This window comes from Bos javanicus, chromosome 4 (assembly GCF_032452875.1).
Source record: "Bos javanicus breed banteng chromosome 4, ARS-OSU_banteng_1.0, whole genome shotgun sequence".
NCBI classification, from domain to species: domain Eukaryota; kingdom Metazoa; phylum Chordata; class Mammalia; order Artiodactyla; family Bovidae; genus Bos; species Bos javanicus.
In genome coordinates, this window is record NC_083871.1 from 105,881,014 (window position 1) to 106,129,008 (window position 247,995).

The 247,995-nt window shown below is 41.5% G+C and overlaps 4 protein-coding genes across 9 annotated transcripts in view; 2 read left to right on the forward strand and 2 right to left on the reverse strand.

Moving 5' to 3' along the window:
• The window catches only part of CLEC5A (C-type lectin domain containing 5A), a 12,914-nt gene extending 10,868 nt beyond the window's left edge, over window positions 1-2,046 (reverse strand). The window contains exons 1-3 of one of the 3 annotated variants that reach the window (XM_061414946.1): window positions 1,853-2,046; window positions 1,260-1,358; window positions 211-270 (exon numbers count right to left, since the gene is read on the reverse strand). In XM_061414946.1, the coding sequence (XP_061270930.1) occupies window positions 211-270; window positions 1,260-1,338 (139 nt within the window). In that variant the 5' untranslated portion in view covers window positions 1,339-1,358; window positions 1,853-2,046. Of the gene's footprint in view, window positions 1-210; window positions 271-513; window positions 659-1,259; window positions 1,359-1,852 lie in introns of those variants that run through there. The other 2 variants (XM_061414947.1, XM_061414948.1) reach the window with 2 other exon arrangements.
• Window positions 2,047-33,837: 31,791 nt separating this feature from the next.
• TAS2R38 (taste 2 receptor member 38) lies at window positions 33,838-35,055 on the reverse strand. Its single transcript, XM_061415424.1, has one exon. The coding sequence runs from the start codon at window positions 34,931-34,933 to the stop codon at window positions 33,926-33,928; it is 1,008 nt and encodes a 335-aa protein (XP_061271408.1). The 5' UTR covers window positions 34,934-35,055; the 3' UTR covers window positions 33,838-33,925.
• Window positions 35,056-42,979: 7,924 nt separating this feature from the next.
• Window positions 42,980-140,142, forward strand: MGAM (maltase-glucoamylase). Of its 4 annotated transcripts, none has more exons than XM_061414953.1 (49): window positions 42,982-43,329; window positions 46,641-50,426; window positions 54,676-54,802; window positions 57,095-57,213; window positions 69,604-69,724; window positions 70,844-70,950; window positions 71,807-71,958; window positions 72,846-73,017; window positions 76,515-76,614; window positions 82,474-82,586; window positions 83,185-83,310; window positions 84,192-84,323; window positions 84,474-84,590; window positions 85,687-85,800; window positions 87,303-87,387; window positions 89,392-89,509; window positions 90,507-90,678; window positions 91,977-92,093; window positions 93,741-93,895; window positions 96,286-96,370; window positions 97,141-97,197; window positions 97,731-97,855; window positions 101,055-101,143; window positions 102,318-102,367; window positions 102,791-102,958; window positions 105,623-105,775; window positions 107,001-107,201; window positions 109,817-109,971; window positions 111,268-111,436; window positions 111,720-111,816; window positions 112,881-112,993; window positions 115,308-115,433; window positions 116,897-117,025; window positions 117,268-117,378; window positions 117,899-117,961; window positions 122,607-122,741; window positions 123,198-123,285; window positions 124,117-124,255; window positions 125,406-125,539; window positions 125,655-125,689; window positions 126,019-126,135; window positions 127,452-127,600; window positions 128,172-128,256; window positions 129,175-129,231; window positions 133,085-133,209; window positions 134,685-134,773; window positions 136,091-136,140; window positions 137,108-137,278; window positions 139,113-140,142. In XM_061414953.1, exons 3-49 carry the CDS (start codon window positions 54,676-54,678, stop codon window positions 139,194-139,196), a joined length of 5,496 nt encoding a protein of 1,831 aa, XP_061270937.1. In that variant the 5' UTR covers window positions 42,982-43,329; window positions 46,641-50,426; the 3' UTR covers window positions 139,197-140,142. The 4 variants fall into 4 exon arrangements, with proteins under 4 accessions (XP_061270939.1, XP_061270937.1, XP_061270936.1 ...); XM_061414952.1 differs by having other exon boundaries at window positions 46,641-46,736; XM_061414954.1 differs by lacking the exon at window positions 46,641-50,426.
• A 6,025-nt stretch (window positions 140,143-146,167) lies between these two features.
• MGAM2 (maltase-glucoamylase 2 (putative)) lies at window positions 146,168-223,284 on the forward strand. Its single transcript, XM_061414956.1, has 42 exons — window positions 146,168-146,647; window positions 150,419-150,524; window positions 153,070-153,149; window positions 165,780-165,903; window positions 166,008-166,117; window positions 166,424-166,578; window positions 167,387-167,558; window positions 170,388-170,487; window positions 172,085-172,197; window positions 173,623-173,748; window positions 174,480-174,611; window positions 174,703-174,801; window positions 176,276-176,389; window positions 176,970-177,054; window positions 180,244-180,361; window positions 184,315-184,486; window positions 185,261-185,377; window positions 189,452-189,609; window positions 189,755-189,839; window positions 190,720-190,776; window positions 191,192-191,316; window positions 192,146-192,234; window positions 193,845-193,894; window positions 198,343-198,510; window positions 199,965-200,120; window positions 201,410-201,691; window positions 204,252-204,406; window positions 205,974-206,142; window positions 206,692-206,788; window positions 207,253-207,365; window positions 207,825-207,950; window positions 209,506-209,634; window positions 211,312-211,419; window positions 214,788-214,850; window positions 215,669-215,803; window positions 217,575-217,659; window positions 218,939-219,077; window positions 220,392-220,525; window positions 220,804-220,838; window positions 220,943-221,059; window positions 222,220-222,368; window positions 222,474-223,284. Exons 2-42 carry the CDS (start codon window positions 150,419-150,421, stop codon window positions 222,865-222,867), a joined length of 5,241 nt encoding a protein of 1,746 aa, XP_061270940.1. The 5' UTR covers window positions 146,168-146,647; the 3' UTR covers window positions 222,868-223,284.
• Window positions 223,285-247,995: the final 24,711 nt, after the last annotated feature.

Sequence of the window (247,995 nt, forward strand, 5' to 3'; positions counted from 1 at the left end):
TTCCTTGCATACAATACACTGTTAGTACTTACAGTCACTATGTTGTACATAGGAGTTTTGGAACTCATTCATCTTATAACAATTAGCAGCTTTTTATGAACTCATTCTACAGAAGAATGTCTAGGGGAAGGAGGCTTTGAGAAAGGTCTCTAAGACTTAAGCACAGAGGAACCTGGAGAGGGGAGAGGAGGTTATTTTCATGTACATTACCTGTTGCAGAGCTCTCTGTGGGAATGAAGATGGCATTATTTTCACCAAAAATCTGTGGGACTGCAAAGAAAATCAGCTGTTGACTCAGCCTCAAAGGTGGCTGTGCAGTAAGTGTTACAGACAGATGTTACTGTGGGGCTGGTGGGACATAGCGCCTATCAGTGGGACAGGTTGAGCTCGCTGGCTCAGGTCAGCCAAGATGGGCATATGTTTCCTGTGGATATATTCACGCATTCTCATCCTGCTCTCTTATGTGGTAGAAACTGCACCTTGAGATTGGGCCATATGGTCGATATCTCTTACCCAACTGTTGCCTCCAAATCATATTTCCTTCCTCATTTATCTTCCCCACAGGCTTCTGAGGCTGGAGAAGATTTTACTTGCTGCAACTGTGGTAAAATCTTTTGATATGAGGCCTCTTTTTCTGAACATTTGGATGAATTAGTCTCTGTGTACATAAAGGAAAATATCTTGCCCAGTAAAACCCCATTAACCCTTAATGTAGCTCCAGGTGGCAGGACCTACCTGCTAATGCAAGGGACTTAAAAGACCTGAGTTCGATTCCTGGGTTGGGAAGATCCCCTGGAGGAGGGCATTGGAGAGGCAATCCACTCCAATATTCTTGCTAGAGAATCCCCACGAACAGAGGAGTCTGGTGGGTCACAGTCCATGGGGTTGCAAAGAGTCAGACACAACTGAAGTGACTTAGCATGTCCCACAGCTTATCATTGGGTTGGACTGGAGCTGTATTTTCAAATTAGCAACTATAACAAGCACTGCAGAGTACTTCAGTTCAGATTACCCAATGAATACTCTAGTGGCAAAAATTTTGTGTGCAAGTCTAATCATCAGACACTGCTCTGTTTTGTATCTCGAAGGTAGACCAAGGAACCCTGTTCATTGTGTGTGTCTGGGAATGAGAAGGGCTGTCAATTGCCCTCAGCTGGAAAGTCTTGAGCATTTAACCTTTATATTCAACCCTGCATCCTAAGGGAAGAGTCAAGAACAGTACGATCTTAGTTGTGGTAAGAGGTTGAGCAGATACTCACAATAAAGCAGAAATAAGGTCATTCCAACAATCTTAAGCACCACTACTATAAGCGCAGAGATTATCATATGCCAGTTCATGATGCAGGAGATGAGGAGGCCTGTGGGCATGAGGGCAGAATGTCACCATCAGAATCTGGGACAAGGCTTCTTTCCAGCGGGGGGCGTGCCAGACTCTCAGAGCACCCCTTAGGGGCTGGGAAGCCGGGCATGACATTGATAGGTGCAAGGAGGAGACCCAGCACATACCCAGAAGACAGGGAGGAGCTTGTGCTCCTTGTGAACCTTTGAACTTGGTGTGCTGCCTCTCCTCCACCATCCCTAGCTCTCGGCCTCAATCCTGTTCCCATCTGTGGCTCTTAAACTCTGTCTGATGAATAAATCCTCTGCTGGACTTTGAGAACCCTTAACCTTGAAATGAGCCTTGCTCCCCAGGCCTTTCATTTGTAGTCTTGGCTATACAGTCTAAGCTCTCAGAAGTCACTGTCTTCAAAAAATTATGCCAGGAGTCCGACAGACAGGACAAGTGTCCCTGAGGTCCTTGGCTGGGGAGCAGAGCCAACAATCTGTATAGAGAGGACACGCAGAGACTCACCTGATGTCTCCCTGGAAGGCTGGTCTGGTCTGCAGGTGGGGATCTTTCCCAGTGGCCTTGTGCTTGGTGTGGCGGGTGGAGGCCCTTTCAGTGAGAATAGGCTCCTTGTGTGTGGGCAGTGTCCTTCCTTCCTCACATAGTCTCTGTCTCACCAGCATCCCTGAGCAAACACTTCTTCCTGTTCAGTGTTCTTGGCCAAGGAGCGGGAGGGGCTAGGAGGGGAAGGGAGTAGCCTCTGAAAGAGGAAGGTCCCCGCCAAAGGGGTTCTCATAGAGGGGAATGATTGTAGAATTATTTAGGAAATGGAATATCATAATACCGACTTGTTCTGTGTGTCTGAATCTCCTTGAAATAGAGTGGAAAGAAAATGTAGTAAAATGTTAACAGATACGAGTCTGGGTGAAGAGTGTCTGTGAATTATTTATTTGAACTTTCTTTACAACATGTCTGCAAATCTGAAATTGTCAAAATAGAAAAATTTTAAGAAAAGAAATTCATCTGAAGTCGTTATTTTTAATAAGGAGGTCCTCATATGTCCCATTGGTTCCATAACTGCAACCCAGGTCTCTGGTCAGTCCCCTTTATCATGGACTCCTCCTCTCTGGTCCTACCCAACAGCTCATCTCCCTGGCCTTATGCCAGGGAGAAGGTGATGATTATTCAGTATTTCATGAGCATGGTGCTCTGCTGGATACAGGGGGTCCGGTGAGGGTGAATAATACCAGTCTTACTATCAAGGATATATTACATTTGAAGGTTTCCTTTTGTTATACTTTTCCTACTGTAAAGGCTATGTGTACTCACTGGGGCTTCCCTGATGGCTCAGGTGGTAAGGAATCTGCCTGCAGTGCAGGAGACCCAGGCTCGATCCCTAGGTTAGGAATATCCCCTGGAGAAGGGAATGGCAACCCACTCCAGTATTCTTACCTGGAGAATTCCATGGACAGAGGGGCCTAGTGGGCTACAGTCCATGGAATCATAAAGAGTTGGACACGACTGAGTGACAAACACACACTAATTATGTGTGTTTTAACAAAAAATGGTTAGAGGAGCTTTCCTGATGGTCCAGTGGCTAAGACCCTGTGCTCGCAGTGCACAGGGCCCAGGTTTGATCCCTGGTCAGGGAGCTGGATTCTGCATGCCACAATTAAAGAACCCACCTGCCCCAATGAAGATCAAAGAACCTGCTTGCCCCAACTAAGACCTGGTGCAGCCAAATAAATAAATAAACATTTTAAAAAGTGGTTAGAAAATACTGGCGAGGAAAATTGAGAAAATAATGTTCTTAAAAATTTTACATTTAGCAATAGTTGCTGTCAACTTCTCTGGGTGTGTATACTTTATAGATGAGCAGGTAGATAAGAAGATAGATACGTAGATAGATAGGTACTGGGTCATTTAGAAAACTGGGATCATACTGTATATATTATTTGTAATCTAGGCACCGTAGGTTAAACTCACACTGTATTACAGGTATCCCTTCAAGTCGAAATATAGATTTTTGATGATATATTATTATTGCATATACACTTATATGATTTATTCAACAATTGGACCACTGTAATTCTTCTAGTAAAGTGTATCTTCTGACTAGTTTCACTTTTCACTGAGATGTTCCACAGACAACCCAGTGTGGACATACCCTCGAGTATATTATTTACCATCCTCTGCTAAAACAGGGCTTCCCTTGTGGCTCAGCGGTAAAGAATCCACCCACAATGTGGAAGACCTGGGTTCGGGCCCTGGGCTGGGAAGATCCCCTGGAGAAGGAAAAGGCTACCCACTCCAGTATTCTGGCCTGGAGAATTCCCTGGACTGTATAGTCCAGGGGGTCGCAAAGAGTTGGACACGACTGAGCGACTTTCACTCACTGCTAAAACATGTTCATTCTCTTAAGTTCCTTATCTCTGGATGGGAAGAGCATCTATTCAGTTGTCCATAGCTTTAAATTAGGGTATTATCCCTGGTTTTTCTCTCTCCCCTCCTTCTCATCCAATCAAACTCTAAGTCATGATGATGCTCTTTTCTTGGAACTTCTCAACCTGCCTTCTCCTCCACTTCCTCAATGCTACCTTGTCCCCGATCTCCACCTGCTCTCTCCTTGATCTTCTCAGCAATGTCTAAAGAAACCTCTGTGCCATTATCTTACTTTAACAATTCTCCACTCTTCAGCAATAATGATCTTTCTAAAATGCAGACTTGACCCTATCATTCCTGTGATGAAATATTTTAGTTACTTTACATTGCTCTTAGGATAATCTGAAGAGTTGGAGCCTGGAGGTGAGGGGTGGCTCTTGAACCAGGAGAGGGGAGGATTTGGAGCCTGTGGAGAGACGGTCAAGTTCTAGAACAGAGATCCCAGGGTGCCGGGAGCCGGCATATTGCATATTGAGCGCATATTGCATATTGCATATTGAGTGCAGCACTTTCACAACATAATCTTTCAGGATCTGGAATAGCTCAACTGGAAGTCTATCACTGCCAGGAGCCAGCGTGAGGAACTCTGCCCGTGGCAAAGGTCATGAGGAAGGAGGCCCAGCATACGCAAAGGCGGGATCGAGCCTCAGGAGTCCCCCTGGAAATTCTCGAGCATCTACCCCCAAAACCAGAGTCTGCCTACTTTCTGCTTTGTGCTCTCACCTACACCTCTGACTTTACAGGGGGCTGTCCCCGACTACCTCTCTCTGAAAAAAAGAGTTAACTTACAGCTCCAGTTAATAAAGTTCCTGGGTGTGATAGTGTTTCAACCTACAAACTCCTTTGGAAGTCCTCTAGCCTGCCTGAATAGGTTTTTTCAGCCACATGTGATTGCTCAGAGCCTCCCAACTGTGAGAGGCATGAAATGTTCTAAACTGTCTAAATACAGATTCCTTTGAGCAGTTAAAAGATTGATTAGAAATTGTATTGGTGAAGGGATTTTCACTTGTTGGGCCAATGTTTGCTGCTAAGTTTCCATATCCCTTACCTGCTGTGTCCCTGGCAGTGTATTGATTAATATAATTGGTGTAAGTAGTAGTTTTAATGTTTGTAACCTGGGACCCTTGAGTTAATTCTTTTTCTTGTTACAGCCCACCACACCTTTGCCCTATAGGAATGCAACTTTAATGCTTTTGGAGGGTGGCGCCTGACTAATCACCTTTAGAGAAAAATAAGTTTTCTGAAGAAAGGGTCTTAAAATGTTAACAGGCCTCCGGGCCAGAAGATGATGCAAATCACCTAAACTTTTGCATATGATAAGTCTGCAGGAAGAAAGCCTGGCTTACTGCATGACTCTACCCCTTCCCCCATTATCCTCTATGCATAATTTAAGGTATAAAAACTACTTTGGAAAATAAAGTGCGGGCCTTGTTCACCGAAACTTGGTCTCCCCATGTCGTTCTTTCTCTTACCTTCTGGCTGAATTATTCAGCCTCTTTTCTCCACTGAATTTCCTCACTGAGCTATCCTTATTTCAGCCTCTTTTCGCTACTGAATTTCATCACTGAGCTATCCTTATTTTACTACTCTTTATATGCTTAATTAACGTTTAATTAAGCAGTTGTTTCCTGATCCTCACTGACACCGTCCCCACTTCGAATTCCCTGGATCCACCGGGGCTGGACCCCGGCACCAGGGAGATGTTCGCACTTGGCTTTCACGTTGTTCAGTGGCTCATTGAATAAATTAGAAGTTCTGCTGCTGAGGACAGTTATCCAATTGGGTATGGAGGACATGACTTCGTTTCTATCAAGCTGTCACAGCATCAGGCAGAAGAAACACTATTCAGTGATCAGATTTTCTGCTCAGGTTGTCTGTAGCCTTGCAAAACAGAACCAGAGAAAATAAAATACTTCCCCTATCTTCCTTCATCAGATCTTACAATATTTAACACTTCCAATATTTACCTAGGTCCATCACATATTTGAATGTTGGGGAAAGCTCCCTAACCTACTTCAAAGTTTAATATATAGCAAAAAATTAATGGATGTGTGAGAATATAATAACTCAAAACAAGGTGAGCATTATGGAAAAAAAAAGATCCAATGACTGTCTGCGAAATAAAGTCATTATTGTTGTTGCTGTTCAGTCACTAAGTCGTGTCCAGCTCTTTGTGATGCCATGGACTGAAGCATGCCAGGCTTCCCTGTCCTCCACTGTCTCCCACAGTTCGCTCAAGTTTATGTCCACTGAGTCTATGGTAAGACATAGGAAATGTTGGAAAACATCTCACTTACGTTTTCATTCAGAGTTTAGAGAATACTGAAAAGAATATCACCTAATATAATGAAACTAATAAACAAATGCCAAAAGAAGTAAATATGATTAGAGGAGAAAGAAAGAGAGGTGTGTTGTCAGATCTAGCAGATCAGGCACATATGTTGTGGTTTGCAAAAGAGAAAACATGAAAACTGAATAAACAGCAGCAATAATCAAAGAAATTGTGGGAGAAAATATAATCAAAAAAGCTGAAAGTTAGGCAAAATCCGTGAAAAGAGACTCAAACCTGCATAATTCTGGTGATTTCTTTAAATTAAAAAAAAAATAGGTAAAATGTATTCTAGAGGCTTCTAGATAGGAAAACCTAATAAAGAAGTAAAATACTATTTTTCATATTTTCGTTCAAAAATTCTAGGTCCCAGAAGACCATAAATCAGTATTTAAGGTTCTGAACATTCTGATTTAGGAACTAACAATATGTCAAGTCAATACAGAATTTAACTTATGATTACTCATGAGTTCCGCCCAGCCCCAGCTCTCTCCATACCAGGAGCTCTAGAGACTTTCTGTTGTCCCCAGACATAGGCATAATCAATAGGAAGCTTAGTAGGATGGAAGTGTCTACCCTTCTCTATAGTTTGGAAATTCAGCAGCTTTCAGAACTCTGCAGTACTATGTGCACCAGTGTATACTAGTCCAGCATTGCATTCATTTTTTTAAAATTAATTTTTACTGGAGTAGAGTTGTTTTATCATGTTGTGTTAATTTCTACTGTACAGCAAAGTGAACAAGCCATCAGTTCATTTCAGTCACTCAGTCGTGTCCGACTCTTTGTGACCCCATGAATCGCAGCATGCCAGGCCTCCCTGTCCATCACCAACTCCTGGAGTTCACTCAGACTCACATCCATCGAGTCAGTGATGCCATCCAGCCATCTCATCCTCTGTCATCCCCTTCTCCTCCTGCCCCTAATCCCTCCCAGCATCAGAGTCTTTTCCAATGAGTCAACTCTTTGCACGAGGTGGCCAAAGTACTGGAGTTTCAGCTTCAGCATCAATCCTTCCAAAGAAATCCCAGGGCTGATGTTCAGAATGGACTGGTTGGATCTCCTTGCAGTCCAAGGGACTCGCAAGAGCCTTCTCCAACGCCACAGTTCAAAAGCATCAGTTTTTCGGTGCTCAGCCTTCTTCACAGTCCAACTCTCACATCCATACATGACCACTGGAAAAACCATAGCCTTGACTAGACGGACCTTTGTTGGCAAAGTAATGTCTCTGCTTTTGAATATGCTATCTAGGTTGGTCATAACTTTTCTTCCAAGGAGTAAGCGTCTTTTAATTTCATGGCTGTAGTCACAATCTGCAGTGATTCTGGAGTTCCAAAAAATAAAGTCTGACACTGTTTCCACTGTTTCCCCATCTATTTGCCATGAAGTGATGGGACCAGATGCCATGATCTTCGTTTTCTGAATGTTGAGCTTTAAGCCAACTTTTTCACTCTCTTCTTTCACTTTCTTCAAGAGGCTTTTTAGTTCCTCTTCACTTTCTGCCATAAGGCTGGTGTCATCTGCATATCTGAGGTGATTGATATTTCTCCCAGCAATCTTGATTCCAGCTTGTGCTTCTTCCAGCCCAGCGTTTCTCATGATGTATTCTGCATATAAGTTAAACAAGCAGGGTGACAATATGTAGCCTTGACGTACTCCTTTCCCTATTTGGAACCAGTCTGTTGTTCCATGTCCAGTTCTAACTGTTGCTTCCTGACCTGCATATAGGTTTCTCAAGAGGCAGGTCAGGTGGCCTTGTACTCCCATCTCTTTCAGAATTTTCCACAGCTTATTGTGATCCACACAGTCAAAGGCTTTGGCATAGTCAATAAAGCAGAAATAGATGTTTTTTTGAAACTCTCTTGCTTTTTCAATGATCTAACAGATGTTGACAATTTGATCTCTGGTTCCTCTGCCTTTTCTAAAACCAGATTGAACATCTGGAAGTTCACAGTTCACGTATTGCTGAAGCCTGGCTTGGAGAATTTTGAGCATTACTTTACTAGCATGTGAGATGAATGCAATTGTGCGGTAGTTTGAGCCTTCTTTGGCATTGCCTTTCTTTGGGATTGGAATGAAAACTGACCTTTTCCAGTCCTGCGGCCACTGCTGAGTTTTCCAAATTTGCTGGCATATTGAGTGCAGCACTTTCACAGCATCATCTTTCAGGATTTGGACTAGCTCAACTGGAATACCATCACCTCCACTAGCTTTGTTTGTAGTGATGCTTTCTAAGGCCCCCTTGACTTCACATTCCAGGATGTCTGGCTCTAGGTGAGTGATCACACCATTGTGATTATCTGGGTCATGAAGATTTTTTTGTATAGTTCTTCTGTGTATTCCTGCCACCTCTTCTTAATATCTTCTGCTTCTGTTAGGTCCATACCATTTCTGTCCTTTATTGAGCCCATCTTCACATGAAATGTTCCCTTGCTGCTGCTGTTGCTGCTAAGTCGTTTCAGTCATGTCCGACTCTGTGCGACCTCACAGATGGCAGCCCACCAAGCTCCCCTGTCCCTGGGATTCTCCAGGCAAGAACACTGGAGTGGGTTGCCATTTCCTTCTCCAATGCATGAACGTGAAAAGTGAAAAGTAAAAGTGCAGTCGCTCAGTCGTGTCCAACTCTGAGCGACCCCATGGACTGCAGCCTACCAGGCTCCTCCGTTCATGGGATTTTCCAGGCAAGAGTACTGGAGTGGGTTGCCATTTCCTCCTCCAAAATGTTCCCTTGGTATCTCGAATTTTCTTGAAGAGATCTCTAGTCTTTCCCATTCTGTAGTTTTCCTCTATTTCTTTGCATTGATTGCTGAGGAAGGCTTTCTTATCTCTTGCTATTCTTTGGAACTCTGCATTCAGATGCTTATATCTTTCCTTTTCTCCTTTGCTTTTCACTTCTCTTCTTTTCACAGCTATTTGTAAGGCCTCCTCAGACAGCCATTTTGTTTTTTCCATTTCTTTTCCATGGGGATGGTCTTGATCCCTGTCTCCTGTACAATGTCACGAACCTCCGACCTTAGTTCATCAGGCACTCTATCTACCAAATCTAGTCCCTTAAATCTATTTATCACTTCCACTGTATAATCATAAGGGATTTGATTTAGGTCATACCTGAATGGTCTAGTGGCTTTCCCTACTTTCTTCAATTTCAGTCTTGCAATAAGGAGTTCATGATCTGAGCCACAGTCAGCTCCTGGTCTTGTTTTTGTTGACTGTATAGAGCCTCTCCATCTTTGGCTGCAAAGAATATAATCAATCTGATTTTGGTGTTGACCATCAGATGATGTCCATGTGTAGAGTCTTCTCTTGTGTTGTTGGAACAAGGTGTTTGCTATGACCAGTGCATTTTCTTGGCAAAACTATTAGTCTTTGCTCTGCTTCATTCCATATTCCAAGGCCAAATTTGCCTGTTACTCCAGGTGTTTCTTGACTTTCTACTTTTGCATTCTAGTCCCCTATAATGAAAAGGACATCTTTTTTGGATGTTAGTTCTAAAAGGTCTTGTAGGTCTTCATAGAACCATTCAACTTCAGCTTCTTCAGCATACTGGTTGGGGTTACTTGGATTACTGTGATATTGAATGGTTTGCCTTGGAAACGACCAGAGATCATTCTGTCGTTTTTGAGATTGCATCCAAGTACTGCATTTTGGACTCTTTTGTTGACCATGATGGCTACTCCATTTCTCCTAAGGTATTCCTGCCCGCAGTAGTAGATATAATGGTCATCTGAGTTAAATTCACCCATTCCAGTCCATTTTAGTTCACTGATTCCTAGAGTGTCAATGTTCACTCTTGCCATCTCCTGTTTGATCACTTCGAATTTGCCTTGATTCATGGACCTGACATTCCAGGTTCCTATGCAATATTGCTCTTTACAGCATCAGACCTTGCTTCTATCACCAGTCACATCCAGAACTGGGTATTGTTTTTGCTTTGGCTCCATCCCTTCATTCTTTCTGGAGTTATTTCTCCACTGATCTCCAGTAGCATATTGGGCACCTACAGACCTGGGGAATTCCTCTTTCAGTATCCTATCATTTTGCCTTTTCATACTGTTCATGGGGTTCTCAAGGCAAGAATACTGAAGTGGTTTGCCATTCCCTTCTCCAGTGGACCACATTCTGTCAGCCCTCTCCACCATGACCCACCTGTCTTGGGTGGCCCCACGGGCATGGCTTAGTTTCATTGAGTTAGACAAGAATCAGCCATACATACAGGTATATCCCCTACTCAGCATTACAACAACATTCTGAGTTATTCAACCTAAATAACACCTTCTTAGGAGTTTATCTCAGGGTTTTTTCTCTCAGTTCCTCAATTCTTTTCTGCTCAAACAGAAAAATACTCTCTCATATCCCATTAAGGAGAGGCTGCAAATTGGTAGCAGAGATTGCAAACTGGGGGCCCACAGATTGCAGCGATATTTTGTTTGATAAGCAGAAAGAAATTTGAATTAACATTTTGAAGTTTTAGAGATCTCTGTAGCCACCTAGGTATTGAGAAGATCTGACACTATTGAGATTATGTTCCCTCAGGGCAGCAGTTGGCTTAATTGAGGGTGAGGGCTCACACCCCTGTTTCTAGTCCCCACCTCATTGGAAGGAATCCAGTTACCAGCTATTGTCATGCTCACATAGCTATTTGTTTCCCCTCTGGAGTAGAGCAAGTGTTGTTTAAAGTCATGCCTCTATTGAAAGAGGGAAAACAAAAGGAAGAATGAAGAGTCTACATGCTTTCAGAAAAATGGGAGAGAATATTTTTCCTTTTTGCAAAAAAGTAAACAATATTTTATGTGTCTTTGCCAAAGAATAAAACTGGAGACAGTTATGAAGCAAATTAAGGAACAACTGCTCTATAGAAAAGACATATGATGAAGGCTCATTTAACAGGAAGACCTAGGATTTCCACAGTTGATTTCTGAATGCAAACAAAATAGGTTTCCAAATGCTTTTGTGAAAAAGTGACCATAAATTCCTTTACAGACTACAGATTTCTGAAAGATTGTCTATGGAGTGAAGGCGACATTATGTGGCTTAAACAGAATCAAACAGTCATGAATATATTATAGTCAAGAATACTGTCACTTAGGATATTGGCTGAGAACTTGCTGGAAAGTGAAAGTCACTCAGTCGTGCTATACAGTCCATGGAATTATCCAGGCCAGAATACTGGAGTGGATAGCCTTTCCCTTCTCCAAGGGATTTTCCCAACCCAGGGATCAAAGCCAGGTCTCCCATGTTGCAGGTGGATTTGTTACCAGCTGAACCACAAGGGAAGCCCAAGAATACTAGAATGGGTAGCCTATCCCTTCTCCAGGGGATCTTCCCAACCCAGAAATCGAACCGGGGTCTCCTGCACTACAGGCAGATTCTTTACCAATTGAGCTAGAACTTCCTGGAGAGGAATTAAATAATCTGTGGTGTGTTATAACTGCAGTGGATGAAGCAAGGGCATAAATAATAATTCCAAGTAGCTAGCTGTATTTATGTGTGGTATTGATTGAAAACCACACAACCAATGAATTTATTAAAATGGCACCCCTGAGCGCCAAAGAATTGATGCTTTTGAACTGTGGTGTTGGAGAAGACTCTTGAGAGTCCCTTGGACTGCAAGGAGATCCAACCAGTCCATTCTGAAGGAGATCAGCCCTGGGATTTCTTTGGAAGGAATGATGATAAAGCTGAAACTCCAGTACTTTGGCCACCTCATGCGAAGAGTTGACTCATTGGAAAAGATTCTGATGCTGGGATGGATTGGAGGCAGGAGGAGAAGGGGACGACAGAGGAGGAGATGGCTGGATGGCATCACTGACTCGATGGACGTGAGTCTGAGTGAACTCCGGGAGTTGGTGATGGACAGGGAGGCCTGGCGTGTTGCGATTCATGGGGTCGCAAAGAGTCGGACACGACTGAGCGACTGATCTGATCTGATTGATGTCTACATCAAGAAATGATCTGTGTAATAAGAAAAACTTGGCCATTTTTCTGTAGAAAGGTCCAGTTAGTAATCATGACTAGGGGGTATATTCTGTGATGGTATATGTTAAAGTCAGACTTGTTACTTAATTCAAACCGCTGTGGCAACATTTCACAATGGCACGGAACTGAAGCCTACTCACCACATCATTTGTCAGGAAACACACTGTACTTAAGTATTCATGGATGTGGTCATTAAAGCTGTGTGCCAGACACGCTAGAAAGGTCTAGAACTACACAAAACCAGAGTTTTGCATGAGTTCAAGCTATTCATAACACAATAATTCATTGTACTCCATGCATCTACTAAGCACATTGAAAATTAGACAAAGAAACACATACACTGAGATTTAAAATACACCATATTTCATTAACTCAGAGAAGCACGTTGCTTTCCACATGACATTTCTGGATTTAAGATGCATCGTAGTCAATGATAAGAAAGCATTGCTTAATTGGTAGCTTTGAATTTTTTTTTCCTTAGTGGTGTATAAAATAAGGATGTATCCTAAAACTGATGCCATTTTACATTCTGTGAAATATGATAAGAAAATACTACAAATTTAAGCCATTAAAGTTTTTAACTCTGATAGAATAGATAAATCATGACACAATACATCAAAATTGACTCAAGAGAAGAAAACTTGAAGTGTCTTTGCTAACAGATGGTTTTAAGATTTTGGAAAATTCTGAAGCATAAACTGCAAGAAAATGTTTTTTAAACATGGCAATTTCTATGTTAAGATTGAAATTGAAATAATTCTTAGAGGAACACAATTCCTTTGCTTTAAAAAACTTTTGAGTTGACGAGATACACAGTTGTAAAGGTAAGACCTACAAATTTCATGGTTTTAGCTGGTGCAAACAGTGAATTAACTGCATTAAGGTATACATTAAGCCACAAATTTCATCATTCTGTTTGGTGATGGATATTGTGTGTAATTCTGCCAAAGATAAGTGTCAGAGATCTTTCTCCCTCCTTTTGAATGGAGAAGCACATCTTTCCTTTACCTATTTTTATAGTGTTGTGGTTTATAAACCAGCAGTTTACAGACTCAAAAACCTATAGGTTCTTGACAGTGAATATAACATGTGAAGTCAACCAGGCATAAGACAAACACTTACCAGAACTATATGAAACTTTTAATTTTTACTCAGCTGAACACATAACACAAATACATGATACTGGAGATGATATTTTAAATTCATTTAAAAAATACAAGTTGAATGTTAAAATATTTAATTGCTATATCTTTGGGACTAAAAACATAATACTTTTTCTTTTGTGGATTGCATTTTCAGGTTAACATTGTGCGTTGAGATGTAAAGTACAGAATTTATCCTTGAATCCTTTTAACTAGGAGTCATATTTAAATGCATTCTGCCTCATACATGGAAAATAGTTCTTTCGAAGTATAGATTCTTCTAAATATGAATAGAACATTTGTCCAATAATTTTGAAATTGGAGAACATATAATGAAAATTAAATTTATTTCATCTCATTTGTTTCATTTCTGATAAGTACTTTTGGCACAGAAAGTGAAACTAGATTATTTAGTGCTAAATGAGTTTTCCCAAATCAGACTTTTTGTAGGACAGAGTAAATGTAATTACAGTGGTGTGCCTCCATGTGAATGCACCAGCAAAGACATATTCAGAGTACTTAGATGACATGTAACGTCAAGTCTTTGATGCATTCTTTTAAAAACTATTTTGTTGGCCAAAAAGTTCATTCAGATTTTTCCATAACCTCTTGCAGGAAAACCCACATGACTTTTTTTACCAACCCAATATATCATGTCATATTTCAGATGTACAAAAAATATAAAGAATAATGTAATAAACAGCTATCTCCTAATCCAAGAAATGAAACATTACATGGAATGTTTGAACTCCTTTGTAATACTCACTAATCACGTCCTCTTCTTCCATCTATGGGTTATGTACTACTCATTGTATCATAGGTCTTTTAGTGGCAAGTGAAAGAACTTCAAACTAGTTTAGGCAAAAGTGGTATGTATTGGCTCATGACATATGTCAAAGGATCACACAATGAAACCAAAGTAAAGCAAAGATATATCTGAACCTCTGAAACATCAAGAATCAGATAAAACTAGGTATTGCCATATCCATCTCTTGCCTTTACTCACCTTCTCTTGTGATAGGAAATATAGCAGGAATCATAGCCATAAGAAGCTGCTGTATTTCATGTCTTACAAATTTTTCTTGGGTCAAGTTAGAAAAATCCCAAAGGTAGACATTGATAGGCCTATCAGATGATGGAGACCCATCAAATATGATTAGGGACAGGATCATGGTAAACAGTCTAACTGTAGAGTGAGGAGCAGTTATCCCAAGACAGAAGTGGTTGTTCTCAAAAGAAGGAAGGTACTGGGAAGGCACATGCACACACACATATATGCATGCATGCACACACCCATATATGTGTGCGTGCACACACACACACACACACATGGCCTGTTCCAACCATCCTCATTACCTCTTGCCCACTTGCTGCTTCCAGAACTTTATGGCCTCCAACCTTGCCAACATCTTCCATCTACCTTTATAACCCCATTTAAAATTTATGTTTTTCCAAACTGGCTTCTCCTTGGATGACCATGTGTCTATTTCTAGTTTTGTTCTCTAAACTGAATTTTGGTTCTTCATTTCCAAGACTGCTGGTGTTTCCAAGTAGGTGACATGATGTCAATTCAGTTGCAATAAGTTCCAAACCACATTTACCATTTTCCACAAACTCAATCCAACTTCCTTCCTCAACTTCTTTATTTTTGTTAGTCATTATATCATATTACAACATACTCAGACACTGAAAGCCTCCGTGACGCTTCCTTCTTGGTCAAACACCATGTGAAGACCCTAGTCGATGATGTTTTCCAAAAGTTCTGTTACATCTCTTTCACCTCTCCATTCCTACCACCCCCATGCTAGTCTAAATCTTTAACTGCAGTTGGAGTGCAAATGGTCTGAAACCTTCACCTTTCTAATCTTCACCCTTCAACCTTCACCCTTCTAATCAATATTAGAAAATGCTATCAGACAAAATTTTATAAAATCATCATTATGATCATGTCACTTCCCTATTTAAGTTTCCATTATAATCATTAACTGGAGAAGGAAATGGCAACCCACTCCCATGTTCTTGCTTGGAGAATTCTGTGGGTGGAGGAGCCTGGCAGGCTGCAGTTCATGGGGTCACAAAAAGTCAGAACATGACTGAGCAACTAACACATAACCATTAACATTAACAAACCTCAGCTCTTGAGCTTAGCTCTACAACCTGACCTTGACCTACTTGTATACTAATCATTAGGGAAATGCAAGTCAAAACCAAAATGAGATATCACCCCATACATATTAGAATGGCTGTGATTCAAACAATAAGTGATAACAATATCTAATGAAGATGTGAAGAAAAAGATCCTTTGCACTCTGTTGATGGGAATGCAAATTAGCATAGTCGCTATGGAGAACTGGGAACGTTCCCTGAAAAGTTAAAAATAGGACTCTTTCATTGTTGTTGTCCACTCTTTTGTGACCCCATCGACTATAGCCGTCCAGGCTCCTCTATCCATGGGGCTTTCCAGGCAAGAATACTGGAGTGAGTTGAGGGGAGGAGCTAAGATGGCGGAGGAATAGGATGGGGAGAACACTTTCTCCCCCACAAATTCATCAAAAGAACATTTAAACGCTGAGTAAATTCCACAAAACAACTTCTGAATGCTGGTAGAAGACATCAGGCACCCAGAAAAGCAACCCATTGTCTTCAAAAGGTAGCAAAAAATATAAAAGACAAAAAATGTGACAAAAGAGGGAGGGATGGAGCTCCATCCCAGGAAGGGAGTCTTAAAAAGAGAGAAGTTTCCAAACACCAGGAAACATTCTCACTGCCGAGTCTGTGCCGAGCTTTGAAAGCACAGAGGGCAACATAACAGGGAGGAAAAATAAATAAACAATTAAAACCCACAGATTACGAGCCCTACGGTAACTCCCCCAGTGGAGAAGCAGCGCAGATGCCTGCATCCGCCATTAGCAAGTGGGGGCTGGGCAGGGAGGCGCGGCATGGGCTGCATCACTTAGAGTAAGGATCTGGCCTGAATACCCCGAGCGCTACCTGAGCGAAATAATTTGGGCTAGCAAACCAGACTGTGGGCTATCTACCACGTGAAAAGCCAGCCCTAACCTAAGACACCGCCAGGCTCACGCACGGAACAAAGGACTGTACAGAGATAGCCGGCTGCAGACCATCCCCCTCCGGTAACAGGCAGCCAGAGCCGGAAGGCGGCAATTGCAGCCCCAGAGAGACATTATCTACAAAACTGTAAGCAGGCTTCTTTGCTAACTAAAACTTCTTGGGGTTCTGGACAGTCAACATCCGCCCGAGAAGGTGCACTGGTTGTACACCCAGATAACCGAGCGGCAGGGAGGCGATAAGTCACAGCAACCACGCTCGCCAAACACCCCATTATTGAAAGACAAATATATGTCTTGTCTTTCTTGTCTGAGCTGCTCGTACCTAGGAAGGGCACAAAACGCAGGCCCAGTGGAGTCTGTGCCTCTGAGGACTACCCGAGTGCCTGAAACTGAGTGGCTTAGACCTGGGAGGGGCAAGCAGCCCAGGGCCAGCCGTGGATGGTTCCCGGCGGAGCAAGCTAGAGCCTAAGCAGTGTGGGCAGGGAGGCTACATGCGCCGTGAGCGGGGGCAGGCCCAGTGTGGCTGAGACACTGTGAGTGCAGGCCAGTATTATTTATTTGCAGCGTCCCTCCCTCCCCACAGCACGACTGAACAAGTGAGCCTTTAAAAAAAAAAAAAAAAAGGTGTCTACCACCACCCCCTTTGTATCAGGGCAGAAATCAGACACTGAAGAGACCAGCAAACAGAAGAAGCTATAACAGAGGGAACCGCCTTGGAAGCGACAGGCAATAGATTAAAACCCCGTGGTTAGTACTGACTACATAGGAAGGGGCCTATAGATCTTGAGAAATAGAAGCCAGAACAAGGAACTAGCCAAAAATGAACTGAACCCACAATACCCACAACATCATCAGAGAAAGTCCTATATATTTTTTCACTATTTTTACAATCATTCTTTCTTTTTTTTTAATTAAAAAAAATTTTAAGTCCTGTATTACTCCTTTAATTTTCACTTTTATAACCTACTATTACTTTGCAAAAAAAAAAAAAGACCCCCTTTTTTTTAAAAAAAAGCAAACTTCATATATATATTTTTTGTGACCTTGTTTTCTTTTTTTTTCTTCTTTTCTTTAACATTGTATTTTTGAAATTCCAAACTCTGCTCTAGCTTTTTAATTTTAGCTTTTTGGTATTTGTTATCAATTTTGTACCTATATATTTTTTTTAAATAACTTTTGTGACTTCTTTGTTTGTTTCTCTTTCTTTCTCTTCATCTTTTCTTTAACATTGTATTCCTGAAATTCCAAACTCTACTCTAGATTTTTAATTTAGGCTTTTTGGTATTTGTTATCAATTTTGTACCTATATCTTCTTTATAATTTTTGTGACTTTGTTTTTTTTTTTCTTTTTTCTTTTTCTTTTTCTCTCTTTATTTTCCTTCTTCTTTTCTTTAACATTGTATTTTTGAAATTCCAAACTCTACTCTAGATTTTTAATTTTTGCTTTTAGGTATTTGTTACCAATTTTGTACCTTTAAGAACCCAATCTTCAGTATCGATTTTTTACTAGGGAGTGAGATTACTGGCTTGACTGCTCTCTCCCTCTTTGGACTCTCCTTTTTTTTTCCACCAGGTCGCCTGTGTCTCCTCCCTAAACCTTCTCTACTCTACCCAACTCTGGATTTCTGTGTGTTTCAGATGGTGGAGAACACTTTGGGAATTGATTACTGGCTGGATCTGTCTCTCTCCTTTTCATTCCCTCCTTTTATCCTCCTGGCCACCTCTGTCACCTTCCTCCCTCTTCTCTTCTCTGTATAACTCCGTGAACATCTCTGAGCGGTCCAGTTGTGGAGTGCACATAAGGAAGTGATTACTGGTTAGCCCACTCTCTCCTCTATTGATTCTACCTCATTTCATTCGGGTCACCTCTAACTCCCTCCTCCCTCTTCTCTTCTCCATGTAACGCTGTGAACCTCTCTGGGTGACCCTCACAGTGGAGAATCTTTTCATCTTTAACCTAGATGTTTTATCAATGGTGCTGTATAGAAGGAGAAGTTTTGAGACTACTGTAAAAATAAGACCGATAACTGGAAGCAGGAGGCTTAAGTCCAAACCCTGACTCCAGGGAACATTAATTGACAGGAGCCCATCAAATGCCTCCATACCTACACTGAAACCAAGCACCACACAAGGGCCAACAAGTTCCAGGGCAAGACATACCAAGCAAATTCTTCAGCAACACAGGAACACAGCCCTGAGCTCCAATATACAGGCTACCCAAAGTCACCCCAAAACCATAGACATCTCATAACTCATTACTGGACACTTAATTGCACTCCAGAGAGAAGAAATCCAGCTCCACCCACCAGAACACCGACACAAGCTTCCCTAACCAGGAAACCTTGACAAGCCACCTGTACAAACCCACACACAGTGAGGAAACGCTGCAATAAAGAGAACTCCACAAACTGCCAGAATACAGAAAGGACACCCCAAACTCAGCAATTTAAACAAGATGAAGAGACAGAGGAATACCCAGCAGGTAAAGGAACAGGATAAATGCCCACCAAACCAAACAAAAGAGGAAGAGTTAGGGAATCTACCTGATAAAGAATTCCGAATAATGATAGTGAAATTGATCCAAAATCTTGAAATCAAAATGGAATCACAGATAAATAGCCTGGAGACAAGGATTGAGAAGATGCAAGAAAGGTTTAACAAGGACCTAGAAGAAATAAAAAAGAGTCAATATATAATGAATAATGCAATAAGTGAGATCAAAAACACTCTGGAGGTAACAAATAGTAGAATAACAGAGGCAGAAGATAGGATTAGTGAATTAGAAGATAGAATGGCAGAAATAAATGAATCAGAGAGGATAAAAGAAAAACGAATTAAAAGAAATGAGGACAATCTCAGAGACCTCCAGGACAATATTAAATGCTACAACATTCGAACCATAGGGGTCCCAGAAGAAGACAAAAAGAAAGACCATGAGAAAATACTTGAGGAGATAATAGTTGAAAACTTCCCTAAAATGGGGAAGGAAATAATCACCCAAGTCCAAGAAACCCAGAGAGTCCCAAACAGGATAAACCCAAGGCAAAACACCCCAAGACACATATTAATCAAATTAACAAAGATCAAACACAAAGAACAAACATTAAAAGCAGCAAGGGAAAAACAACAAATAACACACAAGGGAATTCCCATAAGGATAACAGCTGATCTTTCAATAGAAACTCTCCAAGCCAGGAGGGAATGGCAAGACATACTTAAAGTGATGAAAGAAAATAACCTACAGCCCAGATTATTGTACCCAGCAAGGATTTCATTCAAATATGAAGGAGAAATCAAAAGCTTTACAGACAAGCAAAAGCTGAGAGAATTCAGCACCACCAAACCAGCTCTCCAACAAATACTAAAGGATATTCTCTAGACAGGAAACACAAAAAGGGTGTATAAATTCGAACCCAAAACATAAAGTAAATGGCAACGGGATCATACTTATCAATAATTACCTTAAACGTAAATGGGTTGAATGCCCCAACCAAAAGACAAAGACTGGCTGAATGGATACAAAAACAAGACCCCTACATATGTTGTCTACAAGAGACCCACCTTAAAACAGGGGACACATACAGACTGAAAGTGAAGGGCTGGAAAAAGATTTTCCACGCAAATAGGGACCAAAAGAAAGCAGGAGTCACAATACTCGTATCAGATAAATTAGACTTTAAAACAAAGGCTGTGAAAAGAGACAAAGAAGGTCACTACATAATGATCAAAGGATCAATCCAAGAAGAAGATATAACAATTATAAATATATATGCACCCAACACGGGAGCACCACAGTACGTAAGACAAATGCTAACAAGTATGAAAGGAGAAATTAACAATAACACAATAATAGTGGGAGACTTTAATACCCCACTCACACCTATGGATAGATCAACTAAACAGAAAATTAACAAGGAAACACAAACTTTAAATGATACAATAGACCAGTTAGACCTAATTGATAGCTATAGGACATTTCATCCAAAAAAAAAAAAAAAGACTGCTCACTATGGCAATTATTGAAGCTGACTTAGGGTGACATAGAGGCTTATTTCCCTTTACCCTTCTGAGTTCTTAGCTGAGGACCTCTGTAAGAAATGACAGAATAGCAGGACAAAATCAAACAGAAGTTTATTAACATAAAAAAATAAATAAAATAAAATAAAAAGGAAGCAAATTCTAACACAGATTACAACATAGATAGACCTTGAAAATAGCTAAATGGAATAAGCCCAGTCACAAAAGAACAAATACTGTGTGATTCCACTTGCATGAGCTATCTCGAATAAGCAAATTCATAAAAAAAAAAAAAAGAACTCACAGAATGTAAGCTGCGTTCCTTTACAAGACTATTTTATAATATCTTAAAATTGTTTTGCTGTCTTATGGAGCTTATGCACATGTGGAGTATGGATTTCTGCATATCTGTCATACCACATATCCTCAAAGAATAACAAATAACTAAATGTTAGCAGTAAAAAAAAAAAAGAAAAGAAACAGACATTTTCTTTTCACCTTAATCTTTAACATCCTAGGCCTGTGACTGGCATTCATAACTATCTGATGAGATTAGAAACAGAAAAATGAGAGGGGCTGAGAAGTTCTGAATTCTTATTGTCTAAATGGCTGAAACTCCACTCAACTGTCTCATCAGAAAGGCTGTCTCTTGCCTCTCCTTCCCCAAAAACCAGAGCAAGTCCAGATGCTGCCATCTCATGTTTGGTTGGACAAGAACAGTCGAGAAGAACCCTGGACTGGCCACTGAAGAAGCCCAGGTACTAGCTTCTATCATTTATAATATGCTGGTCAAGTCTAAATCTCCTGTTGGAGGCAGCCTCTTACCAGCCTGTCTACACTGTTGATTGAAAATTATAGATTTGTGGTCTACATCCGGCTTACCAGATTACACAGGCTGGTTTGGGCTATGACCAACGGAATGGAAAAGACCCTTCAGCAAGCTTGTGCTTGCCTCCCTGAGATGGAGACCCACATCCTGATGGCTTGTGATGTGGGAATGAATGGCATCCCAGCGGCTCTGAGGACTCTGGCAGGTGTACTGAGTGCTCTGGCCCTTCCCGATATTAGCCTATATTTTCTTCCTCCTGCTATATTGTATCCTTTGAATTATGACAACCTTAAATAACTGTGCTTTGTGGAGTCTTATTAGTGCTTCCAAATATAAAATCCTGTGTAATTGCTGGAGTAGTGGAAGTCAAAGAGCAAAGGACCTACTCCAGCCTGAAAGAGACGCGACAACTAAATGCCCCTGGTGATTCTGAACCCGACCCTCCTGCTCTACAGGACGTGGTTGGGGAGGACTTGAATGAGGTCTGAGGGTGAAATGGTAGTCACATAGCAACATTAACTTTCTGACTGTATGTGGTGGCTGTATTGTGCTCATGCAGGAGAACACCCTTGGAAAAATTACACACGAACATATTTGAAAGAGATTTCAACAACGTTCTCCATATGGTTCAGAAAAGAAAAGTTCTTTGTCCAACACTAGCACTTCTGTTTGAGATTGTTCCAAATCACACAAGCATGTGTGTATACATATGTATATATATATATAAATAAACAACAAAAGCAACACACACACAAAAAAAGAAACCAGGCATTCACAAACCAAAAACATATAATATGATTATTTATATGAAGTTTAAAAACAGACAAAATCAGTATATGTTGGTACAAATCAGAACAATGGGGGCAGGGGTTGGGGTGATGTTACTGGCTGGGAACTGCTGGGGAGCAAAGTGTGCCACCCCACAGTGTCCCCAGCATGTGGATTATTTTGAGTTGAAAACAATCGAGGCCCAAAAGACTCAGGAAGAAACTTTGACCTTCCCCCAGCTGCCTAAAAGAATATTAGATAGGGGACATATTCTAGGAAGGGATCAATCACCCTAGACAACTATATTATGAACTAAGAGGAACCCTAGTGTAGATAGGAGGAACTCAGCAAAATCTGCTTGTTAGAACTTCTCTCTGTGTCCCACTGTCTCTGTATGGCCCAGCAAACATTTATTCACCAGACATCTGCTTTTCCATCTTGCTATGCTTTGTATGCTACCCCCTTGAAGTCACAAACAACTGCTTCCAACATCCTCTTTTGTCTTTAGCTGAAGATGGTATTTAAAATGAGGGCTTCAGGCATTTTGAAGAGTTACCCTGTTTTTCTGGGTCTCTCCCATGTAAACATGTTATTAAACTTTTGTGTGATTTTCGCCTGTTAAAAAAAAAAACAAAGGCTGTGAAAAGAGACAAAGAAGGTCTCTACATAATGATCAAAGGATCAATCCAAGAAGAAGATATAACAATTATAAATATATATGCACCCAACACGGGAGCACTGCAATATGTAAGACAAATACTAACAAGTATGAAAGGAGAAATTAACAATAACACAACAATAGTGGGAGACTTTAATATCCCACTCACACCTATGGATAGATCAACTAAACAGAAAATTAACAAGAAAACACAAATGTTAAACGATACAATAGACCAGTTAGACCTAATTGATATCTATAGGACATTTCATCCCAAAACAATGAATTTCACCTTTTTCTCAAGCGCATATGGAACCTTCTCCAGGATAGATCACATCCTGGGCCATAAAGCTAGCCTGGGTAAATTCAGAAAAATTGAAATCATTCAAAGTATCTTTTCTGACCACGATGCAGTAAGATTAGATCTCAATTACAGGATAAAAACTATTAAAAATTCCAACATATGGAGGCTAAACAACACGCTGCTGAATAACCAACAAATCACAGAAGAAATCAAAAAAGAAATCAAAATTTGCATAGAAACGAATGAAAATGAAAACACGACAACTCAAAACCTGTGGGACACTGTAAAAGCAGTCCTAAGGGGAAAGTTCATAGCAATACAGGCATACCTCAAGAAACAAAAAAAAAGTCAAATAAATAACCTAACTCTACACCTAAAGCAACTAGAAAAGGAAGAAATGAAGAACCCCAGGGTTAGTAGAAGGAAAGAAATCTTAAAAATTAGGGCAGAAATAAATGCAAAAGAAACAAAAGAGACCATAGCAAAAATCAACAAAACCAAAAGCTGGTTCTTTGAAAGGATAAATAAAATTGACAAACCATTAGCCAGACTCATCAAGAAACAAAGGGAGAAAAATCAAATCAATAAAATTAGAAATGAAAATGGAGAGATCACAACAGACAACACAGAAATACAAAGGATCATAAGAGACTACTATCAGCAATTATATAGCAATAAAATGGACAACGTGGAAGAAATGGACAAATTCTTAGAAAAGTACAACTTTCCACAACTGGACCAGGAAGAAATAGAAAATCTTAACAGACCCATCACAAGCACGGAAATTGAAACTGTAATCAGAAATCTTCCAGCAAAAGCCAGGTCCAGACGGCTTCACAGCTGAATTCTACCAAAATTTAGAGAAGAGCTAACACCTATCCTACTCAAACTATTCCGGAAAATTGCAGAGGAAGGTAAACTTCCAAACTCATTCTATGAGGCCACCATCACCCTAATCCCAAAACCTGACAAAGATGCCACAAAAAAAGAAAACTACAGGCCAATATCACTGATGAACATAGATGCAGAAATCCTTAACAAAATTCTAGCAATCAGAATCCAACAACACATTAAAAAGATCATACACCATGACCAAGTGGGCTTTATCCCAGGGATGCAAGGATTCTTCAATATCTGCAAATCAATCAATGTAATACACCACATTAACAAATTGAAAAATAAAAATCATATGATTATCTAAATAGATGCAGAGAAAGCCTTTGACAAAATTCAACATCCATTTATGATAAAAACTCTCCAGAAAGCAGGAATAGAAGGAACATACCTCAACATAATAAAAACTATATATGACAAACCCACAGCAAACATTATCCTCAATGGTGAAAAATTGAAAGCATTTTCCCTAAAGTCAGGAACAAGACAAGGGTGCCCACTTTCACCACTACTATTCAACAACTCAAGTTTTGGAAGTTTTGGCCACAGCAACCAGAGCAGAAAAAGAAATAAAAGGAATCCAAATTGGAAAAGAAAAAGTAAAACTCTCACTGTTTGCAGATGACATGATCCTCTACATAGAAAACCCTAAAGACTCCACCAGAAAATTACTAGAACTAATCAATGAATATAGTAAAGTTGCAGGATATAAAATCAACACACAGAAATCCCTTGCATTCCTATACACTAATAATGAGAAAATAGAGAAATTAAGGAAACAATTCCATTCACCATTGCAACAAAAAGAATAAAATACTTAGGAATATATCTACCCAAAGAAACTAAAGACCTATATATAGAAAACTATAAAACACTGGTGAAAGAAATCAAAGAGGACACTAATAGATGGAGAAACATACCATGTTCATGGATTGGAAGAATCAATATAGTGAAAATGAGTATACTACCCAAAGCAATCTATAGATTCAATGCAATCCCTATCAAGCTACCAACAGTATTCTTCACAGAGCTAGAACAAATAATTTCACAATTTGTATGGAAATACAAAAAACCTCGAATAGCCAAAGCAGTCTTGAGAAAGAAGAATGGAACTGGAGGAATCAACCTGCCTAACTTCAGGCTCTACTACAAAGCCACAGTCATCAAGACAGTATGGTACTGGCACAAAGACAGAAATATAGATCAATGGAACAAAATAGAAAGCCCAGAGATAAATCCATGCACATATGGACACCTTATCTTTGACAAAGGAGGCAAGAATATACAATGGATTAAAGACAATCTCTTTAACAAGTGGTGCTGGGAAAACTGGTCAACCACTTGTAAAAGAATGAAACTAGAACACTTTCTAACACCATAAACAAAAATAAACTCAAAATGGATTAAAGATCTAAACCTAAGACCAGAAATTATAAAACTCCTAGAGGAGAACATAGGCAAAACACTCTCCGACATACATCACAGCAGGATCCTCTATGAACCACCTCCCAGAATATTGGAAATAAAAGCAAAAATAAACAAATGGGACCTAATTAAACTTAAAAGCTTCTGCACAACAAAGGAAACTATTAGCAAGGTGAAAAGACAGCCTTCAGAATGAGAGAAAATAATAGCAAATGAAGCAACAGACAAACAACTAATCTCAAAAATATACAAGCAACTCCTACAGCTCAACTCCAGAAAAATAAATGACCCAATCAAAAAACGGGCCAAAGAACTAAACAGACATTTCTCCAAAGAAGACATACAGATGGCTAACAAACACATGAAAAGATGCTCAACATCACTCATTATCAGAGAAATGCAAATCAAAACCACTATGAGGTACCATTTCACGCCAGTCAGAATGGCTGCAACACAAAAGTCTAAAGCAATAAATGCTGGAGAGGGTGTGGAGAAAAGGGAACCCTCTTACACTGTTGGTGGGAATGCAAACTAGTACAGCCATTATGGAGAACAGTGTGGAGATTCCTCAAAAAACCAGAAATAGAACTGCCTTATGATCCAGCAATCCCACTGCTGGGCATACACACTGAGGAAACCAGAAGGGAAAGAGACACGTGTACCCCAATGTTCATTGCAGCACTGCTTATAATAGCCAGGGCATGGAAGCAACCTAGATGTCCATCAGCAGATGAATGGATAAGAAAGCGGTGGTACATATACACAATGGAGTATTACTCAGCCATTGAGAAGAATACATTTGAATCAGTTCTAATGAGGTGGATGAAACTGGAGCCTATTATACAGAGTGAAGTAAGCCAGAAAGAAAAACACCAATACAGTATACTAACGCATATATATGGAATTTAGAAAGATGATAACAATAACCCTGTATACGAGACGGCAAAAGAGACACTGATGTACAGAACAGTCTTTTGGACTCTGTGGGAGAGGGAGAGGGTGGGATGATTTGGGAGAATGGCATTGAAATATGTATAATATCATATATGAAACGAGTCGCCAGTCCAGGTTCGATGCACGATACTGGATGCTTGGGGCTGGTGCACTCGGACGACCCAGAGGGATGGTATGGGGAGGGAAGAGGGAGGAGGGTTCAGGATGGGGAACACATGTATACCTGTGGCAGATTCATTTTGATATATGGCAAAACCAATACAATATTGTAAAGCTAAATAAAATTTTTAAAAAAGTTAAAAAAAAAAAACTTACACCAAAAAAAAAAAAAAAGAATACTGGAGTGGGTTGCTATTTCCTTTTCCAGGGGATCTTCCTGATCCAAGGATAGAGCCCACCTCTCCTGCATTGACTGGTGGATTCTTTACCACTGAGCTACCTGGGAAGCCCCACAGGGCTCTCATATGATACAGCGGTCCTACTTCTGGGTGTATATTGTGAAGGAAATGAAATTAGTATCTCAGACAGATGTGGGCACTTCTATGTTCATTGCAGCATTATTCACCACAGCTAAAATGTGAAAACAGCCTAAGTGTTCACTGACGAATGCATAAGGAAGATATGTGTGTGCATACACATACATGTATGTGTGTGTGTGTGTGTGTGTGTATATATATATATATATATATATATATATATATATATAATGTTCAGCTGTGAGAAAGAAGAAAATCTTGCCATCTTGCCATTTGCCATTCATAACAGCATAGATGGACCTGAGGGACATTCAGTTCAGTTCAGTTCAGTTGCTTAGTCATGTCCGACTTTTTGTGATCCCATGGACTGCAGCACACCAGGCTTCCCTGTCCATCACCAACACCTGGAGTTTACTCAAACTTATGTCCATTGTGTTGGTGATGCCATCCAACCATCTCATCCTCTGTCATCCCCTTCTCCTCCTGCCTTCAATCTTTCACAGCATTAGAGTCTTTTCAAAAGAGTTAGTTCTTTGCATCAGGTGGCCAAAATACTGGAGTTTCAGCTTCAGCATCAGTCCTTCCAATGAATATTCAGGACTGATTTCCTTTAGGGTGGACTGGTTGAATCTCCTTGCAGTCCAAGGGACTCTCAAGAGTCTTCTCCAACACCACAGTTCAACAGCATCAATTCTTCGGCACTCAGCTTTCTTTATAGTCTAACTCTCATATCCACACATTACCACTGGAAAAACCACAGCTTTGACTAGATGGACCTTTGTTGGCAAAGCAATGTCTCTGCGTTTAAATAAGCTGTCTATATTGGTCATAACTTTTCTCCCAAGGAGCAAGTGTCCTTTAATTTCATGGCTGCAATCACCATCTTCAGATTTTGGAGCCCCCCAAAATAAAGTCTGTCACTGTTTTCACTGTTTCCCCATCTATTTGCCATTAAGTAATGGGACTAGATGCCATGATCTTAGTTTTCTGAATGTTGAGTTTTAAGCCAACTTTTTCACTCTCCTCTTTCACTTTCATCCAGAGGCTCTTTAGTTCCTCTTCACTTTCTGTCATAGGGTGTCATCTCCATATCTGAGGTTATTGATATTTCTCCTGGAAATCTTGATTCCAGCTTGTGCTTCATCCATGATGTATTCTGCATATAAGTTAAACAAGCAGGGTGACAATATATAGCCTTGATGTACTCCTTTCCTGATTTGGAACCCGTCTGTTGTTCCACACCTGGTTCTAACTGTTGCTTCCTGACCTGTATACAGATTTCTCAGGAGGCAGGTCAGGTGGTCTGGTATTCCCATCTCTTTCAGAAATTTCCACAGTTTGTTGTGATCCACACAGGCAAAGGCTTTGGCATAGTCAATAAAGCAGAAATGGATGTTTTTCTGGACTCTCTTGCTTTTTTGATGATCCAGTGAATGTTGGCCATTTGATCTCTGGTTCCTCTGCTTTTTCTAAAACCAGCTTGAACATCTGGAGTTTCACAGTTCACATATTGCTGAAGCCTGGCTTGGAGAATTTTGAGCATTACTTTGCTAGTGTGTGATATGAGTGCAATTGTGTGGTAGTTTGAGAATTCTTTGGCATTGCCTTTCTTTGGGATTAGAATGAAAACTGATCTTTTCCAGTCTTGCGGCCACTGCTGAGTCTTCCAAATTTGCTTTCATATTGAGTGTAGCACTTTCAGAACATCATCTTTTAGGATTTGAAATAGCTCAAATGGAATTCCATCACCTCCACTAGCTTTGTTTGTAGTGATGCTTCCTAAGGCCCACTTGACTTCACATTCTAGGATGTCTGGCTCTAGGTGAGTGATCACACCATCATGACCATCTGGGTCTTGAAGATCTTTTTTGTATAGTTCTTCTGCGTATTCTTGCCACCTCTTTTTAATATCTTCTGCTTCTGTTAAGTCCATACCATTTCTGTCCTTTATTGTGCCCATCTTTGGTATCTCTAATTTTCTTGGAGGGATCTCTAGCCTTTCCCATTCTATTGTTTCCCTCTATTTCTTTGTATTGTTCACCGAGGAAGGCTTTGTTTTCTATCCTTGCTATTCTTTGGAATTCTGCATTCAAATGGGTATATCTTTCCTTTTCTCCTTTGCCTTTAGCGTCTCTTCTTTTTTCAGCTATTTGTAAGGCCTCCTCAGACAACCATTTTCCCTTTTTGCATTTGTGAAATAAGCCAGACAGAGAAAAGCAAATACTAGTTGTCAGGGAAATCCAAATTAAAACTGCAATGAGATACTAATCACCTCCACTAGAATGGCCCAAATTAAAAAAGACTGACAGTACCAAATGTTTTTGAAAATGTAGAACAAATCTCCTGCACTGTTGATGGGAACCTGAAATGCTAGATTCAGTCTTGAAAACTCTTTAGCAGTGTCTTGTAAAAATAAATGCACATCAACTTTATGACACAGTAATTCCACTCCTAAGAATTTATCTAAGAGAAATGAAAACTGCAGTCACCAAAAGGTGGATTCAAGAATGTTTATTCAAAAACTCTACAGAAAGCAGGAATATAAGGAACATACCTCAACAGAATAAAAGCTATATATGACAAACCCACAGCAAACATTATCTTCAATGGTGAAAAATTGAAAGCATTTTCCCTAAAGTCAGGAACAAGACAAGGGTGCCCACTTTCACCACTACTATTCAACATAGTTTTGGAAGTCTTGGCCACAGCAATCAGAGCAGAAAAAGAAATAAAAGGAATCTAAATTGGAAAAGAAGAAGTAAAACTCTCACTGTTTGCAGATGACATGATCCTCTACATAGAAAACCCTAAAGACTCCACCAGAAAATTACTAGAACTAATCAATGAATATAGTAAAGTTGCAGGATATAAAATCAACACACAGAAATCCCTTGCATTCCTATACACTAATAATGAGAAAATAGAGAAATTAAGGAAACAATTCCATTCACCATTGCAACGAAAAGAATAAAATACTTAGGAATATATCTACCTAAAGAAACAAAAGACCTATATATAGAAAACTATAAAACACTGGTGACAGAAATCAAGGAGGACACCAATAGATGGAGAAATATACCGTGTTCATGGATCAGAGGAATCAACATAATGAAAATGAGTATACTACCCAAAGCAATCTATAGATTCAATGCAATCCCTATCAAGCTACCAATAGTATTCTTCACAGAGCTAGAACAAATAATTTCACAATTTGTATGGAAATATAAAAAACCTCGAATAGCCAAAGCAGTCTTGAGAAAGAAGAATGGAACTGGAGGAATCAACCTGCCTGACTTCAGGCTCTACTACAAAGCCACAGTCATCAAGACAGTATGGTACTAGCACAAAGACAGAAATATAGATCAATGGAACAAAATAGAAAGCCCAGAGATAAATCCACGCACCTATGGACACCTTATCTTTGACAGAGGAGGCAAGAATATACAATGGAGAAAAGACAATCTCTTTAACAAGTGGTGCTGGGAAAATTGGTCAACCACTTGTAAAAGAATGAAACTAGAACAATTTCTAACACCATAAACAAAAATAAACTCAAAATGGATTAAAGATCTAAATGTAAGACCAGAAACTATAAAACTCAAAGGTATTATGTGGAGTGAAAGTAGCAAGACAAGAGTCCAAACCACATGATTCCATAAAAGAACAGACAAAACTCATCCATGGGAAGAAATAAACTGTGAAGAAATTAGTATAGTGGTTGCCCATGGTGGGTGGAGATTTATTGGAAGAGGAATACTGGAACTTTCTGCGCTGATGGGAATATTATATATTATATTTGAGGTATTGGTTACATGAATATATATACATATAAGTATATACATATTTATCAAGTTTTACATTTAATACCTGTGCATATTACTGTGTATAAATTTTGCCTAAAAATGAAAAAATTCTGCAAATAATTACTGAACTCTTGTTATTTTGCTTCTGCAGTGTTATAGGGTGAAAGTGAAAGAAAGTGAAAGTGAAATCGCTCAGTCGTGTCCGACTCTTTGCGACCCCATAGACTGTAGCCTACCAGGCTCCTCTGTCCTTGGGATTTTCCAGGCAATAGTACTGGAGTGGATTGCCATTTCCTTCTCCAGGGGATCTTCACAACTCAGGGCTCGAACCCAGGTCTCCCGCATTGTAGACAGACGCTTTACCATCTGAGCCACCAGGGAAGACTAGAAATTATGAAACCACTTTTTCTGTATGCTGCACGTACGCAAATGGGCAAATATATTGAACATAAATGGAAGATATTTCTCATGGTTAAAGGCATTATGAATATATAGAAGAAGAAGACTAAAGTGAACCTTATATTTTTGGGTTGGAATTGTGGGGAGGAGAGGAGAGAAATGGGGCAAGTGAAAGAAATGAGTACATAAAGGGTATATGGAAATTCTTGCAACTTTAACTATAAGATTATGTCAAAATATAATGCTAAAAAAGCTGTGGAGAGCAGTAAGATGTAATGGAGACATGTCCAGAGAGAGAGTTTAGGCAAAACAAGAGGAAGAAAAATAAGAAAGGATGTCTTTTATCATTCTCTTCCATAGTCCTCCAAATCCTCCAGGGGAAGGTGGAATTAAAGGGTCACAGTACAGTTCAGTTGAAGGATCACATCGTCCCACTCAATAATAAGAGCGACAGGAACAGGGGATCTCAACATTGGTTGTACCCTGGTAATCCTGGGGTCCTTAAAAAAATGTTGCCTGGGTTCTACTTCCAGAGATCTGATTTAATCAGCCTAGTGTGTGGCCTAGCCATTGAGATTTTGAAAGCTCCCCTAATGTGCAGCCAAGAGTGGGGATCACTGTCTTTGAGGGAAACCTAGGGCTTCCCTTGTGGCTCAGGTGGTAAAGAATCCGCCTGCAATGCAGGAGACCTGGGTTCAATCCCGGGGTTGGGAAGATCCTCTGGAGAAGGGAAAGGCTACCCATACCAGTATTCTGGCCTGGAGAATACCATGGACTGTATAGTCCATGGGGTCGCAAAGAGTCAGACACGACATGACTTTCACACACAGGATAACTTTGGTTATCTATTTTACACATGGTAGTGTATATGAGTCAGTCTTACTCTCCCAGTTTGTCCCATCCTCTTCTTCCCAAACTGTGTTCACATGTTTATTCTCTACATCCGTGTCTCTATTCCTGCCCTGGAAATACGTGCATCTGTACCATTTTCTAGATTCCACATATATGCATTAATATTTGGTATTTGTTTTTCTCTTTTTGACTTACTTTTCTCTGCAAGACAGACTCTAGGGCCACCCACATCTCTATGAATGACCCAGTCTCATTCCTTTTCATGGCTGAATAAGAGTCCATTGTATACCTGTGCCACATCTTTATCTGTTTATCTGTTGTTGGACATTTAGATTGTTTCCATGCTTTGGCTTGTCGGGGTCTAGCCTCAGTAGGATCTAGGGGTACCCTAAGGATGATGGCATAGGCGATTAGGGATAGATAAAAGAGAAGAGAAAGAGGCTTGATCTTCTTTGGTTTACACAGAAAGTCAATAAAGCTGTGTTCCAAAGAGTCATCCTGAAAGAAGAACAGAGAGAGAAAAGGAGAGAAAAGGAAAAAAGAATGACATGGGGAGACCAAGCTTTGGTGACTGAGGCCCATAACTTTATTTTCAAAAGGAACTTTTATACCTTGACTTGTACATAGAGGGAAATGAAAGACGCAAAGTCATACAGAGTCAGCCCAAACATTACATCTGTTTTGTCTTTATCAAAACCAGGATTTTTTTGCATATATTTCCCATAAACAATGTTGTGTACATTATCTTCTGGCCTTGGAGGCCTGTGGACATTTTATGACACTTTTTTGATAAAGGCTGCTCAACCAAAAAACTTACTTTTCTTTAAAGTGTTTTTTTTTTTTTTTTTCTCTCTCTCTCTCTCTCAGCCTCAGAAAGTACTAAACAGAGTTACATTCTCATGGAGCAAAGGTGCAGTGGGTCACAACAACAACAACAACAAAAAACAATTAGCTCAAAGGTCTGATGTGGTTAATTCCAAGGCTGCTACTTGTTTTTCTTACATTTCAATTATGTTAACCAATGCACTCTCAGGTGCACAATGGATAAGAGATATGGGAACTTGGCAGCAAGCATTGGCCCAGTAATGAAGCCCTTTACCAGTACTATCTATTTTAATAATTTTTTATCCCTTAAAGGACTCTATGTTCATTAGGACTTTTAGAATGTTTTGGCTTCCCGTGTCTTTCAAGGTTGGGGAGTTGTGAACAATCATGTGTGTTAATTGCAAGAGTTTGAATTGAAACACTCTTATCATACCCAGGAGACTTATTAACTAAAGCCCTAAGTTGACCTTTTCCGGAGAAAGGTGGTCGGGGATAGCCCCCTGTTAATGTCAGAAGAGTTGGTGAAAGGCACAAAATAGTAAGAGAGACAGATTCTGGTTTTGGGGTAGATGCTTGAGCAGATCCAGGGAATCTCTCGAGCCATGATCCGCCTTGCTCATCATGGCTCTTCCACATGACCTTGTCATGGGTGGGATCTCCCGTGGTGGCTCCCGGCATGTCCCCCTTTTTAATTTTTTAAGACAGCCAGATGTAATTCAGTTGCGAGCTTTTGAGTGTTCTGTTGAAGAGTTCTAACAATACAAGGAAGAATAATTATGAGAAGTAGAAGTAGAGCGGCCACAGCAGCATAGCTAAAAATAGTAGGCAGAATGTTTTCTTTTTTTTGAAATAAAGTTAGAAAGTGTATGGAAAAAGTGATTTGCTGGTGCCGGGAGCCACCATGGGAGATCTCACTCATGACAAGGTCATGTGGAAGAGCCATGACGAGCAAGGCGGATCATGGCTTGAGAGATTCTCTGGATCTGTTTAAGCATCTACCCCAAAACCAGAATCTGTCTGTCTTATTATTTTGTGCCTTTCCCCAACTTTTTTGACATTAACAGGGGGTTATCTCTGACCACCTTTTTCTGGAAAAGGTCAACTTAGGGCTTTGGTTAATAAGTCTCCTGGGCTAGTTCTTGCCTGGAGAACTCCATGGACAGGGGAGCCTGGCGGTCTACAGTCCATGGGATTGCAAACAGTTGGTCATGACTGAGCGACTGACACCACTTTCTGTCAAGAGAAACCTAGGCAATCAATGCCATTTTACTTGCCTATGCCATGTGTAGAGCTTTCATTGTTTTATTCTACTGTGGATGGGCCTATTGATGTAGAGAGACTTGGAGTTATATTTTATAGAAGAAATTGGAGTGGGTTTCTGAAGGCTGTATGAACAATCAAAGGCATAGCCACACAGGGCCCATTTCGTGCCCGCTCTCAACACAGATCTGGCGTCCTGGGATCTGCCTTGTGGTCCACCCTTACCTTGAAGCTGCTCTTTGCCCAAAGCAGAATGGTGTCCACAGCCCTCCTCAGCTTGGCATTCCCTGAGATCAGAATGACTGCATGTCCTGAGGGACAGGCTGCCATTATCCCTATGCAGACCATCACCCCGACCTTGCTGTGCCACAGCGTCAGCAACGGTATCGAGAATAAGGCAGCACAGAGTGACAGCACATACAGGCAGAAGAAAGAGACAAGAGACCTGAGCGCCCGTGTGTGAGCCTCCAGGCTGGGGTCCCCAGAGCCTCTGGTTTTGGCCCTCATCATCCTCATATGCCTCCCCAGGGAGAACACCAGCATCCCAGAGGAAACCAGGAAAAGCAAGAAAGAAGGGATGGATGCCAGGCTGCAGAAGAGGAAGGAATGAAAGAAACTGAGTTTTGCAATGTTCAAATTGAGTTCAGTACTGTTATTCATGAGTAGCCTAGTTACAGCTGATATATGAGATCCACTAAAAAAGTCCCATAAGCAGAGAAGAGTGCAGACACAGGAGAGAACCATAGCACCCAGAAGCATCTGGGGGATCTTTCTGGAGATCCAGCTTGCTGCATGGAGCAGGAAGGCGTGAGAGAAACGGACAATCTTGGAGCAGTAGAGGAGACTAAGGCACATGGTGAGCCAGAGTCCGGCTTGGTGGACGATCATCCAGAGTACGATGATGGTCTGGTAGCTGAAGCTCAGCGGGTCTTTCATCCGCTGGAAATGAGTAAGCTGGATGGCCTTCAGAAAGAGCAGCCCGTGTAGGACAAGCCGGGTGAGGCTGAGACTCAATAGGACAAGATCACAGTGGCTCAGTGGCTGCCTCCTCACCAGGTCCCGGAAATTGACCAAGAAAATGAAGGCGTTGAGTAGGATCCCTACTGCAAACTCCAGGACTGAAAAGAACAGAAATGCATTCCTGACTTCAGAGGGCACAGATGCGATGTGAGTCAGAGTCACCATGATGCCTCTTCTGACTTGGCTAATCTAAGACTCATGTACTGCCCAGGAGAGAAAGTATATTTGTGTGCTAAGTCAGGACCTTCCTTTACAAGGCATCAGCTCTTGGTCCAGAGTTATCCCAAGGTGAGTGCATCAAAAGTTCAGACAGTAAACTTAGAGGGACAGTGCTTCTTTAGAATATCCCTTGGATACACACAGATGCTCATCGTGAGAGCAGAAGAATGATGGGTCTGTCTCTTGGTTGACGCAGAAGCTTTGAATAAACCCAGGTATTCTGTAACAACAGCCTTCCCAGAGGGCCAGGGCATGACATCAGGGATGCAAACAGGATAGGATCTTGACTTTCCAAGCCCAGTTTTGCATGCCCATCTGGGCGCCCATGAGTGGTGAAGAGAGTAGAATTTGTTTATGGGTTTTCAGTAAACTGACAGCAGGCAAAGCATATAGTCTCTGTGAACTGAGGTTTGAAACAGTGCCTCTTTCCATTTGCATACCTTCCATCACCCCGAGGGTGACTCTGAATCACAGACTATGTTTTTAATATGGACAAGGGCAGGCATGGTTCCTCTGCCGTTTGACTAGTATGACTGCTGTTGGCAAAGACTTCATTCAGCCATCATCATTATGCCAGGTGCCACGCTTGGCAAGAGGACCGTTGACATGAACAAGGCAGCATCTTACTATGAAGGGAGCGGGAAGGGGGAGTATCTGGCCTGGATCATTGCAGAAGTCTTGCAACTGCTCTCTCTGCTTCCCACCCCTACTCCCACACCACACTTTCTACAAAGCAGCAGTCGTGATCCTGTTAGCATGTAACTAAGATCATGTCATTGCTCTGTTCAAACCTTTAGGGCCCCCATCCTCCTCATCATTTCAGCTGAGTTTTCACAGTGACCTAGCAGTCCTGGGTATATAATCAGGACCTCCTTCCCTTCTCAGATGTCCTCATCTGAAGGCTGCTCACTGTTGACAGTGTGGGCTCTGGAACCAAGCTCTTTCAGGTTAAGGCCCAGCTCTGCTTCATCCTCTCTGTACAAACTTGGCAAATGACTGAACCCTCTTAATTCATCTTACATGAAATGGAGATGACAATCAAAATAACACCTATCTCAGAGGGGTTACCTGAATTGATGCATGGAACATGATTGAGATTGTGCTTAGTGGCAGCCCACTCCAGTATTCTTGCCTGGAGAATCCCATGGGCAGAGGAGGTTGGTGGGCTACAGTCCATGGGGTCACAAAGAGTCAGACATGACTGAGTGACTAACACTTGGCCCATGAAGTCCAGTCAATCAGTGCTAGTTATAGAGCCATCATCAGATCAGATCAGATCAGTCGCTCAGTCGTGTCCGACTCTTTGCGACCCCATGAATCGCAGCACGCCAGGCCTCCAGAGCCATCATAGGATCCACCAATTCCTCTTCTGGGTATATATCCAAAGAAAATGAGAGAGGATATCAAAGATATATCCATATTCCCATGTTCATTGTGGCATTATTCACAAGAGCCAAGATATGGCAGCAACCCAAGTGTCCATTAATGGATGAATGGATGCAATGGAATCTTACTCAGGCATGAGAAAGGGAAATGCTTTCTTGACTTCCCAAACCCAGTTTTGCATGGGTCCCATGTGATGTGGGATGGACCTTGAGGACACTGTGCTAAGTGAAATAAGTCAGGCAGAGAAGGACAAATAGTGCATGGTATCACTTACACTGTATATGAGAAAAAGGAGTTAAACTAATAGATGTGCAGTAAAAAAGTGATTTCCAGTGTTTGGTAGGTGGGAGAAACAAGGAGAGGTTGGTAAAAAGGTACAAATTTAAAGCTAATGCAGGCGTGTGTGTGCGCACTATATCACTTCAGTTGTGCTCAACCTTTGCGACCCCATGGACCATCGTCCACCACGTTCCTCCTGGGGTTCTTCAGGCAAGAATCCTGGAGTGGGTTGCTGTGCCCTCCTCCAGGGGATTTTTCAGACCCAGGGATCCAACCCATCCACGTCTCTTACATCTCCTGCATTGGCAGGCAGTTTCTTTACCACTAGTGCCACCTGGGAAGCCCCCAACTTAAAGCTAGAAGATGAATAAAGTCTGAGAATCTGATATGTAACATATCATATATAACGCTGAATTGTATAAATAAAATCTTCTCAGAGAGTAAAACTTATATGTTCTCATCAAATACAAATTTCACATGTAAGTGAAAACATACAGCATTTGTCTTTCTCTGACTTACTTTTGCTAAGTGAAATACCCTCCAGGTCCATCTATATTGTTTCATATGACAAAATATAATTCTTTTTTATGGCTGAGTAGTATTTGTATATATACCACATCTTCTTTATCCACTCATGTGTGATGTGCACTTAGGTTGCTTCTATATCTTGGCTATTGCAAGAAAGTATGTACATTTTTTAGGACAAAGTGAGCTTCCTGTTTGAAACATCACTGAGCTGAGATTCCACAGTCCCTACAAACTTTTCCTCCCTCACATAATTGATTATCTAGATGCAAAGCAAAGGGGTGACGGGGGAGACATGACATAGAAGTGAGTACCATGAGATCTGGGGCAAGTGAGCCAAAGGCAACAGGGACTGTGAGTAAATGGCGGTTTACATGAGCATACCCCTCTGGGAGAAAGCGCATTTTAATTTAGAGAGGAAAGCACAGCTAAGTGACTTGAGATAACCGGGTTAACTGAAAGAAGCAATGTAATGTTAGTGGAACAGATCACTGACAGGAAACAGATGGCTGGGGTGGTGGTGTTCTCAACCAGGGCCACGGTGATGAAGGAGGACATGGTCCACCAGAAAGTGCCCTGTGCTCTGGTAGGTGAGAGGAGGCCAGCGGATGCCTTGTAGCAGGAGGTGAGACCGGAGGGGCTGGGCTCCTGACCAAGACCGGTTCCCTTCTCCTTTGTGTAAATTATAATATAAAGTGATCCATGGATGGCTTCTCATCTGGCACCTGCCCCCATTCCTACCTGGGGAGTGGCGAGTTTCTTACCCTGTGGGTAGGCAGTTATGGAGCATTGTTTGAGACCAGTGGGGAAGACCAGGTAACTGGCTCTCAGGAAGCATGGTGCCTGAGGATGAGTCGATAATGGAACCACGTCACTGTCGTTTTTCCAAGTTCAAGCCAGCTTGGGATCCAGAATCTTCCTATCATTACTCAACAGCTGCCACTAGGTGGCACCAGACCACTGTGAGGTCTGGACTTCCTGGCCTCCTTGTGATAGCTCAGTTGGTAAAGAACCCATTTGCAACGCTGAAGAACCTGGTTCGATTCCTGGGTTGGGAAGATCCGCTGGAGAAAGCATAGACTACCCATTCCAGTATTCTTGGGCTTCCTTTGCGGCTCAGCTGGTAAAGAATCCGCCCGCAATGCGGGAGACCTGGGTTGGGAAGATCCCCTGGAGAACCGAAAGGCTCCTCACTCCACTATTCTGGCCTGGAGAATTCCATGGACTGTATAGTCCATGGGGTCACAAACAGTCGGACACAACTGAGTGACTTTCACTTCAGTTCCTTTCACTTTGTGCAAGCTCACCCCAGCCATTGATTTAATCTTGCAACCCTGTGACCTCATATGTTACAGAATTGAAATCTTAAGACTTCATCATGTATCACTCTGTGGTAGGCTGAATTGTGAAGAGTGTGGTGACACTTCCATTTTACTGATGACAAGGTAGAGTTTCAGAAAGGTTCGTTAAGTAGCTGGGCCAAGGTAACTAAATTACTAAGTGAGGAGTTAGGATGCTGATGCTTTAGATGGGATTTAGCCAAGAGTCCTGGGAATTCCTCCGTCCAGCTCTGACAATCACTTCTATCAAATGAAAGGAGCAACTGCGAAATTGGGTGTAAGGTGCATTACTTTATTAAAAGCTAGACCTTCGTCTAAGAGCTCCCAAGAAAGAGCTCTGATACTAGTTGGTTTGGAGCATGCAATAGACCAAGGCAGAGTCCATGCATCTAACTTGCCATTCTGTTCAATAGCACTTATTGTTCAGTCGCTAAGTCCTGTCCGACTCTTTGCGACCCTATGGACTGCAGCACACCAGGCTACCCTGTCCTTCACTATCTCGCAGGGTTTGCTCAAATTCATGTCCGCTGAGTCAATGTGGCAGTTGTTGCTAACTGCCTGCACACTATTAGTTCTTTCCTTTTCAATGCCGACGTATTATCAGGCGTGTCAATATTAACTAAATATAAACTGCATTTGCCATCTTTCTTTCAGGTTAGAGTGTCCAGTGAAACACAGGAAGAAGACATTGGGTGGGAAAATCCCTTCGAAAGCCCTCGTTTCCTTTTCTTCTGTCTGGGCCTGAACTTGGATGTTGTGGTTGGAGCACCAGCCAGGAGGGAAAAGCCAAGAGAATCTCAACCCTGCAGTTTTACAAGTTCTTGAAACCCACCAGCGACTACTGTGCTCCAGAGGGAGCAGAGAAAGTGAGAAAGGTCATCGCTTTCTGTCTTTAAGGCACAGTGCTTGGGCCTCTGTGACTGGAAGCTGAACGCCGTGACTCACCGATGACTTGCCTGTGAGAACGGCTCTGAGTCCGTTTGCCTGTCTGAGCACGTGAAGCCAGGAAGTGGACTGAGGGAAGGGCAGCTTGTCCAGCTAGCCCCGTGTCTAGGTTCACTTATGAAGAGGCAGAAAACTGGAAGCAGGAGAGGAAATGAAACGGAGCCTCTGCTCCCTGCGTTTAAAGCAGCGGTTCCTAATATTTTTGGCAGCAGGGACTGGTTTCCTGGAAGACGGTTTTTCCACAGATGGGGTGGGGCGGGGGGATGGTTTCCGGATGATTCAAGTGCATTACCTTCACTGTGCTTCTTTGAGACTCTAATGCTGTCATTGATCTGACAGGAGGCAGAGCTCAGGCGGTAATGAGAAGGATGGGGAGCAGCTGGACATAAAGATGAAGCTTTGCCCATCCCCCTGCCGCTGACCTCCTGCTAGGCAGCCCAGTTCCTAGCGGGGCCACTGATCCATGGCCTGGAGGTTAGGGACCCCTGATTCAAAGCGTGTTCTGTCCACTTTGAACTGACAGAGGGAGGAGGGCAGAGAGGTAGCCGGGGAGACGAATTTAAAGATGGTCTCACTCAGCTCTTATTTCTGTTGCTCCATCTTTCAACTTTGCCCCTGCTGCTGACTAATCCTGCTACAGATTCTCTGTGTGTTCCATTCAGAACAAGAACCTGAGTGGTCTGGTGCTCACACAGCAGGCAGAGTCTGGAGATGCCAGTCAGCTGGAGGCCTGGCTCTCTTGGGTTCATGCCCATCCCAGGTTCAAGCAGCACAGGGGCCAGCACGGAACCTTGTGATTAGAATCATACTTAGGTCACTTTCCCCAGCAGGGACCTCAGGGTAGGGTTCCTCTAGAAGGTGCTCGGACCCCTCCTTGAGCTTTGTCTTGTCCACTAATATGAATGATGCAAGAGGAGGTTTTAAGTAAATGCTGATAGAACTGTGAGACCTTGGCCGACCATCCGTCCTGTTCTGTTTCACTCTAGTGGAAATAGGAAGAGACCATGGAGCAGCAGTGTTCAAGCAGACACTCTGAGGGTTCACTGTCCAGCAGAGACGGAGGGTGGTGGTGTGACCTGGTGATTTCCAGAGAGGGGAACAGAGAGGGAGTTTGTGGGAGAGAGGAGGAGCCGGGCAAGAGGGTACCAGGGACAGCCAGAGCCTGAGCATGGCTGAGAGACATTGTCGGTGCCTTGAAGACATTCCCTCTGGCATTCTTTTCACGGTTTCTCCTGGGGTGGGGACCTGGGGGAAGCAGATTTACCAGGTGCTCATCACAGAGGAAAATTTCTGTAAGCTTAGTGTTCAGGGTTGAAAAAAATTCATGCATGCCATTACTTTATACGGCCATATTTTTCATAATTCCCAAATATTGATTCAAATTGCTGATTCTTCTCCAAGGGCCTTTTTAAAAAATTTATTTATTTTATTTTTGGCTGTGCTGGGTCTTCGTTGCTGGGTGCAGGCTTTCTCTAGTTGCGACGAGGCGGGGCTACTCCCCAGTTGTGGGCTGTAGACGTCTCACTGTGGTGGCTTCTGTTATTGCAGGGCACGGGTTCTAGAGTTCAATAGTTGCAGCACATGGGCTCGGAGTTGCAGCTTGGGGCTCGTAGAGCAGGCTCAGTAGTTGGGCGCATGGGCTTTGTTGCCCTGAGGCACGTGGACTCTTCCCCAACCAGGAATTAAGTCCATGTCCCCTGCATTGGCAGATGGATTCTTAGCCACTGGACCAGCAGGGAAATTCTCCAAGGACCTCTGACTAAAGTCAGTTTTCCAAGGTGTGTGCCTCTCCGTGGATCACCACATAGCCCCAGGTTACATGTATCCTGAACTAAAAAAGACACTTCTATGGGGAGGCCATATAATTCAGAGGCAACTTGTGAGGATTTGAAGGGCACACAATTGCAAGTTGTTGTTGAAGCCAACAAAGTATGGACAATATTCTACTGTTAGATTGAACTGGAGTGGTTAGAGATTTTTGGTGAAGGTTTTTACACTGGACAAACGGAGACGAGTCTGTATGAGCAGGGCCAGCAGAAATTGTTGGATTGCTGGGTATAGAAACTCATAGAGCATGGCTTCAGGAAAGGCTGATGATGGTGATGGTGGTGGTGATGATGGTGATGGTAGTGGTGGTGATGATGGTAATTGTGATGGTGGTGATGATGGTGGTGGTGGTGATGGTGCTGGTGGTGATGGCAATGGTTATGATGATGGTGGTGATGGTGGGTGTAGGATGATGGCGGTGGTGGTGATGGTGGTGGTGGTGATGGTGGTGATGGTGGGGGTGTGTGATGGTGGTGGTGGTGATGGTGCTGGTGGTGATGGCGATGGTTGTGATGATGGTGGTGATGGTGGGTGTAGGATGATGGCGGTGGTGGTGATGGTGGGGGTAGGATGATGGTGGCGGTGGTGATGGTGGTGATGGTGGTGGTGGTGATGGTGGGGGTGTGTGATGGTGGTGGTGGTGATGGTGCTGGTGGTGATGGTGATGGTTGTGATGATGGTGGTGATGGTGGGGGTAGGATGATGGTGGTGGTGGTGATGGAGGTGATGGGTTAGTAGTAGAAGCAGTAGTGGTAGTAATATAGAAGCAGTATTTTGGTGAAGAAGCAGGAGGATCACATGAAATTCTGTTGTGCACTGTTCTTCACATAATAGGGAAAATACTGGCAGCTTGTCTCTACTTCTTCTTCTTTGGGGTTGAATAATCTCTTCTGCTACTTTCTATGTGTCTATTCTAGTCTCTTTTGGGAAAACAGGTATTTTCAATAAAGCTTTAATTTCTGCCTCTCAGTAACATGTGAGTATGATTCAGACTCTAGGTGTCAAATCCTAATTTCTGGGAGAGAGCACCCCATTGGAACAGGTTGGATCATCTGTCCAGTGCTGGTCCAGTCAGCTGGGACCAGTGAGCAGGGCTGTGGTAGGGTCCCTTACAGGAGCTTGTTGGTGTACCTTACATTTTGGGGAGGAGGGACATGGAGGAAATGGTAGAAATCTCTAGGATAAGATTTGAACTGAAGAGACATAGCTGCCTATGAGGGGAGGATGGTAGAATTTGATAACAGAAGGGAGCTGAGGTTTCCTCTTTGGGACACGTGGTGGAGAGTGAACTTTGAATTTGTTGAGTGAATGAACAAATATTTAATCTGAAAAAAGCAATTTCTGGATTTACTGCCTTCATACTCTGTGAACATTGGATTACTAGATTAAAAGTAAGTTAGCACAGGTTCAACTTGGGCCACTCTTTAAATGACCTTTAGCAAGTCATTTTCCTTAATTTGTTTCCTCATTATACATGGGATTTAAAAATAATCCTGCCTTATCTCTTTGTGGTGATCAGAGAGATAATACAGATTAAAGTGCTCTGAAAACTGCAAGATGTTATACAAATATAAAGTTTTATCATGAACATGTGAATACTAAGTAGTATCCCTAATCACTCTCTCCTTGGACTCACGCTGGTATTTGCACATGTTCCTGTCCATGGGGGTGAGAGGTAGAAAAGGATGAAAGGCCGTGTAAAACTGCTGAATAATAGGTATTTCACAAGAGGAGGAAATGCTGTAATGCCCCGTTTGCTTTATTCTCACCTTCCTTTGAACATTTCTGGGCGGGCAAATTACTTTCACTCTAAGCAACTTCTTCATTGCCAAATAGCCTCTGATGTGAAGAGCTTATTTTGGGGGCAAAAGAAGGACAACCAACTTGATTGCAATAAAAAGAGGCAGGCAAGAATACTGGAGTGGGTAGCCATTCCCTTCTGCAGGGGATCTTCCCAATTGAGGGATCAAACCTGTGTCTCCTGCATTGCAGGTGGATTTTTTTTTACTATCTGAGCCACCAGGGAAGCCCTAAAAAGAGGTATGATTTATAAAATTTTGTAGGCTATGGAGACTGTGAGAGATGCTTTGTGACATGAAGGTGTGGAGATGGCATGCGCTTGTGTAAGGGGGTGAGGGGAGATGGGGGAAGAAGGAGTGTTAAGGAACCATGGCGAACACAGTCAGGAGCTCAACTGGTGTCTCTCCCTTAGCCTGTGGTTCAGTGTGGGAGGCGCTGATGCTCTGCACTTGTCTGTCGGTGGTCCAGGGAGGGAAGAGACCACTTCCTCCAGCCCACACTAGTGAGGCTGTTTCTGGGGGTGGATGAACTGAAGGAAGTGTTGTTAACAGAATTTAAGCTAATGGTTCCACTTGCTGGGTTTTCTTTGACTTTAAGAAAACACAGTTGGGGAGGGACTGGGGAAACTGCGACCCTGGATATCAGGTTACCTACTATCTCAGCTTAGGCTCAAAGTCATATATGTCAAGCCTATTATTACCTCCAATTCACAGAGAGGGCAATTGACCTTCCGAACATTGGAATGATTGCCCAAGGTCTGTGGCACATAGAAGAGAATCCAATATTCAAACCGTGGCTTGTTTGATTCCAAACCGCGTGCTCTTTCTAGAAGACTTAACATGGAAACAGTGTCCAAGAGATGGTTTAACTTGATTTCAATGTTACATCCATCTGTTTCAAGTTAACTGGCTTATTTATGGATACTTTCAGGATCATCTAACCCACCCACAGTCCACTGCAGGTAAAACCCAGACAGATGAGTATCTTAGTTTTTATCAGGATTTTATTCTGAGAAGGGAGACTCCACTGTCATGTTCAATGCTTGGAGAATGGAAAACACACTGGGCAGTCATCTGTCCCTTCTCTGCTCAGAGGTCAGTCCAGGCTCCTTGCTTGGGTTGGGCTTTGATGGACATTCTCAGAGACCTCAACCAGCAGGGACTTGATGGGAGGCTAGATGTTCTCTGAGCATTTGGGGGTATGCTCACCTATAAAACAGAGCACCAGTGTTGAATGTACTGTGACTTTAGCTGTTCAGAAATGGGGAACCAAAAATGTTAAATTGAGCATTTAGAGAAAATTTCAGACCAAGTAAGTGGATTTTAAGCTTAGCTTTGCAAGAGGAGAGGGGTTTTTGCAGAAGACAGAGGACAAGAGGTTGTAGATCCAGCCCTGGAGGAGGGCTGCCCTCAGGCAATGGTGCAGAAGCAGCCATGAGCCAAGTTTAATGGTGCTTAGTGAAAAATTACTGGATTAGTGGAGTCAAAATGACAAGGAGGGCCTTAAAGAGAGAAAGAAGAGTTTGAAATTCATCCTGAAGAATAGACCATGCCTATTTTGTTTGGACTATGAAGTTTGGAGACGGTTGCATGGTCTTGCTCAAGATCGACTGTGATCCACCAGCTCTTTGGTCTTCAGGGAATGCCCATGGAGGATCTCATGGTAGCAGAGTTCCATACTTTTGGGCCACTCCAATGGACATGCAGCTTACACAGGTCCCAGTGTTCTCTGTGACTATGACTTTTTTTTTTTTTTTGGAGGTGTGGGAAGAAGCAATATTCTCAGTAAAGACTCACAGTGACAGATAATCCTGCACGTTGAATCCTAGGCAGAGAAATCCTAGGCTCAGAAATCTATTTCATGTTAATGACAGCCTGGGGAGTGTGTTGTCTGCGGTGGGTCCCTGTTGCTGGTGGGAGTCTTCTTGCTAACAGAATCTCCGTGATGTGGTGGCTCTAGCATACTTTTACAATATTGTCCCTGACTTTACCACAACTGTCTTCCCCTGTCTTTTTGCTAAAGTTTCTAAAGCAGGTCTCATTCTTCTAACCTCGGTGCCTTGTTGATTCCTTAGCCCCCAGTCTCCTTCAGTCTCTCTTTTCTTTCCCACTCCCATCTATCTTGGCCTTTGGTTTCTTTCCTGTCCCTCCTGGTTGGGGTTGTTCTTTTCCCAGTGGCATTTTTCAGTGCTCTCTTGTCTTTTGCAGCAGAGCCATTTAACTTCTTACCTGCTCCTGGCTGTGAGGTTATGGAGACATCACTCACATTCGTATTCCAGTGCAGGCTTGATAAGACTGCCTGCGTCTGCACTCTGGTTTGACTTCCTGTTAGTTACACAAGTTGTGGGCAGTTGCTCTTTGTGCCTCAGGTTTCTCCACTTGAAAACTGGGGTAATAGGGCCTTCCCAGGTGGTTCAGTGGTTAAGAGTTTGCACTTCCACTGCAGGGGGCATGGGTTTGATTCCTGGTTGGGGAACGAGGATCCTGTATACTGTGTGACTTGGCAAAAAAAAAAAAAAAGAGAGATAAAATAAAACTAGGGTGATAACAGTCCCTGCCTCATAGTGTAGTTATGAGGAGAAATTGAAATCTTGTCTGTGAATCCTTTAATGTAATGTATGGGTCATAATACGTGTTGCAAAAATGTTGCTGTCATTGCTATTCTGACAGACCCTCAGTTATAACACACATATAATAACTACATATGATTACAGCCATGAAATTAAAAGATGCTTGCTCCTTGGAAGGAAAGCTATGACAAACCTAGACAGTGTATTAAAAAGCAGAGACATCACTTTGTGGACAAAGGTCCATGTAGTCAAACCATAATTTTTCCAGTAGTCATGTACAGATGTGAGACTTGGACTATAAAGAAGGCTAAGCACTGAAGAATTGATGCTTTTGAATTGAGGTGCTAGAGAAGACTCTTGAGAGTCCCTTAGACAGCAAAGAGATCAAACCAGTCAATCCTAAAAGGAATCAACACTGACTATTCATTGGAAGGACTGATGCTGAAGCTGAAGCTCCAATACTTTGGCCACCTGATGCCTAAAGCTGACTCATTGGAAAAGACCCTGATGCTGGGAAAGATGAAGGGTAGGAGAAGGGGGCAACAGAGTATGAGATGGTTGGATAGAATCACCAACTCAATGAACATGAGTTTGCACAAACTGTGGGAGACAGTGAAGGACAGGGAAGCCTGTTGTGCTATAGTCCATGGGGTCACATAGAGTTGGACATGGCTTAGAAACTGAGCAACAACTTCAATCAAAATCCTGATTTAGGAGAGAAGGAGATATTGGCCTATTTGAAAGCACATGTGGTTAGGAGTCCAGGGTCTGGGCTCTGGTCACAGCTGTGACAGATGCATAGTAATCATAATAATTGTACCTGACACCATTTATTGTGTAACACCAAGTCTTTTACTTGTGCTATAGGGTTTAATCTTCATAATTTGATGGGGTGTGGGTGCGTGCATGCTCAGTGTGTCTGACTCTGTGTGACCCCATGGACTGTCGCCCACCAGGCTCCTCTCTCCATGGACTTTTCCAGGCAAGAATGACCAGACTGGATTGCCATTTCCTCCTCCAGGGGATCTTCTCCACCTCAGGGCTGAACCCTCGTCTCTTACGTCTCCTCCACTGACAGGCGGGTTCTTTACCTCTAGTGCCACTTTGATCTTCATTTAGGTTAAGGAAACTGAGATTTACGTGGCTGTACTTCCCCAGCCAGTAAACAGACCTGGGTTTTGAACTCAGATCAGTCTCCTCACTTGTAAAATGATGTGATGATCTCTAACGTTCTTTAGGGTTAATACTAAATAGACCATGTGGGCTCTGATGCAGAGTTGACGAGCATCCATCTGGCAGTTCAGACCCTCGCTGCTCTTGGACCCTTGTGAATACTGATGAGATAACGTCAATAAAAGACTGCAGTACCCAGCAGGCCTCCATGCACCTTAGTTTTCCTTTCCTTCCTCTTCTAGTTCTGAGTTCTTTGTGGTACCAAACAAACACAGTAGATGGGGGATTTCCAGTACCTGGTCTGCAGGTTTTCCTGGTTCCCATCATTTCCACTGGTTGATGAAATGAGAAAAATGACAAGAGAGTAAACTTTTCAAAATGATAAATTCATTCTATTTTTAATAGTCTGTGTCCACAATGAAATAATGATAATAGATGTTGACTTTTGTCTAGTTTTTCTAGGTGATACACAGTTTATAAATTTAGGTCCCTTAGCCTGAATTTTCCCTGAATTTTCTCTTATCCAGAAAAGCAAATGACCAGGCATTAACCATAGTTGAGCTGAGTTTTTAAAATGATCTGTCATTAAAAAAAAAAGGTTAAAAAATTTTTCCATTAGGTCACAGATTGAGACTTTCATAAATTTGAAATAAAAATAAGTGGCCAGGAGAATTAAATTAAAAACCACATATATATACAAACACAAGCTCCATTTTTTATTATTAGGTTTAGGAGACAGAAATTTCTCTGACAAGTGGTAATAAAAGTTTGTAAATACCTATCCTCAGTTTTAATACTTATTTCCTTGGGACTGGCAATAATCGGTTCATGGATCATTGGCATCACTGGGGCTTCCCTAGTGGCTCAGATGGTAAAGAATCCAACTGAAATACAGGAGATCCGAGTTTGATCCCTGGGTCAAGAAGATCCCCTTTGGCTACCCACTCCAGGATTCTTGCCTGGAAACTTATATGGACAAAGGAGCCTAGCAGGCTACACTTCATGGGGTCGCAAAGAGTTGGACGTGACTGAGGGACTGATAGTTTCACTTCACTTTATTGGAGTAGAGATGATTTACACGGTTAGTTTCTGCTGTACAACAAAGTGAATCAGTTACACATACATCCACTCTTTTTTAGATTCTATTCCCATATAAGTCATTATAAACTATTGAGTAGAGTTCACTCTGCTATACAGTAGGTCCTTATTAGTCACCAGTTTCACATAGGGTAGTGTGTATATGTCAACCCCAATCTGCCTATTTATGAGCCTGGTAACAGAGCAAGACTGACTCAAAATGTAGATGAAAAAATGCTGTATCTTATCTGTCCTACTTTGAGGGAGGGTCTGCCTAGCAATAGAGTTCTTAACCTGGGGTTCATGCATTTAGTTCAGAAAGTAGGTGAATTGGAAGGGGAAAATATTTATGCTTTTTTCTTTGCTGAAATACTGCCATTTAATCTGTCAAAGTGTAAAGTCAGGCCATGAATCACCGTCGTGTGAGCAGTATCCAAGACTTTGGTTCCAAGAGAGGTCACGGTTACTTTTATATCATATATCTAAGATAATCTCAAAATACTGTCTATACTGTTTTGAAATTGTAGTAACTGCTAGGTTTGTTAGTTAATATATCCTTAAAGAAGCACTTTGACTGTGTGGATCACAACAAACTGTGGAAAATTCTTAAAGACATGGGAATACCAGACCACCCGATCTGTCTCCTGAGAAATCTGTATGCAGGTCAAGAAGCAACAGTTAGAACTGGACATGAAACAACAGACTGGATCCAAATGGGGAAGGAGTACATCAAAGCTGTATATTGTCACCCTGCTTATTTAACTTATATGCAGAGTGCATCATGCGAAATGCCAGGCTGGATGAAACACAAGCTAGAATCAAGATTGCTGGGAGAAATATCAATAACCTCAGATATGCAGATGACAATACCCTTATGGCAGAAAGCAAAGAAGAACTAAAGAGCCTCTTGAGAGTGAAAGAGGAGAGTGAAAAATTTGGCTTAAAGCTCAACATTCAGAAAACTAAGATCATGCCATCCGATCCCATGGCAAATAGATGGGGAAACAATGGAAACAGTGAGAGACTTTATTTTTTTAGGCTCCAAAATCACTGCAGATGGTGACTGCAGCCATGAAATTAAAAGACGCTTGCTTCTTGGAAGAAAAGCTATGACCAACCTAGACAGCATTAAAAAGCAGAAACATTATTTTACCAACAAAGGTCCGTCTAGTCAAAGCTATGGTTTTTCCAGTAGTCATGTATGGATGTGACAGTTGGACTATAAAGAAAGCTGAGTGCTGAAGAATTGATGCTCTTGAACTGTGGTGTTGGAGAAGACTCTTGAGAGTCCCTTGGACTGCAAGGAGATCCAACCAGACCATCCTACAGGAAATCAGTCCTGAATATTCATTGGAAGGACTGATGCTGAAGCTGAAACTCTAATACTTTGGCCACCTGATGCGAAGAACTGACTCATTGGAAAAGACCCTGAAGCTGGGAAAGATTGAAGGCAGGAGGAGAAGGGAACGACAGAGGATGAGATGGTTGGGTGGCATCACTGATTCGATGGATATGAATTTGAGTAGGCTCTGGGAGTTGGTGATGGACAGGGAAGCCTGGTGTCCATGAGGTGGGAAAGAGTTGGACATGACTGAGTGAGTGAACTAAAAAAGAACATACATTATTATACTGCAATTTGAGAAGAATTTTAGTAAGTGTGACTTCCCTGGTGGCTCACAAGGTAAAGCGTCTGCCTACAATGCAGGAGACCTGGGTTCGATCCCTGGGCTGGGAAGATCCCCTGAAGAAGGAAATGGCAACCCACTCCAGTATTCTTGCCTGGAAAATCCCATGGACGGAGGAGCCTTGTTGGCTACTGTTCATGGGGTCGCAAAGAGTTGGACACGACTGAGCGACTTCACTATCTATCTATCTATTAGTAACTGTAACTCAATGAAATTAGTTTCTTTGGTATCCTTATTTTGTACTTCTGTATTTTGTCTCATGCATAAAAAAATGTAATCCTAAGAGAAGTCCAGAGGAAGCATAAGATGGCCAAAGGGTCTCTTTAGCCCACGCACACACGTACACACACACACATACAGCTTTAAAAAGAGGCAGGAGAAGAAGAGAACTATTTTGTAAACATTTTCAGAATCATTTCCTTCAAACACTGATCAGTGAATGAGATTGGGGTCGCTGGGAGAGAGGGAGCTCTTCTGGGCTACCTGGATCATTTTGTTGTTGTTGTTCTCTGTCATCTACACTTTGAGTCGGTCTTGCTCTGCTAGCAGGCTCATGGAGCGTCACTGCTGCAGAGACATTCTGTGTTCCTGGGTTCAGGGTGGTCGCTTCTTGCCCCAAGGTCTTAAAGGATATTCACCTCAGAGGAAGACCTTGATTACTAATTAACCAGCAAATCAGCCTGAGAAAAAGCTGGGCAATGATTTGCATTTGAACTCCATTAACATCAGCACCGTAACTGGTTACCAGGGCTGTGGCTGCTTTCTCTGGACTGTGCTCTGCACGGATTACCAGCCCATCCTTCAGAGAGAGGACACAGCCTCGGGGTTATGAGGTATGTTCCTAAACTGTGTGCTCACTGATGGCTACAGATGCGTGTGTACAAGTGTGTGTGGACTTGTGCTCATCTCCTTCAATCAGATGCCCTTGTTAACTGGTTAAACACAAAGATAAGCATCAATAACAAACCACAAAATTATACAAACACATATTAAACAAAACACAACTCTTTTTGTCCTTGAGACGTGTGTGTGTGTGTGTGTGTGGCGATGACTGATTTAATTTTTGAGGTGAATTCTGATTCTTGAGACGAGGTGGGGGAAGTGAGGGGAAGGAGTTAGAATTTGGGAGTTAGATGAGGGCAATTTGGGATGTTCCTTCTAAAATGACATGGAGCTGTGATTGAGAAGTGGTGTTTCAAGAATTCATCACAGTCAGCAACTTGAGAAATTTGTTTCTATCCCTGTGAGTTTGGTGCCTTTGCTGATCAAATAAAGAATTGTTATGGGTAAGAGTCTAAAGGGGTGTGTGTGTGTGTGTGTGTGTATGTGTGTGAAGTATTGGGGTGTGTACCTGCTTTGGTATGTCGGGAGATTTCCTGTGGGGTCTGGAAGAAGGAAATGAAGGGAAAGCTTTGATGTCTGGACTGACTGTCGCGTGTCAAAATGAAACGAGTGCCTAGGGGAGTGGAAAGGTGATGGATCGTTGCTGGACCCTCTCTGACAAAATGAAGTAATAGAGAGTCCTGTCTTCACTGGTTGTTGAGTGTCTAGCTGAACACAGTGGGCATTCCTTTTCCGATGAGCCATGGAGGTGAGAAGGAAGAGTTGCGATTGGGGAAACAGAAGGGAAACCACGATCAATCCCGTGGGTCTCACTAGAAATGGCTTCCATGGGTTTTCAGTAGAGAGTCTGAATGGTGGCTTTCCTGTGTGGAAGGAGTATTCCGAACCTCTAAACTGCCTACTACTCTTTATCACAGTGTGGAACAGTGTGTGTGCATGGTAGGCAGGCAGGAAGAAGAGAGAGGGGTCTTTGTTTTGCTGTGCTGGGAAGGACCAAATGGTGGGGGGACCCTTCTGTTCTGTACCCCCAACTAAGCTAGCACGTCACTGTTTCACTCACTCTTCCACAGATGCCAAAGATTTTTAGCATCAGGCAACCCTTACCAATGAATTTTGATGGGCTAATACCAATACTTTATATGTAAACTGTTCCCTGAGCATGGAATACTAAGGGCTAGATGGCCCTAGAAGAAGAGATTTTCCATCTGAAAATTTCCAAAACTGCCAAATGTGATGGACAAAATAAGCCTTTGCACACCCTGCTGCTGGAGTGAGAATAGGGTCATAGCTGTCTTCCAGAGATGATGCATTTGGGGTTTGGATGAGGAAAATGTGGCCCAGAGGGGTTCAGCAGTTTTTCCAAGGTCACACAGCTAAGTTAGGTCAAGCTTTTAGATCTTTGCACTTTGGATGTGACAAGACTTGGGAGAAAAAGACCGTTAGCTCCCTTTTTCCTTCCCATTCTTTAAATATCCAGATGACAATGTATCAGGCCAAAAATTTTACCCAGGAGTTTTGAGGAATAGCCATGACTTGCTGGGGTCCTCTTTGCAAGTTATTCTCAGTCTCTGTAAAATGAACCCTTTCTTTCCCACAAGAGCTCTTGCCTCGTGTTATCAAAGAATTTTTAAAAGACTTAAATTGCCATATGCCAATCAGCTATCGGCTATACATAAAAAAATGAAAATGGATTATCTAGTTTATCTGAATTATCTAGAATTCAAGTAGCCATCTCAAGTTTGGGCCCCACCTGACTATCTATCTACTTTGCCTAAATGATTAGAGCAGTACCAGGAAAATGAGCTTTGGCAATTATTCATATAAGCGTTTTAATTTAAGAGGGAAAAAAATGACCATGGAGTCCACATGATTTATGTACAGCAATAACTTTCAGCTTTTCCAGGAGACTTTCCCTAATTAACATTGCAACCACTACCCCCATTCTCCCCCATTCCTCATTGTCCCCCCACCCAAGCCTTATTTTTCTCCAGAGCACTTATCAAAGTCCAACCTGTCGTACAGTCTCAGCTTAGAGGATAGTTGTCAGGACAAAACGAAATAATGCATGTTATGCACCTCACCCCGGGCCACACCCGTTCTAAGCACTTGTTTAATGACCCAGACACTATCTGATAAAAGCACAATCTCGCCAAAAGCTTTCTCAGGAGTGCACCGTGGGCATCATGGCATGGAACAACAGAGTAGTGGTTACAAGTTCTGGCTGCGAGCTCCAAAGGGCTGGTATTCAAACTGTGACTTTGCCCCTTATCATCTGTGTGAAATCAGGCAGGTTATATGACCTTGCTGAAGCTCAATTTCCTCATCTGAAAGTGAAGATGGTAGCAATAACTCACTGAGGGTTGTTAGGAAGATTGCGTGCAACAAATTACGTAATCTTATTAGCACGTTACTCAATTGTGGGTAGTGATTTTTATCATTGTCATTGCACAGTTTATGCTTGTCACATGAAATAGAATATACAAAGATTGGCAACAGTCTGCTAAGTAGGTGTTTGTTTTTTTTTAACAATTTTTCTCTTAAAAGCAGTTAAATCTATTTAAATTGCTTCCTTATTCTATTTGCCTCCTGTCATTTTTCTTTTCTTTTCTTTAATTTTTTTAAAATTTATTTTTAGTTGGAGGATAATTGCTTTACAGTTGAGTTGGTTTCTGCTGAACAGCAACATGGATCAGCCATAAGTATACATGTTTGTCATTTTTCTTGACCTTAATTTTTCCTGAATCGTATTTCCAATTTAGGACATGGTAAGGTTTCACCACTGAGACCCCTATAATTTGGAAAGTGAGGTCAATCAGATGATGCTGATGAGGGATTTTTTCTCTTTAAGGCTTAAGGAAATATGTCTCTCCTATAGCTAGAAACTTATTATCTTTGTTCCATAGAGCAGGTAACCATATTTAAATATATAATGCAGAAGGCCATTTTGATGAGAGGCAAACAGATTTTTTAAAAATGTATATTTTAAAAATGTATCATTTTAAAAATGATATTTTTTCAAAAGTCATATTTACTCATGTATATTAATTATCTATTGTTGCATAACAAATTGCCCCAAATTTAACAGCTTGAAGCAATAAACATTTATTATCTTACAATTCCTGTGGGTTTGGAATACTTAACTTTGCTGATTGCATCTCCATGCAGCCCAACATGTCTCTCCATCCTTGTATTTCCTGTAAATTATTAGACCTGGAGTTTTGACAGATACAGATTTGTTTTCTATAGCATGAATGGTGCATAGATGGGAACAGCATCTTCCAGCAGGACATACATAAAATCTAACAGATTCTTTTTTTGCTTTAAATGTTCACAGCCATTGGGGAGCATTTCTTCACTCCACTATTTCATTAGGAGTTGTGATGCAGTGACACTGTAATTTTATCATTCTTTGTTTACTTATTAAATGAAATATTCCTATAGAAAGAAATTTTCCCTCGTCTATCATTTGGTTTATTCAGGAACAGTTTGTAGTGGAAAGGTAGGATAAACATTTGACTTTTTATTTACTGGTTTTCAAACTAAGGAGTTTATCCCTAGAATCCTCCAAAGGGGATCAATGAGAATTTTTAGTCCAAAATCTTTATGAATTCATAGATTTAAATACGTTTCATCCATATTAGTCCACTGATGGCATTATTATTATTAATGCTCATATTGTCCCACTTAACCCAATGAGAGTCTCTTCAGGTTGGTTCCTGGTACTCTTTGGTAGCTCCCTTCTTGCTGGTTTAACATGATAACCTAAGCTCCTTTTGTACATTTCCTGCCCCAGGCTCAAATTAAACATCTCTAAGGAGTCCTTAGAGATGTTTCCTTTACATGGGAAATATTATTTAGAATAGTATTGGACTTCCCCTGTGGCTCAGTGGTAAAGAATCTGCCTGCCAATGCAAAAGACTTGGGTTTGATCCCTGGGTCAGGAAGGTTTCCCTGAAGAATGAAATGACAACCCACTCCAGTATTCTTGCCTGAAGAATCCCATGGACAGAGGAGCCTGGCGGGCTACAGTCCATGGGGTCACAAAGAGTCAGACATGACTGACTAACACTTACTTTAGAGTGAAATTACCCAACTGATAATTATAGTTGATGGGTACCTGGGCCTTTGTTATTTTACTCATTCCTCTTGTATATACATTTGAGCTTTTCCATTAAAAAAACTTCGCTGACTATATGTGAAAGAAAACTCAAATCTAAACTTGTTTCTCTTTCTTTGTAGATGGCAAGAAAGAAGCTGAAAAAGTTCACTACTTTGGAGCTTATGCTCAGTATTCTTCTGCTTGTGGTGTTTATCATCACTATTCCCATCTTCGTGCTTTCAGCCAGAGATTCCCTGGAATCACAAGGTAACAAGGAGGTCTGGAGTTATCCCTCCACATGTTGCTCTTTTCAAAGCAGAAACCTCATAAATGGCAGGGAAGTAAGTAATGCTTTCATGTTGACTGGTGTGAGCCTGTATGTGTGTGTTGGGGACCACCCAACTCAAACTGTGACAGCGCAGTTCAGCTCAGGCACTCAGTCGTGTCTGACTCCCTGTGACCCCACGGACTGCACACCAGGCTTCCCTGTCCATCACCAACTCCCAGAGCTTGCTCAAGCCCATGTTCATCAAGTCGGTGATGCCATCCAACCATCTCATCCTCTGTCGTCCCCTTCTCTTCCTGCCTTCAATCTTTCCCAGCATCAGTGTCTTTTCCAATGAGTCAGTTCTTTGCATCAGGTGGCCAAAGTATTGGAGCTTCAGCTTCAGCATCAGTCCTTCCAATGAACACTGAGGACTGATTTCCTATAGCATGGATCTCCTTGCAGTCCAAGGGACTCTCAAGAGTCTTCTCCAACACCACAGGTCAAGAGCATTGATTCTTCAGTGCTCAGCTTTCTTTATAGTCCAACTGTCACATCCATACATGACTACTGGAAAAACCATAGCTTTGACTAGAGGGACTTTTGTCTTTTAATCCACCACTTTTGGGGTATTTTGTTTGTTTTTTTTGAAAGTTTTTTGTTTGTTTGTTTGCTTTTGATGTGGGCCATTTTTAGTCTTTATTGAATGTGTTACAATATTGTCAGCAAAATAATGTGACAGCACAACAGGCATACATTGAGGTCTAACTCTGACACTTTTATCCCCCAGTTTAGCCTAGTACGGGATTCCACAACTGGCACTCAAAATATATTGGCCAAATTTCATTAAATAATTGTATTTTTTCACAATAATAATTAATAATACCCTTATATGAAACTCCAATACTTTAGCCACCTGATGCAAAGAACTGACTCATTGGAAAAGACCCTGAAGCTGGGAAAGATTGAAGGTAGGAGTAGAAGGGGACAACAGAGGGTAAGATGGTGGGATGGCATCACCAACTCGATTAGCTGGTGATGGACAGGGAAGCCCGGTGTGCTGCAGTCCATGGGGTCGCAAAGAGTCAGACACGACTGAGTGACTGAACTGACATAAAACATGGTCAAATAAGTATATAATCAAGTAAAATATATTAGGCCCAAGTTTGTTCTTTAAAAAAATAACAGCAAATAGAGTAGTTTATTAAAAGTTTATTGAGCTGTATTATTTTCAAAGCGGGGCTAGATTGTGCTGAGTTATCCATGATTTTGTATCTGGGCTTCATCTAAGAGCAGCTTCCTAGTTGGGGCAGGCAACGAAGGCCAGTATGTAGCCAGAGGAAAGACTATTCCCTCCTTCCCTTATTCTCAGCCATGCCATTTCTACTTTTGTGGGAAGCTAGATTAAATAATCTCAAAGGTTGTTAAATTCTTAAAATTCTCTGATCCTGAAGATGAAAATAAAACCTGCATGCAGAAACTGACACAAACAAGAAGTTCTTTTAATCCATCACTTTTGGGGTATTTTGTTTGCCTTTTTTTTTTTTAAGTTGTTTGTTTGTTTGCTTTTGATGTGGGCCATTTTTAGTCTTTATTGAATTTGTTACAATATTGCTTCTGTTTTATGTTTGGTTTTTGACTTTGAGGCATGTGGGTGGGATCTTATCTTAGCTTCTCAATTAGGGATCAAACCTGTACTCCCTGCATTGGAAAATGAAGTCTTTAAACCACTGGACCACCAGGGAAATCCCAATCCACCACTTTGAATTGGAAACCCTAGTGAAAAAAAAGCTTATTAAAAGCCTCATTGTTTTGCCCTGATATTGTTATGAACTTATTGTAGAGAGCCCTAAAGAAATCTTTGATGAGTTTTCAATCTAATGGTGGAATCCAACTCCTTGCTCTTGTATGCACTTGGGGAGCCTTGCTAGTAGAAGGAGATGGTGCAGGTATGCATACATGCTAAGTTGCTTCAGTTGTGTCCGACTCTTTGCAACCCTGTGGACTGTAGCCCACCAGCCTTCTCTGTCCATAGGATTTCCCAGGCAAGAATACTGGAGGGGGTTGTCATGCTCTTCTCCAGGTACAGGTATATATAGGGTTAAATGCAGTCAGCAAGAACAAAATGAAGCTTTATAAAGTGAATATGTACATTTCAAAGTCACAGAGTGAAGCCCAATCAGCAGTGACATCCATATAATTGAAAGTGTTGAGAGCTATGGGGGTATCAAATGCCTGTGATGTTAATTCTGTCTGGTGGTCTCATTTTATGTTTGTTTTTGGGATAATCCTAGATCCTGGGACGACAGTTAGCCCAGATTCTGGGGCAAGTACCACCCCTGGTTCTGCTGAGTGCCCAGTGGTAAATGACTCTGAACGGATAAACTGCATCCCTGACCAATCACCAACAAAGGTTTGAGTTACGAATCTGGTTTTCATTTAAGAGTTTATGAGATTGGATAAAGTGTTTTTTGTTTGTTTGTAGTCCCTAGAATTGTTGTTTGCATTGCAATTATTGCTGATTCAGAAAAAGTAATCCTGTATTCATGCTTAAATGATAGTGCAGCTTTAGGAAAAGAACTAGAAAATCCCCTTGGGTTGCTGGATTCAGCACATAAAAGTATAGGCTGCCCAGTTAAATTTAATTTCAGATAAACAATGAATTTTGTTTTAGTATATGTTCCAAGTAAGACTTGGGACTTACTCATACTAAAAATGTATTTGTCTTTTATCTGGTAACACTGCTTGGTTACTAGTTCTCTCTGACTCTTTCGTCTCTCCTTTGCCTGTCTCTCTTTTTTCCTTACACATTTCCAATAGGTTATCTAGGATACAATAAAAAGTCAACCACAGGCACAAAACAGTATTTCAAATAAGGACAGTTTCCAGAGCCTTCCTTTGTGGCTCAGCTGGTAAAGAATCCACCTGCAATGTGAAACACCTGGGTTTGATCCCTGGGTTGGAAAGATCCCCTGGAGAAGGGAAAGGCTGCCCACTCCAGTATCCTGGCCTGGAGAATTCCAAGGTCTGTATAGTCCATGGGGTTGCAAAGAGGTGGACACGACTGAGCAACTTTCACTTTCCAGAGCCAAGTTTTGAAGGAAGAGGTAATAAATACCAGATTATAGATAGTACAGACATCTGGGCATTTACTGTAGGGCAATGTTTCTTGATCATCAGCTGAAATCCAGCAGGATATTAGGATTATAAAGTGTATTGCACACACCATATCAGTCATATTCACGTTGGAGGCTTCTGAGTGAAGTCCACTGACGTGTAATGGTAGGTTTGTATCAGGCACGGAGAGGATGCTTGCTGCCTGTGAGTCTTGGGCATGTGGCACCCTCACATTTACCTCTGTGCTGTCCTATTGTTTGTGGGCTGGAAAAATCTGTGATGTTCTTGAGAGATACTATTTTAGTTTGTCTAAAGGTCCTAATACCAAAAAGCATTGTATTTCTATGTTTTTTTCTCATATATCTGGAGGCTAGAAGTCCAAAATCAAGATGTTGTTAGGGTTGGTTCCTTTTTTTTTTTTTAAATAACTTTATTTATTTATTTTTGGCTGTTCTGGGTCTTTGTGGCTGCGCTCGGGCTTTCTCTAGTTGTGGCGGGGGGTGGGGCTACTCTCTAGTAGCAGGGTGCGGGCTTCTCATCGTGGTGGCTTCTCTTGTTGCAGAGCATGAGCTCTAGGGCGTGGGCTCCACTAGTTGTGGCACACAGGCTTAGTGGCCCTGTGGCACGTGGGATCTTCCTGGACCTGGGATTGAACCTGTGTCCCCTGCATTGGCAGCCAGAGTCTTAACTACTGGACCACCAGGGAAGTCTAGGGTTGGTTCCTTTTGAGAGCTCTGAGGAAGAATCTGTTTCATGCATTTGTCCTAGCTTCTGCTGATGCCACAATGCTTGGTGTTCCTTGGCTTGAAGCTACATCACTCCATTCTCTGCTTCTGTCTTCACATGGCATTCTCCAAGGGTGTATGTGTGTCTCTGTTCAAATTACTGTAGTTAGGAGAAGAGTGATTTGACAGAACCAGCCAGGAAGCTCAGAGGCCATGTTGAAGGCAAGAGAGAGCTCCAATATGGTTGTTTTTTTTGTTGAGTTGCTAAGTCATGTCCAGCTCTTTGCGATCCAATGGAGTGCAGCATACCACGCTTCCCTGTCCTTTCCTTCACCATCTCCTAGAGTTTGCTCAAACTTACGTCTGTTGAGTCAGTGATACCATCCAGCCATCTGGTCCTCTGCTGCCCCTTTCTCCTCCTGCCTGCCAAAATCAGAAGGAATCCCAATTAGACCAGTTCATCTCACCAAGCTCTTGCACCCTTCATCTGGCATCTTATCCTGAGAAAAATGAATGCAACCCACTCTTATATTGGTGAAGAGACATGCCTGCTTGGAGTAGGAAGAAATGAATCTGAGCAGAAAATCTGGATTCAGATTTTGGAAGAAATGAATCTGAGCAGAAAATCTGGATTCAGATTTTGGAAGACCTTGGATTTGGGGTACAGGGGTTTATTTTTTTATGTGACATAGAGCATCTAGGAGAAGCCACTGAGGGCTGAACGAAATAATATAATCAGAAACTAAGAAGAGAGAGAATAAAAGATGTAGAAATAAAGGAAAAAGAAGGTAGAAGAGAGAAAGAAAAAGAAGGCACTTCAATCTGGGGCCAAATGTCAACAAGTTTAGTGTTTTAGATGATAGATTCAATAGGTAGAGGAGATAACTGAAGTAAATAAATAACAAGACTATAAAACAAAAATTTATAAGTTGTAAATAAAATACTGTGTGGATCACAAAACAGAAGAGATTATCACCAAGGAGAAGGTGGTGGTCTGGAATTAGCAGTAAGTAGGATTTTTGACAGAGATGAGAGAAAGGGAAAGTGAGTTCAGAAAAGAGGAGACAGTGACAGAAGTGACAGAAGAGGACGTGTGGGGCGCACACGGGACATAGCGAGTGGTCCCGTGTGGCCAGTTACAGGATGGGCGCCAGAGAGCATGTAGTGTTCGGGACTATAAGGCAGATTGGAGCTTGCTGTAGAGGACCATCGCTGCGCTGCTTTGTCGACAGGAATGGGAAGTTGTGGTCTAGGCAGGTTGTGCCGAAGCAGGATGTTTCCAGAAAGCTGATCCACACCCGTTTACCTGCCCCTGTGATAGCGTGCTAGGAAACTACTTGCTCAGAAGCCTGCCTGGAAGACTAATGCATCTTCGGTCTGTTCACCCTCCTGCAACACCCCGTCTTGTTGCTGGCCACGTGAACGTCACATGTCACTGCTGCCTCAGGAACTGGTCTTTCGTTTTATTATAAGGCCTTTTAATAAACGCTGTGGTATCAAGATCGTAGTTCAGCAAACAACCTTTGCCTTTCTTCTATGTGTTATACCCAAGGAATTAATCTATGATCTTGGCATTCAGTCACTGGCCTGCTCCTCTTCAGCGCAGCCAGAGGGAAAGACTCTAGAAAGCACTTTCAGGGGTTGGGTTTTTCATAGACGGTATTTCTTAGGTAATTTGTTGTGTGTTTTAAGTATCCTGGGTGCTATATGGTGATCCAGGCTGTTGTTGAGAGGCTCTGATTCTATGGGTAATGATGTATATGCGTGTGTATAGATATAGATAAATAGCTATACAGATACTTAATATTAAAGTATCTATATACATATAGGTAAGTGTATTTATTGAAGGAAAGTATTAAGGCTATATGGGGGAGGGAAGTGGGAAGAAATTATGAACATGACACCAGGCTGGGCACCATGTCTTACTGCTGAGGCCATTGCTATAATGTTTTCTTACTCCTCTCACCTTCTCTCCTCTGGGGTTGAAGAATTAACAGTATAAATCTCCCTTCAGATGATTCTTTGTTGTAAATTCCATTGTTTCTTATCCCAGTAAAGGGAGGGAATCCTGTGTCCGGGACAGAATAAAGTCATCTGTCAACCACCCGCCAGTTGCTCTTGGGAGCCTTTTTAGAGAGAACGGGCTCAAAGAGCCCCTTTCATGGGTCTCAGAAGGAAAGATGGCTCAGTTATTAGTAGCTAAACCTCTAGTCCTGATCTCTAGTTCTGGACTAGCAGCTGGTTACAGGGCATCCTCACCTGGATGTCTCACAATCACGGCTCTGGAACGCACCACCTTCTCACCAAATTTGCTTTCCTGTCTCAACTGCAGATTTGTCTGGGCAGTTCTGTTATGCTTCTAGTCTATGGGGCTGGAACAGCATAACTTTTGCTTGACTCTTCCTCTCAGTGCTTTTGGTCAGTATTTCATGTATTTAAAAACATTTTTCTTAACGATATTTTCTAGAAAAAACACATCATTTCCATTCTCACTGCTGTCATACTCAAGTACTGAGTAAGACTGAGTAATCCAGGTATGAAGTCACATTTACTTCATGCCTGGATTCCTCAGTAGCCTGCAAGCGTCTCTTCTGAATTCCATTTCTGCCCCTCCCGCCTATTTAATTACATGCAGGGTTGAAGCGCTGTCCTGATCACCCTACTTTCATTTCATATCTACCTAACTAGATTACCTACAGCATACATTGCGATGCATTGGGTAATATTCAAACACTTCCTTCTGTCGTCTAGGACCCTAATTACCCTTTTCTGTGCCTCTGTAGTGTCGCTTAGACCATCCTACCCATGCAGATTTTAGGGACAGCTGGAGGGTATGGCAACCCCCTCCAATATTCTTGCCTGGCACATCCCATGGACAGAGGAGCCAGGCAGGCTACAGTCCATAGGGTAGCAAAGAGTCAGACATGACTGAAGCAATTTAGCTCACACCCTATACTTACCCTGAACCTCTCCATTCCGAAAGAGCGTATCACTTTCCACTTCGCTGGTGAAGCCTTTTAATCCACTATTCCAGAATTTAGTTGAACGATCCCACTGATGGCAGGGAGCAGAAATATTTAGCATAAATTCCAGATATCCAGCTTGGGAGAGAGCTGGTAGGTAATAATTTTCAACTCTTTGGTTTTCAGGATTGGAATGTATTGTATAAAAAGAGATTTACATGGTTAAACCTGCAATCCCTGAGGAACCATTTAGTTAAGCTGAGAACACTTTGCAATTATGTGTTTCCTGTGGATAAGATTAATAATAATACTAATGGTAATCTTTCGATGATATTTGAGTTGTCACCCTATTTCTTATTCAGAAACTTTGTCATATTTGATAAAAAACACACTTGATAGTTATCTACTTATTATGTCTTTTTCCAAATTCCAGTTTATCAATAAGTGTTTAATGGAGCAAGTTTTACAGTATATTAGCAAGTATATATCAGATCATTGTTAGTCTCCAACCTCAGAATTACTCTGTGTCCACACAACATTAATTAAGGGCCATTGTACTGGGAAGGGCAGTGAGCTGCAAAAGCCTGAATATAGACTTAAGTTGTCTTGAACCGATAGTGTAGCCATTGGGCAGCAGCATGTTAGGTGAGCCAGGATATTAACTTCTGATCTTGGCTGTACTTCTGAAAAACTCTGCCACTTGGTCACTAAGTCACATTTCCCTTGCAGACTGTTAAGACCTTATCAGTGACATGAGACAATGTGGACACTGAAATTTATTCACTAACAAATGACTACTGAGCAAGTGCCAGGAGTGCTACTAAACGCTGTAGTTAACAAGATTTTAAAATAGTGCCTCTGAGGCCCTGACAGATGTTCTGTGAACTTCACTGTACTATAATTTAGGGGACTCGAGATTCTAGATCATAAGAATTGTAGACATGGCATGTTCTTTGCTGTCAGACTTCACTATGGGATAGAAAGAAGTGGTCAGGTTAACTTTCTAAACCAAACTTAAAGTGCATATTACGATATTATCTATAATTAAGGCACAATAACCTCAGGTATGCAGATGACACCATCCTTATGGCAGAAAGTGAAGAGGAACTAAAAAGCCTCTTGAAGAAAGTGAAAGAAGAGAGTGAAAAAGTTGGCTTAAAGCTCAACATTCAGAAAATGAAGATCATGGCATCCGGTCCCATCCCTTCATGGGAAATGGATGGGAAAACAGTGGAAACAGTGTCAGACTTTATTTTGGGGGGCTCCAAAATCATTGCAGATGGTGACTGCAGCCATGAAATTAAAAGACACTTACTCCTTGGAAGGAAAGTTATGACCAACCTAGATAGCATATTGAAAAGCAGAGACAATACTTTGCCAACAAAGGTCCGTCTAGTCAAGGCTATGGTTTTTCCAGTGGTCATGTATGGGTGTGAGAGTTGTACTGTGAAGAAAGCTGAGCGCCGAAGAATTGATGCTTTTGAACTGTGGTGTTGGAGAAGACTTTTGAGAGTCCCTTGGACCGCAAGGAGATCCAACCAGTCCATTCTGAAGGAGATCAGCCCTGGGATTTCTTTGGAAGGAATGATGTAAAGCTGAAACTCCAGTACTTTGGCCACCTCATGCGAAGAGTTGACTCATTGGAAAAGACTGATGCTGGGAGGGATTGGGGGCAGGAGGAAAAGGGGAAAACAGAGGATGAGATGGCTGGATGGCATCACTGACTTGATGGATGTGAGTCTGAGTGAACTCCGGGAGTTGGTGATGGACAGGGAGGCCTGGCGTGCTGCGATTCATGGGGTTGAAGAGAGTCGGACATGACTGAGCGACTGAAATGGACTGAACTGAAGGCACTTTAACGAATTGAGATTAATTTCACTAACTTGTAAAATTTGCTGAATATAAAAGTGTTCAGGTAATGTCTGACTAAGTAGAAGGTGATCTGGAAGTCTTTTGTTAAGTATTTTTCAACTTGTAAAATTGCTGCCAGTATTTGAGAATGGGATACCTTTCCTCACTCTTATTGCCTTTGTGTAAAAACTTTCTGGTTCTACATTTATTCACAACATCAAGCTTTCCTGGCATTTTAGAAAAGTCTTTATTATTCATAACAACAGAGGGCAGGAGAGATACAGAAACTGAATAGTTAAAAATGTATTTATATCTGGATTTGGGATCTAGTTCATTTGAATGAATGCATCCAGTGTTTTCGGATTCCCTGTAGGTCAGTGATAAAACTGTTCTGAGAAGAGCTAGGCAGCTATGAGCCCTGCTGCCTCATACCTGCTCCACATTCCCTCCATGTTGGACCAAAAAACCCAGACTTAAATTGTTTAGGTACCCTATTTTCTTTCTTAGCATGGTCTCTGTATTTATTCACTGCTGCCAAATGAACTACTCCAAATGCAGAACAGCAATCGCTTTGTAACATCTCCCATTTTTATGGGTCAGAGATTTGGGAAGGGTTTGGCTGGATGGTTCTTCTGTTCTGTGTGGCGTGGACTGGGATGGCTACACCAGAACACTTGCAGGCTGATGGGCTCTGGAGGGTCCAGGATGGCTTCACTCATGTCTGGCACCTTGGTGAAGATGGTTCTGAGGTTCACCTCACCTGGGCCCCACCACCTTTCCATATGGTCTCAGAGTCCTTCTCTCTCTGTCAGTAATCTCTCTAGCAGGATAGTTCAACTTCTTACACAGCAGCTTGGGGCTGCAGGAGATGGAGATAAAGCTGCCAAGCCTCTAAAGGCAAGATGAGACCTGGTGCCTATGTAGCATCATTTTTTTTACACTCTGTTGCTCGAATCAGTCAGAGGCCAGCCCAGATTCAGTCAATGGTAGACCTCATCTCCTGATGGTGCATGTGTCAGAGACATGCAGCCATTTTATCCATTCTAATTTTGATCAGAGCAGGTATTGGTAAACATAAAGCATGTGGAGAGCCACTGGACAGTATAGTAAGAACAGGATGGAGGGATGGAGGGTTAGAGGAACCAGTACCTGATACAGGATGGTTGGCAGGGCTGAATGAGCAAGGCCCACTGTGGACCCTTTCCCTCCAGCAGCAGGAGATGGCTAATTCTGACTCACTCATGCTGACTCTCATCGCACCTGGGATGTTTCCTTCTCGCCTGTTTGCGTTTGTCCTTGCAACCTTGCTTTCTATCTTTTATAAATGCTACAGTTGCTGAGGTCCTGATTTTTCAATTTAATCTTAGATCTGCTGCTTCCTAATGACCTAATGATCAACACATTCCAAGGCATATGTAGTCTTATCTTATTTTCAACTCATTCTGATTTGTACACATTTCTTGCTCACCTTATTCTAGATTCTCTTCCTTGTTTTTATTATACATGTTGCAAATGTCTTCTGCTGTAATGAGGTGGTGTTAACCTATTTTATGCTGTCTTAATGATCAGATGTTTTATATTTTAGTGTAATCAAGCTCAATCTCAAGGAACAATTCCAGGAACACTAAAAGCAAAAAAGGAAAAAAATTTATAACTTTAAAAGAAAACAGAAGATCTAATATAATAATTAACTTATTTAGTATAAATTTATTTCTACAAATTTTCTTGGATTTTAATTACACAATATTATGTCAGAAAATAATGACGTCTTAGCTTCATCCTTTTTGTTTTACAGTTTTAAAAAAATTAATTAATTTATATTTCTTTTTAAAACATATATATTTTTAATTTAAATTTATTTATTTTAATTAGAGGCTAATTACTTTACAATATTGTATTGGTTTTGCCATACATCAACATGAATCCACCACAGGTGTACACGTGTAAAACATTTATTTTTAATTGAAGGATAATTGCTTGACAATATTGTGTTGGTTTCTGCCATACATCAACATGAATAAACCATAGATATGTCCTCTCCCTTTTGAACCTCCCTCCCACTTCCCACCCCATCCCACCCCTCTCTGTTGTCACAAAGCCCCAGTTTGAATTCCCTGAGTCATACAGCAAATTTTATTTTCTTATTAGTCTTGTAGTGTTAGGACCTCCTATACATATTTAATTATAATAAGTCATAGATATGGGTCATCTACCTTTTTTTCTGATTTTAAAGGGAATGTTTCTAACATTTCACATTTAGTGAGATGCTTATTATAAGTTTTAGGTAGATACCCATTATCCAACTAAGAAATTTACTTTTATTCTCAGTTTGCCAAGAATTTTATCTTGAATAGCTGATCAATTTAAAGGGTTGTATTGTGCACTTCCTTTAATAAGTTATGACAAATTATACAGTGGGTTTCCTGCTGCTGCTGCTGCTGCTGCTAAGTCGCTTCAGTCGTGTCCGACTCTGTGTGACCCCATAGACAGCAGCCCACCAGGCTCCGCCATCCCTGGGATTCTCCAGGCAAGAACCCTGGAGTGGGTTGCCATTTCCTTCTCCAGTGCATGAAAGTGAAAAGTGAAAGTGAAGTCATTCAGTCATGTCCGACTCTTCGTGACCCCATGGATGGCAGCCCACCAGGCTTCTCCGTCCATGGGATTTTCCAGGCAAGAGTACTGGAGTGGGGTGCCAGTGGGTTACCTAGTATTAAACAATTCTTGTGTTTCTGGGAGAAACACCACCTGCTCTTTATTTAATATGTGGCTGATTTATTTTGTTAAAGCTATGTGCTATTTTAGGTTTTTACATTCATGGATAAGACTGGATTCTAGGTTTCCTTTTTCTTTCAAGTTTGACTATGATGCTAAATACTTGCTTTTTTGTTTCTTTTCCTCTCTCTAAATGTTAAGAAGGATTGAAGGGTGGAGGAGAAAGGCTCAGGTGGAGCAGAGCTCAACAAACAGTGTCTTCAGCGTCTGGTTTCTCACCATCTCTGAGTTCAACCCAGTGTCTCCCTCTGTCTTAGTGTAGGAGCCTGTGTGTATCTATTAAGCAAAAAGCAAAGTAGCTTTACTTTTTTGTCTACTTTATCTATCAATTACTGAGGGAGTTCTTTAAAACTAGTCCATGATATAATTAATATCTTTTTCGGGTTTACGTTTTGATTCTTTAAATTTTTTTTCCTGAGTCTTTATTATCAGGTGCATATCAGATTTGAGATGTCATATCTTCCTGGTGAGCTTTCATCTTCATATACTGACTCTGTGTCTCCCTAATAATGAGTATTTACTTAAAGTCTACTTGTCAGCTATTACTATAGTTGTTCTAGTCTTTGGTTCAGAGAAGGCAATGGCACCCCACTCCAGTACTCTTGCCTGGAAAATCCCATGGATGGAGGACCCTGGTAGGCTGCCGTCCATGGGGTCTCGAAGAGTCAGACACAACTGAGCGACTTCACTTTCACTTTTCACTTTCACGCATTGGAGAAGGAAATGGCAACCCACTCCAGTGTTCTTGCCTGGAGAATCCCAGGGACGGGGGAGCCTGGTGGGCTGCTGTCTATGGGGTCACACAGAGTCGGACACGACTGAAGTGACTTAGCAGCAGTCTTTGGTTAGTATTCTTCTCACATAGCTGTTTCCCCCATTTTCTGTGCTTTTTTAAGCTTAAATTTTGGGTGTGCTGTCTATAAGCAACTTCAGCTGAATGTATTTCTGTAAATGTAATCAGATCATCTTTGTTTTCTAAATTAATTAAGCCATATAGTAATTGACCTGAAAAACTACAGTCTCATTTCGTGTTTTCCACTTGTTCTTTTTTTCATGTACTGCTCCCCACTCACCTTCACTCCTGTATACATGTTTTCTTTCCTTATTTTTTGCATTAAGAATTTTTTCCCCTTAGCACTGTATTGAAAATGCTACACCCTATATTATTTTGGCAGCTTCTCTTAAATTTTAATCCTTAGGTTTGACTTCAAGGGGTGTTTCGTGTCTTGGGTTTAGGTGTGATTCTTTTTCTGTGCCTTTGATCCTGTTCATGTTGTGTTTTTCATAGCTTTTCTCTGCAACTCACTTCCGATATTTCGCATACTCTTTACTCTCTTGTCTGTGTGCCTGGGCTCTGCTTCTTCCCACACTGCTTCTCATCACTGCTTAGCTCAGCTGCAGGGCCTGGGGTTTCCAGGCAGCCAGCACTTCTCCTGCTGCCTGGGCCACTCTTTGATCTTTGCCCTTTCCAGTTCAATGAAGAGATTATTAAGCTCTGGGGAGCATCCTGAATCCATTCTACTTAACACTCTTTTCAACACCTTTCTCTTTTCCTGTTATACTGAAGTTTCATCTGAATGGGTTTTGAAAAGAAAAAACAAAACCTGCGGACTAGTTGAGTTCACAATGAAGCCTGATTCCATAGCAATAGAAGCCATAGAGGGACACCATTTTTTGATCTTTAATATCAGTTATTAATAAAAAAATTAGCATTTGATTAAATCTAATTGTTTATATAGCTAAGCAGTTTTTATGTGTCTTACATTCATAAAGCATTCCCATATCCCCCTGAAAGTATGTTCAGCAGATACTTAACCCAGACTACGGAAACAAAGAAACAGACAACAAGAGAAGTAAATTTTGATCCTTGCCTTCTCAGTAGCTAACTTAGTGAGCTTTGGCAAATCACTTCACCCCTGTGAACTTTGAATTCTGTGGCCTGAGGTTCTTCATCTGTAAAATGTAGCAGGGTGTGCTCGTTATCTGTTGCTGTGGAAGAAATTATCTCCAAAATGATGGCTTGGCACAGCAAACATTATTTCCTCACAGTTTCTATGGTCAGAAATCTGGCCTCTGTGTATCTGGGTGCTCTTGGCCAACAGGCTTCTGACAGACTGTGGTCAAGGTGTCTGCTGGGATGGAGGGATGATCCTTTTCAAGGGAGAGTGTTGTGATTACTGTAATTATTAGCAGAATTCAGCCGCTCAAGGATGGTTTGGCTGAGGGCCTGAGTTCCTTGCTGGGTGTGGGCCACAGACCTCTCTCGGTTCCTCACCATGTGGGTCACTCTGCAGTCCAGCACCTCACTTCTCCCAGAGTGAGGGCTCCAACAGAACAAGGGAAAGACAGGGAGTAAGACAGGAGACATTCTGTAATCTGATCTTGGAAGCTACAACCTATTATTTTTGCTATAATACTTCAAGAGGAGCACTTTCTTTGCATTTTGTTGTATTTAATTTGACTGCTTCTTCCAGATTAGTTGATATGAGAAAGCAATTGTCTTCATTTTAGTTATCCATGTGCATGCAGGCTGAGTCGCTTCAGTCATGTCCTATCTTTGTGACCCTATGGACAGTAGCCTGCCAGGCTCCTCTGTTCGTGGGATTTTCCAGGCAAGAATACTGGAGTGTGTTGCCATTTCCTTCTCCAGGGGATCTTCCCCACCCAGGGATCAAAGTCACATCTCTCATGTTTCTTCTGTTGGCAGGAGGGCTCTTTACCACTAGTGCCACCTGGGTAGCCTGTAGTATCCATGTGATTGAGTCTTAATTATAGTTAAAGGCATGCAACTTTTTAAAATAAGAATTAGAATCTATTTGGGTTTCATGGAACAGTTGCTTTCTGCCTTGGGATGAACTGAGAGACTATATATAAAAATGTATATATATATTTACGAATATACATAATATATATGCATATATGTCACATATACTAAATACACAGATATATAATATACACATTTAAAAGTCAAAGCAAATTTACTTTGATTTCAAAGCTTCTGAATAAAGTTAATTGCAAAGTCCTTTTTTAAAAAGCCAAAACCAAAATTAATGAAGCTGTTATTTGTTATTTGTTATTTTGGCTTACTGGTGATATAACTATACTGTAGTTTAGAATCATTAAATAAATTTATCAGGTTTATTCTGATGAGAGGTATAGAATGCACTGCAATTATATAGTGTTATAGGATAACAATAACAAAGAAAGATGTTAGCCAGAAAAATGAGTTTTGAGGGCAAACACTGCTTTGACTGGGCTGTGGCACGATTCCTCTGACTATCAGGTTACTTATTTGTAAAACAAGGTTCATGAGACCACAAGCTCCAATCACATTTATCAATGAATGGAGTTACTCTGTCTGATGTCTTATTTCAGGCTACCTGTGACCAGCGTGGCTGTTGCTGGAGTCCTCAGGGAACCATAAGTATGCCCTGGTGCTACTATTCTAAAAGTCATGGCTATCAAGTAGGGGGCGACCTCGTGAACACAAATGCAGGTAAGCCGAACTGTGCCCTGAAGAAGGAACTACAGGTCCTCTGGAGGGTGGCTCTATACACTGCAGGAGAGAGCTGTAGCAGTAGGCAGGGTGTTGCTCTGTGCAGCCACAGGGCCTGTGATAGGATGGGCACTGCCCTTAAGCATGGACTGGAATCTATTTTGGCATCAAGGGAAAAGATCACTCTCTGTCTTAAGAGTTGGGAGACATGTCCTGTTCCTGTCTTTGTCCTTATGTGTGTGCGAGTGCACTCAGTTGGGTCCGACTCCTTGTGGCCCCTTGGATTGTAGCCCACCAGACTCCTCTGTCCATGGGATTTTTCAGGCAAGAATACTGGAGTGGGTTGCCATTTCCTTATGTAACCTTGTCCATACATTGTGATCTCTTTGTTCCCCAAGTTTCTAACTTTTAAAGAGAGAGTTTTGGACTCAGTCACCTCTGAGACTACCAACAGCTCTAATATAATGCAATTTTAGTGATATGGAAACAATTCCAATTTTATCAGCATTTTATTAAAGTTAGCTAGTTAGTGTCACTGTTCATGGACTAAACATCCCCCCTTCTTTTCTCCCATCATAAAATACAGCCATAATAATGAATATTCTGGGGGTAACAGAAGTTGACCACTTGGGGGAGGCTCTTAGCATAAAAGAAGAGGCATGCTCTTCCTCCAGGGCCTCTTGGCCCGATGGACTTTTCTAAGAAGGTCTGGACTCTCATCTGGTGTGTCACCTAACTAAGGAGATGGCATTAGTGCCTACGATCACCTGTGATGTAACATGAAGACAACAGGGAGGGAATAATGGATATGAACGCATTGAGGACTGAGAGTGTAAAGGGTATAGGAGTGACTGGTGGGCTGATGGAAGGAGAAGGATGTTTCTGTTCAGATTTTGGAGAAGAGAGGCATAGCTTTTGAATAAGGTAATAGCAATACCTAGCTTCAGAATCTGGTCCAATGTGGTATGTGTGTATGATGAGGTCCACATCTGTGTCTCCTCTTCTGATGGGAAGTAAAGGCTTTTCGCCAACCTCTTTGACACAAAGCTTACTTGTATGTGGCTGTTGTTTGTGAATTTACACAGCTGGCTCTGAAAACTCTCTTCCTTTTCATGTTAGGATTCACAGCCCAGCTGAAAAGGTTGTCTTCACCTCTGTTTGGAAATGATGTCAACAATGTCCTTCTCACAGCAGAATACCAGACATCTAACCGTTTCCGTTTTAAGGTTGTAGTTTATTTATATTTTTCATATTATTTTCTATTACAGTTTATTACAAGATATTGAATATAGTTTCCTGTGCTTTACAGTAGGACCTTGTTCTTAAATATTTATGCTATATATTATAGTTTTGTTATGTATCATATATATGTTAATATATGTTATGTATTATAGATTTCATTTGTTAATCCCCAATTCCTAGTTTATCCCTCCTCAACCCCCTTTCCCATTTGGTAACCATAAGTTTGTTTTCTATGTCTTTGTGTCTTTTTCTTTTGTAAATACATTCATTTGTGTCATATTTTAGGTTCCACATATAAGTGGTATCACATGATACCTGCTTATTTAGAAAAAATTTTGAGAGGTTCTTGTTCCCTTCCTGAGGACTGCAGTTACTACAAAAGAGAAAAATTTGCTAGTAGAGTATTTTTCTCTACTGTCATTTTCTTACTTAGCACCTGTATGTTGAAGGTACCTATTGCCTTCCTTCAGTGTGATAAGTTCCCAGATATGTATTATAGGGTTCACTGGTGAGTTTTGGCTTTCAGGAATTTTCCCTCGATACCCCATGTGAAATGTGGTAGGGAGGGGAAGAAAAGAATGATCACAGCTTTGAAAATTCTAGAGATAAGTCATGTCTGCAGACTTACAGTGTATGTTTCTACCTAAAAACTAACTTACGTCCAAGGGTTAAACATCTGAAATGGGTGATATAATTTCAGATTAGAATGTCATCTGCTGCCCAGATTCCAGTGCCAGGAGCATAGGTGTTGGGAAGCATGGTGTTGGTAGGCATGCTTCTGTTTTAGAGAAAGTAGAGATGTTTTCATTTTGACTTTTTTTTGCTAACCTCTCTGGACAGTTAACTGACCAAAACCAGAACAGATACGAAGTGCCCCATGAACATGTGCAACCCTTCACAGGAAATGCTGCCTCTTCCTTGACGTATAAAGTTGAGGTCTCCAAACAGCCATTTGGCATCAAAGTGATCAGAGCGAGCAACAATCGTGTTCTGTAAGTTTTGGAAACTTACCTAGAGAGCTGAGTCTGAAGGTTATGGAGGAGGGAGGTTTGTAAACATGAAAAAGAATGCCTTTCTATAATATTCTAGAAGGCTGTAAGCTCATTGATGGTGAATAGACTCTCCACCTTCAAATGCATATTTTTCACTGCCTTTCTGCCTCTTTCTTTCTTCCTACTCCACTATTTCTCTTTCTCCCCCTCCCTTCTCCTCTTCCTCCTCTGTTATTACTAAGCATTATTAAAGGCCAGGCACTGGGCTGTGTCCTTTTTCTTTTTCTTCCTTCCATTAGGTCATTTTTCCTCTTTATTGTCCCCTTTTTTCCTTCCATCTTTCTAACACCTATGCACCAGTAGCTGTCTGTGGAGCATCTACTATAATGTAAGAGTAATCTGATCACATAATAGAGTATTAGGGGGACAAATCTAAGAAATGTGCCAAATGATACCTGATCTCTTTCTTGTTATCCATTGGAAAATATCACAGGAGGGCAAATGGAGCCAATTAAACAGGGAGCATTGAGTCTTTGAAGGCTTCCCAGGTGGCATTAGTGGTAAATAATCCAATGCAGGAGATCCAATCCAGTCTCCAATGCAGGAGATCCCTGGGTCCCATCCCTGGGTCCCATCCCTGGGTTGGGAAGATCTCCTAGGGAAGGAAATGGCACCCCACTCCAGTATTCTTGCTTGGACAATCCCATGGGCAGAGGAGCCTGGTGGATTACAGTCCATGGCGTCACAAAGAGGTGGACGCAGCAGAGTGACTGAGCACAGCCCAGCACAGCACACTGAGTCTTTGAGCCATAAGAACAATTTTCTAAGCAGCTGCATTCTCTCCACACTACTTGCCCACTTGTCCCATGTTTTCTACCTTTGTCCAGGTTTGACTCCAGCATCGGGCCCCTGCTGTTTGCTCACCAGTTCCTGCAGCTCTCCATCCGACTGCCTAGTACCAACGTGTATGGGCTGGGAGAACACGTGCACCAGCAGTACCGGCATGACATGAACTGGAAGACCTGGCCCATATTTGCCAGGGACACAACCCCCAATGGGGTAAGCTTTCAGATGGGTCCCCCTTCACTAAATGTCATAGCCTCTTCATGAAGGTCACTCCTAGCAGTACAGTTTGGTTCAGTCGCTCAGTTGTGTCTGTCTCTTTGCAACTCCATAGACTGCATCACACCAGGCTTCCCTGTCCATCACCAACTCCCGGAGCTTGCGCAAACTCATTTCCATTGAGTCAGTGATGCCATCCAACCATCTCATCCTGTGTCGTCCCCTTCTCTTCCTGCCTTCAATCCTTTCCAGCACCAGGGTCTTTTCAAATGAGTCAGTTTTTCACTTCAGGTTCAGCATTAGTCCTTCCAATGAATATTCAGGTTTGATTTCCTTTAGGATGGACAGGTTGGATCTCCTTGCAGTCCAAGGGACTCTTGAGAGTCTTCTCCAACACCACAGTTCAAAAACATCAGTTCTTTGGTGTTCAGCTTTCTTTATGGTCCAACTCTCACATCCATACATGACTACTGGAAAAACCATAGCTTTGATTAGATGGACCTTTGTCAGCAAAATAATGTCTCTGCTTTTTAACATGCTGTCTAGTTTGGTCTTAGCTTTTCTTCCAAGAAGCAAGTGTCTTTTAATTTCATGGTTGCAGTCACCATCTGCAGTGATTTTGGAGCCCCCCAAAATAAAATCTGTCACTGTTTCCATTGTTTACCCATCTATTAGTCATGAAGAGATGTACATGCAGTACACTATAATGGTTAGGAACAAGCTGCTAGGGTGAGGCTACCGGGTCTGAATTCTGGCACTGCTACTCACCAGTAGCAGAAGAGGGCAACAGAGGATGAGATGGCTGGATGGCATAACCGATTCAATGGACATGAACTTGGGCAAACTCCAGGAGATGGTGAGGGACAGGAGGCCTGATGTGCTGCAGTCCATGGGGTCACAAAGAGTTAGACGTGATTTGGTGGCTGAACAATAACAACAGCACTCACCAGTTACATGGTTCTGGGCAGGTTTCTCCTCTGTATCTTTAGTTCCCCATTCATAAAATGGGGATAGTATACTTACTTTATAGGGTTGTGATGGTGATTAGATGAACAGATACATATAGAGTCTCTATAATAGTGTCTGCCACATAGTGCTCAATAAATACCAACTACTTTTATTTTATTTTCCTTTTGAACTAACTAGTTGTGGGAAAAACCAATATTGATTCTGCACAATATGTTGATTCTGATCACCACATTTTAGGTTGACCTTTACAAATCACCAACTTACCAGATTTGTCAGCAAAATAGGATAAAATATCAACTAAAATTCTGTATTAATCATTCGTTCCTTGAAGAATGTTTGGGGGCAGTGAGAGAATAGAATGAATAAAGTTTCACTGTTGTTATTATTTTATTTTTTTTCTGTTTTGTTTTTACTGCTAAAATTCAAACTAGAGCTATTTTCTAGACTCAGCAATACTACATTCAGGTTTTGTTCAGCAACTTTCCTGATTAAGCAGAACTAGTGACTGGATGGAAGGAAATTAGAGGAATAATTTATTAAATGACTTTTAAAAATACATTATCTTTATTTACCAAAAGAACTCCAAAAAATAATTTAATTACTCCATCTAACAGATAAAGAAACTGAGGTTTAGAGAAGCCAGATAAATAGCACAATGTTAAAAAAATAAATAAATAAAACCAAAAACCCAAACAAGAGCTTGCCTAGTAGCTCAGTGGTAAAGAATCTGCCTGCCAATGCAGGAGATGTGGATTGGATCCCTGAATCAGGAAGATCCCCTGGAGAAGGAAATGACTACCCACTCTAGTATTCTTGCCTGGGAAATCCCATGGACAGAGGAACCCAGCGGGCTACAGTCCATGGGGTCGCAAAAGAATCAGACACGACTGAGCGACTAAACAACAAACACAACAACAAAAAATAGTTGTAAGGAACAGAGATAAGATCTAACCCCTGGCCCATGCTCCTTACCATACCACATCCTATCAGAAAAACAGGACAGGTGTTGATTCAGAGCAGGTCATCTGGGATATGGCTGCTGATGCTTGTTTAATAAGGAGCCTAGGATCCTTGCTGCTTCAAGTATGCAGCACAGGAAACACCACATGAGAAATTTGGGCTCTCAGCTCTCTCTTCTAACTACTAAATTAGAACCCACACTTAAATTAAGTCCCTTTGGAATTTTTATGCACACCAAATTTTGAGACATACTGGCCCAGAGCAGTGATTCTCAAACATGATTACATTTTGGAAACACCCTGGGAAATTCAACAAACTATAGCTGCCAGCTTCTGTCTCCAGAGGCTCTGTTTCAATTGAGGTGGAATGTGGCCCAGGTTGAGAACTACTGTTCCCAAGTCTAGAAGCCCAGCTCAAGTTCTAATGTTTACTCTTGTAAAGACTAGAAGACCAGATATCTTAAATAGATCTCCATCTAGTTGCAAATGAAATGGTGCCTGATTTGTATACGACAGAGGATGAGATGGTTGGATGGCATCACCGACTCAATGGACATGAGTTTGGGTAAACTCCAGGAGTTGATGATGGATAGGAAGGCCTGGCATGCTGCAGTCCATGGGGTCACAAAGAGTTGGACACGACTGAGCAACTGAACTGGACTGAACTGATTTATATTAGGACTTGATAGAGTTTTTGCAGGTGGGGTTAGGTCAAACCTCTTTGAGTCAAGGTCAAGCCTGTTTGAGGGGAGAGCTGCTTTTTTAAAAAAAATTATTGGAGTATAGTTGATTTACAATGTTGTGTTAGTTTCTGGTGTACAGAAAAGTGATTCAATTATGCATATACATATATTCATTCTTTTTCATATAGATTATCATAAAATATTGAGTAGATTCCCTGTAGATCCTTTTTGGTCATCTATATTATAGATAGTAATGTGTGTATGTTTATCTCAAGCTTCTGATTTATCCCTCTCCACCCCGCCAAGTTTCCCCTTCGTGGCACCTCACTCCAGTACTCTTGCCTAGAAAATCCCATGGATGGAGGAGCCTGGTGGGCTGCAGTCCATGGGGTCGCTAAGAGTTGGGCAGGACTCAGCGACTTCACTTTCACTTTTCACTTTCCTGCATTGGAGAAGGCAATGGCAACCCACTCCAGTGTTCTTGCCTGGAGAATCCCAGGGATGGGGGAGCCTCGTGGGCTGCCATCTATGGGGTCACACAGAGTCGGACACGACTGAAGCGACTTAGCAGCAGCAGCAGCAGCAACCATAAGTTTGTTTTTGATACCTATAAAGAAGAGCTGTTATGAACTACAGTTTCAAAACTTCTGTTCTCCTACATCTTAACACATCATAAGCTCTCACAGCCAACTCATTGTATAAGAAAATACTAATTCATTTGATTAACATCAACCAAATATAGACCTTGTATTAGAAATCTGTGTCTTCTTTGACCACAAGTTCTTTTGTCCATTTCTTGCATGATTAATACTGATTTCCTAAGCTATTTCTGGCCACATGGGGCTTATTTGTAAATTTTTTATTTTAAATTGTCTTTCTGCAGGATGGAACTAACTTGTATGGTGCACAGACGTTCTTCCTATGCCTTGAAGATGCTAGTGGATTGTCCTTTGGAGTGTTTCTGCTGAACAGCAATGCCATGGGTAAAAGACTAAAGGAATATTCATGAAAAGACTACTCAAGAATGACTTTCAGTCCCTTTCTGACAGCATCATGATAAAGGAATGGTGCCCTTTAGGGTTTCATATGTTCTCTGATTGTATCATCCCTATTTCATTACTTGTTGACCCATGGTGGCCATGAGTTAAGTGTCCTCTCATAGCTTATGGTTTTCTTCAGTCTGTTTGCTCTGTTGGAAAATTTTCTATTTTTGAGTTAAAACAGCTAACCTTCCCTATAATCTATTCTGAGGCAGTTTCTACCAATTTATTTTTCTCCTTCCTCAGACATCCATCCAGTACAGGGGTTAATATCAGCTTTGGTAAAAAACAGATAATTCTTCTAGTGTGTGCATGCTCTGTGTCTGACTGTTTGTGACCCCATAACTGTATCCCACCAGGCTTATTCATCCATGGGATTTTCCAGGCAAGAATATTGGAGTGGGTTGCCATTACCTATTCCAGGGTATCTTCCCACCTCATGGATCAAACCTGCATGTCTTGCATGTCCTGCATTGCAGCTGAATTCTTTAACACTGAACCACCTGGGAAGTCCAATTGTTCTAATAGCTGAGCCTAACCAAGGAGATACAACTGAGCAGTGAATATTGCATTGAGACACCAAGGGTAGCAAGGTAAAGTGGGGTGAGTGTTGAAGGCTATGTAGAATATTTTCAGACTGTTTAAGATCTCATGGTAATATAGGATTCCAGAAAGTAGCTCACTCCCTTATCTTTGAAGGTTTTAGACCAGATCAATGATTCCTAACTATTTTCCTACTTGCACCATCACATATAATCCCAGGGCAATGATTCAATCACTGTAGGGGAAGAGCAGTTGTGTCAGAATCCCAGAACTGATAATCAGCATAGGATACTGATCTCCACCGTCTTCTCGACTGAGATTCAGTGGACTAGATCAGGGCCACTCAAAGTGTGGTTCGTGGAAGGTTCACAGACTGTTTCAGGTCTACAGTAAGATAAATATAGAAACTGAAAGTAAACATTGCTATAGCATCCAAGTGCATGCATGAACCTTTTTTCTAGTGTTTCATTTTTGTGTTATTTTACAAAAGCATCAGTTTGCAAAGAATCAGAAATTTGAAAAATTAGGCTCTGATTTTTTTTTTACCAGATTGTTTGAGAATAACTCAAGTGATACAAGATTATTCTAAGATACTTAATTGAATCTTAGATGATTCTAAGCTACCTGATAGTCAAAGAATAGACTGAGGTAATGCAAATGCAGTTTCCGGTGGCTGAAAGGAACCAGAAAACAAGTTGAGTAGACTTAGAGTATCTAGGATCCTGTGACCTTTCCCTCTAAGCCTGATCAGACCGATTTTTAAGAATTTATTCCTTTTTAATTGGAGGGTAATTGCTTTACAATGTTGTGTTGGTTTCTGCCATACATCAACATGAATCAGCCATAGGTGTACATATGTCCCCACCCCCTTGAACCTCTCTCCCACCACCCACTCCATCCCTCCCCTCTAAGTAGCCACAGAGCACCAGGTTGAGCTCCCTGCATCGTACAGCAAACTCCCACTAGCTATCTATTTCACCTGTGGTAATGTATATATTTCAGTGCTACTCTATTCATCCACCCTGTCCTCCCACTGTGTCTGTGAGTCTGTTCTCTCTGTCTGCATCTCCATTGCTCCGTTCCACACAGGTTCATCGGTACCATCTTTCTAGATTCCACATGTATGTGTTAATATATGATATTTGCTTTTCCTCTTTCTGACTTCATTCTGTACAATAGGCTCTAGGTTCACCCACCTCATTAGAACTGACTCAAGTACATTCCTTTTTATGGCTGGTAATATTCCAATGGAATATTACTGAGATGGTTGGATGGAATCACCGATTCAATGGACATGAACTTGGGCAAACTCCAGGAGATGGTGAGAGAGAGGGAAGCCTGGTGTGCTACTGTCCATGGGGTCATGAAGAGTCAGACATGACTTGGTGACTGAACAACAACAGCAGCAGCAACAACAATATGTACCACAACTTCTTTATCCATTCATCTGTCAGTCGACATCCAGGTTGTGTCCATGTACTACCGCACAATTGCACTCATCTCACATGCTAGTAAAGTAATGCTCAAAATTCTCCAAGCCAGGCTTCAGCAATACGTGAACCGTGAACTTCCAGATGTTCAAACTGGTTTTAGAAAAGGCAGAGGAACCAGAGATCAAATTGCCAACATCCGCTGGATCATCAAAAAAGAAAGAGAGTTCCAGAAAAACATCTATTTCTGCTTTATTGACTATGCCAAAGCCTTTGACTGTGTGGATCACAATAAACTGTGGAAAATTCTGAAAGAAATGGGAATACCAGACCACCTGACCTGCCTCTTGAGAAATCTGTATGCAGGTCAGGAAGCAACAGTTAGAACTGGACATGGAACAACAGACTGGTTCCAAATAGGAAAAGGAGTACGTCAAGGCTGTATACTGTCACCCTGCTTATTTAACTTATATGCAGAGTACATCATGAGAAACACTGGGCTGGAAGAAGCACAAGCTGGAATCAAGATTGCCGGGAGAAATATCAATAACCTCAGATATGCAGATGACACCACCCTCATGGCAGAAAGTGAAGAGGAACTCAAAAGCCTCTTGATGAAAGTGAAAGAGGAGAGTGAAAAAGTTGGCTTAAAGCTCAACATTCAGAAAATGAAGATCATGGCAGCTGGTCCCATCACTTCATGGCAAATAGATGAGGAAACAGTGGAAACAGTGTCAGACTTTATTTTTGGAGCTCCAAAATCACTGCAAATGGTGACTGCAGCCATGAAATTAAAAGACGCTTACTCCTTGGAAGAAAAGTTATGACCAACCTAGATAGCATATTCAAAAGCAGAGACATTACTTTGCTAACAAAGGTCCGTCTAGTCAAGGCTGTGGTTTTTCCAGTGGTCATGTATGGATGTGAGAGTTGGACTGTAAAGAAGGCTGAGCACCAAAGAATTGATGCTTTTGAACTGTGGTGTTGGAGAAGGCTCTTGAGAGTCCCTTGGACTGCAAGGAGATCCAACCAGTCCATTCTGAAGGAGATCAGTCCTGGGCGTTCTTTGGAAAGAATGATGCTAAAGCTGAAACTCCAGTACTTTGGCCACCTCATGCGAAGAGTTGACTCATTGGAAAAGACTCTGATGCTGGGAGGGATTGGGGGCAGGAGGAAAAGGGGACAACAGAGGATGAGATGGCTGGATGGTATCACCAACTCGATGGGCATGAATCTGAGTGAACTCCGGGAGTTGGTGATGGACAGGGAGGCCTGGCATGCTGCAATTCATGGGGTCACAAAGAGTCGGACACGACTGAGCGACTGAACTGAACTGAGCATTGGGGTACACGTGTCTTTTTCAGTTATGATTTCCTCAGGGCATATGCTCAGTAGTGGGATTGTTGGCTCATATGGTAGTTTTATTCCTAGATTTTTAAGGAATCTCCATACTATTCTCCATAGTGGCTGATCAATTTACATTCCCACCAACAGTGTAGGAGGGTTTCCTTTTCTCTACATCCTCTCCAGCATTTATTGTTTGTAGATTGATGGCCATTCTGACCAATGTGAAGTGATTGCTCATTGTAGTTTTGATCTGCATCTCTCTGAAAATGAGTGACATTGAACATCTTTTCTTGTGTTTACTAGCCATCTGTATGTCTTCTTTGTAGGAATATCTTTTTAGGTCTTCTGCCCACTTTTTGACTGGGATTTTTGCTTTCCTGGTATTGAGCTGCATGAGCTGCTTGTGTATTTTGGAAATTAACCTTTTGTTAGTTGTTTCATTTGCTATTATTTCTCCCATTCTGAGGGTTGTCTTTTCACCTTGTTTATAGTTTCCTTTGCTATGCAAAAGCTTTTAAGTTTAATTAGCTCTCATTTGTTTATTTTTGTCTTTATTTCCATTACCCTAGAACATGGGTCATAGAGAATCTTGCTGTGATTTATGTCAAGGAGTCTACTGCCTATATTTTCTTCTAAGAGCTTTATAGTTTCTGGCCTTACATTTAAGTCTTTAATCCATTTTGAATTTATTTTTGTGTATCGTGTTACGAGGTATTCTAGTTTCATTATCCCTAATGCAAATCAAGGTGATGGGGAGACTTCATCTTTGAGAACTGCAATGGGGGCTTAGAGAGATTTTGAATTTATAATATCATCTCTGACATTGTTTTAGTTTGGCTCTTGCTCGATATGAGATCTGCTGAGGCTATGACCTCTGTGAGTGTAGCTGGGTTATATTTCTGTAGTTATGATGGGTAATGGGATTGGAAGAGCATGTTCTGTAGTTGTGAATGCCTGAGGAGAAAATTTTTTTCTCTGTCCTCTTAAGTTAGGTATTTGGGGGCCTGTGAATCAATCTGACAAAAGACAGGTTAGTAGGAGAAAGACCGAGTTTATTTACGTGTGTGACATACATATGCACAAGAGTGCTCAACAAGTAGCTCAAAGGGGTGGTTAGAATTTGGGTTAGAATTTACATACCATCCTATGGGTTTCCCTGTTGGCTCAGATGGTAAAGCATCTGCCTGCAATGCAGGAGACCTGGGTTCGGTCCCTGGGTTGGGAAGATCCCCTGGAAAAGGGAATGGCTACCCACTCTAGCATTCTTGCCTGAAGAATTCCATGGACACAGGAGCCTAGCAGCCTACAGTCCATGGAGTCGCAATGAGTCAGACATGACTGAGCAACTAACATTACCATCCTAAGGTAGAGGTAGAAAATTACTTAGGATGAAACAAATAACTCCCTGAAGGGGTGAGAAGGCATTTAATGGGACAACAAATGACTTTCTGGAAAGATTAGAGAGTCCTTAGGAGAATAGTGCAGAGAAGGCAATGGCACCCCACTCCAGTACTCTTGCCTGGAAAATCCCATGGACAGGGGAGCCTGGTGGGCTGCAGTCCATAGCGTCGCTTAATAGTCAGAAACAACTGAGCAACTTCACTTTCACTTTTCACTTTCATGCACTGGAGAAGGAAATGGCAACCCACTCCAGTGTTCTTGCCTGGAGAATCCCAGGGACGGGGGAGCCTTGTGGGCTGCCGTCTATGGGGTTGCACAGAGTTGGACATGACTGAAGCGACTTAGCAACAGCAGCATCAGGAGAATAGTGAGAGTTGGATATTCTTGTGGCCGTGTCTGTTTGGGTGTGCTGCCAATTTATTGTCTCAGAGAATATTAGTTTTGCTCTAGGGTAGGGGGTTTATGACAAGTAAGTTCTTTTCTTAGAAGTTTTTAATTTTAAAGATTTTGTTGATGTGGACACTTTTTAAAGTCTTTATTGGATTTGTTACAAACTATTTCTGTTTTATGTTTTGGTATTTTGGCTGTAAGGCACATGGTATCTTAGCTCCCTGATCAGGGGTCAAACTTACACCCCATGCATTGGAAGTCAAAGTCTTAACTTCTGGACCACCAGGGAAGTCTGACAGCAGAGTGCTTATGAGAGGCTCCGTGTTTAGGTTGACAAGGGATTTCAGAAACTCAAACATCTTCAACTTATAATCATTCTTATGCCACAGTGGCTTATTCTGAACCCCTTCACAAAACTGGTTTCTTTTTCATGAAATCCTGATACAACACTGAAAATACTCCAGTCACCAGTATGAAAATCTGCTAAAGAACAAATGCTTTGACCGCTCTCATGCTGTGAGGGTGGACTTTGACCATCAGAGTTTGTACCTTTTTATACAAAAATGAGGTATTAGAATCACTTCATTAGTGTTCAGATGATTGGGGATCTTCTGGTCTACAAATTAAAACTTTGTGATTATTACTCTAGAACAAATTCTAATGTTTATTTGCTTCATTTTTAATCTTCAAGAGGTTTTCCTCCAGCCCACCCCAGCTGTCACTTACCGCACCATTGGGGGCATTCTTGACTTCTACGTGTTCTTGGGGAATACTCCAGAGCAAGTTGTTCAAGAATATCTAGAGGTAAACTTATGATATCATCATTATGATTAAGGAAATCCTAAATAGCACAATGAAAATGAAATTTAATATAAGTGTGACTTATAAACATATGCTGTTAATATTATAAGTAGCTGCTACAAATGTGCTACTACAATTTGACCCTGCTGCTAAGTTGCTGCTAAGTCGCTTCAGTCGTATCTGACTCTGTGCGACCCCATAGACAGCAGCCCATCAGGCTCTGCCATCCCTGGGATTCTCCAGGCAAGAACACTAGAGTGTGTTGCCATTTCCTTCTCCATTGCATGAAAGTGAAAAGTGAAAGTGAAGTCACTCAGTTGCGTCCAACTGGTAGCAACCCCATGGACTAAAGCCTACCAGGCTCCTCCATCCATGGGATTTTCTAGGCAAGAGTACTGGAGTGGCTTGCCATTGCCTTCTCCAACAATTTGACCCTACCCTCCATGATTTATAAAGGGATTGGAAAAATAGACTAGCATCTAACATTAATGAAATAGTGTGTTGGGAAGTGGGTATATTTTGTGCCCCCAAACTAATGCTCAGAATAAAATTTTTTAAAAACAGAGTATTTCCTAACTTTCATTTTACACCATTCTTTCAGCTCATTGGACGGCCAGCCCTACCCTCATACTGGGCTCTTGGGTTTCATCTCAGTCGTTATGACTATGGAACCCTAGATAACATGAAAGAAGTTGTGGAGAGAAACCGCGCTGCGCAGCTGCCTTATGTAAGTAAGATTTCAAAAAATGCTCCAAAAGTAAAAGAACTGGGGAATAAGAACATCTGTTTATACTTTCTCCTCCTGAGTTTTTTTTTAATATATAACAAAAATATTTTTACATATTCAGAATGCCAGACTCTTGTCAGGCCAACCATTCCTTTAAAGCAGCTGGTTCAGGAAATAGTACATAGAGACCATAATTATGGGGTTGGGATACAATCTGTTTCTTTCTCTATTTTTCTTACCACATGTTTTGATAGTAAAACATGCTTACTGTATTGATTACATTTCACATAATGAATTTTTTATTTGACTTCTCAAGACATTTATTTTCCTAGTTTAAGTTAGCGAAAGGATATAGTACATGCATGTAATAACATATTTTTATGTTTTAAATGACTGCACTTGAATGTGTCTATTATATAATGAGTAGTGAGGTTTTGCAAGAGATGTCAAGGGAAAAGCCCAAAGTTCTCTGGAATAATCCTCTTCTCTCCTCTACCCCATTCCCTTGGAGGCAGACATTTAGGTCCTAGAGCAGGAGTCAATTTCTTTCTGGGCTCCACTGTTTTTGTAAGAGTAAGGTTAGGAAAGAATAAATGTCAAAGAAGGCTCAAAGTAGAAGAGAAGCAACAAAACAGAATGTGGGCAGTCAAATGAGGGAGAGGAGGTGGGAGACACAGCCCCTTCCCTTCTTTATTGCAGATGACATAGCATTTAGGTAATGGATATGTTTTGACAGCCTTAGTGATTTTTCTTGTGATTGTTGTGGTTTGTCTGTTAGATTGGACTTTAATGATAGAGGGCCAGACAACAAGGTAGAGTGATGCAGCTAATGTGATTCCAGGGATGGGCCCATAAATTGTGGACCTTGTGTATCCTTTCAGGATGTTCAGCACGCTGATATTGATTACATGGACGCAAGAAAGGACTTCACTTATGATCCAGTAGCTTTCAAGGGCTTCCCTGAGTTTGTTAAAGAATTACACAATAACGGACAGAAACTGGTCATCATTGTGGTATGGGCAGTACTCTTATACCCCCACATCAGGTCCTTGCTCTTCTTTGTCACTGAAGCCCCCTCTCCCCACCTCATCCCCAATTTCCAATCTCCTTTCAGTGCCTCTGGCTTAAAGCTAGGTTCCTCACTGTATTTTTCTCCTTCTTAGGATCCTGCCATCTCCAACAACTCTTCCCTAAGTAATCCCTATGGCCCATATGACCGGGGTTCAGATATGAAGATATGGGTGAATACTTCAGATGGGGTGACTCCACTCATTGGGGAGGTAACTTAATGGGGAAGCTAGGAGCTGGCAGGGGGGGCTGTGGCTGTGTTATATGTGTGTGAGTGTGTGTATGTATAATTGTTTTGTTTTACATTTTCAGTTGTCATATTTGCTGGGGATCGACTTGCCCTTGTGCTTTTATCTCCAAATACCTACCAGCCATCTGAGCTCTTACATTCCCTTCATAGCAAAGTCCCTTTGAACAATAGACGTAGATACTGAATATTTCCTTCTTCACTCCCCATTTGCTCTTTAGCTGACCTCAGTCTGCTTTTTTCCCCCATCCCTCCTCTGACAAATGGAACCAGTTATTTTCAAATTGGGAAATCCAGTGGAACTTTTTAATTCCTTTTTTTACTCAATTTTTCTGTTATCTGACAAGTTTGACGTTCATTCTCAAATTTCTATTTGTCCTTGTCTTCCATCAAAGTGTTATCTGCTGCTTCACTTCTAATATCTCTGCTGACCTGAGTGCATAGTGTCTGACAGGAAGTGGATAGGAAGACAATAGAGAAGAGTGATTGATGGTTGGAACATACAACTTGTGATGCATCAGTTGAAATTACACAGTACTCTTCCTCATTTGCTTCCCCTGTGCTCAGTCAGTAAAGAATCCATCTGCAATGCAGGAGACCTGGATTTGATCCCTGGGTCAGGAAAACCCCCTGGAGAATAACTGGCAACCCATTCCAGTATTCTTGTCTGGGAAATCCCATGGACAGAGGAGCCTGGCGGGCTACAGTCCATGGGATCACAAGGGTCGGACCGGACTTGGTGACTAAACCACCACCATTCTCTCATTTATCATTCCTGGGATTGGGAGTTGAACGTTAACAATGATTTAATCTTTTTTTTTTTTAAATAACTTCTTTTCTTCAAGTGTTAACTTGAAGACAACTCCTATTTATCCTAAGTTGACAACTCCTATTTATCCTAAGTATTTGAAGTGCTTCACATCCTTAACTGAAAATGACCTATGTCTGGGCAGCTCTGTTGCCATAATCATATTAGGAATTTCTTTGTAAAGTACTCTACTCTATTTTATTCTGTATTCATTTAACTTTCTCTGATTAATTATTTTCTTTTCTTTCTGCAGGTCTGGCCTGGAAAAACTGTGTTTCCTGATTACACCAACCCTAAGTGTACTGCTTGGTGGACAAATGAATTTGAGCTTTTCCACAGTCAAGTAGAGTTTGATGGAATCTGGATTGTGAGTTCTTAACATTTTTTTCTCTTTCCCTAAAATTAATTTTTATTGAAGTATAGTTGCTTTACAGTGTTGTGTTAGTTGCTATTGTACAGCAAAGTGAATCAGCTTTATGTATACATACATCCCTTCATTTTTGTATTTCCTCCCCATTTAGGTCATCATAGAGCTCTGAGTAAATTTCCCTGAGCTATACAGTAGGTTCTCAATTATTATCTAGAGTTCTTAACATTCTGTTGAGTAGGCGGCTAACATTCAGACTGTGTATCTCTATGTCACTGAATCATGGAGCTCAGGGTCAAGAGGAGAGGAAAGCAAGAGTGGCAGTAATTCTAAGTATTCCCTCTCTTACTATTCAAATAATCTTACCAAGACAGGTAGCTTAGACTCAAAAGCAGATTGTTAGAACTGGAAGTAAACTCAGGAATCAGTTCTATCCAAGTCTGTGTGTGTTCAGTGGCTCAGTCGTGTCCGACTCTGTGCAACCCTATGGACTGTAGTCCGCCAGGTTTCTCTGTCCATGGGATTCTCCAGGCAAGAATATTGGAGTAGATCACCATGCCCTTCTCCAGGGGATCTTTCTGACCCAGGGACTGAACCTGGGTCTCCTGCAGTGCAAGCAGATTCTTTACCATCTGAGCCACCAGGGAAGACATTGTTATTGTCACAAAGTAACTGAATGGTTCAACGGCCAGTTCAGGGCTCTTTCATTTGGACAAGTTGGATACACTGACCAGAGCCAGAGTACTCAGGTGTGGACAGAACTGTGGCTACAGAACAGACAAATGTCTCATAGACTAATATCGAATGAAAACCAATGCAGAGCCGGAGGTGTTCAACACAATTTAGGGAGTGTTAGCATTGAAATTCTTTCTATTTATAAGGGAAAGGTAGAAAATGCAAACAGAAGAGCTAAACAGATGAGAAGAGTGAAAATGATATCAACCAAGGGCATCTGCTATCAGTATTTCCGTGTGCATCTTTACAGACCTCTCAGTTGCACAGCTGTGGGTACCTGCTTCTTCACTCACTCTCTCTGCAATATGTTTACATATGCAAATGCACTTATATATGTGTACATTCATAGCTATATTTGCATATCTAGAGAATGCATCAATATAAGTTGATTTATATGGGATCATATAAATTGAAATATGATTCACCTAATATTGGGTTGGCCAAAAATTTCATTCAGGTTTTTCTGTAAGATGTTATGGAAAAACCCAAATGAACCTTTGGCCAACCCAATATTTTGAGAAATATTTCAGTTTAAATGATTGAAGACATATGTCATTCTGAAGGGATTTTAACAACTTTCTCCACAAAGCCTTCAATGGGTAGGGAAGACAGGGCAGGACCATCTGTTTCTCTCTTTAACCTAAGGACCTCTTTAGAAAAGAAATGTGTAGAATTATTTCTCTGAGTCCTTAAAAAAAAGACACCATCTGTAGAACATATGAAGAAATGTTATTCTTTCTTAATAGTTTTTGCTCTTTGTCTTGTAGGATATGAATGAAGTTGCCAACTTTGTGGATGGCTCAGTTTCAGGATGTTCCACGAGCAATCTAAATTATCCCCCATTCACTCCCAGTAAGCATTGATTAGTCTGATTAAAGTGGCAACACATATCTCATATTTTAAATTCATAAGGATAGATATGAACAACCTGCTGAGGGTCTTTGTACATAAATTGCATAGAGGAAGGAAAATGTGGGTACCATATAAAGAAAACCAGAGAAGAAAATCAAAATACCCTGCTTTCTTAGATGAGGCATAAATTCAAAAGGGGCAACCTAGTCCTTCTGCTTACATCTGAGCTGTTTCTAGGGGAAAGTCAGGAGAAGATATGGTACAGAAACCAGAGGCTAGCAGTTAGTTCATTCTGCTCTCAAGTGTGGACCCAGAGAGGTCAGGGCTTACCAGAGAGAGACCAGATAACTAGGTTTGGTCTTCAGATGAAGTCAAGTTTGGTCAAGTCAAGAGAGTGAAGAAGAGATTTGGATGACAGGATGAGAGGAAGCCAGAACCCATGGCTTGGGAGGACAAAGTCAGTGTCAGTGAATAGAATGCGAGAGAGATCTGATTGAACTTTGACCAATAGCATCTCCCAGGGTGTGGTCCTAGGATCACAGCATTTGTTGTATTTTGAAGAAAACTAGAGGCTCACAGAGAAATAGTATCTTGATTAAGAAAGGAATAAACTGCTAAAATTATAGCATCTTTTGAAGACTTCTAATCTAAGATCATGGCATCCGGTCCCATCACTTCATGGCAAATAGTTGGGGAAACAGTGGAAACAGTGGCTGACTTTATCTTTCTGGGCTCCAAAATCACTGCAGATGGTGATTGCAGCCATGAAATTAAAAGACACTTACTTCTTGGAAGGAAAGTTATGACCAAACATAGACAGCATATTAAAAAGCAGAGACATTACTCTGTCAGCAAAGGTCTGTCTAGTCAAGGCTATGGTTTTTCCAGTGGTCATGTATTGGGCTATAAAGAAAGCTGAGTGCCAAAGAATTGATGCTTTTGAACTGTGGTGTTAGAGAAGACCTTTGAGAGTCACTTGGACTGCAAAGAGATCCAACCAGTCCATCCTAAAGGAGACCAGTCCTGGGTGTTCATTGGAAGGACTGATGTTGAAGCTGAAACTCCAATATTTTGGCCACCTGATGTGAAGAGCTGACTCATTTGAAAAGACCCTGATGCTGGGAAAGATTGAGGCCAGGAGGAGAAGGGGGTGACAGAGGATGAGATGGTTGGATGGCATCACCGACTCAATGGACATGGGTTTGGGTGGACTCCAGGAGTTGGTGACGGACAGGGAAGCCTGGTGTGCTGTGGTTCATGGGGTCGCAAAGAGTCGGACACGACTGAGCAACTGAATTGAACTGAATCTGACAAGAAAATAGGAAATTGTAACAAATGGATCAAGACTAAACAGTGAGGGACTTAGATGGGAGGCTTCATTCTTTTGCTGATGGAAATTACTAATATTTTAGTAATGGAAATAGGGCAGTCAAATGGTTTTGGAAATACTGATCTGGCATTATGTGTGCTTCTAATATGAATTAGAAAGTCGATAGATCAGAGGTAAATAAGCCATTAAGGAAATGATTGCAATAGTTAAGATCCAAAGTAATTTGGATCTGAACCAGAGTGGTGTGAAGGGAGCAGAGAAGATTGGATGAATGAAAGACAGGTTGGTCGATCATCCTTTATAGTATCTGGTCAACAGAGAGAAGGGATAGAAATTTATTTTTAATAAATATTTTTGTTCTTGGATCACTCAGCTAAGTCTGCAGACTTCAGATTTAACTTCAAATCTAACTGGACCCACTTACTTCTAAGTTCTTGTTTCTGGTCACCTGAGCACCCAGGTGGAAGGATGTGTGTGGGTGTCAAGTCAGCCCAATTGTTTTGCATAACAGAGAAACTACTGTGTATATAGCTCTCTGATTGTGCGGATGGTGATGTCCACTTCCAAGGTGGCCATAAAATTGCCTGCTCAGGGAGCCGCCTTGTCTGGTGATAGTTGAGAAACGGGGAATGTGTAGCTCAGGCTGTCATTGACCGAACCCTCTTTTGTCGCAGAAATCCTGGATGGGTACCTGTTCAGCAAGAGCATCTGCATGGACGCAGTGCAGCACTGGGGGCAGCATTACGACGTCCACAATCTGTATGGCTACTCCATGGCCATCGCCACTGCAGAGTAAGGCCATTATCACGTGGGCTCAACACATGATCAGAGAGACTTAATACATGACCAGATTCTTAGTCTTGTCAGATTCCAGGTGCTACTATTATTTTTTAGAACTTGGCAAGATAAGTAAGGCTGTTGTTAGTGAATGAATAAAGAAAATCCTGGGCACGTAGATAAGAAAGTGAAAATGCAAATCATTCAGTCATGTCCGACTCTTTGCGACCCCGTGGACTATACAGTCCATGAAATTCTCCAGGCCACAATACTGGAGTGGATAGCCTTTCCCTTCTTCGGGGGATCTTCCCATCCCAGGGATTGAATCCAGGTCTCTTTCATGGCAGGTGGATTCTTTACCAGCTGAGCCATAAGGGAAACCCAAGAATACTGGAGGGGGTAGCCTATCCCTTCTCCAGCAGATCTTCCTGACCCAGGAATTGAACTGGGGTCTCCTGCATTGTAGACAGATTCTTTACCAACTGAGCTATCAGGGAAACCCAAAGGGAGGAAGGAAGCTAATAAATATTTATGGAATGTATATAATGAAAGAAAGAATGAATACATGCATGAATGGAAAATTGGAAGAAAGAAAGGGAAGTAACCCGACCAAGGTCAAACAGCTAATAAATTGTAAGAGCAAAGTTTGGACTCATTTCTGCACGAGTCCAAGGTTTCATGTATTTTCCTCTCTGCCATACTCTATAGACTGGTGTACGGAGGGTTAAGTAACTTACAGACTTCATGTGCTTTGGGATTTTAGGTACCACCTCAGTATCCTTGTACTGAAATTTGATTTTATGGAGTTAATGATGTACATAGAATGCCTAAAACAAAATAAAATATAAACATACCCAGTGGGGCAGTCTGCTCCCCATAGCAAATCTAGCCCTACAGGAGAGAACTAGAAGAAAAGAGTAGGGTATTAACTTGAGAGCTTCAGTAGCATCACATTAACCTCTGGGCTAAGACTCACTAAGGTCACACATTGAATCCCTCTCTCCCTTTCTAGAACTGTCAAGACTGTGTTCCCCAACAAGAGAAGCCTCATTTTAACCCGTTCTACGTTTGCGGGTTCTGGCAAGTTTGCAGCCCACTGGCTAGGAGACAATGCCGCCACCTGGAGCGACCTTCGATGGTCCATCCCTGGCATGCTTGAGTTCAACCTGTTTGGTATCCCCATGGTGAGTCCACATGGCAGTCCCCAGAATGCCTCATTCTAGATGGCTTCCAAATAATAAACCTTCCTTCCTCTGCCCTCCGCAGCCCAGGGCTAAGGGTCTGGTGAGCACTGCTCCATCTACATTAGTATGACACTGATACCATGACATTCTTTACTGTACTGCCTTATAAAAATAGAAGCTTGATACCACCTTGAAGTGGTATCATTGGAACATTTTTTTTTTTAATTAAAGTACAACCTACATGTGAAAAAGTACACATATCTATAAGGTTACAGATGAGGATTTTCACAAATGAAACACATCTGTGTATTTTGCATCCAAATGAGGAAGCACAACACTATCAGCGTCCTAGAGATGGCTTTGGGATATTTTAGTTAAATTCGACATATCTATTTATTGAGCTCTTACTCTGAGCAAAGTATTGAGCTAGGCGTACATGAAGAGAAATGTACATATAGTAATGGAAACACCTTCCTTCCCTCCCCACCAAGTTTATACACAAGCTCACACACATAATTATGGCAAGCTAGGGTAACAGTGCCAACAGGAACATATAATTTAAATGATAAAAGAAATCCCAAGAAAGGGAATTTTCAACTCTAATCAGATTACAAGAAACAAGGGGAGTCACGGGAAGAAGTCAATAGTGACTTCATAAAGAAGATGGCACTTGAGTTTAACCTTAAAAGTGGTTATGTTTATCAGACTAATGGTTAGGGGAGATCATCTTAAGACTGAGAAATAAACTTGAACAAGACCAGCAAGAGGGAGCATTTGATGTATCTGTAAGGATGAGTATGTAGGACTGGAATGAGAAATGATGCTGGAAAGGTGAGTTGCAGCCAGTTACCATGAGTTACCAGGAGGACGAGCAGTAGGAGACACTGGATATTTTTGAAGAGATGAATGACCTGATTAGATTTAGCCATTGGAAAATTGATTGTGCCAGTGCTGTGGTAAAAGTGATAATATCAACAGTATTTCTAGTTACTATTCACCAAAAAGCTATTGTACGTCACATGTTTTACTTATATTGTCTCATTTACTAAAACCCTAGAGTGCCTGCTTTAATAAAATGAGGAAACTGAGGCACAGAGGGTTGAGTAACTCATTTGAAGTCACCTGGCAGTAAGGCGTGGACACGGGACCCAGCCCAATTCCATCACACTGCATTCGCCTTCTCAGGGAGAGGTCAGCCAAGCCGGGTTGGCAGGTCTTCGGTAGAAAGCACAGCCCAGGAGCAGGGGCAGCAGTGGAAGTGAGGCCCACGTGCTCTCACTGTCTGTGTGTCCTTCCAGGTGGGCGCTGACATATGTGGCTTTATGCTGGATACTTCTGAAGAGCTCTGCAGACGGTGGATGCAGCTGGGAGCGTTCTATCCATTTTCCAGGAATCACAATGGCCAAGGCTACAAGGCAAGTTAGTCTCCCAGGAGACATGATCAAAATAGGCTTGGCATTCAGTAGGACTGGATCTACCTTCATCCTCACCTGGAAGTCTGTTGAGCCAGCCTCCTCCCTGGTGCTTCACTTAGGCTAACTGGGACCACTGTTTGCAATTGACCAGAACTCCTGGTGTGCCATTACAATGCTCTGTTGCCGTGGCTGCTGCTATTTCTGCTGCAGCAGTCAAAGAAATGGCAAGTCTGTGAAGGTTTTCAATCAAACCTCTAGACACATTATCTATGTTACTCATTTTGAATAAAAATGAGGAAATACTTCAGATATTTAAATGGAGTCTACCAAGAGAGAAGAGCTTCCCCAATGATTCAGCAGTAAAGAATCCACCTGCCAATACAGGAAACACAGAAGACTCAGGTTCAATCCCTGGGTCGGGAAGATCCCCTGGAGGAGGAAATGGCAACCCACTCCAGTATTCTTGCCTGGAAAGAATCCCATGGACAGAGGAGCCATGGGGTTGCAGAGTCAGACACGTCTGAGCAACTAAGCAAGCATGCACTGCCGAGAGAGCACCCCTAGAATGAACGAGGGGAAGGCCTTACAGGGTGAAGAGCATCCACTGACTGGGTGAAATGAACTCTCTTTTCTCAACCCTATTGCTCAGAAGCAAAGTTGCAAGGTAGCTCCAGGTCTGGCAGGAATAAAACTCAGTTGCGATGAATAGAGTCTGGTTTCTGCAGATCCTTCTGAGGTAGATGGGCTCCAGGCGAAGCATTTATCACTAGCCTCCTGTTTGCATTTTCTGAGGAAGGAGGCAAGTGGACTCCAGGCTAGGTATTTACAACCTAGGCTAGGTATTTACAGCCTCCGATTTGCACTTTGAGATAGAAAAAAACCAACCAAACAAGAGCAGGGTAAATAGTCAGACGGGGCACTTTTTAACTGTCATGGCAGGAACAGAGAGGAGTCAAACCCTGCCTGAGTAAAGGATCAAGGTCATTTCCCCTCCCTGGGGCAAGGGAAACACTGCACATGTTCAGGAAGGCTCTTTGGGGATCAAAAAGAGGGTGTACCACCCCAGAATAGGTGACGCTAAGGCCCCCCATAGGACTGGACTTTTTCCCCATCTTGGGAAAAAGTTGCACATTGCATGTTGGGGAGAGTCCTAGGACAGGTCAGAAGTGGAAAAAGAAACTAGATAGTTGGCCAAAGGTAAACAGAGACCCAGAAGAACTGCCCCATATAAATGACTTAACCACCTGTTCACTGAGCCCCTCCTCCATCCGGGGGCAGTGGCAGGGGGGTGGGGTGGGGGGGGGGAATGCCCACACCCTGTGTATCCAGGTATGCCTCTCTGCCTTGCTTCTGTCTTAATTAAACAGGCTGTTTCTCTGTGTGCGCTCACACTTGTGCTGTCTCTAATAATAAACTTTGCACCTGCTTTTATGGTTTGCCTCCTTGAAACATTCTTGCTTTCAAACAGAGGCAAGAGCCTGGGAAAATGTGCTTCTTGCCTCTAAACCCTTGCTGGTCTAGTGGCTAGGATTACTGGTTTTGATTCAGGTCACCCAGGTTCAATTCCTGAGCAGGGAACTCACCGCTCACTGCTGCTTCTCCGAGATCAAAACCAGATGACAACTACCACCTCTTGTTTCTTCCCAGGCCCAGGATCCAGCCTCCTTTGGCCCTGACTCACTGCTGTTGAATTCCTCCAGGCACTACCTGACCATCCGCTACACCCTTCTGCCCTATCTCTACACACTCTTCTACCGTGCTCACAGCCGCGGGGACACTGTGGCCAGGCCCCTTCTGCATGAGTAAGTTCATCTAATCCACAGGAATTTTATCAATACAACTGGGTGAAACTGTATCATCAAATGGAAGTGGGAAAATTAAAACAATCCAGTTAATCAGATATATTTTTTCAACTTGAATAATCATTTGGCATTTACAATTCTATTACTGCCTATATGTCAATGCTATTTTAAGTATATTTAAGTGGTATAGCCTTATCCCTTTGGGAACGAGAAGTGTTCTAAAAGTCATGGGAGTTGGGGTCTTTGTTCTCCCAACTAACTCCATACCTTAGACAAATCATTTAAGTTCTTTCTTCCTTAGCTTCTCTGAAAGTGAAAGTCCCAGTCTTTGCGACCCCATGGACCATACACAGTCCATGAAATTCTCCAGGCCAGAATACTGGAGTGGCTAGCCTTTCCCTTCTCCAGGGGATCCTCCCAACCCAGGGATGGAACCCAGGTCTCCCACATTGTGGGCAGATTCTTTACCAGCTGAGCCACAAGAGAAGCAATTGTCCCCTACCTCTGGTATCTAACACCTGATGATCTGAAGTGCAACTGATGTAATAATGATAGAAATAAAGTGCACAATAAATGTAACGTGTTTGAATCATCCTGAAACCAGCACCCCTTCCTCCCAAGTCCATGGAAAAACTGTCTTCTGTAAAACTGGTCCCTGGTGCCAAAAAGGTTGGGGACCATTGATTTAAAGGCTTTGATATCTTGGAGCTGATGGTCGCTTTTGTAGTGCACCCTGTTTGGGCTCTAGGAATGAGCCTGTCATTTACACGCTGATAAGAATACTACTATGCAGGATTTCCAGAAATCAGAATTTTTATCTTCACCCAATGAGTATCTAATTTGACTCTAACAAAGAGCACTTTTAAGAGACTCTCCTTAGGGTCGCTTAGTATGAACTGATGCCTCAACAGATTAGCCAGCAGGTATCTCTGGGGTCTTCAGGCAATCCTGTTTTTGGGCTGGAAGCAGCTGTGAGGAAATACTCACTAGGTAGAGATTTGTTCTAGGAGAGGGTCTGTCCTTGCTTCCGAGATGATGCTGTGGGGCCCTCTAGTGGCTGCAGAATGAGTAGCTCTGTGGTGGGGTTGGCGTTCTGAGTGGCTCCAGCAGCATCAGGAGAAGGAAGCCATGTTCAGAAACTGAGGATTGAAATGATGCTGGGAAGCTTATGTGGAGCTAGCCGGCTTGAGACAGAGGCTGTGGTTTAGGTGGGGACCCTGCCTCAACTGGCCTTCCCGGGTAGCTCAGTGGGTAAAGAATCTGCCTGCAGCGCAGGAGATGGGGGAGATTCGGATTCATTCCCTGGTTCAGGAAGATCCCCTGGAGGAGGGCATGGCAACCCACTCCAGTGTTTCTGCCTGGAGAATAGTATGGACAAAGGAGCCTGGCGGGCTACAGTCCATAGGGTGGCAAAGAGTCGGACACGACTGAAGCGACCCACAAAAACAAAGATATTAGGTTGAACTCCAGTATTCTTGCCTGGAGAATCCCAGGGACAGGGGAGCCTGGTGGGCTGCTGTCTATGGGGTCGCACAGAGTTGGACACGACTGAAGCGACGCAGCAGCAGCGTTTGCTGTTAATTAGATCAAAGCCTCAGTTTGGACATAGAATTCAACCAGTTTTATTGATTGGCTTGTACGTGATTCATTCTAACAGTTTTGAGCACAGATGTTCTGAAAGCCAAATACCTGGATATTGGAGGATGTACTTGCTGGTAATCAATGGGGACATCTTTGAGGTCTATATTGGTCACATCACAATAAAAAAAAATAGAATCTAGGTCTCATTTATTAAAATTAACAGAATAATTTTACACTCTACAAATAAAGAGACTTTTTCTTGTCAAAATCAAAACACAGTTAATTTCCTTATGTTTCTGACATTTTAGGCTTCAGGTATTATATTATTTAATATATATTATGATATATATTTATTCTTGTGGGTAAGGTTTTGCTATCTCCTGGAATTATCTGTTAAAACGCAGGTATCCTAAAAGAGAAAAGAGTAAAGTTTTTAATTGTTTTTTTTTTTTTGGAAGGAGGGTGATCAGATCCAATTCTTTTTGGATAGTCAGCTGAAGTTTTCAAATATCCTGCTTGTTGTATTTTTGAAGGGAGATATGGCAAATAGAATTATAGCCTGGAACCTGCCCAGCACAAGTACTGAAATAGGAATTTCTGTCCAAATTAGGGGAAGCATAGGAGGGTACAGAGGCTGAGAAATTGGGTCTGCCTGCAGGAGAGCGGGGAGGGCTAGGGATTGAATAGGGGTCACAGAATAGTTGGGAGAATTTGCCCCAGGCAGGGAGCCTACAGGCTTTAGACAGGCTTGGGGGAGAGCCGCCAGAAAGCTCTGGCCCAGATCTCAGGGAAGATTTCTCCATGTCTAGGTTCTACCAGGACAGCAACACCTGGGATGTGCACCAGCAGTTTTTATGGGGGCCGGGCCTCCTCATCACTCCAGTCCTGGATGAGGCAAGTGTTCCCACAGAGTAACCATGGCGATCTCTGCTTTTGTTCAGGCTAACTCCAAACTCCTCCCTTCTTGCAACCATGTATCTTCTTCCTATTCCCAAACCATCTCCTACATGCCTGGCTGGGGCAGCCTTAAAGGCAGTGTGCTGGAGTTTGGGGAAGACGGGTACACATTTTTGTCTCTAGGAGTCTTTTGTCCTTGACCAAGTTTCCAATCAATGTAGAAGCATCTATGGGTGACTCTGGGATCAAGAATGGTCCTATGCATTGTCAGAGTCACCTAGCAGATCATAACTTGCTCCGTGATGGAGAGACAGGATGGAGCAGTGCCCTAGCACTCATTCTAAGGTCAGGCTGACCTTGGTGTTGGTTGTCACCTCTGCCACTTGGCACCAGTGACATCTGGGGGAAATGACGGGCTAGTTCCTCGGCTGTGAGGTGAGATAACAATAGCCCGTATCACTGGGGACTCTTGGGGAGGTTAAATGCGGTATACAGTGTAAACCTGGAACTGTTATTTTATCACAACATGTGTTTCAGTATTATTATTCTTCTTCCTAATGTGATTCCACCTGGGGTTTTTCTTTGAGTTGCCAAGTTATCGCCTCTATTAGAAGAAAAGCACGAGTTGATAACAGAGAAAAGAAAGGCCATGTATGCATTCTCAGTACACATTGAAGAATTTCCCTAGGGAATGCTAAGAAATCCATTTTTTTTTTTTCTCCTTCAGAGGCTGGGCCATGAAGGACAAGGTTTTGTTTTAATTTCAGGGTGCAGAGAAAGTGACCGCATACATGCCTGACGCTGTCTGGTATGACTATGAGACTGTAAGTAGCTTTGACTTTTCTCCACTTTTCAAGCTTCATAGACAGGATACCTCTAGGCAGAGAGAAACATTTATCTGTGTACTGAGGAATGTTTCTGCTGTGCTTCCAGTAGTAATTTCACAGCTGAGTCAATAAAGTGAGCCTAGGTCACTTGACATCAGTCATGATGAAATCTGAAAAAGATACTTCCATGTACTTTATTCAGCAATAAAATTTAGACGGAAGTAGAAGGTCTCATGGGCAAATACTGGGGCCAGTAGACAATTTGAGCCTGGTTTTGAGCCAGATTCTTATTTAGCACGCTCAATTCCCACAATGTATGTCAAATAGCCTCAGCGAGATATTGTGTTCCCCCAAGCCATCAACTGATTCCAGAACCTGTTGTTATTAAATTCTTTCCCTTTTCTTGTTTGATTGCCTGGCTAGACAGCAATTCAGCTAGGTGGGAGAAGGAGACAGCTGTAAGTAAGTCAGTGTGTGATTAAGAGGTGACCTGTGCATGTGGACGTGTTTGAGTTGTCTGTGTGCCTCAGGGGGGCCAAGTGAGATGGAGGAAGCAAAAAGTGGAGATGGAACTTCCTGGAGACAAAATTGGACTTCACCTGCGAGGAGGCTACATCTTCCCCACGCAGCAGCCAGCCACGACCACGGTGGCCAGGTACAGTGTGGCCTGGGGTTTCCGTCATTTCTGTTCCCATCTGTTGTCTACGTAGAAGAGGCTGATGCATTGCATGGACTGTGGGGAGGAAGGGCATTTGTGTGTGTGTGTGTGTGTGTGAGGTCATCAAACTCTGTCCCTAGATTTCCCTAGGCTTCCTCTGGAGAAGCTGTGATTTAGAGCTGCATCCAGATGGATTTTCAAAGACCTGAATCTCTGTCCTTCCTTAACCCTTCTGACTTTCTCTTTGAAACAGACGGACATCTGCAGTGGTGAACCTTCCTAGTTTTCCTAGAACCATTTCAGTGTTAGCCCTGAAAGTCTCATGTTTTGGGGAACATCTCTATTCCGGGTAAAGGAGGTCTGTTGATCTCCCCAGCTGCCTTAATTGGACCATCATTCCACTGTGCTATGCTCCGGACACCCCATTTCTAGGGAGTTGGGTCCATTTCTACTCCCCTATAATTTCAGTTTCCTGTTCCTTTCTTTCCATGAGCATCTTGTGATGCAAAACAGTGTTCAATAATTATTTCCTGTGCAGTTCAAATCTCCTTCATGTCATTACTTTCTCCTTGATGATTTTGATTCTCAAATTATACATTCCATCGGATACTAAAGAGACTCATATTCATATTCATGTCTCTAAATTATTAGCTTATTAGCTTTTAATAGGGAATTTTTTGGAGGTTAGGAACCCTTTTCTTTTGAACATTCCTTCCTACCATAATTTTTCAAATTTTGACTTTGTAATACTGATGGAAAATATTTATACACCCAGTACCACCTGCTTTCTTTTTCTTTATTCAGCTTTATGCTGTTCTGCGTACTGGTACCAAAACTGTCTTTCCAAAATGAGGATATCAATTTATTGCTTCCCAGGTTAAACTCCAAAATCTGTCATTAGCAGAGTGTTAAAGGCCACATAATCTGGTTTCAAGTTAACAAATGTGTCTCCTGACACATCTTGCTACACATCTTTAGATTAGCAATTCCAAAAATCTTGTTATTCTCCAAACATACTCACCTCTTTCCCTGCCTTTGGGCTTCTCTATTTATTGTCCTTTTCAACATTCTTTGCCTGATACATTCTTTTTTTTTTAAATTTTATTTTATTTTTAAACTTTACAAAATTGTATTAGTTTTGCCAAATATCAAAATAAATCCGCCACAGGTATACATGTGTTCCCCATCCTGAACCCTCCACCCTCCTCCCTCCCCCTACCATTCCTCTGGGTCGTCCCAGTGCACTAGCCCCAAGCATCCAGTATCGTGCATCGAACCTGGAGTGGCATGATCTGTCAAATTAAACTCAGATTTCTTCTGTGGGAAATCCTCCCACAAAACTCCAGCACAGGGGGTGCTGCTACTTGCAGCTTTCTGCTTATTATTTATACTTTCTTACTGCTTAGCTAATTTTCCCCCCTTCTTAACGTTGTTAAGTATTTCAATCATAGTTACTTTATACTTTGCAGCTGAGATTTCTAGTCTCTGAAATTCTTAGTAGACTCGTAATAAATCTCTTGTTAGTTGCTTTTGCCATCTATCTTTCATGCTGGCTAGTTACCTTATGTGTTTAGTAATTTTTTTGTTTTTCAAATGCGGTGACTGCAAGAATCCAATTATAGGTCTCATTCCTTGAGAGATGATTAGCCTTCTTTTCGGTTGCAAACGAGGATTGCTGTCACCTTGGGTTTCACATTAGCAACCTTCAGGTGTCTAATTTATCTGAACCAAGTAATGTTTTAGTGGACGAGTCCTTCAGGCTATTGGCTTCCCAGGGGGCCCAGTGGTAAAGAATCTGCCTGCCAATGCTGGAGATTGCAAGAGATGTGGGTTTGATCTCTGGATCAGGAAGATCCCCTGGAGTAGGAAATGGCAACCCACTCCAGTATTCTTGCCTGGGAAATCCCAAGAGAAGCCTGGCGGGTAATAGTCCATGGGGTCACAAAGAGTTGGACAGGACTGAGCAACTAAGCATGTACATACATCTTCAGAGTATACGGCAGCCTCCAGCATATCTGGCTACTATAATGCTAGAAATATCAGTATGGACTCCTGAAAGGATTTTAACTTCTGTGCCACTCAACCTTCTGCTTTGATTATTTGGTAAATATGTTTAATATTTCTTACAATATTTAAGGTCATCAGTGGAGCTGTGGTCTGTTTGGTTTTGTATCTCTTAGACTTCCTAGCATTGAAAGCTACTCAGTTTGTGTGTGTTGAATGAAAGCAAGTGCCTTTGTTGATAATGGAATCTGGCTTGCTCAGGGCACTGTGGAAGGCTGAACTGTGAAAGAATACAGTAGGGGATGTAAGGGGTGCAGCAGGAGCCAGAAATTGGGAGGTGGTTTAGGGGAGGATGAAATAGGGAGAGATTTTCAAATGCCATTGCTCTTCCTTTCTATGTCCATATATTTCAGCATCTTTTGAGTGGTTTCATGTGTTTCATTTTCTAAGTGGGGGTCTCCAACCTCCAGGATCTAACGCCTGATGATCTGAGGTGGAGCTGATATAGTAACAATAGAAATAAAGTGCACAATAAATGTAATGCACTTGAATCATCCCAAAACCGCCTGTCTCACTCCTGCTCCATGCAAGTTGTCTTTCACGAAACTGGTCCCTGGTGCCGAAAAGGTTGGGGACTGCTGTTCTAAGTTATGTAGCAAATAATTAGAATGTTTCCTTTTTCTGTCTCAAAATGAACTGAAAATAATCAAGTTAGGAAAATTGTCCTCATACAGATGGATTCTATTGTATTTTCTTGGTTTCTTAGTCAACGTGGTTCTTAGGCAGGGAAAAAAATATGTCCTCCTGACTTCAGTGAATACTTCCCCTGCATGTATCAGCTATAAAATAATTAGGCTGAACCAATTATCATCTAGGATTTCTCTTCTAATAGTCTGTATTCAAAATAATAAGAGCATTAACAGCTTTTATTGTAGCAATGCTGGTGATTAAATTCTTGCCTCCTACATAGATGTTTCTCGCCAGTGTTTGGCGTATTTCTGTCTCCTGTGACACTAGTGATTCTGGAAAATGATGCCCCTGTAGATTTTGCCTTTGTGCCTGAAGACGAGCAGAGCCATCTGCTGCTAGGAACCTTTCCCACTTGAAATCTGATGGAATCCTTCACAGCTCATTTAGCAAAATTCTTTGAGCCCCAAGTCTTTGGCTCTCACATAAATCTTGTTTCCCACAGTCGACGGAACCCTCTCGGTCTAATCGTTGCCCTGGATGAGAACAAAGAAGCAAAAGGCGAACTTTTCTGGGATGATGGGGAAACAAAAGGTGAGCACCACATTGGGGTTTCCAGACGTCATCTTTGAGTTTCTCCTGCTGCTCATTCAGTGGTGGGAGACAGCTCACCAGGCACTGCAGCGTTTATCACCCGAGAGAAGAATTCTGGTTTTGGTTGTGCAGTTTAGGAATAGTGGTAGATGAAAGGATGGTAGATGCTTTCCTTGGATGGAAGGAAAACTCCCCTCCATCTCTTAGAATTCTCCCACTGGCCAGCTATATTGTATATATATATAGGCTCTCATTTGATTTTCAATCAGCCCCTGAAATATGTTTTCAAGGCTGTTTCTGCCATTCAGTGCATTTTCCTTCACTCCAAATGCTTATGAACAAGCATGGAGGACATGTAAAACATGCCCATGCTAGTGAAGCAGTGAGAGGACACTTTCCTAGTGCACCTGCATCTAGCCATACTTCTCAGCTCATTTGTCTGTCTCCAGTCACTAAGAATTCTTGTGGCTGAAGCTTAGGAAGCAGATTCACTGGAGGCATATGCTTTGGAAGCACTTGGGAGGGAGGGAACCCTTTCAAGGTTAAGGTAGGAAGGAAAAGAGAAAACAGTGGCTCAGCCTTGGAAACTCTATCTATAATCTGTCATTCTCAACATGAAGCTCTGTTACTGAGTCCAAGCTTGCTCTGCTTGCCACATGACAGGCCAATAAATTGGAGACGAGGTGTTGAGGCAAAGAATAAGGACTTTATTCAGAAAATTGGCAAATAGAGAAGATGGCAGACTAATGTCTCAAAATAACCACATATCAAGGTCTGGATGTCAGGTTCTTTTATAGATTAGAGGATGAGGAGGTGAAGAAGTCAAAAGATTCTAAGTCTTAGCTCCTGGAATGGCCAGCCTTGGAGAGGGGGTATGTTAATTTCTTCCTTCCTGCAGCTGTTCACAGGCCCTTAGGGTAAGGATGTCTCCCTGAACAAAGGCACTTTGATTTAACATTTAGGAGTAGGGCAGGGTTCCCCGAGGCAGGCCATTATGTATAGACAGTATCCTTTTAATGAACAAAAGCAATGGGAAACAGAGGTTAAAGTAAAGGAAACAGATCCAACTTGTAGTCAGGTTTTCTTCTTCCCTGTAACAGCTTCAAGGAGCACCAGGATGAAATCTGTTTTTCTGTATTGGGCAGAGTCTGACTTGCCCTTCTCTTCCTTTCAGATACTGTGGCCAACAACCTTTATCTCTTATGTGAGTTCTCCGTCACCCAAGTGAGTAGTATATTTTTATGAATCTTAAGTGTGAGCTTTGGTCTGATGATTAGCTCCTATCTGTTTGTGTATATGTGTATTTGTAGCTTCATTTATAACAATAGGGGGACACATTTCTGTTTATGGCTTAATGTCCAATAATTGGATTACCTATGTTAGTAAAAAGAGGCGATGATACAGATAAATCAAAGCAGTCAGTCTTTTAAAATGAATTTTCAAAAAATTCCTTTGTGTGTGTATGTGTTTCTCTCACCCTTCTTCTCCCTGCCTCAGGGGAAAAATAAGTTTGTATTGGAGCGCACATTAGTAGAGAAAACTAAGAAGCATTCAGGGCCATTTGGGTAGCTGGTCTAGGACAGACTATTTGAATGACTTGAGCATCTGTGTATTCAAGGCAGATCTTTGTGTTTAATTGTTTTGCAGAACCGCCTGGAGGTTAAGATTCTGCAATCAACCTACACAGACCCCAATAATTTAGCATTTAAAGAAATTAAAATCCTTGGAACCCAGGAGCCTAACAAGGTTACAGTGAAACAGAACGGTGTTCCAATTCAAGTTTCTCCTAATGTCACTTACGATTCCAACCTACAGGTAAATAGCTTAGATGTTCTTCCTTGCCAAGGTTGCATTGGTTCCTAAAGGACCAGGGCACACTCTGAAGTCAGAAGTGGGGAAGTTAGAGGGTTAGGATAGAAAAAAATAAAAGAGGGAGCCAGAGCTGGGATGAACAAGGAGGCTGCTGAGATACTGGGAGGGAGTAAACTGGTCCTTTCCTCTCTTTTCCCTTATCTGCCCCTCAGTCTTCTGTCTTCTCTGCCTGGAACAAAAGAAGAGCAAAGACAGGAATCTGGGGAACAGGATTAGAGGAAAACTGGGTCTGAAAGCTGCCGATTGATTGGTGCTAGAAGGGTTGAGGTGGGATTCCCATTAATTTAAAATTTCAGATGCTTTTCTTTTTTTCTTTACTCTATAGAGCTAGATTCTCACTCCAACACATTCTTGGGAAATATTTTGAGTCAATGAATTTGATAAGCTTAGCTAATGCTACTTACTTGGTTAGGTGATAGTAATAAAAGAATTTTTCATCGCTTTTAATGAGACAGTGTTCTTGAATAGGTTATTATCAATTCCTCTGAAATTTTAGCATTATGAGGGATCCTTTTCCCCAACACTGTTTTCTACAGGGGTTCAAGATAATCTGGGATAGGGAGCAGTGGGGTCATCATGGTTTGTGAGGAACCTTCCAAATTTGGAGACAAATAAGTAAATTTTGTCTTCTACTAAAATGATATATTGGTATCATTGGACATTTTGTCCTAACAACATACATTGACTATGCATACGTTATAAAGTTAGAAATAATGTATTATATGACTGGTTATGTGTGCAGCAAAGTGCAAGTCCTTTGTAAGATGTTCATATGAAAATAAACTAATTACCAGTTTGATAAATAGATTAATAAATATACAAACAAAAGAACTCTTTTATTATTTGAATTTAGGTGGTGGACAGGCAACCCAATCCTACCTTTAGGAAATGTTAACTTATGTTCTTTCCAATTTCATGTTCAAAGCTTAATGGAGTCATTGAGCAAAAGCTTTGGTGGCATTAGGTCTAGAGTTGGACCTTAAAGACGGTGCATCTGTGTAGAGATTTGTTCAGCTGCAAGTGACAGGGAACTCAGCAAAATGGTAGTTTAAACAAACTGGGATTTTTTTTCCCTTATGGTGTTGAGAGTTTAGGAAGTGCTCAGTTTCTGGCATTGGTTCAGTGCCTCAGGATTGTCAGTGTTGAGGTCTTTTCTTCTCTTGTGATTGGAAGTGATAGCTTAATTCCAATCACTCTTGCCTTGTTAGAAGAAAAAAATAAAAATTAAAACAAAGAAGGAGCTGGAAGGAAAAGGGAAAGGTGACGATGAAAGAAAGGGAGGGGTAGGCTGTTAAATCAAGAAAGAAACCCCTGGCCAGCCACTTCTGGTGGACTTGCACTCAGCTATGAATGGCTGCAGCTGTGTTACATGGATTGAAAAACAAGAAAGTTCTTCTTTGGGATGTTTGGTGTTCCAAACTGAAGTAGTAAGAAGGGAATTTTCCATTGGGCACATGGCTAGAAGTCTGTTTCACAAATGGGCACCATTATCCTAGAAAGGGCATTGGCATAGGTAAAGCAGTCAAGGTTGGGGTATTAGCATAAGCCAATCCTGGGACTAAGAAAAGCCTTTTGTTAGCCTGTGAGTCTGTATAACTGGAATAGGCAGGACCCACATCTAGAAGAGGGCCTAGTTTGGACAGATTAACTTGTGGTCAGCTTTTGGAGGGTCTTAGGTGCCAAACTAAGAAGGATGTGATCTAATTCTCAAAGGGTCTCCTATTGATCCTTGAATCAATATGCACCATTGTGAGACTGTTGTTCTGTGGTGGTTTTTGAGGTATAGGGAAATGCGAGATGAACGTAGACTGGGGAGAGACTGGAAGGATGATAATCCTTAGCGTGAGATTTTATGACTCTAGACAAATGAGAATTTTCACTATGGAAGTTACTATTTTACAAGGAGACAACCAGAAGAAAAACACATAGAAAAAATTAAATATTTGAATTAGTGAATGGAACTCAAAGAAAGTTTCAAGTTTTGAGGCTCTGGGCTTGGACCAGTGAAGAGACTAGGATATTAAAAATGGAAGGAGATACGATTTTGTCTACTTATCAATTCTGTAATTGGTAAACTGAGACCCAAGGAATGAAAGAATCTGTCCAAGTTTCCTCAGTGGGATGGAGGGGAGAACCCAGGCCATATGATTCTTATTTCTCTGTTCTTGCCCCCACTCCAGACCTGTGGGGAATACTGGTTTCGGGGATGGAGGGCAAGAAGATGGGCTCAGCTGAGGATGACACCACATGCTTGTGTGTGCTGTGCTACAAGGGGGCTCTCAGGAAGAGAGTCTTCCTGACAAAATAAGGAAGAGGAAGAGGAGTCAGGGGAGGAGAGAAAAGGGTGATTACAGAAGGTTGTGGTTGACCTGATTCTTTTCAAAATGTTATGTACAAGATTCTGATAGAAGTGCACCATTTTCCCTGTGGTTATTGGCTAACTCCCTGCACCCCACCCTGCTTCTCTTCATGGAAGCTCCAGTGCTATGTTACTTGGATTCCTGAGAGACTGGTCTGATTTTTACTTTCTTTCCTGAAAGAAATCTCATACCTTGCGTGGTCTTTGTCCTGAGGATGCATTTCCTTGATATTTCCCCATTCCTACAGGTGGCCCTTATCACAGAAATTGATCTTGTTCTGGGAGGAACATACACGGTGGAGTGGGATGTGAAGATAAGGGATGAAGAAAAAATAGACTGTTATCCTGATGAGACTGGTGTTTCTGCAGAAAACTGCACTGCCCGCGGTTGTGCCTGGGAGGTAACCATGCTGACGGTGTTAATATACATGAAAATCCTCTACACTTTGTTTAAATTGAAGCATAGTGGATTTACCATGTATTAATTTCTACTGTATAGCAAAATGATTATGTTATACATATATTAATATATGACTATCTTTTTCATGTTCTTTTCCATTATGGTTTATCACAAGGTATTGAATATAGTTCCCTGTGCTGTACGGTAGGACTTTGTCATTTATCCACTTCTGTACGGTAGGACTTTGTCATTTATCCACTTTCTATATGATAGTTTGCATCTGCTAACCCCAGACTCCGAGTCCATCCCTCCCCCACTTCCCCTTGGCAACTGTGAGTCTGTTCTCTACATCTGTGAGTCTGTTTCTGATTTGTAGATAGGTTCATTGTGTCATGCTTTAGATTCCATGTATAGGTGATATCTGTCTTTGTGGTATTTGTCTTTCTCTTTCTGACTTACTTCACTAAGTATGATAATCTCTAGTTCCATCCCTGTTGCTGCAAATGGCATTATTTCATTCTTTTTTTATGGCTGAGTAGTATTCCTCTGTGTCTATATATCACATCTTCTTCATCCACTTATCTTTCTGTGGACCTTTAAATTGTTACCATGACTTGGCTATTGCCAATAGTGCAGCTATAAGCTTTGGGGTACATGCATCTTTTTGAATTTCAGTTTTATCTGGATGTATGCCCAGGAGTGGGATTGCTGGATCCTACGGCAGCTCTGTCTTTAGTTTTTTGAGAAACTTTCATACTGTTTTCCACAGTGGCTGCACTAACTTACATCCCTACCAGCAGTGTAGGAGAGCTCCCTTTTCTCCACACTCTCTTCAGCATTTGAGACTTTTTACTGATGGCCATTCTGACCCATGTAGCATGGAACCTCATAGTAGTTTTGTAAAATCCTTTACACTCCATCTACAATTTCATGAGCATGGCACCAGTGCCTATGTCACTACTTAAAATCTATAGAAAGGGCAGACTTCCAAAGTAACCTGAGTTTTTATCTGGATGTGAAGAATAGATGGGACAGAAATGGTTTTTTTTTTTTTTTCCAACAAAATTTTACACAGAGACCAGGAGTGAAAACTTATGTCACTACCAAAGAGTATATAAGAAAATGACTGATTTCATCTTTATCTCCCTGAAAATTGCATTTTCTAGCCCCTTTATATCTGGTCATCCTAGAGCTCATGCTGAACTGAATTTGCCTTCACTTTTCAGGAGTCCAGTTCTCATGGAGTCCCTTTTTGCTATTTCGTCAATGATCTCTACTCTGTCAGTGATGTTCAGTATGACTCACATGGGGCCTCAGCTGTCATCTCCTTAAAGACTTCTCTGTATGCCCACTCCTTCCCCTCAGTACCTGTGAACTCCCTGCGCCTGACTGTGACCTACCATAAGGATAACATGCTGCAGTTTAAGGTATGTGTTGACAGTATATGTATCAAGTTCCTACTTTGCACTTTTTTAGTTTCATTATTTTTTGCTTGTCAGGATCACAGAACCATGCAATCAGTTTGCTCTTCTAAGTTAGCCATTGAAAACTGTCGAGTCCTTGGCACACACTTTCATAGCTTTGTTCTCCATCCATTTGGGGCAGGTATCAAGCAAGGCAAATGTGTCTTGATATTTCAGATGGGCTTTTGAGGCACTGTTGATAATGAAGGCTTTTTTTCTGATTTTTTGACAAGTGAATTTTTGCACGCATTAAATTAGTGATTTTCAGCAACTGAAAACACATTGAAAATTAGCTGATGTACATATTTTATCCTACATGGGCTTCCCAGGTGGCACTAGAATCTGCCTGCCAATACAGGAGATGCAGGAGACACAGATCCAAGCCCTGGGTTGGGAAGATCCCCTAGAGTAAGAAGTGGCAACTCACTCCAGTATTCTTGCCTGGAAAATTCCAGGGATAGGAGAGCCTGGTGAGCTACAGTCCATGGGGTCCCAAAGAGCTGGACATGACTGAGTGACTGAGCACACACACAATATACTAGATCATTATCCTAAGAGTAATTTGGGACCATTGATGGGACAGTGAGGCCTGGCCTAAACTGCACTTTCAAATGATTGCTGTTTCTACTGTAAGAAAAATGGTGGGGAGGACAAGGGTGAAACAGGAGACAAGTTAGGACGCTACCAGTTAGGTAATCCAGATGAGGTATTGAGCTTAGACCAGGTACAGAAAGGAGAGGGAGACGTGGACAACTTCAAGAGAATAAGAAGTAGCATCATGGGATCTGGTGATTGATTACAAATAGGCCATGAGGGAGGGAGAGACATCAAGACAATCGCCAAGTTTCTGGCTTGTGTCTCCACATGGATGGTGCTGTCATCCATGAAGGGGAACCAGAAGGGGAACACTGGAAAGATTTGGGCTTAGGCAAAATACAATGATGAATTCAGTTTTGGACACTGAATTTGGGATATATGAAATACCTATGAGAGTGTACTGGTTTCTTTTTCTTTCGTGATTTAATGACATCTCAGGACAAGTGATGGTCTGCTTTTTGTTTTTTATTTATGTAATTAAAAAACATTGGGATATAGTTGCTTTACAGTGTTGTGCTAGTCTCTGCTGTACAATGCAGTGAATCAGCGGTATGTGTGCATATATCCTGGACCTCTTTCCCATTCATCACACCCTCTAGGTCACCACAGAGCACTGAGATGAGCTCCCTGTGCTATACATCAGCTCCCACTAGCTATTTTACACAGGTAGTGTGTATATGTCATTTCCATTCTCCCAATCCATCCCCTCATTGCCATGTCCACACATCCATTCTCTACGTCTGTGCCTCTGTTCCTTCCCTGAAAATATGTTCATCTGTACCATTAGTGATGGGCTATTTTTACAGTCTTTTTCACTGTTGAACTATAAGTTTCTCGAGGACAAGAATTTGTCCTTTCATCTTTGTACTTCTGAGATGTAACACACAGCCGAGAACATAGTAAGTTCTCAATGTTTATTGAGAGAGTAAAGATTCAGGTCAGTGTGCATTGCCTGAAAGATTCTTCACAATCTGATATCAACCTGGACTATGAATTCTTCCACATTTTGTAATGCAGGGATGATGCTATGGTATCTTTCCATCCTCACCTTTGTACTGGCATGTGGTAGGCGCCTAATGGGTTTGAAATAAATGAACTCACTCAACTTTTCAGGTTTAACACTTCCCTGCTCTACCTCCTGGATTATACAATAGCTCTCTCCAAAATAATTGCCTCTTTCTTTCAATTCTCTGTGCCTTTGTGTCTATTTCTCTGCCAGGAATGACTTGGTTTTCTTTCTGTGCTTGATTAATGGCTATAAAGCTTTGAAGATTCAGCCCCTTTCCCCATGAAACCATCTCAGTCTTCTGGAAACACTGATAGGCATTTCCTTCCTTATAATCTTACAACACTTCTGTATAGCTGTACATAGTATGTATCACTCAGGTGTTTTGGGCACGCTCTTTCACCTTTCATATGAATTTCTTAGCGTGTGAATTTCTTAAAAGCAGTAACTGTGTCTTACTCAGTTTAGTAAACCTTGTGTCTTACTCAGTTTTGTAAACCTTGTGTCTAGTACAGAATCAGGCAGGAATATAGTAGGTACACAGTGAATCAACTTAGACCCCAGTTTTTAGGGAGAATATCTATGATTATTTTAGTCAAGAAGAGTTCATGTTTTTTAAGGGAGAAATTTTTTTCAATTCAGAAAATTTTCAGGTAGTCATGTACACTGACACACCAACAAACAAAATAATAAAGAATATATCCATAAATTCCAGACTGATTTTCCAAGGTAGAACCAATGTGAAAATAATGTGTTGCTGTAAGACATTATTACATAAGACATAAGTTATGGTAGACTCAGATCAAAATGATAAATCTGACATTGTTCTTCCATTTGTTAATTAAGTTCCCAGTATCATGAGCTTAAAGAAGACAAATATAGTGTTCAGACTCTTTGTCAAAGACATGAGGTTTCTGCTAAGGGTATAGGTTTCATGACTACTATATTTACCTAAAATCTGTCTCCTCTGGTCTAGATTTATGATCCCAGCAACAACCGGTATGAAGTTCCAGTCCCTCTCAACATACCCAGCGTTCCATCTGGCACCTCTGAGAGTCAACTCTATGCTGTCCTCATTAAGAAGAATCCATTTGGGATTGAAATTCGCCGCAAGAGTACAGGCACTGTCATGTTAGTGGCTCTTAGTCTGGTTTGGAGTTGATGATCCCCCATGTCATTGCCAGGTCCAGTGTCCTTGGAGATACCCTGCTCAAAGCAATGCACCCGCCATTTCCAGATTCTTGAATAAGTCATTTCCTTCTGTTCTTATGAGAAATCTTTAGTGTCCTGGGAGTAATTCCTGAGTCAATTGCATGTACCTAGGGGTTCATTCAACTAATGTTGATGGAATGCCTTCTCCATATTAGGTAGTTATAGAAGATGAGGTCTCTCTTTCTATGACAAAAATAATAAGGAAATAACAAAAATAATTTAAGTTAAAATATGCAGCGATTTAGATAGTGACAACACTATGCAGGAAAAATCACAAAGTGAAAGTGAAGTTGCTCAGTCGTGTCCGACTCTTTGCCACCCCATGGACTGTAGCCTACCAGGCTCCTCCCTCCATGGGATTCTCCAGGCAAGAGTACTGGAATGGGTTGCCATTTCTTTCTCCAGGGGATCTTCCCGACCCAGGGATCGAACCCGGGTCTCCCACATTCCAGGCAGACGCTTTAACCTCTGAGCCACCAGGGAAGCCCAGAAAAATCACAGGGTAATTGATAATTATAGGGAGGTGACTGCTTTTGATACTGTGGTCACAGTTGATGTCTCCAAGGAAGTGGGCTTTAAATAGGACCTTGGGGAGGAGAAGGAGCCTCCCATGTGGAGATAGGAGAAGTGGGCAACATTTCAGACAGATTGAGTAGTCAGTGCACAGGCCATGAAATAGGAGTAAATTTGCCTTATGAAAGGGAAAAATTCCAGTGTGGGTGGAGTAGTTTCACATATAAGGAGGTAAGTGGCAGGAGATGAGGCTGGGGTTTAGGTAGCTTCAGATCAGGAATGGCTTTGAAGACTTCACAAGATGCTTCAATGAGAATCACTGAAGAATTGTAAACAGGGGTTGACATGATGTGAGATACTTAAAAAAAATAACTCTGGATGCTACATAGCAAGTGGACTCTGATGGGGCAAGAGCAGAAACTAGGATTGCTGTGAAGTGGGGGCAACTGAGATGATGAAGATGATTGGATCTGGTATCCTGGAGGGACCACTGAAGGGAGGGAGTGATAAAGGAAAGTAGAAGAAAGATGCTGGCTCCTGGACTTGCAGCCCTGGCAGCTGGGAGTATTTTAATCATACAGACTTAATGTTTTATGTGGGAGGTCCACAGGAAATCAAGAGTTCAATTTCCCTGAGACTTTAGCTTCTTGAAGTCATTAGAACAGCCCATTTCTTTTCCAAACATACCCTCTTGTATTGCAGCTGGGACTCTCAGCTCCTCGGCTTTACCTTCAATGACATGTTCATCCGCATCTCCACGCGCCTCCCCTCCAAGTACCTCTATGGCTTTGGGGAAACTGAGCACACAGCCTTCCGAAGAGACCTGGAATGGAACACGTGGGGGATGTTCTCCCGAGACCAACCCCCGGGGGTAAGGGCAGAGCACTTGGGATCTGGGTTGTTGCTTCTGTCCACCCACACTGTGTACACGTCACATAGCGGGTGTTTCCTCTTCCCACTTCCCACTCGGATGCTCACAGTCTGCTTTTAGACAAGCAGGTCGACTCTCAGGCTCCTTTATTTCTTAAGTGTTTATTTCACAGAGAAGACTAGACACACCTTATTGATCAATTTGTTGAGTTTGTTTTTTTCTCAATCTCTCTTTTCAGTCTTTGTCTTATAACCTCCTGCCCTTCTCCCCATGACTCTCTCAGTACAAGAAGAACTCCTATGGTGTCCACCCCTACTACATGGCACTGGAGGAGGATGGCAGCGCCCACGGAGTGCTCCTGCTGAACAGCAATGCCATGGGTAAGGTGATGCTGGCACCTTCTCTGCTTTTGTGAATCAGTCCTTCTTGAGGAACTTCAGAATGTGTTCAATCATGTTGCCCCTGAAGTCACAATTATTATCTTGTGGACAGTGTTGTTCTTTTTTTTCTTCACTCTGTTTATTTCAGTTCAGTAACATGTAGTAATGGGCTTTCATGGTGGTTCAGCGGTAAAAACCCGCCTACCAATGCAGGAGACACAGGTTCGATCCCTGGGTCAGGAAGATGCCCTGGAGAAGGAAATGACAACCCACTCCAGTAGTCTTGCCTGGAAAATCCCACGGATGGAGGAGCCTGGCGGGCTATAGTCCATGGGGTTGCACAAGAGTCAGATACAACTTAACAACTAAACAACAACAAAGTGTAGTAATAAGAATTAACTCATTTGGCATAAACGATGTAGGATGGGATAGCAAAATCAAGGGAGTCCCATGTCCTAGAGGTTAGTCAGTGGGAGCCATTTATATAATTTGACTTAGTGATGAGAGTTTGGGTCAGAGCACTCACTTTTGGGGTACTAGAGTATAAAGAAAATTTGAGTAGTATATTGGAAAAAGGGTGGGGAATCAAGAAGTGGAGTTAAAGAGCGTGCTTGTGAAAACTGGAGAAATCTGAATAAGTAAGGCCTGTATCTGAGTTAATAGTATTATGTCAACATTGGTTTCCTGGTTTTGATGACATACAATGGTTATATAAGAGTTATCATTGGGGGATGCTGGGGGAAGTGTCCAAGAAAAGTTTTAGTACTATTTTTGCAATTTCTTATAAGTCTTAAACTGTTCTGAAATAAAATCAATAATAGCAGTTTAAAAAGAGCAGAAGGACAAAACATATAATAAGGTAATAGGTGCATCAAAGAGAAAAAAATCCAGGCATATGCCCTGAAGACATTCACTTAACTTTTAAAATTCTGTGAGGTATAGTACAAATTACCTTCTCTCAATACTCTACAATAGAGGCATAGGAAGAAGGAGAATATATGAATTTCAGGGGTAATTTCTCACTTGAAGGTTTCCATATTGATTGATATTTTCTGCATTTCCAGACGTGACCTTCCAGCCCTTGCCTGGCTTGACATACCGTACCACAGGAGGAATTCTGGACTTTTATGTGGTTTTAGGGCCAACTCCAGAGCTTGTCACTCAGCAGTACACTGAGGTAGGAGGGAATTCAGTTGGTTACCCAGTATTTATACAGCACTTTCTGTAGTTCTTAGATGATAACTGAAACTGTTGGTCTTTCTGGGTGACAGGTAAGTTATAGAATAATGAACAATAAATCCATCCCAATAACTGTTAAATTCATAGCCTCTCAGAGCATGGCAGAGTAGCAGAAGTAATAATAGTACTGCTGGTTATAGCTGGCAGTGGCAATGGTAATAGTGGTGAAGGTGGTGTGGTGGTGATGGTGGTGGTGGTGGTGGTGGTGGTGATGGTGGTGAAGGTGGTGATGGTGGTGATGGTGGTGATGGTGGTGGTGGTGGTGAAGGTGGTGATGGTGGTGATGGTGGTGGTGGTGGTGAAGGTGGTGATGGTGGTGTGGTGGTGATGGTGGTGGTGGTGGTGATGGTGGTGAAGGTGGTGATGGTGGTGATGGTGGTGGTGGTGAAGGTGGTGATGGTGGTGTGGTGGTGATGGTGGTGGTGGTGGTGATGGTGGTGAAGGTGGTGATGGTGGTGATGGTGGTGTGGTGGTGATGGTGGTGGTGGTGGTGATGGTGGTGAAGGTGGTGATGGTGGTGATGGTGGTGGTGGTGAAGGTGGTGATGGTGGTGGTGGTGGTGGTGGTGGTGATGGTGGTGTGATAGTGATGGTGGTGGTGGTGATGGTGGTGGTGGTGGTGGTATTGATGGTGGTGAAGGTGGTGATGGTGGTGATGGTGGTGGTGGTGAAGGTGGTGATGGTGGTGATGGTGGTGGTGGTGGTGGTGGTGAAGGTGGTGATGGTGGTGGTGGTGTTGATGGTGGTGAAGGTGGTGATGGTGGTGATGGTGGTGGTGGTGAAGGTGGTGATGGTGGTGATGGTGGTGGTGGTGTTGATGGTGGTGAAGGTGGTGATGGTGGTGATGGTGGTGGTGGTGAAGGTGGTGATGGTGGTGGTGGTGGTGGTGGTGATGGTGGTGGTGGTGGTGGTGTTGGTGGTGAAGGTGGTGATGGTGGTGATGGTGGTGGTGGTGGTGGTGGTGGTGGTGGTGATGGTGGTGTTGGTGGTGGTGATGGTGGTGGTGGTGGTGATGGTGGTGATGGTGGTGATGGGGGTGATGGGGGTGGTGGTGGTGGTGGTGGTGGTGGTGAAGGTGGTGTGGTGGTGAAGGTGGTGGTGATGGTGGTGATGGTGGTGGTGGTGGTGGTGGTGGTGGTGGTGTGGTGGTGATGGTGGTGAAGGTGGTGTGGTGGTGATGGTGGTGATGGTGGTGATGGTGGTGATGGTGGTGGTGGTGGTGAAGGTGGTGAAGGTGGTGTGGTGGTGATGGTGGTGTGGTGGTGATGGTGGTGGTGGTGGTGGTGATGGTGGTGGTGGTGGTGATGGTGGTGATGGGGGTGATGGTGGTGGTGGTGGTGGTGGTGGTGGTGGTGGTGGTGAAGGTGGTGTGGTGGTGAAGGTGGTGGTGATGGTGGTGATGGTGGTGGTGGTGGTGGTGGTGGTGGTGGTGAAGGTGGTGTGGTGGTGATGGTGGTGAAGGTGGTGTGGTGGTGATGGTGGTGAAGGTGGTGTGGTGGTGATGGTGGTGATGGTGGTGATGGTGGTGTGGTGGTGAAGGTGGTGTGGTGGTGATGGTTGTGATGGTGGTGATGGTGGTGGTGGTGGTGTGGTGGTGTGGTGGTGAAGGTGGTGATGGTGGTGGTGGTGGTGATGGTGGTGTGGTGGTGATGGTGGTGATGGTAGTGATGGTGGTGGTGGTGTGGTGGTGGTGGTAATTGTGGAGAGGGTGGGGATAGTGGACATGATAACTGTGGTCACAGAGGTCATCACAGTTGCTTTGGCATCAGCCGCAAACAGTGTTATAAAACTTACTGTTATGTCACTGATATATTACTTGCTGCACGTCAGATCACTTTCCATATGTTAATTCACTCAGTCGTCACAAAACACTATGAGACAAATACATCCTTATCCTCGGTTTACAAGTGAAGAAACATGTATGAGAGGTTATTTCACTTTTGTCCAGAGTCACATAGCCAGCAGAGATTGGATCCTATAGGGCAACCCAGGCATTTTGTTTCTGAATTTCATGTTCTTAACCAGCAAGCTAGAAATCACTGGAAATAGGAGTGAAGTCAGATTTTCAAGAGAGGCCAAGCCTGGCAGGATGATTTCTCCAAGTTATCCTAGTGGCTTTGCATCCTCTTCGTTTCTCTCTGGATTTGAGTTTGCCGGTTATCTAACTAGGGACACTGGAAAAACATTATTACTTTGTGTACAACTTTAATCCAAATTCTTCTTTTTAAGGACTAAATTTTGTTTATTTTCTAGTTGATCGGTCGGCCAGTGATGGTTCCTTACTGGTCCCTGGGGTTTCAGCTGTGTCGCTATGGATACCAGAACGACTCTGAGATCGCCAGCTTGTACGATGCTATGGTGGCTGCACAGATCCCCTATGTATGTCGTCAGCCTGTGGAGTTCTGGCTCTGGGACCTCATGGTCAGCCCTTGTCTCGATGTCTGCATTTGTCTGATTTTTGTCAGACTCTACGAAATTACAGAGCACTTTCTCATACAGGATCACATACAGGATCACACTCAGTCTCACCCTACCCAGTGGTTATAATATAAGCGGGTGGAGGGGTGTCATTGTCCCCAACTCGAAGAGTCACAGTGATTTGCCAAAGGAGGAGGGCATTGGGTCAGCTCTAGGGTTCTTTCTACTAGATCACGCTTCCATTTCTTTCACATGACTTCATGGCATCTAGTTTAAAACATCCCTGCTATCATATAAAAGGTAGCCCAGAGAATAGTTTTGCTTCATTAAAAGAAATTGACCCAAATTCAGTCAGACCATTGTGTCTATAGATATAACCTCAGTTCCGACACTTTGCCAGCACTAAAGCTCAGTGTTCCCCCAGCTTTGATCTAATTCTTGGTTGAATGTAGGGATCTCCAGAAGAGATACATGTGGAGACAAACTTCACCTTTACTTGAAGAGTTGTTTTTTAGTCTCTAAGTTATATCTGACTCTTGTGACGCCATGAACTGCAGCCCTCCAGGCTCCTCCATCCATGGGGTTTCCCAGGCAAGAATACTGAAGTGGGTTGCCATTCCCTTCTCCAGGGGATTTCCCCGACAAAGGGATTCAACCCGCATCTCCTGCTTTGGCAGGCAGATTCTTTACTGCTGAGCCATTGATTTTTCCATTAATCAATATTATTCTCTGAATTTTCTCTTGTTTCCTATTAATGGAAAGTCTAGCATGCAATATTTTATTCTTAATAAGAAAGCTGTGTCTGATTACCCCCAGGATTGTTGTTCCAAAGCAATTACAGATGCTTTTGTTTGTTATATTTTTAGTGGATTTACTGTCCATGTTGTGTTAGTACTGTGCTAGTACTGTGTTAGTATATTATTTTGTCTGAATCTGAACCCCTGATACCTGAGTTGGCTTCCTGGAAGAGATAACTATGTTTGCTCTTTCAGTTCAGTTGAGTGGCTCAGTCATGTCTGACTCTTTGCAACCCCACAGACTGCAGCATGCCAGGCTTTCCCTGTCCATCACCAAGTCCCAGAGCTTGTTCAAACTCATGTCCATCCAACCATCTCATCCTCTGTTCGCTCCTTATTCTGGCCCTTTACAAAGCACTCTCATTGACTTTTTTCATGTATCTCCACAGACAAAATTGTGGAGGTCGACATTTTCATTCTGCTTTTTGCTAATTTAGGTTTTTTTTCTCTAGTTTTACTACTAAAAGTTTGAGAATTAGGTGAATTTTCCAGAACCTAATGCCTAGCAAGTAACAGAGGGGGGTTTGAAAGAATGAAGCAGATGCCGTCTGAACTTCACCCCTGGTTACTGGACCGTTGTTCTCACGTGGACCTGGGCTTATGTGAGTTTCCTCTTTTCTCTTCCAGGATGTGCAGTATTCGGACATTGACTACATGGAGCGGCAGCTGGACTTCACCCTTGATGCCGAGTTTGAGGGGTTTCCAGCTCTGATTACTCGCATGAGGGCCGATGGGATGCGAGTCATTATCATTCTGGTTAGTTGCTATATGACTGGGTGGAGTCTGTTTGGAAGACTGAATGGAGTTTGGTGGAGAAAGATTTATGTGTGTTTTCTTCCATGCTACGAGTAGAGAAATTAAGTATATTTCCCTGGGTTCACAGAATCTCTATAGCACGGATGGAAGGCATGCCTCCTCTTGGGAGAAATTCTCCCTTTCCCTACCCTGAGTCATTCTTTGACTTTGGTTTCCTCACCTGACCTGTGCTTTGATTTTAGGACCCAGCCATTTCTGGCAACGAGACCAAGCCCTATCTGCCATTCACACGGGGTGTAGAGGATGATGTCTTCATCAAAGATCCGAGTGATGGGAGCATTGTCTGGGGAAAGGTACGCTCTGAGCAGTGATTCACTAATCCCCACACTGTCAGTGTGTTTGCACATTTTTTTCTTTTTTCCATTCGGACTTTGAGGTCAGAAGTTCTCATATTCTCCATTGGTATTTGTCACCACCTTTAAGGAGTTTTAAAGGAATGTATGTGTACATTGTGTGATCCACTTTTCTCTAGATCAATCCTACAAGAAAATCGAAGTACTATCACCCCTAGAACAAGGTTTATAATTTCTTGTGTGCTTAACCCTTCAGTTGAGTCCAACTCATTGCAACCCCATGGACTTTAGCCGACCAGGCTCCTCTGCCCATGGGGTTTTTCATGCAAGAATACTGGAGTGGGTTGCCATTTTCTTCCTCCAGGGGATCTTCCCAACCCAAGGATTGAATCAGTGTCTTCTGTGTCTCTTGCATTGCTGGTGGATTCTTTTACTACCTGAAAGCCCTATAGTTTCTTAGGAAATGCTATATAAGAGAAATTATCTAGTGCATTGCTTTAAAACATGTTTCTCTTCACAGGTCTGGCCTGATTTTCCTGATGTGGTAATAAACAGTTCTCTAGACTGGGACAGTCAAGTGGAGGTAAGGGGTTTGTATGGATGTGGGGGATCAGGGATGTCATGAAGGTGCCACCGTGCTTAGGATACTGGACATCCCTGTGCCATGAGCACGGGTGAGATGAGGAAACTCACATAGGGAACATGTCCTGTGCATCTGTCTGGTGCCAGTCTCTTTGCGTGCAATATTTTACCCCAGTTGGGAGGTTGGTACTTTTATGCTTTGCATAACTAAGACTCAGAGATCTTAAATTACTTGTGTCCATGGTTTCAGGTGACAGAGTGATGATTTCCACTCCATGGCTCTCAGATTACAAACATCCAGGAAATTTCCACTGAATGAAACCTCTAAGAAACATTGTCTTTTGACTGAATTAGTATATTTATTGTTCCTTTTGCAGTTTTTGCTTTGAGTATCCTCTTCAAGTAGTCTCTCACCCCTGTCTTTACTGATTGGGTATTTTTCTTTGTACATCTTTCTTTTTGTGGGTAGACTTCTCCATCTTCACTCTTATAAATCCCCCCATCTTTCCTTGGGTTTCTCAGCTTTGATCTTTTTTTCGTTCTTTTGCTGTGCTGAGTCTCTGTTGCTGCGCGTAGGCTTTCTCTAATTGTGGTGCACGGGCTCCTCACTGCAGTGGCTGCTCTTGTTGCAAAGCATGGGCTGTAGGCATGTGGCCTTCAGAAGTTGTGGCACACAGGTTTAGTTGCTCCGCAGCATGTGGGATCTTCCAGGACCAGTGATCAAATCTGTGCCCCCTGCATTGGCAAGCAGATTCTCAAGCACTGGATCACCAGGGAAGTCCCTCAACTCTGATCGTATCTCCACGTTTCTAGCCATATGTTAAAACTTTCTCTCTCCTGGGAACAGGTTCTCACTTACCATGGATCTCAGATGAGGATCCAAGGGAGAGAACCTAGCTTCCTGCAATCTCTGTTGTTTCTCACAGAAGATCACTTGAAGATTGGTGGTCCAGGCAGGCCACGTAGACATAGGCATCTGCCAGAGAAGTTCAGGGTCATGGGCTCCCTGACTTTTACTTATTTATTTTAGTTTTTAGTTTTTTCCTCCAGCTTAACTGAGGTATAATTGATAAATAAAATTGTATATATGTAAAGTACACAATGTGATCATTTGATATACATGTATATCATGAAATGATTACCAGAATCAGGTTAATTAACACATCCATCATTTCAGATAGTTGCTATTTGTGTATATGTGTGGGGAGAATCTACTCTCTTAGCACCATTTAAGTATACAATACAGTATTATTAACTATAATCACCACATTGGATATCAGGTCCAGGAACTCATTCATTTGATAAATTAAGGCTTGCAACCTTTGACCAGCATCTCCTCATTTCCCCACCTCCTGGCACCTGGTAATCACTATTCTACTCTCTGTTTCTATGAGTTCAGCTTGTTTTTCTCAGATTCCACATATGTGAGATCATACAGTGTTTGTTTTTCTCTATCTGGCTTATTTCACTTAGAATAACGCCTTCTAGGTTTATCCATGTTATTGCAAATGGAAAGTTTTCCTTCTTTATCCTAGCTGAATGATATTCCACTGTACACACACACACACACACACCACATGTTCTTTATCCATTCATTTGTGGGCAGACACTTAGGTTATTTCAACATCTTGGCTATGGTAAGTAAAGCTTCAGTGAACATGGGACATATCTCTTTAAGATACCAATTTTGCTTCCTTTAGAGGATATACCCAGAAGTAGGATTGCTGGATCACTTGATAGTTCTATTTTTAATTTTTTGAAGGAACCCCATAGTATTTTCTGTATTTCTGGCTATACCAGTTTATATTCCCACCGGCAGTGTCCAAGAAGTCCCTTTTTTTCATGTGCTTGCCAACACTTGTTATCTGTCATCTTTCTCATAAAAGCTGCGAAACAGCTTATCATTGTGGTTTTGATTTGCATTTCCTTGATGATTAGTGATATTAAGAACCTTTTCATGTATCTGTTGGCCATTTGTAGGCCTTCTTTGCAAATATGTCTGTTTAGGTCATTTGTCCATTTTAAAATCGATTTAGTTATGGGTTATTTTCCTTGTTATTGAGCTTTATAGCTTCCATATGTATTTAAAATATCAACTCATTTGGGTATTTGCATGTTAAATATTTTCTCCTGTTCTGTAGGCTGCCTTTTCATTTTGTTGATTGTTTTTTGTGGAGAAGCTTTTTAGTTTGATGTATTTCACTTCATTTTCTTTTGTTGCTAGTGCTTTTGGTGTCGTCAAATCCAAAATGTCATTGCCAAGACCAGTGTCAAGGAGCTTTTTCCTGTGTTTTCTTCTAGAAGTTTTATGGTTTCAGGTCTTACTTTTGAATCTTTAATTCATTTTGAATTAAGTTTTATGAGCAGTATAAGATAGGAGTCCAATTTCATTCTTTTTTAATTTTTTTTGGCTGTGCTGGTCTTTGTTGCTGCACAGGCTTTTCTCTAGTTGGGACAAGGGGGGCCTCTCTCTAGTTGTGATGCTCAGGCTTCTCCCTGTGACTTCCCTTTTGTGGAACATGGGCTCTGGGCATGCGGGCTTCAGTAACTGCAGCTCCTGAGCTCTAGAGTACAGCCTCAATCGTTGTGACACATGATCTTAGTTGCTCCTAAGCAAGTGGGATCCTCCCGGGTCAGGAATCAAACAAGTGTCTTCTGCATTGGCATTCATTACATTCTTTACCACTGAGCCACAAGGGAAGCCCCAGTTCCATTCTTTTGCATGTGGATATCCACATTTTTCTTTTCTCTCTTTTGCCCACTCCACCCAGCTTGTAGGATCTTAGTTCCCTAATCAGGGATTGAAACCAGGCCCCCCAGCAGTGGAAGCATGAAGTCTTAACCACTGGACCACCAGAGAATTCTCTTCATGTTTTTCTAACACTGTTAATAGAAGGCAATCCTTTCCCCATTTATGTTCCTTTCATCCTTGTCAAAGATTAATTGACTGCATATGCATGGGTTTATTTCTGGGCTTTCTATTCTGTTCCACTGATCTATGTATCTATTTTTTTTTTCTTACCAGTTGTTGTTTTTGTTTACCTGCCAAGAAATGGGGCCAGGTGGGAACATCATGGGTTGAGGATGAGGGGAAATAACATTGCAGAAGCAATGAAGCAAGAGTGGAACACAGACTGGAGTGAGGTAGAACTAGGACCTTGGAGAACAGCAGAATTTTCTTCATTTCATGGGCAAGAGCCCTTTTAGTGGGGTTCATAAATCAAAATGGTCAAATCGCTCACTTGTATCTCATTCGAAATTCAGCTACCTCTTAGACATGACCGGTATTGACTCTGTCTACTCTAATCCTCCATTTTCCTCCTCTGCCTGAGCTGGAGCTCTCTGTTTCTGGTGAAATGTTCTGGTTTGTTGTTTCTATATTTCTACCTCCATTTTCTAACAAAAAAGGTTTTCTTGACATGCTTCCCCTTCACAAGATGCTCAGTGATGTGACTCAACACCTTGACATTCTCTGTGAGCTGGATCCCTGTGTGCTGATCCATTTTTGTTTTTTTTTTTTTTTTCTTGCTGTTCCTTGTGGTCTTCTATCTAGATGTTGGTTTTCCACTTGCCTATTATCTGTTGTGTATCAGAACTGGAAGTTCCCTAATCCAAGTTCTCTTTCTGTTGTTCCCACGCCACCCACACCCTTGCCACCAGCATTATTCAGCTTTTAACTCTTGAAATGCACTGATGAACACAGAAGAACCGATTTACTAAGACATACAAAGGACCATAAAGGTCCATAACAAGCATCATAGTTATATAGAAATTTATGAAGATTTGCTGTTGTTAAGTGGAATGAATTTACAGTTATGCAGTTTCTAAGCTCAGCGTGGTGGGGGAATACAAGGGTCAATGAGGGCCTTCCTCTCCAAAGGGTTATAGTTCTGGAGTTATACCTTGGGTCCATTTTCCAGGTTAAAATAAAGACACTGTTTTTATCATTTGAAGAAGATAAGAGAAAGGGGAGTTGAAACTTTCTCTTTAAGTTCTTCCAATTTAGTTGACACACAATTAATTCTTCATAGAATTAGGATAAGAATTATATGAAATAATGTACATACTTAAAGCCTAGGTCATGCAATAAGTATTTGACACTGCACTTTTCAGGTGACTCTGAAACCATAGAAAACCCAGATACATATCGGTTAGATAGTTTAATGTAATAAAATGCAACCTTACCTCTTACCGCCTTTTCCTCCCGAGAATGAAATAGGGGAGAATCACCTGGATGTTTCTTTCCAACCTGTTGACAATACATCTGCTCTCTGCCCCCTTCAAGCCGCAGTCTCCCTGGCTCATGCTTTGTCTTTGAGGAGAGCTTAGGAAACGTCAGGATGGAGGTTGAGGAGTGGGTATCTAACAGATGAAACAGTGAGCTCAGGGTGTTGGTAGCTACCATTCGTGTTGAATCAAAGAGGGAAACAGTCCATGAATGCTTTCCAGATGATAAGAAGGGGTTTCATTTGTGCTCATTTCTATTCTTTGCATTCACTGTATTTCAAATAAGCTAAGAACATTCCTTAAGCTCTGTTTGGATTAATTATCACCACACAGTACAGGTTTTGTAAGTTAAGCTTTCAGGAAATGCCAATTTTCTGTCTAATATATTTATTTGGGACAAATAAATTTCCTTCTTACAGAAATACCGGGCATTTGTGGCCTTTCCAGACTTTTTCCGTAATTCAACCACCACATGGTGGAAGAGGGAGTTGAGAGAACTGTACACCAATCCACGGGAACCAGAGAAGAGCTTGAAGTTCGATGGCTTGTGGATTGTAAGTGTGAACGTTTGTGTCTGCGTACATGGGGACAGTTGCGTTTCTAGCTCTGCGTGCCTCAGCATATGTATCCCTGACCTTTAATCCGAAGAGGTAATAGTCATCCAGGAAAGACTTTGAACGCATCAGAGTGCAGCTCTTCCAGTCAGGACCGGCCCACTCTTAGCTTGTACCTTGTCTGAAGCTCTGGCTATAAAAGTCCAAGGTGATAACCAGGAATTCCTTGGAACCAAGCCTACTTTACACCCTCAGTGAGAGTTTTTTCAAATCCTCTAGCCAGTCATTCTGTAGGGCTTCCCTGATCTTTCTTAAGCTGGATTTGATGAATCTCCCTGGGCTGGTATCTATGGAACTATTGGATGGTGAACCGTATACTCTCTGCTTCCTTGTCTCTGGGTTGACAGGATGTAACTCTTTTTAAAAGTAAAGTATTTCTGGGTTTGATATTTCTAGGATATGAATGAACCAGCGAGCTTCGTGAATGGAGCAGTCCCTCCAGGCTGCAAGGATGCCACTCTGAACCACCCTCCCTATATGCCATGTGAGGACCCTTGGCCTTCTCTACTGGCAGCTTCATGGGTACAGGGAGTGAGTCCTGCAAGAGCCCAGCAACCTGGCACTTACCCTGATGCTCAGGGACACCCTGACTGATGCTCTGTTTTGCAGGGGTGTGGAGGGGGGTGCAGCAAAGTAACAAGTCCATTCCTGAGAACTTTACCCAGTTGGGTGTGGGCAAGTTATTGGCCCCTTTGAGTGAATTTCTCAGTTTTTTTCAGGAAACTCAAGTGGTAATGTCTCCCACAGACTCTATAGTTCAGTGTCTTACTGCCTCAGGCTCATGCGAGTCCCTCCCCAGGAATTTGTTGTGTCACCAGCGGGTGGACAGTAACAGCCTCCCCTTACCATGGAGTCAGTGACTTCGGCACTGTGCTTGTGTTCATGTCTGGGATCCAATTATTATTTTCTCTATGAGTGGTATGAGCTTTAGCAGATGACTTGCTCTTTCCAAATCTCAGTTTTTTAAACTGTAAAAGGAGGATCATGATATCTTCTTCAAAGAATCATGATAAGAATTATATGAAATAATGTACATGCTAGAAGCTCGGTTGGAGCCTGTCCATGTTTGACAACTGTGTCCTCTGCACACCGCTGCTTTCTCCTCTGGGGTCCTGGGTGCTGACCACACCTGCAGATGCCACTGTAACTAAGAGCCAGGCACATTTCCAGGACGCTGGGGAGAAGAGGGACCCATGCAGAGGTCACCTTAGCCTTAAGAGTCAGACACTGCCTTGCTTCAATCCCATGAAGCGAGGTCAAGGCTAAACAGGATCAGGCAGGGGTCAATGTCACATTGCTAGATCTTTCTCCTCAGATCTGGAGTCCAGGGACCGGGGCCTGAGCAGCAAGACCCTGTGCATGGAGAGCCAGCAGGTCCTGCCTGACGGCTCACCGGTGCGCCACTACGACGTGCACAGCCTCTACGGGTGGGCCCAGACCAGACCCACGTACGAGTGAGTCGTCATGCCCTTCTCCGGTGGGACAGCCTGAGGGGACAGCCTGGGACTGGGGAAGCTCCTCCTTTCATTCCCTCCTCCAAGAGTTCAGTCAGTCAGTTCAGTCGCTCAGTTGTGTCCGACTCTTTGCAACCCCATGGACTGCACCACACCAGGCTTCCCTGTCCACCACCAGCTCCTGGAGTTTACTCAAACTCATGTCCATCACGTCAGTGATGCCATCCAACCATCTCATCCTCTGTTGTCCCCTTCTCCTCCCGCCTTCCATCTTTCCCAGCATCAGGGTCTTTTCCAATAAGTCGGTTCTTCAGGTTCTTCCAATGAAGTCGGTTTCTTCGCATCAAGAGTTGGGTAGATTTTAATTATAGCTCTATAGCAATTCTCACTTATTGGGTTGGCCTTAAAATTTGGGTTTTTCTGTAACATGGTATAGAAAAACCCCAATAGACACTTTTGCCAACCCAGCATTAAACACTCATGAGCATGGAGCCTGTGATCCTAGTGAGGAGGACAGATTTAAATAAGAGCTGGTCGTGCTGGTGAAAGGCTAATAGTCCTCATGGAGGAAACACACATGGAAACACAGGCAATCATCACAGGGTGTGGACGATGCTATAATAACTTTAGCTATTAGAAGGGAACACAGAGGACTGGGTATCTCTTTCCTTGACTTCAGAAGTGACTCATCTCTATTGGGATTTATTTATTTTGTCATTCCTGTTGGCTAGCCAGCTGGTGTTCTACTGGATTATCCCTGCCTCATTTTGTGTGCTCAGTCCATGCTTAATAAGAATTATCCTAAGGAAAACCTTATACAGGAATTCACCTTCTTCTTTCCCTAGTATATTAAACTGAGTATTGAGTAAATAGATAGTGAGATTCAGTGACTAGCTATTATTTTTAGGTGATCCAGTGAGTCTATTATGTTCTGTAGTTTTTATAAAACATTGTAAATACCATATAAAGGCACAAGTTTTAATATGATCTCCATCACCTGGAATCAGTCAGTCAAGACCTCATGACCCGGTTTTCCATGTTCTCTTCTGGGACACATGAGATGCTTTGTCCTTGAGCCGTAGGCTCAGGAGCTCTGGGGCTTTCCTCCCCTGCTCTGCGCTAAGTCAAGCCCTTGTCCCCCTCTGAGCAGAGCTGTGCAGGAGGTGACAGGACAGCGAGGGATCGTCATCACTCGCTCCACTTTCCCCTCTTCTGGCCGCTGGGGAGGACACTGGCTGGGTGACAACACGGCTGCATGGGACCAGCTGAAGAAGTCAATCATTGGTGTGTGGGCTGCTGGCGGGAGAGGAGTCAGGATCTTGCATCAAGGATTCTCTGGGGAGGGAGGAGGAGGCAGGTCATGAGTGTCTCGTCTGACCCAGCCATGGTTCTCTTGCAGGCATGATGGAGTTTAGTCTCTTTGGTATATCCTACGTAAGTGTCCTTTTCTGTTCTTTTTAGAAAAAAAGCTTTTATTTATTTATTTGGCTGCCTCGGGTCTTAGTTGCGGCATGTGGGATCTCTCATTGCAGCACACCGATGCAGTAGTTGCGGCACGCGGGCTTGGTTATTCCGTGGCTTGTGGGATCTTAGTTCCCCGAGCAGGGATTGAACCCTTGTCACCTGCATTGCAAGGGGGACTCTAACCACTGGACCACCAGGGAAGTCCCTGTGGTGTCCTTGGGATCACTCCTAATCACGATGCAGATGGTGACAGCTTTCAGAAATCATTAACTGGCCCATTTTGTTCTGTCTTGTTTCAGACAGGAGCAGATATTTGTGGATTCTTTCAAGATGCTGAATATGAAATGTGTGCTCGCTGGATGCAACTAGGGGCCTTCTACCCCTTCGCAAGGAATCACAATACCATTGGGACCAAGGTAGGACATTGAGCTCAGAGCTCAAAAGTTCACCAGGAACATAAAATCCCATTTGAACTACAAGCAATGTATAGGCTTCCCAGCTGGTGCAGTGGTAAAGCCTCTGCCTGCCAATGCACGAGATACAAGAGATGAAGGTTCAATTCCTGGGTCGGGAAGCTCCCCTGGAGAAGGAAATGGCAACCCACTCCAGTATCTCGCCTAGAAAATTCCACGGACAGAGGAGCTTGGCAAGCTATAGTCCACAGGGTCGCAAAGAGTCAGACATAGCACACAATGTTGTTTATATTCCCCAAGGACATCTTATAAACCATTAAACCCTTATGTTCCTTTAAAAAAAAACTTGAAACATATTATGAAATTATTACCACAGTAGGGTCAGTTAACGCCTCAATCACTTCACATAATTACCATTCTTTTTTTTTGTGATGAGAACATTTAACATCTATACTCTTAGCAACTTTCAAGTTTATAATACAGTGTTGTTGTTGTTTAGTCACTAAGTAATGTCTGACTCTGTGACTGCATGGACTGTAGCCCGCCAGGCTCCTTTGTGAGATTTCCCAGGAAAGAATACTGGAGTGGGTTGCCATTTCCTCCTGCAGGGGATCTTCCTGACCCAGGGACTGACCCCATGTCTCCAGCAATGGCACGCTAATTCTTTGACCACTAAGTTACCAGGGAAGCCCTTATTATATAGTATTGTTAACTATAATAAAACTAAGTATTGAGCAAACTCTGGGAGATAGTGAAGGACAGGGAAGAGGACAGGGAAGTCTGGCGTGTGGCAGTCCATGGGGTCTCAAAGAATTAGACATGACTTAGCAATTGAACAACAGTCATTAGTTATAGGCACCATGCTGCCTATCTAATCACCAGAAATATTTAACTTCTAACAAGAAGTTTTTATACTTTGACAATCCATCTCTGTCCATCCTGCAATCTGAATTGAAAATGGGCAGAGGAACGGAATAGACAGGTTTCCAAAAAAAGATATACAAATAGCCAACAGATGAAAGAATCTTCATGTTTCAGTGAATCATATTCCTCAGTGTTCTTCAGATTATTCTTTTGGTTTGGGCATTGTACCAGATATGTACCCCCCGCCCCCAGCCCAATTTCTTACGAGAAAGTTTTTCAACTGTCCTGGGAAGACTTCAGTGATTTCCTTCAGTCTATTAAACATATTCGCTGAGCCTCGTCTGTAGTCATTGTTGGTTTAGCTGTGTGTGATCTTCCTTTGGACTAACCGTGCAGCGACCTCTTTAAGTCCCCTAGCTCCCCTAAGCACCGAACTCTCTTTTTTTTCTCCTTAGAGGCAAGACCCCGTGTCCTGGAATTCTACCTTCGTGACAATCTCCAAGAGTGTCCTGGAGACCAGATACACCCTGTTGCCGTATATCTACACCCTGATGCACAAGGCCAGCACAGAGGGCAGCACCGTCGTGCGGCCTCTCCTCCATGAGTGAGTGTCCAGCCAGGATCCCAATGACTGTGATAATTTCCATCTATATAGTAGCTGTTGCAGAATTCTTCCAAATTAAAGACATGACTGTCTTTCCCAAAAGCTCTCTAGGCACAGACCATACATTATGACTCTTCTAAGCATGGTGTCAGTCACACCTTCACTCTGTGATAAAAGGCTACTGAATATTTTAAAAAATTCAAAATGATAGACAATGCAACATAGAATAATTTCTTTCTAATTTGGGCATTTGTAGTAGCTCACATCATAAAAGAAGGCATTCCAGGGGGATATCTGAGGAATGAAGGCCATGCTTGCACTGAAGTTTAAGAAGTTGGACATACTGATAGCAGGGGACATGTCTAAACCCAACCATTTCTGGGTTTGAAGAACGTGACATGTAGAAAGTGAATATGTATCTGATTAAGGTAGATCTAGGGAAAGAATAAAGATGGCATAGAATGCAGCTGCATTTCCAACTTAGGTATGAATTTGAGGAGTTTCTTCAAGGCCTTGACCTGGCCTCCTGTAGAGGGGGTCCTAACTGTGATACCTTGGTTTCCCTCCCCAGGTTTGTGTCAGACCGGGTGACCTGGGATGTAGACAGTCAGTTCCTGCTGGGCCCAGCCTTCCTGGTCAGCCCTGTCCTGGAGGCTGTGAGTATGGAGGCCTCTGATGAATAGGGGATCCCAACTGTGAGGCCAGAGACTAGTTAAGGAGCAGAGGCCTCATCGGATTGGGGTCCTGAGAGGTGCTTTCTTATTCTTCATCTGCCTTTGTCTCTTCTTCTCCCTCTGAACTGAAGTCCTTCACTTAGATGTTCCAGTCTTCAGCTTCCTCATCTTTAAAATCAGCATATCAAGTTCTGATTCCTTGAACAGTCGAGAAGGAAAAAACCCTCTGTTATACTTGAAAATATAATTGTTTCTTCTTTAATTGAAATGAGTAGGAGTCAGGTGGGGGCAGTACTGTTAATACAAAGAAATCCTTCCTACCCTCTGTCACTGTTAAAGCAAAACTTTTCAGAAGAAGTTTTTGCAGCAATATGTATAATGTCATCACTGGCCAGCCCTTCCCTTCCCTTCCTCCAAAAGAGGTCCTTAGGCAGCCATTTCTTTACTTCTTTTATCGATGATTAGGCTTCTGATGAAAATATCAGTTAAATGGATTTTCTCCAACACTTATTGCACTAATCATAATTTCTGAAGTATTGATGTCCATAAACCTGCAATTTTTCTTTTTCTTTTTTTTTCTGCTCTAGACCCAACCTCAGTTTGTCTCTTTGAAGAGGATATGGGATAAGCCTATAGGCAAATGATGATTTTTTTTTTCCTCTGTAAGTTCCGGATCCCAAAGGGTTTTACAGAAGCCACCACTTTTGGTTAGGCAAATCTCCCAGTTTGAGAAGAGGGCAGGGAAGGAAGCCATTCCCAACACCAGTGACCTCTAGAGAGGAGAGGTCTGTGGGTCCAAGGCCATTACTGTTGTTTTGGCTCCTCTCCTATGCAAATGGGTTGCTCTGCCCTCCGTAGCTGAGCCTACTGCACTCACACCTTATTTTTGTTTAATTTTAGAACGCCAGAGATGTCACTGCATATTTCCCTAGAGCCCGCTGGTATGATTACTACACGGTAAGTTTTTCTGATTGCCTCTATAGAACCTGGGGAAATGGTAGCACTCAGTCTTCAGACTCTGACAGACCTCAGGTCAAATTCTGGCTCGGTACCCACCTGTGTGCTCTTGAACGAGTCAGTTTTACCCTCGTGGACTCAGCTTTCTCACCTCCAGGTGTGGAAAGGCCACTTTGCTCACAGAGTTGCTGTGAAATGCATGAAGGCATCTCCTGCCGTACCTGGCTTTTTGTGGGTGTTCTTTGCTAGTTTGTCTCTTTCCTTACACCACCACTTTTCACAGTGCTGTGTAATGGCAGACACTAGAAAAATGCTTGAAGTTGTGCTGGAAACTATGGTTTTTGTTTATATCCTCCCTGTTAGACTGGAAGTTCATAAGTATTAGGAGCCTTTTCCTCTCTGTCTTTTTACATACCTCCTTCTATAGTAGAGATGCCCAAAGCATTGTTGAATGTACTTTCTAAGGTAAGCAAGGTCCTTGGCGTGTGTAAAAGGTTCATAGAACATAAGGCCTGACTCCTGCGAGCTGGTGTAACGTAACTGCATTTAGAAATGGGGAAGGAACACAACCTTCTCCATCATACAACTTTTCTGGGCTAGTCTGAACCCCAGAGACTCAGCTGGGGAAACAGAATCTTTCACAGAAGGTTCCAGCAGGGACCTTTTGCTGGGATACAGAGAAGTCAGAGTTTAATTCTTTTTTTCTTTTTGGTAGATTTTTTAGGGTTTTGTAAATAGGTATAATATGACAGATCAATATGTCATCATCCTTTTTCAGAAATGCTTTTGACTGTTATTTTTTTATATTCTCCCAGATTACATTAAAATAATATTGTCAATTCAGAAAATAAAAACAAACTTGAAGTAACATATTAGATAGCATATCACTATCTATTATATGCTAACTGTATAATTAATACCTACTTCATTATATAATTATATATTAGTAACCATATATAATTATATGTTATTTAATATGTCATATATATCACTATTTATTATAAATCAATTATATAATTAATATATACCAATTAATTATATAGCTATGTATATGTTAATGTATGTCTGGGAAGAAATGATAATGTTACAGATTTATTCCTAGAGTGTATATATTTTACCAAAAAAGTCCAAGAAGGTTTCATAGCAGCAAGATTTGTAAAAGAGCAACAAACTGGAAATAAGCCAAATGTCCATCAACAGTAAAATGGATAAGTGGATTGTATTCTATTTTTAAAACTAAACACTAATAAAGTGTTGCTACACAAATAAAGATAACAAATATCACAAACATAACCTTGAGCACAAATGGCAAGATACAAACTAGTAAAGAGTATATGATTCCATTTATGAAATACAAGTTCAAAACCAGGCAAAAATGATAAAAATCAAAAAAGTTGCTGCCTTTGGTGTGGTGCTTATTATGAGAGGGGAGGAGAGAGCCATTTGAGATGCTGGTAATAGTTATTGATCTAAGTGGTGGTTTCATGGGTGTGTTCACTTGGTAAAACTTTATTGAGCTGTGTACTTGTTATTTGTATAATTTTCTGTACGTATGTTATTAATAAGTTAACTAGAAAATTTGTTTCCTCAGAAAGATGAGAAGATATGCCTAAAATAAGAAAGCATACTTTAAACAAGACTTACTCACAAAGCAATCCTTGCAAATTAAAGGCATGATGCAGGAATTTTGCTTAAAAGGAAATTATAAGGTACAATCTAGGAAATTACCCAGAAAGTAGAACAGACAGGCAAAGAGATGGAAAGCAGGAAAAGGAAAAATAAGAAAGCCCCACTTGTTTTGAGAACTCCCATTTTTGTGCATTTTCTCTGCTGCTTGTCCAGTGGAACTGGGAATGAGCAATTGCTTGCGTGAAGGGTGGGTGAAGAATGTAAGACTCCTAGCTCCCTATCTGGTGGCTCCCACTTCCGGGAGGTCATGACTCTTCCTCATTGCTGCCTTGGTAGTTGTGGACTCTCATCCCCCACTGTCCCTTCTGGGCTCATCTGACTGCAAAAGCAACATGGTGTGCTTACTCTTGATCTTCAGGCCCCACCTGTTTGATGAAGGGGCAGGTATCTTGAGGCAGGACAGGCTGGTGCACTTCTGCCAAAGCTGACCTTCATCTACTTGGACTCTCGGATTCTCTAAACAAGCTGCTGAATCAGCAGTTGATAGCTCTTCGCAGAGTTTTTGCCTGTCTTGGTCGTGCCTATGTGACTGCACATGCCATGATATTGGCTTCTATCCACCCCTCTTTCCTTTCTATCATACATTACCATTTGTAGACTATTGGGACAGGGAGAAGCATGGAACTATTCTGACTTCTCTTATTGATTACCTATTTTAGTTAAGACTAAGAGCATACAGTGTGTGTGAATCAGTTTTTATCTACTTCGCTTGTGGCCATTTTGTTTGTTTACAGTGTAGACTGTATACTGGATTTTAAAAACAGTGCTTTTCAGTCATATTCAGTGATTACACAGTTGGTGAGAATTCTCCTGTACAAAGTCATGTTACGTTGTCTATTCTTATTTTAATAGTGCTGCTTTAAGATTTGACCTTAGAGTCATGTCTTTATGGATATTTTAACAGGCACTTTTTAGGCGAGCCCAGTCAGAAATGATTTAAAGGAAAGTAAACAAGCTTGTGACTCATCAGGTACTAGAAAGGAAATCATGAGAAGGTATCATATCCTATGTAGCCACAATGTGTGGTAGAATGAAAAAAAAAATCGGAAGAAATAAAGAATTTGATAAGAAGATAGCTTTGACAGTTTTACATGCATCAAGTTTCACTTGAAGGTAGAATCATCAGTCCAGTATTCATAAGATATTGGAATAAATTGTCATTAGAGAACATATAATTCACTTTTCTCATATCAGTGAGGAAATTGAAGAAGCCCAGAGATATGGGCTGGAATTTGTATTAAGTTCTGTAGACTCTGGAGTCCTGAGGCCGCCCTTGAAACAGAGTCTGACCCGGGGAATGTGATACAGATCAAATCTGTATAAAATGAACATCAGGGAACAAAAGTGAAGAAATGGTAGCTTTGCTCCTTGCCACTAAAGTGGTGATTCTCAGATGGGAGGACTTGCCTGCCAGGGGACACTGGCCAAGCCCGGGGATATTTTTGGTTGTCACAATGTGGTGGAAGGTTGGGGAGAGGCTGCTGGCCTCTGGGGGATGGACATTGGTCAACATCCAGAAAGCACAAAACAGCCCCCACAATAGAGTTAGCTGGCCCAGAATGTCCATAGTGCTGAATATGAGAAGCTGGGCTCCAGCTTGAGAACATGTTAGGAAATAATTGAGGTTCATGGCTTGGGGTGAGAGCCACTTCTCCCTGTCACATATGGGGCAAGATCAAGATGTGAAACATAAAGGAAGATACAGTGACTTAAAGATAAGGATTTGTGAAGCAGGTCCATTCACTTTAATGATTTCTGTCAAGTAGGAGTCAAAGGTGTTAGTGAAGTTGGTGGGAGCAGGGCATGGGGCAGTGGAGGGAGATGGAAGCAGAGTAGGGACCAAGCAAAGGGAAGGTCTGGACATGTCTTTGTGGGGAGTGAGTCAGGAGCCGAATAAAATAAAAGGATCGCTCAGCCTCCTCTGGCAGTGCTGCTGGAGGCAAAAACAGGATGTGGAGTGAGGCTAGGCTGAGAGGCAGCTATGGTTGGGATCCTGACCTGATGTCCTGGCAGCCTGGAGCCCACACAGCAGGTGGTGAGCCTGGGAAAAGCATGATAACCGATGCCAGATGGCAGCAGGTCCCGAGCGTGACAAGATGGCTTGTAGATCATTGTCCAGACAGAGGCGTTCCCTTATCATCCCTGACCTTCTTCTCGCCCACAGGGTGTGGACATTCAATCCCGGGGTGAGTGGAAGTCCTTGCCGGCACCTCTTGACCACATTAATCTTCATGTCCGTGGGGGCTATGTCCTGCCCTGGCAAGAGCCTGCACAGAACACCCACTTAAGGTGAACAAGGGCCCCAGATTTCTCCTTTCCACGCCTGTTAACTCAGAGCCTGGTGAAGCCCCCCAGTCTGTAAACTGTACCCTCAGGCCCAAAAGCACTTTTACGGGCTGGCCAAAAAAGTTCATTTGGGTTTTTCTGTAAGATGGTATGGAAAAATTTGAATGAACTTTTTGGCTAACCCAATAGTAAACATTTTTGTTTGCTTGCTTGCTTGTGTGGATTTTAGCCTTTTTTTTGGATTTTGTACTCTTCAAACAATTCTTAATTAACAGCTATTTGAGATCTAAGTGGGTGAGGTGTTAGGTTTAAATAGTGACATTTGAAATGAAAGTCAAATAGGAGCAACCATGGTTCATGCTAGTTTTAAAAGACTACCCAGGAGCCTGGCATGCTACAGTCCATGGTATTGTGAGAGTCTAGGTGGTTTAGCAACTAAACCACCACCACCACCAGGGACTTCCTTGGTGGTCCAGTGATTTGATTTTACCTTCCAATGCAGAGGGTTCGGGTTTGATCCCTGGTGAGGCAGCTAGGATCTCACATACCTCGTGGTCAAAAAACCAAAATGTGAAAGAGAAGGAATACTGTAACAAATTCAATAAAGACTTTAAAAATGGTCCACATCAAAAAAACCTTAAAAGACCATCTGGATCATAATTGTCTCTTTGCTAAGAATATTATTGCTAAAAACTTGTGTAAGCCAGATGGAAACTGAGGATGAGATTCCTTACATGCAAGGTTTAAAAATTCTAGGCCTAATGTATAACCTATATATTCTAGACCCATATAATAATTGATAATAGCTGACATCAGGTGAATGCTTGCTCTGTGCCTAGAACTGTACTAATATGGAGACTTCTATTTAGAGATTTTCTATTTTTCCTAACAAAAGGAAAACTAAGCCCTTGGTATTAGTACTGTTATCGTCCCCATTTTGCAGATGAGCAAAGAGAAGCTTCAGAAGGTTAAATGATTAACTTAGAGTCACAGAGTTAGTAAGTAGTTGAACAGAGACTAAAATCCATGTCTATCTGATGTCAAATTAAAATCCTTGAAGCTCTATTTATTTGATTGCAAAAATTCAGTTAAAAACTGAAGAACTTAGGACATATGTAAGCAGAACTCCCTGTACATGTGAAGATAAGGTCATGAAGGAAGAAAGACTGAAACATTAGGCTTTCCTCACAGTGGGGAAAGAAAGGAAACCAGTGCATTTGCTTGTAGTTCTTTGTAGACGTTGTAGAACTCCTGTGAGCTTATAGAGCCTTAAAATTCCACTTGATTCATTCATTCATTCATTCCTGACATGAAATTGTTGAGCTACGGAGTCAGAACTAGAGCTAGATCCCAAGTCTCCAGAGTCCTAGTATCCAGTCTTTATATCTTGCAGCACTTCCTTTTTGTTTTTACGAAAATGCTTGGTTTGTGGCTATGGCTTTGTTTTTACCCAATGTCTTTTTCCTACCTCACTGCAGCCGTCAGAAATTCTTAGGTTTCAAGGTTGCCTTGGATGATGAGGGGGCTGCTGAAGGCTGGCTCTTCTGGGATGATGGGCAAAGCATTGGTGAGTAAGGGCTGCTTCCAATTCCTTCATGTCAACATCAGGTTCCTGGATATCTTATAGGGCTACAATTTCCTTTTATGTGTTAAGACAATTGTGCATTTTAAAATATAGCCATTTGTTACTCATAATACATGATCTTTGTGCCTCATCTACGTGAAGCTTAGTTCAGAATCTCTCACCATTATCTAGCTGTCCTAATCCATTGTGAAAAAGGGCAATATAAGGAGCTGTAGGGAAAGTTTCTTTGCAGCCAACTGAGCTATACTTCCATATATGGTTTATGTTCAAAGGCAATTCCCTAATTACGTGTTCCACTAAGAAAAGCAATAGCTGTGCTATTATTCGGAGGAGGCGGTTTCTATTAAGAGTTTACAGGAGTTAGTAAATTCTCAGAAGGATGTCTCAAGTACTATTGTTATTTCTATGCCCAGGGATGTCCAATAGAACTTTCTATAACAATGGAAATGATCTGTATTTGGATTGTCCAACATGGTAGCAATTAGGCATATGTGACTGTTGAGCACTTAGAATGTGACAAGAGTATTTGAGCAACCGAAGCTTAAATTTTATTTGATTGTAATTAATTTAAATTTAAATAGCTACATTCATCTAGTGGCTGCTATCTCAGACAGCACAGTTCTAAAGGATAGGCAATGTCTTCTGACTGAGTGATAAGGAGCTCCGAAAGAGGCAAGCATCTGGGGAAGAGGGAGGAAGCCACAGAGTTAGGGTGTGTTGTGGGGAAGTACCTGTAATAGTAAGGCTTTGGCTAGTCCACCCTTAAAGATATTCTCCCTGGACCTGTGGCATAAATTAAGGATAAGAACAAAAAAGTCTCTTCTCTGGAAGACTCTTCTCTTCTCTGGAGACTGCATTTAAAAAATTGCCTAAAACCACTCAAGATTAACCGACCAGTTGTACACCAGTCTTGCTGTTTGTGATGTGGGTGTGCATGCACGTGTGTGCATATATGTATCTCTAGCAGAAGAAATTTGGGAATTCCGAGGTGACTACCAAGAAGTTGGGAATCACAAAAGAGAGAAGAGGATTAAGAATGATGTTAGAAAACGCCATTATAGGAGGGGACTCTGTTAGACTGAGGCATCTGTATACACTTGTTTCAGACAGTCTGTGTAAACTGAGGTTGGGGGCAGATTCTGACTCATCTCTCTCAGAATGAAAGTCTGTAAAGAAGAAAAATAAAATTTAAAAAGATCACAAACAAAAAACATCCTTACTTTCCCAACCAAGATAGGTAAGCCGTTAGAATTCTAGGGTGTAGTTCCAGGTCATGCTTACTTTGTTGTTTGTTTGCAGATACCTATGAAAAAGGACTCTATTACCTGGCCCACTTTTCCGTCAGCCAGGTGAGTGTGGCTGGGACTATGAAGGGTGAATGTAGGGTTCTGCCAGCTTACTAGGGTGCTGGACATCGTAGGATATACATCATCACTTAGAATTCCTTCACTGTTCACGTTACTAACTTGCACCTTCAGTTCAGTTCAGTTGCTCAATCGTGTCCGACTCTTTGCGACCCTGTGAACCGCAGCATGCCAGGCCTCCCTGTCCATCACCAACTCCCGGAGTTTACCCAAACTCATGTCCATTGAGTCAGTGATGCCATCCAACCAACTCATCCTCTGTTGTCCCCTTCTCCTCCTGCCCTCAATCTTTCCCAGCATCAGAGTCTTTTCAAATGAGTCAGCTCTTCGCATCAGGTGGCCAAAGTATTAGAGTTTCAGCTTCAACATCAGTCCTTCCAATGAACATCCAGGACTGATCTCCTTTAGGATGGACTGGTTGGATCTCCTTGCAGTCCAAGAAACTCTCAAGAGTCCTAACCCTAACTTGCATCTTACCCTTTCTCTAGACTTCAGATAGAGATGTCAAGTGCTCCCAGGAAGTTTTCTGTGATTAAATGCACTCATATTTCATCAGTAACTTAGTCCAATTCACCAAGCAAGATGGGCAGACCATTTCAATGTTTTCTAGCCCTTGTTCCTATGTTGCCTTGGAATGATTGGCATACTGTGTTACTTCTCCACATGTGGAATATAAAGGTTCCTGCTAGCTGAGATTCTTTGTTTCCTTAGAGTTGGGGTGACTCTAGAGACCTTACTGGTGTTTAACCAGTGCAAAGTTGGGTGATGGCTGGCGATAGGAGGCAGAATGCTAAAACCATGGTCTCACTGTACAAGGTCACAAGGTGGGGACTCTTAAATTGTCTTATTTCATGCTCTACATCTGTGCCTAAAAAGCGGTTGTAAGAAATTTGAACAAATTTTGCTGTTTTTTTTTCCCCGTCCTCTGGTTTCTTTTGTCTCCAATTGACAGAATATGATGCACAGTCATATAATTTTCAACAACTACATCAGCAATACAAACCCTTTGAGACTGGGCTACTTTGAGGTCTGGGGAGTGGGCAGTGACTCCATTTCCAGTGTCAGCGTCTCTGCGAGTGGCGTGGTTATAACACCCACCTTCTCCTACAACTCTACAACACAGGTTTGTGACCAGTTCAAAGTCCAAATGGTATTTCCCAACCCTGAGCTATGGAGTGCAATTCCTGCCTGCTCCCATTCCCAACAACACCCTCTCCTGCAAAGCCTTTCTGGAATCCCTCTGTGTTCAGGGTGTCTAGGTGGACAACATAGAAATGAAGGGAAAGTTCAGAGTTTGTCACCATCTGGAATTGATGGTCTGGATCCTTATCTGTCATGTATGTCCTCCTGTCTGCAAACTTAAGGAAAACTTGTCTTTGATCTACTTCTCAAACAGCTTTAACTACTGCCTTTAATCAATTATAAGACACCCATCAGTTAAAGGTTGCTGCATTTTTTCACGTGCCACAAAGAAAGAAAACAAGATTACAAAAGTATGAGACAATGCTTTCCTCTCACTTAAACTTCTATTTTAAAAGTACAGAAGCTTTACAAAATTCCTTTAAACAGAGATTTTTATCATTTTAATATGATACTACAGAGGAAAATGTTGGGTAGAGACACATGGACATTGAGACATCTGCATCAAAGTATTAATAATTTAAAAGAGGTAAACTCTGAATGTGAGGAGATATTAGACATATCTTAGCCAATTTGTATCACACATTCTCTTTGATTTAAGTTTCTATGTAAAATTTTAATTTACTTTAAATTACTATTTAAATTAAATATTTGCTTTAATATTTAACAATTAAGTAAATTAAATACTGAATTTCATAATTAAATAACTTACATGAAATATTTAATTTAAATTTCTATGGTAACATCTAATTTACTTTATTTTTTAAAATTTACTTTATTATTTTAACAGGAGGCTATGTGGCATGGAATTGGTTAAGGTAGCTCCTCTCTATTATCAGAGGTATTGGTGATACATCTTTTTGTGAAAATTCTTTCACTGCTGTCTATGAAATTTTCTCCAAAGCCACTTATATGTCTTATACAAGTTTTCATCATAGCATTTTCTTTATTTTACTGTCAGTCAAGATTTATATTCGTTTCTGAAATAATCTTTAAGTGGTTTGCAGTCCGTCCATTCATAATACCAATAATAACAATGAAGTTTACAGACGAACAGTCGTCAGGAGAGCTACTTGTTCACAGTAATTCCAAGGCTGTTGATTGTAGAACAGATCTTGAATATTAAATAGGTGAAAAATCTGCACCTTGGAATTACTGCAGTGTAGTGGTCCTAGTACCGAGCCTCACAGTAAATGGGCTGTTTCCTTATGTGCTTGCTTCTTGCTTTGCACAGAACTCTTTTTCTCTCATAATCCTTTCTGATTACAAGGCCTGAAACAAAAGATTTCCTTCAGTTTTGTGTTTTTATTTGTTTCCTCGTGTTTGTGGTTTTCTTGTCAACCAACTTCCCCAACTCTACCAAGAGCTTATAAAGGACTTTGCCCAAGTTTGTTGCTGACTGCTGCATGTGTGGTGAAACTATGGCAAGTATTTGCCTAGAAAAAAATGCTGAAATATCGACTCTTACTGGACAATCATCAAGGCACTATGAGGGAACAGGAGAAGTGGGAAACAAAAGGAGAGCCCCGAGTAATGGAAATGAGAGCATTGTCTCCAATTTGTCTGTGCAATTGCTTCTCTGCAGTGGTTGTGTGTTTCAATATTTAGGGTCTTGTCATCATTTCCCTATCACTGAATGCTTTTTGTACTCTAAGGGATTAAGAAACACCCTTCTCACCTGAAAATCTGAGGGTGGTCTGGAAGCTAGGCAATGACTTGTGAAAGTGTCTGTGGATCACTGGCTTCTGTCTGTTTTGTTCAACTGCAGGAAACTTCCATCACCAGATGTCCAATACTTTTTCTTTGATTCCCAACAGGTGTTAAATATTGATGTGACCAGCAGAAACATCAGCCTACATAATTTCACTTCATTGATGTGGAGAAGCACACCGAATTTTTAGAGCAAGATCCTAACCTCAAATGGCTTTGAAACTACTTGTATATTCGGTTGGCCAAAAAACTTCATTCGGGTTTTTCCTCAAGATGTTACAGAAAAACCTGAACCTACTTTTTTGGCCAACCCAATGCTTCATGCTCATAAAATTATTGTGTGTTGCTGATCAGTGTATACCCAGTATGGCTAAAATATTTTCTTAGTTTTGTTTTGTTTGGTCTGTGGTTTAGCCCTTTGGAATAGGCTGGAGGGAGGTGTGGAAAACTGTGGGTTATCTTAATGTCTCTGTGTGATTAGAATGTACTGATGGCTCATCATATATTGGCTGAAGATGCACTGGGTCCATGATGAAGTATGTGTGCCTGTGTATGTGTGTGTAATTAGGTGATGGACCCACTCCTGCTAAATATATAAGCTACAGCTTTCCAGGACAGGTCAGGTCCTGGAGTTAACGAACACCACACACACACACACACACAAAATATCCAGAAAGAACATCTGCCAGGTGGTTATAAGGAGATGGGTTAGTATGCTAGGAACATGATCCAAAGAGAAGAAAAGGCCAATGCAGGGAAGATAAGTAGGAAAGATGAGAGACAGCAGGTGGTAAGGACAAAAGTGATCATTACAAGTAAGAGGATAATGCAAAAATATGAAGAATAGTAGCCTTATTAGAAGGAGGAAGGAAGAGCCAATTCATCTGAAAGCAAGAGGAGGGGTTAGGAGGAAATTCTTAACACAAGGGGATAGGGCTGGGGTGAGATTTGAGCAGGCGAAGTTGAAGGAAGGAGTTTGAATGTAAAAAGTAACTTATTTTATTTCTTTTTACTGTGGTGTGCTTTGAAATGTGTAAATCTTATTCCTCTATTCTGTGCCTAATGTACATAACCACAATTCACACAAATGCATGCAATTTATATGCCAAAGGAAAATAAATGAGCAGATTTACAAGAGATTTTGAATTCTGTGGTAATTTGACCATGGGTAATCTCACTTTGGCATTAAGACTTCTTATTCAGCCAACCCTTGTGAACTGGTCTTGTTCTCTTTGGCATCAGAGTGCCTGCAGGGTAATTCACCAGTGGAATGAACAGACCTGTGATTATCCACCCTTTTCCTTATGTCTCTGGCATGGGTTTCTCTTAAGGCTTAGGTTTGTGGGAGAGTGTACTTGGATGATTGTTGTTTTAATCATCATAAAAATTACTATATTGGGTAACATATCAACCCTGGAAAAAACAGAATTTGGAATGGTATTGGTTAAAACACTAGATGGTTAGAATTTGAGAACAAAGAAATTACATACTAATGTTTAACAAAGATATTCAAGTATTACTTGAAAATGAGTATATTGGAGATAGTGTTTACTTTTCTATGTCTTTTTAATTTCTTTTCTTTTTAAAATTGATGTATAGTTGATTTACAATATTGTGTTAGTTTCAGTTGTACATCAAAGTAACTCAGCTATATATGTATATGTTAATACATACATATGTATTTTTCAGATTATTTTCCATTATAGGTTATTATAAGATACTGAATACTGTTTCCACACAGAGAACATGTCCGTAGTAAATCCTTGCTGCTTAATCTATTTTATATACAGTGGTATGTATCTGTTAATGCCCCTACTCCTAATTCATCACTCCCACCTTCCCCCTTTCTTTCTTTCTTTCTTTTTTTTTTTAATGCCAGGAAGCCAGATTATACTTCTATACTCATGTGTCAGTGCCTCCATAAGGCTACAGAAAGATGGCATTATTAAACTTAGTGTTCTAATTATCAAAATAAAAAGCTTTTGGATGAAGGCTTGCATGAATTTAGGCAACTAGTGAAACATGGAAATATGGCCACAGGGACCCCTTGATCAAAAAGGTGGGAAACTTGTCAGCTATCCTACGATAAACCCAGGGAGGCTACCAGGAGGAAACAATTATTTACTTGATATTTGAGAAGTATTTCATGTTATCATCAAGGACATGTTGGTAGAAACTGGCTCTGGCTGCTACAAAATGCTCAAGAACGTTTCTGACTAGAGAATCCTGGTTGCCAAGTTTCTGAGTGAGGCATGGAAGGGTTGGCAACATTTATGGAGTCAAGGACCCTCTCGGCAGTCTAGTGATACCCGTGGAACCCCTCCTGAGAGTGATGTTCTTAAATGCATAAAGTTTAATGCACACTGTTGGAAAAGAATCTTATTATATTAAAGTGTGTGTTCAGTCACTCATTCGTGTCCGACTCTTTGCGACCCCATGGACTGTAGCCCGCCAGGCTCCTCTGTCCATGGGGTTCTCCAAGCAAGAATATTGGAGTGTGTAGCTATTCCCTTCTCTAGAGGATTTTCCCAACCCAGGGATCAAACCTGTGTCTCCTGCACTGTGGGTGGATTCTTTACTGGTGAGCCACTGGGAAAGCCCTCTTTATAATAAAATACACTTCTGCAAAATGTTTTAAAAGTTTAATATAGTACTACACGAAGTGTTTTAAAATTATTAAATAATAAGATTTAACTGTGGGTCTAATAATGTCAAAGCTTCAATGTGATGAACAATATTTTGAGGTATTTACCACAGTTTCTTAATGTGACATGAAAATATTATTGATTCTGTTTTTGAAAAACTCCTGTGCACTAGTAAAATTACTGCACCCCTCATAATCTAAGGAACTTCAGTTAGAAATTGGTGAAAAAAGATATATTTTCCCGATCTATGTTTACAGATTCCTAAGTTATACCTTTTGGAGTTCTGGGGACAGCGGTTCAAGAACCTCTTGAACTTAAGGCATGCCAGCTTCCCAGACGTTGGTTCAGCAACTCAGACCCTGTGTAATTGTGACCGTTGCAAGACTTCCCAAGCCTTAGTCTGTCACCTTCTCCTGAATTCATGCATCCTTTTGGGTTTTAAGCAGGCATATGGACATGAAGACATTTAGTCTGGAATTAGAAAGATTCTGAATAGCTCTAGAAAAGGAGATCGGTGGGGTATTTGGGTCTCGCTTAGTTTTTCTCTCTGGAGCAGAGGTATCTTTTCTGAGTTTAAGGTTGATCCCACCTTGCTCCATAACAGGGGTTAGGTCTGCTGATCAGGGCATTTTGTACGGCTTTTGTCTGAGTGAGAAAATCTCAGAAGCAAGCTTTAGGGTCAGGGACTTGGTTAGGTCACGTTATCTCTCTGGGATGCTGTTTACTTCCTTATCTGCAAAATACTGGTGTTAGACTAAAGCAGTGACTTCCAGATGATGGGCTGTGCAGAGCTTTGGGCTCTTTCTTACCCTCTGAGAGTGGGGAGAAGGCAGAGTAGCAGGGTTCTGAGTGCCTAACTCTGGCTTTGGTCATTCACTAGCTTACATACTGGAACTCTAGTTGAACAAAGGATTTTAAATGTATATTTAAATATATTAAATATTATACATATATTTATTTACATACTTAGTATATATTATAGATATTTAAAATCTTTAAGTGGAGTATACATGCATGCATCCTTATATATAGCACATATATCATATATATGTAAAAAATTTGAAAATCAGTGTACCAGATCAGCAGTCCTCAAATATTTTGGTTCCAGCACATCTTTACATTCTTAAAAATGATTGCGGATTCCCAGAGCTTTTGTTCATGGGGTTGTAGCTATTGATAGTTATCATATTGAAAATTAAAGTAACTATATTTTCCAAAATAAAAACATTTAGTTAGAAGAGTTGTATAATTTTGCATTTTTACAAATTTCTTTAAAATCTGGCTCAATGGAGAAAAGAAAGAATTTTCACAGCTGCTTCTACATTCAGTCTTTTGTGATAGCACATTATGTAGCCTCTGGAAAACTCCACCATATGCTCACCACAGAGAGTAAGACAGGCAAATAGCTTCTCGGTGTTTTTATGAAAATAGTTGTACCTCACAAAACTCCTGAAAAGGTCACTAAGACCTCCCAGAGGTTGATCCCTGGCCCACACTTTGAAGACTACCGCACATAGAGCCATACATTTGTGGCTACCCCAGGGCAGCTCCCCAAACATGGCCCTATGCATATGACTCCGGTCAGCTATGAGGGAAAAGTCTGGGGTCCTTTTGACATATTCTGTCTTCTACAGGTCATATAATTTCATCTTTTCATGTATGCCAAAATTAAAAATAACAATCCCAAATATTTTTACTTAAAGAGGAAGAAAGTCATTCTTTTCTATTAAGAGCATCCTTGTTATAACATCAGTGACTGTAGATACCTACAAAGACAAGCTTGTGTTGACCTTGGCAGGTATGGTCTGGGTCTCACCAACATCTATCCCGTCCTTCTCTTGGCAGCAATGTCACTGAGAGTTTGGCATCTGGCCTTGGAGGATGGGGTCATACATATTGTTGGTTTCTGATCTGAAGATTCCCACCATCGGTTTGCTTTTATCTCTTTCTGAGAGAAAAGAGTTCTGCCAGTATTCACTTTCCCATGCCTTCTTATTAATAAGCAATGGGAAGATGTTGGCTAACAAATTTGTCTCTTCCCTTCAAAATGTTTGTTACTTTTTCATTGGTCAGCACAAGCATGTGACCCAGGATCTTGCGGTTGCTAGTTAGCAAAAAGGGATGGCAAAGCTCGTTGTTTTCTGCCCTTTAGGAACAGATGATAGCTGGGATCATCAGTTAACGTTTAGCATGAAAGATGTCACCAGTGGGCATGGGACGTGGGGAGTGAAGTGTAAATGACCACACAAAGAATAGAAAGATCTTGCGTAACAATAAATCTCTTGGCTTGATCTTTTGCCAGGATATTGTCCCAATTTGAAATGGGATCCAGGTGCTATTTCCTCTAACAAAGGCTCTCCTGTTTTAAAGCAAAAGATAAGGTGTATACGTCATTTCAGGAATTTATAGAGGCAGAAACCAACCAAGTTTCTGTGTGTGTGTGTGTATGTGGGTGTGTAGTGGTCATACACTGAACATTTGAAGCAAATAAACTGCTATGGGTACTATATTACTTGTGTGTTGTGTGTGTTCACTCTTTGCAACTCCAGGAGCTGTACTCCACCAAGCTCCTCTCTCCATGAGATTTTCCAGGCAAGAACACTGGAGTGGGGTGCCATTTCCTTCTCCAGGGGAATCTTCCTGACCCAGGAATCAAACTCATGTCTCTTGTGCCTTCTGCATTATCAGGCAGATTCTTTACCTGTAGTGCCACCTGGGAAGCCCTTAGTTATATTACTTGGATGCCCTCAAAAGATGGTATACCCCTGTATATTGCTACATATAGAATATGCAATAGCCTCATATGTTGCTGGTGTAAAGGTAAAATGTTGCCACTACTTTGAAAAACTTCTAGAATTCTTCAAAAAGTTAAAGCTAGAGTTGCCATATGACTCAGAAGTTCCACTCCTAAGTATAACCCCAAGAGAACTGAAAATACACATTTACACAAAACTTGTACATGTATATTCACAGTAGCATTGTTCATAATAGCTAAAAAGTATAACCAACCCAAATGTACATCAACTGATGAGTAAATAAACAGAATGTCGCTACAATCTGTATCATCCAGCCATAAGAAGGAGTGAAGGGGACTTCCTTGGTGGTCCAGTGGTTAAGACTCCATGCTGCCAATGCTGGGGGCATGGGTTCCATCCCTGGTCAGGGACTAATATCCCATATGCTGCATAGTGTAGCCAAAAGAATAAAAAATAATAATAAAGTACTGATACCTGTAGGTACTGATATCTGCAACAACATGAATAAACTTTGAAAAAGTTATACTAAGTGAAGTCAAATTGGCCACATACTGTATGAGTCCGCTTACATGAACTATTCAGAATAGGCAGATCCATCAAAACAGGAAGCAGACTGGCAGTTGCAGGAACACAGGAGAGGGAAGGATAAGGCTTCTTTTCGGTATGAGCAAATGTTCTGGAATTACATAGTTGTGATGATTGCACAACTTTGTGAATATTCTAAAAAATCACTGAACTGTGCACTTTAAAAGGATGAGTGTCATGGTATGCAAATTATATTTCAAATTAAAAAAAAAAACTAGTTAGTGTAAGAAGAAACAAATTTTTAAAAAGATATTAGTGACTCATTGACGCTCCAGGAGGGCTAGAGTATCATGTCTATAAGCTATGTGGTCAGAAAACAGCCACGATTACCTAGTGGGATACTCTATTGCCATTTCTCTTACCACATGTCTGGAAATTTGTACCCCGGATCTGGGCATAGGATTCTACTAGGTCCCTGTTCCTGCTGACTCTGAAATGTGTCTCTCCACCATCTTGGATTCCACATGACACTTCCCTCTTCCCTCTACTTTCTTCAGATCACAGGCATAGACCATTTGCCACCCCTAGGCTCCTCACCTCTACCTTGGCTAGAAGGAAGACTGTGAAAGAGATTGTCTAGCATCTTCTCAAGATGGGAAGCTCCTGAAATGATACAGAAGCTTTTTAAAAATATATTATTATTATTTTATTTTTTACCATGCTGCATGGTTTGTGGGATCTTAGTTCCCTGACCGGAGAAAGCAATGGCACCCCACTCCAGTACTCTTGCCTGGAAAACCCATGGACAGAGGAGCCTGGTAGGCTGCAGTCCATGGGTCACTAAGAGTCGGGTACGACTGAGCGACTTCACTTTTACTTTTCACTTTCATGCATTGGAGAAGGAAATAGCAACCCACTCCAGTGTTCTTGCCTGGAGAATCCCAGGGGCGGGGAAGTCTGGTGGACTGCCATCTATGGGGTCGCACAGAGTCGGACACGACTGAAGCAACTTAGCAGCAGCAGCAGCAGCAGCAGTTCCCTGACCAAGGATCGAACCTGTGTCCCTGCAGTAGAAGTACTGAGTCTTAACCACTGGACCACCAGGGCCAGATCTCTTGACTAGGTTTATAAAGATGCTGAGCAGTCAGAGAGCATAACAGATATCTAGTAGCAGTGCCTTCCCACTTGAATTAATGAAAAACTGAGTTATACCACGAGAAGCTGGGGAGATAAAAATGGAGAGAGAAACTGATGAACCAAGTATTATTCATTCTTTCGCTTCCTTACTCAACAAAGAGCTGTATATTTAAAAATATCAGTGGACATTGGGTTGAATGCTAAATACAGGAGATACAGAGCTGAAGAGGATGATTGAGACCCCAGCTCTTAGGCTACATGGACAGACAAGCGAGTATAATAGAAGGTGACAAGCAAGAAATCGGATATGAACAGGAACACAGAAAAGACAAACTACTGGAAGAAACCCCGCCTTCCCCCTTTTATTTGCAAAGGGAGCTTTCCTCCTGTCACAAGGAAAATGAGGGACTTTTTATGGTCTTTTGGCAACTGCACTCATCTCCTCCAATTGCCACTCACTTTATAGGGCAATAAATCGATCTTGGCAGAAGCTGACTACATCAGACTGATCACCTTTGCTCAGTGCTCCTCAAGAACCACTGAAGGACAGACACAGCACATAAAAGATTCGGCTATGAGGTGAGTGCTTTTCCCTATGCAGGTCATTCTTTGAACAAGCAGTGTCCCTTTCTTCTTGTACTGGCTGGAGAGGAGAGCTGTGTGTGAGAGTCTGTTTGTATGTGTGTGTGTGTGTGTGTGTGTGTGTGTGTGTGTTTGGGGGAGAGTCTCGTGTGAGAGGGTCCTCTCTCCTGGAGAGAAACCAAAGAAAGGATAAACAGATGGGCTCCTTCTGGTCTCTAGCTGAATGTGGTGTGGATTGGGAGAAAGGTGAACTTGTCTCTTTGGGCAGAGAGGGAGATGGTTATTCAATCCTTAAGGGTTTTGGGAAAATAGCCAGGATTTTTATTATTCTAAAACGTTGTTTGATACAGAAAAGTAACTTTGGGCTGGAAGGGTATCTAAGCAGGGAAGAATTTCTACCTTCAGGAATCCCTACTCCTACCCTCTGCGTGGATGACAATGGTTCCAATAGCTGGAAAATTCCCAGGGTTGTCCCCAGAGTGTCTGAACCTCTGGGAATTACAGGTGCTGAAACTGCTTCTCCACAAGGATTAAGGAGCTATGGAAGAGGTGCTTGCTTTTGGTTTGAGGAGGCTGGAGAGAAAAATCTCCCCATGGAGAGAATTAAGAGAGATTTGGAGGAAGAGGCTAACTGATGGATAGTGTGTTCACTGTGGTAGTGAGTCCTGGGCGGAATGGAGGAGGAACTAGTCAGGTTATTGTGAACATGTGGGCTGGGTCATTCAAATTTCTCTTCCTGCCTGAAATTCCACCATCGGAGAGTTGGCCTCTAGAACTTCAAGCTCTTCAGCCTAGGAGACATTGTGGAGAGAGTAAGACTGTGCGTCTGCGCTCTTGGTTGTATCTGACTCTTTGCAACCCATGGACTGCAGCCTGGCAGGCTCCTCCATCCCTGGAGCTTTCCAGGCCAGATTACTGGAGTGGGTGGCCATTTTCTTCTCCAGGGGATCTTCCTGACCCAGGGATCTAACCCAAGTCTCCTCTGTCTTCTGCATTGGTAGGTGGATTCTTTACCACTGAGCCAGCTGGGAAGTCTGAGAGTAAGAATATTCAAATTCTAATTTAAGAAGTGGGGCATTTCAGTTTTTACATCAGTTCCACAACTAACTGTGATTAGACAAAGTTCCTTAACTTTCCCTTATAAAATAGGAGTCATGACGCCTGCCTGATCAACCTTGACATAAGAATTTTATGGAAACATAGTCATAGGAGATATATCTTATGGGACTGAGAGTAACTCTTTGAATAATTTAGGCCAGTGGCAGACACCTGACAGATCTAGGCAACTAGGAAAGAATGGAGAATAAAGAATCGTTAATAAACCCCAGCTTCAATCCCAAACCCCAGTCCTCAACTCCATGTTGGCAAGTTGGCTGTAGATCTTTGCTCCTCACTCCCATTTCACAGTTAAGGTGCTTCTTTTCTTGGCTTATTAACTATTAACCTAAAGGTAGACTCAGATGAAAAGTGAAGCTATACGCATAAGAAAGTGCTTGCAGAAATGGTCATGGCATTGGGCTGGGGTTGAGAAGAGCAGGGGTGCGAGGGAATGGAAAGTTAAAGGAGAGGCAAAGTTAAAAAGAGAGAATTCTTTATCTCTATCAATTTATAGATTGTCACTGCATAAATGTTGGTTTGGTGCAGCTGAAACCCAGGGAATGAAGAGGCTGGGGGGCTGGGCATGGGAGGTGTCATGAAGACCTTTGGTTACACAGCTAAAGAATTTGTATTGTTTTCTGGAGAATCACTGAAGACTTGAATACAAGAGAATAAAATGATCTTGTTCATGCTCTAGAAAGATCAGTCCGGCTGCAGTGTGTTCAACGGATTTCAGAAGCAGGGAGAGTGAAAGTAGGGGGCTATGGGGAAAGTGGTGGTGACAGTTCAGGCCAGAAATGATGGTCTGAATGGAGTGTTCCCAGTAGGAATGGAAAGGAAGGGATATTTGAAAGATATCGGTAAAGTATTTGACTAAACTTGTAGCTGGTTGGGAGAACTAACGGGAGAGGAGTCAGAAAAGGTTTCCAGGTTTTTGAAGATGTTGTGATTCTGTTCCTTAAGGTATTAACTGTTTGAGAAGGAGCCAATTGGCAGAATTGGTGAAGCTAGGACTGGGCTATGGGGAGAGATGATTTCATGTTTAAACAACTTGAATTTAAGCTTGTGGGAAATCCAAATGAGACATCTAACAAACAGCTGAATATATGAATCCAAATCTCTGAGCTAGAAATACAGGTTGGATTGTCCTCAGATATTATACAAAGTCACAGGAGCAATGAAAATCACTAAAGGAGAGTGAGCAGTGGCTCCACGATGAAATACAGGGAATGTCGCATTTCACAAAATAGGAGACTACAAAGAAAATTGAAGAGAAGCCAGAAGAGTAGGTAGGAAATTAAGATTGAGTGATATCAAACGATCCAAAGCCTAAGAATTTTACAGAGGAGGAAGTGGTTGGGAGGGCTGGGTGATTAAGACAGGGCTCTTTGTATTCAGCAGTTAAACCCCTAGTGATCTTGGCAGGAGCAGTTTTAGTGGAATGTGAGAAACAGAATTCATGCCATTAATATGAGAGGAAGGTAATGCAGAATGTGTGGAATTATCATTTTGGAAAGTTGCCAAGAAAGGAAAAAGAAAGCTATAATGGTCTAGAGAAGAATACAGAGTCATCAACAGAGTTTAAGGTGAACTTTTTGCCCAGCCTAATATTTATGAGAGGAAAGAGCAAATTCAGAAGGAGAGGTGGATAATATAAGAGGGAAGACGCGTACCTGGTAGAATAAGAAGTTTGAAAAATTCAAAGGCTCTGAGATCTAGGGAATAGATACTAGGATTATACTGAGACAAGAAGAGGAAAAACTCTTTCATTGCAAAGAGAGAGAAAAGGACCAGAACTAACCCAAATATGGATAATTTTTATAGAAAAGCTTGAGTTGAGAAGCAGGGAGATAAAATAGTTGCTGCAAAATAGTTATCTTGTCTGGAATGTTGGAGATAACATGGGAAATACACATCCAAATAGTTGAAATACCCGTCAGTCAGTATGAAAACTAGGATAAGAATGTGAAGTTCTTTGATCCCTAGTTCAGTTCATACCCTCTAAAATACCAAATATTTTAAAAGTTGTATCTATGCCTGATGTTTAGAACTTGGGTCTGGGCTCAATATTTAGAGCTACTGTGAGCCACTACATTTACATGGATTTGTGTGCCCTGACCATACAAGTAAGCATTATATTGAAGATCAGGACTAGTTTCATTTCTGTTACCCTATTCTTAAAAGGCTTAGTGAGCTCTAAACAGTTAAACACCTCAGCATCACCGGCATAGGAATTGGAATAAGAAGACCTGGATTCAGGTTTTGTTACCTTCCCCCTCCCTGAGTGGACCTTCGTTTCTCTGCCCAGGGAGGGTGTGAAGATCAAAGTGGCTTTTGGAGCCATCTCAACCCTTCCTGTCTCTCCCATGCTCTGTTCCACTCCTCCTTCCCTCCCTTCAATTCTTTATGTCTGATGTATTTTTCCTTAGACAGTAATCGATCCCTTTGCAGACAAAAAGGACAAGAGTCCTACATGTGTTGGATGCACTGACCAGAGTTTCTTGGAGACACTGTGATGAGCTGGAACAGATACTTCTGGATTGCATAAAGAGGAATGCTGATAATCATGTCAGCTGGCAAGGAGTTGGAGACTAATCAGGATGCCTACCTATTTTTTGGAATGATGGGGTTTTGCAGTTTACTTTAATCCTGTTGCCTGTGTTCATCTAGATGGCGAGGAAGCTTAGTGCATTGGAAATCCTCCTGATCATCTTCATCATAATTGTACTTGCTGTAGATATCCTCTTTCTGATGCTTCTGTTGGAGAAGCCTTCAGGTAAGGGAGATGCTTGTGGCTATTGGATTGGAAGGAGTGAAACAGAAGTCCCCTCAGGATGCCAAAGACATCCTTTTATTTCTTTATTCCTCAGCATGCCACCACATGGCATTATTCACAGTCTATATCCACAATTAATTTAGATAAATTTCCAAATGCTGTGTTCTTGTTCTACAACTATACCTAAAATGAAATGCTAGTAATATTCAAGGTCTTCCAAGTCCCATTTGATGTAATTTTAGCAAAATGCAAAATGAGACTCATCAGAAGCCTGTCCTTCAACCTAGAGTCATGAATGAAATAAAAAAGTCTTCAAGAAGAATAGTTAACAGTGCCCAGTCCCTTTACATTATGGAAAAAGAAACTGGGCTCCAGTAGAGTTAGGGACTGATTAACTTGACCTAAATATGTCAATTACAATTCGCCTCCAGCCCATGTTCTGATAAATGCCTATGATTTCTTCATGGATAACTTTGAAATTCTTCTCTCATAGAAACATCCCACAGAATGCCTTCTTTCCTTCATCTGAGCCACCAGGGAAGCCTTCCCTGCACACATTGTACTCCAAATAATAATATACACAATACAAAAATCTTTTCTTAAAATGAGTTTGAGGTTTACTCTGCTTGATAAAGCTCACTATATCAATATAGATTTAGTGTGTAGTGAAAAGAACCTGTACCCACAGCATAATCCTACCTATTCATTCTTTTCACCACTCTTCACAGTAAACATTGAGGTATTTTCCTCAATGTTTAGGAACAACTATGATTTTGTGAGATGATATGAAAATATATACAGGCCTTCTTTCCATGGTGTAGTGGTTATCACATTCACCTTATACATGAAAGTTCCCCCTTCCAAGGTGGCACTAATGGTAAACAATCTGCCTGTCCATGCAGGAGACATGAGAGACGAGGGTTTGATCCCAGGGTCGGGAAGATCCTATGGAGGAGGAAACGGCAACCTACTCCAGTATTCTTGTCTGAAAACTTCCATGGACAGAGGAGCCTGGCAGCCTACAGTGTGTGGGCTCGAAAAGAGTCAGACACGACTGTAGCAAGTAGCACATGAAAACTATAACTCAAAATGGATCAAAGTTCAAAATGTAACAGCCAAAACTATAAAATTCTAAGAAAAACATAGGCATAAATATCAATATTTGTGACCTTGGGTTAGGCAACAGTTTCTTAGATATGATACTCAAAAAAAAAAAGCATAGCATCCAAAAGAAAAAAAAAAGAGCAAATTGGACTTCAAAATAAAAAAATTTTGTGCTTCAAAGAACACTATCAAGGAAGTGAAATGACAATCCACTAAAGGAGGAACATATTTGTGAATGATGTGCATGAAAATGATCTAGCATTCAGAATACGTAAATCTTATGATTCAAAATTAGAAGAAAAATAATCAAATTTCTAAAATGAGCACAGGAGTTAACAGACATTTCTTCATGGAAGGTCTATAAATGGCCAGTAAGCCATGAAAATGACAGTCAATATCATCAGTTGTTTGAGAAATTCAAGTCAAATGAAATATCCTTTACACCCACTAAAATGAAAGTGCAAGTTGCTCAGTTGTGTCCAACTCTTTGCGGCCCCATGGACTACACAGTCCATGGAATTCTCCAGGCAAGAGTACTGGAATGGGTTGCCATTCCCTTCTCCAGGGGATCTTCCCAACCCAGGGATCAAACCCAGGTCTCCTGCATTGCAGGCAGATTCTTTACCAGCTGAGCTGCAAAGGAAGCCCCTTCCCTTGTGGAAGGGAACAGTCAGTAAGTTGAAAACAACCCAAATGTACATTAACTGATGAGTAGATTTTAAGGCAGAGAAAGAAATGGCACCCCACTCCAGTACTCTTGCCTGGAAAATCCCATAGACAGAGGAGCCTGGTAGGCTGCAGTCCATGGGGTCGCTAAGAGTCGGACACGACTGAAGCAACTTAGCATAGCATACCATAGCATAGATTTTAAGAAGTGTTATATTCATATCATGAAATATGATCCAGCCACAAAAAAGAATAAAGTACTGTTAAATGCTGCAACATGAATGAACCTTGAAAATATTACACCAGGTAGAAGCCAGATGTAAAAGGCCACATATTTTATGATTCTGTTTATATGAAATGTTCAGAATAGGCAAATCCATAGAGACAGAAAGTAGATTCATGTTTACCAGGAACTGGGAGAAGAGAGAAATGGGAAGTGACTACTAATGAGTATGTGGTTTCTTTTGGAGTGATGAAAATGTTCTGGCATTAGATGGTCATGGTGGGACAACTTTGTAAAATATTATAAGCCGTTGAATCGCACACTTTAAACACGTGAATTTTATGGTATGTGAATTATGTCTCAAAAAACTCCCAGCAAAACAAAAAGTAAACGTGTTGAACCCTTGGAGAAGTGTTAAACATTCTATGCAAATGTAGATCCCAGTTACTAGCGATTAGTGACTGGAGAATTGACTAAAGTCTAGGACTGTTTCTTCCCTAGGACTGTGAGTACACACCACATTTTCAGTTTTGTCCTTTAATTTCTCTGCAGGTGCTTCATTTGTTCCAGAGTGCCCAGAAATCCCCGAATCAGAAAGGATAGACTGTGCCCCTGGCCAGGAGGTGACAGAGGTCAGAGAAAAATGGTCCTTGCTGTGGGCCTGCTGGGTTTTATTGAAAAGAGGAGTATGTGCTGTGGGGAGAGGGTGGTGATAGAGTGGATTATGGGCCTCTTGACTTATTTGGAGTACTTTCTTTCTTGCCTGATGAAATGAACAGCTATTGCTGCTGCTGCTAAGTTGCTTCAGTCGTGTCCAACTCTGTGCGACCCCAGCAGCCCACCAGGCAACACCAAGGAAATCAGGGAAGCAGCCAGGGGTAAAAGGAAGAGGAGGAGGAACTAACAAAAGGGTTGGCCATGGGGTCTGAAGTCCAGAGTAGAGGGAGAGTTCTCCATGTTGCTGAATGTATCCTACCGTGATTCCAAGGAGTCATGGAAAGGTTAATGTTTGAGGGCTTGAATTCACATTCCTTGAGAATAGAGGCCATCAAGCATATATAAATGACTGAGTTGTTTTAGAGCCCAAATGACTTGTTATAATAAGAATCTTCTGAAATCATGTTATTGGCAAGTCATCCCAAAGAACATATGTTAGAAAACATAGATTTTCTACTTGAGTAGTTTCCATAAGAATGTCAACTATTGGAAGCCTTCTTAATTGTAACTTAATAACTTTATCATAAAGGTATAGATATTTAGACTGTATTTCTTTATCTCATATTCTATATTCTACATCCCATAATTAGGACTGCATTAAATTTTAGGTTTAATTTAGGTAACAGTGACATAATTTTAAACCTTCTCATTTTAAAAACATATTCAATACAACCTCTTTTCATTTCAACTCTTTTATACATATATACATATTTCTCAACTGTCTTCATATATATTTCGTTCAGTTCAGTTCAGTCGCTCAGTCGTGTCCGACTCTTTGCGACCCCATGAATCGCAGCACGCCAGGCCTCCCTGTCCATCACCAACTCCTGGAGTTCACTCAGACTCCTGTCCATCGAGTCAGTGATGCCATCCAGCCATCTCATCCTCTGTCATTCCTTCTCCTCCTGACCCCAATTCCTCCCAGCATCAGGGTCTTTTCCAATGAGTCAACTCTTCGCATGAGGTGGCCAGAGTATTGGAGTTTCAGCTTCAGCATCAGTCCTTCCAATGAACACTCAGGACTGATCTCCTTTGGAGACAGGGATCAAGACCATCACCATGAAAAAGAAATGCAAAAAAGTAAAATAGCTGTCTGAGGAGGCCTTACAAATAGCTGAGAAAAGAAGAGAAGCAAAAAGCAAAGGAGAAAAGGAAAGATATAAGCATCTGAATGCACAGTTCCGAAGAATAGCAAGGAGAGATAAGAAAGCCTTCCTCAGCGATCAATGCAAGGAAACAGGAAAACAACAGAATGGGAAAGATATATTTCATTACAGATGTATTATGAAATATTTTTCCTAGATGTTGCATATACAAGGTTTTTGTTGTAAATATAGTTTATTATATTTGCTAACTGGTGCTTCTTTTATTACTAAAGATTATTTTTTTTTTATCAAATATTATTTATAGTAAATATTATATTTATTAAATTTTATTATATATTATATTGATATATTATGCTATAACATATATTAATTATACAATTTGACCAACTTAAATTTCTCATTGTTTCTAAAGTGGTTCATATAGCTCATTTTATTGTCATTGAGTATATATTTATATGGGCTTCCCTGGTGATTTAGATGTAAAGAATCTGCCTGCCAATGTAGTAGACCTGGATTCTCCCCTGAGTCGGGGAGATCCCCTGGAGAAGAAATGGCTATCCACTCCAGTATTCTTTCCTGGATAATCCCATGGACAGAGGAGCCTGGCTGGCTATAGTCCATGGGGTCGCAAAGAGTCAGACATAACTGAGAGACTAATACAGCAACCCTTATAGTTATACCCTAGGCAAATAATTAAACAATGAAAAATCCAGTTCATAGGATTTTTATCTTCATTATCTTCCATGATAATACAAAAATGTTTTCTCAAAGTATTTGTACCAGTTTACATTCCCTCATGAGTTCATTTGCTCTATATCCTAACCTACTCTTTGTATGTTTTTCTTTTTCAATATAACTGTTCTGTGGCTTTAATTTGTTTGTTCCTCATGACTAATGAAGTTAGACCCTTTCATACCCTGATTGGCTAGATGGATAATCATATTTGTGAAGGGTCTTTTCCATTTCTTGTTTTTGTCTAGTTTTTTCTATTGGGATGTTCATATTTTTCTTATCACTTTGTAGTATTTACATATTTTGGATGCAAATCTTTTGGCATATAAATTTTAAGTATTTCCTTACACTGTGGTTTGACTTTTAACACTCTTCATGGTGACTTTTGATGAAAAAGTTTTTAATTTTAACAAACCTACTTTATAGTTAGTGAATTTTGTATTCTACTTAAAAATTCTTGCTTACTCCAAGGTTAGAAAAATGTATTTCTATTTTTTTTTCTCTAAAGGCATTGTTGTTTTTATCTTCCACACTGAGATCTTAAAATAAGTCTAGAGTTGACTTTTGTGTATGGTGTCAGGTAGGAGTCCAGAATATTTTTTTCCTTGAATTTCTAATAGACCCATCACTGCTTACTGAAATTACCATCTTTCACCCTCTGCATTGTAATGCCACCTTTACTATAAATCATATATCTTTGTTTATGTTGATCTATTTCTAGAGTCTCTTATTTTGTTCCAGTGTTAGTCTATCTGCTGTTTTGCTAATTTCACATTACCTTCATTACTGTTAGTCAGTCGTGTCCAACTCTTTGTAACTCCATGGACTGTTGCCCTCCAGGCTCCTTGTCCATGGGATTCTCCAGGCAAGAATACTGAAGTGGGTTGCCATTCCCTTCTCCAGGGGATCTTCTGGATCCAGGGATAAAACCCAGGTCTCCTGCATTGCAGGCAGATTCTTAACCTTCTAAGACACCAGAAAAGCTCTTTATTATAGCTTTATAGTAAATCTTGGAGCTTCCCTGATGGCTCTAACGGTAAAGAATTGTCTGCAATGTGGGATCAGCAGAGATGCGGCTCGATCCTAGGTCAGGAAGATCCCCTGGAGAAGGAAATGGCTATCCATTCCACTTTTCTTGCCTGAAAAATCCCATGGACAGAGGAGCTTAGTGGGCTATAGTCCATGGGGTCACAAAAGAGTCAGACCAGACTAAGCAACTGAACAACAGCAACATAGTAAGTCTTGACATGTAGTTGAGTAAGTTCTCCAAATCATTATTTTTCTTTAAGATTGCCCTGCTTATTTTTGACCCTTTAGATTTCTGAATTAATTTTAGAATCAGCCTGTCAGCTTCCTCTCAAAACCCACCATAAATTTGATTCTGATCACATAAAATTCATAGATTAATTTTGGGAGAATTGACATCTTTATAAGTGAATATTCTAATCCATGAATGCAATATATTTTTCTACTTATTTATTAAGATTTTGGTCTTGAGATTTTTGGTACAGAAGATATAAGTTTTTTCCAAAATTTTTCTAAGTACTTTATGTTTGATTTTATTTAAATATTATTTTTAATTTTCCATTTAGCTGTTGTTGGCATATAGATTTAAAGTTGATTTTTTAAATATTTGCTGATCTTAAAACAGAAATCACACTAAATTTACTTATTAATTCTCCTAGTTTGTCTATGGCCTCTTGGATTTTCCTTTTACAACAGTGTTACCTGCAAATAATGACCATTTAAGATTTTTTCAAATGTACATTTTTCTCCTTGTAACACTAAGGATACTTTTTCATTCTAATTTTTCTGTATACTTTGGGATATGCAGCCATAGTAGGTTTTAGAAAATGGAGACTGATTTTAAATAATATAAGAAATAACATTTCAGTAAACATTAAAAGTAAAAGTAAAATGTTAACTCTAAAGAGGAATCTCTGATTTTGAAAGAAGTTGGCTACAGATCATTCACAGAATTAAAGCATCCATCAGAGACTCTACTGAAAAAAAATCCTTGCCTCAAATGGAAGTTGAATAAGATAATTTCCAAGCCTATTTTCAGTTCTCAAGTTCCATTAGTCAGTAATTTCTGAGGGCAAAATGACATAAAAGTCTATGAGAAAGACAACTGAAGAGTACTCTTTAGAAAAGTTTGGTGCTAAGAAAAGCATAGAGATAGATTTATTATGAGTCAGTTGCCATAATCCAGGTGTGAGTTTACGAGGATCTGTGTTATTGCATAACTATGGAAACCAAAAAGGCCATATGTATATCTCAAAGGTTTCACTTCACTTCTGGTGTCTGGGATACAGGAAGTGCCTTAAAACTGAGACAGGAATGTTAGGGCAGACTTCATGCAAAAGTGCTGTGTTTATCTGACTGTATTGGATTTCTTGTCTTACCTGTTTTTTTTTCTTTTTTTAATAGAGGTTGGTAGACTTTGGAATGATTTATGGCAATGTAACTGACCTTTTGAACTCTAAAGATCTCAGCCTCAGAGGTAGCAGGGCTACTTAAATATCTGTCTCAGATTTAGGAAACTCAACAGCCTAGAAGTTACCCAAAATTCCCAAACTTCTCCACTGATCCCTTCCAACCTATTTTGTATTTAAAGAGGATGAAGCAGGAATATCGGTTATATATTTGGAGAATTAGTAAGTACTTTTAAGGAGATTGTATGGCTATAATCTAATTTTTGTTCCATCTAAGTTGTGTCTGTCCTTTATCGAGCCCATCTTTGCATGAAATGTTCCCTTGGTATCTCTAATTTTCTTGAAGAGACCTCTAGTCTTTCCCATTCTGTTGTTTTCCTCTATTTCTTTGCATTGATCCCTGAGGAAGGCTTTCTTATCTCTCCTTGCTACTCTTTGGAACTCTGCATTCAGATGCTTATATCTTTCCTTTTCTCCTTTGCTTTTGGCTTCTCTTCTTTTCACAGCTAAGGCCTCCTCAGACAGCCATTTTGCTTTTTTGCATTTCTTTTCCATGGGGATGGTCTTGATCCCTGTCTCCTGTACAATGTCACAAACCTCCATCCATAGTTCATCAGGCACTCTGTCTATCAGATCTAGTCCCTTAAATCTATTTCTCACTTCTACTGTATAATCATAAGGGATTTGATTTAGGTCATACCTGAATAGTCTAGTGGTTTTCCCTACTTTCTTCAATTTAAGTCTGAATTTGGCAATAAGGAGTTCATGATCTGAGCCACAGTCAGCTGCCAGTCTTGTTTTTGCTGACTGTATAGAGCTTCTCCATCTTTGGCTGCAAAGAATATAATCAATCTGATTTTGGTGTTCACCATCTGGTGATGTCCATGTGTAGAGTCTTCTCTTGTGTTGTTGGAAGAGGGTGTTTGCTATGACCAGTGTGTTCTCTTGGCAAAACTCTATTAGCCTTTGCCCTGCTTCATTCCATACTCCAAGGCCAAATTTCCTGTTACTCCAGGTGTTTTTTTACTTCCTACTTCAAGAAAGTTAGAGATACCAAGGGAACATCTCATGCAAAGATGGGCTCAATAAAGGCAGAAATGGTATGGAGCTAACAGAAGCAGAAGATATTAAGAAGAGGTGGCAAGAATACACAGAACTGTGCAAAAAAGATCTTCACGACCCGGATAATCACAATGGTGTGATCATTCACCTAGAGCCAGACATCCTGGAATGTGAAGTCAAGTGGGCCTTAGAAAGCATCACGACGAACAAAGCTAGTGGAGGTGATGGAATTCCAGTTAAGCTATTTCAAATCCTGGAAGATGATGCTGTGAAACTGCTGCACTCAATATGCCAGCAAATTTGGAAAACTCAGCAGTGGCCACAGGACTAGAAAAGGTCAGTTTTCATTCCAATCCCAAAGAAAGGCAATGCCAAAGAATGCTCAAACTATGGCACAATTGCATTCATCTCACACGCTAGTAATGCTCAAAGTTCTCCAAGCCAGGCTTCAGTGATATGTGAACTGTGTACTTTCAGATGTTCAAGCTGGTTTTAGAAAAGGCAGAGGAACCAGAGATCAAATTGCCAACGTCTGCTGGATCATGGAACAAGCAAGAGAGTTCCAGAAAAACATCTATTTCTGCTTTATTGACTATGCCAAAGCCTTTGACTGTGTGGATCACAATAAACTGTGGAAAATTCTGAAAGAGATGGGAATAACAGACCACTTGATCTGCCTCTTGAGAAATCTGTATGCAGGTCAGGAAGCAACAGTTAGAACTGGACATGGAACAACAGACTGGTTCCAAATAGGAAAAGGAGTATGTCAAGGCTGTATACTGTCACCCCGCTTATTTAGCTTATATGCAGAGTACATCATGAGAAACACTGGGCTGGAAGAAGCACAAGCTGGAATGAAGATTGCAGAGAGAAATACCAATAATCTCAGATATGCAGATGACACCACCCTTATGGCAGAAAGTGAAGAGGAATTAAAAAGCCTTTTGATGAAAGTGAAAGAGGAGAGTGAAAAAGTTGGCTTAAAGCTCAACATTCAGAAAATGAAGATCATGGCATCCGGTCCCATCACTTAATGGCAAATAGATAGGGAAACAGTGTCAGACTTTATATTTTTGGGCTCCAAAATCACTGCAGATGGTGATTGCAGCCATGAAATTAAAAGACGCTTACTCCTTGGAAGGAAAGTTATGACCAACCTAGATAGCATATTCAAAAGCAGAGAAATTACTTTGCCAACAAAGGTCCATCTAGTCAAGGCTATAGTTTTTCCAGTGGTCATGTATGGATGTGAGAGCTGGACTGTGAAGAAAGCTGAGCGTCGAAGAATTTATGCTTTTGAACTGTGATGTTGAAGAAGACTCTTGAGAGTCCCTTGGACTGCAAGGAGATCCAACCAGTCCATTCTAAAGGAGATCAGCCCTGGGTGTTCATTGGAAGGACTGATGCTGAGGCTGAAACTCCAATACTTTGGCTACCTCATGTGAAGAGTTGACTCATTGGAAAAGACTCTGATGCTGGGAGGGATTGGGGGCAGGAGGAGAAGGGGACAACAGAGGATGAGATGGCTGGATGGCATCACTGACTCGATGGATGTGAGTATGGGTAAACTCTGGGAGTTGGTGATGGACAGGGAGGCCTGAAGTGCTGCGATTCATGGGGTTGCAAAGAGTCGGACACGACTGAGCGACTGAACTGAACTGAACAGAACTGAAGTTGTGTCTGAGTCTTTGTGAGCCCATGGACTGTAGCATGCCAGGCTTCCTTGTCCTTCCCTGTAATTGCTTTGTTTATAATAAGCGTGAAAGATTGATCTGTTATATTTACTTAGTTATTTTAATTTAATTAACTTTTAATTGGAAGATCAGTTCAGTTCAGTTCAGTCGCTCAGTCGTGTCCGACTCTTTGCGACCTCATGAATCGAAGCACGCCAGGCCTCCCTGTCCATCACCAATTCCGGGAGTTCACTCAGACTCATGTCCATTGACTCAGTGATGCCATCCAGCCATCTCATCTTCTGTTGTCCCCTTCTCCTCCTGCCCCCAATCCCTCCCAGCATCAGAGTCTTTTCCAGTGAGTCAACTCTTCGCATGAGGTGGCCAAAGTACTGGAGTTTCAGCTTTAGCATCATTCCTTCCAAAGAAATCCCAGGGCTGATCTCCTTCAGAATGGACTGGTTGGATCTCCTTGCAGTCCAAGGGACTCTCAAGAGTCTTCTCCAACATCACAGTTCAAAAGCATCAATTCTTCGGCGCTCAGCCTTCTTCACAGTCCAACTCTCACATCCATACATGACCACAGGAAAAACCATTGGAGAATACTTGCTTACAATATTGCATTGGTTTCTGCCATACATCAACATGAATCAGTCACAGGCATACACATTTATACTGTGATTTTTCAGAGCAATTATAGTAGATGTTGTTGCTGCTGCTGCTGCTAAGTCGCTTCAGTCGTGTCCAACTCTGCTCGACTCCCACCAGGCTCCCCTGTCCCTGGGATTCTCCAGGCAAGACAACTGGAGTGGGCTTCCATTTCCTTCTCCAATGCATGAAAGTGAAAAGTGAAAATGAAGTTGCTCAGTCGTGTCTGAATCTTAGAGACCAGCATCTAAAATACTTGCTAAATGAGTAGTATTGTGACATATTCTTTTGTTTTTTAAATCACAAAATCTATACTTGGATATATTCCTTTAGTATGAAAGATTCAGACATTATAGTTATGTACAAAATAAAAATAGGAAAGTCCGTATTTGTAATGCTTTCTCTTTATTTCCAAATCACCTCCCCAGAATCAGGTCAAGAGCTTTGTATGTAGCCTTCCCTTGAATTTTCTAAGCTTTTGCCTATGTTAACACAGGTATTTATATATTTTGTACATATATTTATATATTTTTGGTTTTGTTTTCACCTGAATTTAGTTGTTCTCTATATCTTATTTAATAACTTGCTTTTAAAATTTGGGTCATTTTTATATATTAAAAAGTGCTTGAGATGATTATATAATTTTTTTTTGTCAATGTTGTGAATTATACTAAAAAGATTTTTTAATTTTGAACCACTGTAGCATTCTCTTGAGAATCCTCTCTTGACTATTATGAGTTAATTCTTTTAATACCCTAATGAATTCAGATTGCTAACATTTTATTAAAATTTTACATATCTATCTTTTTAAAGTGAAATTGGCTTTTATATTTTTATTTGATTGTTTGCTTGGCCTCTCCTTATCTAGTTTGTTGCCAGGATTATTCTAGTTTAATAAAATTAATCAGAATGCTTTTTTACCTTGTTCTTAATATATACATACATACATATATATATATATATATATATATACATGAGAATATTCTATTCCTTAAATCATAAGGGCAAAATATAATTGTTTTAGGGAAAGGCCTTTGACTACTTTTTACAATTTTCATGGTTAATGGTCATTTGATTTTTTATCTCTTCTAATCTAATCTTGATTATCTAATGTTTCACTATTTTAAGATTCAAATTACAGTTTCCCATTCATTGGTAAATATTTGTGCAAACAGTTTTCTCTTAATTCTTATTTATGTTAAGAAATCCTAGTATCTGGTGTCATTCTGCATTTTTTTTGTTCCTAATCTTGTTTGCTCCCCTCCCTCTTTGTCAAAATAGGACTTGATAATGTTTTCATATTCTTAGATCTTTTCAAAGAGTCTCCTTTAGGTTTATTGATCTGCCAAACTAATACCAAAACATGTCTTCACACTATAATAATTATCAGTGTGGAATTATAGCAGGAATTGATATGTACACCATTAGAATATAATAAGAAGTCCCTAAACACATATTCATATTCTCATATTTGTACACTTAAATTTAGTTTATAATAAAAACAGAATTTCAAAGCAATAGTAGAAGCTAGGTCTATTTCATGGGGATGTCTGGCTTACTTTACAATGCTCGCTGACAACACAGTAGCACATATTCTTAGATTATTACCTGGAAAAAAAATTTCTTGTTTTGAATTGACTGTAGGTACTTGCTTCTTTTCTCTTTCATTAATTACTGCTTTTACTTATTAGTTTTTCATGTAGCTTTTATGGCTTTATTTTGTTCTTTTCCAGTTTCCTGTGTTGTATATTAAGTTGCTCGTGATATATAACATTACTTTCTCTCTTTCCTTGGTTCCCCCTTTCCTCCTCTATTTCTCTTTTCACCCCTTTTGGAATCTTCTAGCTGAATGTTGCTCTGTGAGTCCATTGGTCACTTGACTTACCCTTTCTACTTCCATTTATTTATCTTTGTGTATTATGTTCTTGGATAATCTTGAATTGAATTAAAACTATTTTCTTGCCTTGATGCTTCTTTCTTTTATTGTTTCCTTTTTGTTATTCAGTACAAATACTGAATTTTAAACCTTGCTGTTAGATATCTTCACTTTCAGCACTATTTATTGCTTTTCTTAATGGAAGCAACTGCTGTGTGCCTGTGTCTGAAGGTAGTAATTACATTTATTTTCAAGGCTAATAATATTTTTTCTATCAACTGCTTCCTCCAATTTGTTTATTAAGTTTGGTCCCTTCCTATCATGATGTTCAGTTCAGTCACTCAGTTGTGTCCGACTCTTTGCAACTCCATGGACTGCAGCATGCTAGGCTTCCCTGTCCATCACCAATTCCCAGAGCTTACTCAAACTCATGTCCATTGAGTTGGTGATGACATCCAACCATCTCATCCTCTGTCGTCCCTTCTCCTCCTGCCTTCAATCTTTCCCAGCATCAGGGTGTTTTCAAATGAGTCTGTTCTTCGCATGATGTGGCCAAAGTATTGCAGTTTCAGCTTCAGCATCAATCCTTCCAATGAATATTCAGGACTGATTTCCCTTAGGATAGATTGGTTGCATCTCCTTGAAGTCCAAGGGACTCTTAAGAGTCTTCTCCAACAGCACAGTTCAAAAGCATCAATTCTTCAGTGTTCTTTTTTGGGCTCCAAAATCACTGCAGATGGTGGCTGCAGCCATGAAATTAAAAGATGCTTGCTCCTTGGAAGAAAAGTTATGACCAACCTAGAAAGCATATTAAAAAGCAAAGACATTACTTTGCCAACAAAAGTCTGTCTAGTCAAAGCTATGGTTTTTCCAGTAGTCATGTATGGATTATGATGTTAGTTTCTCTCAAATGTTGGGTGGCTTGACTGTCATCTTTGTATTTCATTATCTATGACTGCCTGCCCTATTTGCCTTAGCTTATGCTGAGAATTGAGGAGGAGAGGGCTGCTGGAGAGAAAAATGGATACTTATCTTGGGGTGGTGCTGGTGGCCTGTGTGGGGGCAGTTTATTAGCTGCTGCGTTGCCATACCTTCTGGCTCCCAGCATGTCTCCTCACTCCCTTACTCAGTCGCTCAGTTGTCTGACCCTTTGTGACCCCATGGACTATAGGCCACCAGGCTCCTCTGTCTATGGAATTTTCCAGGCAAGAATACTGCAGTGGTTGTCATTTCCTCCTCCAGGGGGATCTTCCTGATCCAAACCTATGTCTCCAGCACATCGTGCATTGGCAGGCAGATTCTTACCACTGAGCCACCTGGGAAGCTCCCTCAGTCCCTTAACCTATGAATAAACACTTTCAGATGCCCACCCATTAGCAGGAGCTAACCAGTAGCTGTGAGAGCTTCCCAATTAATCATCCAGGGCTACATCCCAGGTTTCTCTTCCACTTCTTCACACCTACCCAGCTTGGAGCAGTTCTTTTTCTTCTCTTGTGTTTTAAGCTATAAATATGTGTTTTCCCTAGAGCTGATAAAGTTGATTTTCTGTGTTTCAGGAATTTCATAACTTTTCTGGTCTGCTGTACTGAACTATATTTTGCTGTTTTACAATGGAATTGTAATTTCTTTCTTAATGATACTTCTGTCAATTCATGTAGAATCAGTTGGGTGGAGAGGTGAATACCTGTGCTTATTTCAACATTTTGGTTCAACTTGCCATCCATTTAATTTATTATAACAAAACAAATTTTTATGTAAATTAATCTATCATTGAAACATGTATATTATCATATGTGAAACAGATTGCCAATCCAGGTTTGATGCATGAGCCAGGGTGCTCAGGGCTGGTGCACTGGGATGACCCTGAGGGATGGGATGGGGAGGGAGGTGGGAGGGGGGTTCAGGATGGGCAACACATGAAAAAGAAAATTTGTAGGAACTTTAGAAAATACATCTCACCAAATGATAGTAATTTTTAAAAAATCTATAATCAAGGCACTGTGAAAGACCAAGTGTGGTTTATTTTTTATCTTGTGGACACTGTAAATTTGTTTGACATCACTGTCTATCCTAGTTTGATCTTAACTTTCTCTGTGTTCCTTTGCTTTCCTTTTCTTACTTCTTAGAAATGCATTTCTTCATGCCGTGTGCATGCTAAGTCACTTCAACTGTGTCCAACTCTTTGCGATCTCATGGACTATAGCCCGCCAGTCTCCTCCATCCATGGGATTCTCCAGCCAAGAATACTGGAGTGGGTTGCCGTGCCCTCCTCCAGGGGATTTTCCCAACCCTGGGATCCAACCCAATCTCTTATGTCTCACCTGCATTGGCAGGCAGGTTCTTTACCACTAACTAGCGCCACTTGGGAATCCACATATTGTTAGCTATTTCCATGACTCTTCCTCGTGAGAAAGTCCATAGTGCTTGGTCCAGCATTCAACTCACTGTTGGTATGGATACTGTGAGCCTCCAGTCTCATTTCTCTCCCTTGGTATTCTTGGCACAATGAACTTACAGATTTACTGAGTCTCTTGCGCAATGCTCCTTTCTCTGCTTGGAGTCCTGCTCTGCTGGTCACGTGTCTAACCCCTCCTAGTGAATTAGGGCTGGACTTTCCTTTCACTTACCTGGAATCCCACCCTACACCCATCCCCACCCCAGTCTTCTAGGCTGGACATTGTGGCTGGTGTGTGTGTCCCCTCAGCCCCTGGGCACACCATTGCAGCACTCATCATATTGTAAGTACCTGGATTTACAAGAAGATTGTAAGTTTGCTAAAGGCAAGAACTGGGTCTTATTTATCTGTATTATTATTAATAGCTCCTTGTTGAGTAGGTAATACATGTATATTGGATGGCTGGATAAATGTATGAATAAAAGAAGAATAAATACATGACTGAATGGAATTGTGCCCCATCAGAAATTCTTCTTGGCGTAAAATTTGTTACAAATAAATAGATGACTAGTATTTTCCTTCATTTCATGTAATGCTCATTCTGTGATGTTGTTATAGGATGTCTGCCGACAGAGATATAAGTGCTGCTGGAAACCTGTGCCAGATACTGCCATCCCCTGGTGCTTCTTCCCCAGAAACTGGGGCTACGAAATCAGCAATTTGGTTAAAAATACAAGCACAGGTGAGCACTGCTCTAATGTTGCCCCCGGGATCACTTTATATGGACCAGATAAGTTAACTGCAAAATAAAGACCAAATACTTCTCTCTCCTTCCTTGACCTCTAGAGTATGAGGCCCAGTTGAGAAGGCTGCCATCACCATCTCTGTTTGGATATGATGTAATCGACACCCTCTTCAGAGCTGAATATCAGACATCCAATCGTTTCCATTTTAAGGTTAGCTTGATAGTTATCACTGAAGACATCTCTGCAGAGAGCGGAGCCTCCATGCTGTGTTCAGATCATTCTCCTTTATAAGCTCTGAAGGCAGGAGGTGCCTTTGATTCTGTCTGCAGGAATTTCCTGATAGGATGGGCAGACTGATGTTTATTTGATGGGGGACTCGTGATTTTTTTATTTCCTTTTCAAATCAGGAAACCAAGGGTCAAGAATTAGAAGTTGTCATTACTGGGGGTTATTTGAGAGTGAAAATTTTTGTAGAAGCTCTAAAAGGAAGTCTCCTTTCTGTTTTCCGTCCGACAGATCACTGATTTCAATAACATGCGCTATGAAGTCCCCCATGAAAATGTTAAGCTCTTTGATGGGAATGCTGATGCTTCCAATTTGAGCTATCATCTAGAAGTCATTCACAAACCCTTCAGCATCAAGATAATGAGGGCCAGCAACAAAAGAGTCTTGTGAGCTTTTCAACCTTCTTTGTGTACCTTTGAATATACCTCCCAGTGAGTGCAATTCATTCTGACTTAATTGCAGGTAGTTGAAGAGATGAGTATGACTTGGGAAAATGTTTGAACCTCAAAAATGTCAAAGCTCTTACCGTAAATCATTAACACTGGTAATCTGTCATGATCGCAGAACAAAGAATACTGAAATGTAATGTGCTCATTTGCTCAGTTATGTAAATACCCTTGTGATTCATGTATGTTTTTAAAAGTGGTAATGTTATTCTTTTAGATTACCATTTACACTGGAACTCAACTTCACTATTTATCATTCCAAAGTATTATTTCCTGAAAAATTTACCAGTGAGCACCTATCAGCAGCTTAAACTTAAACCAGAAAATGTACTGGAGAAAATATAAGGATAATAATGTCAGTGAAATCTATGCAATCTTGTCACACGTGAATTACCACTCAGCTGTGTGATCCTAGGCAAATTACCTCACCTCCTCAGTCTCTGTTTCCTTGGAATCAAAACAGCCACTGCTGCTGTGTGTGCTGAGGTGCTATTTATAAAGCATCCAGAGTGGTGCCTGGCAGGACGCTGATGGAAGTAGATGGGTGAGGTTGCACTGAATAGCTGGCCTCATATCTCCAGGGCTGTGCTCCTTGAGAATCAAAGAATCGGAGACACCCTAGAAGGGCCTTCAAAGGTAGCATATAAGCAGATGATGGTAACACCTGAAACGGCTGTTTCAGTGGACAGGCAGGGAAGCAGAGAGATTGCTGGCACAGACAGCTCTTACTCCATGGCCCTTTCTCCAGGTTGGACACCAGCATTGGGCCCCTCCAGTTTGCCCAGCAGTACCTGCAGCTCTCCATGCGACTGCCCAGTGCCAACGTGTACGGGCTGGGCGAACACGTGCACCAGCAGTACCGCCACAACATGACCTGGAAGACCTGGCCCATCTTCACCCGGGACGCCACCCCTACCGAGGTGAGGCTCCCAGCCTCCTGCCGATGGCTCACAGCAAGCAGTGCTTGCTCTTCTTTCCAGGAAGTAACCCACAAAGTAAAGTAGACCATCAAGTGATGTAACCTACGAAGTTACATTGATATTTTGCCCAGTTTATATAGATCTGTTTGTGTTGAAGAATATTTGTTCATAAGGTTTATAAACTCACAATCAGTCATATACAGATTTTGGAAAGCATCTCACTTTTAAAGGAAAATGTAGTTTTTTATGAGAAAGTTTTCTTACTTATTTATGGCTGCACTGCATGGCATTGGTGAAGGAAATGACAACCCACTCCAGTGTTCTTGCCTGGAGAATCCCAGGGACGGGGGAGCCTGGTGGGCTGCCGTCTATGGGATCGCACAGAGTTGGACACGACTGAAGCGACTTAGCAGCACTGCATGGTATGTGGGAATCTTAGTTTCCCCACCAGGGGGTCAAACCTGTACCCCTGCAATGGAAGCTTGGAATCTTAACCACTGGACTGCCAGGGAAGTCCTAAAGGAAAATATAATTTAATGATTATATTATAGCCTAATGTATACTAGAAAAAACATCTGCAAAATACCTTTGTTTGTCTTCAGTAACTGAGTAGTGTCTAGGGAAAAGCTTCAGCGGGGGCCATTCTCAGTAGAACTTTGTAGACTAAAAAAAAAATGCCTCTTTTGGCTGCTTTGTTATGCTGATTGACGTGTATTCCAGAGACAGTGAGGTTGGCATCACCTGGGAGCTTGTTAGAGAAATGCAGAACCTCAGGCCTTAGTCCAGACCTACGAAGCAGAACCTGCATTTCAACAAGACCCACAAGTGAATCACATGCACATTAGAATGGGAGAAAAGCTGGTTTAGAGCAGTAACTTATTTGTAGTACAGGAGCCCTTCCTCCATCCCTCTCTCCCTTCCTTTCTCCTCCCTCTCTCCCCTTCCCTTTCTTTTCTCTTTCTTATCTTCCCTCATCCCCTCCACCTCTCCTTCTTTCTTCTTAATATTTTTAAAAACATAGCCTGTTTTCTCTCCAAGTGAAGCTTCCCTGATGGCTTAGTTGGTAAAAAGTCTGCCTGTAGTGTGGGAGACCCAGGTTCGATCCCTGGGTGGGAAAGATCCCCTGGAAAAGGAAATGGCAACCCACTCCCATTCTTGCCTGGAGAATCCCATGGACAGAGGAGCCTGGTGGGCTGCAGTCCATGGGGTCACAAAGAGTCAGACATGACTGAGTGACTAACACTTTCACTTTCTTTCTATCCAAGCACTGAGTCTTCCTGGCTATAATTTCAAAACCAGCCTAATTTTGCATAGACCTGCTGGCCTTCCGTCCTTTGCATATCATGCTCACTCTCTTTCTCCTCATTTCCTGGAATTTACTGTAATCAGTTCTGTACCAGGGGCTAAGTTTGCCACATCATACCGGGAGCTTTCATTAAGCTTTCTGTGTGTTATAATCTCAATATCTTCTATTCTTATAGCACTTACATTTATACACAGTCTCTCTTTTTATATCAGTGCTCATCACAGCCTTGTGAGTGATACAGTATCCTTTTTAAAATTTTAAACTTTTGTATGTTATTTATAGAAAAATTGGAAAATAGACATAAAGAAGAAATTCAAAATTGCTCATCATATTCTCTTCTTCTGCCAGCATTTTATTGTGTGTTGTTGCCAGTATTTTCCAATTAAAAAATAATTTGGTGGTGGTTGTTGTTTAGTTGCTCAGTTGTGTTCTGCTCTTTGAGACCCCATGGACTGCAGCACACCAGGCTTCCCTGGCCTTCACCAGGCTTCCCTGGCCTTCACCATCTCCTGGAGTTTGCTCAAACTCATGCCCGTTGAGTCAGTGATGCCATCCAACCGTCTCATCCTCTGTCGTCCCCTTCTCCTCCTGCCTTCTATCTTTCCCAGCATCAGGGTTCTTTTCTAATGAGTCGGCTCTTTGAATCAGGTGGCCAAAGTACTGAAGCTTTAGCTTTAGCGTTAGCCCTTCCAATGAATATTCAGGTTGATTTCCTCGAGATACGATTTATAACATATTTATCTGTTGAGTGTACGGTTTAATAACTTTATAATTTAATAGTTTTAGTTTCAGTGTACAGTTTAATAATTTACTGAGTTGTGCAACCGTCATCATAACCCAGTTTCAGAACATTTTCGTTATCCCAGTAGGATCCTCCTTCTCTTTTAGATTTAATCCCATCCCTATCCCAGTTGCCTGCTCCAGCCCCAGTCACTAATCTGCTTTCTGTCTGGATAGATTTGACTTTGTTGGATGTTTTACAAGAATAGAATTGTGTAATATGTGGTCTTTTGTGTCTGTTCTTTTCACTTACCATAGCGTTTACGAGGTTGATGAGACTTCCCAGGTGGTCCCGTGGTTAGGACTCTGCATGTCCACTGCAGGAGGCACAAGTTCAATCCCTGATTGGGGAACTAAGATCCCACATGCTGCACAATGTGGCCAAATAAGTAAAATTAAATTTAAAAAATTCTTTCAGAAAATTAGTTTGGCCTGGCTCGGTCAAAAAGAAAACAACCAAAAAAAAAAAAAAAAAAAAACCATTTATGAGGTTGACACTTGTATCATGAATCAGTATTTCAGTTCTTATTTATTACTAATAGCATTCCATTGGATGGACGTACCATATTTTGTCTATCCATTTGCCTGTTGATGTTACCATTGCAAAACCTTTTTGGTACAGTATTAAACTACATCAAATGTTGACAGAGTATCTATTGTGCATGGCTTTTGATTTTATTTTAGGATGAGTAAAAATGCTTTCAACAGGTACTACCATTATTTCTTTTTGTTTTTGTTGTCAGGGCATGATTAATCTATATGGAGCTCACACATTCTTCTTGTGCCTAGAAGACACCAGCGGCTTCTCTTTCGGGGTTTTTCTGATGAACAGTAACGCCATGGGTAGGAAACATCTCTTTATCTTAGCAGCAATATGTCTTGGAATGCTGCTTTTATAAAAATGGTTTTCATAGTGAGATCATTCTTTAAAGTTGAAGGTATTAATATACTAGACCTATAATATATTTCTATAGAAACTGAAACTCAAACATAGATTAACCTGTTTACAAATCCAGTTCAAGCTGGAAGCTATTTTCATTGAAAACTGATTCAGTATTCTCTACTGATGCAAGTTACCCATAATATTTTATAGATAATAGACTCCACTGATAAACACCTTCCAAAGATACCTGTGGATTTCAACATCAAACCATGCTGTCTGTTTGTATACAACAAGGCTGTGTTTGGCAGGGTTTCTCATAGGCCACCCCATCTGTCTCTAGTTTCTGCACTAATGGTACTAGAATAAGAGTTCATTTTTATTTTTTAACTGTAAGCTCATCTAATAAGGTTTTAAAAACTTTTCCTTCAGGCTAAATCACTCACAGATCCCAGGCATTTGTATTTTTATATGGTCAGATAAGAACAGATTTTGTCCTTCTTTCTCTTAAAAAATAAATTCATTAGTATTTTATTCATTTAATATTTTGATATTCTGGTGAACTGAATATTTTGATGAACTGATGAATTGATATTTTTATGAGCTGAATGTTTTGATGAACTGATGAATGATATTTTGATGATGAATATTTTGATGAACTGAAGAGCCTCTTGATGAAAGTGAAAGGGAAGTGAAAAAGCTGGCTTAAAACTCAACATTCCAAAAGCGAAGATTGTGGCATCCAGTCCCATCACTTCATGGCAAATAGATGGAGAAACAATGGAAACAGTGACAGACTTCATTTTCTTGGACTTCAAAATCACTGCAGATGGTGACTGCAGCCATGAAATTAAAAGACACTTGTTCCTTGGAAGAAAAGCTATGACAAACCTAGATTGCATATTAAACAATAAAGATATTATTTTGCCAACAAAGGTCCATCTGGTCAAAGCTGTGGTTTTTCTAGTAGTCATGAATGGATGTAAGAATTGGACTATAAAGAAAGCTGAGCCTTGAAAAATTGATGCTTTTGAACTGTGGTGTTGGAGAAGACTCTTGAGAGTCCCTTGGACTGAAAGGAGATCCAACCAGTCCATCCTAAAGGAAATCAGTTCTGAATATTCATTGGAAGGACTGATGCTGAAGCTGAAAGCCCAATACTTTGGCCAAGTGATGCGAAGAACTGACTCAGTGGAAAAGACCCTGATGCTAGGAAAGATTGAAGGCAGGGGGAGAAGGGGACAACAGAGGATGAAATGGTTGGATGGTATCACCGACTCGATGGGTGTGGGTTTGAGCAAGTTCCGGGAGTTGGTGATGGACAGGGAAGCCTGGTGTGCAGCAGTCCATGGGGTTGCAAAGAGTTGTTAGACTGAGTGGCTGAACTGAACTGAGTATTTTGGTAAACTTCAGCAACCATCCAAAGAAAAGAACATGTGTGATTTTCAACTCTTTAAAAATGAGACTGAGCCTGTTTTGGATAACTCAGGCATTCATATTCCAGAGATGGGTATATTTCCAACTATAACATTCTAAGAACTCTTATCTTACTGCTTTCAGAGGTCACCCTTCAGCCCGCTCCTGCCGTCACTTACCGCACGATCGGGGGTATTCTTGACTTCTATGTGTTCCTGGGAAATACTCCAGAACAAGTGGTTCAGGAATATCTGGAGGTACGGGCTTGGTGTTTAGATAATTAGAAGGTCGCATGGAGTTGGACACGACTGCAGCAACATAGCACGCCCACATGCACGCACAATCTTTATTGCTGTTATCTCATACATTCATTATAAATTAACAGGAGAACAATTAAAATTGTGAGTGAATTATGGATTCCGAAAGCTGGGACTGCGAGTCTTTCATTAGATGGAAGCATGTTCATTTGTTTGGCTGTACCAGATCTCAGTTGTGTAATGTGGAATCTAGGTCCCTGACCAGGGGTTGAGCTTGGGTCTTCTGCACTGGGAGCTCAGCGTCTTAGCCGTGGGATCACCAGGAAAGTCCCAGCTCTTCATTTATTTTGATGCACATTTATTGAGTGCCTTCTACATGCTGAAGAGGCACTGTGCAAGCCTTGAGAAATGCAAAACTAAGTTAGCTGCCATCCTGTTCCTGTTTTCAAGGAGCTCAGAGTCCATCTTTGTATGATGAATCATTCCAAAGATAGGATCTAAGGCCACAGATCAGCAAAATCTATTCATTCATTCAACAAATAAAAAAAATTAGTGAAAAGAAACTGTGTAAAAGGAACTGTGCTACTTACTTTTGGTTCAAACTGTAGGGCAGGAAGGAATTTTAGACACCATTTAGCCTAAACTTTCTATGCTACAGACAAAAAGCATCAGGTACAGAAAAATGAGGTGATTTGTTCAAAACGGCACAATTTATAATAACAGAGGAGAAATATAACAAAGGCTGAAATAATAGTAATAGGAAACACCTTATAATTAGTGCTACTAATAAGATGCATATACACTGCATGGGGACTCAGCGTGAGAGAGCCTCCCTGCTGAGGCGACTCTCATAAGGAAGGACAAGACAGTGGCTCTCAGGGAACATTTAAGACAGAGCTGTATGTGAGATCTTCTCAGAATGTTGGCTTGAGCAACCTATAGAATTGGATTTTAAACATAGTCCATTATTTCTTCATCCATCCCATTCAATATTAGTCCTGATGCTTTATGCCTAGCACTTATCGCTGTCTGAAATTAGACACTGATGTGAGAGCAGGAATCACTTTTGCTGTATGCCACTATATCCCAAGTGCCTTGTCAATCCTTTGCCACAATATCAACACTTAGAAAAGATTCACTGAGTGAATGAATGTTGCTTCTTTCTTTCCCCCAATATTATACTGTGATTCAAGCATTACCTGCAAATCCCACTGTTTTCTGATGTTGCTGTTGTCAGGAATACATTTAGGCAGTTAGGTGAGCTGTAGAATTTTGCAAATTGCCCTAGGAGGTTACTCTTGGCTTCAACATTTTTAGATCTGAGGGCTTAAGAGAAAATGAAGTGAAGGGAGTATTTTCTGTGTCAGATGTGGTGCTACAGTGTGTATTCTAAATGCTTAGACACTTCTTTATTTATCTTTGCAGCTTGTTGGACGACCATTCTTGCCTCCCTACTGGAGTCTTGGGTTCCAGCTTAGTCGCAGGAATTATGGTGGTATTGATGGATTGAAAAATGTTGTAAACCGAACTCGTGAAGCTGAGATCCCTTATGTAAGTTGGAACTTCTCTTATCAACTTAGAAGAACTTCATATGTTTTGGAGTATGTAGTAGGTTGGAGAAAAAATAGCATCTGGAATCCAAGAGCCTATCAACAAAGCCCCGGTCGACCCCCACAGGCTCATGCACCCATGACTTTGGGAAATGTCACTTAACCCCTTCACATTTCAATCTTCTCATTAAGAATAACACCTATTTCTCATAGGATGGTATGCAAACACAAAACATACACATGCATGAGAGTTTGGTTAATTAAAGTTCTATGCTTTTGTTATTTATCTTTGTTAATTATTACTCTGGCAGTTTTAGGGCAAGAAGACCAGTTTCTCCTCTTATCATCTATTCTAGTTCTATGTTTAGGCTCCAAGTTAGAACATGGTTATAACATTACTAATATACTCATTCAAACACACTTTAAAGAGAACTTGTTTTATGTCAAGCATCCAAGTTCTCAAGTTACAAGGATGAACAAGACCCAGTCCCTACCTCAAGTTCTTCTCAATTCCTCATGACACGCTTCTATTGGTATGAAAAGGCAAACCTGCAATCTGAGAGTGCTGGTAATCTTTCAGAAAGAGTTTCTTTACTCCTAGAATATAGCCAAGTCTGGACAGTTCTGGAATCGTTAAGAACTATGGCTTCAGTTTTAATCATCAAGAACCAGAGCTATAATATCTTCCATCAGCATGATCCTATTTCTCAGTTGGCCAGCCCTGTCTTTCAGGATGTCCAGTACTCTGACATAGACTACATGGATGAAAAGAAGGATTTCACTATTGATGGAGTGGCTTTCCATGGTCTCTCAGGTTTTGCCAAAGAGTTACATAAAAATGGACTGAAATATGTAATTATTATGGTACGTTCAAACACTTATTCTGTTGCCTAATTTTTCCTTTCAAAGTGGAAAAAGTTACTAAACAGTACTTGTTATTATATTCACTTATTAGAATCCTGGCATCTTAAATAACTCTGACTACCAGCCTTATGCGAATGGAAGCAGAAAGAGAGTGTGGATCTTGGGGGACAAAGGCTTTGTTGTTGGGCAGGTAATTTCTCAAGAAAATTGGAGCAATTATAATCATTTTGGGAAGTTTGTACTTTTGGTATGAAGATGAGTAGATAGAAAACAAGTTACAGTATCATTACTGTTTTAGTGGTTTTTTTATTATTACTTTTAGATCAGTAGATGGAATAATAGAATGATTAAAATTCTGAAGGATTTTTTAGTTGAAATATATATATATATAAATAATATGTATAAGTTTAAAGTATATAACAGGTTGATTTGATCCATTTATATAGTGCAATGTGACTGCTGTTGTAGTAATAATTAGTATTTCTATCACTTCAATATTATGATTTTTTTATTGTGGTGGGAAAAGCAGAGCTAGTCTAATTAAAAAGCTATATCCTGACTCTCCAATACTACAGATGATTGAGAAGAAATACTTTTTAGGATTTATTTGTTTATTCTATTTTTTGGCTGTGGTGAGTCTTCGTAGCTTTGCACGGACTTTAGTTGCAGTGAGTTGGGGCTACTCTTTGTTGTGGTGTGACTTCCACTGACCAACAAATAACACGAATCATTTGATCTAGGATGTTGGCAGAGGTAGTCATAGTGGGGGTGGTTGGGTTCATTATAAAGGCATTCAGTTAGAATAAAGTTTGCTGGCCCTGCTCTGGGTGGAATGTTGCTGCAAGAGACTTCTTTGCCTCATGTCTGTCCCCTGAGGTCCAAAATTATCTCTAATTATGATCTGCTGTCATCACCTAAAACGAAGGACCAGGAGTTCAGTCCACTTAAAGGAAGGACTTCAAGCTCTTATCTTGAGTTTTAAGAAACTTCTGCATTATAAATATATATTAATTGTATACATTATATTACTTGAGCATAAAATTGTCCCTAAATTACAATCTATACATTTGCTGGGGAAATGAGCAAGAAAGTATGCACAAAAGCTTATATCTCATAAATTCATAATTTACAATAATTTGGCTATAGCTGTATCTTTGTGCTACTTGTAGAAAAGGTTCAAAGCTACACTTTGATAGGAATAGATAGGAAGAGAAGATAGGGTGAGAAATAACTGGGCCTGAGTAAGAAGCATGAAGTTCACTTAACCACTTAAAAAAGATTGCTTATATGCTGAAACCAGTGTATTAATAACACATTAGAGAAATTTAATCATTCTCTCCTAAAATATTATCTAGTTAGATTTCCAGTATTTTAAACAGTTTTTCTCCCAACTGGCCTGACATAATGAAATTTTACCTTTTTTTTTAATAGGAAAAAGACATTTGATGGCTTCTTATCTATTTAATGACTTATTTTTCCTTTTCTTTTTTCTTTCCTTGGCTCTTTGCTCCTATTTTACTATTAAATTTTAGGAAGAGAGTCACAAATTTTGATTCTTAAGTGATAAGATGCATGGGGCTTCTTGTAGAAGAAATGGTAGCCAGAAATAAATCCAAAGTGAACCATTGAACAGACTAATTGCCACAGCCTTCTTTCTTCTCTAGGCATATCCTGGCTGGACAGTTTTTCCTGATTTTACTAATCCAGATTGTACTGAGTGGTGGAAAGAGCAGTTCAGTGAATTTTATAAAACTCTGGAGTTTGATGGAGTGTGGATTGTAAGTTGTTATTTCAGGATCAAACTTATTTTGGGAACAAATTTTCCAAATTGTGAGATAAACTTTGACTCTGATCTGTAATAAAATAGTTTGCTTGACCTAGTGGTATTTAAAATCCTTTTACTTAATGCTGAATTTATATGCAGTAAGTTAGACTCCTCAAAACTCTGGGAAGTTTAACTCTGGATCTGCCACTAACTGGTTATTTCTTTTTGAGAAAGTCCTTTGTTTTCTCGTGGCTTCAGCTTTTACCTCCATTAACTGTATTTTAACTTAAAAAATACTGTTTTATGAGAAGCTATTAATATAATTATTGTCACACTGATTCATTAAAATTTAAAATTAATTATTAGAGAATTATTTCACCAGCATCTTTTATTTTTTAGGTGGGGATAGCTGGTGGGGATAGTTCTTTGAAATATAAAAAATTAACTGTTTATAAAATCAGGCATCACCTACTTTTAGTCCATATTTAAAGAAGTAGATAGAAAATTTGGGGCTTCTAATTCAGTAAGCATTACTCAACAGCTAACTGTGCATCAGTAACCTTTTCCATTTTGTGTATTTTGTGTTTTTGTAGGAAATGGATGAAGTATCTAGCTTTCTACAAAGTTCTGATCAAGACTGTGAAGTAAACAACTTCAACTTTCCTCCTTTCAAACCTCGTAAGTTTCAACTTGTTTCCTAGTGATGGAGGGATGAGAGGTGTTTAAAAGAACCTCAATAGTACTTGGTGTGGCCAAGAGCAATCTACTTCCTGTTCAAGGGACTCCCCATCCAAACACCCTGACCACCCTGACCACTCTTTTGCTGGGGACCTTACTTCATTGTTTGGTCTCTGATTACCTTTTTGTTGCCATAATCCATACCTTCTGTAGTTGTAGAGTTTTGCATACTTCCACCGTGTTCATTGTCTCCAAACCCTTCATGCAAGTGGTTCAATGTTAAACTTTATAATCAGAGAATATCAGAATACATTAAGGTACAGATTACCTGCCATTAAAGTAAATCTTTATTTTGTTAACGTTTTTCTTTTTTTAAAAGTTGTTGTTTATTTATTTTTGGCCGTGCTGGGTCTTCACCGCTGCGTGCGGGTTTTCTCTAGTTGTGGGAGCAGAGGCTGCTCTCCAGTTGTGGTGCATGGGCTTTCAATCGCTGTGGTTACCCTTCTTGCAGAACTCAGGCTCTATGAGTTCAGGCTCGGTAGCTGTGGCACACTGGGCTCAGTTGCCCCATTGCATGTGGGAGCTTCTTGGACTAGGAACTGAATCCTTGTCTCCTACGTTGGCAGACAGATTCTTTACCACTGAGCTACCAGGAAAGCCTTTAAAAAAAAAAAAAAAAAAGCTCATTAGCAACAGTTTAGAGTATGATTCCTTTTAGGTCCTTCCTATTTTTAAGGCCTTCTCCTAATGAGTTTTCCAATCTCTGATTTTGAAAGAGTGTAAGTGTGTGAGAGAGACGAAGAGGGAGAAACAGTGTTTAACAGATTATGCTGGAATCTGGAAACAAGTGAACATCTCAGTGGATAAACACAAATTTATTCACGTAGTACTCTCATGTGGGACGTGTGACTCTCATCCAGCAATGGTTCAGGGATCTAGTTATTTCCACAGTCTGTCTCCCATCCCAGGGTCCTTTGCTTCCAACTTACTGGGTGAAAGAGAGGGTAGAGGGACTCTTATGGACACTCCTGGAAGTGGGGTGTATTTAATATGCTCACATTCCTTTGGCCAGACTCCAATAACGTAGTCTCAGCTTAATGTCAAGTGAAAGCGTGAAATATTCTCCCAGGAAGAGAATGCAGGCCTGCTGAGCCGCTGGCCAACTTCTGCCACTTGATTCTGATTTGTCCACTTCGTGTGCACCCTCGCACCAGGGTTTAGCCGTTTCGTTAGTCCCTTTTGGTCACTGCAGGAGTGGAGAAGTTTTCAGGCAGAGTCTTGACTTTCAACCATTTAACTTTTTGTAAAATCTACTGTTTGCTTCTCTCACTTATTATTTTTCCTTAATTAAAAATTTTTTTAGCCATGCTGGGTCTGCATTGCTGCTCTCGGGCTTTCTCTAGGTGCGGTGAGTGGGGTCTACTGTTGAGTGCCTTTCAACGGGTTTCTCATTGTGATGCTTCTCCTGTTGCAGAGCAGGGGCTCCAGGCAGGCGGGCTTCAGTAGTTGTAGGGTGTGGGTGCAGGAGCTGTGGCGTACAGGCTTGGTTGCCACACTAAGTAAGTGAGGTCTCCCCAGACCAGGGATCAAACCTGCGTCCTCTGCATTGGCAGGCAGATTCTTAACCACTGGACCACCCGGGAAGTCTCACTTCTCCCTAATCTCATCTTCATCCTACTTTGCTCAGTCTATGTTCCCTCAATTTTTCTTCCCACTCTGAATCAGCTTATCATGTTTCCCTTTTAATCTCTTAATTTTTTTCTTGGCCCAAACCGAGTGTTTTCCTCTACAGGAAATGGCAGTCCTATCGCCTTCTACCTGCTTCTGTTGAGCACCACATTCTCTACCGGCTGGAGCTTAGTCGCCCTATGTGTATAACCAGCTGCTTTGTCTCATAGCTGGTTTGCTTCTTGGATTTTCAGGACTGGACAGTATATATTAGTGTGATAAAGATTTAGGTAAATTAACTTTGACCCTGGGAAAATTTTAGGGTCGTTTTTTATAATTGAAGTCGTCGTGAATCTCATTCCACGATCTGAACTGTGCCAGAAACAGAATTTTCTTTATTTCTGAAAAAAACTTTCTGAAACTGTGCCTCATATTGAGGTCCTATGTGCAGACAAGTCTTCATGAAGAAGGGTCCCCAGTCATCAGTCTTCAAGGAGAAGGGAAAAGAAGCAGGTGCATAAATTAGGAGTTTGGGATTAGCAGATACAAATTACTTTGTATAAAATAGGTAGCCAACAAAGTCCTACTGAATAATGGGGAGTTAGATTCAATATCTTGTAATAAACCATAATGGAAAGGAATATATATATACACACATATACACATATATATATCTGAATCACTTTGCTGTATACTAGAAATGAATACAACATCATAAATCAACTATATTCAATAAAAGCTAATAAAGAAAAATTTTTTAAAAAGGCAATTGCAGATAAGGCAGAAAATACTGAGTATCTTAGGCATGAGAAAGGGAAAATACAGAAATAGTAGTGGTTTCTAGAGGCAAGATCTAAATATTTATTCATGAAACCATTCCACTATCTTATCTCACTTTTAAAAGAAAATCTAACTGGGGTGTGAATGTCTACAATATAAAAGTGAAAACGTTCACACTGTCATACCTGTTCTCTATTCTTCTTGACAAAATACATTGTTCATAAATGCAAGTGCTTTGTTTGTATTTAAACTCAGATGAACCATTGCTCTGAACACGTTTTCTCACTTGCCTAAGTAGCATTCTTTGTGAGCTGATGGAAATGCAGATTAATTTTAATGATCTAGCTCAGGGTAGGCCCCCGGTGCGTGTGTGCTCAGTCGTGCCTGACTCTGTGACCCCATGGACTGCAGCCCACCAGGCTCCTCTGTCCATGGGATTCTCTAGGCAAGAATACTGGAGTGGGTTGCCATTTCCTACTCCAGAGGATCTTCCTTACCCAGGGATCGAACCCACATCTCTGGTGTCTCCGGCACTGGCAGGCAGGTTCTTTAGCACCAAGTCACCTAGGAAGCCCAGGCCCCAGGTAGGAAGTACCATTTAGGATATTTAAAATCTGGAAAGGATTTTCTCAGGTGGAGACTGTCAGGGAAGGTCAGTAACCAGGAAACAAGTGGTTGGGTAGCTCTTTTGTTACAGTTGGTGGACAGGGATATGCCTCACAGATGGGTGTTTTCCCACAGGAGTTCTGGATCACTTGCTTTTCGCAAGAACCCTCTGCATGGACACAGAGTTTCATGGGGGCTTTCACTACGATGTCCACAGCTTGTATGGCTACACCATGGCAAAAGCCACAGACTCGTAAGCATGGGTTTCCTCCTAATTCCATCTGGGGAGGTGGGAGGTGAAGGGTTTCTCTTGTCTTTCATCATTGTATATTTCAAATATTTTTGTGGTTATAGGCATATGGAAACTCAGATCTTACAGTACACTTAAGAGGTTTTCCTCATAATCCCAGGTTTTTATGCAGGATTTCTTTTGATTGGCTTCATTATTTCAAAGATTGGCTTCATTATTTCAGGAACTTCATTATTTTGAAGACACTCAAAGGCAATAACATACAAGGTATTTAGAGGTCCCAGTTGGACATTAGTACTTTCTTTGGTCCTATTACTGAATGTACTAAGATCACCACTCTAAGGTTGCCTGATTCAGCCAATAAAAATACAGGCTACCCAGTTAAATCTGCACTTGTTGTTATTATTATTCAGTTGCTCAGTCGTTTCTGACTCTGTGACCCCATGGACTACAGCACACCAGGCTTCCCTGTTCTTCACCATCTCCCAGAGTTTGCTCAGACTCATGTCCATTGAGTCTGTGATGCCATCCAACCATCTCATCTTCTGTCATCCCTTCTCTTCCTGCTCTCAATTTTTCCCAACGTCAGGGTCTTCTCCAGTGAGTGACTCTTCACATCAGGTGGCCAAAGTATTGGAGCTTCAGCTTCACCATCAGTCTTTTCAGTGAATATTCAGGGTTGATTTCCTTTAGGATTGACTGCAAGGGACTCTCAAGAGTCTTCTCCAGCAACACAGTTCAAAAGTATCAATTGTTCAGCACTCAGCCTTCTTTACGGTCCAGCTCTTACATCTGAACAAGACTACTAGAAAAACCATAGGTTTACAATATGCTTAATGTGCCAAAATCTTATTATTTATATATATATATTTTTTTTTTTCTTGCTGGACTGTCAGTTTTTAAGATTAAAGGTGCCCATGTATCCCTAGTGTACAAACTAAAAACATATTTGTTGAATGAATAAATGCTGGGCCTGAGGAAGAGAAGATCAGGATGGGCCCCTGAGGGACCCAATTCTAGAGGCAGAGTCTGTGTTGACTTTGTCTTCCAGCACCATTTTGCCATCATGACTTTTTATTAATGCTGAATCATCCAGATCAGAGTAGATCCTTGTCTAGTAAATGAAAAAGTGTTTATTTCAATGAAAGATACGCTTCAAGAAGGACACATATTTCTGATTTTCTGTCTTGTCTTTTCTGGCTTCTTTTTCTCTTTCTCTACCTTTCATGAGAAATAAACTAGATGATAAGACTCAGTTTCCCCATCTTTGAAATGAGAGACTTGGATCAATGTTTTCTGTAGCAGCAGTAGTGTTAGTCACTCAGTCATGTCCGACTCTTTGCGACCCCATGGACTGCAGCACACCAAGCTCCTCTGTGCAAAGAATTCTCTAGGCAAGAATATTGGAGGGGGTTGCCATTTCCTCCTCCAGGAGATCTTCTAGACCCAGGGATTGAACCTGAGTCTTCGGCATTTCAGGCAGATTCTTTATTTACTGTCTGAGCCACCAGGGAAGCCCATGTTTCCTATAGCACCTTCCTAGTTTATCTGTACACTTAGATGTGCCAATCTAAGGATGGAAGGCAAGAGGGAGAGGGCATAAATGGCCAGGGCAAAAAGGAAGAGTAAGGAAGGGTAGTAGGAAGGAAAGAGACTTTAAGTTGCATTATTGTTAGTGTCTCCATGTGACAAAGTGCTTTAACATCATGATGGGGTTGATTAAAACATTCTACTAGCTGTGGTTGAGAGTTAAAAGGTAACTATGACTGAGTAAGGAGTAAGCACCCTTCTAACTTCCGTATGTCAGGCAGAATGACCTAAATTTCCAGAGAACTGTGGAAATAACCATAACTTAGCCTTCAGGTTGGGGGCAGAGATGTCTGGAAAACAAATGGGATCTGGGCATCAGGAGAACTTAAGTCTTGTGGCTTCCCTGGTGGCTCAGAAGGTAAAGAATCTGCCTGCAGTGCAGGAGACCCGAGTTAGATCCCTGAGTTGGGAAGATCCGCTGGAAAAGGGAATGGCTACCCACTCCAGTACTCTTGCCTGGAGAATTCCATGGACAGAGGAGCCTGGTGGGCTGCAGTCCATGGGGTCACAAAGAGTTGGATACAACTAAGCGACTAACACTTTGACTTCCACACTAAGTCTTAGATATAATGAGTATTTGGCTCCATCTTAGCTGGCAGTCCAGTCTGGGGAATGTGTTTGCTGATATACCCAAAGGAGGAAATTCACTTCCATATAGGCTGAAAGCAGAAGACCAGATTCTCTCAGAGATCAGAACCTGATCATAAATAAGTCAAACTTGAATGGTGGGAAAGAGAAATGAAAAGATCTCTGAGCTGGGAAAAAACAGTTATCTCCTCTGTGTTACCTTAATGGCCCAGCTTAAGTAAACTAACTGCAGATAATGTCATCCCTGTTTGAGTTTCACTCTATAAAGCTGAATGTGTTTCTTTCATGACTGATGACTGCAGAAGGCAATAATCCCTCTGACCAACAGCAATAAGGGCAAAGTGTCCGCCAATCTAGATCAAAAGAGAGACAAGGACGAGAATTGAAGAGTGTGTCCTCTCCTCCAACCTACTCCCATCTTTTGGTCATTGAATTGTCAGGATGGAACACGTCTTTTTCATGAATCAGCCTCCTAATTCAGAATTTTCCTCCTGTTGTCATTATAAGTCATTCTGCATGTAGAGACTCTCCATAAAATCCTTAGGAATGTGAAGTAAGGAAGCATTGGTGGTTGTGTTGGTGTCTATGAGGAATTACTTGATGCCGGGTGATAACTTTTTCTCAGACCATGTGTTGAAAGGAAAGATAAAAGAACTGGCCTGCAAAGAGCTAGCAGCAATTGTGTTTCTATCAAGTGTTACTGTCTTACAGTTGTATTATTGTTCATTTTTGGAGTCTAAAGGAAGGTATGAACTATTTAGTGTGAAAGAAGAAAGATGGCAGAGGCCTTTTAGTAAAGCACCTACGTAAGAAAGTATGCGGAATAGAAGCTAAGAAAATAGCCTACATCTAAAAAAATATATAAATATTTTCCTTGTATTACATATAAAACATGTAATAAAATATTACATATCAAATGAAACTATATAGAAAAGACAGCAAAGGAATTAAAAACAGAATTCAAAGATAATAGCTTCAGGATTTAGGGTGGGATAATATATAGTTAATAATATTAACTATATGCAATTATCTTTCTGAATTCTGTTTTTAATTCCTTTGCTCTCTTTTCTGTATAGCTTTATTTGATATGTAATAGTTTATGTGTAATACAAGGAAAATACTTTATATTTTAGTTGTTTTTAACGTTATAAAGAGTGCCATATATCATTTCACTTGTCAGTTCATTTGTTTCAATTATTATTTTGTTTCAATTATTATTTTGTATAGATTACAAATTTCTTGTACTGGACATTGCTAATGATAAGTTGTGAAGCTTCAGAGGAACCAGGTGCTTGGAGCCCAGCTGGTGTACACACTCTCTTCTTGGGCCAGCAGTGGGTACAGGGTTCCAGCCTGAGCTGGTGTTGTCCTGAATAGGATTACTGATGGGCAGCAAGGCATGGGGCCAAGGAACACTGAAGAAACCTTGTCTAGAGGGAGGAGATAGGGCCAAGAACCCCAAACATGGCTGCAGGGTAGTTTTGACCCAAAAGGCAGAGCACAACGAGTTCCAACAAGATAGAGAAAACATAATCAAGAGGATAGGAGCTTAGAGAGATTCCTTGGTGGGGGGCTGATCTGTAGAGGTTTGTAATGTCATGTGAGATCTGAAACTTTATCCAGAAGAGAGAAAGAAGCTCTTAAACACGCTAAACTAGTTTGCTTTCCTGATTCCTGACACTTTGGTGTTTTTCTGAGTTTGATTGGAAAGCCGATTACTGCCCTGGGGGTAGGGGAGTCCTAGTCATTCCAGTTTACTTATCTGTATTCCTTTTAAGGGCCATGGAGAATATCTTCAGCAATAAGAGACGCTTCATCTTATCACGTTCTACTTTTGCGGGATCTGGCAAATTTGCTGCTCATTGGTTGGGGGACAATGCAGCCAGATGGGACGATCTCCGATGGTCCATCCCTGGTATCTTGGAGTTCAACCTATTCGGCATCCCCATGGTGAGTTCCATTCTGAAACAAGGAGCTTTCACCATTTGTCCTTTGACATTGTTTTCATCACCAGACTTTGAGGGTGTCTGAAAACCAAGGAGCATGTATTTCACTGTGATATGTATTGGGAAAAATCAATTTGTTTTTTGGCTGTGCTGCCTCTTCATTGCTGTGTATGGGCTTTCTCTAGTTGCCATGAGTAGAGGCTACTCTCTAGTTGCGGTGCTTGGGCTTCTCATCTCAGTGGTTTCTCATTGCAGAGCACAGACTCTAGGCCCGCAGGCTTCGATATTTGTGGCTTTCAGGCTCAATAGCTGTGGTGCACAGGCTTCATTGCTCCATGGCATGTGGGATCTTCCTGGACCAGGGAGCAAACCCACGTCTCCTGCATTGGCAGGCAGATTCTTAACCACTAGACCACCAGGGAAGCCTGGGAAAACCAATTTTTATGTGCCTTGTGAGCTGTCTTCTGAAGGTAGAATGGTAAATGTAACACATATTAGTGTCACAGAAAATCCCATCAGCAGAGCATCTATGAATGCCAAACCTTGAAAGTGAAAGCTGAATGTTGAGGAAGAGCCCTTAATAAGACAGTTTCTTCTTGTCAGTAGATTTGCCATGCATACTTGTTTCTTTCTCCCATTTGGCTGGAGCCAAATGGGACTTCCTTATGCATGGAAGGATGGAAATAAGAGATGCTATTTTTCCTTATCATATAGGTACCCAGCCAATGCTCTCTCCTCTCTCACTGACCATGTGCTTGTGTGTGTGTTAATTCTCCAGGTAGGTGCCAACATCTGTGGTTATAGAGAGAATGTCACAGAGGAGCTTTGCAGACGGTGGATGCAGCTGGGAGCATTTTATCCACTGTCGAGGAATCACAACGGGCCTGGATTCAGGGTAAGGTTCCAAGAGAAATGATGGAGACTTCTTGAATTTTATGATCTACTTATACTCAAAGAGAGATTGAAGAAAATCCTACAGGGTGGCCCTACATGCAGAGGCAGAATAGGTAAACCTTGGGTGATAGGCTTCAAAAACAGGGTGTGGGGATGAGGATATGTGGGGAATAGAATGTATGTAACTAAATGGTTCCATTGCTGGAGACTCACCAGTAAGGTGAGAAGCATCGTGAACGTGTCCATGGCGCTGCTATTGCTTCTGCTGTTGCTGTTTTGTCTCTAAGTCTTGTCTGACTCTCTTGCGACCCCATAGGCTGTAGCCCTCCAGGCTCTTCTGTCCGTGGGATTTCCCAGGCAAGAATACTGGAGTGAGTTGCCATTTCCTTCTCCAGAGGATTTTCCAGACCCAGGGATCAAACCCACATCTCCTACATTGGCCTGCAGATTCTTTACTGCTGAGCCACCAGGGAAGCCCCATTGCTTCTGGTACTACCTTATATAAGTTGAGACAGAGTCCACTGGGTTTTTCTTCGGTTAATACAAGGGAAACTCCTCCAAGATAAGGGACACTGGGGAGGAAGGATTTAGGGAGAGACAGGCCAGGGACTTGAACTTTGTTTTCACCTTGTTACACATTCTGTCTTTCTACGAATGGTTCGTGAGACCACCCCACTGCTTCTCATGACTCATCATACTTTTAGCCTCTTCTATATAAGGTCCTATTTTTGATGGGCAAGTATAGCTATAGGTTTGAAGTCCCCTTTTTAAAAGTATATTAAATTTTATAATATAATATTATTATAAATTATATAATATAATATTATTATATATTATTATACATTGCCATTATATGTTGCTAGACTGTTTTCCGGAATGACTGTAAAATTGACATTTCACCTAGTGGTGTGTCTCCTTTCCCCTTACATTCCACTTTTGTCTTTTTTAAAGGTGGAGTACATTTGATTTACGATGTGGTATTAGTTTCAGGTGCCCAGCAAAGTGGATCTATTATACATATTCATATACCCACTCTTTCTAGATTCTTTTCCCATATAGGTCATTACAGAGTATTGAGTAGAGTTTCCCGTGCTATACAGGAGGTCCTTGCTGCTGCTGCTGCTGCTAAGTCACTTCAGTCATGTCGACTCTGTGTGACCCCATAGACGGCAGCCCACCAGGCTTCCCCGTCCCTGGGATTCTCCAGGCAAGAGTACTGGAGTGGGTTGCCTTTTCCTTCTCCAATGCATGAAAGTGAAAAGTGAAAGTGAAGTCGCTCAGTCGAGTCTGACCCTCAGCGACCCCATGGACTGCAGGCTACCAGGCTCCTCCGTCCATGGGATTTTCCAGGCAGGAGTTCTGGAGTGGGATGCCATTGCCTTCTCCACAGGAGGTCCTTACTAGTTGTCTATTTTATATACAGTGATGTGTATATGTCAGTTCCAATCTCCCAGCTTATCCCTGTCCCCACCCCTTACCCTCTCATAATCATAAGTTTGTTTTCTACATCTGTGACTCTATTTCTATTTTGTAAATACATTCTCTGGTACCATTTGCTTAGAATCTACATATAAGCAGTATCATATATTTGTCTTTCTCTTTCTGATGCACTTCATTCCCTGTGACAATCCCTAGGTCCATCCATATTGCTCCAAATGGCATTATTTCATTTTGCTCTGTTTCATGGCTGAGTAATATTCTACTGTGTATATGCACCACATCTTTATCCACTGCTCTGTCGATGGACGTTACTCCAAGTGCCCCTTAAGGAGATGTCTTTGGTGATGCTAAGGATGAGTACTGTGGGATGCTCTTTCTTTTAACGACCTCATCCGCAGTTTTCATTTGAGTGGGTTAGATCTTAATAGACTAATTAGAGTAACGTATTGATGGTCACTTTAGTTTCCATTCTCTATTTTATCCAATGACATGTCTCTAACCTGGGAAAGACTCACAGCCAAGTATTTTATCCCTGGCCTTTCCTAGCTATTGGTGATCCATAGAGAGATAGACTATTTCTGGACTTCTAAGTAAGGGGCTGGGAGCAGGTAGGGTGGGCTCACTTTCTGAAGAGATGGCCTGGAAGCACTTAATACAGACAAGTGCACTCAGAGCTCTTAGGTTTATGGGTTCCAGAGCCTTTTTCCTTTCCTCTCAACTAGTGCTGTTCCATAGAATAATAATGAGAGCCATACAGCTACCTTTAAGTGTAAATTTTTTTTAAATGAGAAGAAATAGGGTCAATTATTCTTAATATATTTTATATAATTCAATATATCCCTAACATTATAATTTCAATCTGGATTTGACACATAATATTAATGAGCTATTTTATATTCTTTTTTTTTCTACTAAGTCTTCAAATTTAAGTGTGCATTTTACATTTGACAGTGCATTCAATTAGGATGCTAACTTTTCAGTAGTTGGAGTTAAGCGTAATCCAACAAAATAATAATGTTTAATGGAAAAAATATTTTATGTTGATTCCATTTTTAGGTTTATATTTAAATGGGTTAAAATAAAATAAAATGAAAAGTTCTATTCCTCAGTCTTACTAACCACATCGCAAGTGTGGAGTAGCCCCATGTACCATGTAGCCACCGTAGTGGATGGTACAGCTCTGGACTTTCTCTGTTGGAGACCAAACTGATAGAGGCTATGGAGTGTTGTTTTCTTTGGTGTTTCGCCTTAGGATTTTCATGAGTCACACACTGGGGCAACCACACAGAGGTCTCACGGAATAGTTCTATGTGGAAGGAGTGAAATGGGCATCTTAGGGACAAAAGAAAAAATTTAAACAATTTTCTCTAAAGCAAGATGACTGATCTAAATATGGCACTCATATCTTTCACATCTTTCTAGTTATAATGAGAATGAACATAACGACTGCTCATCATTAATGGAAAATTTCTGTTTCTGGGAAGCAAATTAGATTTTTCATCTAAAGGGTTTTTTGTTTTTGGTTTTTTTTTTTGGTCTGTTCTTGGATAAAATCTACTAGGGGCTTCCCAGGTGGCTCAATGAGCTCGCCTGCTCAGCAGGAGACATGGGTTCGATCCCTGGGTCTGGAAGATCCCTGGAGAAGGAAATGGCAACCTACTCCATTGCTCTTGCCTGAGAAATCCCATGGACAGGAGCCTGGCAGGCTTCAGTCCATGGGATCATGAAGAGTTGGACATGATTTAGTGACTAAAAGACAACAATATCTAGTAAAAGCTGTACTCATGATTTTTTTTTTAACACATTGTATATTGAAGAACAAACAGAGGTCACTGTCTTTGGAATAGAGAAAATAAAACATATTTTGATGGTGAAAACATTACAGACAAAACCAGGCATAAAGTTTAAAATTGCAAATTTCTAAAACTGTAAGGAAGGGGAGAGAAGGATTGCACATCATGGTGGTAGGCAGTGTGGCTTAAGGCCATTGGTTTCAAATAGTATTTTAGTAGGAGTGGCTCAGATGGGAAAGAATCTACCTGCAATGTGGGGGACTTGGGTTCAATCCCTGGGTTGGGAAGATCTTCTGGAAAAGAGAATGGCAATCCACTCCAGTATTCTTGCCTGGAAAACTCCATGGACTGATCAGCCTGGCAGGCTATAGTCCATGGGGTCACAAAGAGTCAGTCATGACTGAGCAACTACACTTTCACTTTTCACAACTTTATTGCATTATATGCCAAATGAAGTATTATCAGAAACCTTAATAAATAACATACATTAGAGCAACAGCTCTAGGGGAGCAGGGCCCACTTTAGCCCCTTTATCTCCATGGCCACTTTGAGGACCTCTCGATTACCCTGAGGCTGCAGATGCGTCATAGATTGGCAGATCTATCAAATTTAAACTCTGCCACTTGCTTACAATTTGACATTGGGGAAGTCATGTAATCGTTGATTCTATTTTTCCATCTATAAAATGAAGAAGGAGAACCAAGATCCTTGCAGTTCTAGAAATGCTTTGATATCCTCTGAATTGGGAAACATGACTACTTTCACTTGAGAAAGCTTCTTATCCCAAGAGCGCTTCAGAGATTTGATGGAAATATTTAGTAATTGCTTACATTTCCTTCTAGGACCAGGATCCTGCTGCCTTCAGTGAAAACAACGCTATGCTGTTGGAATCCTCCAGATACTATTTGAACATCCGCTACACCCTGCTGCCCTATCTCTACACCCTTTTCTACCGAGCTCATACCCTGGGGGAGACCGTAGCAAGGCCCCTCGTCCACGAGTAAGCCCCCTGACCTGCAAAGACTCCCCTTCGGATCATAGCGTCACTGGCCTTGCTAGTAGCAGCAAAGTCAGCTAGGACCCTGCTGCCCCACCATGTGCGGCTGCTTTGTATTCAGGCTTTACCTGCCTTCTCTGTTTTCCAGGTTCTACCAGGACCCAGCCACCTGGGAGGTGCACGAGCAGTTCCTCTGGGGGCCTGGACTCCTCATCACGCCTGTTTTATATGAAGTGTGTTTATAATCTGAACAATGGGGTGGACTCTCCCACTTGTTCTCGTGGATTTACAGCTGAATAAGCTGGGGCCCGAGTGTCTGTGTTTAAAGATAAATCAGACTACAAATAGGAGGGAGAGAGCACGAAAATTAGGAAATTAGAAAAATAGTAATTATTGATCTCACCCTCAATTTGCCAAGCCAAACAATCTCCATTTTGCAAAATTACCTTAAAGCTTGTTTCCTTAAGCATGTGGCCTTGGTACTGATGGGGGCTTTGAATATCTGAGAGTTCAGGCCGATCATCTGTCTGTGCTTCCTGTTCACCACAGGGGGTGTGTTTCTTAAAGTCAGGGTGGGGGAAGAGAAAAGGTAGGGAGAGGAGTGTGGAGGGAGAGAGGGGTGCTGGGTACGGGGACAGTGTTATTCTAGAGTCCCTGTAGGAAGGACCAAGTAGAATCAAGGGCAGGGGTGAGTAGGGAAGAATAGGAGAGGGGTCAGGATTATGCTGATCTGTTTATAAACACGAGAGATGGCTCATGGACTCAAGTCAAAGGCCCTTGGAGCTGACATTTTAGCCCCAGCATCTCATGGTAGGTCCTGCTGGCTCACAAGTAGTCCTCCTGCAAAGCTCTTCGGAGGGCCTAGCTGCTTCATTCTCCTCCTATCAGATTACACAAGGGACTCAGGGAATACACTTTCTCTGCTTTTCTCAGCAGTCTCCAAGCAAAACAATCTTCACTTCTAGGAACAGCTCTGTTTTGGTTAATCTGCCCAGTTTTTCTGAGGCAGCTTTCTCTCAGGAGTGTTGCGATGAGGACGTGCCACCATGGGTGAGGGTGTTGTGTAAACTGTAAAGGGTTGTGCCAGTGTTGCTCACCGTTATGTTTCCCCAGGGTTTGAACTATGCAAGAGCATACATACCTGACGCCATCTGGTACGACTATGAAACGGTGAGTGAGTGAGTCCTGGGTGCTTGGGGTAGGCTAATAAAACAAGGTTTTACATTTTGTTGCTTACGGGTATGTTCCTGGGAAGAAGGCCTTTCCTGGGGTACAATGAAATAATTTGAATAACTAGAGTAGGTTTATGGAAATTTTCAGTCGATTTGACTGGCTATTCTGCAGCTATGTGGACTAGTAGTGGGCCTTAGGTTGTGATGATCTATAGAATTAAACCCCAGTGGGAAATCACACACAGCATGGTGTAATATAAGGAAATAGGATTTCCTATGTGCTTTGGGGGAGTCACTTCACTTTGGGAGGTGTGGTGGCGGGGCTTAAAATGAAGCAACGGAACTAGATAATTCCAATGTCACTTGTAGCCCAAACAACGTATTTTCTGGTCTTTTCCCCTTTTGTTGGCTAGCAAGTAGCCATAGAATGGAGGAAACAATTTGTGGAGATGCTGCTGCCAGGTGATAGGATAGGACTTCACCTCCGAGGGGGCTACATCTTTCCCATCCAGCAGCCAAACACGACCACAGAGACCAGGTAAGCTCCTCACTCTTCTGAGGGTGCAGAGTGTTATGGGAAAGAGAAATTGGAACTAAAAGTGGATCAACTAAGGGAAAATAGCTTCAGTCACTCATCTTTCTCACTTCCTCTCAAGGTCAGCCCAAAATTGGCATCTTCATTTAGCAGGGGATAGCTGTAGCCTCAGTTCCTTTACGTTCCCATTGTCTTTCACTTGTAAATTGCATCAAATTGCAAGGATGGTCAAAATAATCACTCATGAGGATTCCCCAGGTCAGAAAGTATCCTCAAGTAGATTTCCTTAGGCATGAGACAATGCAAGTTAATGGAAGGTAAGAGATACCATATGAAAGTGAACATAGGTTTAAGGTCAAGAGCCAGAAAATTTGGGTTCGAGCCTCAGCTCTGCTACATACAACAAGTGTTACCACGGGCAACTTACTTTGTGTATCTCTGCTCATCATTAGTAAACTGGAGATGATGGTACTTCAACTTCTTAGAGTTATTAAGAGGCTCAGATGAAATAATAAATATGGTTTAAGGCATATAGGATGCTTAGAAGATTGCCTGCCATGTGGAGAGCATCCAGTAAGTACTAATTGTTAGTATTATCATAAGTGCGGTTCTCAGCAGGAACTGCCTCCATCTACTGTTCTTCTTAAGCTCATTCACTACTCGCCTCTGCTGTCTACCCATACCCTGCTTTTGTGTTTTCAGACAGCATCAGTATTTACTTAATATCTGAGATTGACTCCAAAATGGTCTGTCCCTGGGGCACGAAGGGGGCTGGCTTAAGACCATTCTATCTTTTCTTCATTCTCTGAAACTGAGAATTGCTCCTTTACAGCCGGAAGAACTCTCTGGGACTCATCATTGCCTTGGACTCTAAGCGAGAAGCAAAGGGAGAGCTGTACTGGGATGATGGTGTCTCTAAAGGTAGACTTCCTTATGGTACCATCACTGCGCTTCTCCTTGGCAGTTCATCTAGGCAGACTGCCCAGTATGGCACGAGCTTTGTTACCACTGATGCTCATTTCTATAGCTTAGAATCAATGCATTCTTAAAGTTCCACTAGCCAAGCACATACATTAAAATAGACTTCAAATGAGCAACTTGTGTGTTATTGACTCTACCAAAACAAAAGATATGATTGGATTTAGTTTCTTCCTTTCTCTGGATGTCATTATTAATGTCAGAATAATACATTACATTAATGTGTATATGTGCTCAGTTGCGTCTGACTCTTTGTGACCCCATGGCCTGTAGCCTGCCAGGCTCCCCTGTCCATAGAATTTCCCAGGCAAGAATACTGGCACAGGTTGCCATTTCCTACTCCAGGGGATCTTCCTGACCCAGGGATCAAACCTGCGGCTCTGGTGTCTCCTGCACTGGCAGGCAGATTTTTTACCACTAGTACCACCTAGGAAGCTACAATTTATTAATAGATTGTAAAATATTGCCTTGGTTGCTATTGAGAGGCAAGTATCTAATTTGTGTGGTGTTTTTTCACATATGAGTATCTCACATAAGCTTTGGGTCTCATTATATAAAAATATGCCCTACATAGAATTAGCATTTATTAATAGTTCTTGGCTATTTATTATTGCACTGTGTGCAGGGCCTAAACTTTCCAGGTGACTCAGTGGGTAAAGATCCCACCTGCAAATCCAGGAGATATACGTGATGCAGGTGCAATCCCTGGGTCAAGAAGATCCCCTGGAGGAGGGCATGGCAACCCACTCTAATATTCTTACCCAGAGTATCCCTATGGACAGAGGCGCCTGGTGGGCTACAATCCATGGGGTCACAGAGTCAGACACGACTGAAATGACTTAGCACACAAGACATAGCCATTGCCCTTGAGGAAGTCCTGGTCCAGAGAGAAGGAGGGCATGTAGATAACTACAGATACAAGTCAAATGTTTTTTTTTTTTTTTTAATTATTTGTTTATTTATTGTACTGTTTATTTTTGGCTGTGCTGGGTCGTCATTTTTTTTAAAAATTATTTATTTATTGTACTGTTTATTATTGGCTGTGCTGGGTCGTCATTGCTGTGTGGGCTTTTTCTCTTGTGACAAATGAGGGTTACTCTCCAGTTGCGGTGCATGGGCTTCTCATGGCGGGGGAGCACAGGCTCTAGGGCACGTGGGCTTCAGTAGTTGTGGCTCCCAGGCTCTAGAGCACAGGCTTAGCAGTTGTGGTGCATGGGCTTAGTTGCCCCATGGCATGTGGGGTCTTCTGGGACCAAGGATTGAACCCGGATCTCCTGCCCTGGCAAGCAGATTCTTTACCACTGAACCACCAGAGAAGCCCCCCAAATGCTTTAAACCTGACAAAATGGTTCCACCTATGCCATGGAGTTCAGAGGAGGGAGTAGTTACTGGTGGTTGGAGTGGTCCAGGAGACCTCTGTGGAGTCTGCAAAAAACCAGGTAGAACTTGGGTGAGCAGAGCTAGTTGGCAGAGGTGTTCCCAGTGGAGAGAAGAGGATACCCAACTGTTCTGCTTCCTGTAGTAACTGTCCCTCCTCCATCTTTCTCTTTCAGATGCTGTAACTGGAAATAATTATATTCTGTATAACTTTTCCATCACCTCTGTAAGTACTGTTTTGGGGGAACCCACAGTGCATGCTCTTTTTTGTGACTGCTTTTTTGAGTTTTGGGTTTTCTGGAGTTGCTTTCTTTTGTGGGCAGTGCCTCATTGCCACAGCCCAGAAAGGATTAGCATTAAAATGAAAATTTTTAATCTGTGTTAGAAACATTAACCAATAGAAAATCAGCATGAGTTTGGTGAAGAAATTGTCTGTTTTTCTGGGGAAAAAAAAAATCACTGTTTTTGAGTTTTATATGATGAGTCTGGGCTTCCAAGATGTGTCCTTATTTGAGAGAGTACAAGTGGGTGGGGGTGTGGATGGGGGGTGATGAGGTATGTAGAGCCTTTTTGAAGTTGTTCCATCAAGGAACTTCCTTTCTAGCCCCTAAAGCTTGGCCTTGGGCACAGGTATTAAGTGGTGGTTTTGAGAGATTGGGAGATGCAGTGCATTACTTGCCTGGTGTCTGCTTCCCAAGGGGACCAAGAGGAAGAATGGCAGTAAGGCTGGAAGGGGATGGGAGAACCCTGAATTGGTTTTCTTAGATGTCTGTTTGTGCATGGGCAGAACTTTCTTGTGTGGGACTCTCGCTCCCTTATTTGTTCTTTCTTTTAAATTCATATTGCCTTTTATTTTTTAAATGTTTATTTATTTGGCTGCATTTGGCCCTAGTTGCCATGCATGGGCTTAGTTGCTCCATGGCATGTGGGATCTTAGTTCCCTGACCAGGAATCAAGCCCTCATCCCTTGCATTGCAAAACAGATTCTTAATAACTGGACCACCAGGGAAGTCCCATGTGCTGAGTTACTCAGTCCTGTCTGACTCTTTGTGACCCCATGGACTCTAGCCCACCAGACTCCTCTCTCCATGGAGATTCTCCAGGTGAGAATACTGGAGTGGGTTGCCATGCCCTCCACCAGGGGATCTTCCCAACTCAGGGATCGAACCCAGGTCTCCTGCATTGCAGGTGGATTCTTTACCATCTGAGCCACCAGGGAAGTCTGGGAAGTCTTGGTTTTTAAATGATACTTTTTATGTTGACATAATTATAGAGCCCCATTTTAGAAGAAATAATACAGAGTTCTCTTGTACTCTTTACCAAGTTTCCCCTAATTGGAACATCTTATAAGACTATAGTACAATTTTACAACAAGAATATTGACGTCTATATTATTGCAAGATTGTTGCTGAGCTGTGAAAGATGCCGGGATTCTTGGCCTCCAGAGGAAAGGAATTCAATCTGGGGCCAATTCGAGGCTTGATCACTTAGAGCTTTTGTGTATTAAAGTTTTATAAAAGTATGAAAGATATAGAGAAAGCTTCTGACATAGATATCAGAAGGGGGCAGAAAGAGTTCTCCCCCCGATAGTCTTTAGCAAGGAGTTATGTAGCTACTGCTGCTGCTGCTAAGTCGCTTCAGTCGTGTCCGACTCTGTGCAACCCCATAGAGGGCAGCCAACCAGGCTTCCCCGTCCCTGGGATTCTCCAGGCAAGAACACTGCAGTGGGTTGCCATTTCCTTCTCCAGTGCATGAAAGTGAAAAGTGAAAGGGAAGTCACTGAGTCATGTCCGACTCTTAGTGACCCCATGGACTGAGCCCACCAGGCTCCTCCGTCCATGGGATTTTCCAGGCAAGAGTACTGGAGTGGGGTGCCAGCTACTAGCAGTCTGCTAATTAGAGAAAAGAAATGTCTCAAAACTCAAGAGAATGGCACCAGGCCCCTCACCCACAACATGTATTTTGAGATAACATTGGCACAGGTGAGTCATCCCAGGCCATAAAATGATTAACATGAATCTTGAAGAAAGTCAGGTTTTCAAGCAAATACATAGTCTCATTAACATAACTTAAGACAACATTTGCATGAGTAAAACACACTGGTTTGTCAAGTCGGTTGAGTCTTAGGCAGAACCAACTTGAAGAAAGACAGTCTAGGGTACATACGTAGTTCATTAACATAGCTTAAGAAAAACATTTCCATAAGAAAAACCTCATTGGTTACCTCAAGGTTTGAGAAAAGTCAACTTCAGGTGGAACCAGGTGTTGTCATGGCAACACAGAATTTTAAGAGACACCTCCTTTTAATTTTGTATATATAGAGAGACAAAAAAACATCTGACACTTGCAGCCTATTTCCTCCCTTTGGAGACCCCTAGCCTTCATGCATGTTACCCTCTCACTATCAAGATGCAGAATATTTCCATGGCCAGGAGGATCCCTCCTGTTGTCCAATCTCCTTGACTCCACTTGCCCCAAGCCTCAACCTCATCCTTAGTTCTTGGAAACCACTAATTTGCTCTCTATTTCTATAATTTTGTCCTTTCAAAAATATTATGTAAATGTAATCATACAGCATGCAGCCTTGGGGACTGGCTTTTTAAGTTCAACATAATTTCCTCGAAATTCATCCAAGCTTTTCCATGTCAAAGGTCAGTTTGTTTTTATTGCTGAGCAGCATTCCAAGATATGTTTAACTATGCCCTTAAGTAAGGGCATCTGGGAGTGTTTCCAGTCATGGGTTATTACAGATAAAGCTGCTAGGAACAGATTTTTATGTGAACACAAGTTTTCAATTGTCTGGGATAAATGCTCAAGAGTGCAGTTGCTGGGTATTATGTAAGTATATGTTTAGTTTTATAATAAACTGCCGAATTCTTTTTCAGAATGGCTATACTATTTTACATTTCCACCACCGATGTATGTCACCCAGTTCCTCTGCATTGTAACCAGCATTTGATGTTGTCACATTAAAAAAAAAAAAAAATAGCCATTTTGATAAAGGTGTAGTGATAGCTCTGGAGGAGGCACTGGCACCCCGCTCCAGCACTCTTGCCTGGAAAATCCAATGGATGGAGGAGCCTGGTGGGCTGCAGTCCATGCGGTTGCTAAGAGTTGGACACAACTGAGCAACTTCACTTTCACTTTTCACTTTCAGGCATTGGAGAAGGAAATGGCAACCCACTCCAGTGTTCTTGCCTGGAGAATCCCAGGGACGGGTGAGCCTGGTGGGCTGCCATCTATGGGGTTGCCCAGAGTCGGACATGACTGAAGCAACTTAGCAGCAGCAGCAGTGATAGCTCATTGTGGTTTCAATTTGTTTTTCTCTGGCATTTAATGATGTTGACCATCTTTTCATGTATCTTTTCATTAGCCAACTGTATACTCTCTAAGATAAAATGTTTCAGTTCTTTTGCCTATTTTCTAATTGGCTTGTTTAACTTATTTTTCTATTCAGCTTTGAGAGTTCCCTTCTTGGCTACATGGTTTGCAAAATTTTTTTTTCTTTCAGTCTGTAGGCTGCTCTTTTCATCTTCTTAACAGTCTTTCTCAGAGGAAAAATTTTTAATTTTCAAAGGTCCTAATTTATCATTTTTTCCATTTGTAGATCGTGTTTTTGGTGTCTAGTATAAGAACTCTTTATAGTTCTTCAATACTTCCATTTTTTCCTAAAATTTTTGTAGTTCTGCCCTTTATATTTAAGTTTATTACCTATTTTGAGGTAATTTTTTAGATTAAATTTAAAAGAAAACTTTGGGCCACACTGCAGGTCTTGCAGGACTTTAGTTCCCTGATCAGGGACTGAATCCAGGCCATGACAGTGAAAGTGCCAAGTCCTAACCACTAGACCCCCAGGAATTGCAAATTTTGAGGTAATTTTTATATGAGACATGAGGTTTAGGTTGAATTTCACGTTTTGCCTATGGATGTCCAATTGCACCAGCATCATCTGTTGAAAAGCCTGTCCTTTCTCCATTACATTGCTTTTGTTAAAAATCATTTGGACATGAATCTGTGGGATGCTTAATTTTTTTAAACATCAAAGTGTCCCTTTTTTTCTTCAGTCATTGGTTCTACCTTCTTTGTCATAGCTCAACTTTGTCACTTTTGAACTGTGGTTCCCTGGATAGGTTTTCCACATGATCCTGGCTTTAGGCTCCTCATCTGAAGAGCGGGGATCATTCGAGCCTCACCCTCATAGTTTGCTGTGAGAATTAAATGAGATGATACCTGTAAAATGCTTAGCACAAGGTCTGGCACACAGTGAACATTCATAAATTTTAGCTATCATCATTATCATTAAAAGAAAAAATAATTATTTGGGCATTATTTTGTATGTGTATGAATGTGTATATCTTTGCGTGACTATGGGTCTCCTTTTGTACGTGTGTCATCTTGTCTGTTTGAGAATTCCATGGTGTCAGCAACATATTTTCTGAGCAATAGAATCAATAAAGAACCAGTAAACTAAAACAAATACATAATATTACTAAAAGATTACTTAAAGACTGTTACGAGTCTTACTTGAAAAATTCCCTGGGGATGACCACCTGGCACCATTTAGAACCTCAGAGGTAAGGGATCTCTTGGGATCTCAGAAAGATATGGAACGGTATTTGGACACAATCAGAATGAGATATACCTGCTCTCTAAACTGACTTCTTTTCCCCACAGAACCGTCTACAGGCAACGATTATACATGCTAATTATACAGACCCTGACAAACTCACATTTACAGATATCATGATCTTGGGAATGGACAAGGAACCTACTAATTTTACTGTCTCCCTAAATGATGTGACCACCTCCATTTCAAATGTTGTCTACACAGAATCAACAAAGGTGGGATATTGTTCCTTGCTGTGGTGCCCGTCAACAGCCCTCGCCTGAGCTTCTGATAGCCAGCTTGTTCTTGCTCTGTTGACTTTGGGTGGGCACAGAGACAACTGGCTTGCTGGGGAACCATGGGGAGAATGTAGAAGGAGAAATCTGTGCATGCTCGATATGGACCCTGGAGTTTTGCTTGCATTGGGATTCTGAGGCAGGTGGTAGGAGTTGATACCCTTGAAGAAGGCAGTTCTTCTCTGGGCTATTTAAAAGTAGTTGTGCTAATGTCAGATGTGATAGAGAAAATATGATTCAATGCATTGGCCTCATTCTGGAGAATATTGACATCTGTGTTCTCTCATTCACATTAAGGACTTTCTTTGAGACAGTTGCTATTTTTCCTTCCTATTCTAAACTATTTTTATACCATTTCAGAAAATGATAACTTAAACACAAGGAGTTTTTATTCTTTTTGTTCTTATGGAATGCTTCCCTTACACGATAATCTTTGAAAAAGAAAAGTCCCAATCATTAGCTAATATTTCAAGCACTGGGAAATTCACTGTTCCTTATGGCAGACCTTTTTTAATTTTATTTTTTAAAACTTCTTTTGGCCGCACAGTGTAGCATGCATGATCTTAGTTCCTTGATGGGGGATCAAACCCTTGCCCCCTGCATTGGGAGTGCAGAATCTAACCACTGGACCACCAGGGAACTCCCTGCCCCCTTGCACTTTGACAACACATATAGAAAGGGACAACAGCTTGCTTTTTAGGATTAGGCAGAACAGGGTTCTAATCCTAGCTCTGCTGAGCCCTAGCTGTGAGATCTTGAGGAAAACAGTAAACCTCTCTGAACTTCAGTGTTCTGATTTGTAAAACTGAGATAGTTGTATTATATTGAATATATATAATAGTATATATAATATATTATTATTTGTATATTATAATAGTATATATAATATATATATTATATATATAGTACTGACTATAATATATATAGTCAAATATATTATTATTCATAGCATAGGATTGTTTTACAGGACTCATAGAGATAATGCATATGAAGTGGTTATCATAGTGCTTGACAGACTCAGTAAAGTTTAGCTCTGGTTATTACTGCCATTGTTAGTAAAATGTCTGAGCACCGTACTCAGGGGGCAATGAATCTGAAATGCCTGCCCTGCCTGTGATATGTGTTCCTTAACATGACTGAAGCTCTTTCAATTCAATATCCCACATTGGCTCCATGAGATCAGAAAGGTCTGGAGGAAGTCAGATTCATTTTCCTGACAGAGAGGTCGAAAGACCCAGAGGAGAAAAAAGAGGATTACGAATTTTTCACATCAAAGTGGTGTTAGTCAAAGGGCTGGTTTCCCCTGTCCTAACTACATGACCATCAGAGAATGACATTATCCAGGCAGCTGCACCTCCTCTCGTGTGTCATCATGGCCCTTTCTCTTTCCTCAGGTGGTGAACATCACTGACCTTGAGGGACTGGCACTGGGACAAGCATTCTCCATTCAGTGGGATCTTCCAGTCAGTGACCTGCAGAAGTTCAACTGCTTTCCTGAGCAGCCTGCTGTCTCCGAGGAGAGTTGCAGGGAGCGGGGGTGCCTTTGGGAGGTAAGGACCAGGAGCAGACTGCCTCAGTGAGCAGGAAGCTGTAAAAAGTGTCCCACGGGTAATTGGGCACCCAGGAAACACTTTCCAAATGTCCATAGATTAAACTGTAATCATCTTCAGGAAGCAAATGATGCTATGGCAGCTGATGAGGCGTTTTTATCAGTTACATGTGATAGGCGATCAGTGTTTCATTCAGAGATCTGAATAAGGATCAACTCACTGACTCTTTCCTACAATCACAGCATTTCAAATCCCACTTTGTTCTGAACATGGCTGTAATGCAGTGGGAATGCACTGAGTATTTTAAGTGATTTTCCCCCATCTATTGGAGAGTCCAAGCAGAAAGGTAAGGTAATGCTGTTTCTCTTCCTTTGAGAAATAGAGAGAATGAAGGCCAGAGAAAATCATTGATTTCCTCGAGATCACAATAAGGGACAGTAAGGACATGGGGAACAGAGCCCTGCCTCAGGACTCAGTTTCCAGATAGGTCTCATGCCAGCCCTTCATCATTAGATGAGGCCTGTGTGTGTGTGTGTGTGTGTTTATTTTCTTTATTTTTATTTGTTTATTTGGTTGTGCCGGCTCTTAGTCGTGGCACGTGGGACTTTTAGCTGTGGCATGTGGGATCAGTTTCTCTGACCAGGGATCAAACCCAGGCCCCCTGTATTGGGCGCTTGGAGTCTTAGCCACTGGACTACCAAGGAAGTCCCTGTGTATGTTTAAATGGATATATTCATTTGCTAGGGCTGCCATAGCCAAGTACAACAAACTGGGTGACTTAGAACAACAGATATTTATTATCTCAGCATCTGGGAGCTGGAAGTCTGATATCAAACTGTCTACAGAGTTGGTGCTTTCTAGGGGCCAAGAGGGAAAATCTGTTTTGTGTCCCTTTCCTGGGCTCTGGTGGTTTGCTGGCAATCTGCAGTGTTCTTTGGTTTGTACAAACATCACCCTGACCTCTTCATCTTCACATGATGTTCTCCCCAGGTGCATGTCTGTGTTCAGTTTCCCCTTTTACTAAGGACACTAGTCATATTGGCTAGCTCCGTCCCAATGACCTCATTGAACTTGATCACCTGCAAAGATCCTAGTTCCAAACAAGGCACCAGGTACCTTGTTCACAGGTACCAGGGGTTAGGCCTTACCATGTCTTTGGGGAATATAGTTCAACTCATAGCAATGGACATAGGGTAAGAGACTGAGTCTGGTTTAACCACCTTCTTCTGTAATTAGAGTCTCAAAGCGTGGTGTCAGAGGCTGACCTTGAAGTCCTCCTCTTGTTCCAGCCAACGACTGTTCCTGGGGTGCCCACCTGTTTCTATGACACCATCCCTAATTATGCTGCCAGCAACATTCAGTACCTGCCTACGGGCATCACTGTAGACCTCACCCACCTGACAGCCTCAGAAGCTGGACAAGCTACGGTGCCAGCACCATCATCACAGGACAAGCTATCCCCACCTGCAGCCGCAGCGAAGGCCGCCTCTGCCTCTGACACTCTCTCTGCAACCATCGGCTTTCTCCGCCTGAGCGTGACCTACCACACAGAGAACATGCTGCAGTTCAAGGTAATCCTATGTCTCCATGGTTGGAATTCTTAGCTGACAGCTCCATGCAGTTGGAAGACATTGAAACATCTTTAATCCAAATCCCTCATTCTACAAGTGGGGCTGCTGAGGCCCCAAGAAGTGAAGATCAGAAAGTTAGGAGAGAGTTGGGGTGGGATGTAACCTTAGATCACTGGGGGTGGTAATTTCTTATAACAGTGAGTACTCTAAGTCATGAACATCCTTAAAGAGTCCTTCTTTAGCCCTGAGAAAAGTGTGTCTGCTGTGTGGTAAGTCATATAAGTGGCAACAACCCTCTTCTGACATCAGAGTTATTTCTCTAGCTGTGGTTCTTAAGCTTTAGCACCTGTACCTATATCAGAATCACCTGCAGATCTTGTTAAAAGATGGCTGGCCTGACCCCCCAGAGTTTCCAACCTGAGGATCTGCACTGCTAGCAAGTTTCCAGGTGGTGCTGATGCTGTAAGTTAAGAGGCCACTCTTGGAGACCTACTCAGCTCAGTTCAGTTGCTCAGTCATGTCTAACTCTTTGTGACCCCATGGACTGCAGCATGCCAGGCTTCCTGTCCATCACCAACTCCTGGAGCTTGCTCAAACTCATGTCCATTAGCTGGTGATGCCATCCAGCCATGTCATCCTCTGTGATCCCCTTCTCCTGCCTTCAATCTTTCCCAGCATCAGGCTCTTTTCCAATGAGTCAGTTCTTCGAATCAGGTGGCCAAAGTATTGGAGCTTCAGCTTTAACATCAGTCCTTCCAATGAATATTCAGGGTTGATCTCCTTTAGGATTGACTGGTTTGATCTCCTTGCAGTCCAAGAGACTCTCAAGAGCCTTCTCTCTGCTCTAATAGAAATGCAGTCTGAACCACGGGTCTTCATTGCCACATGTGGGGTCTTTTGTTGTAGTACATGGACTCTCTAGTTGTGGTACACGGGCTTGGTTCCATGACCAAGGAAGGAACCCACATCCCCTGCATTGCAAGGCAGATTCTTAACCACTGGACCACCAGGGAAGTCCCCACATGTTTTCTAATAACTATAGTTTTAAAAATATATTTGGAGAAAAATTAATGAAATTTATTTTAGTGACATTTTATTTAACCAATATACTAAAATATTATCACATCACCATGTACTCCAAATACATTTTAACCACACTACGTCTTCAAAATTTGCTGTGTGTTTTGTACTCATAGTGAGTCTCAATTCAGACAGCACATTCAAGTGCTTCAAGGCCACATGTGGTGGGTACCGCCTTGGACAGGTCAGCTCTAGATGTTGCTTTTCACACTTTAGTGTTTGATGAGTCACCTCAGAGATCTTACAAAAATGAAGAGCCAGATTCAGAAAGTCTGGGGTGAGGCTGAGATTCTGTGGTCTTAACAAGTTCCCTGGTGATCCCGTTTAACATTGTGAAACATTGTGAAAGCTGCTTTTGGCTTGACAAACACAATATTGAGAAGCAAAGCTTTAGAGAAAACTTGTCTGAAACAGGAGGGAAGAGGACAGGGCATAAGACAATAACAAAACCTGCGGACAGGACATAAACTGATTAGATCCAAATGGGTCCAAAATGGCAGACAAGGCAATTTCCACTAGACTTTGAGCCTCAATATAGGATCCTTGTAACACATCAGCAAGCTAAATGACACCCACAGGCACCATGACAATTCTGAGGCTGACTATAAAGGGCTGAAAAGTGGGCAGTGGCTCAATTCATGGAAATCCCTGCCCATTCCCTGAAATAGTTGGAATAATCCTCCCACTCATTAACCTATGAAATTACCCAGCCCATAAAAACTAACCATGCCATATTTTGAGGTGGTTCTTGCCTTCTGAGGTGGCCCACACTCTGTCTGTAAAGTGTGTTTCTCTCTAAATAAATCCACTTCTTACCTATCAAGAAAAGAGACTTGTCTGAAGTGTAAAAAGTTGACTAATAATATGATAAGGAAGAGGATGCTTGCTCATCCTGGCAATACTCCAGGGCTTCCAACAACACTCTTCCCTTCTCTCATTTTTCCCACACATTTTTCTCTGATTTTCCTACCTGTCAGGTAGATAGGAACAAGCAGTGAGTACAAGAGAGCCATCTTAGGGATGGAAAAACTGTACAACATCTGGAAGTTCTACCAGTAAGAAGTCCTCAGTGTCCATAAGTAAATTCAATTCTCTAATTTCTAACATATACTCATGTGCTCACACATAAGGTACTGTATACACATGCATGTTCCCATACCACACCCTCATAAATACACACACACACACACACACACACATTCTGTCCATGAGATTCTATATCCTTATATCACAAATTTTTTAGAAGTGCCCTTGCTGGCTTTGAATAGGTCATATTGAGGCATTTTTGGAGCTCAGGCTCCCTCTTGGGCACAGTAGGTGTGTAGGCCTCACAGCTGTTTGTTTCAGGATATTTGATGCCTCCTGATATGATTCAGACCAGCCAGAAAATATGGAAACTGAATTGTATTTGATATAAGCTGGCACAAGGAATTGTAGGCCCGAGATTCCATGAAGAAGCTTCCTTCTCTCTTCTTGGCAGATCTATGATCCCACTAATAAAAGGTACGAGGTCCCAGTGCCTCTGAACACCCCTTCATCTCCAGTGGGCTCCCCTGAAAACTGTCTGTATGATGTCAAGATTCAGAACAATCCTTTTGGGATCCAGATTCGAAGAAAGAGCTCCAGCACTGTGATGTAAGCACTCTTTATTTGGTTCTAATTAGAGTGGTTCTAGATCTAATTGTAGTGGCTCTCATGAATGCAAGTGAAATATTAATTTTAGAGACTCTATGTCAATATGTTCAATGAAGAATGTATCTATTGCCCCTACTTCAATAAGGATTTTATTTTCCACTAGACCTTAACAAGAAAAATGAATCAACCAAAGGTTTGCAAAAGCTAATTAAGTGGTGCTTGCTTTTAGAGAAAGGAAAATACATGTTCTATTTTTTGTTCCTGTTAAGTAGGACGGGAAACTCTATTTAATAAGTATGGCATAACCTGTGATAGAAATCAGTTCTATATACCCTCATTAAGAAATAACAGAAGAGTCAGGAGAGAAGGACAAAGGTTACTGTGGAGGGCAAAATGGCTTCTTACAGTCTTTGCTTCTATTGACACTCGAGACTCAAAGCCTCTTCACAGTGTTAAGCATGAAAGGAGTTGTCGTCTCTCATCCCTTGCCCTGCTGCTGAGTGGAATGGAGTGAAGGTCTAGATTTTGCCTGGGGCTGAGGTTCCCCATCCATGTAGAAACTGTGACCTGGGTGTGCATGTGTTCTTTCAGCTCTCTCTGTATGTCTGACTTTATGTCTGTTCCCTTATTTGGTAATGTCAGGCAAGTGTATGCTCCTCAGTTTCTGTCTCGTCCACAACAAAGATTTGGAGTGACAGACGTTAAAGCCCTCAGCATGTCACAGCTCTCGGGTCTTGGACAGACCGGGTTACAGCTCTCAGGTCTCAAAAGGAATGTGTTATAGCTCTTAGACAAATCAGCGTTACAGCTCCGTGTTACAGCTCTATTTTAATTAAATAATAGCAGGAAAATCCATCTTCGAGGCGTAAAGGCATGTTGACCCAAAGACGTGAAGAGAAGAACGCCCCAGCACGCAGGAGGAAGAGAGAGAGAGAGAGAGCCCTTTGGCTCCTCTTTTCATATGTTTTTTCCTCCCCCTGGGCCTGCCCTATGCAAATTGGGCTAGCCAGAAGTGCTGTTTGTTCTCCCTGAAGTCCTCACTCTGGTCCTCGGACCTTCCTTTGACCTTCCTTTGTTCTATTTTTGCTGGCTTTTCCCTTCCTTGTCTTTTAGCCACCACCATTTTGGACTCCTGTTTCCTATTCTAACTACCTAACAGTAAGAAGTTGTTTGGCCAATCCAGAAAACCATTCTAAGATTATCACATTTTCTGCAGAAATATGTGCTTCTATCTTATCCATTCATTCATGCATTTATTCAAGCTGATATGTTGGGCAAGGAGAAGTAGAAATACAGAGAGGAGGGGGATGTGGTCCTTGTTGTCCAGGAACCCAGGACCAAGCAAAGGAATTCTCAGCCTTGCAAAAGACAGATAACAAATAAACATGCCAGCACAGAAGCTTGGAAGCAAATTATGACCCTTGTTATGACCTGAGTCGTCTCACAGTATTTGAACATGGATCCAGATATTCAGCCACTCAGGAGGCTTCAGAATTGATCCCCATGGAGCTCGTGTTTGTGCTGGCCTGTGTCCAACTCTGAACCAAGGTCTGCTCTCATGTTGCAGTTGGGACTCTCAGCTCCCTGGCTTCACCTTCAGGGACATGTTCCTTTCCATCTCCACACGCCTCCCCTCTCAGTACCTCTATGGCTTTGGGGAAACTGAGCACACAACTTTCAGAAGAAACATAAGCTGGCACACATGGGGAATGTTTGCCCGAGATGAGCCACCAGCGGTAAGCACAGACTAAGATCATCAATATTTTTACTGTATACAAATTTAGTTTAATCCCTGTATATTCTGCTCTCAAATGAAATACACCATATTTAAGGTTTTCTTTCCTTTCTCTGTCTAAACTACCTATTTATGTATATTTCCTGTGGACTATGAATTTTTTGTATTTCATAAACTTTTATTTAATATGTTCTACATGTCAGGCACACATAGAATGAGACAGTGTCTTATTAAGATACTGTCTTTTTCTCCAGATGCTTATAAACTAGTAAAAGAGAGAAAGAGAGAGAGGCAGAAACAATGGTAATGCAGTGTAACCAGTGCTACAATAGATTTGTATAGTAATAAACAAGGAAGGCATAGGAGGAGAGGGCACTTGGGTTTTCACTTGGGATGGAAGGAAGGGTCAAGGAAGTCTTCACAAGAGACATGACATTGTACTGAATCTTCAATACTGCACAGGAGTTTGCTGTTTGGGTTATGATGTGAAAATGATTTCTTGGATTTTCTCTTCTTGATTATCCACCTGCTCTTCCCACAACTCTCCTAGTATAAGAAGAACTCCTATGGTGTCCACCCCTACTATATGGCACTGGAGGAGGATGGCAGTGCCCATGGAGTGCTCCTGCTGAACAGCAATGCCATGGGTAAGACAGATACACAATCCCTGTGTACCACCAGAAACATCTGTGACCACTTGTGGTGATCTGGAATATCAACAGAAATAAGGAAAGTCAAGGGCAAGGGAAATGAGACAGATAAACTCATCTACCATTCATTCATTTATTCAAGTTTTACTAAGAGCACTAGGCCAGGTTTAAGGGGTACAATTTTTACTAAACACAGGGCCTATCTTGTATGACCTTGTTTTACTGTACACTTTAGCTCTTTTTCACAAAGTGATGTAAGATGTTGAGACTGAGATTATGTTTGAGGTACCTGAGTATCCCTCTCTGATTCCACTGCATGGGAAACAGCTTATTAGAGGAGGTGGGCATTAAAATAAGAACATAAGAAAGTGAAAATAGCAAAATGTAGGGCAGAGTCCCTGACTGGGTGATTTATAGTTCCAGGGATACTCCTCACCTTCTTTTTTCTTTCTTTTTAACAGATGTGACATTCCAGCCTACTCCTGCCCTGACATACCGCACCACAGGAGGCATTTTGGACTTTTATATGGTTTTGGGGCCAACCCCTGAGCTTGTAACTCAGCAATACACTGAGGTTGGAAGTTATTCTACCCATCAATATATCATCCAATGTTTGCTGGGTACTGCCATGTTCTTAGCACTGAGAAAGGCCATTTCCCCCCACTTAAGACTCTTAGATGTCCCTAGTACATTATTGCTGTCTTTTCTGAAAGTCAGGATTTAGTGTTTAGGGGCTCTACAGACATATTGATATGCCATACTTCTCTTAACTATTTGCCTTTCTGAGAATTTCAAATCAGTGATAATCACTGAGTTCTCAGGTTTCCTAGAGTGGATACTGTTTACAGAGAGACTTTCTATCATTCTGCATCTCTATGGTTAATCCATATTTATTTGACTTTCTTATTTTTCTTGAGTGAGGCCTCTTAGATGAGATAGCTTCATAGAAGAGCTCAAGTTGCTTCAAGTAGAAGCCAATCATCTTTTCTTCCCAAAGAAATGTACTTGAGTCTATTTTTCTTTTTTATTTTAGTTGATTGGTCGGCCAGCAATGATTCCCTACTGGGCCTTGGGATTCCAACTGAGTCGCTATGGATACCAGGATGATTATGAAATCTCCAGTTTGTATGTTGCAATGATGGCTGCTCAGATTCCCTACGTATGATACCCTCATTCAGTCTGTGGTTTAATTAGTGGTGGGAATTTGTGGCTAAGTATAGATTGGAAAATCTTCATAGAAATTCATTCAAGTAGTGATGACTACTTCAGCATGAAGAAAAAATGTAGCTGTGGAGCTAGAAAACATTACCTTTTAAATTCATTTCAGGCAACCCTTTAAAATCAAGGGTTGCAAACTCAGAGTTGCATAAATCCTTCAGCAGTTTGAGGGATGCTTGGGGGATACTGTTCCTGCCTCTTGCCAGGAATATCCTGCAGTAGCCATGGCTGGGCTTTGAGACATGACTTTTGGGACCTGAAAATCATCTCAAGATTATAGCCATTTTAGGAAATTGTACTGTGGCTATTCTTGGAGAGAGTGGATATAAAAGGACAATGTGAATGAAACCAGTTAATACTAAGCGTTCACTTTTTCTTAAACACACACATACACATAAGCATATCCTACAACTACAATCTACCCCCTAGATAAAACTCTGGAAGTGCAGTCATTTGCTGTCAACAGGCAGAATTCCATAAATAGCGTGCTCTTTATCCTCTTGTAATGATCAGTTTCTCATCACGCAGTTGTTTTGCTCTCAATTCACCTCCTAAGGTTTTGGAGGACAATTAATGATTGGCAGCTGAGAATAAAATAAAGCATTACGATATTCTCATCAAAGATAATTTGAAACATTCATCCAGGCTTAATTTTTCTTTTTATAGACTGCTATTTTAGATACTTATTAAACATAAATTAGAAAATATGGGAAAATTAAAAGATTTTTAAAAATCCATGGATTTACCTCACAGAGACAATTAATGTTAATAATGTATTGATTCATTCTTTCTGAGTTTTGGCCTATGAAAAAAATCTCTCCTCCCTTGAAGAAGTTTTACTTAAAGTCTTAAGGCAATACAGGTGGTTATCACTTTCATCTCCCCACCAGGAACTGAATATTAACCACTTGACGTCGTTATCCAACAATCAAGGATTAAGTCAATTTCATGTGCCGAAACCTGAGTTGGCGCTTTATAGAGAAGAGAGAAGACAAGGTTCTCACTCCAAGGCTCATCCAGTCAAATGAAAGTGGCAGAAATAAATACATTCTAGAAAACTAGAAAATAATGTAGTTCTAAATGTGAATAAATTCAGTCAGGTTTACTGGAGGGGAGGGGGAAAGACACAGATATGTTTCTCAGGCAAGTATGGCTTTCTACCCTTGAACATTCAACCAGCATTTTGTTTAATAGTCTCACTGAGTTTGAGATCTGAAGACTGGAAAAGACATAAATTGAGGGAAGGAGAGGGAGGAAATACAGTTGGAGGAGCAGAATGAGAAAGAATGGGGACCGGTGAGCTGGATGTAGGGATCAGAAAGCAATTTCAATCAGCAGAATTGAAAAGTCAGTCTAGGAGAGTAATAGAGAAAGATTTCATGGAGGCCTGGTCTGGAGTCTGCAGGCAGCAGGGCCAGAGCCTGGCCAAGCAGTTTGTGTCCCCTGAGGAGCTCCTGCTGCACGGGCCCAAGTATCCTGCTTGCTTCCTTCTACAGGATGTCCAGCATGTCGACATCGACTACATGGACCGGAAGCTGGACTTCACTCTCAGCCCCAGCTTTCAAAATCTTGGCCTCCTGATTGAGCAAATGAAGAAAAATGGCACAAGATTTGTTCTTGTTCTGGTAGGTGTTTAGAAAGATTAGATCTGTTTTCTGCTTCTATAGTTCAAAACTAGTACCGTTGAGGGAATCTGGATGAAAAATACAGAAGACTTCCCTAAACATTTTTTGTAACTTATGAATCTATAATTTTTTAAAGTATTAAAAAGCAAATAAGCAAAGGAAGAATGAATGACAATGGCTTTTAAAGGTGATGGATTGCAATATTTATTTTTCATAACTGTGTTATTGGGAGGTAATTTATTATTACATTCTTTTGGTAGAGTTAGAAAACTGAAATACTAGTTAATAGCCAAAAATACAATAGAGTGTGTAACACTAGATATAGCCTCCAAAAAAAAAAAAAAAAAAACAGTAAAGAAGAAAGAGAGTGTGTCTCACTGTTTCAGGCTATGCCTCAGAGAAAATAGCTGTATCTTAATCTCATTTTTCCCTTAGGTGCTCAAAAACCTTTTAAGTTACCATTACCAATACTCAACAATGGTGAGATTTAAGGGACTTATTTCTTCTTAATTAAATTCACAAACAACTGATTTAAGATCCAGAATATCAGTTTATTATTTCATATTGGGGGCTTACCAGGTGGTACAGTGATAAAGAATCTGCCTGCTAATGCAGGAGACAAGAGGCAATGACTTGATCCCTGGATTGGGAAGATCCCCTGGAAGAGGAAATGGCAACTCACTCCAGTATTCTTGCCTGGGAAATCCCATGGGCAGAAGGAGCCTGGAAGGCTACAGTCCCTGGGGTCACAAAGAGTTGGGCTTGACTGAGCAAGTGAGCACACATTTTACATTGCAAGCTGTATCTTGTCAAACACAGAACTAGTTACCTACAAATGATCCTTCCTTCTAGCTTCCAGAAATTACAGCTTTATTTTCTGACTTTTGTTCATTCATTCATTCAAGTATTGACTAAACATTGGGTCTTTGAAAATCACTCTACTAAAAAATGTATTTATAATCTAAGCGAATAAGATGTCCTTTTTCTTACAGAGATTTTATTCTTTTGGAGGGAGACCCCCAATAAATAAACATTAAAAAAAAGATAGTTTCCGATAGGTAGTGACAATTTCTATGACAGTTGTGAAATATGATGCTATTTAGAGAGCAGTTGAGGCAGGTATGAGATAGATTGAACTGGGAAGGGAACTTGAGATAGACAAGCTGGGTCACAGAATAGAAGAAAGGAATTTCATGTTCTTAAGGACTATTGCCATTACATTGTGGAAACACAATCAGTTAGGCTTCTCCACTTGAGAGTAATGTTTTATTAGCCTGGTTTATCTCCAGGAATGGTTTTCAAACTTTAGCATACTTTTTTCCCCAAGAATGTTATAGAGAGGGACTTCCCTGGTGGTCCAGTGGTTAAGACTCCACACTTCAATGCAGGGGGCATGGGTTTGATCCCTGGTTGGGGAACTAAGATCCCACATGCCAGCCAAAAAAATAACAGAATAATGTTATAGAGAAACATCAATATAGTTTTTTGCTCTCAATTATCCATGGGATGTGTGTGTGTTTGTGTGTGTCTGTGTGTGTGTGTGTCTGTGTGTGTGTGTGGTGTGTTGTATTTCTTTCTCACCATTTCTTTCTGTACTGTGAATTGCTAAAAATTTAGAGAGGAGATTTCTTGGTGATGTTTTTCTCATGTCTGCTATTTTGAACCCTTTCGCTGCAGGACCCAGCCATTTCTGGCAATGAGACCCAGTATCTCACATTCACCAGAGGGAAGGAAAGTGATGTGTTCATCAAATGGCCAGACAACAGTGATATTGTCTGGGGAAAGGTAAGATTTTGGATAAGGTGCCTGTAATTAATCAGTATCACAATTGATTAAGAGAGATGCAATAACTCTTGGAAAAATATATTGGGTAATTTATAAATTATGAATGAGTAGAAATCTGTCTGATACTGATTAGCTCAATAAACATTAATAAGTCTGAGGTTTCAGGTCTAATCCTCTAAAATATCAGTGAGCCTTGTTTTATTGTCTGGAAGTATTCCAATGACCCACCCCTTATATATGCCAACTGGTCGTTTAACAAAGATAAAGAATCCCTTTGAAAAGGACTTTGAAATCTGTCTCTCAGTCACCCACTCTCATCTTTGACCCAGGATGCTTAATCTGTATCTAAATAAATCACTGAATGCTATGAATTAATCTCCTTCTCTTATCTCCTTTCATTCCCTTTTGTGGCCTCAATCCTCAAACTCATTGTTCGATTCTTAGCAACAAGATTTTAAGTGGACTTCCTGACTCTGGATGACAGTAGCTCTTAGCCAGGGTTGATCTGTAAATATCCCATGCTGCTTCATCTTGTTGTCAAAATCTTGGCTCCTTGTCTACCGATGCTGAATAGAAATACAGAGACAACATTTGGAGGAAATAGAAAAGATTAGCTTTATTATTTTTACCAGGCAAAAGGGAAAAACAGCGGACCAGTGACTCAATAATTGTGCCCTGCTCTCTTAGGAATAGGGAGAGGTTTTATATCTTCTTGAATGTCTTAAATTTTTTTTTTCTGCTGCAACGTTTCAAAATGGCCACAGCTGGCATCAGGCAACTCAGCCTCCAAGTCTGATGTCCCTGAAATTATCAGCCCAGGACCTTCTTTCTGAAATGGAGAATGCTACAGGGAGTTTCGGAGGAGAAGAATGCCAAGTGTATAATCTATATGGAGTCAGAGAGTAATTAGCTTTGTGAAGGACAAGTCCAGCTACAAGTGTCTGTTAGTTCAGTTCAGTTCAGTCTCTCAGTTGTATCTGACTCTGCAACCCCATGGGCTGCAGCACACCAGGCCTCTCTGTCCATCACCAACTCCCAGGGTTTACTCAAATGCATGTCCATTGAGTTGGTGATGCCATCCAACCATCTCATCCTCTGTCGTCCCCTTGTCCTCCTGCTTTCAATCTTTCCCAGCATCAGGGTCTTTTCCAATGAGTCAGTTCTTCACATCAGGTGGCCAAAGTATTGGCATTTCAGCTTCAGCATCAGTCCTGCCAATGACTATTCAGGACTGATTTCCTTTAGGATGGACTAGTTGAATCTCCTTGCAGTCCAAGGGACTCTCAAGAGTCTTCTCCAACACCACAGTTCAAAAGCATCAATTTTTCAGTGCTCAGCTTTCTTTATAGTCCAACTCTCACATCCATACATGACTGCTGGAAAAACCATAGCTTTGACTAGACAGACCTTTGTTGGCAAAGTAAGGTCTCTGCTTTTTAATATGCTGTCTAGGTTGGTCATAACTTTTCTTCCAAGGAGTAAGTGTCTTTTAATTTCATGGCTGCAGTCACCATCTGCAGTGATTTTGGAGCCCCCTAAAGTAAAGTCTATCAGTTTCCATTGTTTCCCCATCTGTTTGTCATGAAGTGATGGGACCAGATGCCATGATCTTAGTTTTCTGAATGTTGAGTTTTAAGCCAACTTTTTCATTCTCCTCTTTCACTTTCATCATGAGGCTCTTTAGTTCTTCTACACTTTCTGCCATAAGTGTGGTGTCATCTGCATCTGAGGTTACTGATATTTCTCCCAGCAATCTTGATTTCAGCTTGTGCTTCATCCAGTCCAGCGTTTCTCATGATGTACTCTGCATTTAAGTTAAATAAACAGGGTGACAATATACAGCCTTGACATACTCCTTTCCCTATTTGGAGCCAGTCTGTTGTTCCATGTTCAATTCTAACTATTGCTTCCTGATCTGCGTACAGGTTTCTCGAGAGTCTGTTAGTAGTAACAGCTAAAGAATAACCAAAACGATTGTAGGCCTGTTTGGCTGGTATGTGCCAAAAGCTGTTCACTTGTTTCTGTTTTGCTGCAACACTCCTGCTCTGGGTTAATGCCCTGTTCAAGTGCCTTTGAATGTTTCCTTCCTAACTTACCCAAATAATACCTGCACTTCAAGGCCAACTTAAATATTCACTCTTAGGAAGCATTCAAAGACCAGCTTTGTTCTCCCTTTTCTATATTGCAACTCTCAGGGAGTGTAACATACAACCTAGTGCTTATGTTCCATCTGTGAACTTGGAGAAAACAAGGACTGTTTCTTACTTAAGGCTCAGCACATACAGATTATAGAAGTGAGCCTGGCATATAGTAAATGTTCAGTATTTGTGGAATGAATGAATCAATGTATATAGTTGAAAAGTGAAAGTGAAGTCACTCAGTTGTGTTTGACTCTTCGTGACACCATGGACTAGAGCCTATCAGGTTCCTCTGTCCATGGGATATTTCAGGCAAGAATACTGGAGTGAGTTGCCATTTCCTTCCCCAGGAGATCTTCCCGACCCAGGGATTGAACCTGGGTCTCCCGCACTGTAGGCTGACGCTTTATCGTTTGAGCCATTAAGGAAGTCCAAACTGTATATAGTTAATGTCCTTCTAATTATGGATGAAATTGGTTGATACTATGAATTTTTTAATGCTGTGTATACTTGGGATCCCTAGTAAGTTGTGATACTGCTTAAAAGCATTGAGGCTAAGCGTATGGGTTGTGAACAGAAATCAATCTTATTCCTTTAGAGTACATACACTTAATATGTATTTTTTATAAGGGGAAATTTGTTGTAAGCCCGTGATAGGCAGATCAGCAAAAAAAATCATCATTTGCAAAGTGATTGTACAGAGGATGTGCTTAGAAGGGATTTAGTTAATAACATTCAAAAGTAAAATTTTGAAAACTGATGGAATGAATCAAGAGATCCCAACCTATATTCACCTAACAAAATTTCATATATTCAGACTTTGCAATTTAATTAATGGCAAATATCCCCCGGAATTATATGGAGATGCATGTCATTAGGGAGAAAGCAATGGCACCCCACTCCACTCCTCCATACATGAGCCTGGTTGGCTACAGTTCATGGGGTTGCTAAGAGTCGGACACAACTGAGCGACTTCACTTTCACTTTTAACTTTCATGCATTGGAGAAGGAAATGGCAACTCACTCTAGTGTTCTTGCCTGGAGAATCCCAGGGACGGAGGAGCCTGGTGGGCTGCTGTCTATGGAGTCGCACAGAGTTGGACACGACTGACGTGACTTAGCAGCACCAGCAGGAGCGTGTCATTAGAGTCTAACGTATGAAACATCTCATGGTCTGTGTGCAATGCCTTTTAAAGGTTTTAATTTTTCTTTTTCTTTTTTTTTTTCTAGGTTTGGCCAGATCTGCCCAACGTGAATGTGGATGGGTCCCTTGATCACGAAACTCAGGTTAAGGTACAGTAACACATGGATTTTTGTCTACATGGTTCTAAACATCTGGAAACTTATGAGTTTTACCTTGTTGTTTGGTTAAGTAGCTCTGAGTTGAGTATACTTGTCAACAGGTAATTTTCTGGAAGCAAAGTTTTCCCCAAATGGAAAACCCAACAGGTAGCTAAACTGGAATTGTATAGAAGGGAATCATGTATGAAAATACCTTTACATGTGCACCTTCAACGGGTTGTATTTTGTTTGATCTTAGTGTTGCTTGAAAAATAATGAAGGAAAGTCTGGAATCTTTCCACTGGCAAGGTTATGAACAGATTGGGTTTTAACGAATCGTCTACATATAGAAGAAAGTGCTGGCCGGTTGAAAGGAGCAATGGCCTTGACTCAGCACTTGATGCCGCATCAGTCTTGGGCCTCCAGCATCCCATCCACACTGCAGCTCACACTTCCCTGCATGGCTGATCTCCTTGATTTGACCAATGGGGAAAAAGCACTGTGCTCTGAAGTTTGACTCTTTAGACACTGACGGTTAATTTTCCTGTTTGTATGATGACATGCCTAATCGTAAAGCGAATCCCATGTTTAAAATGGGACTTAAAGACTATTTAACCTACTAGGAAAAGAGAGAATGGAGTCACCTTCCCTGGTGTGTGTGTGTCCACAGTAAACTCGGTGCAGCTGCAGCCACTGATATGAGGTTAGGGGGAACACCGAGTGAGCAAAGCCTTGCACAAATACCTGCTTGTCTCCCCTTCCCGGTCCTCGTGGACCCCCCTTCCCAGACAGGCTGAGACCCCCCATAAGAGCATGTGTCATCCTTACAGTTGTACAAAGCCCACGTTGCTTTTCCTGACTTCTTGCGGAACAGCACTGCTGCCTGGTGGAAGAGGGAAATAGAAGAGCTCTACAGAAACCCTCGAGAGCCAGAGAAGAGCTTGAAGTTTGATGGATTGTGGATTGTAAGTCATCTTTCATGCCTTTCTTTGAAAATATTAGCAGTCAAAACACAGGGAGATAACTCAGAACCTACTAAAGCAGCAAGCTAGGGCTGGAGGAGTGGAGGAGAGGGATGCTGCTATAGAGCTGAGGTGCTGGGACCACCAGGAAGAGCAGAGAGAATTGTACGTCTGCCCAGGGACATCCTGCCTGGTGGAAGTTGGAGTCCCTGAAGGCAATGAGCCACCGCTCAAGTTGCTGCCTGAAAAAGAAAGAGGGACGCATACCTGACTTCTCTTAGCTCCCACCCTCTAACCTCTTGCCAGTGCTTTCCATTGGCCAGACCTACACAGAGGCCAGTGCTAAAGGAGCCCAGGAGCCCATCATGTGATACAGGGCAGGGCCAGGGGTGGGCAAGGCATGGATCAGAGGCAACAGATATTCATCACAGGGCTGGGAAAACTCTGGCTTCAAAGGTCCATTCCGATGCTTGCTACGCTTGTTGGTTGGGCTTAAGAGCAGGGCTTCCTGAGATGTCTCTGGGACACACATTCAAAGGCTCCTCTATTGGTATTTTTCTAGGAGTGGGAAGCATATCAGTGCCCCAGTTTCCTCCTCCACTGTGCATATTCCAGATCACCTCTGGAGCTGGAGGTGACCTGGAGCAGAGCTTCTCCAGTCTGAGCCAGGCTGAAAGAAGTTTGCCATTGACCCAGAGACAAACCTCTCAGCCCACTGGTGGCCCTGGGGCTTCCCTGGCCACCACCAGGATAGGCAGACCCAGAGCAGGTGCACAAAAGGACGCAGATTAACCTAAACTGTGAAGAGATGGGGGGAGCCCTGAGGAACACAGATCCCAACAGCTGTGTGGTATTTGTTCCACTGCGAGAAAGGTGTAGCTGAATAACTCCAGTAGCCAAGAGTCCTCCCAAACAGCTTGCCTTTGCATTTTAGTGTGTCCTACTTAAGATCACCAGGGGCTTCCCTGGTGGCTCAGACAGTAAAAGTGTCTGCCTGCAATGTGGAGACCTGGGTTCGATCCCTGGGTCAGGAAGATCCCCTGGAGAAGGAAATGGCAACCCACTCCAGTACTCTTGCCTGGAAAATCCCATGGATGGAGGAGCCTGGTGGGCTACAGTCCGTGGGGTCACAAAGAGTCGGACACGACTTCATTTTCACTTTCACTTAAGATCACCTAATATACAATATTTTAAGTTTTCCATTGGTAATGTAGGCTGTGAATATTCACCTCAGGAACTGCTATTTCTTGCATTTAAGTAATAGATCCCTGCAAGTATTATTTGATTTCTAGATTTGTTTCTGAGTTAACTTTTTAGGACGGTATCTACTGTAGAAAGTTAGAGCTTTCTCCTGGTTTTAGGTCTATGCTCTTGTCAGAATCAGTAATCTAAACTATTGATAATGAGGAGATTATGATAACCATTAGCCATGGATAAAAAGTGAGTCATCCACACATAGAAAAGATGGGCTTGTGTGGGGAGATGAATCAAAAGGAGATTTACTTAGGTCATGATTCCAGCCTAATTTCAGTATTTTGTCACTATAAGGCAACCCTCACAAGTCTAAAAATGCCAAGTAAACAAGAGGTTTAACACTCTTCTTAAACAAAAATGATTTCTTAGAATCCTTTTGGGTTGGGATTACACAGAGTCAGTGATGCAACTAGCTGTCGTAAATTTGACCTCGTCTCCGTAAGGTCAGTGTCATCTATAGGAAGGTCCATGCTGCCTCTGACCCACAGAATTTTTTTTTTTTTTTGCTATCTCATTGCAGAACATGAATGAACCATCAAACTTTGTGAATGGATCTGTCAGGGGCTGCAGTGATGAAATTCTTAATAATCCACCCTATGTGCCATGTATGTAAAATGATGTCTTCACCAAATTACTTCTCTGCTCAAAAGCCTTGCAAATTTTCCTGTTATTGTCAAAGTGAAGCCTAATTTTGGCAAGAAAACACTTTTAAATCTGACATAAAATCCCAAATAGAATAACTTTGAATAAGTGCAAATAAACAACTAATCAAGCATAGCAATAATAGCATGATGTGGTATGAAAAAAACCAAGCAATGATGTGCATCTGATTATAGTGATGAATATGAACTGGTAACTGAAACTCCAAATCACCCCCTGCACACCACATACACCATACATACATACCACACATTACACTGCACACACACCACACATGCACACATACAGACATGTCACACACCACGCACATCACACACACTGCAACATACTACACATACACCGCAAAGACACACATATACACATACCACACACACACACACACACACACACACCCCCGACATACACACTTCCCTCTTTTGATTAGTTGATGGAAATCTAGTTCCGTCACTCCTTCTGCCCGTGTTCACAGAACCTACATGAAAGATATTCCTTGTTTGTCCCGTGGTAAAACCAGAAACAGAATATCAATGGACCTTGGGTTGAAAGGTGTCTTAGGAGTTGAACACCTTACAAGTTGAACTCTTTGCTTACCTTGAACTCGTACCTTAATTGAACTCGTACCTTACTTGAACTCTTGCCTAGGGGAGGAAGTGACTCACTTCATTAAGAGCACTGTCCTAGTAATTCGTGGACTCCACATTTCCTGAATTGTGGGTCACTGCTAGGCTTCCTATGGCTCACTAGCTCCTTCCTGCCTTCCTCTCTCCCTCCCTCCCTTCTTTTCTCCTTCCTTCCTTTCTGCCTTTTTCTCCTTCTTTCCTTAATTTAGTATCTGTATATCAGATAAGTGATGACAAATCAGAAAGCTTTAGCCGTATTAGTGCAGTGATGAAATAGGACCTGTTCCCTTGAGAACATTACCATCTAGTGGAAGAGACGATCATAACCACAGAGGGGTTTATTGTGTCCTAACTGGGCTATGGCAGCCCCCTGTAGCTATTGGAGTCGTAGCGAACAGAAGAGTGCCCTTCCTGGCTCCATACCCTGTCCTTACCTTTCATTAATTAAGCAGCCACAGGACCCTGATAACAAAAAATTCTTAAAACTGGAGCTGTTATTGGTAACAAGGTTGTTGGCTGAAGTCGAGAAATGTGAAGATGATGGGCATTTCTGGTGAATGTGCAAATCAGGTTTTGTAAGAATTAACTCTGCATTTCCTCCCAGACTTGGAGTCCCGGGACCGGGGCCTGAGCAGCAGGACCCTGTGCATGGAGAGCCAGCAGGTGCTGCCCGATGGCTCACCGGTGCGCCACTACGATGTGCACAGCCTTTATGGCTGGGCCCAGACCAGACCCACGTACGAGTGAGTGTGCTTCTGTCATTGGCCAGCAAGACAATTTTCATTTCTTCCCATGGCTGTAAATGTCTAGAGTTCTGACACAGTCAGAGACAAAGTTCTTTGCATCTCGGGCATCCACCCTTATTCTATGTGTATGTGCTAAGTCACTTCAGTCATGTCTGACTCTGCAACCCTATGGACTGTAGCCTGCCAGGCTCCTCTGTCCATGGGGATTCTCCAGGCAGGAAGACTGGAGTGGTTGCCATGTCCCCCTCCCCGGGATCTTCATAGAACCTGCATCTTCTATGACTTCTGCATTGCAGGAGGATTCTTTACCATTGAGCCACTGGGGATACCCCTGCCTTATTTCTTGCCTTCATTACCTCTCACTGGGGTGTGTGTGTGTGTGTGTGTGTGCCCATGCATGCCCACACATCCCTGTCCACTTTTGGACTCGTGTGAAATATTGGCAGTAACCTAAATGGATTCGTTTCCCCTATAGCTAGCTTCTTTTCCTGGCATCACTTACTGAATACTTTATCTCTGCCTATTGATGTGATGCTTTCTTTAGCAAATATTTGGATTACATCATACACCAGCATCTATCAATAGATTTTCTCTTTTGTTCCACTGATTTTTCTCTCATACCTTGTTTTCATTTTTGGGCTAAAGCATTTTACAGAAGACTGACCTTCCATTGATAAATATTTAAACATCTTTTATGTGTATTTGTCCCTCTATGCAAAGTTTTTCTTGCGTTTTGAGGATTAGCCTAGTAGACAGCATATTACCAAAGGGAGCTGTAGTTGTATATACTTTTATTTGGGTGCCAGATCTACCTCTTTGCTCTTTAAATGACTGACAAATTATCTCTCTTCGAGTCTCAGTTTCCTGACAGTAAAAGGAGGCCAGGGTTGTGAGACTGCACACGTGAACATGACCGGTACAATACCTGGGGTAGAGTAATTGTTCTATGAATACCTTACACCCCAGCCCTCCTCATACCTAGAAATAGACAGCTAATTAATTTTTTTAAAGAAAAGAAATCCACATATTGTTAATCAACTATATTCCAAAATAAGATAACATTTTTTAATTAAAAAATTTTTTTAAAAGAAAAAGAAATCCATATTTTAGTTGACGCTCTATCTGCAGTTGTTCTGCTGGGAAATTGATTGGGACTCAGCATTACTTAAATAGCAGATGCTTTCTGGTTCAAAATGGAGCAGCGCTCTGCTGCCTTACACTCCAGGCTGCAGCTACTGTTTATGCTAAAGTTCCTCAACTGTCCAGCCTCAAATTCACCCTCAGCTCACCCCCTTGTCCCTCTCTGAGCAGAGCTGTGCAGGAGGTGACGGGACAGCGAGGGATCGTCATCACTCGCTCCACTTTCCCCTCTTCTGGCCGCTGGGGAGGACACTGGCTGGGTGACAACAGGGCCGCGTGGGACCAGCTGAAAAAGTCAATCATTGGTGTGTGGGCTCTCATCCTGGGGCCTCTCCAGGTGGGGAGGGGACTGGAGTGCTCTTCAGCGGGGTTGGTCATGTCTAATCATCGTCCATGCGGTCAGTGAAAGCCACGGGAGCTGAGTGCTCTGTGTGTGTGTGAGTTTTAATGCACACCCGTCTTTTGACGTTTTCACCACGAGCGGCTCAGAGCTTCCAAATGTGGAACAGAAGAGACAGGTCAAACCTACCCTTCCCACGGTCTGCTCTCCTGTGTCCAATGCAGCTGTATCTTCTCCCTACAGGCATGATGGAATTCAGTCTCTTTGGAATCTCTTATGTAAGTCCTACTGAGGCTATGATGAATCCCCTAGTTCAGATTTCAGTGTGTCTGAAACCCACAAAGTCCCACCTAAAATATGCTCTGATTTTGCATCTTCTCAGACAGGAGCAGACATCTGTGGATTCTTTGGAGATGCTGAGTATGAGATGTGTGTTCGCTGGATGCAGCTGGGGGCGTTTTATCCATTTTCCAGGAACCACAACACATTCGGGACCAGGGTGAGGGAAGCGGGTTACGGTGTGGGTGTTTCGTGTCCTCACATCACAACTTCCTCTTATAATTTTATTTGTGTATTTGTTTATTTTTGGCTGTACTGGGCCCTCATTGCCGTGTGGACTTTTCCTCTAGTTGCGGCGAGGAGGGCCTAGTCTCTAGTTGCCGTGTGCAGGCTTCTCGTTGCGGTGGCTTCTGTTGTTGTGGAGCACGGGCTCTAGGGCTTGTGGGCGTTAGTGGGTGCAGCAGCTTGGCCTGTGAAGTTTTGGCTCCCGGGCTCTAGAGCACGGGCTCAATAGCTGTGGTGCACCGGCACAGATGCTCTGCAGCATATGGGATCTTCCCAGATCAGGGATTGAACTTGTGTCTCCCAAACTGGCATGTAGATTCTTTACCACTGAACCATCAGGGAAACCCCACCACTTCTTCTTAACGCTCAAGAACATCGTACTTATTTGTATGATGAAAAATTATAAAATCACCAGCAACTCCATTGCTTAGAAAATCCACAGAGTTCAAAAGCCCAGAGTACCAACCATTTTTCAAGAATATACTTGTTCCCATCTCTTGGGTTATTAATGCCTATGAGGAGAAATGTTTATGGCTCCCTATGGAACCGAAATAAAAAGAGGCTCCCTTTGCTTTTAGAAATGATGGGTTTGTATTTTACTTAAATCTCACTGAGTTATGTCAGTGCTGCATGGAGACCCATTTCTCTCTACACATGTGCAGGGCCAAGGCTAGACCCCATCCTGAAGGGTTCATGAAAAAAAAAAGGAAGCAAGAAACTCCAGTTTATAAAGATGGCAGATGGAGGGAAAGAGGAAGCTAGAAGTTAGAGGAAAAAGGATGTGTAACCTACATATGGGATATGTGCCTGTGAGTGCATGCTTAGTCACTAAATCCGACTCTTTATGACCCCATAGACTGTAGCCTGCCAGGCTTCTCTGTCCATGGGATTTCCCAGGCAAGAATACTGGAGTAAGTTGCCATTTCCTTCTCCAGGGCTTACTCCCTGATTAGCGATCGAACTCATGTCTCCTGTATTGGCAGGGGGATTCTTCACCACTGAGCCACCAGGAAAGCCCATATGTGTGTGCTGGTCCTTTTCTCATACTGCTAGGAAGGAGGAGGTAACCTTCCACCTGCTCCTTTACCCTTTTAGAGACAAGATCCTGTGGCCTGGGACTCAGCCTTTGAGATGTTCTCAAGAAAAGTCCTCCAGACCAGATATACTCTGCTGCCCTACCTCTATACTCTGATGCATAAGGCTCACGCTGAGGGCAGCACTGTGGTCCGACCCCTTCTCCATGAGTGAGTAGAGCTGGCTTCCCCAAGTGACAAGTCTGGGATGTCTTGGGAATAACCCTCTGCAACCGTCATAACAAAACAGGCGTACTTTTCACATTTTTTCCTAAGGTTTACAGAGGAACGTACAACATGGGATATAGACCATCAGTTCATGCTGGGCCCTGCCGTCTTAATTAGCCCTGTGCTGGAAAATGTGAGTTTTCCACTGTGGCTCAGATACCCTCCAATCATATCATCTAAAGGACAGGAAGGGCGTTTTATGATCTTTGTGGGTTTTTTTGGCTGTGCTAGGTCATTGTTGTTATGTGGGCTTTTCTCTAGTTGTGAGCGGCGCCCACTCTCCAGCTGTGCTGTGAGGGTTTCTCATTGTGCTGGCCTCTCTTGTGGAGCACGGGCTTTAGGACACGTGGGCTTAGTAGCTGGGCTCCAGAGCACAGGCTCAGTAGCTGTGGCGCACAGACTGAGTTCCTCTGTGCTTAGTAGCAAGTGGGATCTTCCCTGACCAGGCATTGAACCGGTGTCTCCTGCATTGTCAGGTGGATTGGATTCCTTATCCCTGAGCCACAAGGGTAGCCCTACAGGTTGTCTTATCCAGCTCACTGTTTTCAGGCAAATGCATTTCTAGAACGTCTAAGGGAGATCTTGATTGTTTTTCAAGATCTCCATTAATGGAAACTTTACCCCCACGAAGGATTCTCATTTTGGTGTCTTGTCATGTTGCATCCTTGCAAAATCTACCTTTTCATAAATGTTATGTTTCTTTGTGTTTAAAGAAGAATTTCCTAGGATCTTTCTCAATAAAACCTTTCCAACTCTTAAAGTCATTAATCAAGTTCCCTTTTTAATCTTATTTCTACAGAGATAATTTTAAAAATTAAAAGTAAATTACTGGCATATTCGTAACGACATGTTGATTTTGTGTTTCAGAACACTTTTCAGGTCCAGGCTTACTTTCCCAGAGCCCGTTGGTATGACTACAGCACGGTAAGAACTAATGTTATTTCTGGACCTGGGTTGGTCCCTGCAGGCAGAGAGAGGGGCCTGGAACTTTCTCCTGACTTCCAAGCACATATTTTCTAAGGCAGTAAGTTTCAGTCTTTCAGCCATGCAAAGTTTGCTTAAATAAAAGTATCCATAAAACCATAAATAGTAGAAAATCTGATGCCTACATTACATTGACTCCTCCCCAACCACCTACCTTTTCTGGATAATATAGAGAAAAAGGCTAGATTTTTAGAGGTTTTAGCAAAGCTGAAAACCAGAGATTTCCTGCTTCGATTTGCAGTATTTTGCTGATTTTCTTGGAAAGGAAGGATTTGTGATAAAGCAGGCACTGATTTCATCTATTTTTCTGGTCATCATTCCTTGCCTATTTTCTCCCTTCTAGGGATCTGGCAATGAATCAACAGGTGAGTGGAAAGTCCTGGAGGCTCCCCTGGACCATATCAACCTTCATATCAGAGGAGGCTACATCCTGCCTTGGCAAGAACCTGCGATGAACACTTACTCCAGGTAAGGGAGAGGTGGTGTTTGTTGGCCTCACTTTCCCATAATGAGGCAGCCTTTTAGGAAGTGGCCCCCCTCAACGGAGGATAAACTAAATATGGACAGTGTCATTAATCTGATTCTGAGAGTACCTTCCAAGAGGGATCTGGGGGAGAATGAGTTCATGAAGTCAGTCTTGGGGAGAACTTTTATCTGTTAGAGAAACTACAGAGCTTCTGTGTCAAAGGTTTAAGGTATGTTTTCCCGAGGGTAGCATCATGTACCTTTCTCCACAGTATTTAAAAATTCGGGAATAGGAGTGAGCTCTTTGATTTGTGATGTCTACCCAGAGTTTTAGTACTTACCCTGAGGTCTACTTTGGTGAACTCAAGAGAAATTATACACACACACACACACACACATACACACACACACACACATACACACTACACAAAATAGAACATGTTATGTCAAGGGAGACGTACATAACAAGAGTAGTAACCACTCAAAGAGGGAAGTTAGCTTTCACTCTTGTGCTATAAAAATCATGGTTTCAGCTCTGGGCTGAGTCTTGAATAATAGAATTTGAATGTATGAAAACAAGAGAAAGGGATATACTGGGAGGATTAAAGAACTAAAGGTGAAAAATGAGCTTAATTTGGAGGACAGTAAACCATTCATGCTGAGTTTAACTGGAGCACTGATAAAGGAGATAAAGTAAATAAAAATCAAGCTGGTTAGTATCAGGCCATGGAAAGTTGTGAATGCAGGAGAAGTACACTGCATTGTTTTCTACAGCAATCTGGAAGCTACTAAATGATTGTTTTTCTGTGGGGGGAGAAGCTTCTTATATTACTTATGATATGTATGTAAGTAACATGTATGTATTTGATTTTTGGAGATTAAAGTTGTATTGAATGTTTCATTAAAATATAAACATTTTATTCTGTTAGCTTTTATTTATTTATTTTTTTATTCTGTTAGCTTTTAAATATATTTTATTTGATCTCATCTGTTTTTAGAATTTTAGGTGTATTTTTAATGCATTTACTTTTTTTCTGGATGACTATAAATTTTCAAAAGAAGCTGTCTTCATCCTTACAACCTGCAGTCTATAGAAAAATTACTTTTCTTTTAATAGCCGACAGAAATATATGGGATTGATTGTTGCTTTGGATGATAATGGGAGAGCTGAAGGTCAGCTGTTCTGGGATGATGGACAAAGCATTGGTGAGTAGGAACTTTCCTGGGTCCACATACAGCATTCAGGAAAGCCATACATGGAGGCTCAGGATATAATTGGCATGAACTGAAAACCTGTTTCTATTACTACTATTAATAAAGCGGTGGTGTTGGGAGGATTTTTGCAACTTTTGTTTCTCATATATATTATGCTGTAATTGTAATAGAAGGGTATAGGGTCCCCAGCTTTGTAAGACCATAAATTTGATACTATAGATTCAGCTGGGGGACTTAATCTCCCTATAACTTTCTTGCTCTGATAAGAGTGTTACTGCAAATATCAAGCTGACCATCCACTCTCATAGATCTGCCTCTATTTGGGCCAAACATCTAGAACCAGGCACCCTTTGCCTCCAAAGTGGTGGCTCAAACAGTAAAGAATCTACCTGCAATGCACGAGACTGGGTTTGATCCCTTGGTTGGGAAGACCCCCTGGAGAAGGAAATGGCAACCCACTCTAGTATCCTTGCCTGGGAAATCCCATAGACAGAGGAGCCTGGCAGGCTACAGTCCAGGGTCTCAAAGAGACAGACATGACTGAGAGACTAACACTTTTTTAACACAGGCCCACTCAGGAAACATATTAGAGCTTAGAAAATTTCTTAGTGTCTCAGAATTTGGGAATTAAAGTTGTCAAAAGAATAATTATGTCAATGAAATATTGCTTTGTGTACTTTTTCTTCCCAGTCTAGGAACACAATAGTTCTATCTTAGATAATTGGTGCTTGCCACTATAACTGGAATACCTTCTTCCTCAGGCATTGTTGTAGATTTACAATCTCTCACCAACTGATGTCTGTTTTCCAATACTTTATTACTGTGGACCAGAACATTCTAATCTTGTAACAGGTAGCAGTTACTGAATTTATAGTTTTTTTTTTTTCAATAAAGTAAAACATTTTTTCTTTATTTACAAAAGTAAAATATTTCTAAAGGTTTCCTCCTTTTTATTCATTACAAGGATAAACATATTATCATTAAAGAAAACATTTTAGAGATTAAAAATTAGAAAAAAATTAAAACCAGTTAATATTTTTGTAGTAGCACCTTTTGCTTTCATTTTACTTAAAATAATGGTTAACTTCAGTAATGCTGAAACTATGCATGCTCAGTCACTTCAGTCGTATCCAACTCTTTGCAACCCTATGGACCATAACTCCTCAGTCCATGGGATTCTCCAGGCATTAATTCTGGGGTGGGTTGTCATTTCCTCCTCTGGTTGAAAACATGAAGTGAAGTGAAGTGAAGTGAAGTCGGTCAGTCGTGTCCAACTCTTTGCGACCCTGTGGACTGTAGCCTATCAGGATCCTCCATTCATAGGATTTTACAGGCAGGAGTACTAGAGTGGGTTGCCATATTTAATTTGTGAATCCTGTTTCTTTGCACTTAAAAATAATGACACAAATATGTCTAGATATTATTTTATATACCTTATCAATATCACACCTTATGATTATCACATTGCATTGAAAGGATATTCCATAATTTATCTTTCTGTAGTTATTCCCTGTGCAGGATGTTTTCAGTTTTTATTGTTATAAAATAACAGAATTGAATATTAACATTTGTTTGTAGTTCAGATTAGTTCCATAGGGTAGATTCCTAAAAGTAAAATTATTGCTTTCTAATTAACTTGATACACCTACACACAGCGTATCCATTTTACAGTTCTATTAATACATGTTTTGACAAATGTATACAATTGTGGTTTGCTACTATCACAATAAATATGTAGAATATTTTCGTAAACACAAAGCCCTTCTACTTCTTTCCAGAAAACTGCCCCCCACTCCCAGTTTATATTTCCAGTCTCTGACAACCGCTAATCTGCTTTCTGGCGTTATGAATTAGATTTGTCTTTTCTAGGTTTTATATAAATAGAATCCCACAGTTTGTCCTCTTTGTGTTTAGCCTCTCCCACCTAGCAAAATATTTTTAAGGATTCATCCATTTTATTGCATATAAGAGTTCATTACTTTTGACTCCTGAATAATCACCTTGTGGGAGTACCACAATTTATCCATTTACTTACTGATAAACATATTAGTTGTTTCATATCTTTTACTATTACCTATAACCTGCCATAGCATATTCAAAAGCAGAGACATTACTTTGCCAACAAAGGTTCGTCTAGTCAAGGCTATGGTTTTTCCTGTGGTCATGTATGGATGTGAGAGTTGGACTGTGAAGAAGGCTGAGTGCCGAAGAATTGATGCTTTTGAACTGTGGTGTTGGAGAAGACTCTTGAGAGTCCCTTGGACTGCAAGGAGATCCAACCAGTCCATTCTGAAAGGAGATCAGCCCTGGGATTTCTTTGGAAGGAATGATGCTAAAGCTGAAACTTCAGTACTTTGGCCACCTCATGCGAAGAGTTGACTCATTGGAAAAGACTCTGATGCTGGGAGGGATTGGGGGCAGGAGGAGAAGGGGATGACAGAGGATGAGATGGCTGGATGGCATCACTGACTCGATGGACGTGAGTCTGAGTGAACTCCTGGAGTTGGTGATGGACAGGGAGGCCTGGTGTGCTGCGATTCATGGGGTCGCGAAGAGTCGGACACGACTGAGTGATTGAGCGACTGATCTGATCTGATCTGATACACCCCCACCCTTTACCCACTAGATGCTAAAACACTGTTTCCAACTCCAAAATGTAACAACCAATGGGTCTCTAGATAACTGCTACATGTTTCACCAGCAGAATTGCTGCTGGTTGAGAACCAATGTTTTAAGCGAATCTGGAATCCTTTCCAGCTTCCCTGATGGCTCAGTGGTAAATAATCCTCCTGCCGGTGCAGGAGACAGGGGCTTGATTCCTGGATTGGGAAGGACATGGCAACCCACTCTAGAATTCTTGCCTGGAAAATCCCGTGGACAGAAGAGCCTGGCAGGCTACCATCCACGAGGTTGCAAAAGAGTCGGACATGACTTAGCAACTAAACAACAAGAATCCTTTTATACCGCTTGAGCTGATTAAGACTAGATGATTAATATCATATTGGGTTTATAGCACCAAAGTTAGTATGTAAAATCAGCTTACTATGAGCAATATGTTTCCAAAATAGGAGGGAAAAAACAATTTTATATAAAACTTTGTTGTTGTTTAGTCACTAAGTCACTGACACTTTTTGTGACTCTATGGGCTGTAGCCCGCCAGGCTCCTCTGTCCATGGGATTTCCCGGGCAAGAATACTGGAGTGGGTTGCCATGTCCTTCTCCAATAAAGCTTTAGGTTCCTACAACAAATATATTCTAGCCCTAAAGTTAAAAATTAATACTCCCAGCAAGTTTTAAACTTTTTACACTGTTTAAGGTCTATGCAGAAGCACTTTTCCCTTTTTTGCCAGCCCTAGAAATTAAAATTTAAAATATGAAGATACAAGTATAGATTTAATTTAATTTTTCTCTTAACTGTAATTATTTTTAAAAATTTACTTAGATTTAAGGAGATTCAATAGTTAGCTCAAAGTTAATCTTAAATAGCTTATATGAACAGAATCTCATTCTTTAAAAATTTTATATTAAAACTGCTAAAATAGGCTATGGTGTTTTCTTATGCTCACTTTCTAGCCAAAGTTCAGTTTTAAAATACGGGTTTACAAGTGTTCATTTCCACAAGAGTGGAGTTAATTTAAAAAATAAAGACTATTATTGGGTTCAGGGAGAGACTATGTTGGCATATTAATTAGAGATGAAATGTTGACTAGGGCCAAGAATAAAACATGAAATGAAACTGACTTTTACGAAACAGGCGTTTAGCCACATAAGGAGAATGAGTAAAGCAGATATCAACTACAGAGGCTAAAAATCTTGAACATCATGATGAGATATTGAAATTTAATATACTTTATCACTGGTGATTTTGAAAGGACTAGATTCAGTAGGGGAAAACAAAAGAAAACACAGGAGCTGAAGAGTGGTGGATATACGGTTGAATTACGAGTTGAACACACAGATGTAACAAGCTGAGGCCGGAGGCCTTAGGATCTGGAACACTGTGGAAGGATGAGCTAAGAGTAGGGAGAGAGGAACTAGGAAGGTAGAGATGATGATGACTTCGATGATGATTGTAAACAACAAATTTTGAGCACTTATCAACACAAGTGGCATGTTGTAGACCTCATTGCCTTGAGCTGGGTATTATTAGCATCTCCAGTCTACAGATGATGAAATGTTAAGTAATTTGCCAGAGTTTTCACAATAATACAAAAGTGGAAATTTGAATCTATGTCAATTTCACTTGAGAGCACAAATTCCTAACCAATCTCCCCAACTCTAAGCCTTTATCATCACAGCCATGTGAATTCTCATGGCTATGTGCTTGCTGTGTGTTAGTTGCTCAGTTGTGTCCCACTCTTTGTGACTGCATGGACTGTAGCCTGCCAAGCTCCTCTGTCCGCAGAATTCTCCAGGCAAGAATTCTGGGGAGTGGGTAGCCATTCCCTTCCCCAGGGGATCTTCCTTACCCAGGGATCAAAGCCAGGTCTCCTGTACTGCAGGCAGATTCTTTGCTGTTGCAATCAGTAGCCTCCATGCTTTTTCACCTATGGTGTCTATTAATCCAGATTCTCTTGTATTTGCAATCTCCTGATGCTCACCTCAAAAATACCCTCTTCCACAATACATCCCCACACTAACCTGGGGCAAAATATTCCCTCAACTACTATCTTTAGTGCTGCTCTACAGAGGTCATGATTTATGGATCAGTACTTGTGATCCCAATGAAATATTTTCTGACTGCATGAAAGATTATCTGTTATTGTTGAAACAATGAGCAGTTGCTTATTCTTTTTTTCTTGCTTGCAGATACCTTTGAAAATGGAAACTATTTCTTGGTAAACTTTACAGCAGCTCAGGTAAGACAGTTTTATTGAATTTTATAAATCCTTTCCCAGTTAGCTACAGAGTAAATGTAATCAGTGAACCGTAACATATCCCACATCTTCCTGCCTTTACATTTATAAATCAGATCTACTGACATTAAAATAAGGGAGAAACAGTTCTTATTTTGACAATTGCCCAGTATACCATCACTCTATTAAAAAATTGTTATTCATTTTTTTAATGGGGAAAAAAATGAGTCCTTGAATATATGACATATTTATAGGAAGTGAGACACTTTCTGGCTGATAAAAATTTGAAGGATAAATCCTAGATGGCTATCTGTTGCACAAAAATGGTGCATAAAAAACAACCTCATAACTTCAGCAGCATGTAGTAATTAATGCTTATTTAGCTTATAACTTTGCAGTGCTTAGGTGATCTAAGCTGGGCTTGGCTGATCTTGGCTGGCTCACATTCATCTACAATCAGTCATGGGAATGTCAATTTGATCCGGTGATCACATATCTGGAGGGGGCGGTCACATGTTGGAGGTCAGCTGCTCTTGGATAATCTAAGATGGTTTTACAGGCAGGTCTGGGCATGACATTTCCATGATTATGCAAGAGGGCAAAAATAGAGGTGGAAAAGCCTATGTGAGGACTTTCTGAAATCTCCATTTGTATTAAGTTGTCAATAGGCAAAGTCATATGGCTAACCCCCACAGAGGTTGGATACAATGCCCCATCCAGAGAGGGAGGTCATTGCATAATTGCATGGAAAAGAGTATAGACAGGGAGGGACAAATCACTGGAGGTCATAATACAATCAATCTACTAGGCATGTTAAATGATTCCATGGAAAATCCATATAGTCTTAATTAGAGTAGGACGATCATTCTCTATCAAACCTATAATCTGCTTCTCTCTAATTTTTACTTGTGGACTTAATTAAGGAATAGTACAACATAAATCTATTGTGTTTTTTCTACATAACAGTGCTTCAAGTGTTTGAAGATATCTGTCACATATTCCTTCTGTCTTCTTGGAATTATATATCTCCAGGCTAACTTCATACTTCCTCTGTTTTGTGCCTACACTGGTTTCCATATTAGCTTATTCTCTTTGGACTACAATTAGTCTAGATGTCTCTTAAAGCGTGGTCCCAGGATTGAGAGATTATCTTAGAGCTGCACTCTAGTATGCAATGATAGTCACTAGCCTTATGTGGCAATCAAGCATTTGAAATATGGCTACCTTAATTTTAAATATTTAAAAAGATTATAAAATATCACATTAATATTTTATGTTAAATGTATGTTAAATAATAATACTTTAAATGTGTGTTAGTCACTCAGTCATGTCCGAATCTTTGTGACACCATGGACTGTAGCTTGCCAGGCTCCTCTGTCCATGGGATTTCCCAGGCAATAATACTGGAATGCGTAACCATTCCCTCCTCCAGGGAATCTTCCTGACCCAGGGATCATACCTGGGTGTCCCTCATTACAGGCATATTCTTTACCATCTGAGCCACCAGGGAAGCCCACTATTTTGGATATATTGGGTTAAAGAAAACATCATCAAAGCATTTTTTCCTTTTTCTCTTGTTAAATTACATATGTGGTTTGCATTATAGTCTATAAGACAGCATGGACTTTCTATTCCAAAACAAAACAAAACAAAAAACTCAAAACCTTAGTGGTATGCAACAATAAATACTTATTTAGTTCATTACCTAACTCTTAGCTCCTTTTAGCTAAACTGTTTTCTTACTGTTATGGCATCACACTATGAAGGCGATGGCACCCCACTCCAGTACTTTTGCCTGGAAAATCCCATGGACAGGGGAGCCTGGTGGGCTGCAGTCCATGGGGTCACTAGAGTCAGACACGACTGAGCGACTTCACTTTCACTTTTCACTTTCATGCACTGGAGAAGGAAATGGCAACCCACTCCAGTGTTCTTGCCTGGAGAATCCCAGGGATGGGGGAGCCTGGTGGGCTGCCGTCCATGGGGTCGCACAGAGTCAGACATGACTGAAGTGACTTAGCAGCAGCAGCAGCATGTATTTTTTTAAACACATGTATCAAATTATCTTCATAGACATTGTTATTGGGTCATGGTGTTGACATCCTGCGTTTGCCCTTCTGAAACAAAATACAAGACTTTGTATACTAATTAAGCATGTAACTTCTCTGTTCTTAGTTTAAGAAAAGAATTGAAGATCATATCATTTTCCTCTGAAAATATTGCTTTTTAATGAAGCTGTTCATCTAGAGGTCCTGGATTTTAGTTCTCTTCCTACTGCTAAATAGTTATTCAAGCTAGGGAAGATAGTTCTCCTGTTTCTTGATTATAACATATTAGGTTTCTCATAAATATTAATATCGTCTAATGCTAAAATTCCATTCTTCTGTTATTCCAAGGTAGTGATAAATGGATTCTTATTTCTATGCGATGTTTGATGCAGTTTTTCCTAAGGATCAGTGCTTTGACATGAAAGAGAGCTTCCCCTGGGAGTAATTTTTATCAGTGGTGTTCTGGCTGGTATGAGGTTATGGGGGTTGGTGGCTGTTTGCAGCATTTGTTAATTTCTGTGTGTGAAATCTCCCATCACGTTAGTCAATTTCAAGCTATCGACTGGCTTGCAAAATCCCAGACAACTTAAAAATAGGCTCTCCCAAATCATAAGAGTTAGCTCCAAAACATCCATTTACTTCATGTTATATTCCTTTTTCTTAATTTTCTCTTGATTCTTGTTGCTCAATCAGTCACAAAAGTCTGGTTAATTCTCCATAATGCCAACTGAACATCATTTTCTTTCTACTGTTGCTATCAGAGTCTAGGAGTTTATCGTTTCACTCTACTGCAGCTGTCTCCTTAACTGATTGCGTCAAGTCATCATCTTATGTACTTAACCAGTAATTTCTCTGCTTAGTGCCAGCTACAGGAGGCTGTGAACTCAGTGCCTTTGTTCTCTGCCTTTGTCAGGAGTATCTCTGCCTCCCTCCACCCCATTCCCTTTCCTGTTCATTTTGTCTTCATCAGCTCTATCCATCCTCCCAGGACTTCTCACATTCCACGTCTTTCCCAAGTCCTTTCTTGACAACCCTATTCCCATGGTGATTCTTTTTTTCTTTTAACACCCATAACAAATATGCATGATGATTTTCATTTAGGCTTTAATCTTCCAACATCTCATGACTTCACTCACATTATTGTAACCCTTGTGTTGATACTTAAAATAGTTCATAATTTAGATTTGTTGCAAACTATCCTTAGTCTATGCTAAAGCCTTTGACTGTGTGGATCATAACAAACTATGGGAAAATTCTTTAAGACTTGGGAATACCAGACCACCTGACCTGCCTCTTGAGAAATCTGTATGCAGGTAAAGAAGCAACAGTTAGAACCAGGCATGGAACAACAGACTGGTTCCAAATTGCGAAAGGAGTATGTCAAGGCTGTATATTGTCACCCTGCTTATTTAACTTATGTGCAGAGTGCATCATGCTAAATGCTGGGCTGGATGAAGCTCAAACTAGAATCAATATTGCTGAGGGAAATATCAATAACCTCAGATATGCAGATGACACCACCCTTAGGGCAGAAAGAGAATAAGAACTAAAGAGCCTCTTGATGATAATGAAAGAGGAGAGGGAAACAGCTGGCTTAAAACTCAACATTCAGAAAACTAAGATCATGCCATCCAGTCCCATCACTTCATGGCAAATGGATGGGGAAACAATGGAAACAGTGACAGACTTTATATTTTTGGGCTCCAAAATCACTGCAGATGATGACTGCAGCCACGAAATTAAAAGATGCTTGCTCCTTGGAAGAAAAGCTAGAACAAACCTAGACAACATATAAAAAGCAGGGACATTACTTTGCCAACAAAGGTCCATCTAGTCAGAGCTATGGTTTTTCCAGTAGTCATGTATGGATGTGAGAATTGGACTATAAAGAAAGCTGAGCACCGAAGAATTGATGCTTTTGAATTGTGGTGTTGGAAAAGACTCTTGGGAGTCCCTTGGACAACAAGGAGATCAAACCAGTCCATCCTAAAGGAAATCAGTCCTGAATAGTCATTGGAAGGACTGATCTCAAACTGAAGCTCCAGTACTTTGGCCACCTGATGCCAAGAGCCAACTCACTGGAAAAGACCCTGATGCTAGGAAAGATTGAAGGCAGGAGGAGAAGGGGGCAATAGAGGATGAGATGGTTGGATGGCATCACTGACTCAAAGGACATGAATTTTAACAAGCTCTGAGAGTTGGTGATGGACAGGGAAGCCTGGCATGCTACAGTCTATGGGGTCGCAAAGAGTTGGACACGAGTGAGTGAGTGAATTGAATGACTGATCCTTAGCCTAGGGACAAGTTGCCATAATCGTTTATTCTTACTGTGCTAAGTCATACAGTGCTATGCACATAAGTTCATCATGATTGCAACCATATAAATGTCTTTAAGCTATATGACCTTGACCTTCTCATTTTCTCTCCCAGAGCCTCAGTTTTCTCATCTGAGAAACAGACATAGGGATTCTTTCTTTTCAAAATCATTGTAAGAATTAGTAATAATGTAGGTAAAAAAACTTTTATAATGTTGACACACAAACCTGTTTTGAGCACCTCAAATTTATTGTCTTAAGTACTCAGGAAGTATGTCTTCATGAAGTATTTAAGAATAAAACCAGCATTTTTGTTAACATTGTAATATAGAATTTAGTCTATTACCAGATGTATTATGTATCTTTTCCTCTTTATACATTCTTTGCAGAGTGTACTGCAAATCCAAATGATACATAATAATTATTTGAGTGACACTAATTCACTGAAAGTTGGATATATTAGAATCTGGGGCATAAACTCTACTGATATAACACAAGTGACTGTCTCCTATGACAATCAACAATTCATGGTGATGAATTTCAAGAGTGACCCTTACAATCAGGTATGTCTTAAAGGAATGTTATCATATCATACAGTAATTTTATTTTTCTGTAAAGTTATTAGCACTATTGTTATATTTACATATACTTGAAAGGTTATATACATTTGCAAATGTTGACTCATATTGTACAGTGCACATTAGTGATCCTTTCAGGAGAGTCCAGGGATCAATGCTCAATGATCTGATGGAATCTTCTACATATGTTTCCCAAAGAGACTGTGCTGTGTGTTAGATTGGTCTTAATAAGTTGCATTGCACAGTTGTTATACTGTAATGTGAGGTTTAACTTGAATGTGATACTTAACAAATTCTAAAATACCAACTTCATCTCTTCTTTTCTGGCAGACACTAAATATTCAACTGACTGACAAGATTATCAGCCTGGAAAAGTTAACTGAGATTACTTGGATTCATGGTGGTCCTATAGTTTCTACTACAACTATGACGAGTACCTTCCCAATGAGTTCTTTACATCCTCCTACAACTTCTACTACTGCTGCTACTTCTGTTACCACTAGTTCTTCTACTCCAAGTAGCACTAGTACTACTGATAGCAGTAGTGCTGCTCTTCCTATGACAACCACTTCTTTTCCAACAAGTGCTACTGAGGTTTCAACTGGTACTACCGTTCCCAATACCAGTACATCTTTCCCTACAAATACTGCTACTGATAGCACTAGTGTTATTCTTCCCATCACAACCATGCATTACCCGACAAGTGCTACTGAAGTTTCAACTAGTGTTACTGTCCCTAATACCACTATATCTTCCCCTATAAACACGACTCTGGATAGCACTGATAGTACTCTTCCTATCACAGACATGCCATACACAACAAGTGCTACTCAAGTTTTAACCAGTACTACTGTCCCTAATGCCACTGTATCTTCCCCTATAAATACTACTACTGATAGCACTAATGTTACTCTTCCAGTCACAACCATGCCTTACCTAACAAGTACTGCTGAAGTTTCAATGAGTACTACTGTCCCTAATGCCACTATATCTTCCCCTATAAATACTACTACTCATAGCACTAATGTTACTCTTCCAGTCACAACCATGCCTTACCTAACAAGTACTGCTGAAGTTTCAATGAGTACTACTGTCCCTAATGCCACTATATCTTCCCCTATAAATACTACTACTCATAGCACTAATGTTACTCTTCCAGTCACAACCACGCCTTACATAACAACTACTGCTGAAGTTTCAACCAGTACTACTGTCCCTAATGCCACTATATCTTCCCCTATAAATACTACTACTGATAGCACTAATGTTACTCTTCCAGTCACAACCATGGCTTATACAACAAGTACTGCTGAAGTTTCAACTACTACTACTTTCCTTAATGCCACTATATCTTCTCCTATTTATACTACTCTGGATAGCACTAATGTTACTCTTCATATCACGGACACCCCATACACAACAAGTGCTACTCAAGTTTCAACTAGTACTACTGTCCCTAATGCCACTATATCTTCCCCTATAAATACTTCTATGGATAGCACAGATATTACTCTTCCTATCACGGACATGCCATACACAACAAGTGCTACTCAAGTTTCAGCTAGTACTACTGTCCCTAATGCCACTATATCTTCCCCTATTAATACTACGACCGATAGCACTATTCTTACTCTTTCTGTCACAACCATGCTTTACCCAACAAGTGCTACTGAAGTTTCAACTAGTACTACTGTCCCTAATGCCACTATATCTTCCCCTATAAATACTACTACTGATACCACTGATATTACTCTTCCTATCACAGACACCCCATACACAACAAGTGCTACTCAAGTTTCAGCTAGTACTACTGTCCCTAATGCCACAGTGTCTTCCCCTATAAATACTACTACTGATGGCACTAATGTTACTCTTCCAGTCACAGACATGCTATACACAACAAGTGCTTCTCAAGTTTCAACAAGTACTACTGTCCCTAATGCCACTATATCTTCCCCTATAAATACTACTACTGATACCACTGATATTACTCTTCCTATCACGGACACGCCATACACAACAACCGCTTCTCAAGTTTCAACAAGTACTACTGTCCCTAATGCCACTATATCTTCCCCTATAAATACTACTACTGATACCACTGATATTACTCTTCCTATCACGGACACGCCATACACAACAACTGCTTCTCAAGTTTCAACAAGTACTACTGTCCCTAATGCCACTATATCTTCCCCTATAAATACTACTACTGATACCACTGATATTACTTTTCCTATCACGGACACGCCATACACAACAACTGCTTCTCAAGTTTCAACAAGTACTACTGTCCCTAATGCCACTATATCTTCCCCTATAAATACTACTACTGATACCACTGATATTACTCTTCCTATCACGGACACGCCATACACAACAACTGCTTCTCAAGTTTCAACAAGTACTACTGTCCCTAATGCCACTGTATCTTCCCCTATAAATACTACTACTGATACCACTGATATTACTCTTCCTATCACGGACACGCCATACACAACAACTGCTTCTCAAGTTTCAACAAGTACTACTGTCCCTAATGCCACTGTATCTTCCCCTATAAATACTACTACTGATACCACTGATATTACTCTTCCTATCACGGACACGCCATACACAACAACTGCTTCTCAAGTTTCAACAAGTACTACTGTCCCTAATGCCACTGTATCTTCCCCTATAAATACTACTACTGATACCAGTGATATTACTCTTCCTATCACGGACACGCCATACACAACAACTGCTTCTCAAGTTTCAACAAGTACTACTGTCCCTAATGCCACTATATCTTCCCCTATAAATACTACTACTGATACCACTGATATTACTCTTCCTATCACGGACACGCCATACACAACAACCGCTTCTCAAGTTTCAACAAGTACTACTGTCCCTAATGCCACTATATCTTCCCCTATAAATACTACTACTGATACCACTGATATTACTCTTCCTATCACGGACACGCCATACACAACAACTGCTTCTCAAGTTTCAACAAGTACTACTGTCCCTAATGCCACTATATCTTCCCCTATAAATACTACTACTGATACCACTGATATTACTTTTCCTATCACGGACACGCCATACACAACAACTGCTTCTCAAGTTTCAACAAGTACTACTGTCCCTAATGCCACTATATCTTCCCCTATAAATACTACTACTGATACCACTGATATTACTCTTCCTATCACGGACACGCCATACACAACAACTGCTTCTCAAGTTTCAACAAGTACTACTGTCCCTAATGCCACTGTATCTTCCCCTATAAATACTACTACTGATACCACTGATATTACTCTTCCTATCACGGACACGCCATACACAACAACTGCTTCTCAAGTTTCAACAAGTACTACTGTCCCTAATGCCACTGTATCTTCCCCTATAAATACTACTACTGATACCAGTGATATTACTCTTCCTATCACGGACACGCCATACACAACAACTGCTTCTCAAGTTTCAACAAGTACTACTGTCCCTAATGCCACTGTATCTTCCCCTATAAATACTACTACTGATACCACTGATATTACTCTTCCTATCACGGACACGCCATACACAACAACTGCTTCTCAAGTTTCAACAAGTACTACTGTCCCTAATGCCACTATATCTTCCCCTATAAATACTACTACTCATAGCACTAATGTTACTCTTCCAGTCACAACCATGCCTTATACAACAAGTACTGCTGAAGTTTCAACTACTACTACTTTCCCTAATGCCACTATATCTTCCCCTATAAATGCTTCTATGGATAGCACTGATATCACTCTTCCTATCACAGACACGCCATACACAAGTGCTACTCAAGTTTCAGCTAGTACTACTGCCTCTAATAATACCACTATATCTTCCACTATAAATACTACTATTGATAGCACTAATGTTACTCTTCCGGTCACAACCATGCCTTTCCCAAAAAGTAGTACTGAAGTTTCAACTAGTACTGCTGTCTCTAATACTACTGTATCTTCCCCTACAAACAGTACTGTCTAGCACTAATAGTTTTCTTCCTGTCACAATCATGCCTTTCCCAGCAAGTGCTATTGAAGTTATTAACACTAATGTTCCTAATTCTACTGTGCCTTTCCCTGCAAATACTACTACTGCTAGAACTAGTGCTACTCTTCCTATCACAGCTACTTCTTTCCCACAAGTACTACTGATACTAGCACTGGTACTACTCTCTTATTACCACTACTCATTCTTCAACAAATACTACTGCTACTAGCACTAATAACACTCACCCATTACCACTGTATTCCTACAGATACTGCTGCTGATACTACTAGCAATAGTTTTCTATTGTGACTAGTTTCTCTGAAAGTATTTATGATAAGAACACTACTTTTGCTACAGTAACCTCTCCTCCTACAGTAACCACTTCTCCAACTGCCAGCCTTGGTAATGATGCTCTGATTACAAATTATCCTTCCCCTACAACATCTGGGGACAATAGTACTAGTAATGCTTTTTCTACAATGACTACTTACCCTTCATAAACTCTTGCCGTTTGCACTAATACTCCTTCTCCTGTGACTACTTTTTTTCTGTATGTAGGGGGGCTGCCAGCAATGGTAATATAATTCCTGATGAGTACTCTTTCTTCTCCAAGTACTGATGCTATTAGTACTTATTTATGAGATAATACTAGATTGTTGCTGTTCCTTCTAATGGTTGAATTAACTTACAAAGTGCTAACTCTTCTACAGACCAGAAATCACCCAGACAGAGATAAGTGTGTAAAGATATGACATAGGGGAGACAATCTCTACCCTGGGATCAGAGTTCATAGTTTTGTTTGCTTTGTCTTCTACTTACCAGCTTTTCCCTTCTTGTTTTACTATCTAGACTCTCCTTCAGTGTGCTAAGACTTTCAGCATGTTCTTGGACTTTCATACCCACAATCACCATTTATTCCTGGTCTATTATTTTCTAAGATCACCCCTGTGCATAGGCTCATGGTCATAACCAAATATTGCCATTTAGGTGCTATTGAAGGCTTAACCCTAGGACAGTATTTTGAAAATGTAGTTTGGGGAACCAGGGGAGACCCCAGAACTCTTTCTGGGGTCTACAAGGTCAAGCCTCTTCTCACATAAATACTCTGTTGTTTTTGACATTTTCACTCATCCTCTCATTGATATACAGTGCCACTTTCCAGAGACTGTGCTCTGTGGTGTCACAATAGATGAATACAGAAACTGATGCAGGAATCCAGCTGTCTTCTATTAAGCCAGACATTAAACAGATTTACAAATTATACAACAATGTCATTCTTCTCACTAACTGTTTTTGCTTTGGAAAATATAGTGGTCTTTCATTAAAAATATATTATTTATGTCAACATGTATTTGATATATTATTATTTTTAATGAAGAAGAAATAAATATTTTGCAAAACATTTTACAAATGACTCCATTTTTCTTAATGCAGCAAATGTTTGGAGATATAATCCACCCAAACAAAGCACAGGGTCTTCACTAAATTTGAAAGTAAAGAGATCCTGAAACCAAGAAGTTTGAGAATCACTTCTCTAGGACAACAGTGTCCCAGCTTCACTGTCAGGTCCTGGTCACACATAGTGTGAAAACAAAACCAAGCAAAACTCATCATTCTAAACTGTGTCAAGGGACTTGCTCCCAGGCTCCCTCACGTGTATGTTTATTGAGGGAGCTCCAAGACATTTCTCTTGTTGGCACCACGAAACCTGATCCTGGACAAAGAGCTCTGTGTCCCATGGCACACAGGACCCTATGGCCAGGCTGCCACACGGGGGCAGATTCATTGGCCAAAGGCCTCACTTTTTTTTTTGAAGCCCTTGGGACTTGAAACACTGAAGAGGAATTTGTTCAAACAACCATAGTTCTCTAGTTACTGGACTTCAATCCCATTGTGTATATAAATGGATTGTAATTATAAGTATGGAATTTTGAAAAGGTAAGTGCTCCTGAAAAAAGAACAACAGCCCAAACCAACAAATACAGAGCTATATTTAGAACAGACAACCAACAAGTCCTACTGTACAGCAAAGGGAACTCTGCTTAATATTCTTTAATAACCTGAATGGGAAAAGAATTTTAAAAAGAATAGATATACGCATATGTATAATTGAATCACTTTGTACTATACTGGAAATTAACATACTATTGTTAATCAACTAGACTCCAATAAAAAATAAAGTTTTTAATAAAATAAAAAATCATGATCACATAAGCAACAACAACAAAAACAGAAAAAAAAAAAAAAAGACAATCTGGCCTTACTTCAGACATTTGAAGAAACTTGAGAATTGAAACTCCAGTCCACGTACAAGATGTGGTCCTGGAACCAGGTTCAGAAAGCTGGGAGACGCAAGGGGTGAAAGAAAGCATTAGCTTGCTGCTTCTGAGCCTTAGGCTTTGACGACGCCTTAGTCGTCATGGTCTTAAGATGACACCTATGCTTACTTCTAAAATGCACGGTCACCTTCATTGGACCAGTTCTAGAAGCACCACCTGTACAGACTGGTCCAGGGACGACTGCTTCAGGTGGACACCACTGTCTTTTACTTGTCTCAGTTTCCTCATCTACAAGGTTGAGTCAACATTGGAAATGCATTTTCATTCTGTAACACACTATACAAAGTTTTATTATGATGATTATATAATCCCTTGAGTCTTCTTATATCTATTTAAACTTTTTCTCACAGTAGTCAAAATCTCTTGCTTAGAAAAGCTGGCATTTTTCTAAATTGAATTTTTTTCTAGCTAACGCTTTATGTGTCTTTAAAATTTTCTTTTGCTCCATTTTCATACTCTCTTTGTGTAGATCTCATGCTTATTTATTTTTTAAAAAATTAACATTTTTGTTTTGAAATAAGCTTGGAGAAAAGTTGCAAAAATAGCTAAAGACCTTCACTATCCTCTTCACCCGGTTTTCCCAAATATCATCCACAAATTGTAAATTATGTACCATGTTTACTCTCTCTCACACACACACATACTTAGACACACACGCACCTGTGTAATTTGAGAGTTGTAGACACAATGTCTCAACATCACAAAATGCTTTAGTATAAATTTCCTAAAACACAAGGACACATTCTCACATAATCACAATATAATCAGACAAGTCAGAAAGTTGATATTCATACAGTGCCACCATATGATGCAGAGACATTAGTCAAATTTTGCCAATCACCCCAATAATGTTGTTTATAAAGAACACTACACACGGACTTCCCCTGGCGGTCCAGTGGGTGTCCACTGACCTGGACATGGGTTCAATCCCTGGTTGGGAAACTAAGATCCTGCATGTCTTGTGGCACAGCCAAAAACATTTTGAAAAAGAAAGGAAAAAAAAACTAAACAAGAATAATGACAAGGCACACATGTTGCATTTGCTTAATAGAATTTTTTTTGTTTTTCAGTCTTCTCTACTGTGAAACTATTCCTCAGGCCCTCTTTTTCTTCTTTGATTTTGATGATTACAAGTCAGATCTTTGTAGAATATTCCTCACTGGGGGTTTGTCTAATACTTTCTCATGATTATATTGAGGTTGTATATTTCTTGGACAGATATAACATAGGATTGATGTTATGTCCTTGCTGGTATTCCTGTCAGGAGGTAAGTGATGTTTGTCCATGATTGGTGATGCCAACTGGCTGACTTGGTGGAAGTGGTGACTCTCAGTCCTCTCCATGGGAAAGTTACAACTTTTTCTCATCATAATGAATAGCTATATTATGTGGAGATACTTTGAGGCTATGTAGCTATCTGGTTCCTCTTCTAGTAGTTTTTATCACCATCTATTGATGATTCTTATCTGATTCAATTATTACTATGAATTTATTAAATGGTGATTTTCTAACTTCACATTTTTTTCTGTATTTGTTACTTGGCATTATAAGGGCTCTTCTTTCTTTGCTATTTATTTTTTAATTAATTAATTTATTTTAATTGGAGGCTAATTACTTTACAACACTGTAGTGGTTTTTGCCATACATTGACGTGAATCAGCTATGGGTGTACATGTGTTCCTCATCCTGAACCCCCCTCCCACCTCCCTCCCCATCCCATCCCTCAGGGTCATCCCAGTGCACCAGCCCTGAGCACCCTGTCTCATGCATCGAACCTGGGCTGCTGATCTGTTTCACATATGATAGTATACATGTTTCAGTGCTATTTATTTTTTGAGTGATGTTTAGTAAGTAGCCACTTCCTTGAGTCCCCCACATGCACCCCTTCTCTGAGATCCCCACACGCCCTCACAATCTAGCAATTAAAAGTCTAGCTCTTGGAATTCAGGGAGCTTCCAGGGCTCCTCATTGCTGGTGTTCATTCAGACTGGTCAGCCCTTGTGTTGTCACCCCAACATGTGAAGCCAGAGTGGGATTCCTACCCATTCAGGAAGTTGACTAGTTAAGAGCAGTGGAACTTCTGGTTCAGTGGTCCTCAAGCTCAGGTGCATATTGGGAACACCTGGAGAGTGTAATGATGGATGCTAATGCCTGGACGCTGCCCCCATCACCCGGGTGACTCTAACATGCCATCAAAGTTGGCAGCCACTGGGGTGGGAGAGCAATGGAGTTGAGAAGCTTTCTTGCTCAATCTCAGCTATGTATAGCAGGAATTGAGATGTGGTGAGAACTCTAGCAAACAGGAGTAACAAACTAAGTTATCAACTTCATGAAGGAGAGGAAGACAAAAAGCCAGGGGAAGGACAAAGAAGTGTGTAGTGGGGGTGGGGGCAAGGAGCAGAGAAAAAGAGAAGAGATGGCAAGAGAGGAGAGAGAAGGAGAGAGAAACAGGGCAAAATGTAAATGCATAAAGCTCGTTTAAAGGGCTTATGGGAATTCTGGTGATGATAAATTTGAAATTGTATCAAAATATTATTCCACGGGAAAGACCAGAATCCTTGTAAACATTATGGGCCCTCTTGTCTTCTACGGCTTCCCAGGTAGCTCCAGTGGTAAAGAACCCTCCTGTCAATGCAGGAGACACAGGGAGATGCAGGTTTGATCCCTGGGTCAGGAGGGTCCCCTGGAGGGGGGCATGGCAACCCACTCTAGTATCCTTGCTTGGAGAATCCCACGGACAGAGGAGCCCGGTGGGCTACAGCCCATAGGGTCACAAAGAGTCGGACGTGACTGAAGCAACTTAGCACGCATACACCTCTTGTCTTCACACACAAAAAAGCAATGAGGGAATAAATAATTTATTTACCCTCCACATTTAAGATGGAGTTTTGAGTAGAGGAGGTAAGATGGAAAAAAAGTTACAGTCTCAGAGTCACTCAGAGCTGACCTGAACTTAGAGACCAACTGAGGGGTGAGGTGTGACAGACACCCAAGTACCAAGATGTTCTAAGGAGGAAGTAGGGGTCATCCTTTTCTACCTCAACACTGAGCCCATCTATTTGGAGTATATCATTAGGCTTTCTGGAAATAGTTACAAAAAATATAAATTGGAAAAAAAAAAAAACTTGAGGTCATACAATTCCCAGCAGTATTGTCTAACGTTCCATCGCCCAGTCGTGTCCGACTCTTTGAGACCCCATGGACTGCAGCATGCCAAGCTTCTCTGTACTGTCTAAAAGTGAAAGTCTCTCAGTTGTGTCCCACTCTTTGCGACCCCACAGATTATACAGTCCATGGGATTCTCCAGGCCAGAATACTGGAGTGGGTAGCCTTTCCCTTCTCCAGGGGACCTTCCCAACCCAGGGATCAAACCCAGGTCTCCCACATTGCAGGTGGATTCTTTACCAGCTAAGCCACAAAGACCCCGGTATAATACATATGCATAAGATAAATGCATCCCCTTTAAATATAGAAGCACGTCACTATCCATAAGTTAATATAAATTATAGTTTCTCTCTGGAGGCAGTCAATGGGGAGAAATGGTCCATGTACTAGGAAAGGCTTAGAGGAGTGTGCCCTGAACCCAAGGAAAAAATGGCCAGCCAAGGGCTCCTAGAAGCTTGATCACAGCTCCACAAGGGTGGGGCAGAGGGGCAGGGAAGGTGGTGCTGTCCATTTCCTGTTCATTTCAGTAGCTCCTATTCTGACCTAATGTCAAGCTCACAGGTGGTGCTCAGTGAATATGTACATGATGACTAAATGCTGAGATCAGGAGACGGAGAGGAAAATAAAATGAAAGAAGGAAAACTAAAGTGGGTACAGAGGAGTGCAATAGTGTGCGGGATGTGCACCAGTCTCTGGGCTGGACAGATGGAGCACTGGAAGATTCTGACTGCAGAACTCTGGGGAGGTCGCTCAGCTGACTTGAACTTATCAGGACAGACCTGAGAATAAGGCTGCAGCACAGACTGAGGTTTGACATCAGAAACCCATCCAGGAGGTTCTTCTATTTTCTTTTTGTTTTTATCTGAAAGATCGAGGGTGGAAGAATTTGTTTGCAGGGGTTGGGGGTGGGGGCGCTTGAAGTAACACAGTTTTGAATAGAAAGGTCAGACTTTTTTGTGAATTGGGCAGACCAGAGAAAAAAGGTCTGTTTTGCTTTTGTTTAATGTTTATTTATTTGTTTGCTCCAGGTCTTAGTTGTGGTACTATGGATCTTCAGTTGCATCATGTGGGATGGAATCTGTTTCCCTGAGGAGAGATTGAACCCAGGCCGCCTGCAATGGGAGTGCAGAGTCTTAGCCACTGGGCCACCAGGGAGATGCCCAAAAGGTCTGTTTTGATTGTTTAAGTTTCAGTCTAGATTAGTTTTGATCTGTGTGTTTCTTCATGCTGTAGAAAGTAATTTGTGGACCTCAAACTACTGCCAAAGGGCCTTAACCATGTTTTAATATTATTACTTAAAGAAAAGCCTCCATTTCCCTTGAATAGTGACCACAGCGAAGCCCAGTAGTGAACTCTGGCTTCGGGTAAGCCATGTTTTCTGCTTTTCTTGGAAACCCACTCCAGTATTCTTATCCGAAGAACCCCACGGACAGAGGAGTGCAGCTGGCTATGGTCCATAGGGTTGCACAGAGTTGGACATGACTGAAGCGACTTGGCATGCACACACATGAACTCAAGCAGTGGCAAGAAATTTAGAGACCAGATCTCTAAGGCAATTCACAGGCTGGCATGCCCTCGACCTGTTTTCAGAGCCCAGGTCAGCCTCCCTGGGCAAGCAGGCTCTTGACACCTGGTGATCTGAGTGTTGAGAATGTGATACATATTGAGGAACTAAAGATCACCTGGCAGTCAAGGCACAATTGAGGCAAGCGAACGATGCATTAGAAGCTGTGTTTGGGGCAACCGGATCCTCAGATGCCCTCTGGATGCCTCAGCCTAAGCCTTTAAGAGACCACTTTAGTGGTAGCTGCTTCACCTGGACCAAAGGCTCAAAGGAAAGAGATGGCACTGGGAAGTGATTTGAATTCTGTTTAATTTGGAGCCTTAAACTTCGTCCCTTATAAACAGAGCCTCTCCCTTCACCACAAGAAGCACACATGTGGCTGCCTCTGCCTCACAGGGAGGGTTGGACAAAGCTGTCAGCAGAAAAGAGAAACAGGAGCCCCTCCAGGGCCAGCATGAGCTGAGGAGAGTTTACAGGGCTCCCTCTACGCATTCAAGCACCCTCCTCCCCACACAGCATCTCCTTGAGTGAGCCTGGGTACCGGACTGCTCAGAGACCCAGTCCCTCACTCAGCCTTGAATTCAGATTTTGTTAGAGGACGTGTGGTCCTACCAGTGCTTCTAGGATGCTTTGAAGGATGGATTGTCAAGCTTGTCATGGGACAGGCTCTGTGGTCTCTGTGCCATGCCCAGGCCTCCAGTCATGACTGAGGTCATGGGAAGGGGCACAGATGGGGACTTTGGGGGCCAAGGGGGAGTTTGTGTGACGATAAGGGGAGGTATGACCAGGGAAGGGGGCTAAGTATGTAGCTGAGGAGACGGTATCAGATTCCAGACTGCAGGGTGGCAAGGAGCCAAGACAGGGCCCCCTGCCCAAACAAGAGGGCGGCCAGGGTGAGGCACCTCAGGGTGGCACTGCTGGCCCTTGAGAGGACAATGGGGGCCGCCCTGAAGCCTGCAGGGGTTTTGTCCTGGGGTTCCACTTTGCCTCCAGAGGACTCCAAACAAGGACCCCGGGGAGTAGGGTTGATGTCCTGAATCCAGCCTGTTGTGTTTTCCACTAGCTCCTGCAGAAGAAGGAGGAAAAAGGGTGAAACTAGAAGCGCCCCCACCTCCTTTCATCTTCTAAGACCTTCCTTGGTCACCCCCAGTCCCTGCAGCCTCACAGGCTGACTGGGAGACGCCCACCCACACCCAGAGCAGCATCAGCCCTCCTCTGCTCGCTCAGCTTCTTCTCTGACCCAGCATTCCTGCCATTGTCATCCACACCCCCTTTCTCCTCTTTTCTTTCATCCAAACCATCCCTCACTCCTTTAGCCCTAACCCTGAGAGCGCAGTGTCTCCTGGGACACTTACATCAATGGTCTTTATTATCACTGTCTGCTGGGCCTCCTTGCAGGCCTTCTCAACCTTCTTAATGCTCTCCGGGGTCCACTCCACATTGCTCATGGCCATCATGCCCTCCATGGAGCTGCCAATGGGCAGAAAGAGCAGACACTAGTTCAGGGGTGACTTAAAGCTTTGCCAAAATGTGTAAAAAGTAGCCTCACTTTTGTTAGCATCAGTTCGATATCCGCGTAAACCATAAGGAATGTCTTACAACTCAGTAAGACAACCGTGAGCATGGCAGAAGGTGAAATCATCAGAATTAGAGATGAGAATTTTTTTAAAGTGAAAAAGAGGAAGTGCTGACTCTTTTAAAGAAGTGTTTCTTGATCTGGGGACCATGAAGTCCAAGAAGGTTGATGGGATGACTTCTGGGAACCTATACATGTCCTGAAATTGTCTGTGAAATGGAATGTGTTTGCAAATATGTGCATTTTTCTTGGAAAGGAGCTTCAGCATTTTCATCAGAGCCTCAGGGAGGACCTTAGTCCCAAGTAATTAAAAGGTTACTGCATGCGTGCTCAGTCATTTCCAACTCTTTGTGACTCCATGAACTCGATAGGTCTTGATAAGTATCATGGTGAAGGCATTACATTAGTCAATGATTATCCATTAAAATTATTAATGTGTGAA

Coding starts and splice junctions, on each gene's coding strand:
- TAS2R38 (XM_061415424.1), bottom strand. CDS start 34,933: ATGGTGACTCTGACTCACATCGCATCTGTGCCCTCTGAAGTCAGGAAT.
- MGAM (XM_061414953.1), top strand. CDS start 54,676: ATGGCAAGAAAGAAGCTGAAAAAGTTCACTACTTTGGAGCTTATGCTC. Junction 111,437..111,719: donor CCCGAGACCAACCCCCGGGG/GTAAGGGCAGAG, acceptor TGACTCTCTCAG/TACAAGAAGAACTCCTATGG. Junction 136,141..137,107: donor CCCACTTTTCCGTCAGCCAG/GTGAGTGTGGCT, acceptor TCCAATTGACAG/AATATGATGCACAGTCATAT.
- MGAM2 (XM_061414956.1), top strand. CDS start 150,419: ATGGCGAGGAAGCTTAGTGCATTGGAAATCCTCCTGATCATCTTCATC. Junction 166,118..166,423: donor CCAATCGTTTCCATTTTAAG/GTTAGCTTGATA, acceptor TCCGTCCGACAG/ATCACTGATTTCAATAACAT. Junction 173,749..174,479: donor GTGAAGCTGAGATCCCTTAT/GTAAGTTGGAAC, acceptor CCTGTCTTTCAG/GATGTCCAGTACTCTGACAT.